This window comes from Semicossyphus pulcher, unplaced genomic scaffold, assembly GCF_022749685.1.
Source record: "Semicossyphus pulcher isolate SPU_LCO1_2020_fin unplaced genomic scaffold, fSemPul1.0.p SCAF_16, whole genome shotgun sequence".
Taxonomy (NCBI): Eukaryota; Metazoa; Chordata; class Actinopteri; order Labriformes; family Labridae; genus Semicossyphus; species Semicossyphus pulcher.
In genome coordinates this window covers 18,218,093-18,506,450 of record NW_027211670.1, presented here as the reverse complement: position 1 = coordinate 18,506,450, position 288,358 = coordinate 18,218,093, and the positions used below count along the sequence as shown (strand labels likewise).

Genomic DNA, 288,358 nt, shown 5'->3' with positions numbered 1-288,358 from the left:
GTAATGCTTATCCTGTTCAGGGTACGCTGTCATTGGATGAGAAGTGGGGTTTATCTCAGACTGATCGCCAGTCAATCACAGGGCTGACGCATAGAGATGGACACGCTTTCACGCTCACATTCACATCTATTTTTGGGCAATGTTAGAGTCACCAATGAACCTAACGAGCATGTCTGCAGAATGTGGGAGGAAGCCGGAGTACCATGCATGCACAGGGAGAACATGCACACAGAAAGGCCCACTATGCCAGGATAAGAAATTTCTCAGATTGTGTCTTATATGTGCAACATGTTGCTTTAAGACGTAGATACTGACGCACTTGGTCCCAAGGTCTTTTGTTTGCTGATTGGCACATCTTGACTGACCTGCAGAACCATTGCAGCCTGCAGACAGAATACAGCTCTGTCCTGTGCAATAAGCTTTTGAGTTTATTTGAAGGAAAAAAATACAGGCAGTATTAATAGAACCCAGAGTAGGTGTAAAACATCCATCTAATGACCCGTTTCTTTCAAACCCTTCTTGTTATGAAACGTCTGGTTAAAAAGATTTACACTCTATCAATCAAAATACACCCTATTGAAATTTAGATTCCAGCAAAATGATTGAAAAGAGGCCCGGCCTTATTACTTAATGCTGTTCCATTTCATAGTAATCATGTGAGCACGGTGCAAAGAAACAGACATCGATTGTGTAATCGATATGTTACTTGAGCACTCTTATTAATTCAGCTCATCTGCAGAAGATTAAGCTCCTGGTGGGCCGCAGATAACTAGCGTAGTGCTCCAGGCGCTCCGTAGGCTATATTAATAAATTGAAGTAGAAATCAATTACAAGCAAAGGAACAAAATGTCACGGCGAGGGGGGGAACGCGGTGACGGATGCTGTGAGATGGGGAGTTTACAGAATGAGCTTCTGTTTCTTTAAAGGAGGCATATTTAATTTAGATTGTCGAAGGGCCAGATTGTAGAAGGGAAGTGCACATGTACACGTCCTATGTCAGACCTGTAAAGCTAGGAATTTTAATTTGGTAACAATTTTTCAATCTTACATCTTTTCAGTCTCGGTAGTTCAATGGTTTTATGAGCACAATGTTGCAATGAACAGTGCGTCCTAGGTGTAGTGAACCCTGTCTGCTTTAACAGCCTGGCTTAGAACCTGTTCATATGCATTTCTGTGTCTTTAGCAGCATCCATCCATCCATTATCTATGCTACTTATCCTGTTGAGGGTCTGGATGGGGGGGCTTATTGGGTGAGAAGCGCGGTGCACCCTGGACTGATCGCCAGTCAATCACAGGGCTGAGAGAGACAACCTTTCACATTCACACCTACAGGCAATTAAGAGTCACCAGTGAACCTAACGAGCATGTCTTTGGACTGTGGGAGGAAACCGTAACATGCACGGGGAGAACATGCAAACTCCACACAGAAATGCCCCCTTCGTCTGAACTAGGAACCTTCTAGCAGGGAGGCGACCACTGCACCACCGTGCAGCCCATCTTTATCAACAGATAAAGCTAATAAACGAGCTAAATAGACCCCTAATGCTCTTGCATATGAACTAACATAATCTCTGTTTGGCTGTGTGAGAGGTAACATCTCTTATTGGAAAACATGTTTTCTTCTAAAATTGTGTCATGCCTTACCAGGGTGTACCCCGCCTCTCGCCCAGTGAAAGCTGGGATCGGCTCCAGCCACCTGCAACCCTGAACAGGATAAGCAGTAGAGATAATGGATGGATGAATGGATTTTTTTAACTTCATTTATGTATTTATTAAAACTGATGAAAGGGCCTGACTGTTGTTGTTAAAGGGCCGTATTTGGCCCACAGGCGTCAACGGAATTCTGCATAAAAATGTGGAGTCTGTAGGCAGGGGCGTGGATATTTGGTACGGGAAGTGTTCTTGTTTCCGTTTGTAGTACGTTTGTAGTCCGAGTAATATTGACCAATCATGTATCAGCAGGCTGCAGCGTATGCAGGAAAAACAGTCCGTGTGGAGAGCAAAAGCAGGCGGAACGCAGTAATGACATCCCAGCTCCCATCAGCGTCACCTGACAATGATTTAGCTTACATGACATCTGCATGCTAACAGCTAACTATCTGTTCTAGATCTAAAATTCAACTTGAGATAAATTCCCTTGGTGCTGTGTCACAAAAGCCTTTCAGATTTCCCGACTTCCAAGAATGCATCAGAAATGATCGAGCCGACCTCCGTTCATCAAACGAACATGTTAAAAGTAGTTTTCTTCATTTCAGGTCATTTATCGCTAACCGCTGGCTAAAGCGGACACCGATCACCGTTGTCCCCAGAGGCTGTAACGTTGTCAGACTACAGCTGATGGGTCCCAAGATTTACTTCATTACAAGTAAATGCACTTGTTTAATACTGACTTTGTTCTCTTCTTTAATATAGATTAATTATTTTTTTAGGATATGATTGAGTAGATAGATTCAACTGAACTTTTGAAATTACTAGTCCTTTCAAGTCACCTGATTAACGTTCTGCAATGTATAAGAAGACACATTAGTCAGAGTATAATTCTATGTATTTGTCGCTGTGTAAACTTGACACGCCAGCAGGAATAATTGATAGACTAATAATAAATCCAGCACATAATGATGCGCTGCAGTCTTAGCTTGTGATCTGTTTGTTTATCCCATTATGACGCCCTTCTACATCTCCCGCACCCTGCAGTTCCTCATACAGAGAAATCCAAAATACAAACTGTTATTCACACATGCGAGTCCCCGGCTGCCGCACTGCACAGCTCAGTGATCTAACAGAGCTGCTATTGAAGATCCCTCCTCTCTGCACCGCGGGCCTCTTTGGATGCGACGAGGATAAATGAGATCAGTCATGCTGATGGAAGAAGCAGCCCCAGAGAGATACAAAAACCTGTGTCATGGCACAGGAATCCACATGGGAGGCACTTCAGAAACAGGAGAATGGGATTTAGACTCCTGCAGGAGATTTTTTTTTATGAGGGAAAAAATCTCCCAAACTCCTGCCAAGACGTGAGAAAAACTTGCACTAGTGTTGCCTCATTTCTTGTCTCGCAGCGGTGTGAAAAAACATGGTGTCATTTCGACTGAGTGTCATACAGAATTGTGTCTTTGTGAGCGCCATGGGATTAGCTCAATAAACTGCTGCATTTGTAGATACAATATAGTGTGGCGCATTTGTCGTCTGCAAGCCTCAGCCTTTCAAGGATCTCCTTTTTGTCCCGTCACAGATCCCCAGAGTTGAATTAATAGCGAGTTCAAGGATAAAATCATTTTCAATACGCTCACAGAAAGAGAACATTTACTGAGTAAACAGTTCCAGGATTTCCGCTGTGATGGAAATGATGCCGTTCCTTTTGTGCGTCGCATCATGTGGGAAGGATGGTGAATAGTTGTTTCAATTTATTCTACGCTTGAGTTTGTACATGTCTTAATATTCAAACGGCACTGTGAGAAAGCTTCATGCCCAGTCCTCTGACTGCTCTCTGAGTAAGCCGAAGTGATAACCTCATCAGGACCATGTGCCATTACTTTAAGAGTATTGATCTGTAGGTGTGGAGACGGGTCATGAGGATGGAGCATCTTCCTGCATCCTATTCCCCGACAACAACATGCTGTACCATTATACCTTCTCATTGCGACGCTCCATCCGTCCATTATCTACACCGCTTATCCTGTTCAGGGTCGCGGGGGAGCTGGAGCCGATCCCAGTTGACATTGGGCGAGAGGCGGGCTACACCCTGGACTGATCGACAGACAATCACAGGGCTGACACATAGAGAGAGACAACCGTTCACGCTCTGTTCTGGCCTCTATTCATTGGTTGGCTTTAACACAGTTTAAGGTGTGACAGCAGGCGGATAAATCTCAACTTGACCTCTCATTTTTTTTACCCCTCTGACCTTCTGTCATTTCATGAATTAATAGAAGAGCACGTCTGACACAAAAGCCTGAACAGAATGTCACTGAACCTAAACATGCAACCTTTTTTGCAGATATCGGCAATATGAAATTATAATTAACAGACATTTGACCAACAAACTATCAATTAAACGTGCAGTTAAAGTTTGAGGACTCACAGGAGACTTTTTTTCAAAAATTTAATTTACAAAAAAGTAACATAACATTCCATCAATTTAAAAAAAATGTTTGTTGTTTAAAATATTTAATTTACAAAAACTAACTAATAATATTCGGTCATCACAAAAAGAAAGAGAAAGAAAAAAGGAAAGAATAAAGGAAGAGGTGGTTAATTATGTATATTCTATTTGTTTATATCCTGAAAAAAAAAAAAAGTTTTTCAATTTTTTTGAATATTAAAAAAAATTAAGCAACAGAGGCCATGATGTCCTAAATTCCCTAATAAATGTTCCTAAAACACCTGATCCGACACTTCCCACAATGTAGCTTAAAAGTTTTTTTTTTTGTTTGTTTGTTTTTTTGGTTTTGTTGATTTCAAAAATTTATTTTCCAAAAAGTAACATAATAATTGGTCAACTACAAAAATACAGAGAAAGAAAGAATTATGAATATTATATTTGTTTATATCCTGAAAAAACTTTTTAAAAAAAAAACAACAAAAAAAACTGTCAATTTTTTTGAATAGCAAAAATTGAAGCAATATGATATCCAAAATTTTAGTCCCTAATATAACATCCTCAAACACCTGATTCTACACTTCCCACCTTATAACTTCAATTTTATTTTTTTTAAAGTTCGGTTCTCCCTGTCTGTCTTAAAGCCCACATAACTCAAACTCCATGCCTCTACTTTTTCACACTAGCTTATAAAATTTCCAAGCTAAGCTAACCCTGGTGACATAACTCAGCTTGTTCTCTCAGACGTTAGCAAGCTCCTACTGAGCCACAAAGGACAACTGTTTTCACAGGCTGAGTAATGCTCACTATAAGAAGTATTTATTTGTACAATAGCTGAATGTAACTTACCTTCTGATTGCTTCCATACAAGCTCTTATAAGTGATTACATAAACATATACACACTTGACAGCCCATGGCTTCATACCTATAGGCTGCACGGTCTGGTGTAACTGCTGTATAAACATGTACTCACAGGAACACAATATTGGGCCTTGAAGCAGGTTAACTCTCTTTCATGACACAGGAAAGGAAGGCCAGTAGAGGGCAACCTTGACACACAGAAGTTGATCAACAAGCCCCTTTAGGAATTGCCGTGTGTTATGTTATATTTGTATTATTTGTCACTGTATTGATTTTTCTCACATGTTTATAGGCGGGTTTTGCATTTTTATTCAGCCCACAAATGTATTTGACGCTTTGATTAAACTATCGGCCTGAAATGCAACAGGGAACAAAATGTGAACACATGTTCATTTAGAGATTTCTTTGATTTTTAATTAAATTATAAGGTTATAAATGGGTTTCTTTTATTGGTAGCTATCTCTGCTATTGGTGTATTATGTTGTATCTTTTGTGTGACAGTGTCAGGTGAGAGCAGAGTAAGAAACAGTAGGATTTACCCCACTCTCTAAGTGTCCCCTGTTGTCAGAGGCCTGCTGTACAACCGCTGACATGTGCGCGTGTGTATCCCTTTAAATGACAGGTCATGGTAATGCATTTACCTTGGTGTACTCACTCTGTGTGCTGTGTTTCACTATGTTTGAAAGGGAATTTGCAGCTGCTGCCAAAGATTTCAGTGCCACCCCCGGGGTAGAGTGCGGATCAGCATTTATTCTGCAGTAATAAGCGCGGAATTCAGACTTTCCTGAAAAGCGGATTTTGAGTTTGAAGTTGTTTTGCGCATTAACTGTGAGTGGCATCGTTAACAAGGCGCCGGCTTGTTTACAGTGGTTCAAAAATCAAGCAGTCTATCACCTCGCTAAGGAAGAGACGCTTCTGGAACACGCACGGGAATACACACACACACTCTAATGCATACACATGTGCACCACACACGCGCGCACGTGTCCTCTGCTTCTCTCCTTGCCCTCACATAAAGAAGTTGGGATTAAAAGAGAAAAACACTGACTGATGCCTTCACGACTGCCTCTCAATTTCACATTCAAATCAATATTTCAAAAGCTCTTATCATCAAATACTTTGCAGGCGAAGTGCTCCTCACTAAGGATCTTTAATGTCGAGGAGAGGTAAATAGGATTTGGAATCCACAAACCCGAGCTTTCATGCTCTCATTATGCCGTGAAGAAGAAAAGGAAAGTCTGTTTTTGTGATGGGAAAGTGCAGTAAAAGCAGTATTTCACACGCAGAACAAGTATATTTATGACTTTGTTACACATGTAAGCAGGAGTCACTACGCCAAATGGAAATAGTACAGTAATTACACGTCTTCTCTTGAGAATAGTCCATGTATCACACGGACTAATTTGAATGAGGAATCTAAATCATGCAAGTGTAATTAAGCGGTGTGTAGCCTCATGCATAATGCAGCCTTTAGGTATAACAACTAAATACCTGGTAAACAAACAGAGCGGGTGTGGAACATGATTTGTTCGTCATACTACCAGAAATGAGACCAATGAGAGCAGCCGGGGGGCTTTAATTTGCCTCCGAGAGGAATGTCTCCCACCAGCTTGTCACACGCTGAACCTTGACCTCTGCCTAAGGAGGAGTTTTAGAGACAAACAAGAGGCGTTCTGGTGATGTCAGGCTGAGTGGCAGCTGCAGGTCACGGGTGGGAGGGGGGGAGGCTGTCCCACGCATGGCCACACACAAGTGACCGCCCGCCCTGGAGTGGCACTTTTGCTTTGAGCCTGGGAAAGTGACAGCAAGCGTACGTGCCACTTTAGAGTTTCATACCTGTTCTGTTTACTTGACTTTTAAAGGGTCAGAGCACAAAACAACTTGTTTTTAAGCAACGCAGACAGATTCATAGGGACTCTTCTTTGTCAGAAAGTAGTTCCAGTTAAAATCAGTTGACAGAGTAATTGTGTGAGACAATAGTTCAATGAATCTCCAATTCACAGAAATCTGAAGTAAACCTGAGCAGATAAAACCCAGATGATCTGCATTGCTCGATTTAGAGGAAAGAGAGAAAACAAATCACTAATTATTGGTTGGTCTTTTGTATGAAATCTATGGAACTTTTTGTTTTGCTTGTTTTTTTATGAAGTTTTTGGGACTTTTTTGTATTATTTAGTTTTTCATATAATACAAATTTTTTTTTTGAACTTTTTAGTTTTGGCTTTGAATGAAATTTTTAGAGCTTTAATTTTTTTTAATTCAATTCTTAGAGCTGTTTAATGTTTTTTTAATGAAAAATTTGAAAACTTTTTTGTTTAGTTTAGTTTTTTGATAACATTTTTTAGAACTTAAATTTTTTTAATTTTGGCTTTTTGTATAAAATATTTATACTTTATACTGTTGTTTTTTTTTAATGAAATTTTTAGAACTATTTTATGTTTGTCTTGTTTTTTATATACATTTTTTGAAACTTCTTTTATGTTTCTAAATTAAATATTTGAAACTTTTTTGAGGTTAAACCTAATGGTGAAATTTCTATGACTATTAAAATATATAATGTAAAAAGGAAGGGGTATAATAAGCTAAATCTTTTAGCCTTTATCTTTTGGTTAGCATGTTTTCTCCTTGTGTAATTGTTAATGCAATTTATTGATTTCTATGTGTTTTTTTTAGGGTGTTGGAGAGGTTTGGTGGAAGGGGTTAATACAGACCAAAATGAACTGCTACTACTACTAATATCGCAATCCGCCCTGTATTTCTTCAGAAAAAAGTCAGAGTCCTGCTGTCACTGTAATCAGCAGCAGCTATACAGCTCTTATATTTACTTTCAAGTGTCTCTATTTTTGCAGTGATGACGACAAAGTCTCATCTTCATGCGCTCACACAACACATGTCACCCTGCTGTTACCACCTGTCAACAAATCGCAACATCTAATGAGTCCTTTTATTTTCTTCTGAGCCGCACAAACACACCTGCTTGTGAGAATACTTGTAGCTCCACAAGCACCAAACAAGGAATACGTCAAGTGGCCGAGCGTCAGGGTTAGTCTCTCCTCCTCCTCCATCATCTCTCTCCTGTGTCTGTCTCCAGATCCCACCCTGATTCTCTCCTCACCTCAGCCCCCCACCTCCCCCCTCTCTCGCTTTCTCTCTCCTCCATCCTCCCTCCTCTACCAGAGGAACAGATGGGGTTTAACTCAGGGGGGGAACGATGGTTGGGTCCTTTACTTAACTCGGGGGGGAGGGTGTCACACTTTGTGTTGCATGCCAGTCTTCGTGTGTGTGCGTCCAGGTTTCACTTTCAGCCCAAATTTTGTCTGGGTGACATTTTGTATATGTTAAAGGTCTTTTTGGACTATATGAACACGCAGTATGGCAAACATAATCAAATAATCAAGCTTTTACTCTTTAATACATTCACAAAAAATAACTAAATAATTGTACAGCCCTGTTCATTATGTGAACATGATATTATCAACACCACAGCCAAGTTTTTGGGCCTAAAATTAAGTCCCTTAACCAAAGCAAACTTTATAGTGGTGCTGAATCCTTTTCAACTGTTCAGGAAGGTACAGAGTCATAAAACCATTGTTGTAATGTCGGCATTATCGATGATTTCAGTTTCGTTCTCTTTGGCGCCACCTATGGCGATAAACGGTAATTGCGGGAACACACTTCCCAGATATCCAGACAGTGTTGCATGTGTGACGTCCACGGTTGGCTCCGGTTGTAACTCTTGATTTTCCTGGCTGACGGTCGCTTTCCTTTTTAGACTGTTTGCTTCATCTGAGCGTCGAGTTTGTTTCTTTTTCTTTGGATTTTCACTTATTGTTGAAGTTGTATCTGTAGTCATCCATCTTTTCTTTGTTTGTTCAGCCATAGTAGATTACTGTTTACTCGCAACACGGCAGAGAGCGGAAAAGCAGCTGCTTAGCTCCGCCTACCCTGGCGCAACTTGTGATTTTTTTTTTTGCGAATGTCGCACCAGACACCCAGTCTGTAATACTGCAAATGCAAAGGCTTTCATCAGTGGGCCATAGGCTCAGTCACCATTGTGTTACCTCATTCGGCGACAGATAGAGACTTAACAGACATTTATTTACATGTTTTTTATTTACACATAAAACTTAAATACAGCCACAATGACATATAAAAGATATGTGAAAAAGGACACCCTGGGCCCAAACACTTGGAAGATGGTAATGAAATGTTTCCTAATAGATTTACATTGCATTAATTAACAGCTTTAGTTTATCCTAGAAGAACTCCTAATGCCGGGATCAGACTGCACGATATTTTCATCTTTCACGATGGTCACCACGTCGGATTAATCAGTCACAGTGGCGTACTCGTGCCACTACAAGTATGACCCCGACCAATCATCGTTCACGACCCTGCGCGAGTGCATAGTTCATCGGGGAGGCGGGACAAGAAATTGTCAATCATACATTTACGCGTCAGCGCACTCTGTCATCCTATTGGTCAACACGTGGTAGGAGATGCTAGACTTCTGGTCGGGGTGTCGTGGAGCGTCCCAGACGCAGCATCGATGTTCTTCAGGTTTGTTACACTACACGTCCGTTCATCGGGCCCGACGCTGGAAATTTGTCAGCCACGACGAAATCATGTAAAAATCGGTCTGAATTTGTGTGAAGAGTAAGACCAAACTATCTGAGACAACATCAGTCAACACATTGCTTAAATGTTTAGCATACAATGAAAAGAGGAATGTTGCAAGTGTAAATAATGTAATGGAAGCAGTTTTCAGCAGCTCTAGTGAAAACAGTTTTATCATACAGTATAAACAGTGATGGGAGAATAATGGCCTGCAGTCATGTGGAATGGGCTGCTACGTTGTCCTCGCCTGGTCTTGTGAGGCCTTCAGCTCCTCTCTGAACCGCCTGCAGGATCTCTCCACATGCTTTCACCCTTAACAAGGCCCCCAGCCCACACAGAGAACAGGCTGCTCTCACACCGGACACACAGAGTGACGGCAACTCTCACCCCCTGATTCTATTACTGGGGAGCCTCACGAATTCTGGCATGTTTGCCCTCGCAATAAAAATATCGTCTCCACCCTGCAAAACCTAAAAACAACCGAGAGCGTCGTCATATTATAGTCTTAAAAACTCTTCCTTTCGGTGTTTTATCTTAAACTCCTGTGTTCATGAAAGACGCATTTCCAGGCAACACAAACAGCAGGATAGTTGTTTTTCAGCACCCCAGCTGAGCCCCGAGTGAAAATAGACCTCGGAGTTGTTCTCCTCCAAACAGCTGCCATTTTTCATGAGTGTCAGCTGAGCGGTGTTTTTCATACGTCAGTGTCACTGAGATTATATTACGTTACAACCTCTGGCTGCTGTCGGGGAGGTTTTTTTTTAATGTACAAAAGAGTGCATCAGTGAAATAAATATTGCATGCCTTTCACATTGAAGGATATGGCGTGTATTCTAACCTATGCTTGCAGGAAGCGCTGCGTGTCAACCATGAGAGAATTATGTCTTCAAAAAGGGAAGCGCTCTCTCCCACTCCGTGCTCATGCGTTACATTTCGGATCACTCAGTAGGCAGGAATCTTGCTGCGAGCTGGAGTTCGGGCTTTGGCTCCCTCCCATGTAGGTCACACCTTATTATGACAAATTTAAAAAGTTCTCGGCGTGACTCTCTGTTTAGAAAATGAGAAGGAGGTCCCCTGTGTGCGTGTGTGTCACGGATTTAAACGGCACCGTTTCACCTCCTTTTTCTGGAGCGTTTTTTTTTTTTTTTTTGTTTGATCTAAATGAGAATTGGGAGAAAGTGGAACAGCTCGTGAAGGAGCAGTGAGAAATCGAGACTGACGTTGCCACCTCCTAGCCCTGAAATTGTGCGGAGTAGTTGTGCCAGTCTCTTTGTTTGGAGATTAATGTTGCGTCAGTCACATTCTTTGTATGAGGGACACCAGCCAAACTGCATGGTGAAATCTAGCGACTCTAAAAAACACCCTTTCTCATGCAGAGGAAAATAGGAGAGCGGCGTTTTGGAGAGAATCATAAATTTATCTGACATGCATGGGCTCCTGCTGTTATGAGCTATTGATATTCTGCCAGTCAAAGCTTGCCATTTGTGGCATCATCAACCTCTGTGTTTTAACTTTGTGTGTAGGTGGAACATTACTGGGTTGTGTTGAGCGGCTCTACAGCTCCGAATTAGGAGGCCCCCTCTTACTCCTTTTTTTTTTCCCTTTTCTGCAGGCTTTGCTCAGGGGCATGACACATTTCTGAGGGGCTTTGGATCCCCTAGCCTGATAATTCCTTCAATTATTCAATGGTTGGCTGGCAGATGAAGTGAGGCCATGAATAAAGCAAATCTGTGGGCCTACGAGCTCTGACAATGCAAACACACTATTAGCACTCATTTCCTCTGCTCGTCCTTGAAGATACACCACAGCGTCTTGAGGTGCACTCTTTACTTATGTAGAGGCAGAGAGGCTCTGATTAATGTCTTTACTACTGTAACAGTGGGAAAGTACAGTCTCTGATATGTGCTCACAGTTTAAAGTAGAAGAAGCTCTCTGAACCACATTTCTGTGCTAAGCTAACTCACATAATATTTAGGAGACTATTAAACTTAGTTATAATTTCGAAGATCCCAGTTTCGTTCTCTTTGGCGACACTTGTGGCGATAAACGGTAATTGCAGGAGCTCACTTCCCACATATCCAGACAGTGTTGCATGTGTGACGTCCACTGTTGGCTCCAGTTGTAACTCTTGATTTTCCGCTGACGGTCGCTTTCCTTTTTAGACTGTTTGCTTCATCTGAGCGTCAAGTTTGTTTCTTTTTCTTTGGATTTTCACTTATTGTTGAAGTTGTATCTGTAGTCATCCATCTTTTCTTTGTTTGTTCAGCCATAGTAGATTACTGTTTACTCGCAACACTCGCAGAGACCGGAAGAGCAGCCGCTTAGCTCCGCCTACCCTCTCTGGCAGACCAACCACTGCTGGCTGATGGAAAACGCGTCGCTTACTGGGCGCCGCTTGTGTTTTTTTCCACTAAAGTCGCCACAGACAGCCAGTCTGTAATACTGCAAATGCAAAGGCTTTCATCAGTTGGCCATAGGCTCAATCACCATTGTGTTACCTCATTCCAACTTTGGATAAAATTGAAAGGACAGGGGTGCTCGTTTAGCTGTGTGGTTAAATTGCACGTCCCACATACAGAGGCCACAGTCCTGATGCGGCGGCCCCTGGCTCGACGCCCACCCTCGGCCCCTTGCTGCATGCTACCTCCGCTCTCTCTTCCCCTGTTTGAACACCATTAACTGTCCTCTCTCTCTAAATGAAGGCATAAAAGGCCCAAAAAAATGAACATTAATTTGGCTCCGATGTGTAAGTCAGTTGGATCGGGACTGAATGGCAATATTGTCGGGCCATGTTTAGCTACAAATTCTCTGTCAGTCATGGACGTGAAATTCACTCGATGTCTTTTCTTCACGTTTTTGTCTTTATGTCTTTAACACCGTTTTCATCCTGTTTGGTGGGTCGTGTGATGTAAACGGATGGATACACCAAGGAATCATCTTCTCCATGCGTTTTTGTCCCATCCATTTAAGGTAATGAAATTGGTATTGATGTTAGAAAGACGGCACTGATTCCCCTTGAATGCTTAAAACTAAAGTAACAAGCCAGTTTTGAAAATGCAAGAAGTAGAAAGTAGTTATTTGTGTAAAAATTAAATAAGAGTATAACGTTTAAAGACTCAAATAAATACTCAAATAAACTTTCTCTAAGTACAGGACCAAAGTAAATGTTCTTTGTTACTTCCCACCTCTGGGCGCTGCAGGCAGAGGTTGGTGATTACACGAGCTGGCCTGCAGAGCTCTCCTACTGAACACCTGCATATTCAAACGAAAACAAAGTTAGGCGGGGGTCAGAACACTGAATCCCAGCCAAACGCCTGTAGGAGGGAGCTGCTCGTCAGGTCAGCTGTGGGGGTCTTTCTTCGCTTTCTGAAGGTCTTTGTAAAATCAGGCGAGTTCTTTTGCAGCGCTTGCTCATCATGACTTCAGATATCATGTTACGCCCCTGAAAAACAGGGATAAATGAATAGGTGATGGTGAAAGGTGATGCTTCCTGAGCTTGTGTAAACATGTAAAAAGTCCTGATAGCAAGGTGAGAAGCATCGCTGTTTTTGTCACGTCCGTCATTTTGCAAGGAATGTCGCCTCATTTGTGATGCCTCACAAAGGAGAAAACGGCGCCCAGCCTGTTGCACGAGCCAGAAACGCTGTTTACCCCGTCTACACGTCTCCGTGGAAACTGAGTTTCTAAAAGTCTTCACCCTGGCCGGAGTTTTACAAAAGATCAGTTTTCAGTGACCTAAAACGGCGTTTGTGTGCGGACGAGGCCAAAGCGCAGAGAAAAAGTAGACATGGCCTTCGTTGGACACAGCTACAGGGTTTCCAGTGTGACCAAGCAGGGGCTCCACTTACACACACACATTCTTGAAACATACTAGCACATAACAGTGCACAACATAAACAATATGTATGAACGTCAATAACCCTCTGTAGAAAATGTGGCTTCAATTGGCAGCTACGGGGTTTCCTCTGCGAACGAACAGGGGCTCTGAGCACACTACACATGCATATAAAGAACCATAATTATATCAAAACAAAATATATAACAATACGTAAAAATGGGAATTTATCTTGCATATAAATGTGGATTCACCTGACACAGCTACGGGGTTTCCTCTGCGAACATGCAGGGGCTCTGTAACAACCACACATGCTTTATTCTCTCTAAACTTTCATGTACTTAAAATGTTCCCGTAACAGTTCCATGCGTCAGATTATAGCCCTTTCCATGCAGAGAGGCACCAGATCTCCTGCAGTCACCCGTCCTCCTCCTACTCAGTGCAGTCAAGTGTAGGACACAAGCGAAAAGAAGGGGGTGCTGCGCTCCACCCTAATGAAGTTGTAGGTCTTGCTCCTCGCCGCGCTCTGTTGGAGAAACAAAGCTAATCATAGTGAGAGCGGCCCCAGACTGTTACAACAGAGGGACCAGGTGCTTGTTCTTTTTTTTTTCCCCTTTCTTCTCCCTTTTCCTTTTTTTTTTTTATCCGCCGAGCACCTGCCTTTAACCATCTGCACCTGCTGTCTGTAATAAGACGAGGGTGCAGCTCTCACAGCACTCCCTGGGTGTATGATGGGATGGCTCGGCTGATTGCGACGATGCCTCAAAGACTCGCGGTGCACACACTCGTCTCTTATCTCCTCCATAAATCCTCCAAAAGAGGGAGAGAGAGAGAAAAAAAAGTCTGACTCGCTGACCCTTTTGTAGCTCTGACAGGAAACGGAACAGAGCAGGATTCTGTCCTACATGCATAGTAAGATTAAACCACCACTGTGTGCACACAAATCAAAGCTTTAGATCATGTTGCATGTATTTAGGAAGCTCCTGTGACGTCCCGTCGTTGCATGATTTTAATCTCCTCAGCAACAGACTCCTGATGTATTTGGTTCACAGGGAGGTCAAGGACGAGCCAAACGCCCCTCCCTCTTCCTGCAACAAAGCTCATGAGGCGGGAAAAAGTCGGAGCTGCCACACCTGCTGCTTAGAGGAGGTCAAGTGTGATCGTTTCCTTTACTCAGGTGATTTTGTGCAATCTTTCACTCAAGTGTAATCACATTGATATTCATTTCAGGCCAAGTAGGTTTACACATACAAGGAATTTGTCTTGGGGTTTTAGAGTTTCAAAATAAAAGACGCATTAAAGAATATAAAAGTAAAAACAGCAGTACTCCTACTGTCAAGAAACCTCAATAAATTAAATAAACAATATTATTATAAAATAAATATACAATAAAAAAACAGCAAACGGCCGAGGGTTGGAGTCCAGCCCAGAGAGGTCTGTGCCTTTATACAAATACACCTATTTTAAAGAGTACTAAAAGAAAAGTACAGTTTGTGCAGGAATATGCAAGATATGTTTACATGTGTAAACAGTGTCATATACAGAGACTATAATCCAGATTGTGTGCATTAAAGGTGGGGTTTTATGCTAATCTCAAGCTTCATATTTCACTCTGTGATACCTGTGGAGTAGCTTAGCATAATTTACAGTTAAAAAAACTCCTTATTTCTCTCACACTAGTGCTCTGTGCAGGCCCTCATACAGCCTCTGCCTGAAACGACTCAGTCAGCTCTGTCTCTTTAAGAAACCCCGCGCCAACAAGCCCGCTTTCTTCTGATTGGCCGGTTCTCTGAAACCTGCCGAGGGGCAGAACTCAGGGTTTGAGGCGCGCCTCCTATCCTGTGGCCGTGTTAGAGAGTTGTCGGCAAAGAGAGAGATTTGAAATGAATGGCTGGAGCTCTCGTCCTTTGGAAAAGTAAACACTGATGTCTTTCCTTCACAGCCAAAGAAACTTTCTCCAAGACATTCTTAACTTGTCGAGCAGAGCCGTTGAGCAGAGTGGAAAAAATGTCAGAAGCAGACTGAGCTCCTTGGTGGGCGTGTCCTTGAACTGTGCCAGGGGCAGGAAGTTCTGCTGCGTCTCGGGCAGATGCCCCAATATAGAGCTATTCCACTTTGTGACATCACAAAGTGTAGCGTCTGGAGTGGTCCGTCTGAAAGCAAGCGTTCACAGCAGCCTGCAGACTTTTTTATACATACATATATACATATTTGAAACTTCACCCACGTTTAGTCTGAACATCCAACATTAACACATTATATATGTCTTAAAATGTGAAACAGCATAATACCCCCTCTTTAAAGTAACACACAAGAATCAGTATCTACAAGAAGTGAATACCACAGGTCATAAATCATTGAAAATAAGATTATATCCTGAGTATTTTTACTGAATTCTAATTGTTTTGCTGTATCTATTCTTTGGGAATTAAATCAAATTTCTTCTCATTTGACCTTCAAAATCCAAATACTTCACCTTTGAGTAAAATCCAAATAAGTTAGACATGAATAATAAAGCTTCTTCTTTGAATAGAGGATACAATTGAAGATGAAACTATGTGCGACCCTGCACTTCACTCTCTCGCTCTACAGACCCCGCTTTGATGTGCTAGGTAGAGAAAGCCTTGCACCTGTAGGGGAACATAAGAGGGTGGTGGTGGTAGAAGAGGGGATGGTGCATTGATGGGGTATGCGGGGCGGTGGTGGTGGAGGGTTATGAGTGCCCGCCAACTTCCTTGAGTGTCTATCCACCTTATTCCTGCTGCTGCTGCCAGCGTTGCCGTGCCAAACTCTGCTCCTCCAGATAAACAAATGCTGGACAAATTTCTCTTTGTTAAACCTGTGTCGACGGCTGCATAATAATGAAGGCTGGTGCTGCCAGCGCGTGTGTCCGGCCAGTAATGATCCGCCTGTCTGAGAGGACAATGAGGAAAGAATGTATTCATACAGTCAGAGCCCTCTGCTGCTCTGTACATTCTTCCTCCCTGGACTGTCTTGGCTTTGGCGTTAATGCGCCTTTGTAAACACAGTGGTCCAGTCACTCGGCGTGATTATCCTTGACTGTATTCATAGCAGATCTTGGATGCAGCCCAGGGCATCCTTCTTACCATTCTTTTTGTTTTGGCCTTGACTTATCACTCGACTGACCCTGATATCACAACATGGAGCCTTTCAGCCTGTTTGCTTGAGCTCAAAGAGTGATTGTTAAAGCTGCTGGAAACACAAATCCACAAAAGCCCTCTGACTATGTAATTCAGGGTGTTGTGTACACATTAGCAAACATGTAAAAGTGCTAAAAATGAGCGTCAATCCAAATTTGCAATATGATCATTTAAGTTTCAGTGAATTTTCCTGGGTCGGGTTTGAATTGGGCGTGGAACAGCTTCAATATTTAGAAAACCATGCACTTAAATCTGCTATCCAATCATTAGAGGAGTCGCTACTCCGCTGTTCACACCTAGCGTTAGCATAGTCCACAAGTGATTATTACCATCTACTGGTTTCTTAGAGTCGACCATGTTGTCTTTGTTAGACTGCAGGAGTTAAGCATCCTTGGTGTCAAGGTATTGGGATATACAGGTAGAGTAACATACCATGTGACCAATCAAAGAGCTAGAGTAGCTAGGTTACAAGTGGGGTGGACTACTCTCCGTGTATAGCACGCTCTGATGTTGTAATGAAGCTACTAAACAGCTCAGTTGGAGTACAAATATCGGCCAGCAGTCTTTAATACCAGGAAGGAGTTTAGTCCCTCATAATACAGCTTTAGCTAACGCTATAGAGAGCCATGCATTTATTTTAGCATTGCATTCATAGCTTTAAAGTCGAGCTGAAACGGCATTTCGAGAGTATCTAGCTTCCGTATCGTGACGTATTTTCCAAGTGAAACTATTGATTTGATCGTTGAGAAGTGGGCGGAGACAGACGTTCTCCACAGCGCGGTAGCTAGCTAACTGACCGAGCATTCTTGGTGCTCTGCAGCTAAATGTTGCAGATTGATTGGTTGAAATTATTTGGTGCTAACTTATGTAAGCATGCGTGAAATTTAGTTTTACCGGAAGAAAAAATGATGAAATGGATTTTCTGTATTTTTTTTGGCCTATATTGTCAAATAGATGCACAACATTACCGGGGATATGATCTAAAAGGATTAAAATGACATTTTTCCTTTCACCTCGACTTTGAGAACAAAGAGTAGCTTTTAGCTAACGTTGCATGTGCGCTAACTGCTAGCTAGAAAGCATTTTGGAACTCACCAATTCAGTAACCAGTTGAAATGAATATTTTCAATGACAAGGCATCTGCTTCCTCCTCGGATGCTGATTCAGACGACTCAAACATATAAAGCTGTTAGACACACGTGCCATTCTTGTGGGCGGAGCCAAGAAGATGTCAATCAAAACGCGATCGGCCTAACCAACAGTCTTGAGAACTGGTCTTAACGGCCAAATGAGAAGCTTTTTAAACTAGATCTTCTGAACGTTTATCGTCACTCAGATTTTTGTAGATGCTAACAAGACTCTCTGCTTTATTATTATATCATTTATAGCCAATTTTCCAGAGGATTTAATATTACACTAAAACTGAGTAGTAATAAATCTCAACACAGCTTGAATAAACACCACATCTGTGTGAGATCAGTCTCGGCTCTCATACAGGGCCGTCTCCTTGTAGACACAGTAATACAACATTAATCTATGCTTCTTTAAAACCCTCATCTTTGTAAAAAACACATCTCTGCTATTCTCTGTGGACTCTACCTAATTATGCATGGAAAATGTCTGAGGGCTGTGGGGGGAGGAGGTGAGAGAGGCTGGCTAGTGAAGGACTTTGTGTGGCTCGAGTGCACGGCTGAAGGCAGCTCGAGTCTACTTTGATACCTGGCAGCTGGATCTCCCCGGTCTAGATTAATATTACTCTCAGAATGTTAAGCATCATTACGGCTGAAAAATTGGCCAGATCACAAGGTTGCTGTGATAATGAGGAGAGGACGACAAGGTAAAGCTCCGCAGCGAGACGTGGATTTACATGTGACGCATATTTACATTACAGGGCTCGGGAGAGGGGGCCTCATCTCATTTTCTTTGGGGGCGACCCCTTCCAGAGGTCAAATCCAATTAAACAAACAAGATGAATGTAGGAGTCTCTTTCTTGAGGCAAACGCCAGCCTGGAGTAACAATGCAAAGACTGTCCGTGAGCTTTTCGGTAATTTGAAATTCTTTTTTTTCTCAGCTCACGTATATAATATCCTCTTTGTCAAATATGCATGTAATGGGACTGTGGAGAGAGGCAACGCTCAGCCTGGTGTAAAAAAACATGTCTTTAGCTGTTGCATAGCAGCAATGCATTTAATGAATGTTCAACACCCTATTCCTGGAGAAAGAAATGCGATTGGAACTAATAGATTTAAAGTGTGTTTGTTCCTCGACTGCAGCTTTAATCATCTCAGCTTATACACTGAATTGTTTTCACAATAGATTTTATTCAACATACTAAACTTGGATAATGCAGTGAAGAAAGAAGTGGACAAATCCTTTATTTAAAACTGCATTTATGAATGTATATACTTGATCAATGCGTAAAAGACTACTATTGAAACAGAGCAGTGGAGCGACAGTTCTTTTAACTGGTTTGCCTTTTAGTCCATAACTTCACTGTTTCGGTTTGCCAACCAATTTCTTAGCTGTTTATAGTAAACAAGCTCTCATAATCCTCTTGTTATACGCAAAGTTAGCAACTAGCAAGAGCATATAGTGTAAAACTTACCAGTTAATGAGCCAGATGTTGCCTTCAACAGATGGTGGAGACCAAAAATGGAGCAAAAAGCAGAGTGAATACAGGACCTACTTTCAACTTAAAGCTACAGTGAGGAACTTTCTGTTTTGGTGCCCCCTGTGGACAAAGCCATAACTCTTATCTCTTTGCTGATTTTGTCCTGAAAAATGTAAACAAAGCAAAAATTCAAAAGGTCCTCTTGGTTTGTACGTTCTTGGCTACTGTGGAAATATGACAAGCAAGATGGCCGACTCCTTGGACAAAACCTGCTCCATCTGTAGATATAAAGTGTTTAATTTAAAACTATTTATCTATTTAAAATAATTTTGTTTTTTTTAAAGATGATTTTTTTGGCTTTTTGCCTTTATGCATAGGACAGCCGGGGAGAGACAGGAAATGTGGGGAGCAGAGAGTGGGGGACGACATGCACCAAATGGATCGGCAGACCGGGAGTCGAATCTGCGATCAGTGCGTCGAGGACTGTAGCCTCTATACATGGGGCGCCTGCTCTACCAACCGAGCCAAACCAGCACCCCGACAGATTAGACCTTTTAATATGTCAGTTACGGGGTGCTGGTTTAGCTCAGCGGTTAAATGGTGTCTCCCATATACAGAGGCTATGGTCCTGTCCAGTGTCCTGTTTCTGACACTATCCACTGTCCTGTCTCTCTAAAGGCATAAAAGGCCCGAAAAACATTATCAAATTATCAATTAAATAAATCAGTGTAACATGTCAAAAGATACGTTTTGTTTACAGCTAGTTTCCTCGGCTGCTTTCGATGCGGTGTATAATTTAGATTAGAGCACTTTCCAACTCTGCCTTTGGAGATTTAATATTCTTAATACCAAAGATCTTGAAATATAAATGATGTAAATAGGACATGATGAACCCCCAAATGAGACACGTGGCATGTGATCAGCAGCTGACCAGGCATCTGTCTCCTCTTCAGCGACTCTACTCTGTTTTTATAACCGTCGTATTCAGCCGACCTGCTGCTGCTGCTGCTGCTCCCTCAAATGACAGCCGCTCTGATTTAGTTTTTTATTGCTGAATCTCACTCCGGTAATGAAGTTGGGACTGTTATGTTTCTCTCATTACCTTTTCATTAAAGATATGCCTAGAAAATGGGGTTGCCATGGCTACCGATGGCTCCATGAAGCTGTATGCGGAGCTGCATTGTTTACTCTTTTGCCAAGAGTGCTGTCTTCAATAGGAAACGAAGACTTTTTTTTTTTTCTTTCCTCCTTCTCTTCCTGCGCCCTCATGAGTTTTTTTTTTTTTTCTTCCTTTCTTTTATGGATCAAACAATGACCTGCAAATAGAACATTCTTCACTGGTCCTGTTTGTTAATGCTGAGAGGTTTCATTAGCGCGCTCGTTGCTCCCAAAATGATAGCTGATGCTAGAAGCAGGAGAGAGAAAAAACAGGTAATTTACAGGCTGTGAGTCGTAATTTACAGAGAAGAGATTAAAGAAAATGGGATGGAGGCATTTTGTCTAAATGACAGTTGGGTTTAATGTGTGCGGAAGCAATGCTAGTTTGTTCGAGCAGTACCTGGTGAAGGCATTTTAATTTTGCGTCGAATTTAAGCGTGAAATTAAGGTGTTTGACGCTCATGTGAAAGTTGAACCAGCCATCGTTCTTCTCCTAACGAAAGCTCCGGTATCAGGCTCGAGCGTCGGTAAATAAAAGAGGCTAAAGACAGAGTCGCAACCTTTTCTCCTCATTCATCAGCGGCGTTTTTTCCGAACCATTAGCCCTGTCATTGCTTCCTGTACTTTTCATGTCTGCTCGCTGGCCGGGCCTCACCCTCAGTACTGTGATTAGTTCAAGCAGGATGCCGCTCATCGATTTTGCTCCACTGGGTGTAAGTTAACCCTCTGCCAGCTTTTAATTGCTGCTCTTGACTGTTAAAGCAGCGCGCGGCTCCTGTGGAAAAAACAAAAAGATAAAAGAAAAAGAGAGAGAGAGAAGCCTTGGATTGGAAAATATGCAGGGTGCTGCCTTTCAGAGTGCCTCAAATGCATCAAATTCTATCAAGAAACAAACTTGTTTTGCTTGTATCCAAGAATAAGTTGTTTAATTGAATGTGTTACCTGCTGGCAGCAATTACCATCATGCCGAGAGGAATGGATGGAGACAGAAAACAGATGAAAGAAGAGAAATCTTTCTCTCTCTCTGTGTTTCTTTCGGGCTTTATTGTGTTTCCTCGGAGTAACACCGCTCCTGCATGATTGACAGAGACATGATAGCTGCGGTAAACAAAAGGTGCTGCATGTACACACAGAGATGAGCGCTGAATGGGTTTTTTGGAAACAATAAATCATAACTCGCAGACACGACGCCCTGAACCTCATTTGAATTGCATTGCCGTTAGATCTCTCGTGATGCAATGTTTCTTTCTCTGTCATAAAGAGCGATTTAGATACGAGTTATAAAGCTGCTAAAGGAATCAGCGCGCGTTTGAAGCTGTTCATCTTAAGTGCTTTATTGTTTCTAATGAGCTCCGGGTTCATATTTGTTCTGGGATTTTTAATTATATATCAACATTACATCATCAAACCTATTATCTCGGCTCTGCAGAGTTAAAGTTGAAGTGTCTCAATATTTGTGCAGAGATTACAGTAAAAAAGCTGCACCTGCGACAGCTCATGAAATGGATATAACTTTGTCACAGTTCTGTGTAGATAGGAAAAATAATGTTCATGTTTTTGTCGGGAATTTTACTAATTAAAGTGTCATATAGTGAAAAAATGGTGTTAAATTCAAGTTGCAGGAGGTACCGCCAGATTAAATGTAGCCTTTATGGCACAAAATTATCTCATGTGAGTGTTTGCATGAGAATATTAGTTAAAGTGTGCAAACATTAACCAGGGTTTTGGGCTTCTCACAATGAAATGAACATGATTGACGGCGATACTGACGTTTAAAGACCTGTGCTGCATATCAAATCAAGCGCTCCCTAAACTAACAGCCACTCCCTCAGCAGGTGATCGAGAGGTTTTGGCTTCAGTTTTGGGGGGAGCTTGGCATGTCGTGTCGTGATTGCTACCTTGCAGCGGCAGTTTCAGAGTGGAAGAGTAAACAACAGAGACAATCAGGAAAATAAAAAGTCAAATGTTTGGAACAGAAGACGAAGAGCTGGTCCCCCCCTCCCCCCAACCTCGGTATTTTGGGTTTGGGGGCGAGTGAAACGTTCAACCAGCTGAAAAAGCACCACAAAGTGCAGTATGATGACTGTATGAAGACCGAGAGGAATAATGTAGCTACTCCCCGTCCTTGTCCAGCGCCAACGCGTCCACGTCTGCTCTCATTGTACAAAATTGAGGCCAAAATAGCCCGTGACGGTGCTGCCATCTTGCGATGGTGACGTCATTTGGAGCCAGAGCTGCGCACTAGAGATCGGCCATTGGAGCTGCTGTAGCCACTTCCGCTAACCAAAACACACACTTAACTTCAGAAAAAAAACAGCAGGGATCCCGCATGTCGGCGTGTTTAACATCAGAACAGCTTCTTGTGTTGGTCTGAGGTTAACGTTCACAGGTATGTAAACTTCAATCACTGAAGTGATTGTGTAAGTTACGTTTCCTCTCACCGTTCCTCCTCTACTCTGCTAATCCGGAACAGATCGGCTGCAGGAGCAACAGAGCTGTCAATCATCCTTTTGACAGCATCAAATAACTAATTAAAAGTAAACCTGACAGAAAAATGAACACTTGGATGTGAATCAGCATGATAAGAACTAACTATAATGACAGAAACCATGTTTGAGAAACATTCCTTTGATGTGCATTTTGATTTTATAGTTTGACTCATGTCCCATCTGTTAACATGGAGGAGGCGGGCTTTATGACCTATACTGCAGCCAGTCAGCAGGGGGCGATAGAGAGGGTTTGGCTTCACTTTTAGGGAGCTGTCATGTCGTCCATCTTTTTATACAGGCTATTGTCCAGCGTCAAGTCAGACATCCATAACAGTGATGCTGTACAGCACAACACCCTGTCCACCCAACTCCCAAAGACAGAGCAAAATTACCCATGATGCACCAATGCAAATGCAAAGTAAAATGATCTCAATAATCGGGATATATACAGAGGCTACAGTTGTCGTCACACTGATCGCAGGTTTGACTCATGGTCTGCCCACTCTCTCCTCCCCACATTTCCTCTCTCTCTTCAGCTGTCCTATATAATAAAATAGGCAAAAAATAATCTTCAAAAAAGTGGAAAAAACTGCATAAAATTCTTGCTGCAGGAGACACCGCTGGATTAAAATGAGCAATTCACGGCACAGACAATTATTTCCAATGAGTCAATATTTGCCTGCAAACGACACCTCCCCTCCAAAGACAACATTTGTAAATGAGACGAACACATTTTATCAACATGTTGACAGAAGCCCCACATTATGGTTATGAGGGCCTCATAAAGGCAGCCAAGCAAAAACTTCAATACTTCTCTAAAACGGCCGCTTGGTTTTTTCTTCCTCCCCGTCATTATTCGAACGCTTTCTGAAGGTCTTTAATTTGCATCCTAATGCCGTGCCCTTGTTCAATTTCATTTACAATGCAGATACAGGCGCGATAAGTGTGACGGAGGTTTCTTCAAACCCAAAGAAAGGGAAGGGAGAGAAATAAAACAAGCAAAATAAATAATTTTGCTTTAATACATCCCCCATGTGAATAGAGCTGATGAAACATTCATACTAAACAAAAAGCCATTCAGCATCAGCAAGTGTATTATTAAAGGATACATGTGGCGGCATAAAATAATCATTTCTAACGCTGCACGCTCAAAGATAAGGAAATGTAAAAAATGCATCTACTGTACGACGAAGCTGCCCCTTGTTTCATGATTTGTTTATCTGCCTTTTCGCTGCGTGTCGACGTGTTTGCTTAGCAGTAATTTATGTGCTCACAGTCAACATTAGAACAAGAAGACAAACAGCACATTTAGGCAGAGCCGCTCTCCCGGCGTGGCGCGCGAATGACAATGGTGTCACGAGAAACAGATTGGATTTGGGCTCGGGACACTTTGGGCCCTATTTCCAGGGAGGGGTGAGAAAGTAGGTTAAAATGCTGGGGGGGTATTTAACCAACCCCCAGGGCGGTGACAGAAAATATGGGGCACTCTCTCCCTCTTCTTCTCTCTTGTCTTTTCTCTCCTCTCATTATATCTTCAATTATCAAGTCAGGAGAGAAACTCATTATTTTGGGAAGTCAATGCCCAAGCTAGTGTTCCTTTTGACACAACACAAGAGGGGGGGACGCGCAAAGTCCATTTGCGCAGATTTGAATCTCTTAATAGCATTAGTTAATTGTGAGAATAATCATCACACGGAGGGAAATATGATTTCTCTATTTTCACTTTCCAGCTCCAGGAATGAACACCAAATCATCCTTTTTTTATGATCCTGTGTCGCATGTGTTCTTAGAGAGCGGGGAGTAATTACTGCTGGGTTGTTTCACTATTTGATGCGGCGTTTTTAATTGACAGCCAGGTTTTCATGCAAACCATGACCAGGCTGAGCGGCACGTGACCCACCGCGGGGACTGTATCTGATTTCATTATGAGCCCCGGTTTGACTGGCTTAGCCCTCATATGTACCATGAACACCTTTACCCTTGGGTGGCTTGAGTTAATTACTTCAGCCCATAATGCCTGAGATACCACCTAATAAGCATGGAGTGTTACAAATTATGATGCTCAGATTAGCTGCTGCTTACTCCCAGAATGAAGGCCTGACTCCTTTCAGTGTTTAGAAATGAACGGGCTTTAAAACACACAAATATGGTGTTCAGTTGGTCACGGTAATTCCTTTGCTTTTTTCCAACATGCGACTTCTTAAATGATAAAAGCGATGGTTAACCCAAATTGATACATTTCCCAATCTAGCCACAGTTTAAGATTTAATCGCCAAGGATCTGAGACTCCTGAGATTCCTGCGTCATGATTACAGCTTTTTCAAGATAATACAAAAACATATTAAAGAAGCTGATGTAGCCAGCGTGACGTCACCCATTGGTTTAATAGCCCCCCCTTTGGAGCCTCAGATTGCGGACCATGGGCGTCTGAAAGTTATCTCAGGTATAACCACCAAAATTGCAAGCATTTACATCAGAGAGGGGAAAATAATGACAAGCTGGAAACAAGCAAGCTCCCTTCACTAACGCTGTGTCCCAATTCAAAGGCTGCATCCTTTTGCGTCACAGCGGAGCATCGAAGGCCGTACTATTTCAAAGGCTCCTTCAGATGCGGCTGACAAATGCGTCCTCCTTTTTCCCACGGAGGATCCATCGGGTGCGTCCTTCGCAGCTCAACGTATCCCAAGATTCATTGGCGCCGATTCAAACAAGATAGCGGACTCTTGAGACAAAATTATCTTTCAAATTATGGGTTATGTTAAGTGACGTTAGTTATGATCATGGATACTACCTGTTGCTAGGCGACAGGAGCCACGATTGGTGACGCAGGGTTAAAGGCAGGAACAGCTGGTGACACAAAGAGGAAATCCTCGGTAGACCACACCGTCTTATTTCAATTAGGCGTCAGCGGTCCACACAGGCTCCGTAAACTCCTTCGAAGGATGCGGTCCCTGAATTGAGAAACAGCTATTTTTATGCTTCAATAAACTAAACCACCGCTGCCGAGAAGCTGACTAACAGTATACTCTCAGGGAGCCCAAGCAAACACTACAAAACCAAAACACAAAGGTCGAAAGGCACGTCTTCAAAAAAACACAAAAGGCTGGGTTTAGAAAAGACCTTCCCATCACCAACAAACTCTACACTCTAAGAGAAGCTAGGAATGGTGAGCAAATCACGCAGACACAGGCCTGACCCTGAGATAAATTGCTCACCAAACGCAGTGAGTGGCAAGAGTGAGAGCCCCACACAGGTAGATACTACGTCCCTATCCTGGTTGACTGGCCGCTGCTGTAGCGACTTGGCAATCACAGGTAGCCACGCCCTGAAGCTTATCATCTGTTTAACTCTAAATCGGACCATTATTTATGCTGGATTGAAAAATACTTGAAATCAGTGAATGAGACATTTTTAAATATGTCTGTGACTTGTTTTTGTAACCAGGGGAGTCGCCTCCTGCAGGTTTATTAAGACTCATACGCAGCATCCTCTGGTAGAGTCTTTAAGTTTTGGCCCTCCCTTGGTTGATTCCATTTCCCTAGTTCGTTACGAAAGCTTTCCATTGGAATTCCTCTCCACACCCATGCCAGATAACCCCGATGACATCACTCTGGTTATCTTTCAGATTTCACAAAGCTCCTCAAGAGCTGCAGAAGAATTATGTTCTAGTAACCCTTGAACATCGGCCAATCACAAGGAAATTCCAAGCATCTTTAAAGCTCTGGATCTTTAACCTCAGACAAATAACGTCCTGCGGTCCAAATGGCAACAGTAACATGGAATAAATGACTGCTTTGTGCTCTTAAAGTGTGTTTAAGTGCTTTAGTTCGAGCCCTCTTGCATTTAGCGAGGTGAAGTTCACGTTCCTAACCGTCTGCATGTGCGAAATTACACAGTTTACCGGTGTGCAGGGGAGGAGGGCCATTTCACGGCGATTAGGTGTTTTCTCTGGTGGTGGGTTTGTGACTACACGTGTGGGTCGGCGGTTGTGGGGGGAAAAAACTTGAGACAATGCTCCACTTCATGAGCACGCAGTGTACAGAAGCCCTCCCACACAGCCTTTGTTAAACCCTTCGCTCTTGAGCTGGCACTTCAGCCTCCCTGAGCCCATTGACTCCCACTGGATGCTCACCACTGCGTTTCCTGGGTTGAAATATATGGGTGCCTCTTTAATACTGTAACACCCGTATCCATTCCTTTCACACATGCCCCCCTCTCCGCAAACTGCAGCCAATACAATTTAATCCCATTTGGTAGGCAACTTAAATTCATCCAATTTCACAGATTAGGAGTTGTGGTCTCTCTGCGAAATTTAGCTTTACTCCTCGCGTTTCTTATGCTTTCATTTCTGACGCACTAACACACAAGGGAAGCTTAGAAAAAGTAAGAACGGTAATGAATTTAATGCATAATTCATATGTGTATTTTTCATCTAACCTTTCACCTCTTGAATCTGCGCTCTAATTTCCAGGCCGTTTCATTTCGGTTCTACTTTCTATTAGCCGGCTTATTTCGCTCCTCGCTACAGTTTCTATAACAACCATACATCACAATGAAGCTGGAGATTCCACATAATTAAATTGCACGTATGTACATACGGCACTAATGGGATGCAGGCCTAATATGTGGCATTTGCTTTTAATTACGAAACTTTTTTAAAAGGTTCAGGCAAACAGATTTAATGACACATTAATGAGAATGCAAAGGAGATTAACCATCTTATCTCATTGTAATTCCAGACATTAATGTGTATGTGATTATTTGCATTATAATTCACTTTCAAAAGGAAGTATTTTTTGAGACGATGCTATGTAAATTCCTCGTCTTTGATGCAAACTTTCCAACCCTGCAGTCGAAAAATCAGCAGCGTGAAATACCATAGTTTGATGTAAGGGTTTGTTTGCTCTGCGGGATATGAGGAACGCAGTAATTCTTTCAAAAAAGTACAACGCAAATAGATGCACATGGGTAGGAGGATGAAAGAAATAATAATAAAAAGAAGAACAACAAAAAGCCCAACCTCTGACAGCAGGAATCAGTCTGTCTTATGAAAACGAACAGCGACGGTTTTAATTTACTGACTGCATTAGTCGGCTCCTCTCCAGCCAAGCTTGCTGTTGTCTCGTTGGCAGCAGCAAAAGTTATTAATGGTGCAATAACAGGAGGCAAGCCTGGGCACAGAATATTCTATTCTCTCTCAGATTGTGTAATGATTTTCCACCAAAAGGGAGGGCTGTTTCTAAGGGTGGGTTGGGTTTTTTTTTTTTAAATGGAGAGACGAGGTGGCAAAAATACTGGCCCATGGGTTAATTGACTTATATCCTTCCCAACTGAAATTCAAAGTTAATATATAGGATGACATACACACAAGCAGGTACGTGTTGGGTTATAAGGGCATCAGACTTTAATGTGACGTCAAAAAAACGTGTGACCAAGACCAAAAAAACTAAACACAAATGGATCTTTGGCGTAAAGCATGTGAGATGTTACATAAAGCAGGGGATATTTATAATACATGAATAATACAAAAGAAACCTTTAAGCCACTGGAAATTAAAATCAGCAACAGCCTTCTTACTGCGTAATTTAAGGTCTAACGCAGGTAACAGAACTTTTCAAATAGCATCAAAAAGTACCGTAAAATCCGCAATAAAAGACGGGGAATAAAAATGTATTTCCATTTGAAACACACAGACAAATGATAGCCTACCATCTGTTTTCGCCATGTCGAGTTTGCACTCCTGCTAGCTAGCTGTGCGGTAGCTAGCAGCCTAAGTTAACATTGATTGTTGTGAGGGTGGCGGCTGCACTAGCGATCATGACGGCGCATGTCACTGACGTGATTTAGCTAGGTTATGGCGCCATCGTCTGGGTAAAATACCATAACACAATTAAATACCTCTCTCTGCATTTTATACTGGCAAACTGGTGGTAACTGTATATAGGACACAGCCCACTTTTTAGATGAAAAAAAAATATTAGAAGTTTGTCTTATACACTGAATTTTTTTGTCTTCATACAGTTCCAAAAATTGTCAATTAAGTCTCTGAAATCTTTACTGATATTGGGTTTAAATACAGTTATGCTTAGATTTTTATAACCAAATGTAAGCAATAACACCGCCACTGACATAATGGTCAAGCTGTTGCTAATAGGTTGTTCACACCTAGCATTAGCATCGTCTGCAAGCGACATTTTACGACGTTGTCTGGTTACTGACTGCGGCGGTTGTTTCATGTTGACCGTGGTTGTCTATTTTTTTTTTTTTAAGTTGATGAATTATTTTCAGCAGTGAGTTGAGCATCACCAGATGGAGACTAGCTGTGTAAAGATGTAACACTAGCTAACGGAACAGAGCTGTCTTTTAGCATTCAACTCTTAGCTTTGGAACAAATAGGAGTATCTCAGCTAACGTTGCATGTGTACGCTAACTGCTAACTATAAAATGGCTAGCAAAGCATTTTGTAACTCACCGTTTTATCACCAGTTGAAACGAGGAACTTTCTGGTCTCGGGGCTTCTGCTTCAACGACGCTGGTTGTCACATTCGTTGTTGCTGTGTGGGGAGTTAGAGAGATGTCAATCAAAATGGAATTAGCCACGCCCACACTGTATTGCGAAACGGTCTAAACAGCAAAATTAGCTGTTTTTACAAGATGCTCTCAACTTATTCCTAAATCTTGGAGTGTATTTATGACATAACATTTTAGCAGAGGGAAATGGGAAGTTCATCAGGAGATTCAGACGATGACCTCCTGCCTGGAAAGTTGTTGTCAACATTTCTATCCGCTTTTATCAGGCCAACTCTGCAGGTTATGCTTTTAATCTCAATTACAGGCCAACCGTCCCGAGTCTGATCTGTGATTTATGTGTTATAAAAAGCATTGATTGTCTGAGAAGGTCAAACTGCGGGGCAAATGCCTGGATGGCAATTTAATAACACTCTATTTCCTCTTTTGCACTTGTGGGGAATACATCAGACTCCAGAACCGAGCTGAACGCACCTACAATCAACCAAAATCTGCTCTTCTAACACTCCTGAGTACCTATTAATACACTTTCAGCCCCCTCTCCTCTCCTCTTTCCCCCACATGGCCCTTATATTGATTCCACGCATGAGCCTGCAGAGTTATCACAAAACAAATTGCACAGACTTGAATTAGACAATCCCTTTATGAGGGGCGCTTCATTGATTTCTGGACGGTGGCTCTGTTTGGCTTCTTTACAGAAGGAGAGTGGAGGTTGGAGAGACGCAGCACAGATTATTCTAATTACATTGTCGCCGTATTTTATTCCTGCGTCAGAGTTTTTTTTCTCGGATGTTCGGTAGGTAGGCGAGTTCTTCCCGTTTCCTCGGCCCTGTTGGGAATAGCACCGAGTCGCGACTTTTTCCAGAGGATACGGCGTGTCAGCGAAATGCGTCCTGCAGTGTGAGGCTTGACACTGCAGTGACAGCGCAGCAATATTTCCCCTCTTGTTTCAGAACAAATTACCAGCAGCATGACATCAGAGGGCTCATTGTGCACACACGTAACACCACTACCCCCCTTCTAGTCAGATCTCCAGGAGGAAGGACAGTCTCATTATTATATACTTCATGAATTTACAATGCTTTTTCTATGTATTATTTAAATACGATCGAAAAACAGAGTGAAAGCAGAGATGTGTCGACTATGATTTACTTGAATTGCGCTATTTTTCATCCTTTCAGGACACCATAAACACCTTTATCAAAGTATTTATGTTACCCGATCATTGTGTGCGTTCATTATTCATTTCTATCTGATTTAAAAAACATGAAACCGTTGTGAATAAGACAGCAGTCTCAGTAGGTTTCCCCTGTATGAACAATGTTTATCCCAAAGCACTTTCCATTACCGCCTTGACAGGTAGCTATAAGCCGCAGATTCACCAGCATGAGTGGGGGAGAAAAAAAAAAAGGCAAACAGAAGACAGAGTGCAGAGAGTAATCTTGTGTGACATTGTGTGTCTGCGAGGCCACCAGACGCAATTCACCTGCAAGGTTAAGAGTTTATCCAGAGCTCCGAGGTGCCGTACTCATGCCTTTCCTGTTTACTTTCCTACATGCATCACGCGGCCGCTGCAGACCACTTTTCAGCCTCTGCAGAAGGCGGCTTTCCTTTTCTTTTTCTGGAGGTTTTTAGGTGCTCTCTTAGGAAGAAGTCTTCCCTTGTGTGTTGCATTTTGAGGCTATCATGCGTCACACACCGGGAGGAGCAGGGAGACGAGCAGGGCCGGATTCGGCAGAGGGGAGCTGCTCTGCAGGAACGGGGAGCGCTGGGTGGTAATCAAACTTGGAAAAACTCATCCAAAGGGAGAAAGGATTTAAGAGGAGGAATCGTGCAGATGTGAAGACAAATATTGCATGATTAGATTAAGTGAAGAAAAAAATGTGTCTTGCATGAACTGAGTCCAAGTTGCAAGAATTTATCATGCGAGCCCGGTAGATTCTGTGCACCCGTTTAGCATATTTCCAGCATGCTTTAATTCGCTGTGCCACCCAGTCACTCTGGCTTATTTGTTTTTAAGTCCTGCAGACTTTGATGTGGCCTGTAATCTTGTCCACTCTATTAGGATATTCAGATTTAAGCGTAAATTAATTGAGAAGCTCTCGTCCAACTCGCTTTATTTGGGGGGGAATGTTTTGCAGCTCCTAATTGGATGAATGGATTTATTTTGTTTCCGAAACAACCACGGGGAGGCTTCCGTTTAATCTCGGCGGGCCCCTCGTCCTGCTTCCCCACCCACTCACCAGATTGATTGTATCTAATACCGCACAATGGCATCAATGAATTCAAGTAGTTTCCCCCCCCTCCCACCACCATCTTCTCTCATGTAGACAAGAAAGGGAATCATTTGCATGCAGGTGACACGTTCAAACGGGGCAAGGTGAGATGAATCGAAATGCAACTCAACAGTTTTCTAATGCTTTGACCTAATTATGCAGCCTTTTTATCCAGTCATACCCCATTCAGACATATTCAGGATTGATTGTGAGGGAAAAGTCTGCTGATTCACTGCTTCTCTGCAGTTTTGCTGACTTAAATCTAATTCACTTGGAGATTTAATGTGTATTAAAAAATCTGCAAGAGAAACTGCTTAACCATAAGTTGAGCAGACCTTTTCTTTTATCGATCCGCTCTATGAGGGAGTACTTCCTCCTCAGGATGCTCTTAAAAGGTTTCGTCTTACGTCCTCATCCCGACCACAGTCCGCAACCACAACATACAACCAGGAGGCTACACAAGACCAAACGAGCATCAAAGAGCAGGAGATTGATGATGGCGGAGTATTGATCCCGGAGGAAATTTAAATCATGTTTATAGGAAATTACTTGGATCACTCCACAGACGCTGGCTGAAGCAGGAAGATTAACGTGTGTGCATGCATAGTGGAAAGGTAGAAAACGTGTGTGAAGTATTGAATCTGGTCTACGAAACAAAGGTGATAGCTGGATTGAACAGGTCAGTGTTTATTGTACTTTTGCGCACTTCTTCCATCTTGTATGGAAAGGTTGGTTGGGCATCACAAACAGTAAGACGTGGCAGGCATTGGTCTGTGATAATCCATAAAGCCGGAGATGTATACTTGCTTTTTAACCTTGCGTTCAACTGGCTGCGTCATGTATGTAATTGTTGAAATACTTGTCTCTGCACTACGTGTGTTACTGGAGGAAACCTCTAGTGGGCACACCACAGAGCTCAGGCTGTGTGCACGTACCGTATGTACGGGATGTAAACAGACACGGCGATACTCAAGGAGGTTACTGTTTATTCTGAGATCACAGCATGTGTGTTTGGTGGACAGAACACACCGTCGGCACCGTCCCCTGCAATATTTTCCTCCGTGCATGGACGCAACGGTCCCGGATTTGTTTCCGTTTATTTAAGCAGGTTTCCATGTCGACTTCTAAAATGTGACTTACCTGTCGTCAGATGTTTTGACAGGCATGTTTGTCGCTGTGCAGCGGCAACAGCATCGTACAGATGTGGATAATTGCAGACTTAGATTATCAGCTGGTCTTCAGAACTTTCTGCCCTTGTCGTCCCTGCTTCTGTGTTGACCCTGTCACATCCCCTCCGCCTCTACACTGCCCCTACCGTTCACGTGCAAACTGCATCTTGCGTACGCGTAGCTTTTGAGGATGTGCACAGCCGATGCTCCAAACAGATGCAGAGGACACGAACAGCACGTCATACAGATGTCAACTAAGTGTGCTTTACAGAAGATAACGCACACATAAATAAAATACACATAAACAAATGAATCCAGAAACACACACATAAAATTCAAAACATATTAAGAAAAAGACCTTGTACTAACCCATACAACACACACATATACTCAAAGTATAGGCCTTATACTCCCTGACCTACCCATATAAGAGCACATCTCCGGCTTCGCTGCTTTTATAACATTAGATATCACTTGACTCAATAGTTATTATTGGACGCGTTCAAGTGATCAAATCAAGCAACACACACTGAACACATTTTGTAGGTCCATTTTAAAGCGTGATTACAAACTTCTCCGCTCTTTAATCTGCTCTACTTTTCGTTACTTATTTCATTTCTTGTGTTTTCATTTATCCAGTTTTAAATGTTCTCTCAGCATCATTAAAAATGAGAGATTTTAGCAGAGTTATAGCTTGATGTGGTGGTTCACTGGGGGAAAAGACTCACACCCTAAATAAGAATAGTGGGCGCTAAGGAATAAAAGAAAATGTTCCAGTCGTTGCCACCACCCCGCTCCACTGTCTGCCCTGACATTAAAACTAAAATGAGAATGACCTCATCATATGTTCGGCTAAATCATCATAAATGACATGATATTAACTCTGCCAGACAGTATTTTTTTTTTACTTGGGCACTTCTCCATTTTGCTGGAGTTTGCTTCTGTGCCCTTGTTATCTGGCCCTCCAGACTCTGCTCTCACTGTGAGGCAGAGGAGCAGAAAGATGGCAGTAATTCATTTTGTGCCACGCCACAGGCAAAGGCTCTTTTTTCCCTCCTGCCCATTACCTCCAGACCAGACTCCCTGTCTCAGCAGGACACACCGCTCCCTTCTGCTCTGGCCAAGACCCACCGTACTCCAGGGGAGGGGAGGGGGGTTGAGTTTAGTGGACGACCCACTTCGGATTCTGTCGGCATCATCCAAGGCACTCCAGTTCACCTACAGGAAAACTGCAAAAAAGATGGTGCTGTTGCTGTCACGGTCGGTCAGACTGGGGATGCAGTGGCTGCTTCCTTTCTTTAAATCCAAAGCAAACGCACACTATCAAAAAAAAGGGAAACTCTTGCATCTGTTTTTGAATGTTCCTACGATAAATTTGGATTTTAAGGATTTTTACTGGATGAAACAAAGTCAAAAAAAGAGTCCCATAAATTCAGGCTCCTGTATTTAGAAGAAAATTGACCTATCTAGTCATTTTTGTCTGAAGATGACAATTACACTTGTTTTCTATGGAAGCCTGTTGCTGCCATTGCAGTAAAAAACCCCTGAAATGTTTAATTTTTAAACAAGATGTCTTTAACATTATAACGAAATAATTTCACCAGTCCACCTCCAGGAAAAAAAAGATAGTGGTGTCACAGTCAGTCACACTGGGGAAGCAGTGGCTGGTTGCTTTCTTTAAATCCAAAACAAGCACACACTATGCAAAAAAAGGGACTATCTAGCATCAGTTTTTAAATGTTCTTACAATATGTCTTTGGATTTTAAGTATGTTTACTTGGACAAAACAGAGTAAAAGAGTCCCATAAGTTAAAGCAGTTACACTTATTTTATATGGAAGCCTGTTGCTGCCATTGCAGTAAAAAAACTGAAACGTTTACTTTTCAAACAAGTTGTTTTAACGTTATAACAAGTTATTTTCATGGTATATTTATTTTAAGATTTACTTTTTTTTAAACTTTATTTTAATCTATCGCGACATACAGACTTATGATGTTCTAACAAGCGACTTTTCTTGTTGTGAAAATATATGATTTTTTATTTTGTGATGGTTTCATGTAAAAATTTGATATATATATATATTATTATGAAATAAAACATTTAACAGTATAGCAAGAAAAAAAGTATGATTATGATTCAGTGGGATGAACATAAAGTATGTTATAGCATGATAGGTTTATATGTTGTAATAATGTGAAAATATCTTGAAATTACGCACAAATGAGATCTTGTTAGAACAATAAACTTTTCATTAAATAACATGATACTGATCCTTTTTTTGGTTTGCAGCAATATGCTTCCGTATGTTTGCAGAACAGACAAATGCACTTTATTTTACATAGGCATTTAGCTTATTGGCAATATCCAAAACATAGCTTTGTATTCTATTATGGTTTGTTGCTTTCTCTAAAACAGCAACGGTTCAGTGTTTTTCCAAGGTAAAATATTCTGTTTTGAGAAGGTATAAGTTTCAATTACAGCCCAGTGTTTTTAAATGAGAAGATGCACATCACTGCTCGGATGTTTATGAGTTTAGAGTGGCATGATGGAAAAGCTTTTCTTTTTTCTTTTTGCAATATTGCCACAAGACCTAATTTGTTCCCCCGGCAAGCATTTGAGTTTGTTTTTTATCTTTATTTTGACATGTTGTTGTTCATGAGGAGAGCCAAAGAAATATCCCATTAACAGGCTCGCTCCTATCTGCCTACATAAATCACTGACATGGAAATGAAACTGTTCTGACAAACAGGGAGATGGATAGAGGAATACAAATGCAAAAACATTACACACACATTCATCCCCTCTCCTCGTCTCCCCTATTTCACATAAAGGCACCTCAGATATTGGAAGTACTTCTGAATAGACATATTAGGAATGCAACAAAAGTCTGAAGTGATTTAAAAGGGAAATAATCTGAGAGGATTCGTGTACATAATTATATCTGAGCTTCATTCATTTTACAGGACGGCAGATTCAGCTAATCAATGTGGACCTAGCTGTCGATTTTTGGTTAATGTGTAAAAAGCCATGGATTTCTGTTTACTGTGACAACAATTATATTTGTATTTCAGTTGTGTAAGTGTGTAAGATCACTTTCTAAAACCTTCACACAGTCTTCTTTTTAACTTGGCTGCAGATAAAACTTGCTTCTTGGTTGCTAGCTGTCAGTTAGCCTACTTACAACAATAGTTCTTGATGTTCTTCACAAATCTGCTACGTAAAATTGGTAAGCTAGCTTATCTCGGTTGTCCTTTTCAGCCTTAACCGTAACATTAAAAGACATACAGTTAAACACAATGATCTGACCTGTCTAATGTTTCTGCTGTGCTAATTTTTGTGCTGTATTACATTGCTAGCGTATTTGCTAAACCAAGTCCAGATAGCCGTGTCATCTCACCAACACTCGGATTAGCTTAAACACATCTTTGGCACTTTCTGCATTACCAACATCAGATAAACTTACTTTTCTACAGTAACACTCTGAAATAACAGTCACTGATAAAATTACTGTCTCAACTTCTGCTAACGTTAATTTGAAGAGGCAGACTCAATGCTTAGCCTAGCTAGTGTCGTTAGCCTATAGCTAACTCCCTTCTCAGACTCTAAGTCCAGAGCTGTCTTTGACATGTTTGCTCTTGGCTGATGGAAATCTTTAAAAAAAAAACTGTGCTATTCTCTACTCTTTAACATCATACAGTGTCTTGTACACAACAAGACTACGGCTGTTTGCTCCACATGATATTACATGTACATGACACATGAGTTTTCTGTCCGGAAGTTTCTGTGGTTCTTCTGTAAAATGCGAGCCAATGGTATTTTCCCCCATTTGGTTTTTGGATTAATACGATTTTTGGCAACAGTTTATTTTACTTGCCATTTAGTTGAGCATGTCTTCAAAAATAGCTATACGGTTTTTATGCCTAAAAGCAGTCTCTGAAAGTTTCAGCTAATGTAAGCCAACAAACCAGCTACACAACGATCAAAGATACCATCAATGAGCCTTTGACTTTTTTTTAATCAGCGTGACAATGTTTTATGTCCCCAACAGGTCTCTGTAGCCTTACTCTGTCCCTTGTTATCAATTGCTTTTTCTAAGAAATGTAAAATCTAAGGAATTAATGATTGATATAAGATTTTGACTGTATCATGTTAATATCTAAACGAGGGGACTGAAAGTGTCCTGTTTAAGGTTTTAAGGGAGAGGACCCGATTGCAGACTACAAGACAGATTTAATGAAACACAAAAAGGAAAAAGAAACTTACGATTGGTGAATCCAGGGAATTAAAGATCCAAAAAATAACATGGTCCAAAACACATGTGCAGCAATGTGCACAGGGGGGACGGGTGAATGACAAAATAAAACAGGAAATGGAAAAAATTCGATTTTTCAGGTGACCTGTCCACTACATTATCTAATCTTTTAAGTCGGCTTTCTTCGGGTTTTCCAATAAAATCTATAATATGCTCAAAAACAACAGTGGAAGGAGCATCACTCACCCTGGAAGCTTGAAATCGCCGATCTTTGTCCCCTTTGTTTGAGATAAACTCACCGATTGACCCGATGCTTCGACACTAGAGTGCGCAGCTCAAATCACACCCTATTATTCCACACGTCTCCCCGAGGAGCAGTTGACATTTACTAGCTTAAATCTATCACATCCACTCAGCACTCCTCTGGAAATATCTGTCACTGCTTCTCTATCTCCTTTTAGGGGGGGATTTTTTTTGGCCTCTAGCACATGAGACCCAATGTGAGAGGTGCTACAGCTTAAGGGTGACTTTTAGGAAATAGTAGCTGCCATTGATGGCACCTAAAGAGCCCATGATGAATTCAAATACTTTGACGGACACATTTATACACATCTACCACTGCAACAGGCAAACTTGGATATAAACAAAGCACTTACCTGAGATAAGAAGCTGTATTTACCTAATCTTGGCTGCTTTTGGTCATATCCCAGTAATTAAAACATCACTCCTCAAAGTGCAGTCACACTTGAAGTAAATGCTGCGTGGCTTGATGAAGTGGATGAAGTGTGATTCCGATAGCACCATGATTGGCTTGAACACAACCCTCTTTTGATCTCCCTTAAAGGTTAAGAGCAGCGCATGTAATCTATGTTTTATTCATTTTTCTTGACTTTTCAAACGCAGAAATGCTTTTTGAAACTTCTTTTCATGTGACGGAAGAAATAATCTGTGATTTTTCTTTCCTCCAGCAAATGAGGGAAAAACTACGAGAAGTGACCGCCAACGAGCGAGAAAAGTACAATAAAGCATCTCTAGTTCCCGCAAAGACAGAAAGTACAGCTACACAACATGGCTTTCCCGAGCAAAAGCAGAGGATTAAGTTAGTTTCCCTTTGAGAAATTAACTACTACACAGAGCTGAGATAAAAGCAGAGACAGAATAACGAGGCCTGTTTGCCTATTCGGAGGGTTTAGCCACGTATTAAAAATCATACCGTTAAGCTTGCTGACAGATGCTAATGAAGTGATGTTTACATTTTTGATTCGCTGCCTAAACAAAGATAAGACATGCTCTCGGAAAACAGCAAGCCCTGCAATCCAAACACATCCATTGAGCCTGTCACCAAAGACATGACAGCTTTCTTCCCTACTAACAACAATGAGCGACTCATTTCCATATTAATGAGAGGAAAGAAAGGCAAGTGGATGGGAGGAGGGGGGGGAGTTGAGCGCGGAGGGGGTGATGTTGCTTCTTGTTGTCTTGGCACCTATTGACAAAGTCTTCAAATAGGTTGTTAATGACCAGCCTAAAACACTGGGAGCAGCCTGTGGAGTAATCATATCAACATGTTGCGTATGCATATCATGCTGCGTGCTGTTGCCGTGCCTCCTATGCGGGTTGCTCTTGCGTAAATGTTTGGCACCGTTGCCAAACATAAAACAGATATGCACGCACTCATGCAGGGCCACGTGTGTGCACATGAACACTCGCTCATCCATAAACGCCACATACACACAGCACTTAATATCCTGTACAATAAGAGACATCCTCATCCCACAGGAAGCAGGCTTCAGTACACCCAAAGGGTAAATATAAAATTAGCAGCTCGAGAGCACTCTGGGACGAATCTAAGGGGGATACAAAACATCTGTTAGATCCCACAGTATTTACTCTTCATAACCTTTTAAACAAATCACTGTTACTTTAGCCTGTAAGCTAACTTTCCTTTGGGCTATATATGCAAATATTTTAGACCTGAGATTTGAACTTAAGGCCGAATAAAAGGGACAGTGTAGTAATTAAACATGTCAGTCAATTCACATGTCATGGGTTGTTCTTCTCAGATTGTAATACAGTTGTATGTCTTCTGTGGCCACTGACCGTTTTGGCGGGAACTATGCCAATCAGAGATAACAACCTGTGTGACATCATCAGGGTATCTTAGCTTTTGCTTGGAAAAACAATTATTTTAGTTTGGTTTTAAAATGGGGCTGCATGGTGGCACTGTTTTTTGGCAGCAGGAGGAAACTTGTTTTAGCAAAAAGATTTTCAACCCCACTGTACACTATCTGCTTGACACGAAACAGCTAGCTAGCTTAGCAGAGTTGGCAGCTAGCTCGTACACATTAAGCAGCTAAAAAGCCATATGTTTGCCTCAGGAGTCGGTGGAGACCAAAAACAGAGCTTAATAAGAGAGAATATTGGACTTACATTGGCATTGACAGCGCTAGCTTGGCTGTCGCCTCACAGCTAGATTTTCTAGCTAGGTTCTCCTCTCGCTATCCTCCAGGTACTCCGGCTTCCTCCCACAGTCCAAGGACATGCTCGTTAGGTTTATTGGTGACTCTAAAACTGCCTGTTGGTGTGAGTGTGAGCGTGAAAGGTTGTCTGTCTCTGAGTGTCAGCCCTGTGATTGACTGGCGATCAGTGCAGGGTGTACACCGCCTCTCACCCAATGACAGCTGGGATCGGCTCCAGCCCCCCTACGACCCTGAACGGGATAAGCGGTATAGATAATGAATGGATAGTTTTAAAATAACAACTGATTAAATCCATGATTTTTGGAGCTTAAACCTGCAATAACAGATTTTTTGGGGGGCAGCATTGACTTCTAATACACTTTTCAAGATGATATCTTGAACTCGTTAGCTAACAGTTGCTTATTCATACACCCTCAGTTACTTGGCAACATTATCATTGATTTGGACTAATGTGTCTGGACATCTGCCAATATGGGTCCAATCTTCACTCTCATTTAGCTCGCTTAGTTTTTAGTCTCCACCAACTCCTGAGGGAAATATATGGCTTTTTAGAGGCTAAATGTGTACTAGCTTACCACTAACTGTGTCAAGCTAGCTAGCTGTTTGGTGTTGAACAGTTAGTTTATGGGGGTTTTAAAGCATTTTCATTTAAAAACTACACTATGAGTACATTACAAGCAGTGAGAGTGAACAAAACACACATTGTTTTTACAATGTCATTTGATACTGTCACTGAAAGAAAATACTGACTATCGAATCAACCCATTGGATTAAAATGTATGGTTTTATTTGCTATCTTCTTCATCAGTTGTTGCCATTATATTTTTTATTCCCTCTTGCAAGTCGTCTTTATTTGTGAAAATTAAATACTGATACATTTTCATATTAAACACAGAAATTATGACATGATTTGAACTTAACACAAAGCATAAATTATATGAAGATTTAATAATTTGATACTTTAAAGACTTGGAAAAGACTTAATATATATAAATATCTGTGCTCACAATTTCCATTATGACTTAGTATAAGCAGAATCATTTGGTCCCTCCTGTGCACTGCTGCATCTGTGTGATTTAAATATTTGCTCCCACGTTCTGTGTAGGTTTGTGTTTCTCTGAGGCATTTATTCCAACACTTGACTCTGAGAGGCATCTCCTCGACATAATCTTCCAGTTCATAGTGCATGTCATTAGCCTCCTAAATTACAAACATCATTAGGAGAATTGATTCAACTTAGCCTCCTGGGGGGCTTCAGTCTGCTGTTCCGACATGGCGGGAGCTCATTTTGAGCGTAGTGTCAATCCTATTTCACAAGTTCAAGCGGACCCATTGGGGGTCTGAGCCGGTCGCCCCCTCTCCTCTTTATCCCTGCATGGTGAGGCCCCAACACCTCATTAGGAAAAAAGAGTAGACTCAGTGTGTGTGTGTGTGTGTGTGTGTGTGCAGCCTTCATGCATGTGGGGCATGTTTCAGCTGCTGAATGGGGGAGATGAAGTCATTGTGGCACACTGACCCCTGCAACAACCTCAGATGCTGCAACACTGTTCAGGGCACAGCCGGGGCATGTTGTGACACAAGAGGACTCCTCAGAGGGGGCTGATTTTTATCTTTAAAAGAAAAATGTTAATGTATTTTTTACCATATATGTCAAACCTTAGATTTTATATTTTTTAAAGTGTCAGTAAAAGCAACAAATAGCTTGTGAAGCTTTATATATCTACAAGTAAACAAACAATTACAAAGGAATCCTTGGAGAGTATGGAGACTCTACAGCTTCAAAAGGAAAAGAGAGATGAATACTGCAACAATCATGAAGGTTTTTAAATATCATTTTCCATATGTCACAATGCTTCTGTATACATTATGTACTGAACCTGAGTTTTTCCTTTGCACTCATTGTGCTGTAATGACCCAGCCCTCATTTTTTCTCTCTTTTTTTCCCCCATTATGATTATGTTATTGTTTCTTTCAGACATCAGAGACAGCAGTACAGTGCATTTAAAACATAGAGTCACTCACCAGCACATTAGAATAAGAGGGAGGAGAAAATAATATTAACGGCATAAATTAAAGTGATAATCTCGAAGATTTACATTTAAATAAATGTCTGTTAAGTCACTATCTATCGCCAGAATGGTGATAGAGCCTGGCCCACTGATGAAAGCCTTTGCATTTGCAGTATTACAGACTGGGTGTCTTAGGGGACTTTCGTGGAAAAAAATCCCAAGTGGCGCCCAGTTAGTGACGCGTTTTCCATCAGCCAGCAGTGGTTGGTCTGCCAGAGAGGGTAGGCGGAGCTAAGCGGCTGCTTTTCCGCTCTCTGCTAGTGTTGTGAGTAAACAGTAATCTACTATGGCTGAACAAACAAAGAAAAGATCGATGACTACAGATACAACTTCAAAAATAAGTGAAAATCCAAAGAAAAAGAAACAAATTTGACGCTCAGATGAAGGCAAACAGTCTAAAAAGGAAAGCGACCGTCAGCGAGGAAAATCAAGAGTTACAACCGGAGCCAACCGTGGACGTCACACATGCAACACTGTCTGGATATCTGGGAAGTGTGCTCCTGCAATTACCGTTTATCGCCATAGGTGTCGCCAAAGAGAACGAAACTGAGACCTTTGAGATTAGCACTTTAAATACAGTTAAATGAAATTATAGTAAGTAATTTATATTACACACACACACACACATGAATGCGCCCAGATGAAAATCTACACATGCAAACACATACGATCATCAAATATAGGAAAAAAGTGTTTTTAAAATAAAAAATAAAAGAATATGTATAAAAAGAAAAGTGCTACATGTTGCTCTGCCCTTTAATGCTGTTTGTATCTTTGTCTCAGTTTTTACTTATTAGACCAGAGAAATTGAATCGCCGTAACTCACCAGTGTAGCAATGAGCAGGCGCATCAAATAGTCCCTGAGCAGAGAATATGGAGGGAAATCACTTTGATAAGAGAGTGCAGAGGGAATCCTAAGAGGGGGAATTGACAAATAGAAAAACGACGAAGCTACACTCAACATGAGCAAAACATCAAAATTTGCCTGTCCAATTCGAATGCAACACGTTCCTCGCTCTCCGCAACGGCCACTAATTCCAGCCGATGTAAGAAACACGGTGGGGGTTTCTTGTGCGCCTTCAATAATTCATCTGGAGATTGATAGATGTGCGTCTCCAGAGGCCACAGTGTGGATAGTGTGATGCTCGGCTCTCCTCGGAGACTCGCTGTGAACTCCTGCCTGTGAATTTGAGAGTATTGAGATCGGGGTCAGAGTTCAACATGAGAGGGTCTAATACGGCGCTTCGCCGAACCCCGCGCCTCCTCTCCTAATAGGATGGGACAAATCCCTTCGATACTTGAGAGTCCTCTGCATTTCCATTGAGATGTTTTATGCAGATGCAGCAGATGATGGGATGTGGACTGCATGTAAAAACTGGTGTACTATATTCAATAAAACATGTGTAGGTTAATTCTATGTTTAAAAATGATGACAAATTGATAAAGTATTATTGCTAGCTTTGATTTAAGAAAACACAGAATATTCTCAGAGAGTAAATGAGCAGCGGGAGTGTGAGAGATGTCTCCTTTTTTCTTCACATAGATTACATTAGCTGCTGTTTGTTTCGCTACATAGCGTTGTCTTTGCAAAGTGTACTAAGAGAATGCGTTAAGGGCCATTTAAACGTTGTTGCCCTCTCATTTACGCTATCAGGTTTTAAACACGTGATCACAATCTCATTTTTTTTTAGCCAACAATACACAATCAGTCCCAAACATCAATAAAATCATGACTGTGAGGTTCAAAAACACAATCTCGCCGCATCTATTTTCTGCATTATTATCCCACTGAGGGGCTTTCTCTTTGTGCTAAACGCCGCACACCCCCACATGTAAGCAGCGCTCTGACGAGAGGTGGACAAACATTCACGGACGAATCAATACCGGAGCATATGGAGGCCAGTCAGAATACAGAAATGAAAAGTGGAAAATGGGATACAGATAATTGAACTCTCTAAGCACCCTGAATTGCACTTCACACGATCTGCTGCTGTTTATTTGACCTCATGGAGTGACCACGCTGAGCGCTGAAATGAGACTGAAAATAAAATAGAGAAAGCCGCAGCGGTTGCAAGGCCACTCTTCCAAATGTATATAAGAGGAGAGGACTTCATGGTTTCATGTAATGAAGCGAGTCAATGCCTTTTCTTTGTGCAACAAGTTCCAAGTAAGGACAGTACAAAATCAATCATGTGATGTCATCCGTGACCCCGTACATTCACAAAAGCTCTGGAGGTCACGCTCGTTCTTATATAGTCTTGTGAAATCAATCGTGCACGGGTGACTCCGGCATGTAAGACACTCAAACTATATTCAGTTATACCAAATTAAACGGTCTGCCCTCACAGAAGTCACAGCTCTACTTTCAGAATAACCCCTGTAGAGGAATCAACGGGACTCCTGACATAATCAATATCAGGTTGTCGAGATTTTAATGCCTGTTCTGGGAAGAATGTCTCCCTGTACATGAACTTTTCAAACATGTCAAATGAAGCTACCCACCTTCTTACGACGACAGACCAACGCTAACACTGTAATCAATTGAAAGATATCCATTACGTGCAATTCAGAAGGGTGAAAACCAAATATCACAACGTTTCTCAAGGCCCTATAACATCTGATTATTCCATTAAAGGAGAACAATAAATTATAGATTAAGTGCGGACATGCCCCAGACTGACATATACATAATACCATGTGGAGACTTTATAAGCTTACACACAAAAACACATCATCTCACTTTGCACTACAGCAGTTTTTGAGTAAGGTTTCAGAGCTTTATGAAGCCACCCAGAAGAACTTAAAGGGGCCATATCCTCTATATGGATATTCTCATATTCTGCATGGCTGTCACATGTTTGGGTGTTTATTGTTCACAGTGAAAAAGTGAAAACTGCATAATAGCGTTTTTCCAGAAGGACATTTTTAAAAAGGTCGCCTCAGAAATGGGCCGTTCAGAACAGCTGCATGTTTCTATGTAGAACCTTGCTCTCGCTGAAATCGACCAATCGTCATTCACCGTCATTCACCTCAGGCGGCCTTCGTGCGCTAGCTTGTAGTCGAGTCGTTGTCAAGATTTCAACTCACCATTCCGATACCTCCTGGAGATTCTGGCTCGTACATATAAGGCCGAATAACCGATCCCGGAGAAGCCATGTTTTCTACAACTTTGGAGTTTGCCAATCGTGGCTGAGGTCTTTGACCTCTGAATGGCAAAACGGCTTGTTCGTTTCAGGAGGAAGGAGAGGCTCAGAGAAATAATTAAATTAAAATATGTTTACAATTTTCAAAACAAAACAAACTTTACCAATGTGATTCAAAAACACGTCGGAGTAATTTAAAATTGATTGCATAGCTAAAATATGTCCCCTTTAATAATGTGTTTATGCTGTTTAAAACTGCATTAAGTGGAAATTAGCTGCTACCTTTGTCCGGTTCGGTTTTGTACCTCACTCAAACTCACTTTCAAGAGATCAAAACAGTGTCGCCTGTGTGACATCATCCGTTAAAGTAACTCTGTTTACTCCACAAATGTATAAGCAGTCATAAAATGCTTGCTGGCCATAATTCTCTGTGGGTTTCTTCATATAGAAGCGACACCTTTCATGTTACATATTCATTGACACGGTTGTTCATGAAGAAATTGTTAATGGCAGCTTTAAAGTTACTTGGAAAGAAAAAAGTATGATTAATCTTTGCCAACAGTTTTCATTGGGGCCGAGTCTTTGATCAAAAACTAGAACCAAAGAAAGATATATGTATATATGTATTTATGTGGATCATCCACAGTAACAAGGGCATAGTTCTGTAAAGACACTGTTTCTGTTTCAAGGCCCTCGATGCTGCGAGCATTACAAATGAAAATCCATTAACCTCTGTTTTATTGTGTCGCTGGCAGAAAGATGGATTGCCATTACAGCCTTGGCACATGAAACTATAACTGCTCGGTGAATAGGGGTAAGTGAGATTTTTCTTATTTGTGTGCTATGTTTTTCTAAGGTCAGAATTTCAAAATGCTGAAAAAAATAGGTCAATCCTGGGGATAAAAACAACATCTCTCATTTGACCACATCATTTTTTTTTTTTGCTTACCATGTGAGCAGAAGGTGTGTGTATGAGAGGAGGAGGAGGAGGAGGGGGCTTCTTCTTCTTCTTGGTTTATGTCATTGGTTTAAACGACCCAAGACCCCGCCTTGATAGAACAGGAGAGTTAGACACAGTGTGACTACAGCCAAAGAGAGAGAGAGAGAGAGGGAGGGAGAGAGAGAGAGGGAAGAAAAAAATAAAGCAGTGAAACAGTTAGACACCTACTCGGCGTTTACGCTCGGTCGTTTCATAAACAAGGACGGGTACAGCACACTGCTCCCTGTTAGGTAGTCTTCCCTCTTTACTCGGTCGTTTCTTTCCTTCCCATCAGATGAAAGAAGCCGCTTTTGCAGCGCGCGCGCGGACGGATTAATAAGGTGGAATCTGAATTACTCCAAATCTTCACATGAAACATTTCTCCCCGGAGCGTATGATGCTGACGCCGCCGCTGCCGCCGACGTGTGCCTAAAGAAAGTCGGCTTTCTCAACTTGAATTCAGACATCATTCCTCCAGGTAAGACTCATTCACGACGACGCTGAAATTCAGTTTTGTGTTTGAAAATGAGAGTTCGGTTTGTATGACAGGGGCAGGGGGGGCTTCAGGTCCGCATACACAGCTCTCTGACCATGTGTGTCCACCTTTTACTGCGCCATGAAGATGGGGAATGGTCGGGTGGGTTGTACACACAGCAGGGACGTTATTTCTGACCCAAACATGGTGTAACTGTCAAATTTAGACACGAACATCCCGCGTTTTTTCCTCAAAATGCCGTTCAGTATCCCTCACCTTTAATTTGCAAGGGTATTCGGCTAAAAAAGACGCGAAGACTAATCTTGTTTTTGCACACAACGAGACCCCGTACGGAGTGTGTGTCGGTTAAAAGAAAATAGGAAGTGCATTATGAGAGTGTGTTGTGGAGTTGTGTGTGTGTGTGTGTGTGTGTGTGTGTGTGTGTGTTGCGCTTTCTAGTGAGGCTATTTGCTCATAAATCCTGTAATACCCCCACACTTGACTCGACTCAGTGAGTTTTTGTGGGCAAAATAGTGCGAGACGTCATCGTGTGTAATCTTCAGATTCAGATTGATTGCTGCTGCTGAGCTCGTGCATCTCTTTTTTTTTTATTTAAACACAAGTCATTACTGTAGAGCACATCTGCTCCCCAAGCTGCATCACAATATCGCTGACCTTTGACCTTTTATTTGTTTTTTTAACATTTTAAAACTCCCTTTTGTGGGGCTTTAAAGAAGCGATAGCAATTTTATTTATCAAGCACATTTCATTACAAGTAAGCTCAGTGTGCTTTACATTGGGGGTTAAAACACAGGAATACAAAATAAATAAAAACACGCTTGGGACAATAAATATGTTTCGAGTTTAGCTTTAGAAGTTGTGATGGACCTCAGGTCAACAGGCAGCTTGTTCCAGAGAGAAGAACCACAGTAACTACAGGCACCCAGATCTGACTCTGCGTACAGCTAAGAGACCTCCACCTGATGACCTGAGGATGCCGGATGTAGCCCGCGAGCAGGTCAGAAATATACTCAGGAACTGAACCATTAAGTGCTTTATAATCGTAGGATTATGAATGTGATTCTGTATTGTACGGGGGAGCCACTGAAGCAGATGAAAACTTTTTTCTGCATCACATGGGCCCACAAATGATTAAAGCAGTGGATCAAACGCTTACACTTGGTGACATGTTTCCCCCCGAGGAATCTCACCTGAAAGGATTTTGTGGTTTTAGTGTGGAGAGTTGCAGATCTGTTGCATGTGGTGATAGAAACTTGTTAGCAAAAATAAAAAGGGAGGAGGTTCTGCAGGTAGTGAAATACAAGTGTAACCGAGCCAGTCCTCCTGTTCCTGGGGATCTTCCCCACCGTTCTGACCCCCTTAAGGCTCTGGGATGTGACTTTAAAAACCACTGGAGGGGAATAATGGACTGCTTTTTGTGGTTTCTACTCTTGGGCACTTTATTGCATTTCCCTCAGGCGAACAGCTACCAAGCTGATTTCTTTTTTCAATGAGTGTTTAAACCTAAAAAATTGACAGTAGAGTGTTTCTTGGTGCCGGCAGTGTATGTGTGTATGAATGAGCTGCTAATTGCCTCGTGTTAACTTGTTAATTACACACACAGTTATTCTTACACATTATTGGGCTAATTAATTCACTGATTACTCTAAAATAATATGACAACAGGACATGTGTTGGATTAATGAAGAAGTGAAGTTCTCTTAATTTCTTATCACTCATCATTAGAAGCGGCGTCAGTCATTTCTCCTTGTCAACAGCAACGTTTTTAATCCTTTTTGTGCAGCTTTTACATTTACAAGTGTATGAATCTTTTACATATAAGAGTTTGGATTTACTTTATTAGTTTGTAAATGTAACCACAACAGAGTACGTTTTCTTGTCTGCAAAGTGAACCGAGGATAACCTTGTTAAAGCAGCTCTTTGTCCGACTTATTGGTGCCCATGTGCACGTTTTGTACGAGAAAAAGGGGGGCGTGCGCCTGCAGGAGTATAAGGCCACTACAGATGTGTGCAGCCTGGACATCTGCTCTGTTGTCGGCCATTGTCAAGGAAGCCGTTAAGATGGTGGGCAGCTCGGCACGACAGAGCTGCCTTGTCAGAAAAGCGCCATTAAAACTGCTCCTGTCACAAGCGGTCATAACACTGAGTGCTTTGCTTTTTTCCCTCCACACATGCCAGGTACATTCTCAATCATTACCAGTCCACACAGTGGATTTCTTTTCCCCTCGGTGCTGTCAAATCTTCATTCAAAGACAACAAACTTTATTTTGTATGTTTTCCCGCCTTTTCCCCCCTCTTACCTCCCCCCATTGTGCGACAGTGTTATCGTTCAGAAAGGCGATTGTCGTGTCTCCACAGAGGAAATTGAAGAGACTCAGTTAGTCCGCCGCGTGAAGAGCCTGCCCTCTGCCATCCTCTCCCGCGTTGCTGAGCAGCACCCTATCACTCAAGGCAATTGAACGTCTCTGAGGGGACCTCTGTTAGCCCCGTGCAATATTTATTACCATCCATCATCCCGAGAGTCTTCGCCGTACGGGTGAATAACAGTGGCTGCTAAGTTCTGTGTTAAAAAGTTCCCTCGCCGGCAAACCATTAGGAGGGATTTATGGGAGCTGCTTCCCCTGGAAGTGCTGTGGAAGCGAGACGGAGCATGTTTCAGAGTCACTGCTGCATACCCACTGGGCTGGGGAGCCAAATATGTCATGGATGAAATTCTAAGTGGGGAAAAAGTGCTGCCTGAACTTTTCTTTTCCAATTCTTGTTTGTCTTCTTGAGGTTTTAGAGCTCAAATTAGGCAACTGGCAGAAAATGAATCTGCAGTTTTGATAACTGATGAAGCTAAAGAGCCAAACGATTGTTTGTTCCAACCTCTTAAATGTGAGGAAGTGCTGCTCGTCTCTCTTGTATATCTTTGTAAATTGTTTTTTTTAATGTTTTGGAGTGTTTGTTGGACAAAACATCCAATTTGATGATGTGAAGTTTTGCGCAAATTTTTGACATTTTTAAAGACCAAAGAATCTATTAACAGATACAGAAAGTAGTTATTAGTTGTGTCCCTATATTGGTCTTTCTAAGCATGCAGAACATGCATCTGACTTTATAACTTAAAGGCAATAATTCTATGTTATCTGTATCTGCAGATAATGGCTTGAAAATGACATTTGCAGACATAAAACAGCGCTTTAATTCTGCCTAAATGCTCGATGAGTCCCTAAAAAAGCTTGACGTAATGCTACGACATTAACTCAGCACGAGTGTGTGCGCACTGCCTGCGCAAAGTTATCAACAATATACAAATAAAGACTAAAAAGTCACAGAAACACGAGCCAATGAAAATAACTTTCACAACTCTTAACTAGCTCACAGTTAGCTCACATTCTCGTCATTTTACTGACTTAACAACATCAAACATGCCGAAAATACACTCACAGCCAAAGCCGACACTAACAGAGTGTAACATAAACATCAGTACAAAACTAACTCACCTATTCATGGATGCACACACGACAAAAAGAGTCCGTCACCGATCACTGATGTCTCCGTAGTAGGTGCAGTAAACAAGTCCGGGCACGTCTCGGGTGAATGCTGCTTTCAGGTGCACTCAGAAACGTGAGCGATCAGACACGTGACCAACGCCTCTTCAGTCAAGCGTGAAGAAGGGTGCAAGATGTCTAGTTTTTGGCCACTACAGTAAGAGTAGGCATGATATCGATTCCACTACAGGGGAGACTTGGTGTTCTCTGCAATGAGGTGGAAAAATGTTAATATTCTCTGCATTCTAATTTTAGAGTTCTGTTTTATTTATATTTTTTACATATTCTATATTTAAGTCTATACTTTGTATTTTTATTGGGGAGTTGCCAAGGTAATTTCATTAGACACTGTATAATGACAACAAAGCTGATTCTTATTCGTATTCTGAAAAACGTGAGTCTACTATATCGGCATCGAAATCGGCAAAAAGGGTGGGAAAATATCGGCATATCGGATATCGTCAAAAAATCCGATATCGTGCATCCCTTTAAATTAAAGGCATTAATTCTATTTGTTGTCCTTTTGTAGCTGGGCTTCCTTTCAGCAGCGGCAGAGGCAATAATGATCTAATATCCACCATCCATGCTCTTTAATAAGGATCATCTAATGCATGCATATTACGCTACAGTATGCCTTTGAATGAGCACGAGTGCATGCTGTGTGAAAATTAGTGTATCTGTGAGTTTTCAGCACCTCTCGATGCAGTCTTTGATCCTGCAGAGTTTGGATGGATTCTTTCCTCTCTGTTGAGATTGTTTGTTTGTCACAGTTAGAAACAATAATATGGTTAAGTGATTGAAGCTATAGGGACGGGGCAGCGCTGTGAATGAACGCCATACTGTGCTGCCTTTAAGGTCAGTTTGAATATGTTTTTAATTGGTCTCTGAAGATTTAAGACTTCTTTTTTTTTTTTTTTCTTAAAAGTGTCTGCGTGATGTGACTGAGGAGCCCGGGAGCAGCGGTGTTCATTTGAAGAACCCCGGCGAACGCGCTCGTTATCTCCAACCAAAGGCGAGATTGATTTAGCTGAAAGATGGTGTCGTTTTTTTGAAAAGACGGTAGGACTGTGAACTGATCAAGACGGTAATTCTCGCAGCTCTGCGTCAAGTTTTGAAAAAACGGAGCGCTGCGGTCGGAAAACCGGAAAACCTCGCGGGCGCCATCACTCAACCCGAGCTGCTCTCTCGTGGCTTCAAAACTTCCTCTAACCTTAAAAATATATTGAAAAGATATCTCAAACATTTTGCTTGTCACTCCCGTTTCTGCTCTCCCTCCTGAGGCTTTCCGCGTCTTCATTTTTAAGCACCTTGAAAGCATGTGTAGATCAGATTTTTCCCCTGTCATCACTTACTCCCCCCCCCTTCCGCTAACATTTCATCCACAGTGGCAGCGATTGTGTTTTCTGGAGCTACACGGGGGTAAAGGATAATTGGAGCCGTGAATGTCTTTTTCATGGTATCGGGGGGGAAAGTGGGAGCCTGTGCTTGCGCTTTTCTCTGTACCGTACAAAGGGACAAGATGCAGCGATAGCGCTCGCATAAGAGATCTACAGTATTCTCTAACACAAACAGATGTATTCTGGAGCCTCGTGTGGGTTTCAAGCATTGGCTCGCAGATAGGAATGTTTCTGCACTTATTGAACTGGATCTTACAGCGCTTTCATCCCGCACCACTCTACATTCAGGGGCTGCGCGAGGCGGCCGTGTAATAAAGTGGAAGTACATTGTCTTTCAGCCGCGTTAAAAGGTCAAGTAACTCTTGTACCTTCGCCCCATGTTGGCGATGTCAAAGCTGGTCCTGTTAGCGGTAAGGTACGATGTCGTCGGGCACGGCAGCAGCACAGCAATTAGACTTATTAATTATTTTCTTACGGCTTAATACTCTTTCATTTAATGCATATTAATTGATGTGCTCCCCGACTCCACACTCGCATAATCCACCAAGGATTTCTCAAAGGCAAGCACAAAAGGCTTTTATTATCTTAAGGAGGAAGTGGTCTTTTGGGACGTAGAGTGCCCCTGCTCTATTGTGTATTACATTATGAAACAGACGTAAGTGAAATGAAATTACAACGTATCATCGGCACGGTGAAGGATCCTGTTGAATAATTACCTCGGCAGTGCCATTGTTGTAACGTCAGACTGGTTTCTTTTGGAGTTGATGAAGAAAGGAGGAGGAGGAGGAGGAGGGGGGTTTATGAAGGGAGTTAAAAATCAGCTTCAAGGTTAAACTGTGTGAAGGCCAAATGTTTGGGGAGGGTGGATTAATTTCATGTCCCGTAATGTGATTTGTAATATCTCCTCCTCTCCTGCCCTTGGTTCCTTTTTGGAGATGTGTTCGCCTGATGAGAGCGGAGGGCAGGGGGGCTGCCGTAACTACCCCCCTGCATTTATAAGTGTTTACAGGCCTGCTAAGTGGAATTATGGGAGGTGATGCATGCTTACAAATTCCCCATCTTTCCTGGACCTTTTCTCATTACTGAAATTCAGTGGATCTCCTTCTGCTGCACAGTTGAGAAAATTAGCTTTTGCTCACACACGCGAGCATGCACAAACACAGCCACTTACATGAATACATGCAAGGCGCAAACACAGGATGGGGGGGTGGTTCCAGGAAAAATCACTATGCATCATTAATTGCAGGGCAGGCTATGAAGGAGGGAGAAGGACCACCATGACAACAGCGGCAAGATCCCCTCGCTGCTCAGACGGCCTTTCTGTGCTCGACACTTTATCTGCAGCTTATCCTCTCGTATCTGCATATCAGCACAGTTAATGAATCTGCTGGCATGTCTCGTTTTCTTGCAAATTCTATGTAATACAGATGTCTTCAGAGATATGCATGCATTTCATGAAGCGTCATTACCATAGACACATTTAGACCAGCAGAAGGAAGCAGCAGTATGTGTGCAATATGAGGAAGTGATAAAATCCGCGATATAGGTCAGAATAGGTAGCGAGTGGGTGGGCTGTAGGTTTTTCATAGGGGGGTGGTATCACTGATGGCGTTCCCTCCCCACTGTGTCGCTTTCTCACTTTCAGACTCACAGCTGACACGCACCAACATGAGGGATTGAAATAGAAAAAGCAAATTGATAGCCACAAGTGCAGCTCAGATCTAGAGTCTAGATTCTTCAAATCTTATTAGACTTTACTGTACAGGTTATCCATAATGCCACAAAGGTTTGGTGTGTTGTATAACATGTTAAAAAGCAACAGATGTAAGGATGATTCTAAGCTTTTATTGCGTACAGAAAAATGATCATGTCCGTGGATTTGTATTATTTGAGAAGAGAATTCTCAGAATGTTTCATAACGTCTGATGGCACGAGGACATTGATACAGTTAAGTCATGCAGCTTACAGTAAATTCCAGCAGCCCGCTACACATTTTCTCAGTCTGACATGCAGCCTACGAGGCTGAGGAATACTACTGAAAAGTGGAGAGGCTAATTTGATAGTTAAAATGTGTCTAAAGACCAGCTCCAGTCATGTTGTGAGACATTTAAAACACAGGATCTATATCTATGTAGGGTCTATAGATGAGTGGGTTTATTGATTAATACAGACACTGTTAACAAATATGGTGTAATATAGCAACTCAAGAAAACACATTTTAAAATAGATAATAATAGAGCCTGACCGATATATCTAAAAGCCGATATTTTAGGACCGATATTAAATGATTGGCCGATTTTGGCCCATAGCTAAATATTGGTATCAGCACGTTTTCAGACACGCAATGATATGAAAACTTGTTTTACAGATCTGTCCTCAATTAGCTAGAATTAGTTGACTTTATAATAATGTTAAATTATTTTTGATAAAGATAATTTTTTTCAATCAGCAGCTACCGTCATGTTTTAAGACATATAAAATGCTCTGATTGAAATAATAAGATATGTGTTGCTGCAAAATACGTTTAATTACCTTGTAAAAATCCTCCCAAGGCATCTCCTCCTTCTCCCTCATTAAAATTCCCGATCTGCATAGTCCCCGCCCACTATGCACATTTCCAACCGCCCCCTCCGTCGCAAAAACAGAACACGTGTCAGCCATCGTTTAGTGGCAACTTGATGAAACTTAGCTAGCTTCAAATGTAGTAGCCAGTAGCGAGTCTGCAAAACTTACGATGACGGCTACAGCTGGCTCGAGCATCGCCGAAGTGGTTGCCATAGGTTACAAATAATAACATGCATAGCGTCACCTCGTCCGTTAACGGGATTGGCTCCTTAGGTTTGTGATGTCTCAAACCTGCCAATCTGAAAACGTGTTGTTCAGCCTGTCCTTGGTGCACTGCAGTTTAAAAGCAGACAGGCCCAGCCATGGAGATGACTGCTTATGTTGTCTCTGATATGCCTTGTAGCACATGATGAACACCACATGGAGATGTTTACAAGGTTAAACACTTGCTTTTTTAATTCACCTGCTAAATGTTGGCGCTGGCTCAGGAAAGCTTACAGGGCCTAAAGGACAGCCAAACAATCATACTATAATGTCTTGTATCTTTAATCGTAGCCAATCCCATTCAAGCTCTCTTTTTTTCCCCCTTTTCCTTTTGATATCACAAATTACTGCTGCTGTCTTGAGGAAGTTGAAGACAGCCATGTGCCCTTAGAGACAAGTCTTTTTACCTGACAGTGAGGGAGGTTCATGCAACCTCCACCTTTCAGATCCCACCCACCAATTTACAGCAACAGAACCAACCTTGCTGCTGTCCTACCCTGCAAAAATTGCTGATACATGCCTGTCAGAATACACTACAATCAGGAGTTGTCGCTCTCCGATGGTGATGGGTTTGCTTCTAAAAAAAACTGGTCCGTCCCACCAAGAAATAAAGTTTTTTATGCTTAAATAAACAACCATCTGGTATTGAGCCCAACATGTTCTTTCAAGCTTAATAACACTTTGTTTGTATCTTAGACGCCATCAGCAGGACGGCGCCCTGCAGCACAGTAGGCTTGTACTTGTGGGCAGCAAAAACTGTCAGCAAATATGATTAATCTGGTGCTAAATTCAACTCCCTTCAGAGATGTTAGTCTCACATTGGTGATTCACAATTGGCTCAACTATTGGAGAAAAAATTGCAGTAGTAAGTGGATGGGATTAGATTTAAGACAACCTGACTAATTTACTTACACCAGAAGTGACACCATGTGACTGGTAGTTCCCTCTTGGAGAAATGTACCCAAACAGTCAATAGGTGTATTTACAAGAAGTTGGTTATTTTCATACTGTTGAAATTAGAGATAGACTGATATGGTTTTTTCAGGGCCGATACCGATACCGATTATTAGTAGTCAAGGAGGCCGATAACCGATATTTGAAGCCGATATTCATTTGCAGTAAAAGTGAAAATACTGGTGTCAAAATTTTGAATAATACAAACTCCAACACTTGTTTAAATGCCTTTAAGCATATGCATCAGAGCCAAAATAACCCAGTTTTAAATTGATCTCTTATCGGCCGTCGGATAAAAAAAAAGAAAAGAAAAAAAAAAAGGCAGATGCCGATATGCGTCAAAATGCCGAATATCGGCGCCGATAATCGGTCTATCCCTAGTTGAAATGTACCCTTTTATACGCCTTATACCTTTAAAGCTCCCTGTTTTCCCTCAACTTTTCTTGCCTGTGTGGGCTGTATAATCCATGTTAGCGAAAATACAGAAGCCTGCTTATGGTTGAGCAGTATGTCTTCAAGGAATTGTACCCAAACATACATGCTTGGAGATTGGTTCTCCACTTATGCTCTTCAAATTGCTTTTGTGTCAGTCATGTAATTTACTGTACGCATGCACTGACTGTGTCCCGGTGGCTGTTTTAGTGTCCCAGTGAAATCTCATCTTGTTTCCCTGTGAAACAAGCAAGGAGAGAATTGCACACAAACGCTGTTCCAGGCGTCCATTGCAACACGTCTTAGTATTTTAAAACCACTCCCAGGACATTGACTGTGCACTCTGCTGGGCATCTTTTACATGCAAACAGCACAAAAACAACGTCTTTCCTTTGGATTGCTCGGTGCTTCAAGTTCCAGTTCTCCCTGGTTCCAAGAAAAGCTATGTTTCATCGAGCTCCGTGTCAAGTTTCCTTACAGTGAGTGAACTCACTTTTTGTTTTCAGATTGCCTCCTCTCCCAGTGCAGCTGCAGTGTGATGCAGGGCTGAAGTTAGGTATCTTAAAGGGCCAGTTCGCCAGTTTTCAACCTCAGTCCTATCATGCTATTGTGGGGAGCTAATGCCATTATGGTAGGAAAAAAAATGCACTTTGGCTCTGTGCCTTTGGAGGACGCTATCTGCTTCTCAAATGGGTCCTGGAAAACCTCCACCAGATGATGCGTTTAATGCAGTCTGGCCAGGGAGCTCGCTAAACTACACTTCCTCAATCTAGGACGCCCGCCTCCGATGTCATGTCTCGTTCAAAAATGGTCAGCTTCGAAATGTAGACTGCAGACCTGAAGATTTTTTAAACGATCCACCGGTATATTCGTCTCTCGCTGGGCCGCTCCTTTCAGAGGGAGGTGCGCAATGCATGCTGGGTGTTGTAGGAATGTAGAATGGGCGAAACGACGAGCTGTTTGTACAACTTTCTCCACAGCTATGGCGCCAATTTCAAATATGATTGCTTCCATCGATTAAGGAGAACACCAGCTTTAACTGACAGCGGCTTTTTCCAGGGGCAAATTGCTCCTTTAATGGCCAAATGTTGAGGCGTACCCACACCAACAAGGCGCTGTGTTATGGCAAAAAATGCAGGCTTTCTCATTCGTGTTGGCTCCAAGACGATTATAAATTGGGAATGATAAGAAAATGTGTCTTTGTTGCAATAAAGCATTAGTAAAGATCAGGAGAGTTTATGTGGCGTGGTCTGCCAAAAACATTGTTCTTGGCTACTTTTGTGTCCGCACACTCCTTCATCCAAAGCCGGCTCACTTAGCAGATACCTTGCAGACTAAATAGTAATTTATCTACAATAAATGAGAAAGAGAAATGATTGCAGCTGTGAAAACTTTCCAGGCTTGCACATTTCTGCCTCAGAGGTGTGAAAACACTCCACGTGGGGTCTTTGCACTTTAAAGGCCTTCATGCTGGAGTTATCGGTTTGTGTTTTATCCTCTACCTGCACCCTTTAGCAACACCAACGCAGCCCTGTAGTGCTATTGTCTGCCTGAAAGTGCGGCTAGCCGGGAGAGTAAAAAAGGACAAGGTCTTCTCTCTCGTCCTCTCTTGATTTTTTTTTTCTCCTCCTCCTCTTCCGCACTTCTCTATCCATCTCCATTCCCCCCCCTCCGCCCTGGTGAAGGTCTTACTGCTTATGTAACGTCTCTAAACATTTGTGCAGCATTAGAGGAAGCCAGGCATGCCAAAACTGTGCAAAACGTCCCTCTGTGCACCCCATCGAGGTGGGACAGATGGCAACCCTCGTTCCCGGTCTTGTAAACTGCCTGTGACAGGAGCGATGGCACACACATACACACACACACACAGCTGAACTAGGGCAGAGCTAACTAAGGCTTTGCAGACAGTGGTGGACACAGTTGCACGCACACTGATCGCTAAGATGCTTATTATCGAAACCATAAACGCCCCGGTGTGGTTGTGTTTTGGCTTTTAATTACAGCGCGGTGTTTATTGATCGCAGATTTGATGGAGTTGCACCGTCACGTCGCGATCCAGGTTGTTGCTCACCTAAAACAAAAGGCCATCAGATCCTAGCGTCGGATCATCCATCACCACGTTAAAGAAGGTGACCTGGAGTTGTTTTTCTAATTCACTCGTTAATCACAGCCACAGCAGAGTGTCGGGCCACTCTCACTTCGCACCCCCCTCTTAACAACTCTCCGGGCAGAGTCCATTACTGAGTAAACAGACAGTGAAAGAGAAGAAATGAATGAAGATGCCCGCCGCAGAACCCCCAGAGGTGAGATCAAATGGCGAACCCCGGCGATGATGAGGGATGTTTATGGCTGGCACTCTATTAAGAGGAGGCTCTTCCCTGCTGGCGCGTAATGAACATCCACCTTGCGAAAGTGTTGCTCCTTCCACTGAATTACCGGTCATTTCCATCAAAATGTGCCCTAATTGCTCTCAGCGGCGAGTTTGAGAAAAGGGCCGCTGATAGAGACGATGAGTTTTAGGGTAACTTGGCAAGGTGACTGGCTTATGTGCAACATTAGCCGCGTTGATTTGAATAAATCTCCTCGGCCATATTTCCTCCCTTTTGTATGTTAATGAAAGCCAGTTATGTCCTCGGAGGATGATATTTCAGGCCTCTTCTTTTTTTCTGTGTACACATGGTAACGCCTCCTCCAGATGTCCCCCACTGCGGGAGGCTCATGCAAAAGGCTTACCATCATCCATACACACACATAAACACACACACCGATCATCTCCCGAGGGGTGGGCGCTTCAGCTGACCTCTTACGAAATAAGCCAAGAGCGGCGATAGCAGAAGTAAGGCTGCTCGTGTTGTTTTTCCACGAAGAAGAGGGTTAAATATTGGTGACAAAAAAGGGCAGCGTGTGTGCTGGGAAAAGGGAGAAACATTTCAGAAAAAAAGGAGAATGTTTTCGGAAAAGCACAGACAATGCACCATCTGCACACGGCGGGGTGTATGAGCGACACCGGACTACTGCTGTGAGGAACTATTGCATTGTTATTAAATGGCTGTTGCCTCACTGGCAGCCATATTAAAGCCTCAGATCCTGTGCCTGATGCAAGGAAACGAGGAGGAGGAGGAGAGGAAAGGAAGGGGAACAAAACTAAAAAAAGAGAAAATAGCCCCAAACCAGTTGAACCCTTCTGGACATGGCGACCAATGTGCAGCTGTGATGGCACACACTAAAACATGGCAAACTTCTTCAAAATATAACGCCAGAAAAGAAGAGGCTGCTTTTCACTCTCTCTCTCTCTCTCTTTCTCCTCTAACCTCTCTGCCTCCCTCTCCCCGCCCACCACCCTCTATTGGCTCAGCATCTTATACAAGGTGCAGCGAGAGGACAGCTTTTTCAGGAGCTGCGTCTTAAGAAATGCAAATTTAGCAGCTCAATCCATACCAGGTCTTGTTGTGGGGGTCAGATAGATTTTCTCTTTTACATTAAACTTTTTTTTCTGCATGCTCACCACGTCCACTGAAGACACTCCGCATCCCTCAAGCAGTTCATCTGCAAAATTAAATCAATTTAGCACTCGCTGTAGAGTCGTGTCTCCCTCTACATGGCCGAGGAGCCTGGATCCGCTCCTGCTGTAGCGCCGTGTTGACTTATTGATGCTCGGTGGCCTTTGTGCACACTGAACCAGTGTCAGGGAGTGCATGAAATGCCACTGAGGAGGAAGAGTTGATTAGCTCCTCTTGCTCTCTCCCTCATCTCATTCCCTCACACTCAGGGCACTAAAGTGACTCTTGAGATTGCGCGCTCTGCTAACAGTTTCTTGTTAACTTTCTTTGTGCCAGAGGTTATTAAAATTATGTAGAATTTAAATGCATAGTCGCCGAATTGTTGCGTCTGACTTATGCCAAGATTTCTGTGCAGCTTGTGTCTGAGGGGAGAAATATGCATGAGATTTTTGACTGTGAATAGACTACAGGCTTTATGACAATGTCCAGCATTTCCATTCATTCCAGCAAAGAGTAGCTACATCTCGTATATCACTTAAGTCTTCAAGGCAAGAACGGAGCCTCATGGTGGAAAAAATATCAGAGTTTTTTAATGTGTTTTTTTTTTTTTACATGACTTTACCAGCTGTAGTGTCAAAACGTATACCACATAATTAAAACACTGTCTGAAAATTTTATTGTCAAAAATACCAAATTTATTAAAACTTTTTATTCCAAATTGTAATGAATATTAACACTATTATAACAAATATGCTAAGTGTTTAATTACTAAGTACCAGCAATGTGTGCAGTTTTGTTATTGAAAAAAATGAAAAAATTCCGCTGTTGTGTGTGCCTAGGATTTTTTTTGCCATGGTATTAAAAGAGGAATCATTTTTTACACTGGTATTGTATTAAAGTTACAATTCTGTTGTGATGAATAGGGGTGGGAATCACAGGGCAACTCATGATACGCAATACGTGGCCCACGAAAATATCGCGATACAATGATTGATATATTGCAAAACAATCATGTAACGTACCCTCATTCATGTCATAAGTACCTTCCCGATGAGTCGTGAAGTAGTGACGCGGTGTGTTATAATCGCAGGGAAATCTGTTTAGAGCCCGATATATTTGTCAATGAAAATATCGATATTTGCCACCAGCTAATCAATTTTATCGCAGGACGACGGTATTTTGCCGCATCGATAATTTGTCCCATCCCTAATCAAAACTGTCATAAAAGACACAACCTAATACATTTTTTTTACCTGAGTCAGGACGACGATATATATTGCCGTATCGATATTTTGTCATCAGCCCTAATAATGAAACACTCACCAGTTGTTTGTAAGACTTCCATTCATCCTCATTGAGTCTGTTGATTATAATTATTCTAACCATTATTAAGCTAATTTGTACAAAATCAAAAGGTACAGTGCTGGGATTAATTTTCTTCAGTTCGTAGTTTGTGTTTAAACGCAATTGAGCAAATTGTTCTCGAGAGCGAACTCAGGTTTTAGAACCAAAAACAGTAAAAGTGGCAAAATGGACACGGCATGTTCAGGCAGTATTTGATAGACGCCAGGTTTCACAGTTTTTTTTACACACTGCACTTTGTGACGTCACAAAGTTTCTGAGAGATGGCCAATCAGAAGAAAGCGAGCTTGTAGGGGCGGGGTTTCTTAAAGGGACAGAGCTGACTGAGTGGTTTCAGGCAGAGGCTGTATGAGGGCCTGCACAGAGCACCAGTGAGAAACATGAGGAGTTTTTTTTTAACTGTAAATGATGCTAAGCTACTCCAGGTATCACAGAGTGAAATATGAAGCTTGAAATTAGCATAATACCCCCCCTTTAATATCGTTACAGGAACCAGATTATGACTGAAAACCGCCTTTACCTGTCGAAAGAAAATGTTACGGACTCTGATTTGGTAGAAAAATAAACACATGCGTGAATATTGAGCGATAATTTGACATCTGGAGTAAAGTGTCAGATCAAGACTGATGGTGAAAGCCCCAAAATGTGCGTACGCGCCTGAACTCCTGACAGAAGTTTTCAAGGGTTGAATATTTTGGAGGCCGTCATCCCGCTTGACGGGACCTGACATTCGGAAAAGGTCTGCGAGGAGGATTTGTTTGTGACAGCTTGGAATTACAGCGACACAGAAGGATCGGGAGAAGGGGGACGGATCGGGGGGATTGAGGAGGAAAAAACGGCTTGTGCTTATTTAAATGTCACTTCTACGAGGTGAATACGTAAGCTCTTCTTTTTTTAAAGGCATTTCTCACAATGGAAAAACATTTTCCTGCCATGTTTTATTCCGCGTGTGTCTCTCTCCGGCTTCCTGTTTGGCTCGGGCTGCGTTATTGGCAGCGGGCTTTAAGCCTTGTGAAGCTTTGCCAACATCTTGACAGTAACCACAAACCATTTAGTTGTTTGTTTTGTGTAGGTAGTGACTGAAGGACCAATCACTCGGGCCCTGTTTGGATTGGAGGTTTAATGCTCGAGTCTATATGCAGCTGCGGCATAAAATACATATTAATTTTCTCCCACTTTCCGTCCAAGAGCAGGAACAAGGCACAAGTAAGAAAGAAATCTGGGGGAGGGAAGCAGACGAGGAAAATAACCGATAAGTGTGCTGCACTTATTCCTGCATATGTAAAGTGATTTCTTTTATGTAACAACAGGTTTTTTCGACAAAAGCGCTCATGTCTTGTCAGCACTCCATGTACATAACAGTACACTAAGGGCTTTGTCTGTCACTGACCTTTTTTAATAAGTAGGAGAGGACTTAAATACGCAACTTTCCCCTGGTAATGATCGTCAAATGTCACTCAAACGAAAGGACTGCAGCCAGATTCCCATGCTGAGCTTCCAACAATAGTAAGGAGGAGGAGGTGTAAGGCCCCGTATCTCTTTTTCCTTGACAAATAGCTGATGACACCGCTGGATTAAGTCCTCACAAGTCATGCCAGCAGCTGGAATCAGATGACAAGTACCTCCACGTCTACGTGTCTTAATCTTCCGGCTTCATTTATAACCGGAATATTCATCACACCGACGCTGCCTCCGAATGTCAATAAATTATGTGACTAAAGTGACGCTCCGGCTTCACAACTAGTTTCCTTAAAGGCATTTGCCCTTTTGCCTACTTCTTCATTTTGCCCCGCTGCCATGACACATTTTATTGAAGAGCTGTCTGCGAGCGCACCGCAAAGACTCGAGGCTATACATCGCCAAGCTGCTTCTAAAACCTCAGCCTGCACAAGTTCCCACAGCGCTGCCAAACACAGACTTTCTAAACTCTGCTTCTGCAAACAGAGCATCTATTTAAACAGAGGCATTTCCCCATAATTAAACTAATGCATAGGAGAGTATGCCGGGGTGGCTCCCCTGATTAATGGAGCAATTACATAATCCATTACACTGAATTATGAATGTGCTAATGATGAGCTCATGTTGGGTAATGATTCCTGGAGTTTGCTTGTGTAAAATATGAAAAGGAAAGCGAGGAGGGCCGCCTGCGTTTGCAGATGTTGCTGTAATCACTGGGAGGTAAGGCTAAAGGAGGGGGAAGAAACGTGCGACTTCCTGCGGAGAGCGGCACTTCCACCATCACGGGTCATTGCTTCCTGTTGTAGAAAGACCGCCTCCCACTGGTTCCGCTACAAGTGGATGTTGCAGATTCAAAGGGTCTCCTGCTATCAAACACCAAAGGCCATACAGATCTGAATTAATGTGTTACGTAATTTTTGATGGGAACATAAAGTGCGCAATTAAGACGGCAAAAAGGCAACATGAAGGATAACAGTTGGCTTGAGCTCTGAATATGTGGAGCCAAATTGCACCGGCTGTAAAGCAATAATTCCCCTTTTGCATTCTTTTTCTATTCGACTGGATGTGGCTCGACTTGTTGTGCAGACATCTAGAAATTAGGTCTGCACCAGAGAAAAATCTGCAATATATGATTACATTATTCAATATGAAGTGTGATAAATAAACATTAATAAAATAAATACAATTTTTATTTAAATAAATGTCTGTTAAGTCACTTTCTATCTCCAAATGAGGTAACACAATGGTGATTGAGCCGATGGCCCACTGATGAAAGCCTTTACATCTGCAGTATTACAGACTGGCTGTCTGGTGTGACATCCGCAGAATAAATCACAAGCGCCGCCCAGTTAGTGACGCGTTTTCCATCAGCCAGCAGTGGTTGGTCTGCCAGAGAGGGTAGGCGGAGCTAAGCGGCTGCTTTTTCGGTCTCTGCAAGTGTTGCGAGTAAACAGTAATCTACTATGGCTGAACAAACAAAGAAACAAACAACTTCAAAAATAAGTGAAAATCCAAAGAAAAAGAAACAAATTCGACGCTCAGATGAAGCAAACAGTCTGAAAAGGAAAGCGACAGTCAGCCAGAAAAATCAAGAGTTACAACCGGAGCCAACCGTGGACGTCACACATGCAACACTGTCTGGATATCTGGGAAGTGTTCTCCCACAATTGCCGTTTATCGCCATAGGTGGCGCCAAAGAGAACGAGATGTTCAAGATTACAATTCTATTTCTATCTACTGTTCTGCAGTTTTTTACAAAATACCTGTTTGCAAGGTGCCCCTCCATAATCCAGAAAAAGAGGGTTTTTTACCAATGTATTGATACCAATTAATCTGAGGGTAGCTGATGGCTAGCTTGGGCTTCTTCTGATCGCATCAAAATGATGTAAAAACATGGCCGTTATACCCCGGGCAAAATCCAATGTTCTGATGGCTGGGGCGCTGGTTTAGCTCACTTGGTAGGGCAGGCGCCCCACGTACAGAGGCTACAGTCCTTGATGCAGATTTGACTCCCGCCCTAGGCCCTTTCATGTCACCTCCCACTCTCTCCTCCCAATATTTCCTGTCTCTCTTCAGCTGTCAATAAAGGCAAAAGGGACGGAAAATTCTTAAAAAAAAAAAAGCAAGTTTCGATGGCTCATTTTAACATCTTTTCAAATGCCTGTATTGTACGACCAACACTCCCCAACCAAAGAATTTCCAGTTAACAGTTTTGGTTGAACTGGCAGATGTGAAGCATATTTGCTTTTGTTGGTAAAAACATTTTTTCTATCCTTTTAGTATCTGACAGTTCTGCCACTTTGCTGTCATCTGCTATATTACTGTTTTTACCCATTACAAGAAACTCTTAAAAACACTGTGCAGGAGGAAGAGTCGATGTGCCACTCATGTCAGTTTTGTGCTCGAGGCTGAGAAATGCTAAAACCTGAATATTTGACTGAGTTTAAACACTTCTCTTGAGTTCGCAGGGGCCTCCTTGTTAGTGGCTGCCTCAGGCGGTGTTTTTACATACACTGCAGAATCACATACTACTGAGGTCACATTCAGACCAAAAGAAATCTGCAGATTAAGTTTAGAGAGGTCTTCTTGCTCTTGGCCCTGACACGCCAAACCAAACTCGAGAAAGTAGCGCCAAAGGAGACCAACAGATCTTTGGCCCAATGACACGCATGCTTTCAGTTAAACATTGTAGCACTTTGTAATGACTGCAGCTCGCAGCCGACTTACTGAAGACGTTCGTATCTGTTGTGCTTATGAGAGGAGCTATGCCGTAGTCTCTGACTTTGAAAATTGATACGGTTTTGTACTGTCTTCTTTTGTCTCGGAATAGGCTGTAGAGTGAGTCACAATGATGGCTGCCATCTTGGTCTTGAAGTGAACAAAATAAGTGTCACGTGTTTTTGCTACCACTATATGACACGATGCCTGCTTTATATTTTGACAACAGGTCTAACATAAGCAAAATAAAGTATAAGGTGTAGGTTAATCAGAATGTAGGCTAATGTCCCCATATGAGGAGGCAGGCTCGCATAAGACTTCAAAGAATGTGCCTCACAGAGCCGCTAGCATTGCTATATAGCTACTTGCTAACAACAGCCTAGCCAAAATTGACATGCTAATGTTAAAAAGTTGATATATTCACCAGGGTCATCATCTTACTTAAACCTGTTAGCATGCTAGCAATTGTGAAGCAGCCCTAAACTCAACGTACAGCTACTGCTAGCGTGGCTAAAAGTGCCTCTCTCAAGTTTTGCTTCGCATCGCAGTGGCATTGGGAACCACTGGTAAAAGTTAAGATAGCTTAAGATCAATCACTTAGCCCCTTGTTCGATAGCCAATCAGACAGCTTCCTTGACTTTTCTTTATACTTCCTCCCAAGTATAGTTGAGTAGTGATGGTCCTAATGTGTTGCTCTAGCCTGCATCGTACGGTTTTAGCTAGCGTCTTTACAGTTCTCTTTGGTTTTACCTCCTTTCTTCATTTAAATGACTAAAGAGCACTGTTATCTTATGTCCTCCCTTCTTGGTGCCTGAGTAATATATTGTTCTTTTTATTCTTTATGGACTGAAACAGATTGTGGATGCTGAGGTCGGACTTCTGCCTCAGACTTTATACGCACCTTCCTTCAAGTTCACAGCAACACAGCAGTGTATCTTGTTTGATATAGAAGCTTCTGTACATCACATGCAGTATATATAATGTCGTATGAATTCATGAATGTTTATGTGGCACTTCTGGAGAGCATTAGTTAATTGCAATGTTTTAACTGGCTCGTGTTTACAAAATGCGCCTTAATTAAAGATGAGAGTCAATGGTTGATATTTTCCTCTCCGTGTATCGTACACATGGTGGTGTATAAATATATATGAATTACATTATAGCTGTTTATCTTGATGCTCTGTGTGCGACAATAACATCTTTGATTCCATTATAAGCTGTGGACCTCTTTAGCGGCTATGATTGACGGCTATTATTTGTCAGCCCACAGTGTCTGTTTTTAAGATGCGTCTGCATTAGCTGTGGTTCATTTGAATTTCAGCATGTGGGTCCGCTTTCTTGGGTAAACAAAGCAGCCAGACTCTGTGCTTCCAGCTGAGGACATTTATCTGCTTATCTCCGATGGAAAATTGTCTTCTTTCCATAGTGTGAACTCTCTCCAAGGTAACTCGCTGAAATTGTTGTGTACTTTGAGAAAGTAAGAGGTGTGCTGTGTGCTACCTGGTGAAAGGAGCTTTTAAAGCTTGTAAATGGATTTTGTCAGAACATTTTTACAGGGAAAAAACTGCTTTAAGTGAAAAGCAAAGACCTTATTTGGTGTCAAATAAAAGTTTGTAACTGGTGGAAAAGCGTGCCTCCCCTCCAGGAGCCTGGGAGCCATGTTTGTTAAAGTGGTTAGAATTGCAAAGAGGAAGAAATTACAGTTTTTTTTATAGTTTTTGTACTGTACATGCACTTGTAGGAGGCCATCCAAGCATCTGTTGGCTATTTAGTTGCGCTCTCTCTTTTTATGGCCGTCTGACAAAGTAGTGCCGTCCCATTAAGAAAACCATTGGTTACTGCTTTCATACTCCAGACCTTCATGCTCTGATTTGGGGCTCACATCTGATTTTCTGGGGTCACTGTTCATCTCTATTGTAGAATGTGACCCAGGTAAGATATCAATGTGAACAGAAGTGATTTAAAAAAGATGCCTGTAAACTTTGAATGTGCGTTAACTTTTGTGAGTGACATCTCAATCAGAGACGTGCAAAACGGACAAGCGCAGCAAATTTCTCTTGAAGTATTTTCGAACACACTTGCGGCATGAGCCTTCTAGTTTTCATTGGATCGAGGCATCTCCCCACATAGCAGTCAAATCTGCTATTTTGCTGTCGCTCCACTGCTGCCGCGTCGTTGTCCGCCATGGTCAAGCAGAAACAGGAAGTCGTCTTCTTCTTCTTTAGAATCCCTCCTGGAAATGTGCATATTACCAAGGCAACGCGGAGCAATTCTGATACAAGTCACATGCAGGTTGCATGTTTTGGATTACGATTTAGTCCCACACATTCAAGTAGACCAGTTCCAGATTTAAAAAAGTCAACATCATGGAACTTTTTGCTGTTTTATTAAAAAAAATAATCAAGTTAAAACTATTATTTTGCCGCACTCCGTTTCGTAGTGACGCTCTCGTTTCGTCCTGTCATATAAATCAAGCTCGCCCCTTTCCTTCAGCAGTGACCTTTGCCCCGCCCACACTCACTCGCCAGGCTGTAACGGCATGTAGTTCTTCACAACAACTTACAAATTCCACATTAATCATCTGACCTTTAGTCCCTGTTCTTAAAATGGTACCATTAGATCATGCCAAATTCTTCCAGTAACCATTCTACTTTACTTCTGTTACTATAGTAAAAAGGGTTATCAGCAACTTCCCCTTTATGTGCCCCTCATTTGTGGTTCAGGTTGCGTTTAAGCAAAGTTTTTAAGCATCATTTCTTAAGACTTGCGTTTGAAATCCAAAAGCCATAACTTGACGCCAGCTTCTCTGTCTAAAAGAGGTTTATGTGCAGTGAAGGTTCCTCCCTGCTCACCAGGCTGCCAACAGCACGGCATGCTTTGGTCTTTATAGTGGGCCTCTGGGCCCTGGGCCACCAGCTCTGCCCTGTTCTGCTCGGCTGGCTGCGTTGGCCCTGTTGTGAAATGTGATCAGTCAGCTCCATTAGGGCCTGGACGCACCAATCTCTGGCTTGCACCAACCAGGAGTTTATCTCCAGGGGATTGGTCGGAGCGAGGAGCGCTTTACGGCTCGACGTATGAACACTGGGAATGCGGCCACGCTGCCTTGTTGTTGTGGTATCACAGTCTTGTTTACCAGGTTGCTGCTCAAGCTTACATTGTACATTGAATAAATTTGACATGTTAGATCGCAGTGGGTTATGTAATTGCGCATGCAGCACACACTTCTGCCTCTGCTAATTATATCTCATTTGAATCACTTTTTTTATTAATCTGAGCAAACTCCGTGTTCTCTCACAAATTTGTGCTCTTTTCTGGACTATTTCCTGCCTGTTATTTTCAAAATAAGACGAACCTTAAGCTTCATATTGCTTAAAGGAACTGTATAACAGCCGAGCCTTTGAAGGAGTGATGAAGAAAGGAGAATGTGATTGTGCAGAATATGCCGACTAAAGAGAGATGATTATGTCGCACAAGAAGTATCTAAAGAGGTTTCAATACTTTCTTATTGTAAGAGTGGGTCGCTGTCGTCGCTGTGAGCGAGCTGCGGACTGTTTAAAGCCACCTTTCAAGTCTGCGGGGGGAGAGGGGAGATATATTTATAGTAAAATATCACTTAAAGCCATCATATGACCCGCTCTTTGTATTCCACTGTGGCCATTAAGCAGCTTCTTCACTGTGAGGTGGACTTCTAATTTTGTCTTCAACGATGCTCATGTCTTTGAGGAAGTTTCAGAGAGTCAGAAAAAGACATTAAAGCCAGTTGTGTTCACGTTTATGTGGCATCTAATGCTGCTAAATACCTATGTTTAATGCTGTAACGGTTTCTCTTCATCAGTACACCACTGGGAAAGGGTTTTTGACTGGTACACATGCAAGGCTCTGTTCATGAAAAATGGATAAATGTCAGCTCGGTGGCCTCCTGTAACGATAAGGACACAAACAAAGGCTGCAGTTAGCGTCTCCCGGGCCAAATCGGCATTTTGTTTATCAGATTGAGAGAAAGAGACGAGGCGACAGGAAAAGATAGCAGCCGTCAGTGAAACACAGTCGATAAGAAGCAGAAACGCGCTGATGAAATCTACGGTCACAGGTTGTGAGCTCTGGTTTAGACACTCTTCTTCTGTGGAAATGTAGAGGGCCAACAACGAGCCTTCTATCCTGCCTGCTTTGCATAACGTCAACCCGGCTGCCTTGTCAGTATGTTGCTCAGTAATTAACCTGCGGGGACCCAAATCGAGCGCCCACTGAAAGGCTTCATTAACCTGTGCCTAAGAGGCGGTCATTGTCCTCTCTCTGCTGTGACCTGCAGTAAACGACCACAGAACCACACAGGTTTTCTGACAGAGAGACAATCAAGGCCTAACCTTTGTAATTAAGGACGACGTTAATGGTTGATTGGTCCTTTTTAGCACGAAATAATTTACCTGCTTTCTTTACTACATGTTTATATTTCTCTGAGTGACAAATGGTCTTTAAAGATGTTATAGTGGCAACTTGTCTCTATTTTGCAGCATGTGATAGACCAAACAATTATTCAAAGAATTGATTGCCAATGTATCAGTTTGGTGTTGCCCTAATGCCTTCATGTCTACTAGAGCTATAAGAAAATATCAGTATCACCAAGTTTTGTGGATCTATAATCAATAGTTTTAGTACAAAAACGTAGTTTTTACTGATGTAGAAAAATATTAATGTATTTGGCTCAGATTACACAAAAAGATCGCATTAAAAACTTTTTGGAATTTTTTATTTATTTGGTCTTTTATGACCAAAAAATATCGATACGACGATACATTCTATTCCAGTCTATTTCCTGCCTAATATACAATATATTGTATTGACGATATATTGTTTTGACGTATTGACGATATATTGTATTGAAGTATTGACAATATATTTTATAGTATTGACGATATAGTATTGACGATATATTGTATTGACGATATATATTGTATTGATGATATATAGTATTGATGATATATATAGTATTGACGATACATAGTATTGACCATATATATAGTATTGACGATATATTGTATTGACGTATTGACCATATATATAGTATTGACGATACATAGTATTGACCATATATATAGTATTGACCATATATTGTATTGACGTATTGATATATATAGTATTGACGATACATAGTATTGACCATATATATAGTATTGATGATATATTGTATTATAGTATTGACGATATATTATATTGACGATATATATAGTATTGATGATATATTGTGTTGACGATATATATAGTATTGACGATATATTGTATTGACGATACATAGTATTGACCATATATATAGTATTGATGATATATTGTATTATAGTATTGACGATATATTGTATAGACGATATATATAGTATTGACGATATATTGTATTGACGATATATATAGTATTGACGATATATTGTATTGACGATACATAGTATTGACCATATATATAGTATTGATGATATATTGTATTATAGTATTGACGATATATTGTATAGACGATATATATAGTATTGACGATATATTGTATTGACGATACATAGTATTGACCATATATATAGTATTGACGAAATATTGTATTGACAATATATTGTATTGACGTATTGACAATATATAGTATCGACGATATATTTTGTATTGATATATTGTATTTACGATATATTGTATTGACGTATTAACGATATATAGTATTGATGATATATATTGTATTGATGATATATATTGTATTGATGATATATTGTCGTATCGATATTATTTGCCGTCAAATTGTATTGATATTTTTTTTGTTATAAAAGACACACAACCTAATAAAAATTGTTAAAAAGTTCTTATATCCAAATGTCAATATTTTATTTTTACAGATGTCTCTAAACAGATCTTTGATTTTGACTCACGGCATGACGACCTCAGGACTCCTGGCGGTGGCGCTTATGCCATGAATGAGGGTAACGTGAACGCGAACTAATTGGTAGAAGAAGTTAATCAGATACTGTGATGTATCGTTATATGATTGTCATGCAATATATCACTATATCGTGATATTATCGTCATCATGGGTCGCGTATCGTGACTTACCCTGCGATTTCCTCCCCTAGGCAGTATTTCGCCTTGCTTTTAGTAGCACAATATATTTCATTATATTGAATCGCCTGTATCGTGATACCTATCGTATTACCAGGTTCTTGCTGATGCACATCCCGTATCTTTTCTCAGCTGATGATTAAACCCAGGGCAGCAGCTCGTGATTATCTCACCGGTTTGACCTTGAGGTTGATCAAAAGTCAGCCTCTTGTCAGGTAAGGACGTGTAATTTCATGCTGTCATCCTCACGCACCTCCTCCTCTCATCCCGCTGAAATGAAGTCGTCTTCTCCTTGTTTAGTCAGCTTAACATTTGAGTGTGTGTTTCACAGCATCAGCATGCAGCATGGTTTCCCAGGGGACTCGGGCGTTGTAGGTTTTGTGTGTGTGAAAGGGAAGGACTGCGAGGCCAGTCTCCAGTCAGTTGGAGTAGCCCTGTATGTGTGTCATCTCCTGAGTGCAACACCAGCTTGGCCCACTTCTGCCTGACCGACTAGACTCTACAGCTCATCTGTGCTCTTCCCTCTTGTCTCTTTGTGTATAATTTGCTCCCTCTCTCTCTCTCTCTTCCCTGTGTGGGGTCCGGTTCTCATGCCTCTCCTCGACAGTCAGAACAGGGAAACCAAAGCTCGAAAAGATGTAGAACGTCCCAGGTGAATCAGGCAGAAAGTATTGGCTCGCATCCAGCAACCGAGGACGAATCAGACAGGACCACCCAGCGCACATTCACAGTCACACACGGCTCATATCCACACCAGTGCTCGCACACATCTAGGTCAGAGAGTGAAGAGGGAAAACCTTTAACCTACATCGTGGCAGCTCTGTTTTCACAGGCCGCGGGGGCTCTGAGACCTGTGGTGGACAATACGCTCTCCCCGCTCATCTATAACTAAAAGATGATACATAAAACCTGACATGTAGGGACGGCTGTCAAACCTTTCAGCCTTTATCTCTGTAAGTACGGAGGATAAGGACGGAGATTGCAGCAGAGTGCTTCAGAGAAAAGATGCTGTCAAATGTCAGGTAGCTGGGTGATAAATCTCACAGACTCTGTTTCTGATATGAGATTTTAAAAGGCCTTAGTGGGAGTAGATAACATGAATAACACTGTGTGCTTTAACATTATGTGAAGCTAATCACAAGAGCTCAAATTTAGTTGATATTTTGTTGTACTTTTGGACTGATGCGTTACTTCCTGGTGTCTTATAGACATTGATATTGAAAAATAAATTTCTTGCCACACATTCATCCCAGTTTGACAGTTTGAAAGTTGCTGCTTTGACAGCTGAGAGAGAGAGAGAGAGAGGGAGAGGGGTGTGTTCATCCGATCAGGGGCAGAAAAAGTTCATGTCAATTGTTCGGCGAAGGAGAGCACTTGTCAATCATTTGTCGTATAGCAGAGTTGACAGAGACCCGAAAATAATGCATGTGCATCTCTGAAATGTGGTTTTTCGAGACATGTCACTCACTCTCTCTCACTGAGCGGATTTCGACACAGATTGGTCGGACTGGGTGTCAAACTTTGCTGCTTTTTGAGTACTGACAAACATTACCATCAAGTAATGCAAGGTGAATGTTTGATCTGACACTTTTTCATGACGTATGCTCCATCTAGTGCGTGGCTAATAATAATCAGCATTATTAACATTTTGACAGCTTTTTTGTGATGATGAAAATGTGAAAAATATAGGAAATTGCTTTTTTGGCCAGGAATAAATGAGAAGATACTACTCCCATGTGTCTGCCAGTATAAGGCCGAAGATATGCTTGATTTTAACTACGCGTTCACGTTCGCATGATGGCTGCATGCTTTCTGCGTCGGCTGTGCACGCCCTCAAAAATGATCGCTACGCCTATGCAAGATGCAGTATGCACATGAACAGTAGGGGCAGTGTAGAGCCAGAGGGGATGTGACAAGGTCAACACAGCAGCAGGGACAACAATGGCAGAAAGTTTTGAAGCGAGTGTGGTTGCCGTTGCACAGCGACAAACATGCCTGTCAAAACAGTAATTTCCGTTTTAGAAGTCGACGTGGAAACCTGCAGAACTAAATGGAAACAAGTCCAGGACCGTTACGACCGTGCACGGAGGAACATGTTGGAGAACGGAGTGGGGACGGTGTGTTCTGTCCACCGAACACACATGCTGTGATCTCAGAATGAACATCCTCCTCGAGTGTCGCCATGTCTGTTGTCAAGATCCCGCACATACAGTAGTGGCACATGGTCACTGGTTTGCCCTCTAGAGGTATGCTCGCGTAGTGCATAGACAAGTATGTGAACAATCACGTTCATGACGCAGGCGGTTGTGTACGCGAACGCAAGGTTAAAAAGCAAGTATATCTCCGGCCTAAGGCTTCAGTCATTAGCCCTTTTTACACTGCAGTTCTGCCTCAGCGCCGTAACGAAGCTCCGCCCTCATGCAGCCTTTGTTATTTTACATTGGACCAAGCAATGCAGACGTTAAGCCGCCCCAGTGTAGTGTGTGTTTTACAGCATTGCGGAAACAAACTGTGCTTGAGGTGTAAACAAACAGCTTGTGCTTCAAATACACACGCACGGCGCTGTTCCGCCCTGCCTGCTTCGCTGTTTCCACTGATGCCGTTTCGCCTCTGCTACTACCTCTGATGCCGGCTCAGAGGCGGAGCAACTTCGCCCCCACCATTCCACCTCTGTGTGTTCTACATAGAAGACGTAACGTAACATAGGTGTAATAATCCCGCCTTGAACTGGCAGTGTAGGGCTATTGGTTAGCTTAGCTTAGCACAAACACTTCTACCTCTACGTTTATCAACAAAGCTACATTCCTTTCCTTTTTATGTAAGTTGCAGTTTTATGAGCAGTTAGGCGTCGCACTTTTTCTTATCCAGTAGCAGTGACTTCCTTAAGTCTTGTGGTTGCCCTGTGGTTGCTTACCTGTTTCTAGCGTTCATGCTAAGCTACGCTAACAGTGTCCTGGCAGTAGCTTAATGTTTATCTCAAAGACATTGGTGTTGTTACAACCTTCTCCTTTAAGTCTTGTTTTATTACCTTAAGACTAATGCTTTTTGTTATTTTCACTCTGAACAAAGTTGTTTAAAAAGTTTGAATTGGCTTCATGCACAAAACTTTGGAATCGTTAAAAGATTCATAGAAACGTACCGCCGGCAGATGTTGTTAGCAGGCAGCTCACACTCCGCTCACACACATCACTGGCTAACTAGGAGACAGTGTCAGAATGATGGAGACTATGGACACATCATCATCATCCTTTGTGTGTGTGTGTGTGTGTGTGTGTGTGTGTACATGCTTCGCCTCCGTCCGGGGGCCTTCCCCCCCTACACCCGTGGCCACAAATGTCACTCCAGGCTGCCGCCGGCTCATTATGCCATTAGCTGCCTCAGGCCTCAGTCCATTTGCTGGGCAGGGAGTGTGACGGAGTCCTTTCACAGGGTCACCACTCCTGCTGGAGGCCGGTCAGCTCAGAGGTGTGTGTGTGTAAGAAGAAGAAGAAGAAGAAGAAGAAGAAGAAGAAGAAGAAGAAGAAGAAGAAGAGAGGCAGAGAATATATTTGACACTAATCATGATTTAGCGCAGGATGTGAGCTGTGTTACGTATTGCAATCACTCCATATATATGATTTGCACCGCATTGTCTGTTGTAATGTCTCTCGCAGACGATGTACAGATCCGGAAGATGGATTCATTGTTTGCTCTGCTGCTGAGCTGTAAAAGCAGTAAGTATACCTTTTAAGCAGAGCGCACCAAAGCTCCTAAATCAACTTTAATGAGGTATCCGTCTGTCATGTTAAGATACACGCTGCGTCTCAGAGAGGTGACGCTCGGGCTCCACTTCATATCCGGGTGCAGGAGGGGTTAATCCATCAGAAGCAAGTGTTCGCGTGTAGACAAACTGTGTTCCCCGGGCCTTTCCCGCCCATCCATCGCCTGAAGAGGACGGCCAGCTTATTTTCCTTGCATATTAAAGCTCTGCCTCAGGAGGACGGGGAGAGCAGCGGGGGAAAGAAAAAGACAGAAAGTGAAGGAGAAACTGGAGGGGTGGGGTTGGGTCTTCTTTTTTTCATCCCCCTAAAAAATAAATGATTAACTAAATACACCCCCCTTCATTCCTGTCCATTTTTTGAAAGAAGAGGCCAGCTTTGATCTCCGGGCCCCTTTGAAATGATCTGAGGAACGAGAGAGAGAGAGAGGGATGTGTGGGAGGGGCAGCAGGGGGAAGTAAGAGAGACAGGGACGGGAAACGCCACACCTCCCCTGCCTGTTGAGGGGAGACATCACAGGTAGAGAGGAGACAGAGGGGGAAGTTTCCGCGGTTAAGCTTGCGGATGATAACCGAGGTGCTGGGAGTTGTTGTGCGGCGGCGGCGGCTGTGTGGTGAAGTGAGCTGTTTGAAGGCCTCGGTGTGGATGCGCCTGGGGATAGATTAGCTTGCCTTTAACCCTACAAATCAATGGGGTGGCAGATGTCTATTCCCCACTCAAATAGCAAAGAGGGCCTCCCTTTCTCATGCAGTGCTGCTGCATGTAAATCCCATACTTTACTGGCTCTGCCATGCTCGGTGGCGCCTGTAAAGAGCATGTTGCCGGCTGAGGGGAGAAGACACTCTCTGACTCTCTCCTCTGCATATGAAAGCATTTCTCCGCCTCCTTGCAGCCTTGTATATCTTCTACTTAAACTCAGCTCGGTGACTGTTGAGTGGCGTTAAATTTTCCGCCGTATTTGGCAGGCTCACTTGGTGTTTTGTTAGTTCTAAAACTTGTGTTTGATTTATTTCACACTCGGAGTGTATCTGTGTGTTTGGAGATGTGACTCACCTCACTCAACTTCCTCACTGTCTCAGAAATGTGCCATCTCAGGCTGCAGATTGGACTCGCCATCGGCAAGGACACTGCTCTGAAACGACAAGAAATGCATGTTTCTTTGCTGCCACTCATTGTGTGCAAACTGAAAGCCTGTCAATCACTCTTTATGTGTGTGTTGTGCTGTGATTGTGAGAAAAACAAGCTTTGTTTCTGCAGAAATGTGCTGCAACATTGCAAACAGCAGTGGTTGTGCAGTGAGTTAGACTGATTGTAGCTCTGTCTCTGCTGAAATCACTTTGCTATATACTGTACCGTAAAACCCGGAATATAAGGCGCACCTGAATATAAGTCGCAGTCTGTTTTTGGGGGAATCCCAGAGGGAAAAAGACAATTTTAATGTATTTGTATTTGAAACAAACACAAATTACAGCCTACCTTCTGTTTTCCGAAGTCTACCGGTGCGTGAGTTGAGCTCAGCCTACGGTAACGTTGATTGTCGTGAGGATGGCGGCCGCACTGGCGGTCATTATCGTGCCATCGTCTGGCGTCGATACCGTAACACAATAAAATAACTCTGCATTTTATACTGGTATATTGGTCGCACCGGTATACAGGACGCAGCCCACTTTTTAGATGAAGCAAAAGTATTAAAAGTGGGTCTTATATACTGAATTTTACGGTAATTAGTTTGCAGCTTAGTGTACTTTATTCTCTCTAAAGTCTTATAGATTAAGCCACAAGTTGCCTCATAAAGAAATGTAATTTGGCAGTCTAAACGTCTTATTTTGGGGACAACGTTTAAATATTTTCTGATATTAAGATTTTACTCTATTCCGAGGTCTGCGAATGGTATAAGCAGATATCATGCCCATTTCACACAAGCGGTACAGACAAAGACATGCCATAGGAAATAAAGGTAAATCATAAAGACGATGATATGGATCCATGTGTTCGCTTTCGTTTCGTAGGGTGACTTGCAGGGAGCTCGGCTAGTTTAACTTACAATTATTTATGTTCAGTTTTGAGCTTATTTTAGGTTTCTTAGTGCTTAGCGACGTTAACATTTTTTGTTTTTATGGCAAGCATTAGGTTTAAATACCTTGAAAAATGTACATATTTGCCGAATATCATTATTTTTCTTATGTATTTTTATTGTTTCATTTCTGCTTCCTTTTTTTCTTATTATATCATATTTTATTCTATTTTACGTCTCTTATATTTCATATTTACCCTTCCTGAATGGAGCCTCCCATCAGAAGAATTTCACACGGTTGTACTTGTATAACCGAAGTGACAATAAACACCTTGAATCTTGCATGAGTGATATCGTATTGTTTAACATTGTTCAACACACCTAGTATTGCCATTTTGTAAGTAAACATTGTATAACATAGCTCTGAGTTTAAGGTCCACCCGAATGGTTTTTCCCTTATGGTTGGAAACAAGGGACCCCCCACTTGTCTTAAATCTTTTGTTGCTGTATTAATTTGTATTTTTTTATGAACATCCCTGTTTCATGTCAGATGTCAAAATATCTTTACAGACTCATCTTGAATCATTAACATCCAATCAAATGTGATTTGAGATAATTAGCTAAGCCATCCATCTTTAAGCGCACAAGATGATGGGTTTTATTAGCTGGCAGAATGTGTCACAGAAGGACAAGTGAGATCTTTATAACAGTCATGTTTTTACTTTCTCTTTCAACTTCTGCTTCCTGTAAACGAGTGAGACAGGTTGGGAAAGAAGTGTGGAAACTTGCTGTGATAATGTCATGTTTTAATGCTGTTATTATATCAGATTTATTTAATGATAGCTGTGCAAAGCCAGAAGCCACATCCAGTACAACACTGGTGTTTAAAAGAGGAAAGCCACCACTTTACAGCAATGATTGACTTTTATTACTTATATATTTTAACATCTCACCCAAACTCCTGAACAGATTCACGAAGAGGTGTTTTGCATCAATTACCCTGCCTGTCCTTGTTGTTTCTGTCAGGCAGGAAACTTGGGTACTTTACTAAAGTCACCTGATACTTTTAATTCCTCAGCATGTCGGTTATTCTGTTGGAGTATCAGCTTAGCATTTCTGTTCCCATGAGGCCGCTGGATCCTCACTTTCATTAAAGTTGTTTGCGGAGTCTCTCGGCTCCGTCGCCTCATAAAACAAACTGCTATGATGAAAATAACTTAAAACCACACCAACCCGACGCTACTCCCCTGTTTTATTAGCACAGAGACAGACGCACACATACACAACAAAACGCTGTGTTTGTTGAGGTTCTAATGAGTCCCAGTAGCTGCGGTTTGATATTTTCCCTCCTAATTTGACATGCTTCACTTGGGCTGGGTCCCTCTCGCTCCGCAGACCTCAAATCCTCCATGCAGAGGCCTAATGAATCTTCTCCATGTACACAAACAAAGGACAAACAAAACAAGCAGGAAACACTCGCTTCCTCGAGCTTCTAATTGTCCCAAACACGTCAATCAATCACTGCTGCTTGCTTGAATCCACTTCTCCTGCTCACAAAAGAGTTATTAGTCGCCCCTGAGAGCATATCAATCTTCAGATTGCCGGGTGTTACGCTTAAGTGTTGGGTTACGTCTACAAACGGCTGGAATTTCCAGATCATTCGTGGTTGTTCTCCCTGCTTAGGAAGGTGACATGAAGAACAATGAGTGGAGCTGCGAGGGTCTCCCAGGGCTCTCCATGTTGGGTTTCAGCCGTAATTGAATTGGGGGCTTTTGCTGCCCACAGAAGACGCTGTGAGTGAATTGTCTCAGATAGTTTATAGGGTAATAAAGTCCCTGCACACCAACACCTGCCAGCTGCGCTCAGCTTTGACCAAAACAGTCTATTTAATACCTCACGCTGTGCACCTGCAGCCCACCCATAACGGCCAGCGCACGACTCGGTTACACCAACAACACAGCCAATATCTGCATCTCTCCCTCTGTGTCGTGGATGCTTTTAAACGTCAGGATTAGGGATGGGCATTTCCAGTGATCTCAATATTGGAGTAATCTAATCACCTTATGAGCGAGTAACAGAGAACTCGCATATGATATATTTTTTTACCGTTAAAAACACGTCGGACACGGACCTCCTAGCACGGAAAAAGTAGGCTACATGCCTGTCAGAGAACATTTCTATCTAACGCTTTTACATTAATCTAAATAAATAGCCAACAATGGAAAGCAAGTGCAATTTCAAATGCATTAATTGAACAACCTTTACAGGCCCTTCACTTAATGTTGTTGTAACATTCCGTCGTCAACGACACAGCGGTCGATTTTTCTGATTCGAATCGATTCCCATTTGAATGACCCAATATTGATTAATAAAACCCGAGATCGATCTTTAAAAATATGTGTAAAAATGTGTCCGATCGCTCACGTTTCTGAGCGCTCCTGAATGCAGCACGTCTCAACGCATCCCCCCGAAACACGGCAGTGAGGGATACATGCCCGGACTTGTTTACTGCACCTACTACGGCGACATGTGTGTCCATTTATATGCAAGTTAGTTTTGCACTGATGTTTGCCTGCCTTTCCCCTGTATCTTCTTCTTGTGGTGTTTTATGGCGGTTGGAAAACAACATTATGGTGTGTTACTGACACCAACTGGTATGGAGTGTGGGTCGGGATTTTAACTCTATTCAAAACTAAATATTTAGAGGGGAAAAATGATAGAATTTCCCCATATCTCTTAGTCTCGTGTGGTTTCGTTCCTGCGCTGAGATCTTGTGTCCAAATCTCGCGCAAGTTGAACCCCAGTTCATTTAATTAAAACATGAGCCAGATGTACAGAGTAAAAATCCCTGTGCTTTAAGCGCATGTGGTTAAGCATCAAACCATACTATACAAGTTTAACAGCCCAAGTACTCTATTGTTCGTCCCCATCCCTAGTTAGTCTCTCAATTAGCTGTGCATTGTTGACCCTGTTTGCATGTTAGGATGTTCTATCTCTGGCCAACAGCTGCCATTTCTGCTCATCTGATCTCCTCATCTGCTTGCCTCAGCCACAGAAAAGTGCTTCCTCTTCTCTTCACATGCGGCTCAAAACAACTTTTTCCGTCTCTGTTAAAAAGGAGCGGCTGAGTGGGTGAGGAGTAGGAGGACGAATGGATGCAGCGGCGATCTAATCTGAGGATTGTATTCGTCACATAAAGACTCTTTCATACATTACAGTCGGCGTTTGCTCAGGCCAGGTGTCAGCTTTGAGATTTAGCCGGTCTTTAATGCGCAAATGCGATGAATAATGTTAAGTACATCCCCGACAAAACTGTGCACTTTTAAAATGCTATTATTGCGCGAGCATGCGTCTTGTCTCTGCTTTTGCAGCCGGCTTTCTGCCTTTTTTTTTATTATTAAGGAATTGTGCGTTAAAGGGAGTCAGCAGTTTTTTCGACGCTGCAATCTCATTACATTTACAGGGAAGGGATGGAGAGCAACAAAAAAAATTAATTGGAGGCATGCGACAGTTAGGACAGGAGCCTGGGCAAGGGCAGAATAAATCAGAGGTCAGTTTGACAGCTTTATGGCGCTGGAGAGAGAGAGAAGTGGTTAACTTTAATGGGAGGAGATAGAAATGTTGAGTTACTTTATTTTTCCCTCTTCCTCCCATCCCCTTCCCCCTCATCAGCTGAGCCCCTCACCCCTGAACTATTTAGACTCGGCATGATATATAGAGTTAATTCAGCTCTCCCCGTGCAATAATTCATGCGTTTCATGCATTTAATGCCTCGCAGACACAGCGCGGGGAGGACTTGTTAATTTTCCTTGCGCAGAGATTGCACACACACCTCCCTCCTGCCTGTCAACTCCTCTACACACCGTCCCCACCCCCTTCTCCTCCTCCTTGCCCTCTGCCACCTTCTTGTATTTTTTTCCCCATTACTTTGCAAGTCAATTTGGCTAAAAGAGTGTCCACTCCCTGCAGTATTTCCTGCAGCATCAGGTTTCTTCTTCTTCTCTTACAAAAAAAAAACAACAACCCTTAAGCTTTTTTTTTTTCTGCGACAGCCAAAATCCACTTTCTCAAACCCTTCCCTAAACTGGACTCTCACCTCCTGGCCTCCCGGTCACGTCCTGCCCTCACCCCCCATCCCCAAGTTCACTAAGGTCACCCCCATGAGGAGCCGACCCCCCAGCCTCCCCCGCTGACTTAAGCCTTGTGCTTTTATAATTGGGGGGAAACGCTGGCTAGTAAAGCATCCAGTGAAGTGGCTTGTGCAGGGTAATGGGGCCCTGCTCTCCATGCACTTGATTTAATCCGTGCAGACCTCTGTGTGTGGTGGGTGGGGGTGGTGTGTGTGTGTGTGTGTGTGTGTGCTTGTGGGAGCAGATGGGAAGGGGTCACACCTCAGAAGACATTATGAGTTCTGTTTTACCACACCGTTTACACACAAAGTGGCTGAAATTAGGCGCTGCTGCATCTAGTCTTTCCAGTATTGATTAATCTGTCAGTTGAATTGTTCAGCCTAAAAATGTCAAATATTTCAGCTTGCATGTTTTTCCAACAACCGACCGATATATCTTCTGGCCTGTTATAATTGGGCCGATAAAGGCCTTTGACAGATATATCTGTGTCTGCGTATATGGTGTCCCACATGTACAGGGCTGCACGGTGGCGCAGTGGTTAGCGCTGTCGCCTCACAGCTAAAAGGTTCCTAGTTTGAACCCCTGATCGGACGTAGGGGGCCTCTCTGTGTGGACTTAGCATGCTCTCACCGTGCATGCGTAGGTTCCCTCCGGGTACTCCGGCTTCCTCCATGCTCGTTAGGTTCACTGCCGACTCTAAAATTGCCCGTAGGTCTGAGTGTGAGCGTGAAAGGTTGTCTGACTCCATGTGTCAGCCCTGTGATTGACTGGCGATCAGTCCCGGGTGTAACCCCGCCTCTCACCCAATGACAGCTGGGATAGGCTCCCTAAACGGGATAAGAGGTACAGATAATGGCTGGATGGATGGATGTGCTGATACATAATAGAGTACCCGCACATCGGCGGTTACAAGAATTAAAATAAGGATATAGAAATAATCGATCTTGTCGCTGATGGTCTTGTTGGCTTTTGTAGCTCCTATAGAGGCCTCAGTATTAATTTCAGTCCATTTCATAACAAGCTAAAAACTCCTCACAGGAGCTTTAATGTTCTTTCTATTATGATATAGAAACACGCTAAAGCAGCATTTCCTTCTATTTGACATCGTGGAATCGATGACTGCTTTAGTTTCAATGATTTACAGAGTAATTAAGTGCTGCTGAAATAATTATAGAAATATACAAATGAAAACAAACTGTAGTTACAGACATTTGGCTCGGGCAATTCAATCATGTCATCTGAAATTACAAGTGCAGCTCAAGCAGAAAGCTCTAATTAACCTCAATCTGGTACAATAACCCTCTTTCTTCCCTACATGTGTAACTTGCCGTTCAAACACTCGACGGAGCTCCGTGTTTTTTTTCTTTGTCCTGCAGGTTTGAGCAGTGGCAGCCTCGTGTTTCTGCAGAGTTTCAGACACCTTGGCTCAGACCAGCCAGCCAAAGATAAACAGTGAAATGCATTTTCCCTCCAGGCCTCGAACACACCAAGTAGTCACCTTAACTCCAACACGGAAAACTATCTCAAGCAGAAGTTAGCAGAGAGGTCTGGTTTGTTCGTGGTCTGGCAGAGCTGCCGAGCACATTGTTTTCATTTATTTATTTCATTTCACTTGGCGAGGTAGAGGTGAGTTTGTTCTCTTTTTTTTTCTTTTAGCAGTGGGAGGGAAAAAAAGGAGGTCACATTTGTTGGCAGTGCTGTGGGAGTGCGCTGATACGAGTATGAGGGCTTTGTGTCAGGAGACATTTTGTGGCAGGCAGGAGAGAAAACCTAGCGCCGCGACAAGGGCTTTTCTCTTCTTTAAAAGGCGTGGCGACCCCCGTGACCCGCTGAGTTGAAATGGAGGCCACTGCTGATTCACATGCCCTGATTGAGGGGGGGAAAGTTTCTGACGGCAACGGGAAAAATATACGATCTTTATGCGCTGTGAAAAAATGTTTTTTTGTTTGCTGTTTGTCCGGATTGTCCGTCGCCGCTGCTCAGACGACACAAACTGACCCAAACCCCCGAGGCGCTCAGAGAGTCCTCAGTGCGCATACAATCCCATGATTCATCCTTTTTCATGGCATTTCCTCCCCCGTTGTGTAGGGGCTGTGTACTGTCAGAGCCGGGGAGGAGATCTCATTCAGCTGCTTCTGCACACGTACATACACACACGTCTTTGTGTAAACTATTCACACATGACCGTGGACTTTAATGCATTTAAATGGCCTATCTCGTGCGGCACTAGAATTACCGAACACTCCAGCGGTTAGAAGATAAAGCTGATGACATTATATTCATATTAATGGTTTTTATTAGCCTCCTTTGATGTTCAGATGGTTGATAAAATTGTGCTTTGATTGCTCTTTGAGAGGAGACAGTGAACTGTAACAGATGGCAGCTTGTAGAGCAAAGATTGTGGCGCTTCCACTCGGCGTGTTAGCGCTACAATGATAAGTTGATTAGCCGATCGATAACCAATTAATTAATCAGTCCGTCATGAAGCATTTTTGCCCCCTGAAATGCACAAATTTCCTGCTTATCTTAGTTTTTTTAATTGTAGAAGTAATAACTGTTTCTTTGGAATGAACAGGTTCTTTTTAAAGGAGACATATTTTAGCTCTGCAATCAATTTTCTATTATTCTAATGTGTTTTTGAATCACGTTGTCAAAGTTTGTTTTAAAAATTGAATACATATTTTAATTTGATTATTTCTCAGAGCCTCTCCTTCCTCCTGAAACGAACAAGCCGTTTTGACATTCAAAGGTCAGACCTTAGCCACGATTGGCTGATGGTATTTGGAGTGACCGCGTAGCCCCTCCCCCACGTGAGAGCGCACACGCCAAAAGTTGTAGAAAACATGGCTGCTCTAGGATCGGTTATTCTGCCTTATATGTACAAGCCAGAATGAAGATGGTAAGTTGAATCTTGACAACGACTTGACTACAAGCTCGTGCAAGAAGGCAGCCTGCGGTGAACGACGGTGAATGATGATTGGTCGATTCCAGCGAGAGCAAGGTTCTGCGTAGAAACCTGCAGCTGTACTGAACGGAAAATGAAAAAAACTGAATATTAGCATACATTTTTGAGTATGAGTAATAGAATTGACAAACATTTCAGAATCGTGGTGGGATGGGAAGCTAGGGTTGCCAGGTCTCCCGTTTTCCCACGGAATTGTGCTGCTTTTAAGTGTTGCTGTGGACCCTGCGTGTGGCCCTTTATACCCCTTACCCACCAAAATTAGCGCGCTGATAGAGGTTTTTCAGTCCCGGGAAGACCCGCTTATAGATCCCGATTGTCTCTTTTCCCATTGCCAGTGAAGTATACTCCTGTCAGTCTCTTTTCTGCTGCGTCACCATCTGACGTCACAAATGCGCCGGAGACAGGGTTAGTAAACAGTGACGATGTTACGGCGGTTAGGTCTGTATTGTATCTATCACTCATTCAGTCCGTGTATCAAACTCGATGTTCGAGCGCTGCTCAGACGGAGATAGCATCACTCCATTCCGGAAAGGGGGCGGAGATTAGCGTGTCGACCCGGGTTTTGGGTTCCCATCAATGCTTTAAGGATCCAAGGCGATAATTACCGGGTCTGAATGCCGATTGTAACCTTTCCCATTAAGCAAAAAAGCAGGGTGTTTTTTTGACCAGTGGGAAAGGGGCTTTGCAATTGCACACTTGCAAGAGTCCATGTGACGGTTCTGCCTACCGTATTTCAGTCCTGTAGGATTAATCAGATTGAGAAACTTCTGACATCCAGACGGCTCAGAAATTATTGGGAAAACCTGAAGTGGAGCAACCAAACTAATACAGGTGCTTGTACTGTATAGAGCACATCCCCTCCTGTTCTGTGCCATGTTAAAAAAAAGCTACACAATGTCTCCTTCTTGCATGTTCTCACTAAATATTTTGTGATGCAGAATCTTTGGAAAACAGCCCTGAAATTGTTCTCGATGCAAATGATCTTATTTGTCATCCATCTGTATATACGACTCCAGCTGTTGCATGAACATCACCCGCATGTATAAGTTGGAGAAGCTGCATGTAGAGCTAATGTTGTAAAAGTGATTTAAGTTTCACATAGATGCCCTCAATTTGTTTCCCCCCTCGCTTCTAAAAGTGCAGGAGCAGCAGAAACGCAGCGGCGGCGCAGAGATCGCATTTGTTTGAGAAAATTACCACAACTGCATGTTTAATGATCTCCGAAATCAAAAAAACTCACAAAGGAGGAGAGAGAGAAAAAAAACCCCTCAGCGTGGTTGTTAAATACATATTAACCGACTCCTTCCAGCACGGAGGAGGTGCAGGGACGCGCTCCGTCTTTGCAGAAGAGGGGATGCATCCCGGCTCTAATCAATTCAGGTAGAGCAGCATTATCAGTGGAGCTGCCACCGGAGCCGCGCCGCACAATAACTCAAGGAGGGCATCTGAGAAGTGTGTGAGTTTGATCCTGTGCCAGGGTGATGAATAGCTGTTTTTTCTCCTTTGTTGCCCATCAGCACTTTTATTCCGCAGTTAATCCGCCAGACCCACACTGTAATTTTTCACCTTGCTGTGCGATTATGTGTGCGAGTGTGTGTTTCCCTATCTCGCTGTCAGTGGAAGGGCTCTCGGATAAACACCTGCATTGGAGGTTGATTTAAAGGTGTGTGAATAGAGATAGGATGGACATCTTGTGAAAAGTTAGTGAGGAGTGGGAGCCTTATATAACATGTCAGCAGGGCCCGGCGGGGGGAGACGCTTGTTAGCGGGGTGTGTCAGGTGTTAAAAGGATTGTCATGTTGTTGCAGATAATGCAGCTCAGCCACTTGATTTACTACACCGATGGAGGTGAGGCTGCATGCTTGGACCTCCCCCAGCTGCAGCCATGACCACACTGAGCCGGTGAAATATGAAAACTCATCTCTTTCTCTCTGCTGTTCTTCGTCGCCCAGATGAAATTGCTGTTTTCACACAGAGGAAAAAGATCTTTTAGCAAATGTTCCGCAGAGTGGATAAAAGCACGAGCTTTGTGTTTTAGTGAGAACGGGGAACGTTTTACTTTTAACACTCAGAACCCTGCAATCGAAAAGTGTCTGTTACTGCCTACATTGTTATTTTTGCTCACTCACTGTGCAATCTGTATGAGCTGAGCTTAAAGGTTATGTAAGTGAATAAAACACAATAATTGTGAAAAGTATTGAAATGTTGTCTTAAATAAAAAATACTAAAAAATGACACGTTTTGCTTGGATTAAATCCAAAATAGTTTTGTGTGTAGAAGCATGAACAAAATAATTTTTTAAAGTTATGTTCCTCTTTTATGAGCAGAGTTTGAGGAGTTTAACCTGCAAGAGTAAGAAGGTATTTTGTTCATTCTTTTTCATTTTTCAGAGTCTCTTCAAATGCTTCAAATACCTAACATCTAAACAACTAACAAAATTAAGTTTTGTATGTTCTGCTCTAGCTATAATAGTTTTATTTTAGATTAAATTAAAGTGCTAATCTCAATCACCTATGGCGATTTACTGTAATTGCGGGAGCACACTTCCCAGATATCCAGACAGTGTTGCATGTGTGACGTCCACCTTTTTAGACTGTTTACCTTCATCTTAGCGTCAAATTTGTTTCTTCACTTATTGTTGAAGTTGTATCTGTAGTCATCCATCTTTTCTTTGTTTGTTCAGCCATAGTAGATTACTGTTTACTCGCAACACTTGCAGAGACCGGAAAGGCAGCCGCTTAGCTCCGCCTACCCTCTCTGGCAGACCAACCACTGCTGGGTGATGGAAAACGCGTCACTAACTGGGCGCCGCAGACACCCAGTCTGTAATACTGCAAATGCGAAGGCTTTCATCAGTGGGCCATAGGCTCAATCACCGTTGTGTTACCTCATTCGGTGATAGATAGTGACTTAACAGACATTTATTTACATGAAGATCTTAGAGATTATTACTTTAACAAGGCTATAAAAAAAATACCCTGCTGTCATTAGAGATGGGTCATGATTTCCGAATATTCAAATAGTCATTAATTGAGAAAAAAATCAACTCCATCGTTCAAGCGACTATTATTCTACCGGCTTCTGGTTGTTATGCGGCACTACCGCCAGGCGGTGGCTGCAGCGCCGCTGAAAGCTCTTTGCTAGCCGCCATTAGATAACTAAAGAAGAAGAAAGCATTAGCGCCAGGTGCCGGTAAAGCGGGTGCGGCGCAATGAGATTTGGGCCGTCAAAAAACGCAGCTGTCAACAAGTTTTTTGTGGAACTCCTTCGAAACAATAAACCAAAACGTTGTATCATATCACACAGCTATGCACAGTCATCTCAGAGGGAGTGTGTTTGTGCGCACAGGGGGGTAGATAGTATTTTTGCTTGAAATGCTACATGCTAGCTGTCATGTCACAGCAGCCCTCTTGCTGCCCGGGCAAGTTGGGGCAAGTTTTAAACCTTACTTAACATAATGACCTCATGGATGGATGTACAACGAGATGGCCTGAACCTTAGGACGACGGCTGTAGCTGTTACAGTTTGCTCAGTGTGTAATAACCTCAGTGGTCACTTTTGTCCCATTTCCCAGGACACATCCAGCTGCTTATGTTAGCTCTCTTACCGCAGACAGGTCACAGCTCGACTGCACACACTAATGCTTAACGAGGCGTCAGAGGAATGACCTGAAATCCTGTACGCGGATTTACACCCCGACCGAGCGTCCCCACCTCTTCCCCTTCCTTCCTTCTCCTCCTCTTGTTTCTCAGACCAGCTCTGATCGGGGACTTGGGGGTGCTTGTGGTCATATTTTAATACGTGCCTGAGCACTTCGAAACCCCCTCCTCATCCTCCGCGCTCGCCACATCTCCTCGCGGTGGAGGGGCGAGCATTCCTCTCCAGAGAGCTGTTCTACATACGGCGGACAAGGAGCACAGCTTCGCGCGAAAGCCTGCTGAGACTCCACACCATTTATCTCTCAGCTGCAAGGTTGGGCCACGACTAATTGACTGCACTGTGTGTGTGAGTGTAATAAATGTGTGTGTGTATATGTGTGTGTCAGTCCCTTGAAGCCTGGCGCATTAGTAGAGCCTGAGATGATAGGATGTGGTAAAGAGAGAGAGAGAGGGAGAGGGTAGGCTTGTGTTGTGAGCCCATCAGAGAGGGCTGGGATAAAAAGCTCTCCTGTAAAGTCAGTTATTGCTCCGGCTCTCCAAAAATATGGTCAGTTAAAGTGTGCTCAGGGAGCCGGCCGACCACACAGACAATTCAGCGTTTAAAGGAAAACTCTGAGAGTCATTTTGTAGTTTGGGCCGTCATTTTTCAGGTATGATTACATCGACGTCATCCGAGTAGATCTTGAAACACTTGGATATCACTACAGCGAAGTCTGATGGAAGCGCAGGTGGTTAGAGTCTGAGTCATTCCATTTTTATTGGTTGTTGAATTGCAGAGAAAAGGGCTTCATCTTTTGTGGTAGACGGTAGCTCAGCCTGTAGGGACTTGGCTCAGGAACTGGAGGGTGGCTGCTTTAAGTCCAGGTACAGACCAGCCACAGAGCTGGAAGCTGGAGAGGTGCCAGGTCCTTTCCTGGGCGCTGTCAAGGCACCGAATCCCCTGACGTACTCCATTAATGCATGTCCATAGAGTCCTGTTTGTGCATGTGTGTATTTCAGGGCCTTTGCGTGTGTGTGTAGCGTGTTTGTACTAGCTAAAAAGAGAATTTTGGGATTAATAAAGTCTTCTTCTTAAGAAAGGTGGTCTGGTGGCTGAAGTATCCATGTGAGATAGTCTGGTAGCTTTGTTTCTTTAAGTTAAGATGTTAAAGCCTAGATTCCACAGGGTCCGTTTCCGGTGCATTCCGTGTGCGCCACGAACTCCGGAGTTGATCGCGCCCACTCTAGTCAATGGTCGTGATTCCACAGCATGCGCCGCGTTCCGTCTCCGAGGCGTCCCAGAAGCGTTGTGCTCCGCTACAAACGTGCGCCGAGTCTATTTTTTTAAATCTTTAAGCATGCGTCAAGCTGAACGGGAAGATCGTTTCAAACAGGAAGTCGGACACAAAAACAGCACAGAGCATCCGGACATTTCAAAATAAAACACCATGTACAGACTCCCGTTGTTACCCTGTATGCTATCAACGTGTAGTCACCAACGATAGAAGCACAAAAATCACGGGATGATATCCGAATGAGCAGATGATCAACCTCGGAGGTGCTGTTTTAACATTTATGTTATCGCGTGATTTCACAATTCCCGCACGGTTATGTAGTTCTCCCGCGATCTCGTGATCTCGTGAATCCAGCTGCTTGGAAACGCCTCCTGTGGGCGATCCTGTGGAATCTGGGCTTAAGTTACATGAGTCCGCGTGGACTGTCCATATAAGTTTAGCAATTGTCTACAGGCCCGATTATTATGTTTGCTGCACTGAGTGAATGAAGCCCCTTTTTTATTCTTTACTTGTTGATAAGCTAGTTAGCAGCTACCAGTCAGACAACAGCCACTCGAATTCGGCCTACAGAGACCTGCCGTTTCCCAACTACAGCTCGCCCGACCAAAGCCGGGGCGGGACGATGTTCAGCCTTCAGCGACGTCATTAACAGGCTGCTCGCTTCATGCTCGCCTTGTTCTGTATGTTTATATTTTAGAGGCTCTATTAGGCTTTTTTGTTTTTGTCTGTAATGTAGCACAGTGGTAACAATAACTAGTAACTAAGGTAACTAGTAGGCTAATGGCCTTAACTCATAACTACTAGTTGCCTGGGAAAATCTTTGGTCAGGGGCAGCTCTCATTGGGCAATGTTGGTGCTTAACTTTAATGTCAGTAACAGTAAGATTTAAATAAGGCAGGTCAAAGGTCAAAAAAGATGATGATCTGTAAACTGTGATTAATAGTTGGGTAGTAATTCTAACACATGCCTTTCTTCTGGGCAACCTGGAGGTTTGTTTAAAACTGATTATCCGGCTGTTCCTGCCTTTCTTCTTTCAGCGATGCTGTCATGTTCCCAGCAATTAACCCGGTTAGTACAATGTTGTTGTGACCAAAAGGATTGATGGCAAATCCGAGGAAAATTAGACGAACCGAAATAATTATATTTAAGTGTTTCTGCCTGTTTGAGTTCCTCCTCGTGTGGAGCAGCACAGACCTCGTGCTCTCTCTCTCTGTGTTCCTCTCACCGCTCTGCTCTGGACTTTATCAACACATTGTTTAACTTGGCCTCCTCCCAATGTAAGCCCGAGTACAGCACGGAGTTGGCCGTCTCAGCGTCCGCAGGGAGTGGGCTGAGCAGTGTGTGTGTGTGTGTGTGTGTGTGTGTGTTTGTGGGCACCTCACTCTCCTGGACCAGGAAGCTTTGAATCACGCTGGCTCTTCCTGGAAGGACCCAGAGGGAGCCGGAGGGGGCCGAGCCGGCTGGACTCAGGCGGGCCGTCTGAACCGGAGCCTGGCCTTTCGCTGACACTGACTCGGTTCTGACCTCACCCTTTTTTCGCAGAAGAGGCCACGCCTTCCCTGCGCTCACCGGGTTGGCGTGCTGCGGGCGTTTTCCTGCACTGGGAAGTGTTTCAGCTTTGGTTCGCGCTGATAACCTCAGACTCTGGAACTTTGAGAAATAAGAGTATTGATCGGATTTAAATAGCACAAGGAGGGCTTAGATTTCAAAAGCTGCCTTGTTTATATTCCAAGTTTTCATTACTGATGCAACAAGTTCAACAATCCCGCAGTTTGAAGGCTTTTACTTTGCCGTTCTCGCCGAGCTAAATATATTTGTGTCAAGCTGTCACCTTCCTACGCTGTCACAGGCGTCGTTCAGTTCATGGAAATCGCACTCTCCCCTGCCTGCGGGGCCGACGATCTGCACATGTAAGCTGATATTAATAGTTGAGCCGGGCTGGTGCTGCAGGGTGTCCGCACCTTCCTGTTTTCTCTTTCTTCGCCCTGGCCCCGCGCTGACAGATTTACCTCTGGAGGAACTCCGGCATCTGAAAGGGAAAAATGGCCTCCATTGTTCAAACGGGGCTGGAGTGGAAAGAAAACACAGGCTTTTTAAGGAGCATAACAAGGGGGTAATAATGGGTCGCAATATCAATCGTATAAACAACCTTGTCATTGAGACTTGTGTTTGTTATTTCTAAAGGACATGCAGAGGATGGAGGCAAAAAGTGCCTCTCTGAGTCTCTGAAGAGGTTTGATAGGAATCAGCTGTAAGAGGGGACGGATATCTCCTCCTGCACGCCGTCAGATAACTCCAACAGTTGTCTCTCCTCGCACTATTTTCCCCGTCAAACTCCGCAGGGAAATTAAGACAGGAGGAGAAGTAACTGCTTAAGTTATCCAAACGCTATCTTAAAGCGAGCGCCGCCGTGTTTTTTAGGAGCCTTGGCGAGGATTAGCGCAGAACTCACACTGAGACGTTTGTAAGAGGTTGTAGCTTCAGCTGGGAAAGATAAATACAGACTTCAGACTTCATCTAAAGCTCTCCTGGATGAGATATAATTTGGCATCTTACTAAAAATAACCCGTTAGATAATCTTAATCTTTCTAGCAGTCCATCCAATACAGATAAAAATACCCTCTCACTGCCTGTTCTTGAACTTGAGAACTTCACAAAGCACGGTTTGTACAGAAAGATGCGGCTCTGTCCAAATATTTTTGGACTTTATTCCATCTGATAATGGATAAAATCTCTGTGGTTAAGCTGTGATTTCTGTATTTTCACCACAAAATGTGGTTGGCTTGGCTGTAAAACATTGCCGTACAGTGTAAGGATTTATTGTTGCATAATAAAATTCAAACAGAACAAAAATCAGAAGAACATTTCTCGTCTAATCCCACCTCATTTTAATGTTTGTAGCTTAAACTATGAGTAATATTTTCGAACCACAGCAGCTGTTGTTTTTCATCATAATTATGAGACAAATGTTGAAATCAGCTCAGACACCAGAATCTGCAGAGAGTTCATCTCTCTGCCAATCCTCAACATTTGTCTGCATTTGTTTTTATTAGAGCCGCACGCTTACAACAAAAGTCAGGATCACCTTTATTTTGGTCGACACTGATCCAGATTATTTAACAGGCTGCCAAAGAGTGATGCTGCATTTGAAGGGATTCAGAGGCGGGGGTGGGACAAAATATCGATACGCCGATATATGGTCATCCTGACTTGTGCAATACAATTATCGATAGGCCGGCGCCACATATCAATTAGCAGATTAACCTGCGATTTTGAAGATGAAGAAGATGGCGAAGAAGAAGAAGACAAAGAAGAAGACAAAGACGGCAAAGAAATAGAAGATGATGACGAAGAAGGCGAAGAACAAGACGACAAAGACGAAGAAGAAGAAGGAGGTGACAAAGAAGATGAAGAAGACAAAGACGAAGAAGAAGAAGAAGGCGACAAAGACAAAGAAGAAGAGGGCGACAAAGAAGATGAAGAAGAAGACGACAAAGACGAAGAAGAAAAAGACGACGAAGAAGAAGAAGGCGAAGAAGATGGCGAAGAACAAGATGACAAAGACGAAGAAGACGACAAAGAAGGCGAAGAAGATGGCGAAGAACAAGACGACAAAGAACAAGACGACAAAGAAGAAGAAGATGACGAAGAAGAAGAAAATGACGAAATAATAGAAAAAGAAATGTGAAGACAGCGGTGAAAAGAGGTTAAGGTGTTTTTCAGTTAATCAGATATTGTGATGAATCATTATGTGATTATCTTGCTGTATATCAATTATCGCAGAATCGCTGTATCGTGATATTATCGTTATCGTGGGCCACGGATCCTATATCTTAACGCATCGCGAGTTATCCTGCGATTCCCATCTTTATTCAGAAGTTAGAAGGCAAACTACACATCATGATAGGAGAAACGTCCAGGATGGAGGTCGGCAGAGAAGACCAACCGTTGTAGACATTTCTGCCCCTGCGAGAGAATACACTATCTGATGTTACTCAGCTTCCTCTGTAATCATTTGTCAGTTCTGCCATTCTTTCAGTTTTTCCCATCATGTCCAGAAGTTGCAGCCGGTCTGCCGCCTACCGTGTGACTGAATCCCTGAGAATGCAGCATGAGGTTTGACTTTGAGCGAGTGAACCGCTGCACAGGAAAGAGTCACCCAGGATTTATTACACAACACAGAACATGAGCCTCTTTGGGAAACTAAATGCAGCAAAATGTTTAGTCGAAATTATCTTGTTTTTATGATTGTCAGAAACCAAAATCACAATTGAAAATGGAATTACATTTACTGCAGAGCCGTTGTTTAATGTTTACAAGATTGTAACCTGGACGTGGATCTACATCAGAATAAACAAAGTGATGAATATTTTTGGGATATTGTGCACCAAACGTCACTTAAATCTCTTACATTTTTGACGTGGGACCAAAAAACGTATTATAACGTAATGTATTAAGCACTTATAAAATGTCAACGACTCCAATCTGAATCGCATGTTTACCCTTTGCTCAGACATTTGGGAATAAAACCTGTATGCTAACCTCTAACCAGGTAGAAACCTGGATGGTTGAAGGCTTTGACCTTACAGAGATCTGAACACTCTGCTTTCATATGTTAAACAAAAGCCTTAAATCTGCTCCATGTATCTCTGAGCATCGATGTTCTCGCTCCCGGAGGATAGCAGAACAGCCAGGTGAGAAATACAACCTTGTGATGTGGATTGAGAACAAGTCGAGTATGGATTTCCTGGATTTATCCGTCACTTAAATGTTGCATTGAGAAGATCTAGTCCTGCTTTAACTACTCCCCTCAGTACTGACACCTTTGAAGACGTACTGCACATTCAATATCTCTGCTAAATGTCAGAACCTGCACCGTGCAGCTTCAGAATAAGAGTCTCCCCTTCAGCTGTGAGCTCGAGGCTTCACTCGCACTCCTTCACATCCTTAGAAAGTCTTAGTGGAGCAGACCCGAAGGCTTAATGTCAGCAAATTAATTATGGATTCACCCAATTAGTTCACAAACTACACTGTGTTCGAGGGAAAGTGATCATTCCCCCAAATGACTTGTCTCTTCAGTCTTTTCCCCAGCGTGCATTGTGCCTCTCGCAGAACAGTGTGTGTGCGCTCTCCTGCATGTGTGAAGCGACACGCAGCAGGCAGGTAGCCTGACCTTTTTAATTATTCAATCTCTCTAACTCATCCACTGACGCTCCCTTCGCTCTGTCTCCAGTTTGGCTTTTTAACAGCCTCCCTCCCGTCCAAACATATTTCCCTCCGTCTGAAAGAAGAGGAAACATCTTCTCTGCTCTTTTAGAAACCACATTGTCCACACGTGAAGTGAAACCGTAACTGTAGTGAGTCTTTCTGCCTGTGCGAGATTTCCTCAGATCAGTCGCTTCCTCCCAAAAACGTCTAATGAAGTAAGTCATCGCTTCTCTCTAATGAGAGCCGTCAGGGGCGGTGCTCGTATCTGTTTACCAAACCAAATTATTTTCTTATTTCGGCAAAGTCAATTAATCACATCAGAGACGATTCTGTTCGTGCTTTTCCCCCCAATAGCAAGATGGATTGCAACAAGGCTGGTGTCATCATTAAACTTCATCCAATTACAAGAAGATGCTGTTGCAAATTAATTTAATTTGACTTTTGGTTTGTCACATTCTCCCGTGGTTTGACTCAGAATGTTGAGTGGAGACTGCAGCTAATTGTTATTTTGCTCATTGATGAATCTTCAGATATATTTTCTGACTAATTGAGGAATCGTTTAGTAAATAAAACGTCAAAATAAAGCTTGAAATGAACTGAAGTTCACAATTTTAGTAACAGCAGAAAAGCAGTAAATTATCATAATCATTGAATGATTTATCTCTTTACTATAAGTGATTTAAAGCTCTTTATTAAGTGTTGTCTGATTGTCCCGATGGTCTCCATAGTCACTAACACAGTTGTTTGAGGCCCCAAAAAGTGTAAAATATTTAGGCACAACTTTGATATTTCACAACAAAGATATTCAATGAAAAGAAGATATATTTACATTTATATTAAGTCAGACAAAATGACACAAATCTTCACCTTTGATAAGTTGCTAAGCTACTAGAAAATGTTTAGCATGCTCACTTGGGAAGTTGGAGGAAGTGTAAAACTTTTTAGTAGATGTGCTTACTGGATTTCTTTCCAAGAGCTGGCTAAGTATGAAGCTGCAGCCAGGAAATGGCTAGCTTAGCTTAGCATAAGCGAAAGAAAATCCAGCTACCATAAAAATAAAGATATCGAGATTTTGGTTTTGCAAGGTCAATATGGATGGGGCAGGGTTTTTTTTTTACTGGGTTTTGTTGCTCCTTGTGTCTTTATGCTAAGCTAAGCTAACATTTTTTTATTTGATCTTTTTACTTGAAAAACTGAAAGGTATACTTTAACTTTTTAGGAAATATGCTAAGTAGCTTTCCTTCCAAGAAAATTGGGACCACTCTCATGTCTGTGTAAAAAATTATGAAGTTACAGCCAGGAGATGGCTAGCTTAGCTTAGTTTAGCTTAGAGTAAAGACTGGAAATGGAAGAAAACCGCTAGCAAGGGTCACATTCAAGCTAACAAATCCAGCTACCCTAAAGATATCAAGTTTTGGTTCTACAGGTGGAACTATGGATGGGGCAGGTTTTGTTTTTACTGGATTTTGTTGCTCCTTCACTCTTTATGCTAAGCTAACATTTTTCGTTCGATGTTTTTGCCAATAAAAACTGAAAGGAATAATTCAACTTTTTAGTAAATGTGCTTATTGGCTTTCTTAACGAGGCCAGGGTAAGAAAATTGATACCAGTCCGTACGTCTACACAATAAAACTATGAAGCTACAGCCAGGAGACAGCTAGCTTAGCTTAGCATAAAGACTGGAAACGGGAGCTAACAAAATCCAGCTACCAAAAAGGTATCAAGTTTTGGTTTTGCAGTGGAACTACGGATGGGACAGGTTTTTTTTTTTACTGGGTTTTGTTGCTCCTTCACTCTTTATGCTAAGCTAAGCTAACTATCTTCTGGCTTTAGCTTCATATCTGATGAACAGGTATAACAGAGATATTGATAATCTCACTCTTAACAGAAAAGTAAAAAGGTATATTTCCAAAATGTTAAACTTTTCTTTTTAACGATATAAATTAGCAGCATGAGTTGGTTATCTTTCAGTCAATTTATAAAACGTTTGTATCTAAACAAACTGCTCCTTTGTGTGTCTTTGTCTGTATCCATTGTGCTGTGTTAAACTCAAACAGCCTGCCCTTCCCCCTCCTCTGTGGACAGTACTCAGACAGTGATCTGTGTGTGTTGCTGACATTGAGCAGAGTTTGTGGACTGTGATTGTGCTCACAGCCGAGCCGTCCTTGGGAGACCGAGCCAGCCATCGCAGATATGGATTCCTACTTTTAATGTCTCGGCCTCTCGCGCACAAATGTTTCTCTTTCAATGAGCTGCGGCCCCGCAGGCGGGGAGTTTTATCGATCATCTGACTTTTAATGCCTCTTAAATATTAAGATTCATGTATATGACCTTTGTGTGTGGATTGAGAGTGCAAAATCCCTGCCTAAATACCCTTTCAGGCCCTGCTGGCTGCGCTGCCGGCTTTGTTTCAGTTTGTCTTTCGAACTACGGAGGAATGGTGCCCAGTTTAAGCTTTTTTATTAAAAGCATGAGGGTTATGGAGGAGGTTTTATCTCCTACGTTTGCAGACTGCTCTCTTCTTGTAGCTGGCTGAGTAAATAAGTGCAGCAGAAAAGTAGAGGGAAGAGAAAAGGGGATAAAAATCGGGGAAGGTTTGGCCTCTGTGTGGGTCTTGTTATCCTCTCTGAGCACTCTTTTTCTCCACTTCCCTCCCTCTCTGTCACTCTCACTCTTTATGTCACACACACACACACACACAAGTAGACAGTCCTGGAAGAGCGCCCGGTGATTGATGACTGTGTGTGAGAGACCTCAGAGGCAGCAGAACTACAGAGAGATGGACAGATGAAAAGGAAGGAGGAGGGACGGAGAGGAGAAGCGAAATGAATCAAGTAACGGGGTGAGGCCTTCCAGCAGCCTGTTAACAGACTGCAGCCGGAGAGCTGCCTTGTTGGAAAGACAGCCTGGAAGTGACCCGCTCTGGGCAGCTTCCTCGCGTCAAAATTGTCTTCCCGACTGCGGACAGCAATGTAGACGCTGAGATTTCTTATGCTAAGTCTATTATAGCTACTCTGTGGCTGTTTCTTTACATTTTCACTGCAACACACGTGTGCCACTTTCATATTTAAAACCCTTTTTTCAACATTTTCAAAGAATATTTTTTTTAAATTGACATGCATCAGTTTGGTGCTCTATTTAAGCTGCAAAATTTCCGCTCTCTCCCGCTGCTCTGTCACTGCCACCGCTGCCAGTACTGCGCTCATACTTTCAGCCCCACCACCACCCAAGCATCCACCTGCAGGCTCCAGCAAGGGGAGGGTTTAAGATAATATCCCGAGGCTCAGCTCACTGTCAGAGCTTCAGATGCTTACGTATGCGTGCACGACAAAGTGTCCATGTGGAGACAGCATCTACTGCAGTGTGATGGACTGGCTGGCCCTGAGGATAATTCGACCCCCTCCGTTTCCCACCTTTATGTTGTGGCCCCCCTCCAGCGCAATCCTCGACATCCGTAAAACCATCATCCGCAGACTGCCTCCAATCAGGTGTTATAATGTAATCCGAGGGGTCTTGACACTGTTCTTATTTTCTGCCTGTAAAATATATCTACGAGGAGCGATGAGGTCGGAGCCTAGACGCCAAACACAAGCAATGTTCTGCTGCTGCGGTAAACATTTCAAACTATCACAAGCGTGAGTTGTCTGACTGAAATACATACATTGTATACGTCAGGATTTGAGTGAGGAGCTGTACGTCTTTGCCTTTGGAGGGCGCTATCCGCTTCTCCAATGAGCCCTGGACAACTTGCGGAGGCCAGGGAGCTCGCTAAACTACACTTCCTCAATCTAGTACGCCGCCTCCGATGTCATGTTTCATTTGAAATCGTCAGGTTTGAAATGTAGACTGCAGACCTGAAGATTTTTTAGATGATCCACCGGTATATTCTCATCGTATTTTGGATTCTGTCCCGCTCTGAGCCATTGCCCTCCTTTCAGAGGGATGGGCGCAATGCACGCTGGGTGCTGGGCGCAACCATTTGTACTTTCTCCACAGCTGTGGCGCCAATTTCAAATATTAATGCTTCTATGGATTACAGAGAACACCAGCTTTGACTGACGGCGGCCTTTTCCCAGAGCGAGCTGCTCCTTTAAGAGCGACGGCTTCCTTATCGAAACATTTCTGTTCTGATGTTCAACGAGGGAAAAACTCCGGCGCTGAAAAGACGGATGTTTTATCTTAGACTATTTCAAGCTGCATTTCTTCCATTGTCAAGATTAACAACTTCAATGGCAGCCAAAAAAAAGAACATTTGTCTGAGAGCTTAAACACTTGTAGGCGGTTGTGTTGAGCGTGCTGCTTGTGATCTACAATGATAGGCCCCACACCGCCTGTTTATTGTGCGTATATGAATCGTACCCTCGTGGGGGTCCAGATGCACTTTGGGAAACAGAAATGATGACGTACAGTAGCAGATATAAGTCTGAGGTGTGTGTTAGATATCACCTGCGAGGTGTTTATGCTGTTCTGTGTACCTCCCAGTGTGATGAGTCTGAATGGTCGCAGACATGCCCTGATAAAGCCACCTGCAACAGCCAAATCTTACTACACTAACCACTTAGCAGACTCGCATCCGCTTCCATCACCCTGATTCCACAGAAGATAAAGATAGAGGAAGCTGTGTCTGCCTTCTTGTCTTCCTTCCCTTTTTCTTTCTTCTAAACTCCGACTACAAAGAAGACTTCAAGTGCTGACTTTCGCCTCGATGCTTTCTGGCAGAAAGAGATGTTTTCACTGTGTCAGCGCTTTTTTTCTGAGAGGAGAGGCGCCTCTGGCTCCGGTCCTGGACTGGTGCGATATAGCTTTTTCGGTTTCCAGTGCAACATTTAATCCCTGTTGTGTTGCAATAATTTCACTATAATTCCCTTAGATGCTAATCCTCGCTGTGCTTCTTATGCAATATATACTCTTTTCTTTCCCCTCTGTCAAAGATGCATTTGTGTATGTTTTCCTGCACGTCTGTCAGTGATGAGATGATGTATAAATCTTTGTGCATCTTAAGGTTGGGAAATCCTCGGTTGTGACATCAAAGCAGAAGTAGCGATGGAATTGATTGACACAACAATGCACATAGGTGTAATTGAGATATTGAGCTCCCCTCTGAGTAGATTTTAACTACCCTCTATTGGCCTGAATGCGTCATTACACGTCAGCCTTCAGGTGCAGCAAATCAGCTCACTCCTCCCTTCGTTTTGTCAGATGATAAATCTCCCCTCACAACTTCTATCAGCCTCTCTTTCCCGTCCGCTTAGATCAACTTTCGTCGGATGAATAAGTATTTCTCCGCTCCCTCTTTGTGGGATAAAAAAAGTCAAGATACCTCCAATGTCACGGCGATCAATAAGGAATGTGAAGAGTGACAAGTTTGATGGAGCTTCAGATGAGTTTTTGTCAGTGAAAGAAAACACACTTCAAACGGGAGAAAAGTGGAGCTTTTAGACGTGGAAGCTTTGTCACTTTTTTTTAAGAGCAAATGGGGCACTTTGTCACCACCGCTATCTGACTGAGTGTGTGTGAGGACGTGTGTGATTCACTGATTTTCTGTATATCTATCGCCTGCAGCTTCCTGAGCTCTTTGTGAGCGAGAGGCTGAGTGACTTTGTAGTCAAGGATTCTTTAATGCCTTCCCGTGTCACACTGTTTTTTTCCCTGCTTGTACATCAATAACGTGTGCTCTTACTGCATGTGTGTGTTTAACCAGGGTTCTTCTGTGTGTCTGTTTTTTTGCAGGTGTATGTGCCGAGGCGGTATGCCCCGGGGAATAGTGCTTACAGTGCACTAGGAGTCTGAACCTTGTCAGTATTCGGGGCTGAGGAGGGAGAGGTAGCCTGCCGTGCCGTGCCGAGCCGTGCCGTGCCGTGCCGTCCTGTGCCGTGCTGTGTTTGACGCCATGTCCCTGACTGACAAACACAAAGTGAAGAGGCAGCGGCTGGACCGGATCTGCGAAGGTAAAGCTACTTGTATGTGCCTGTCCTAAACTTTTCACCGTCACTTTTACTGTCACGCTTTCTCTACAAATGCTGTGCTTCCTTCCACAAGCAGGGCTGCAGAGTTGGTGCTGCATATTTACAACAGTGATTCTGGAGTTTACGCTCAATTAAACTTGATCTGGGTGTGTGATATCGATGTGTTGTGTTAGGAGCTTACAGTGCATCCAATCAAGTGCTCTCCTCACTGGTAAACTGCAGGATTGTGATAATGAAAAGAGGCAGATATTAAAGCTGTTCATGTCTGTTGAAGTGTCCAAATACACTGAACACTATTATTGTTCCCAAAGATGGAGAAACGATTTAATGTACAATCATGATCTTAGTGTGGAGCCGAATAAATCTGATTACAATTTGAGCAGCAATCACAGATTTGTTGATTAGCATCTGAAAAGACATAAATATTAAACATAATTAGGTTTAAACTGAACTTAATGTGAAAGAAAAGAAAATTTTTAGACCTCGACATGAGCATTAACTATTATTTCAGCTACCTTTTAATTAATGTATTTTAATGGTCTTAATTGAATGTTGGAACATTTGTTACAGGGAATCCAAATGAGGAAAACAGACGTTAAAAACACATAGATGGAGAAAAGAGTTCAACAGATACTAATGGTCTTATAATGGCAGAATTATTTATTAATTTATTTTGGGCCTTGAATAGAGCAGTGTTAATTTCGTTAACTGAAATGATGAGGAAAAATGTTCGTCAGCCATCTTTTCTCCACGACGAAGATGAGACGTTGACGAGCTAAAAATAGATCATGATAACGAAAACTCTGAGCTCTTGCGTTAAGGAGAACGGACGAAAATGTTGGAGGTGTGCTGTCAGGGGAGAGAAAACGCTTTGACTAAAATGTGACTTTTTATCAACTAAAACTGGACTAAAGTATTTTGAGTTTTCGTCAACTAAAAATGACTAAAATGTGACTAAAACTAATCAGCATTTTAAGACTAAATCTAAAATAGCTGCCAAAATTAACACTGGAGTAGAGAGGACAGTGTTGGACACGGGGTTAGAGAGAGTGGGGACGACATGCGGCAAGAGGCTGAGGGTGGGAGTCGAACCTGGGGCGGCCACATCGAGGACTGTAGCCTCTGCATATGGGCCGGTGATTTAACCGCTAGGCTAAACCGGCGGCCACAAGCAAAATACTTTGATTAAAGTTTGAGCAGTAATCATTGATTTGTTGATTTACATGTGAAAGACAAATGCTTAGTTATCTAGGTTTAAAGAAATGTATTTAAAAGTGTGCATTTCTAGATCCCTTCTGTAGCATCCAGTCGAAATGAGCATTAGCAAGGACTGATGGTCTAATGCAGGGGTCTGCAACAGGTGGCTCGCCAAGATGTTCACAGACTCTGTACAGAACTCTGTACAAAAGAATCAGCATGGGGTGCCGCCAGCAATTACAGCGATGTAATGTAAGTAGCTCTTAGCCACTTAGATTTTTTAAAGTAGCTCTCAGATGAAAAAGGTCGGAGACCCCTGGTCTAATGCCTTCTATTGACTGTAGCTGAACTTCTTACATTACGACCAACCTAAGAGCTAAAATAGAAATGAAACAAACAGAAGGCAGTCGAAGTGAAGCTCAGTTAGCATCATGAAGTTACACAAAACACAAGAGGCTACCTTGTTGCCACGCTCCACCGGAGTTAAACCTTTTTCTCTCTCTGTTAATCTTTATATTTTGTTTCTCTCCCCGTGTTCTCCGCCACCTTTCCGTTCACTACAGTAGTCTTTCTCGTCACGTATTCCTTGGTTACTGTTCCGGTGACGACAGGAAGTATCAAAATAAAAGCATTGTCAAACGTAAATTTCACAGATCAAAAGCAGACTGTGTTTGAGGTCATTTACACCTACATTAGCAGTAACTATTATTTGAGCAGCCTTTCAATGACTGCATTTTGATTTCCTTCTGCTGGAGCAATCATTACAGGTAACTCACATGGTGAAAATGATTAAGTGCATAATCAGTAGCGAGCAGAACGACTTCGACCAACAATCACTGATTTGGTGATTTGCATGCATAAAGACAAAGACATGAATATCCAGTCTGAAAGCGAGCTAAATCTGATTGAATACTCAACATTTTTAGACCTCTACATTATTGTTTTAACAGCCTTTAACAGCTGTATTTAAATAGTTTTGTGCATAATGCAAGAAATATCTTTATTTCGCAGTATAATTCCTCACTGAGTTGTTCTTGACACTTCTTTCGAGCCCTACGCCCCCTAGCTTACTATCCTTACTGTTATATTAGCACAACCCAAAGAGCTATCGGTGATCAATACCCATTGATCGCCATAATTTTCTCCTGGCACACAGCACATGTCAGATACTCCAGTAACCAGTGTATAAACGTTGACCTCAGCAGCAAACAGTCGTCTGGCGGATGTAAATGAGATTACGGCTCCACTCTGGCCTCTGTGCGAGCCGTGTTTGTTTGTGTAGGAGTGTCTGCTGTGTGACTTATGCTCATGGAGAATCTCTAAACATCTGAGTTCGATTTCCGCAGGGGATTGAATGCTTTTTATTTCCTGTCACGGCTGTTTGGAAGCGGCCAATTTTACAGCATGAACTGCAGTGATTATTAGGCTTTAGGTTGTGGATTAGAGAGCGGTCGTGTTGTATTGAAGGGCCTGAGCGCCGAATAGGAGCCCCCTGCCGTGCGCAGAGCCACAAAGTCGGCACAGGCAACAAGGAACATGAGCCTTTGTGTGGGTGTATAAACTGTGTCTGAAGCCGTGTGCATGAGCATTTTTAAACCCACTTGTTTGACTTTGCCCAGTGCGTGCGTGTGTGTGTGTGTTTGTGTGTGTCTGTCAGACTGTGTCCTGAGGTAAAATCATCTCCTCTCTGCTGTCTGGGTCCCCGAGAGGCTTGTTAAGCTGCTGGGCCCTCCTGGAGCCAGCGCGGGGAGAGGCAGACATGACTGCAGTGCTGGAAAATGAAGCTAGACGCACCATTACCCCCAGTGCCAGCATATTTGTTTTGCAGCGTGATGTAAGCACCTCGGCATTGTGCACATGAGATAAAGGACATATGCTGCACGTCTGCAAGAAGCAAATATCTAGTTGTTTTTTTTACTTATCAGTGGTGTAGAAAAGGGATTTGGTTAATTTGAGGATGCATTAGGGGATACATTTAGAAATAGTCCAAAACCATTACCAACATTGGAAATCTTTCACTTTCCACAAAAAGCTCTTTCCTAAGCATTTTTTTCTGCCATAATTTTTATTAATATAGTCGATTTTTTCATTATATTTTTAGCACATTTTATCTACCCGCATGATGGTATAAATGCTCTTCCAGACCTTTGACTGCACTCCCAGGTATGTAGGCGAAATCTGCTTATGAATACTAAATTAATTGCTTTATTTTATTTGGATTAGAAAGTACATTTCTAGTCAATTTTGTCCGAAGATGTATCAGTCAGCCGTAAAAAAGCCAAACATAATGAGTATGTAAGTCCCTCCCTAGGTTATTCTGCACCCTGAAATGTTTATATATTGCCCTTTACAACATTTACCACATATGTGAAAACAACTTCAAAGCAATTTCTTCAACATGTTGGGAACCAAGCTCTTTCTCTTGTTTTGCCGAGAGTTAGAAGAAACAAACAGCAGCTGGTTAGCTTAGCTTAGCTTAGCACGGAGACTTGGAAGCAGCTAAGCTTGGCTTTGTCCTGAGATCAGCCTGCCACCACCTCTAAAGCTCATGGCCATGTTTTGGCCAGGACCAGTTGCCAGGCAACCAACAGAGACTTCAGGAAGTCGCTGGTTCTAGCCAAGAAATAGCTCAGAAACATAAAACCTCCAATCGACCCCTTTTGAAAATGCTGAATTGTTGTTTTTACAATTTTATATGGATTAGTTTAATTTAGTACAGGTAAATAATACACGACTTTTTAGCCTCTCAAGAATGAGGAAATAAAAAAACAACACTACTGGTTTTCATTTTAAAAAATAATAAATAAATAGTTAATAAAAAAACAAACAAAAAAAGAAAAGAAAATAGGCAACCACAAGATTTCCTGGGTTAAACATATGACATCTTCAGTCACTAGAGCAATTTCCCTGTTTAATTTTGTATTGTGATACTTTGTTATAAAAACAAATCTACATTAAAAAAATTATTAAAAAATTACAAAATATAACATATTTTCAAAATGTAACTTTTTTTTTTTTTTTTACAAAATAAAACATTGTAACATTGTTTTACAAAATATAACATTTTACGAAATATAAAAATATTTTTTTACAAAATATAACATTTTGTAAAATGTAACTTTTTTTTACAAAATGTAATTTTACAAAATGTTCCTTTTTTTTTTTTTAACAAAATAAAACATTTTATCAGTTTAAAGATTTTTGTTTGTTTTCAGTCTTTATGCTAAGCTAAATTAGCAAGCTGCTAGCATAGTAACTGCTTTATAGTAACAGTACAGACATGTGAGTGGTCCTCTCAACAAACTGTGTAAGAAAGCAAATGAGCATATTTTAGTTTTGAACAAAGATGAATCAGAATTTGGTCAGCAGAATTCGATAAACAATCACATATCATCGAGCCCTTGGATGATATAATTGAATAATTATTACAAGCCGAGGTCATATTTCATATCACAGCTGGGTCGTTCATTGGTAGAGATCCTTCCTGATTAGAGTTGCGGTCCACATCCAGCTGTTGCGTTTGTGTGAATCAGACAGCTGAGGTAGTTAGTCACTCCTGAGGGAACCACAGTTTGTCTGCTCTGCTGGGCACGCGCTCAAAGCCCACAGGAGCTGCGCAGGGAGACGGTAACAGGTGTTGCTGTGATGCATGCAGAGCTGCCTCGTGGTGAGCGTACCTGCAGACGTTCCTTCTCAAACACACACACAAACACACACACACACACACACACACACACTCATACTCTCTCTCCAGATGGCCATCATACAGGATCAGTGAATCAGTCCTCTGGCGGCCATTGTGAGGGCGTAAAGAAAAAAAAACAGCTTGTGATTTGTGATTTGTTCACGAGCCAACGACCAGGCAAAGTTGTCCCGCTGATTGCATGTAGCGACGTGATAAGGCTGCCATGGCCATTGTCTCGCGCGAGGAGAAAACACACATGAAAAAAAACGCAGGTAAAATCCTCACAGGGCTTATTTGGCTACCGTCGGGGAGTAACTCATCTTAATCCAGGTTCACACTTCAACCGGGCCCGGTGTTGGCGAACAGACACAGAGCAGATGAAGCCGTGATTCGTTCTGTCTCCCTTCAATCTCTTTCAACTGAAAATCTGGAGCGTTGTCTTTCAAAAACAAAACGTCTGCTGATACCACACTCTCTCTGCTGCGTCCAACAGAGCCTCCGCCTTTGTTTTATTGTTTCCTGACACTGAAAAACAACTCTCGTCGTCCAAGGCAGTTTCCAACGCCATGCAAGGTGTAAAATTGTATTTTTGTATCTTATATTGCCCGATTTGCTCATTCTGGCTGCTTTATGTTGGCGTTTACGACTGTGGGATCAGAAATGAAGTATCTAAGGAAACCCGGTGGGTAGATGACAAGGCTGATTAAGCCATTAAAGTCCTTGATATGTATTTAGCATAATCTGGCCTGTCTGCAAATAAGGTGGCAGGGAGCTGGTTGCGACTGTTTCTATCAAAAGCTGCTAGTTAGCTCAATCAAAGCAGCTGCTGGGGAGCATCACATTTAATTCACTGTTATGAGGAATAGAGAGGAGCTTTCTTTCCTTGTGTCTCTTCATCTCAGGGGTGAAGAGATTCGTTTCTGTCATCTGCGGAGATGAGGAGTGATCCGCACGCGGCCCGTGTTCCTCCTCCCAGCCTCAGGTCCTTTCATGTTCTCAGCTTAATTTGAGCCGCACCAGTGTTAATCATTCTGCAGCGACTGGGCCGACTGGCTGCGAGCGAGGACTGCTGCGATTGTTGTTTTTCTTGTAGACAGCGATACTGTTTCCCCTCTGGGTTAGAAAAGAGCGGCGCTAATCTACTAAGATAATGTTTTAATCAACATCTGCATTTATTCATGTGGCGTTACGCGAAGACACATTATGGCTGCATAATTAAGAATCTAATTTATCTATATTAGCTGCTCAACAAACACAGAAGTCACTCTGTAGTCAATTGTTCTTTCTAGTGATGATTACATTCACTTATTACATATATATACTTTAATTTATGTTGTGTAAACTTTAAAGTGGAGTTATAGCGTCGAGGGATAAACAATATAATCTCATTTTGATTGACTGTAAATCTGAACATGCTGTTGCCGAGAGAAAATAAGAATAACAGAACACAGATGGGGAAAACTTTAGTAGTACACGATGTCTGCTGACGTGCTTTTTGGTCTCTCTCTCTCTCAGGTGTCTCTTCTTCTGCAAATACAACCGTCTCTTTTATCTATGCTTTGACAAGAGTTTGTATTTGTTCCCAGCACAAGTTAGTGCCGGATAAATCATGTGGGACGATCATGTTAAAATAAAAGCAAAGTATCAATACTTAAAGGGCCAGTTCGCTGATTTTCAACCTCAGTGCTATCATGCTATCATGGGGAGCTAATGCCATTATGGTAGGAAAAAAATGCACTTTGGCTCTGTGCCTTTGGAGGATGCTATCCGCTTCTCCAATGGGCCATGGAGCTCGCTAAACTACACTTCCTCAATCTAGGACGCCCGCCTCCGATGTCATGTCTCGTTCTAAATCTTCAGGTTTGAAATGTAGACTGCAGACCTGAAGATGTTTGAGACGATCCACCGGTATATTCTCGTCGTATTTCGGATTCTGTACCGCTCTGAGCCATCGCCTGCAGCCAAACTGTAGTACCTCACTCACTGGGCCGTTCCTTTCAGAGGGAGGGGCGCAATGCACGCTGGGTGTTGTAGGAATGTAAAATGGGCGAAACCATGAGCTGTTTGTACGACTTTCTCCACAGCTATGGCGCCAATTTCAAATATTAATGCTTCTATCGATTACAGAGAACACCAGCTCTGACTGGCAGCGGCTTTTTCCAGGTAGAGAATTAAAATCCTTTTCATCATGGACTGCAGTATAATAGGAATGAGCGATCAAAGCGTATTAAATTCTGTTAGATTTCGATAATTGTGTTCTGACAATACTGATTATTATTCTGTCCCGTACCTGTTTATGAAACAGTCATTTTAATAGTTGTTCTATTAGAGTTTTATTTTTATCTGATTCATTCATATATTGAGTTTGTTTAAAATGAAATGTACTAAACTCTCCTTTACGACATATTTGGTTAATTTTCTTTTAAAGCAGAAGTTGGATGCAGAAGTGTGCAACAAACGACTGCATGCTTGGCTCTCATGTCACGGGCCAACTTAGTTTGTTGGAACTGTTTCTGCACAATCATTAAACATCAGTTTTTAAAAATGTTTGTAATTGAGGCAGCCAACCATGTTTTACATTGATATAATTTAATTATAAATATTGTTTTTTATAGGAGTTTATAAGTAGTTAGATAAGTATCTTGTGACTATCTTCGTAATGCTCCCCAGGATATGTCCGTTCCTACAATGCATGGCCCTAAAAAAGAGGGTTTTTTGTACTTTGATAATTGATCAGATGCATCTTAATCAGACTGATTTTTATGTAGGTGTATTATAAGGATGTTTTAAGGCTGTTATTAACACAGATGAGTAAGTAGTTGGGCTTATTTTATTAGATGAAAACGGGACGATACAAGCGTCTCCAGGTTTGTAAGGACACGCTGACCTTTGTAATCCCTGCATTAACAACACAGACGATGTGCATAAACGCCATATAATACTCTAAGTGTGTCATACAATCACCCTCCTCTACATCTCGGCTTATAACCGCAGCTCTGTCGAACATATTGTAAAAGTGTTCTTTCGTTTAACTACACTCCGTATCGCTTTTTCATCAGTGACGTGGAAGCAAATTACATTTTCTGTTCACTCCTTTCTTCTCTCTCTCTCTCTCCCTCTCTCTCACTCTCCTTCCCTCCCTCTCCTCTCACTCAGCTGCACACTCCTCGTCTCTCCAAAAAGCAAGCGGGCTGTCGTCTCTCCCTTCTGTCTGCCCCATCTGTGATGCAGTATGGGCCACTGGCTTGATAATGATAGGCAGGCGGAGCGCGGGGCTGCGCACAAGGCAAAAAAAAAAAAACGAGAGACCAAACCAACCCGTTAAAATAGAGACAAAACTCTAATCAGTTGCTTCGCCGAGTCTCGCAGAGGTCTCGGCTTGCCGATAAAAGGTTTGCAGTAGCGGCTCTCGCTCTGCCCCGCGTTCCTCCCACCCATGAAAATGTGCGACATGCTGTATCATAATGTGCGGGGATGCGAGGTGGTAAAGAGGCGGAGGACAGCGTCTTGATAACACAACAGATGTGAACCCTTTTCGAAAGCCATCGGCCCAGAATTGGTACCATGTGTTTTTCCTTCCTCCCTCTCCCCCCTCAGTCTTCCTTATACTTGCGCTAGAGCGAGGAAAGGCCCAGAGGCTCGTTAAAACTTTAATATACTGTACAATCACAGTAATTGAGTAGAATTTTCAAGTTCTCCCAGTCATGGTTTTAATTTATGAAGTCCCTATGAAAGTTTAATGGATCAGCAGTTGTAGAGTTGCAGCTATCTAAATCATTCCGCAGCTATCTCCGCTTGCACGGCCTGCCAAGTCCCGCCGTTAGCGTCCTGTGCCCTAGAAAGATGGCCAGATTGCTCCAAAGGCATGACTGTTGCTGGACGTCTGTTGAACACATTGTACCTAGAGGTCTTTTACAGAGCCGTGTGATTGGCTGCGAGCGAGCAAACCGAGCGTTGGCACCGTTTCTGATGCTGTTGACCAAATATCCGCTGTGTAAGTTAGGGCTTTCTTTTTCTTTCTTGTTGTATTATTCATGCTAGCAAGTACAGGGTCCCTGTTGCTTGATGAGTGTAATATAGCATGCTCACTTAATTATGGAGCAGCTCTCATGAGAGGCATATCAGAGAATGTAGACAAGATGAATATGGTACCCCAGCTTCCCCTGCTTATGAATTGTGTGAAATGCAGCAATTTGCATTGGCTGGAGATATGATATGCCATATCCGTGTTTCAGTTTCAGCAACACGAGCCCGGCCGTACTTGAGATGTTTATTATTGTTATTAATATTTTGTCAGGAAGCGGGGATCTGAGTGACACGCGGGCCTGGAAGGGGCTTATTAAAAGAAGTTATTGTCGACGATCGCCGCAGAGAGATACAACACAGTGATTAATGGTGTGTTTTACAGCTGACAAAAAAGCGCATGGAGACTCAGACCTGGGAGGACAGCGCTGAGAAATCACTGCAAGGAAATTGCTAGGTATGCTTTACCTCTAATGAAAGAAACCATCCTTCAGATGTGCATCATCCTGGACTGCCAGGGGCCACAGAGAAAATGAAACTGTTCTGATTTATTTTTGTTTTGACCTACTTAATGTTCTGCAATTAGGATGTTCCATTATGAAACCATCTGATTTTTGCCTTTTGATATTATATCACGATTGCATCACTTAAGCTCCGAAATGAAAACAAGCTTGTTATTGCAGTTCCCTCTGTGGCTTGACAGGTAGTGGGGGACAACATAAAGAGGCACAGTACTGAAGCAGTCTCTTGTCACTCCTAAACAGTAATAAATTTAGCCCATTTCAGTCACGCTGTCTCTGTGTCTCAGCTTCAGGAGCATCCACACGATGTCGACTCGCTGCAGAAACTCTGCCTTTGAACCTGTTTCAACAGAAGTGAAGTGCAGAATATAAACAGGCTCGCAGCCATCTAGTTGTCACAGTCCAGTGCAGTCCAATCATATCCCCTTCCCCTCCTGTCTCGTCCTATCCGACACTGTCTGTCTTAGAGGTGAAGTCAAAGCTGGCAGCCCACGCGTTATCAGCTTTTTTCCCATCACACACTTATCAAAGCTCCCTTTTCTTCTCCTCCTGCTGCCGTTTTTTTTTGTTGTTTACATTGCTCTTGTCACGGCAAGTAAACACAGGCAGTTATCTGTCCGATGCCAACATCACAGATAAGCCACATCTGCTCTGTTGTACATCTGGTGTGTGAGGTAGCAAAGTGGAAGCTCGGTGCAGGCAGAGACTTGAGGTGCAGTTCATGCTCGTTCATTTTGTTCTCTGAAGCAAGCAAAGCATGACTTTATTATGATACTTTACTATATCATTTTATCATAATGATATCATTTTATTAAAGATTTTGTTTTGCAAATGAAAAATCCTGTGCTATTTCTGAATCTTGCTGATTTGAAATGATAAGTAAGTACATTCATTTCTTGGCGATTTGAATGTAAATTTGTAATTCTGATGAATAATTCTGATAAATAAGGTCGGAATTTTAAAGCATAAGATTCTTTCAGGTTCTTAAAAATTAATGCTTTTGGGGCGCTGGTTTAGCTCAGTCGGTAGAGCAGGCGCCCCATGTACAGAGGCTGCAGTCCTCATCTCACTGATCACAGGTAGAGATAGACCGATATGTTTTTTTCAGATACCGATTATTAGTAGTCAAGGAGGCCGATAACCGATGTTTGAAGCCGATGAAAATATTGGCGAATAATACAAACTCCAACACTTCACTTTGTTTAAATGCCTTTTAAGCATATGCATCAGAGCCAAAATAACCCAGTTTTAAATTGATCTCTTATCGGCCGTCGAATTTAAAAAAAAAAGAAAAAAAAAAGGCCGATGCCGATATGCGTCAGAATGGCGAATATCGGCGCCAATAAGTCTATCCCTAATCGCAGGTTCGACTCCCGGTGTCATCCCCCACTCTCTACTCCCAATATTTCCTGTCTATCTTCAGCTGTCCTATAAATAAAAGCCAAAGGCCAAAAAAATTAATAAAAATACATTTGTTTCCTGTCGGTATATTGTTTATGGCTGGTCAAACATAACTAGCAAATATCTTGAAATTCATTTTTCTGTCACAATTTTCCAAAGCCTTACAAACAATAAAACCATATGCAATTAATAACTTTTGCCCTAGTTTAAATTACATTTCAGTAAAAAGATTAATTAAGTAAACGTTTTATAAAGACACTGCATCAGTGCATGTTTTTCCTCTTTGCCTGTATGTGTGTCTTCACATACTGTATGTCAATCTGTTACTGCCCAGTAGAGGAGGCTGTGCGTTCTCCATGGTACAAGTGGAACATCTCCCGGCCTCCTTCTAGTAGCCGCCGGATTAAACCTGACCCTCATTAGTACTTGTGTGTCCGGCCTTTGCAATCGCCCCCCTTCCCCCTTCTCTCAAGGGACTCACTCAACAAGCATGTCGGTCCCCAACTTCCCCCGGTCCCTCTGGTGCGATCCATTCATGCTCTAAGGAAACCCCGGCTGCAGGCGGTTGAAGGGATTCATAGTAACCTCTAAGCATTGTAAACACGGGAGCTTTACAGTCCGTGAACGCACCGCGTGGCCTCAGCAGTGTGCTGGCAGTGTACACTATCTGGTTCAAGTGATGTCACAGGGGGCAGTGGATTTAAGCAGGTTTTAGTTTGACGCTAATCCCCTTGTGGCAAACGCTGTGGAGGAGAGGACCGTCCCTGCCAATGGCGTGCATCAACCCCATTGGATTACTCCGTCTCGTCCCCTCCTCCATTCTGCTGGCATTGTCCGGCATGTGTTTTTACCCCAATTTCTTCACCCGCGCTCTTAGTTTGGAATGTAAGCGTGATGGCCAGCACAAGCATGATCCCTGCTGTAGAAAGGAGTAGATCCTCGCCCTAAAGGTGTGTTCTTTCTGTGTGAATATTTGTGTGTGGTATTTCTATGCGATTGTCATGATGTGCTGCTCTCCTCATGGTTTTCTGTTTCCAGGGCTGAATTATTTAGATTGGCCGTCAGCAGGGAGCTACATGATAGCTCAGACTTAAGAGTGAGGGGAGGGGGGGGTCTACAGCTGCGGATCAGGTAAAAGGGTACCCTTGCCTCACCTTTTCTTCTCTCCTCTCCACTCCTCCCCTTTTGATTGGGGGTTAGTGTAACAGGAGAGTTGAAACACAATATCCAGCTCTATTTTCCGCTTTTATAGCTGTCTGCCTGATTGTCTTCACTGATGCCTAACTCAAGTGAGCAGTCGCATTTTGGAGGCTCTCTGGGCCAGCAGGGTCCTGAATGGATAGAAGGCCAAAACGACCAGGCTACAAGTCGCTGTCACTACTGTGGCACGATTGCGGGGCGTAGGAGTTCTTTGCCAGGAGGAGACTGCGGACTCTGGTATCACCATCACCTAGATCTTGGTGGGAAACAAGATCACGTCTTGCAGCCTTCTTTGTTCAACCAGATGCAGCAGGACCGGCATGTGCAGCAGCCCCTGAGGAAAAACTCTGTTCCCGATCTGAGCAGCAGCCTCTACCTCAGGCAAGTGATGGCAGGCCGGGCCTCTCTACCACCTCAGGATTACTACCTGGCTGACGCTTCTTTATGTGGTGCTCCACCTGAAGAGTGTGGGTTTTATAGGGATAACCAACACCTGCTCACCAGATCAGCCTCGCCTTATGGGCCCAGCGCTGGGGGGTTGAGGCCTACCTGGGATCAAGGACAGACAAGGGCCACACCTTCCGTGCTGGCTTCCGCTTCTACACCTACCCCCGCACCTCCTCCCCCTCCGCCTCCTCCTCCCCCGCCTCCTCCGCCCCCTCCTCCCCCTCCCGTACATGAGCTGAGCCGTTTGTACAGGGAAACTCTGGCGTCTAAGATGATCCCAGACGTCCAGCGTATTGGTGGCCGCTCTCCGTCTCCTGCTGTCTACGGGGTTCAACCCCCTCTTCCTATTTACGCCACTGAGCCTCTCTCCGCTCGCCAAGCTTATAACAATATCAACAATTTGTCTCTGGACACCCGCCAGCCAGCTGCCACCAGTTCAGTGGTGGACCCAGCTTCTCAGGGAATGGACGGATTTCCCCCTCGTGCTTATGGAGCTGTAGCCTCCCAAAGGCTGCCTTATGACCCAAACTATGATCCAAGCTCAGCCATGGTGGCTGCCACAGCTGGAATGACCTCCAATATGCCTCCTCATCATCCCAGTGCTGCAGACCCCAAGAGGATGGTGGACCCTACCTTCTTGGCCTTCCTGCGAGCTGAAGGTTTGGCCGAGAGCACTATCACTCTCTTGCTGCAACATGGCTTTGATTCTACTCCCACTCTTGGTATGATGGAGGACCATGATGTCCGCTCTGTGGCCCCTAACTTGGCCCAAGCCCGTGTTCTGTCCCGTGTCGTGCTTGGTTGCAAGTCCGGCGTTCCAGCAACACGTGCCCGATCCAACAGCTTCAGCCACCGCAATGATCTGTACATGCAACCCCAGGGCTTGACCATGGATCCCGGCCTGATGCAGCAACCTCCCACCACTATCCAGACTGTGTCCCCAAGGATGGGAGAATTTCTTGGTAGAAGACCCAGCAGTGCTCCCTCCCAACACCTCCTGGAGACCACCACCTACCCAGGAGCGAGGCCCCTGGCAACTGGAGCTTTCCCAGTTAGCCCAGGAGGATACAGCGGTGCTATGACTCAGGCAAGACCCCTCTCCTTGTACAATGCCCACACAGGTATTGCTATGTCTGCTCTTGGACAACAGCCTCCACCAGCTCCGGGCACACCTGGAGCGGCGCCCAAAACCTTCTCTGGCTCCTATTCCCCGATGGAGCTAATGACAAGAAGGGCCACCAACATTCCCCTAGCGTCGCCGGTAGCAACGTCAAGCCCTCTTCACAGCCCCCAACTTCTCCGGAAAGGAATCAATGTTGCTACTGAGAGTACCATCGTTCCTGTGTCTTCTGCATCCACTCTCCAAGTGCAAAACCTTAACAACAACAAGATGGTTGGACGTCGCACTGGTCCCCCTGTCATAGTCTCAACCATGACCGCCACACCTGACACAAGTAATGTCAAATATCACCTTTTCACTCATTTCTTCCACCCTCCCTACTTGTTGCTTATTTATATTTTTTCTGTAGCCTTTGGTAATATTTTAGTTTCTTCCGTTTTTTCACAGATTAGATGAATAGTGAGATTTAATTCTGTACATAATAAGTAGTTTTGCTGTACTATTAAAATCAGCCTGACAGTCTTTTTGAATGGAGGAGTAGCATGTAAGATGCATCTGACAAGTTAAGCAGCTTTGCTCTGAGAGAGTTTTTTTAATTTTAATTATGCAACTATTTATACATGAATTGCAACATAGTTGTGTCATTTGCCAGAGGGGATCCTGTCTCATCACCAAGATGAAATATTTCTAACCAGAAGCACCAGCAGTAGTTATTGAGGTCAACACATTTCTGTCTGTTTCTTTCGCTTCGTTTTATGGTCAGAATCGTTCTGAAGCAACAGCGTGCTTTGACCTTGCTTTTTTAAGGTTCCTTGTACATGATTTGTTTACTTGATTGGAAATGCAACAGTTAATTACACAGCCTTTTACAAAACAACTGTTTGAAATACAGGATAGTACTGTTTATTATTAGACTTAGACGACTGAAATTTAGTTAGTAAAAACGTCCAGCTTGTCTTTAAAATGTAAACGTTATTTACTTGAGTCAGAGTTGCTGTCACTCTATTTTACACTGTACTCTCTCCTAATCAGAGGCTTAACTGCGTCAAATCCAATTACACTAATGGGATGTTTGTTTGTAGAGGCTATAATAGGTGGCTCTTTTTTTTATAGACACCCTGTTAGTTTGAATTTCTGGTTGCGTTCTAGTATTACGAAAAGTTGTTTCATGTATTTGTTGTGTGGGATACTCTTCTGGCTAAAACTGGAAAGTTATTTGCCAACATTTTGGCCTCGGTTGCCAAATTTTTAGGATGAAAATTTCAAGAGTGACAGTAAAGAAAGAAATGATGAGAAGATATTCTTATGAATTTGTTTGTGGTTCATTTTCAATTGAAGTTTTTGCAGTACTTGTGTGTTTTATATGAGGTGTTAAACAAATAGCGTGGCAGCTCCAGTTTGCCGTGACGGGAAACTCTCTTTCAAGCCATTGTCTGAGCTTGTTTTTATACATAAAGGCCTTGGTTTCCCCCCTTAATACGTTGATATATTTCCCTGCTGGTGAGAGCTGATGAGCGTAGGGAAGAATTAAATCTGTTAACCTTGCTTTTAGCCGTGTAACCCTGTGTCCTGCCTGCCTCTCTAATGGGTCTGTGGGCTGCTGCACTTGTTATAGAGTAATGACTTTTATGAAGTGGCTTCCCTTCATGTGTTGTCAAGGAAATAAAAAGCGAAGTGTAAGATCCAGAGGAGGGTGAAGGAGTTGTGGGGGAGGTGGAGGGTACACTTTTAGCACAACAAACTCATTTGCATGTAGCTGACATTTGTTGCTTCAGTAACTTCATCTGATAATGGCCCTTGCTGCCGATCGGAAAGCATACTTCTTAATTGTGTGTTGCTAGGAAACCTAGGGTTCGGTGGTAATCAGAGAGAGATAATCTTCACGTTTAAGGAAAGGAAAAGAGTGGAGCCCTGCGTGCAGTGTTGCACATTTATCCTGTGCACTTGTTACTCTTTCTTTGCAGCCTTCTTCAGTTTTGAGCGGGAGGAAATTGAGTGAAAAAAACAAGATGTTGCGTGGCACCTAATGAAAACATTACTCCTAGTCTCCTTCCCTCTCGCTCTCTCTCTCGGCACATCTCAAGAGATTGCTTCGTTTTTTGTGCAAAGGCTCGAGCGCAGCAGTGAGGAGCCTCTCTTATTACATGCATGGTGTTTCATGTTCAAACATGCATATTGATGAATAGTTGACACATCATTCCTTTTGCACCTACTGAATAAATCGGTAATTCTTCCAACACAAACCAGCCTTCTCTTATCATCTTACATCAAAGTGTAAATTTACACACAGGCGCTGACTGAGGCATCCACATTTCCATGTCGTGGAAATCTTATTTATTCTCAAAGACGAGTTGTGAAAGCGAAGATGTGAGCAGCAGTGCAATCTTAAAATATATATTTAAAGGGTGCAGGTGGGAGGGCCCTGTGCGTGGACTCCTCTGCGCCGGGCGCTGTCTTGGTTGGCTAAAGCCGTAAGTAGTGTTAATAATGGCATTAAACGGTGGAGTCGAGCTTAGTTGCAACAGTTCCCTTCCACCCAAAGTAGGGAGAGCGGCGTGCAGCACTCGCATTGGCCATGGAGTTGTCCGTCAGTAGCATCCCACAGAGCAGCACAGGTCGGTAAACCTAACAATGTCACGTGAGGCAGAATAGCCAACCCGCTAGCTAGAGGTGCGATTGGTTAGCTTCCTCCATCGTGTGCGTGCTCGGTAGATTGACCAAGGTGGACGCTTGCATGTTGTCCACAAATACCAGCACGTGGTTTCCTTGTGGAGATAATCCAAGGAACATCTTCAGCTGTGCTTTTCTGGGCTGCAGAATTAGGAGATGAAGTGTTGGGGGCAGGGCTTACGGGAAGGAGAGTGACAAGAACTTGGCAGCAGCTTCCTCGAAGCCATACGGGAAATGTCAGTTGACGTGTATCACCTGTATAAGTCTGTTCTCTCTGCTTGTATCCACTCATTCCTGGCAGATCCCTTTTTCCCCCCACTTTCTGACAGGAAGCCATCACTGCTGCGCCTGACAGTTATGTAACCTTGTAGTGTATTGCTCCCGTGGGGGACTGAATGGGATTTTAATTTCCCAGCCTGTATTTGGAAGGACATCCACGAGGATGCATGCCTAATGTGCTCTCAGCTGTCCTTGGCTAAACTGCTTTGTTCAGGTGTCTGACATTGATTTCAGCCCGCACTCCTGCTTGTTTTCCACGAGCTAGTCAGGAAGAAAACACAACAAGTTAGTTGTTTTGTTTGTGTGCTGCAGAGACGAGGAGGTGTCCGTCTTCCTGAACAATTCCTTGTATGAGGGCGCTTTCAATAAGGTTCTTGTGTTGCCTCAAATGCAGAACTCCAAAGCGTTTGTGTCTTGTGATCTCTGTACATGTGTGTGCATTTGTGGACTGCACACAATGCACAATGCTGCCGCCCCCCCACTACCCTGCCACAGATGTCCCTCTCTCAGCAGCAGGAAGTGTTTGTCTTCATCAGAGGCCGGCTGGATGTGACAGCAGGACACGGGGACACGACCTTAAGTTTCCTCTATCTGTCTCTTTCTTCCTTTGACCAGCTCTATTCACAGTGCATATGCAGACATTATGTGGACAGTGAGAGTGCAGGGATCCTAAGCGCTAAGGCGCATTAAGAGTTCTTATGGCGAGAGTCCAAAACCTGCACTCAAGAATCACCTGAGAGTCACCTGACCTCAATCCAACCGATCCTGTGCTTCATCTGCAGAAATAAAGAGAACGACCGCGATAAACCAGAAGCTTGAATCAGGCAACAGGTGGATCATTTACTGCTAATTAGATATCATTTATGAGGACTTTTCCTGTATGTTAAAGCAGCCATCTTGAAGAGCTGGATATTGTTCTCTTCGGCGGCACCAGTGGCAATAGGCGGCAACTGCAAGTGAACCAAACAGTCCTTGCTGACAGTTTAGTCTTCATCAGAACTTTGAATTTGTTACTTTTTCTTTTGATTTCAACTTGTTTTTTAAAGTTATAATCTCAAAGGTCTCAGTTTCGTTCTCTTTGGCGGCACCTAATGGCGATTGCGGGCGCATACGTCCCAGATGTCGGTCACTTTCCTTTTTAGACTGTTTGCCTTCATCTGAGCGTCGAGTTTGTTTCTTTTTCTTTGGATTTTCACTTATTGTTGAAGTTGTATCTGTAGTCATCCATCTTTTCTTTGTTTGTTCAGCCATAGTAGATTACTGTTTGCTCGCAACACTTGCAGAGACGGGAAAAGCAGCCGCTTAGCTCCGCCTACCCTCTCTGGCAGACCAGCCACTGCTGGGTGATGGAAAACGCGTCACTAACTGGGTGCGAGTGACTTTTTCCACTAATGTCGCCACAGACACCCAGTCTGTAATACTGCAAATGCAAAGGCTTTCATCAGTGGGCCAAAGGCTCAGTCACCATACATCATTCGGCAATAGATAGTGACTTAACAGACATTTATTTAAATCTTTGCGATTATATCTTCGTCTATAATCTTCTGTCTTTTCTTAGTTTGTTTTACAATAGTAATCATTTACTTGCAGCTCAGCAGAGACTGGAGACAACAGGACCTCCCTTCTGCCTACACTCTTTGACAGCCCATTAAACTACTGAGTGATGGTTGTTGAAATGTTAACTCAACATCCAGTTTGTAATACCAAAAAAACCCTACAAATTCTTTAGTGGGGCTTTTCTTTAACCTGAAAACTTCATTCTGACTTCAACTTGCCCAACAGCTTTGGTCCTCTAAGATTGGGTGACTTTATAGTATACTAAAAGTCTACAGTTCCTACAGTGTCTATTTTATGTGGATGTTTATTTGAAGTACAGACTCAGAACAAAACAGTATCCCCGTCCCAACCCGTCCCGCCTGCACTGCTTATCGACCCTGTCCTTACTTGTTGTTATCGATGCAGTAACGGGTTAAAGGCTCTTATTGTGGAGGGCTAACGGCTTACGTTACCTGTCTAGGAATAGGCTGAGAATTAGAGGAGTGAAATCCTACTAGCCATCTGTGTGTTTGTGCGTGTGAGAGGAGAGCGCTAGCATGAGTCTGTATGTGCGTTTGTGTGTGTGGATGCTACTACTCAGGCGTCACGTGTCAGTGGGAGTGTGTGTCATCCTCTGTAATCCCTCTGATATGAATGAGTGGAGACAGACGAGAGGTTTCAGATCACATGGCGCTGGTCAGGGAAAGTAGCTGTGTACTGTAATAGTCTTGTTTTATATTGTAGTATACCACTTGGACTTTATTGTGCTGGGTCAGATCATGTGACTGTCTTGGTATGTCAAATGTCTTTATGTTTGGAGCCATTGTTCTTCTTTATTGTCCTACAGTTTGGGGACTACAGATAAGAAAGTTATCGCTTTTTTACCCCTTCAAAATAAAAGTCAAAAGTACTCCGTTAACTTCAAAGTCATTCCTTGATGTCAGAGTGTTCTGGAGTAAAAGTGCACATTCAAACAACGAAAACATTTTCCTCCCGCGCTGTATAAACCTGTAACCGCTGTGCCGTCCATGCTTATCTGTGTGCAGCCCTGCTGTCATGTGTCTCCAGTTTCCCGAGAACCTGGTAAATGTTACATGAACTATCTGCTGCTCCATCTCCACTCGGCCTCTGTATTGTTTGTGTCTCGGGGGAAATATGGCCGGGAAAATCTATTTTTCCACAGCAGTTGTTTTTTCTTTTTATTCGGAGGGAGGAAAAAAAAACACAAGTGAAAGAAAAAAGTGTTGCGGAGCCCCCCGTCTCCCCTCCCTCGCTGCTTTCTCATGGTTGATCTTTCCAAACCATTGGTTGCGTTCACAGAGGGATTAATGGTTCTGCGAAGCCGGCCAACCCATGGAGGGAACGGAGCCTTCGAGCGAATGAGGAACAGCTGGTCTCCTCCTGCTTGTGACAGCTTGAGTGTTTCAGTGTGTGTTTGTGTGCGTGCGCGATGGTAGCAGCTGACCTCTGCGAAGGGTCAGAAGTGTCATCCGTGGTCTGAAGAGGGTCTTAAGTTTTCTCTTACTCATGTGCTTCTGCTGCTGCTGCTGTCAACGGGTCTATAAAGATCTTTAAGAGTGCAGCTCCTCAATTTGTTTTTCATCACACGGGTCAATACTCTGTATGTAGTGTGTTTCTGGAGATCTAAAGATACATTTCTGAAGAACCGTGGGTTTCCAATACTAAAAAAATAGTTCCCATGAAATGGCTTTCAGAGTACTTCCTTTAAAAATAGGTATTTTTGGAGGTAGTTGTTATAGCTGCCCGCAAGCTCATAGGTCCTGTGCGTTGGGAGCATAGACTGTATAAAAAGATGGACGACATGACAGCTCCCTAAAAGTAAAGCCAAACCCTCTCTATCGCCCCCTGCTGACTGGCTGCAATATAGGTCATAAAGCCCGCCTCCTCCATGTTAACAGATGGGACATGAGTCAAACTATAAAATCAAAATACATGTCAAATTAATGTTTCTCAAACATGGTTTCTGTCATTGTAGTTAGTTCTTATCATGCTGATTTACGTCCAAGTGTTCATTTTTCTGACAAGTTTATTTTTAATTAGTTATTTGATGCTGTAAGAAGGATGATTGACAGCTCTGTTGACAAATCCGGCTCCTGCAGGCGATCTGTTCCTGATTAACAGAGTGGAGGACGAAACTAAAACAATCACTACAGTCATTGAAGTTTACATATCTGTGAGCGTCTGCTTCAGACCAACACAAGAAGCTGTTCTGTTGTTAAACACGCAGGTAGTGTGTGTTTTGGTTAGTGGAAGTGGCTACGGCGGCTCCACCCGCCGGTCTCTACTGCGCAGACTCTGTCTCCAAATGACGTCACCACGGGGCCTATTTTGGCATCAATTTCGTCCAGTGCAGCAGATGGAGACGCATCGTCCATCTTTATATACAGTCATTGGTTGGGAGAGAAATGAAATTTGAGAAAGTCATAGGACGCAAAATCAGTGTAAGGCCCCAAATGCAGAATAAATGTATTCAGAATAAAAAAATGTTTTTACTGTTTTCCAGAAAGTAACAAACAAAAAATACATTAAAATAATGTTTTTTGATCATGTTTGGCCCAATGTGAACTTAAAAGATCTACTAAATATTTTTAAAGTCTTAAAGCTCCTGTGAGGAGTTTTTCACTGGTTATGAAACAGACTGAAATTAATTCTGATTACTCTATATGAGCTACAAAAGCAAACCAGACCATCAGCGACAGATTGATTATTTCTATATAGTTATTTTTAATGCCTGAAACTGCTGGCGGGGGGGTAGATGTCAGACGGAGCGATTAACTGCACGCTGCCTTTGTTTACATTTTCCAGGGTTTAAATTTAAAATGAGTGATGCATGTGACTGTTAAAGAGAGCAGGGTGAGATTTTTTGTTAAAAACCACCACTTAAGCATGTACAGGACAAAATCAGCAAAGAGATAAGAGGTACGGCTTTGTCCACAGGGGGCGCCAAAATCAACACAAACCGAACGTTCCTCACAGGAGCTTTAAATAAAGTTTCAATTTTCAGTTTCAGTTGCTGCAATTGTCCAGGGAGCTTTTTATTGTCCTCATGCTCATTGGACAAGTAAATGCGTCCCAAATTATTGAGCAGAAGCAGGGATGCCTTTCAAGTAAAGTAAAGGTTGTGTGCTCTAACTTAAGTTCAGCTACTTAGACAAAAGCTCGTGACACTCTGACCCCTGCCTGCCCTGCAACTAGCCCAAAGGTCAGTGCTAAGCGCTAACGGGTAGCTGTGAGTGTGTGTGTGTGTGTTTCTGTGCCTGGAACCCTGAGTGCGTATGTTGGTGTGCTCTCGCCTTGTGATGTTTTGATTGGTGAGAAGAATCTTCCGGCTATTTCTGGAGATCGCATTGTCATGTTTATTCTACCAGTCCTCTTATCCCGGAGCTGTTTTGTTTACAGGATAGCAACGAAAGTGCCCGCCGCTCGCTTGCTGTAAGAATGGCAGCACTTTGATATAATCTCCCCAATTATCTGTCGTCAATTCTGCCGCATATTACTCCTCTCTCCGTGGCAGCTGGGGAGGAGATTGGTTTTGTGAACGTCTAACGGCAACAGCTGCATCCACTAAAACAGACAACTACCTCTGCACACCTCCCTGGTCCTTCTTTTTTGTGAGCGTCTCCCTCCCCCTCTTTCTTTCTCTCTCTCTCTCTCTCTCTCTCTCTCTCACTCAGTGGTGGGCAGGTCACCCTGAATTATTCATCAGTGTGAAATGAAAAAGCTCATGGATATTGAATATCCCCTCTGAAGTGGTGGCCAACCTTGTGTGTGTTTTTTTTTCGCCGCTGAAAAGAGTAAAGAGCGGCGGATCTCATTGCCAGGGCATTTCAAAGGTTAACCGATTGCTTTACCTCGCGCACATATTTACTTTCTTCATGGTCTGCGGCCGGCGAGGAGGGGCTGGAGGGGAAAAAAAGAGGAAGAAGAAGATTGAGGAAAATGGTTGATGAAAAGAATAAGAAGAAAAAGGTGGAACTGTAATCTGTGTTCCCGGGGATATTTTTCTCTCGTTGTGTAGCTGCAGCTGATTCGCCGTCCTCCCTCGCCGCATGTTGTGAGGCCTGTTCCTTCCTGGAACGAGTGCGACTGTGGTCATCTGTGGTCGTCCCAATCGACCGGTTGTCACTCGTTTCCCTTGCGGCCTGCTGTTTTCCTCCATTGTCCTCATGCCTAGTCTTTTGTCCTGTGGTTTGATCTGCGGCCCGAGCTGCAAATCAATGCTACCGGGTGCCATTCACTCAGCTCAGCAGCCAGCGAACACAGCAGGGACTCTCAGAACGTCTCCCATGTGAGAACATATAAAACGGGCAGGGAGGACAAGGGAAAAAATGCTTCAAGCTTCAGAGCTTTGTGTTGTTTTATTACGTCTTTAGGACATTTTAGTCACATCAGAATATTTCTGTGTCATTAGTGTCTTTATTTGTCTAACGAGCAAGCTGACTACTGTTTCCCTGAAGGACAAAGACTTAAAAGAGTCTCAGTCATGCCAGAGAGCAAATGCTAAGATGATGAATAAATAAAATACCCTGCTCCGCCTGGTTCGTATGTTGTACATGCTAATAGCACACAGTGTTTTATTCGTTCAATAATATCCAAGAGAACAGCACTGCATTAACCCTGCGCTGCTCATTGGCCATTATGTTCCCACTACCCTCCCTGTACCCTTTCAGTCTTTACAGTCCATTTTCCTCCATTCCCAATTTCTACTGCAGCATAGACAATTACTCAGGAATCCTTTTAAGAGTATTCCCAAGCCGTGCAAAGAGCAAATGTGCCCGCAGGAAGCAGCCAGGGGTTTGACTGGCTAACCTTTTCCAAAAGTATTCTTAACGGAGACGTAATGACCGACAATTTGAGAGGGGGGGAGGAAGCTATTTTGTTTTCCTATGAATAAAATAAGTCAAGTGATTTGTCTTCCAGGAAACTGTTATGAGGGACTGCATTTTATTTTACCCTTATTTAAGAACACTTTGCTACTTTCAGGGAGAGATCTTCCAGTGCTATTTTTTTCCTTCACGATACCGATTCCTAGACTTGAGTATTGGCCAATACAGAGCACCCCTTTAATTCCAGCGTAATTCAAAAAATATACATAATGTTGGTGGAAAATGCTGATTGCTGACATTTTTCTAGCTTTGACTTACATTGCTCTCTCTGCTAGCACTGCACTGATGTTGATTGTTATCGTCACACGATATATGAAATTAGTTGATTTTTTGGGCTTATTCTTTACGGTTTGGGATCAATGCATTGACTGGCATACTCGCAGATACCCAACATCACATTTTATTGGTAGCTGATACTGGTACTGATACCGAGACTGGTACCAATTCGGATGCTGATACCAAGGCTAGTACCAATGCTAATACTGATACAGAGACTGGTAGGCTACCGATTCCTATACTGATATCGAGACTGGTACTAATACTGAGACTGATACAGAGACTGGTACCAATACCAATACTGATACTGATACCGAGACTGGTACCAATAGCAATACTGACACGGAGACTGGTACCAATACCGATACTGGTACTGATACTGAGACTGGTACCAATACCGATACTGATACCGAGGCTGGTATCAATGTTAATACTGATACAGAGACTGGTACCAATACCGATACTGGTACTGATACGGAGACTGGTACCAATACTGGTACTGATACAGAGACTGGTACCAATACTGATACTGGTACTGAAACAGAGACTGGTACCAATTCCAATACTGATACTGAGACTGAAACAGAGACTGGTACCAATACCAATACTGATACAGAGACTGGTACCAATTCCAATACTGATACCGAGACTGGTACCAATACCGATACTGACACCGATACTGGTACTGATACAGAGACTCATACCATACAGATACTGGTATGGATACAGATACTGGTAAAAATACCAATACTGGTACCTATACAGATACTGATACCGATACTGATACCGATACTGGTACCAATACTGGTACCTATGCAGATACTGATACTGGTACTGATACCGATACTGGTACCAATACAGATGCTGGTATTGATATTGGAACAACTCTTTTTTCAAGTAATTGCACTGGGCTTTAGTAAAATGCATCTCTGTGAGTGTTGGAGGTTTCAGGTGTTGTAGGTGTCATATCATGTGACCAGAATCCAAACTCCAGTTACAGTGTGTTCGGGGTTATGGTGTGCGGTGAGGAGTGGGTCTTCTTTGCCGGAGGAAGTGTGAAATATCATCTGCGAATGTGGAGGGAGCAGGATAAGTAAGTGGGTGTAGGAGACGGAGTGAGGTGGGGGGGGTCCGATGATGAAAATGGCTGTAACTCTTTAGCAAAGTGAGCTTTAAAAGGCAGTAAGTGGACACCTCATAGTATCTGATGGCTGACTCCTGGCTGACAAGACCCCATGACCCTGCTGTATTTATTGTAATGGAGCACAGCTGGGCCGCAGCTTCTATGGGTTAATAGCCATGTGACAGCTTTGGAGGTGGGGGGGGTAATGTGTGTGCATGCATTTTATTTACTCGTGCACTCTGCTGAGTGGTACGCAGGGGCCACACTCGGGAGGGTGGGACTCTCTGCTGTTCCTCCGCTCTCTCTGCCAGGCCAGATGGCTCCTGTCACCGAGAGGAGGAGGAGGAGCGATGGAAGAAAAAAAAAGGGGGGAAGGAGGGAGATATGAGTCGCCCCTTAACAGCGCCAGAGTGGCCTGTCCCCAGAGTCCCCACATCTGGAGACCACCTGCAGCTGGCTCACCCCGCTTCCTCCGTCCTCGTCGCTTTCCCTCTCGCACACGCTCTGTTTTTCCAGATGGGGGAGGCGGCGACGGCGTGTTTGGTCAGGCTGTGATTTGTGCCCATATTTCAGCAACTTTCAGGAGGGATGGAGGGAAGAGGAGGTGGTGGCGTGAAAGCGTAGCAAAATATCATTTTATTTTATGACTGCACCAGCCTCCCAGAGTTGCGGCTTTTTTGTACTTGTTATATTTCTTCTTTTTATTCCTCCCTGAGTAAAAAAGCAGAGTGAGAATGCCTCGCTTTTCTTTCCTTTTCGCTGTTGCTGCAGCTGATCCAGAGGCCACAGGGGGGCTGTTCCTGCCTGGAAAATAAAGCCTGCTTGCCCTCTGTGGCTCCCCCCAAATAAAATACGCTCATTTGCATTCCCATGCTGTAATTTAGCCCTCCCTCCCTCTCTCTTTCTTTTTTTCTTTTTCACTATCTCTCCGTCCCTCATCCCTGCATGTTTTCTGCCGCGGTCCTTGTGGTTCTGCAGGGATTGGAACGTGGGAGGGGAACAGAGGAGGGGAGGCAGAGAAAACAAAAGCAGAGAGGCAGTGTTGACTCAGGGTTGTTATCTGGACCACTGCTGAGGGGGTGGGGGCTCTTGTGTGTATATGTGTGTGTCTACATACATGCCTGGGGGGGTTATTTACCCTGGCTGCTGCTGCCATGGCAGGTGCCTCTCAGAGGATAAACCTGGGCCTCCTAAATAAATATTCACTATGGGGAAATTAGACTTGCGTCACCAAATACTACAATACTACTGCTCCCTTTCTTCTCTTGGCTCTACCTCTGCTCACACCACGAGGGTCCAACCAACTGAAGATCGTCCATCTTAAACCTCAAACCCCCAAAACAAGTGTCACTGAGCGAAAGAGGGAAAAACATTTTAGATGACTTGGGGCAAACAGTTAAACTGTTATCAGCACGTATCTGTGTAAAGAGGAGCGACTCTCCCGATTGTTTCCTCAGAGGTTTAAGCTCTACGACCAAGTTGTTAAGCTAACAAATATGACATTTGGCTAGGATGATATTGCATTATTCAGAAAATGTGCATGGAAGAGGCCAGTAAAGAGATTGTCTGTGAGAAAGCATTGACCAGTTAGCATCGAAGGGCGATTTCATGCTGGTAGTTTGTTTGCTCTGCTCAGAATAACTCGTCTCGTCGGTGAGGTTGGTGGATTTTCCCCGTGCACCAAAATGCGTCACTTCACTCATTGGTTAGTTCAACAACAAGCAAGAGAGCAGAAACCCAAATATCAAAAGGCAACGATCAGACCTTGATGCATTTTTCTGCCTGATGCAAACAACTCTCAATTTTGCTCGTCCGAATCCAACATGCAAAGCGTACCTTGCTTCGGGGGCTGTTAAGCTTAAACTGTGAGCAGAGCTGCCAAAAAATATCTTCCACGGGGGGAAACAAAACACAGTCTCAATCCAACAGAACTAAACACAGCCAGTTCTTTTACAGCTTTTCTTTGTCACAATATACATGTAAGATTAAGCCTATCTGTGAGTTGGATCACCAAATGATAGATATGTTGTGGTGGTCATGACGCCACAGAAGACTCGCCAAACAGAAGTCATAGGGACTATTTCTTTAGTGGAAATAAGCACCAATGAAAACCGTTAACAGTGAGGTCTATAAACATTTGCTGTGAGATGGGCATCAAGAGACAATTTCAGACATTTAGCTTGAAATAAATAAAGACACAAAGTTAACAAGTAAAATAACTCAATATTTACCGTGTTCGCCTGGTAGACCAACAGAAAAGCAAAACAAGTTGCCGCTTCCACCCGCCAGCTCTCAGCCTCTCTGGCACTGCACCTCGTCTGCGTGCAGCATGGTCACATGACCAACAACAGAACTTTATTGACCAGGACGAACGCAACAATATACTGTTTCCTTATACTGTACCTTTGACATGACAAAATAACCGAAATAGCAGTGAAATTAAATTCTTTAGGACTGCAACAAAGGTAAAATATTACAATAATCATTAAAGAGGAAAAAGGTAAGTTTAGTAACTCTCGCCGTTGTCATGGCAACGTGTGAGGTCGGAGCAACGTCGGCTACACTTGTAACGTTAAAACTTAAACTAAGACAAAACGTTTTAAACTGGAACATTCTGAAGATGTGTCAGGATGTTATTGAGGCCTGGGACGTCAGAACGCCTTTTATAAAACATTCGCTCAACATCACATAAAAACAAAGGTAGAACATGCTCACTGCGACGTTCTGAGGATCTTTTCAGGATGTTAGTACGGCCCGGATTATCAGAACTCCTTCAGCCAATCATTACCCATGATCATGTCATAAGCACCACCGCATTTAGAGCGCCATGTATTTATAAATTAAATGATGGATATTTGGCGGCAGCCTAATGATAATTGTATTGCACGAGTCAGAATGACGATAGATTGATATTTTGTCCCACCCCTGCTACTATAGGTAATTCAGAACGTATATGTTTTATAACGTTATTGACAAAGCTCTCTCTTCCTGTAACACCATACATATTTAATACCAAGTGAAAAGGCTTATAACACAGTAAAAGATAGAGCTTAAGAATGGAGAATTTCAAAGCACTACTTAAAGAGCCAGCAGGGGTATTCTCCAGGGTCCAGCTGCTCCTGCGCTGAACCCCCCAGCATCTGTAACGGACCCCTGAACCTCTGGTCTTAATGTGGTCAGCCGAAGCCTCGTCTCCTAACGGCAGGTTGGCTCCCTCCACCATTCGCTTTCTTAAAATCCCTTTAAGTGCTTTAGGGGGATTTAACAAGCCTCGACATCCAGCATCCTCTCAGCAGCAGAGTTCCAGCGCTCGCAGGAAAAGGGCGCTTACAGTATAATTAGGCCGGTTAAAGAAGAGGGCTCCCTCTCAGCGCTAAATCCACACGGGCTGTACGAGGAGGTTCGGGGCCATTTGTCGGGTCTTGCAGAGCGTGACCGCTCGCTCTTGATGTCTCACTGTGCTAAAGGTCAGGGCTGTAAGAAGTCAGGCGGCAGGAGGGAGAGAGGAGGGTAGACTCTGAACTCTGGATTCTTCAACTCTTTGGATTTGAAATGAAAAATGTATTTTTGAGCTTCTTCAAGGAAAATGCATCAAAAGAAAAATAACTGTGGCTTTTACTGGCTGTAAACAATGTTTCCAAAGTAGTGTCGAGGATCATTGTTTCATTTTATTAAGATATTACTTCTTTATATCAAAAATAAGCAGCATTTTTTAATAGGAGCAGATTGGTTTCAACCAGTCTTTGTGCTCCTAATTCGCCCAGGAAAAGGTGGGGTACAATAACAGCTAAAAGAAAAGATAATAAACAAAGAAAGAAAGAAAGAAATAATGATCTTTAAGTATCAGGTTGTGTCGTAATACGTAGATGTGTTCTCCGCTCCGAGGTGTGATAGTGGCTTCGCTGAGGGGCGAACAGATGTAGCCTTCAGTGCTGGTTTACACCCGAGTCTGGCTGCTCTACATCTGAAAGAGGAAGTGTGTGCGTGTATGTGTGTGTGTGTGGGGGGGGACCTGCTGCGCCAATCTGTTCTCATTAGTGTTTACTCGCCCCCTCCAAACATGTAACGACACGCACGTCAACTGCTGGAGTCAGGAGCGTATAGCTGTTTGTTCGCACCGGGCCTGTGGCTGCACGAAACCGCATCCTCTCTGTCCAGATTTCCACTGAGGGCTGCTTCCTTCTGAAACCATCGGCCGATGACTGTCAGCGATGGCACCTTCTGGAGAGATCATGAGCAAGTGTTTGGGAGGCAAGAGCCTCGAGGAATCTGCGACTTCTGATCGCAAGAATTCGACCAGTACTTCAGACATTTCTTTGATTTTGTGTTTTGTCTTTTATAGCAAAAGATTTTTTTAAATGCTTCAAGTTTGATAGGTATCCTATAAATTACAGAAGCCTGAAGAAACCCGTTTTACATTCCTACAACACCCAGCGTGCATTGCGCCCCTCCCTCTGAAAGGAACACCCCAGCGAGTGAAATACTACCGTTTCGCTGCAGGCAACGGCTCAGAGCGGTACAGAATCCGAAATACAACGAGATTATCGTCTAAAAAATCTTCAGGTCTGCAGTCTACATTTCAAACCTGACGGAGGCGGGCGTCCTAGATTGAGGAAGTGTAGTTTAGCGAGCTCCCTGGCCTCCGCCAGATGACGCGTTTTACGTAGTCGGGTGGAGGTTTTCCAGGGCCCATTGGAGAAGCGGATAGCGTCCTCCAAAGGCACAGAGCCAAATTGCCTATTTTTTCCTACCATAATGACATTAGCTCCCAATAATAACACTGAGGTTGAAAATCGGCGAGCTGGCCCTTTAAGGCTGCATTCTTAGATTAGATCATTTGCTTTCTGGAGCTCTGTGACAGCTCTGCGTGGCTTTCTTTGAAGTTCTGTGGTGCCTAGATTCAAGTATGAGGAAGTATCGCGTCCTTACAGTACTCAGAATGATCCGTGAAAGATGGCACACCTGACTCGACTCTTTCTGTCAGCTGAACTGTCTTCACACAATCGATGTGTTGTCAAAGGTGTGCTAGGGCTGTGACCGCAGTTATGTGATGCCAACCGCGGGGTGGATATATCATATATATATATATATATTATAAACCTAATGCATGCCTACTTAAAATCCCAGGTTCAGTAAATTAACTGAAACTGAAATAAAATGTGAATATAAGCAGTGAAGCACCGTTTTCTTCCCTTCACTCAAACGCCACATGTCACATTTACAGGTCGCCGTGGCAGCACGGAGAAAACAGTAGGACCTGAATGCTGTCAGGTTTCAAGTTTGCAGAACAAGAAGCAGCAGAAGCAGCAGTGAGACAGTTCTCTGTTAATGTGAAACTGAACCAATGTCAAAGGAAGACGCTCAAAAGGCCGGTGTTAGCTCAGAGGCTAAATCGGCGCCCATATAAAGAGGCTACGGCTCGATGCGGCGGCCCGGGATCAACTCGGTAAAGGCCCTTTGCTCTCTTCCCCTGTTTCCAACACTATCCACTGTCCTCTCTCAATAAAGGCATGAAAAAGGCCAAAAAAATTATAAAATAAAAAAAAACACTGTTTTGCTTAGCGGCAGGAGGAGGAAGGTAAATGATCAGCGCTCGTGGAGCATGGCAGCTTAGTGTCTCCGACCGTTAGTTGGACACGCAGTGAGTGACAGGAGGGACGGGAAGGACTTTGCTGCTTGTGTTGGCTTTGTAGATGGTAAAAAAAAAAGCAATGATAACCAAAAACTCGGTCACAGCCCAGTGGCGTGCTCTCATCTGGTTGGAGTAAAACCTGCCGCCACATCGGCCCTTTAATGGATCCGTTTGACACCGCGGGGATAGGTACTTAAAGCTCATTTTCCGTCTCACTGGAACTACTATTACTGCACACTTGCTCGGTTAGTTGAGTCAAGATTTATTGCAAAATAAAGTGTGAGTTTTATTAAGAAAATGTTAAAGCATTTGTGGGCCTTGAAATCACAAGCAGCTGATGCGCCTGCTTCATACAGCTCAATGCTGTTTGACCTTTGTGACCCGTGGAGTTGGCAATCATCAGCAGCCACTCTCAGGTGTTCTCCTCTCTTCTTCGTCTCTTTTCTAATATCCCCCACCTTGTCTCTTGCGAAGCTGTGATCAGCCACGTTCCATATTAACATATTGCTGTCAGTCACCCCCCCCTCCTCCTGCACATCCTCTAATGTTACTGAAGACAGAAAGATCAGAGGGGCAGGCGTATCCCCACACTCCATCAAGAGTGTGTATACGTTTGTGTGTGTATGTGTGCACGTCTGGCCGGCTGGCAGGAAGTGGGGGCTGCCGCCTTTGATGGTCACACTCCCTCAGATGTTGGTGCAGACGGCGGCTCGCCGACATGCCGCGTCTCCTCTCGTTGGGCTGAGAGAAAGCAGCGCCTGATATAGTCACCTAAACACACTTAAAGTGGAGACGCACAGTTTGTTCTGCAGGAGCCGAAAGTGGCTTCACACCGGGCTGTTCCACCCCTCCACTTCACTGTCAGTGATAATCGGCTGTGGCGTGTGACCGCGCCGACTCTTTGTCTATTGGTCGCGCCTGTCATGCAGCCGGTGAGGTGTGTGTGTGTGTTTTTGTGCATCGCCGTGCTCTGGCCGTGCTGCAGAATTGCAGGGAGGCTCCGGTTACATTGTTATTCTAAACAGGGGTGTTTTCAGCCGCTCGTCCTCGCAGCCGTTCAGCAGAGCGATCCGTCAGCCCTCCCTCCTCTCCTCTCCTCTCCTCTTCCCTCCAGGGACCAAACTGTGAACTTAACACACTCGGCTCTGATGACTTCCCTGATGGTGCGAAAAAACAGCCAACTCTACAGCTGTAATGTTATTGCTGGAGCGGCTTGAATGTAGCATTGTTCTTCTGGTTTAAAGTGTGTGTGTATATTACATTTTCACAGCGAGGGAGGGGGAGAGAGAGAGAGAGTGTGTGTGACTATTCCAATCTCTTCCCGGTAACCCGCAAAATGCCAGGGTGGGGTGAGGTTGTGTTTTTCACAGTGTGTGTGTGTGAGTCTGGTGTTTGGGGGGGTGTTGTGTTGAGGTCTGGATGAAAGTGGAAAAAGAAGAGGAGGAAACCAAATAATCGGGAGGGTGAGGGAGGTGAGGCTGGGAGCAAACGAAAGCAAAAGAGTGTGTGAGAGAGAGAGAGGGAGAGAAGGGGGGGGAAAGGGGGCAGGCGTACTAAAATCACAGTGGAGTCCACATCAGAAATAAAACATAAAAAAGGGGAGAAGAAGAAGGAGGAGGAGGAGGAGGGAGGGAAAAAAGGGAGGAGGGATTGTGCTGGAGTGTGTTATGTGTGCGGATCCTATGAAGTGAACGCAGCCGGGGAGTAAATTGCGCGAGCCCGGAGAGCTCAGCGCTGCATGTTCGAGCTGGCACTTTTGATTTAGACAGGATTTTTTTTCCGGCTGCATGATCTTTTTTTTTTTGCCCCTCCTGGTTTATTATCAGCTAAAACAAAGGCAGGAGAAAAGAGCAAAAGAGAGAGAGGCGTGTGAATAGATGTTGCGCAGCTGACAGCAGACGAAGCGGCAGAGAGACTTTCCAGCCATCGCAGTCTTTTCTTCCTGGGAGATTTTTTTCTATAAAAAAAAAAAAGGACAAAAGCGCCCCCCCCACTCCTCCTCTCCGCCTTCTCCTACCCTGCTACCATCCGATCACCAGCCTGCACGCTGCTGTGTGTGTGTGTGTGTGTGTGTGCGCATACGGACGCCGGGGGTGTACGCTGCTTTTCTCCCAGCCCTCAAAGGCATGGACTGAAGATGATGCAGCCGGGAGCTTAGTGAGAGCTCGCTCCGCTTAAAAAAAAAAAACCCCTCACCAACAGGGCCAGACCAAGAGGAGCAACTCCGGGGGAGGGGGGAGGGGGGGTCGAAGGAAGGAGTGAGGAGTAGGAGGAGAAGAGGAGAGAAGGAGGGGGGTTGCACCCTCCTTGGATTATTGCAGAGGGTCTTCCACTTCCTTTTTTCTGTTTTAGTATTTTTGCTTTTTTCCCCCTCTCCGCTCGCCTCAACCATCTCCTGTTTTCGCTGCGATGTGTCGATTTTAAGCCGAAGAATGTGGAGGCAACATTTTCCAGGCAAGCAGCATGTTTCCTGTTTTCTTTTCTGGATGTCTAATAAAGTCTGGCATGTGGGAGGTAGGAGGGAGGGGAGGGGAGGGAGGTGGAGTGAGTGTGTGTGGGTGTGTGTTGTGTGGTCGCTAAGGTAGGGCGAGTGGTCCAACAGTGTTGTCATTTTCGAGGTCCGCCCGTCCTGCGCCGCCGCTGCACTTGGCTCCGTGTTTTTCACTTCCTCTGCGGTTTTAGGATCTGAGCTCGCGCTCTGTAGCTCGGGGCAACGCCGGAGAATAAAAGAGCGGGAAAAAGAGCGAGAGAGAGAGAGAGAGGGAGGGAGGGAGGGAGGGGAAGGGGTGGTAGGTCAGTGCCATGGATGCTGTTGACACCCGCTTTTGTCCCGCGCTGGAGTGCGAGCCCGGCCCGCCCATGCACACACAGAGGGTACCATTTAAAAACAGGCGTGCGCTCGTTTTCTTGGCAGGGGACGGGTTGGTGTGGCGGGCAGCCGGGTGGTGACAGGGGTGGGGCACTGGCAGCGCAGGACAAGCGGCCTTTGTGTGCTACTTTTTTAGGGAAGTGAAGGGAGGGAAGGGCTGCCAACAAAGGGTGCTTATACCCACCCTCCCCTCCTCACCCGCCTCACCCCTCTCTCTGAAACCACTACAACTCATGCAGTGACCTCGCGCTGTCACAGGCAGATGAAGGGTCTGTGTGTGTTCATGGCAGGTTTTCTGTGTGTGAGGGAGGAAAGTAGTAAATGAGTAATTCAGCCTCAGCAAACTAGAAGTACGACTCTGGCAGGGCGCCATACGAAAAGGGAGGAAACTCCAGCAAGGAAAACAAAGTGTTGTTTGACCCAACGGCACATCTGTGCATTATGCCAAGTCCTCTCTGTTACTCCACAGTCAAAGCTGCTGGCAGCCCGCCAGGCCTGTGTGTGTGGGTTTCTATTCATTTGTTGCCACATCCATGCTAGTGCGTTCCTGTTGTGTACAGCCTTTGCAACTTCCTGCACACATAATTGCTCACATTTCACATGATGAGGGTGAAAGTTTGACAGCATTTTAATAGATGCAAACACAGTGAAGTTGGTTACCTCATTTTTCTTCGGGCTTCTTTCTCCGAACACTCAAACTTCTGATCGTGACAAAAACGCCACAACCGAGATGGTAAAAGCAGCGTTTCTAAACTGGCAAAAAAAACCACGCAGTTTACTCACAAATCTAAACGCTTGTCAGTGGGTTCTTTTTCTTCCTCCAACAAATTATCTTTGGCCGAGCGCGGATGCCAAATTGCAGAGAGCACATTAGCAAGGCAGCGGCCAAGTTTTAGTTTGGGCTTTGGGCGAGTTATTTGGAGAATTATCATTAATTAGCTACAGCTGATATGATCAAGTGCCAGCGCCATTTCAAACCGAGAGGAGAAAAAAAATCAGCATTCAGTAGCGATGTATTATGAGATGACTGCAACCTGGATTATTTGTAGCGTCCTCTTCGCTAATGAACACAGATAACAGTTAGATCTGTTGGCTGCTTTTTCCAACAAGATGATGAAAACATATCCAAAGTGTAATTATCAGAACCAAACTCATAACCCCCGCGCTCCTCCTCCTGTTTGACTGGCTGCCTGCGTTAACTAGAGGATGTGGGTCATGTTTCAGTGCTGCTCACAGTGGCACAGTAACTGTCGGCGGTCAGCAGCAGCAGCAACAACCTGCAAACAGCAGCTGGGGGTTGCTAGGTAGCTGGTGGCAGAAGATGATGATGCCATTGTGCTCGGCTTGTCTTGGTCTTACGTTAAAGTGACTTCAGCTGCTGCTTTTTTTTCTGACCGCGACACTGCTGCGTTTCCCTCCTCTTCGCCGAGGCAACATGAAACCAGCAGCGGAGGCCAGCGGTAGGAAGAAAACTCCCAGCTCTCTCCTTCCCCACATAATGGAAACTCTGGCCTCATCTCCCGGTGCGCCGCTCTGCTGCATGCTGCTGCCAGACTCTGACTAAGTGTTGCTGGCTCAGGAACCGCAGCATCCAGCCCGGGCCGAGTTCTGGTTCCACAAGTATTCGTCTACAGGAATGATTAGAATTAAAATACTGATGACGGAGAGAAAAAAAAGTGGAAAAGTCTGATCTCATAAATGCTAGTTATCTAAATCAAGTAAGCCTTTTCACCCAAGACCTAGATTTCCAAAATAATTCTCATTGTGACCCAGTTCTCGTTTTTGACGACCGTTGCGTGTTCTAATTGTGAAAAATGCTCTCATTTTAGACGGTTATATGAGCTCATACCCTTTTTTTAAAGGGACGTTAAAGCTCCTGTGAGGAGTTTTTCACTGGTTATGAAACAGGCTGAAATTTATTCTGATTACTCTGTGTGACCTACAAAAGCAAACCAGACCATCAGCGACAAGGTTGACTATTTTTATAGTTATTTTTAAGGCCTAAACCGCTGGCGGGGGGGTCTGTTACGAGGTGATTAACTGAATGCTGCCTTTGTTTACATCTTCCAGGGCAAACATGTAAAGTGAGTGATCAATATGACTGTTAAAGAAAGCAGGGTGAGATTTTTTGTTAAAAACCACCACTTAAGCATGAACAGGACAAAATCAGCGAAGAGATCAGAAGTACGGCTTTGTCCACAGGGGGCGCCAAAATCCAGACAAACCAAAAGTCCCTCACAGGAGCTTTAAAGGAAAAGCACCGTCAGTCAGAGCTGGTGTTCTCTGCAATCGATAGAAGCAATTATATTTGAAATTGGCGCCATAGCTGTGGAAAAGGTTGTACAAACAGCTCGTGGTTTGCCCGTTCTACATTCCTACAACACCCAGCATGCATTGCGCCCCTCCATCTGAAAGGAACGGCCCAGCGAGTGAAATATTACCGTTTGGCTGTAGGCAACGGCTCAGAGCGGTGCAGAATCCGAAATACGACGAGAATATCGTCTAAACAATCTTCGGGTCTGCAGTCTATATTTCAAACCTGACGAGACATGACATCGGAGGCGGGCGTCCTGGATTGAGGAAGTGTAGTTTAGCGAGCTCCCTGGCCTCCGCCAGATGACGCGTTTTACGTAGTCTGGCGGAGGTTTTCCAGGGCCCATTGGAGAAGTGGATAGCATCCTCCAAAGACACAGAGCCAAATTGCTTTTCTTTTTCCTACCATAATGGCATTAGCTCCCCATAATATCATGATAGCCCTGAGGTTGAAAATCGGGGAACTGGCCCTTTAAGATATTTTGCCAACATAATATCTGCAGTGTTAAAAAATGCTTTCAATGCCCTTTTTCATCATCTTGGAACCTTCATGATTTCTCGTAGCTTTTAGGATAAAGACAGAATTCCTTTAGAAACCTTCACTTTTAGTCTTTTACACAGCAGTAAGTAAAGTGTGATCCAAGGTCATTCATAATGTATGTTTCCTGTGTAGATCTAAGGAACACTAGAGGAGGCAGAGGTGTTTTTCTTGTCAATAAATAATGATGATTTGGACCTTCCAGGTACTGAAACACTTCTTCAAGGAATCAATCAGTGGAATGTATTTGTCTAACATCACTTTAGATTGTATTTTTCATATATTTTACTATAAAGGAAGATTGTAAAGTGATCTGATTAAGAAAACACTGGTTGCAGCCGTAGATCTGACAGAGTATATTGTTACACAGACCCAGCAGGGGTGTGCGTATATGAACGTGTCTTACATGCATGTATTCCCTTGGCAGGTAAACCCCACGACAGCAGCTGCCTCCCCCAGTAAAAACCTCCCAATTCATCTCACACACACGCACACACACACTCTTACCCTGGCAACAATTTAGCAGCAAGCAGAGGAAGCGAGAACGCAGAGAAAAGGAAATGAGGGGGATTAATTAATGGAGGAGTGAAATTAAGAGCACTCTGCCTCCTGCCGTTTCCGACGTGACCCTCCGACACTCCACGCTGCCCCCCTCCAGCTCTCGACGTGCACATTTGTTGACATTTGATGCACCGTAGTACATGTCACCGTCTCTCTCGTCTCCGCATCTCCGGGCGTTTGTAGTCAGACAGCCAGCGGCCGTCGGAGAGCAGGCAGCCGGCGGAGAACATGGCAGACCTGCTGAACAACCTGGTTTATTTCTGCGCGTCGCCTCTGAACGAGCTGTTTCAGCGCGGCTCAAACAAGAGAGCCGGGTGTTTGTCACAGCGGAGGTTTCAAAGCAATTTCAGTACAGATATTTATTAGCCTCTTTCATCTCTGTGCTTTGTGAGAACACGCAGAGAGATTGTAACCGTGCAAAGAGTTGAAACCCAGTCGAGATGAAAGATGAATTTGAAGGTGCGACTGCTCAAATTCATGGCACAAAATCTTTTCATAATCTTGGCAAAGGTAGAGGATCCGTCGTAAGGAGAAGTCTATTTGCAACACAGCTTTTGCAAGATGGTAACCTTGGTTGGAAGTAATTTTCCTTTAGAGCTTTTTTGCTTATTTCACACACAGTTTGCAGGTCGAAAAAGTCTTCGACCAGGATACAAACTGGAGTCAAACATTTAGATTTTTCAAACAGCTTTTGAATTTATATCTAACATTGCAGTTACACACCTGCATTACAATAACAAACTGTACAAGATGTAGCATCTGTAGGCAGGGACATGGATTTTAGGGATGGCAAGTGTTCTGGTTTCAGTTTGTACGACACTTGTATTCTACTAATATTGACCAATCACGTATCAGCAGGCTGTGGCGTATGCAGGAAAAGCAGTCCTTAAGGAGAGCAAAGCAAGCGTAATGTAATCCATAATATGATTTAGCTTCTTATTAATCTCTATCTGCAGGAAGTTCAGCTAACAGTCTGTTCTAGATTAAAAATTCAACTTAAGATAAATTCATTTGACGCTGTGTCACGAAAGCCGTTCAGTGTTCAAGTTTCCCAACGTCCTCGAACGCATCAGAAATGATCGCTCAGACCTCCATTCAGCAAACGAGCATTTTAAAAGTAGTTTTCTTCTCCTCTTGAGGACAGACCTGACAACGCTTCATTTTGACTTTTTACTCATCTGCATCATGACAGCAAAGTTAAGACCCGTTAAAGTAAATCACAAGCAGAAATATTTTTTGGGGGGGGGGTTATACCTCTGAAGTTAGCCAGAGACAGAGCTGAAACTGAAGCCCCCTTGTACACCGCCAGTTAAAGGCGGGATTATTCCGCCTCTGTTACGCTACATCTTCTATGTAAAACGCACCGAGGCAGAATGGTCGGGCGAAGTCGTTCCGCCTCTAAGCCGGCATTGGAGGTAGTAACAGAGGCGCAACGGCGTCAGTGTGAACAACAAGTCGGCAGGGTGGAACAGCGCCGTGCGTGTGTGTATTTGTTTTACTTCCGCTGGAACACTAAGTAAAAACACACACCGGGACGGCTTTACGCCGGCGTTGCTTGGTCCAATGGTAAAATGTCAAAGGCTGCATGGCGGCGGAGCTTCGTTGCGGCGCTGAGGCAGAACCGCAGTGTAAAAAGAGCTTGAGACTCACCAGAAACAGATGAACGGGCGCTCCTCCGAGGGAATCACTGAACCACGTAATGAGGGCATTTATTGGCAGACATATAGGGGGCGAAATTTCCTTCACTTTTGATCTGAACGCACGGTCGCTTCTCAAGTTGCTAACCAATGCAGCGCACAGAGAGGGAAGTCTTGACTGGAAGTCGTTTGTCGCTGACTGCTGGCTTAAAGGGCCGAAGGGTTCTGAGATTGCATCGTACCAAAAAATTAATTTCCAACCAACGTCAGCAAGTTTGAATGTAGATGTTGACTCTTTTTTTTTAGCTGTACATCAAGGATAAAATGAGTGAAAAGCTGCAAACAAACCTGCCTGTTTGAAATAGCATTTGACCACCACAGTACCAAACTGATGAACACAGGGTTTGCAGGTATGATATTCCAGGTAACCCACTAGATTCTTCTGGATGCACAATTGGGAAGTATCCCGTCATGTGTCACCACAGCCAGAAAAAGGTGATGTTAAATGTGTCATGAATTCATCAGAGCCGGGTGTGGTGTTATTGTGCAGCTGACAAACCCAGTGGTCCTGGTTAAGACTGGTTTGATGTACAAGCTGTCAGTTTAGCACAGTGGGAGTGTTGCCTGTCACCTCCCTGCTTTCTCTGCCCGAATAAATCATCTCCCCTCCATCAAAATCAGAATCAATCCGTCACACGGGAGGGACACGCGCGCGCGGATACACACACGCTCCGGCTCCTGGAAAGATGGAGCGAGAGGGAGGGGGGAGGAATTGATGGGAGAGGAAAGGAAATAGGGGATTGACAGTCGAGGTGAAAGGATGACGGTGAAAGGAGGGGCAGCTAAAAGACAGCTGAGAAGTGATAGCAGAGGAGGATGGAGAAGCAGATGCATGGCGGGCAAACAGAGATAGAGAGAAGAGGAGCTGTCAGAAGATGCTATCATACACACACACACACGGTGGACGATATAGTGAAATGTAGCAGCGTACGAGTCGGTGAGAGTGAGACTGAAAGAGTAAGAGACTTAAAGGTCAGAGAGACGGAGAGAAACCCGGTGGATGATTCATAGAGTTCAGCCTGTCTAACTCCTGCCTGAGGGCTCGATGCTGCCTGGAAGCCGCCTCTCTCTCTCTCTCTCTCCCCTGCTGCCTCACCCACAGCTCCTCTCACCTGCTCACCCACTGCTGCCTGTAATCTGCGTAAGCCAGTAACTAGTGGCTTAAATGAAGCAGGGAGAAGGCTACAGGTGTTCTAGGTCTTTCTGTGAGTCAAGGACAGGCAGGCATGCCTCAATCCTGCAACGTCTTCATCAATATTCGTGATAGTTTTGAATTAAATAGCGTGTGGAGTGAAATCGCTCTCTCGCAACTCTGCAGCCGTACTGGCTGACCTTTTTTGAGCCTTCTTTAGCTTGTTATTTCGGCTTTACTGCACATTTATAAATGAGTCAGAGCAAACTAGGGCTGCAACTCACAAATATTTAAATTGTGGATTAATCTGTCGACGGTTTTCTTGATTTTGCGACTATTTTGGTCTATAAAATTTCCCATAATTCCCAAGATCTGTAAAATATTCACATTACATTAGCTGAACAAATAATTGGTTATCCAAATAGATGTTGATTGATTTAAAAAATGACAATAAATTGATGAATCGTTTCAGCTCTAAAGCAAACAAGCTCTACTGTACATCACCTGCCCAGCACTCATGCCAGTGTCATTGTTAGCAACTAGCTGATGAATTTAGAACATCCTGCAGCTAAAGAACACAATTTGTCTCTCTCATGAGTCGGTGGAGGGGGCTACAGGGTGGGGCAGTGGCTAGTGGTGACTAAAATTTAATGAAGGCCCAATAAAAGCTGGGATAATCTCCAGCCCCTCCCTTGACCCTGAACACGATAAGCAGTATAGGTGATGGATGGAGTTGGTGGAGACCAAAATAGAGTGTGAATATTGGACTTAATTTATTTGGTGGACTGATTTTGCTGGATGTGGTAAGCACGTCATATAGCCTAAAAATCTATCGTAACAACTGTTAGCTTGTTGCAATGGATTCTTGCCCCCTACTGGCCAAAAATAAGTACATTGACCTTTAAACAGTTGTCACCAAATGCAAAAATATCCAGTTGAAAGTATTATAAAACCGAGTAAGGGCCTGTGTCCACTGACGGTGTTTTTTGCACTGGCTGGCTGTCTGTTGCTAGGTTACGAAATGTGTCTGGTGGCACTTCCGCTTCTGTTTTAAATCGCTCGCTCAATTGTATGCTTAATATTTGCTGGAAAGGAATCAAGTCCTGGCGTTGGCAATTGCACCCTTCAAAAAAACGAGTCCTGGTGCGTGAGATAAACCGCCATTGTTGTTGACAAAGTTGATATCGGAAGCCCCGCCCCTTCTTGATTTTGATTGGTCTGTGAGGGAGATCAGACATTGACGAGCGCGGAGGTGTTCCAAATGTTGAATGTTTAACTGAGAGCGCAAAACACAGCCGAGAGCATTTTAGCTCTTAGGAAGCTGAAGTGCATTGGTATAGAAAATAGGCGCTGCAAGCTTGAAAAATGCCGTTAGTGGACACAGGCCCTAAAGCAGATAATCATGTTTTAAGAAGCTGCAACCTGTCACTGTTTGAGACAAACTATTCATCTTTTATCAGAACTTTCATTTCATTTCATGTCTCTCGACTCCTCAGCCACCCAGCATGTGTGCAAATGCAAGCTCCCTCTCTCGCACCCGCACCAGTCTGGTGTAATGGACTCGGTCTCCATCAGCCAGCTGCCTCCATTAATATTCAACAAGCTGTCAGTCGCAGATGTGGCACAGAACGCCAAGTCGCCACGCCTCACCTTTCCCCGCCATCATGTCACCCGTCTCGAACTGAGAGTGTGATAAGTAGGCATGAAGCGGTGATGGTGGTTGGTGGTTGTTGTTGTGGGTGAGGAGGAGGAGGAGGAGGGAGGAGGCTGTCTGTCTGTCAGGAGAGAAAACATGTCCTCCACCTTTTGCACCGAGAGTGCGAGAAGGATACAGACGTTTGTGCCTCCGACCTAAGACTGGGACTGGCAGCCGGTTAAGTGATCACCATGACAATAGGAGCATGGCATGAGGAGATGACACCTCCATCCTGCCCCGAGATGCTGCACTGTCGGACTGCTCGCTTACTGTCTCTCTCTCTCTCCTTTCATGCTCATCCCCTTCTCTGATAGGCCTCTTGGGAGCTCTTTAAGCTAACAGGCAGTGTTTAGTCTGTTTTTATGCACGCTCATTTTACATTTTAATTCCACTCTTGCTGTTTTCCCTCCCTCCCTCCCTCCCACCTGTTTGTTTTCCCACTGCACACGTCAGCGCGTTCCTTTCTGTAGCAGCCACACACACACAACTTTCTCAATCTTAAATCTCTTAATCTCACCTTTATCTGCCCTAATCAGCCTCCTCTGCTGCTCTAATCCCACAGTGCATGTCCCTAATGGGCCCTAATACGCCTCCCCTTCCTCCACCCTGCTCCTTATCTCGACTCTGGGGTCTGACGTCATCGTAATCTTCAGGATCAGTGAAGATTCACACACCTTCACTAAGAGAGTGATGTAATAAAAACACACAGAAACATCCATAGGGGATCCTGCTGTTTTTGGAGTGCCTGTTTTTTGTCAGCTTGGACGGATCCATATCTGCTGATTTAGAGGAAGGATCATGACCCGTGCAGCGTTAGGGCGCTGGAACTCGGCGGGAAGCAGTGTCTTTCCCTCTCAGATTCAATCCATCCTCGGGCTGGCTTCTGCACTTGCACGCCCCTCATCTCCGAAGCAGCATGAATATTGATGCCCCTCACTTGTTAACATTGTATGAAGCAGCACTCGTAATTGTCTGTCTTCTCAGCGCGACACGTCTCCTTCAGCGGGGTTGTGTGAGAAGGTCGGCCCCGCCGGGGTGCTCGTCTCTTCTCGGCTCTCTTCACTTGAAGTGAGAAAAGTGGCGAGAGGGAAAGGAGAAAGAGTTGTACGCGGTAAAGAATAGCGACACACACTTTGTTAAGTGCGCTGAAGTGCAGATGTGAGTCGGCTGTGGGTTTGTTTCAAGCTTGTAACATTTTTTCTCTCTAACGCTCTCCATTTCAATGATACATGGCTCTTTTGAGGCAGGGCAGCAGTAAGAATCATTTCAGGTGTAGCTCGCAGGTTTTCCGCTTTTATACCGCAGCAGGCAAACGTAGGATCCTCTCCTTTGAACTGAGGAATGAGTACAACCAAAGTGTGCACTTGTCCTACATACACACAAGGGATATATTCCTCTCGGTGTGTGCATGCATGTGTGCACATTTGTATTCACGCCCTTGCATGCATACATGTGAGTGTGGGTTTCCGTGTGTGATGTAAGTGTTTGGGAGCCCTGAGAGCGAGAGGATTCCTGTAAGTGAGGCTGTGGTCTAATCCAGTCTTAAGTAGGTGCATTGATTTATTGAGCAACGCTTGTTAGTTCGGAGAAGCCTTTCTCTCTGCTATATCCTAATCAGCACATCTGCATACACACACCTGCAGCAGGTTATTATCATCTTCTAGGAAACAGGGGTTCTCAAACTTTCCGAGGAAAACAACTTCCAAGGAGCTCCCCTCGTAGTCGTTACACCGGTTACGCATATGCTTGCTACCATTTGCTCTCTTAGATGCCATTGTAGCTATTTGGGTTGTGAATTTTTACTCATTTCAACCGCCGCTGGAAGTACGAGCTCTTGTGCAATTGTGTGTGGCTTCTTAGCTTTAGCAATCCAATGAGCCACCAAACAAGAAGCCTTCTGTGCTTTCTCTGAAGGTTGTGGCCGCGTTGACCAGCTGTGTTTTCTGGCGGGTGTATTCCTCGCTCTTTCGATGGGTCCTTTGTAATCGGATGTCGCTTTAGGTTGGCTGGCTTCATAGCTTCGTTCGCTAGCACCTGAAGACACATGACGCATTTTGGTCTCCCGTCACTGCTCTCAATAAAACGAAACTCTAGATACCTGTCGTCATATTTTCTCAATTTAGCTAGTTTGTGCTTCGCTTGAAGATGTGGACAGATTCAAATATTTCTCCATGCTCGCAAGCTAGCTAGCTGGCTAATAAGCGACCTGAGTGACTTGAGTGATTCATGACAGATTGAATTGGTGTCACAATCATATCAGTTTCTATTGGTCCAATGCTAACGTGGGTGGGAGTAATGGACACAATATGCTTGTTTCATTGGCGCAAATGGTCCTCATCTGTTGACGTGCAGTTTTTAATGACACAGCACAATTTTATACTTTATTATAAATTTATCATAATTATTTCGCGGACCTCCAGGCTATGGTTCGCGGACCCCCAGGGGTCCCAGCACCCCACTTTGAGAATCACTGTTCTAGGAAACAGTGTGTTGACTCCGGCTGTCAGGAGAGTGCAACTTGCTTAATTTTTTAGTCGAATAATTTGCAGTGTGTCAAATCCTTGAACATATTCGCTTGTTTTTATTGCAGAATGTTTTGCAGAAAGCTTTTTTGATACTTCTCAGGGTCACCTCTCAGAACTTAATCACATAACTACAACAAGAAAAGTATTAGTTCTAATTTTTACAGATGAAATGTCACAAATTATCTGCTTGGTTTGACACAATAAGGGGATGTTTGTTTTCTAAGTATCATGATGCAAAACTATATTCTCTTACACCTAAAATAATCTTTCCTCTATTCTCCATCTTCTTCCAGGTATTCGGCCCCAAATCATGAACGGGCCAATGCATCCGCGCCCCCTTGTGGCGCTGCTGGACGGGCGCGACTGCACCGTGGAGATGCCCATCCTGAAAGACTTGGCCACTGTGGCCTTCTGTGACGCTCAGTCCACACAGGAGATACACGAGAAGGTACACAACACACAGACGCTGCACATTGCTTCCCAGATCTGTAAAAGTTGATGGAGGGATGTCACTCACTCATGCATGCGTCTTTCTTTTCCCATCTCATCCCTGATATGTGAAGCGCGTTATATTGGCTCCATATACACACGCCAGTTAAAATATAGTGGCTTCATTATGATTTAATGTCACTTTGTGGTACAGAGTGCAATGCCTACATCAGTGCCATTGTTCTAATAGAGAGTCTTGTATGGCGGGGATGCAGTGTAATTACATTGGCTTGTAGAGGCTCTTTTATTGCTTTTTATGCAGCACCGAGGCTGCAAAACAATATATGGCCACGGAGATGTGTATCACCGAAGTGCTATCTCTCCATCTGCAGACGGAGTGAGAGCCGCTACATCTCTCCTCTCGCTGTTTTTATGAAAATGGGACATATTAAAATCGCAGCATTTGCATAGAGATCAATTCAATCAAAGACCTTGGGCGGCGAGGAGAAGGGGGGAGCGGGGAGCTTTTTGTTTGTTTTAACACTGCCTTATCAGGAGGAACATGATTGTAATGTTCACCTCGCCAGCATATTCAGCAGTTCGCAGTAATAACTTGCAGTCTAGATACCCAGAGGGGCGGTGTAGATTGAAAATGTCCAATCTCTTCTTACTGCTGCATGGATGCGGAGATGCAGCGCTGATAATTCAGGGAGTTTCACTATGATGTTGCCAGGCCAGACACCAGCTGCCTCGCTCTACTCCATCTACACCAGAAAATACAGAAACTCATGGGAAAGGCTTGTCGAGGGTGGAATATGAAAGTGGCCAGAGGTTATGTCAGGTCTTCTACACAGTAATCCCTTATTTCCCGTGCGACAGGGGCATGATGAAACAGGCAGAATACTGATCAAGATCGAGTTACAATAGCACTTCACTGAGACCGAATCCTGCACGCAGCACCTGCGCTCCAACATCACCGTCCAAGGTCGACCCAGAGTCCTTCTCACAGTGTTCGTGTCTCATAGTCACATGTGGCGAGCTGGATAATCGCCCATATGGCAAAGAGTCAGCACTGGCCCATCACATTGTGCGCTGCATGACCATTCATCCAAATGTGGTGCTAAGATAAGGGCTACAGCTATCAAAATATATTTAGGTTTCTTGTTTTGTCCAAAAATTTAAAATGCAATAATAGAAAGTAGCAACAAACCCTCTGGTTTTGGTCCATAACTCGATTGTGAAATTATTTATACATTTTCCCATGACGTGCTATTTTTCTCAGCACAGGTTAAAGGAACTGTTCAGCATTTACAGAAATGCGTTTTTTTGCTTTCTTGCAGAGACTTTAAGAGAGGTTTTATGCTAATTTCAAGCATCATATTTCACTCTGTGATACCTGTGGAGTAGCTTAGCATGATTTACAGTTTTAAAAAACTCATTTTTCTCACACTGGTGCTCTGTGCAGGCCCTCATACAGCCTCTGCCTGAAACAACTCTGTCAGCTCTGTCCCTTTAAGAAACCCCGCCCCTACAAGCCCACTTTCTTCTGATTGGCCAGCTCTCAGACGCCTGCTGAGTGCTGTGAGGTCACAAAGTGTAGCGTGTAGAAAAAAACAGTGTGAAACCTGGCGTTCACAGCAGCCTGCAGACTGAGCTGAGAAGCCTGGGTATTACTCCAACATACTTTTAGCTACAGATTTGAAACTTCACCCACATTTAGTCTGGACATCCAACATTGTAACATTATATATATATCTTAACATGTGAAACAACATAATACCCCCTCTTTAATGTTATACGACTAAATAAATATCACTCTCGGGATTGTGCCTTGTGTCTATACCTCAAGCAACAAAAAGCAACCCACTATCTTAGGTTAGCATTTTATCTTATTTACATGGCTGACTTTTTCCTCTGATGTCCAACTCAGAGTAGGAAACTTAAATGCTGTTTTAAGTGTGTCTAATTGTTTTCGATTGATTAGCAACTGAAAAGACAATTAATGAAAGTCAGGAGGTGCACGTGGCCATATTTTATGTAAAAAAACGTTTGATAAACTGTTTAATACCGTTTGACAACAGCTAACATTAGCATTTAATCACTTCCTAGCTAACATAACTGTTTGCTAGTGTTACACACAAAGTGCAACTTTGTGCTAGCAACTAGCTTAGGTTAGCATTAATTCACTATACTCACATGGCTGACTTTTTCCTTTGATGTCAAACTCAGGGTAGGAAACTTAAATGCTGTTATAATTATTTCTAATTGTTTTTATTTATTTATGAATTAGCAACTGAGAAAACAGTTGATGAAAGTCAGGAGGAACACTCGCCATATTTTATGTTAAGAACGTTTGAAAACCTGTTTAATACCGTTTGACAACAGCTAACGTTAGCATTTAATCACTTCCTAGCTAACATAGCCGTTTCATACACACAAAATCCAAGTGTTAAAACCACAATGTTTACTTTTATTTTATGTGTACATCAATCGTACAAGATATTATGTTTTCCTGGGCGAGTTTTAGTGCTTTTAAGCTAGTTTTTTTAAACCTGTGGACAGGCTAGCTCCTTCCCGCCCTTTTCGCTGTAGTCTAAGCTAGCTAACTACCTGCTAGAGTTAGCTTAATATCTGCTAAAGGCCTATTGAGATAATCTCTACTTTACTGCTGATTTAAAAAGAGGGGATCAACAAAGGATCAAAGTTTTCTTTTTCTAACATACTCTCATTTATCGTTTAAGGTTGCTTTGTAGTACTTAATGCTTTATTTACTTTATTCAATGCCTTTTTCATAACCATATACCCCTTTTAAATATGCTAAATGCTAAAAAGCTACATTTTGAGCAGCACATCTTTCCTTTCAGGTGGAGAGAGTCTGTTTTCAGCATTACAACCAGCTCTCATACAATACATTTGCACTTAATCACTAGTGGGATGACATCATAGCCATTATATCCCTCCCCACAGTCAGCCACAGGGTAAAAAACACACACACACACCAAACGTACAGTACGGGTTTCACCAAATTGAAACGGAAAGCCCGTCAGAGGAGCCCAGGCATCATGTGAAATGATAGACTTTTAAAAGCAATAAGGCTTTGGTTAGAGTGGAGAGGGGGCTATAGATTAGGTCAGAGTTTCCATTCAGATAATTCATTGCTCATACTAAAAGACTCCCTCTGTAACTCAAAAACAACAGAGTGTGTGCGCGCGTTGTGGCTGGTCGTGTACGGAGCGTTTTAACCTTGAACAAGTATCTGAAAGGCCGACGCTCTAATAAAAGCAGTATGGAAATTCAGAGCTAATCTGCTAATCACAGGAAAGCTAATGCAGTTTGGCTGGAGGTGAACGCGGAGCTGTTATTTAGGCGCTGCTGACAGGGGCTGTGGCTGATACTAAGGGGGAATAATGCAGATCCACATCCGACTGAATCACAGGCCAGGTCACCTTGTACATGTCAAGTAGCAGAGGAGCGGCTTTTCACATTAATGCCCCCCGAGGTGACTGAATTCAGATTTTCTTTCACCCTGAGGTGAATGTTCAAAGTACATTTTAAGATCTCAGGAACCTGCCAGCAGATTTGAATTAAACTTAGCCAAAAGTGAGCTCATGAGGCGAGGAAAAAAAGCGATTTAAATTTGGTCTGTACTGCTCTCTGGATTCAAGAGCGCTACCAAATTCGCACATAATTCCCAAAGTGTGACATGTAATACTTGATTTCAGATGAAGAGAGTAGTCCATTTATATAAAGAAGATCGGATAACAGGGATCTGAGTTCATTTAAATCAAAATGAAGTGCTGTTTCTTGTTAAGGGTTCATTTAAGGATCGGTGACATTATTGGAGAAGCACTGAGTAATGAATCCCACGTTTAGCTTGGAGGGACACATTCTAGTCTCACTATGAAAACTTATTGCTGACTCAAGTCAAGTCAAATATTTAAACAGCCTGTAAATGCAAGTTTGACTCAGATTTTCTCCTTTTTATTTGATGGTTGATAGGAGTGTCTTGATGGCTGTTATTTCCCCAAGTAGTAGTTCCCTTAAGCGGCCACATGCGATCATATCTTCAGGGTTATCCAGCGATCAGCAGCTACTTTGACCTCTCTGCCAAGTCAATTGCTCGGATCCTTTGTCTATAAACACCCTCAGGGTCTCGGTACAATTGTGATGACCATGCAGCTCCTCTGAGATAATGTAATGACTTGTTCTGCTTCAGCGCAGGACTAAGGGGGGAAAAAAACCACAGTTAGTCAATGGTGCTGTTGACCAGTCATGTGATGCGCGTAGTTCCCCTCGCTGTGAAATTTTAAATGTTTCCTCAAGTGTCCGAAGTCAATGCAGACATAATTATTATGGCTCCTCTGGAAGGAATGCGGTCTTGTGATTGTCATGGGTTCTTCTTATGAACTCTAATGCACATGTTGCACGGAACAAATGGACCAGTGGACAAAATGGTCAACAAAACAAAGCCAGATTAATTATTATTTTGAAAAGAAGAACAGAAACCAAATTACAAATGCTACTGAATTAACAAATATTGATCCTGAAGTTTCTTCAAAGCTTTATTGGGTAACAAATCCTCCCTTCAGGTATCAAAATTGCTGTATTTCACACGTTTCATCGTGATACTCACTCGGCCTGCGGCCACATGCCTGCGATCGAATCAAAGCAAATCAAAACCTTGAGTGTGATGCTGCTTTTATAAAGTTATACAAGAAGCAAATAGTAATAAAAAGTGAGATAAACAACAGATTATTTTTTGCTCCACCAACTCAACTAGTTCCACAACTTAACTGAAACTGGACTTTTGTTGCCAAGCAACCCAAACATTCTCCTGCACTTTTGCAACTTTGTTAGTGTCTTTAAGGCCCTGCGTCTTTTTCTAGCAGGGATGAAGTGCTTGTGTGGTAATAGAAAAAACGCTGCACGCAGGGTTTGTTTTTATGGCAGCAATTAGTTTAACTTACTACACAGCTAATGACAAGCTAACAACAAGCTAAAGCTAGGGCGCTAAAAGAACAACACTTACCAGCAACATTTAGTGTCAAGCTGATCTGCTCCCACAAATGTGCTTTTTGGTCTTTATTGTGATATTGGTTGTTTGTCATATCGTACAGCTCTGGGTAGATAGAAACGGCCAGAACAAGTTGCTCCTCCATGCTTGGTGGTAACCAGGGTGACGAGTGGCGCCACATCTGATTTGTTGCCTGAAAAAAGCGGCGGTGATGACACCAGCGTCTTTCGCTCTGTCTTCATTGGGCACGGGGCCTAAGTTACCACAGATCAGCTACTTTGTATGATGTATGTTTAATTTATCATCAACCAGTGAAATAAGCGTCTGCTGTGTGATTCAGAGGTACCAGCTTGATTAATGCCGACACACACGCTCTGCTGTAATGTTTATTAACAGTATTCAGAACACCTGGCTGAGGCGGAGTGATACACAGAGTGAAAAGTCCCAGTGATGTTGTTCTATATATCAGCACTCATGCAATGCCTCTTGTCCAATCAGATTACTTGTCCGGAACTAACTTTTGTATAAAATACAATAGGGGCTTTAAGCAGCGATGGCTGAGGGACGGCTACAACGCCCATGAAACATTCCAACGGGTTGCTGTAGTGATAGAAATCTAATGTCACTAAGCATTTGTTCCTGACTGCTGCTGGCAACGGATGAAATAGTAAAAACAGTCAAATTAGTGGGTGTCTTTAACAAATATACTAATAATCCATACTATTGGTAGAACCATATATAAACGAAATGACAGTGTCACATACGATAAAAAATGTTTAATTACCTTCTTACACTCTGACTCCTGTGGAAGACAGCTGGGCCCCATTAACAGGAAGTGCGCAAAGTGGAGTCTCTAATATCATATCGATTGTTTGAAACCTTACAGTGTTTGCTGATATCACAAAGTCTGCCATGACAAGATTTAGATTTGATTTAACTCAGAAGCTTGCGACTGATATTAGACGATATTATTGACCCATTACATACAATCAGTTACATTTATATCAACTGACTGAAAAATACTAAAATATGATTTAATATGATTGAATTAAAAAACATTCCCTTCCTTTATAAAAAAGAAAAAATACATGTATCGTTTGGCTGATATATCTGTCGGGATATCTTAAAGCTGATGACATGAATTGCTGATCATGCCCATGTCGATGTATTGTTACATCCTTAGTCAACACGCTTAATTTTGTCACTCCACAGGTTCTCAATGAGGCGGTGGGAGCCATGATGTACCACACCATCACCCTGACCAGAGAGGACCTGGAGAAGTTCAAAGCTCTGCGCATCATCATCCGCATCGGCAGCGGCTACGACAACATCGACATCAAGGCTGCAGGAGAGCTGGGTACGAACTCTCAGAACATTTGCTGCCAAAAACAAGTTCAATCCCAGAATGCAAAGTGAAGGGAATGGTACATTTAGATTAAATTCGGGTAACATACCCTAATTTATAAGTGTTTTTTGGGTCTTGTGTTTTTGTCTGTTTGATGGTTGTAACATTTCAGAGGTTTTAGCTTTTCATCTCTCAGGATAAATTCATCGCTTTGAAGTTTACCTCCCCCATATTGTATTGATTTCTTCATGGGGAGAAGTGTGAATCATTGTCTGCTTGTTAGCTAGCTTGATTGTTTATTTGTTCATTAAAACCTCAGCGCCAGGAATCAGGCTTCGCTGATTTCTGAGGGGGTGATTCATCAAACCACTGTAATGTGCATGTCGAAATTTTAAGTGATTGGCCAAACAGGAAGCCGCATTCAGAGGTCCAAACAAGTTCCCACTCTCTTGATAGTGCTTCTGTAAAGCAGGAGGACTGCTTTATTTTTACTGTTTCCTTGTTTTTCCACTGTATGGATTTTCAGACTGTTATCAAAGGCTGAATTAAAGAGTCAGATGAATGGTGGACATCCCACTGAGAGCCAGGATGTTCAAAGAGACAGAAAGGGAAAGACACACAGAGAGAGAGAGGAGAGTTCAGTCTTCTCTCTGAACCTCCACCCCGGCTCATATCAGCAGGCTGGTGGCTCAAACAGCCCTTACAGTTGACAAAGCTGCCATTTCCCTGCCAATACGAGATACTGTGTCTAACTGCCACCCACTCACCGGAGGCGCTCTGCCTCGCAACGCAGGAGTCAAAAGCTATCGTGCCTTGAGAAGGCGGCGCTGATATGACGGCTGTTCTCGGGGAGAAGAAAAGGGGCCATTGATTGAGCAGGAGCTGGCTATTTTTTGCTGTCCACAGACGGCTGTGCTGTTACTGAGAGATACAGAGTGGGATGAGGACATTAGAGGAGAGCGAGGGCAGGCAGAAGTGCTTAAGTGTTAATAATGGAAATCTTTGTGGTGGTGGAGGAAAGGCAAGGTAATCGCACAGGGTTAGGTAGTCTTATTCCTTTAAGGCAACAAAATTTAGAGCGTTTACTAGAGATTTTGACAAAAAGAGTCTTAACCTGGCCTTACTATACAAGTGCACACAAGTTAGATAGATAAAGTATCTTTTTTTGACTTTCAGACGGAGCATATGATGCTTTGATTTTATCATTTAATACAATTCTTTTGCCACACTAAGCGATTCTCGGGAATCTGTGATCAGAAATGATTAAAATCTTTTCTTGAAGTTTTTCTTTTATGGGTGTTGGAACTTATATCTCTTTAAGCTTATTTCCATTATAACACATTTTATAATTTTGACCATCAATTTCTAGAGCCCGACCGATATATCCGTTGGCCAATATTGGGCCGATACAGGCCTATAGACGATATAACAGCATCTGTAGATCTGTTAGAAGATATAAAAACAGAACACATAATGCTCAATACAACGCTTGGGGTCACTCAGAAATTATGTCATCACATAGTTTGTGAGCAGAGACCTTCTTTAATTATAAATAAAACATTTCTGATTCTGATCAATTTCAAGAGCCTGACCGATATATCCGTTGGCCAATATTGGGCCGATACAGGCCTATAGACGACCAGACCATATCTGTTAGCTGATGTGAAAACATAACATATGATGCAGAAAACAATGCTTGGGCTTATTTAGAAATGGTGTCATCACATATTTGTTCCAGCAGAATCCGCTTTGACTCCATGTTTGTAATACTCTCAGCTACGGATGTAGAAAGTCAACATTTTCTCTAACCGATGACTCTTCCCATTGCTTAAACGAGTACTTGAGTAATCACATTTTTTCCCCCCATGCGGTCCAGTCTACAAAAGTTGCGCAATCAAATCATTGCGGAGACAGTCTCCCTTTCCATTGCTTACCTAGTGGCCATGTATGGCAGTTGCTGCCACTGCAAGGACTCAGCCGTGGTTTCACCTGCACCTTTTAGCTAAGTCTTTAGCTACAGCCGGCTGCGTGCGGTTCCTATGACATCATCGCTGAATCTGCAACGTTGCCATGGAGATTATTTTTAAAACACACAGAGCAACATGCATGATAGCTTTTTAAATAACAATTATCGGGCCTACATTACACAGTGGACTTACTGTGATAAAATGTGGAAAAAATATAGCACTACAAAATGATTATCATTAAAACAGATTATGATTTATTTAGCGAGTCCTCGTTGCGCCCGTACTCTCAGCACTTTCTGCAGTGCATGTAGCAGAGCTGCAGTTATTTGGTTGTGAAGAATTCAGAGTTCACAGAGGTTGTCTCTGAGTATCTTTGCATCGTCATATCTGCAAAAATATTATATGTATGTTATATATATATAATATTAATATATAATAATATTTATGTTTATTTAATTACAGCTAAAAAAAACACACTCACAACAACGGCTGCTGGAATTGTGAATTATCGCCTCTTACCTCGGTATCATAAACCAAATTTAGATGTTAATTTTAACTGAATTATCTCAACTCCTTACAGCACTATGTATTCAATAAGGTTATAAGACGATCAGCCAGTCTGTCAGCCTGCAGCCATGTCTCTGTAAGAGGTCTAACTGTTAACAAACAGGACAAAACAGGGAAACTTCTTCTGAAAAAATTATAGTTAGAATTTTTTTTGCCTCGAGCTGGATTTATTTTAATCTCTTCTGCCTTGTTGTTCTTTCTTCAGGCATCGCTGTGTGCAACATTCCCTCGGCGGCTGTGGAGGAGACGGCCGACTCCACCCTTTGCCACATCCTCAACCTTTACCGGCGAAACACCTGGCTCTACCAGGCTCTCCGGGAGGGCACGCGGGTGCAGAGCGTGGAGCAGATCCGCGAGGTCGCATCCGGCGCCGCTCGCATCCGCGGCGAAACCCTGGGCCTCATCGGCTTCGGTTAGTATCCTTTATTCCTCCTTGTTTGAAGTTTCTTCCTCCAGCTTTTTGACTCCTACTTGTCCTCTCGTTGCTGTTTTCACTCTCCTTCCTCGCCCTCCCTTCTGTGTTTTCATATCCTCTAACCGCTCAGTGTGCCTCCTGTTTTCCTGCCCTGATAAGGTTATTTTTCTCCCTCTGCCCGTCCCGCAGATTATCTCAAGGTTGTCTGTTTCACCTCCCTCCGGGCTCGCTTCCTCTTCCACCGCTCTGTTCTCCCGTCCCGCCGCTCTAATGCTCTGCGTTATATCTCCATTATTTCTCCCTCTTTTCTGTTCCCCACTCTTCTTCTCTGTCACTGTGCTCCCCCGACACCGTGCCCTGCCATAATCAGGCCCCTTATGGTAGACAGGATCCTGCCTGTGTCTGTGTCTGTGTGTTGCAGTGTGTTTCCCTCCCTGCACCTGTTTTAACGCTCATTGTGTGTGTGTGTGTGTGTGTGTGTGTGTCCTGCCCTGTCTCAACATCAGTGAGCTCTGACAGAAGCTCTGTCTTCTCACAAGCCTGTCCAGAGTGCCACCTTATCTCTGTGTCCACATACACTCACCCCGCACACACAAACAACCACCTCCCAGGTCCCAGACAGCCTCCTACACGCTCTGTGTCCAAACAGCAGGTCCTGGCAGCCCCGTCTCTCTCTTTCTCACCTAATCCTCCCTTTCTTCCTGGCTCAGGCCTTCTCCAAAACAATGTCCATTGTCAGAGGGAGGTTTGGGAGAGCGAAGGCCTCCTGGTGTTTGTTTGCTGCACATATAGCCAGCTGCACACCTCTGCAGGCTGCAGACACACAGACTGAAGAGAACCTCTGGCTGTGGAGCGACAGTAGACTCTTAAAGTAGCACTTAAAGCGCCAGACATGCCAACCTTTCAGGCTCTAGTTTTACGCCCTCTTTCTGTGTAAATACTTTTAACAATGACATCTTTTTTTTATCTTTTGAAAGCCAACTTTTCTGTCCTTTTATAAAGTCCGCTTAAAGGAGGATTCCTAGGATAAGTTCTGAGCTACACCAGTTGGGGGAATCAACTGGATTAGCTGGATTCCATCGCAGAGTTTATAAATATTATACTGCCAAAAAAAACGTATTAATGTTATTTATTATTACTGTAAAATGTTCCTCATGAAGTAAATCCATATGAATACAAAGAAAAGCCCGCTCAGCAGCAGCATGGGACACGGTTTTTAGTCACAGATGCTGCAAAGAGCTGTTAGCATCAGATAGCGTAGCTCGACAAACAATCATATAGGAAGAAGATTTACTTTAAAACAACTTTACAAATTTAAACACCTGAAAAATCACATGGACAATGAAAATGACACATATCTACGTATCATATACAGATACATAGATACGTATCTAAACCTCTCAGCCACCGTAGATATCCTCCTGCGAAAGAGAGAGTGAGTGGGTTTGATGCTTAGCAGGATCAGTAATTCAATATGACTTATATGATCGTGTTATTGTTTTGTAAATATCTTCAAGATAATAATTCTGTTTGGTTTTTTTAGCCTTTATTTAATAGGACAGCGAAGAGTGACAGGAAATATGGGGAACAGAGAGTGGGAGGGTGACCCGCAGCAAAGTGCTGAGGTCGGGGAGTGAACCTGCCGCCTGTGGCCTCTGCACGGGGCGCCTGCTCTACACACTGAGCTAAACCAGAGCCCCTCTTTTCAGAATGAACCAAAAACAAAAAGATAAGAGCTGAAATTTGCTCTTGACCTCTGACATATTTATATAGTTTGTCACAAAAGAATCTTCACACGAGGTAATTCAGGAGCTTTCAGCTGCATCTCATGTCCTTGTCAGTGGAGGGAGTTTGCTCAGCTGGTGTTTGTATCAAGCTTCGTGGTATAACACAATCTGGTGTGTTACTTTAGCATTTGCAATGTCGTGACACCCATCAATAATTAAGCAATATCACACGAGAGGGAGCGATGCCTGCGCTCTCGTGCCTATGGCTGAATCACAGCAGTGCTGATATTCAGTACAACAGCACGACCCCGAGTGTGATATCTCTTTTACACAACAGTTACACAAGCGGGAAATAGTAGTAAACAGGAACAATCAACGACAGATTATTATTTGCTCTATCAACTCAACTAGTTCCTCAACTTAACTGAAACTGGACTTTTGTTGCCGAGCAACCCAAACACTCTCCTGTACTCTGGAGAATGTTTGTATGATGTACATTACACAACAGATAGTTCTGACCAAGTAATCTGATTGGACAAGAGGCATTCCATGAGTGCTGATATAGAGGACAACATCACTGGGACTTTTCAATCTGTGTATCACTCCGCCTCAGCCAGGTGTTCTGAATACTGTTAATTAACATCACAGCAGACTGTGTGTGTCTACATTAATCAGCTGGTACCTCTGAATCACACAGCAGACTCTTATTTCACTGGCTGATGATAAATTAAAACAAACAGATAAATGTACCTGATAAAAAACAGCTGATCTGTGGTAAGTATTGTATAGTTTCTTCAAACTACAGCTTTGTCCCAATCCAGGGGCTGCGTCCTTCAAAGGACGTATTTGAAGGCCGATTGCGTCACAGCGGCGCGTTGAAGGCTGTCGCGTTTCAAAGGCTCCTTCGGATGCAGCCGAAAAATGCGTCCTCCTTTTCCCGGGCCGCGAACGATCTATCAGGTGCATCCTTCACGGCCCTCTGAATCCCAAGATTCATTGCGCTCCAATTCGAATGAAACAGCGGACTTTTAGCTAGTTAGCCCACCAGCTCTCTGTTGCTAGGCGACAGGAGCAGTGTTTGGTGACGCAAGGGTCGACCAGACCATCTCATTTCAGTTCGGCTTTAGCCGTCTGTGCAGGCTATGAATGGAGCATCCTGCGTGGACCGCCTCCTTCGAAGGCTGCAGTGGCTGTGTGATTCAGAGGTACCAGCTTTATCAGTGTAGACACACACGGTCTGCTGTAATGTTAATTAACAGTGTTCAGAAGGCAGCCAGGTCAGCCTGCGGCCTTGTGCCTACGACTGAATCACAGCAGTGCTGATATTCAGTACATCGCTCCTTCTCGTGTGATATTGCTTGAATATCTTGATCATTATAATGTTAAAGGTTTTACCCATACTATCAAGCTTCACTAGGTGCATAGCTAGGAGTTCAGTTCAGAAGAAATTCGCAGCAGCACAAGAATCCACCAGCATGTTTGTGGCTGCCAGCTGCACAAAAGAGCGCTGAATGGGATGTTTTACCAAAGCGGCTTTCTTCCCTTCGCTTTGACCTCGAACCAGTCGACACCACGTCTTCCAAATCACCACCGTTTCACACATCTTCAGCGCCGTGGCCTCACACATTAGTGTCGTCCCCTTCCTTTTGACTGTGGATAAAAATCTGCCACCGAGAGGTGAGAGAGCGAAGCGACGGAGATCAACCCGAGTGTATCTGCTCTCTTTTGGTGGCATTGATTGGTTAGGGAGGGTAGAGAGGGAGACTTAACAGTTCTAGTAGTTTCTAGAGCAGCTACAGTGAAACATTTTCAGATCAAATTACAGGAAACGTAACTCTTAACATTAGACTTCATTGTACCCTTAAAATCAAAGATACGGCCCCTCTCCAAACCCTCCACTTTGCACCAATTTTCCAACAATCACAGCGGGAGGAAATCATTGTGGAAGAAGCAGAGATGCCAATTTTGACTTCCCCCCCCAGCAGCAGCTTCAGTAAATCAGATTGTACCGCAGCCAGGAGTCAACCTGGTTTGTTTCAAACTGCCTGAAAACACTCCTTCCCCCCTGCTGTTACTGTCTCTAGCGCTCTTTCAACCTGTTCCTGGAAAAGCAGCTGAATGCAACAAGTTCATGCTTGTGCTCTGGGCCTCGTCAAAAGGTATTCTGGGAAAATCAGGGGTAAAGTAAGTGAAGAAGAAGTATCCAGGGCTAGCTGAGGAAAAATAGATGCCCTATAAAAAGATGTAACACTTTAGGAAGGTTGTTTTTTTCACTGTAAGAAAGCAGCTGTAGTTTACCACCATCATGAAAATGAATGCCTGAGTTATTGCAAACGGTAAGTATTACAAGGCTGCCGAGTCTTTACGCTGCCGTCTCTCATTGGTGCAGCAAAGAGAGAGAACATTTCTCCTCGACCGTGCAGCCTGAGAGCGAGACATAACGCTCCATCACAAAGAGAAGATCTTGAGAGTGTAAAGGACCTTATCGATCTTTCTCCACGAGCAACAACATCCAACTCTCCATCACTCTGTCTCTGCTGCTGCTGCTGCCGAGCAGGAACAGAGACTCTCAGCCCACACAACAAATGGCTGTGAGAGACAGAGGGAGAGGCTGATATACTACACAGTCAGTTTCTTATTCACCGTCTCACAGGCTGGACTAGAGAGCAGCAGCCTCACATTGTCCGCCTCCTGCTAAATCATTACTTATCCCTCATGAATCATTTTCTCTCCAACAGCAGCAAATCTCTTTTCAATCTTATATAGACACCAGAAATGACGTCTTTGCTCCCAAATATGATGTCATTTGTGTTAAAACAGACGTCAGAGCAGAAGGAGAATGTGAATATAAGAAAAAGGCTGTTTGATTCGACAGAAGTGGGACATATTAAATAGAAATGAGTAGCTCTATTGATTACATTTTGAGTTCCCACCCTCTAGATTAAACCACCAATAAAGATTGACACGTTTTCGCTTTTTTTGCATTTAAAAGATGTTGATGATGTTTACTGTGTTAAGTAGTACTCATGTGTTTAAAGCTCTTAACTATGGAGTTAATTTTGTGTCTTTATTAAGCAATCAAACAGAAGTTTGAAAGCAAAACTCCACACTGCAATCAATTTTTTTTTTTTTTTATTGCAAATAACATACATTTGTGATTAAAAATGTATTAATGCAAATCCAAAAGTTTTGTTTGCAAATCAAAAAGTTTTTTATTGCAAATAAAAAAAAATCAGTTTTTTTGCAAATCAAAAAAGTTTCATTTGCAAATCAAAAAGTTTAATTTGGAAATCAAAAAGTTTAATTTGCGAATCAAAAAGTTTGTTTAAAAATAAAAAGTTTTTTTTGCAAATCAAAGTTTTGTTTGCAAATCAAAAAGTTTTGTTAGAATATCAAAGTTATATTTGCAAATCCAAAAGTTTTGTTTGCAATATAAAAAGTTGCTTGCTGTTGTGCTGAATGTCGTGGGCGGGACCTCGGCTGAAAGATGTAAGACACGTCTCAACAGTGGATGTTGTCGAGCTGTCCCTCTGATCGAGACTGGCCTGTAGAGACTTACATCTTCCACCCGATGCTCCCGTAAATTAAACTTTTGGATCCGCAAACGAAACCTTTGAGTAAACTTTGGAGTTTTATTTGCAATAAAACTTGTTTTGCTTTTAAACCTATTCTGTTTGATTGCATAATAAAGACACAAAATTGCCTCCATACTTACCTTTATGTAGTTAAAAAAAAAAATACACACACACATTAAAACTAAAACATAAAAAACGGGGCACCGGTTTAGCTTGGCAGACAAACAAAAATACAATAAAACCCCAACCCTGAATAAATAACAATTCTAGTTAAAAAACACACTGATCTGACCGGGAATTATCCTAATTATTTAATCACATATCTGTTTCTGTCGTTAGTTAAATAAATAGGGACAGCGCACATAATGAAGTAAGCTGTAAATGTGCCAGCGTAAAAGGATATTTTTCATGTGTAGTCCTACAGATTGTACTCATTCTTTATCTGGATGGAGCGCTCTTGTTCTTTCATCTTAATGAAAATGTGATTCACATTCATCACGTCACATAAAGCATCGTTCACTGGACTGAATCTTGGCAGGAAATCTTTGGACTTGTCTCAACTCAGAATAAATTTTGTGACATCAGTTGCTGAAAAACATGATCCAAAACACTCAACACCTTTAGTCCCCGTATAGAGTAAAAGCTGCTCTTCTTCTGTGTCTGTCTGCTCACAGAATTAAAATACCTCTCTGTGTGTGTGTCTGCAGGTCGTTCGGGCCAGGCGGTGGCGGTGCGGGCCAAAGTCTTCGGCTTCAACGTCATCTTCTACGACCCGTACCTGCAGGACGGGCTGGAGCGCTCGCTGGGCGTGCAGCGCGTCTACACCCTGCAGGACCTGCTGTACCAGAGCGACTGCGTGTCCCTGCACTGCAACCTGAACGAACACAACCACCACCTCATCAATGACTTCACCATCAAACAGGTGCGTTAGGAAAAACTTGCACGCATACGTTTAGTGCAGACGTGCGACCTGACCTGGGCTTTACCGCAGCGCTATCTAGCAGGTAGACAAGCAGAGCGGCTGGTGTATTATTACCCTGTCAGCCTGGAGGCCGTCCTAAAGAGCATTACAGTCTGTAGGAAGGGAGAGAGAGAGAGAGAGAGAGAGAGAGAGAGAGAGTGAGAGAGAGCGCAGCCTTCCTGCCTGCGCATTCCCCGCTCTTTATCTTAAGCTCCACCAAAGCTGGACACAAATTCATTCCTTTGCTCTGTCAAATGCAATTAGCGCCAGCCCACGGCTACAGCAAATATATCGACTAGGCTGCGCAGCAGGGGGGCCGGGAGCACTGCGAGGGGAAAGTGCTGCTCTCTGAGTCAATAACTGCACTCCGAGGTGCTGCCTGGGGAGACACCTGCAGGGAGGAAGAGGAACTGCACCGCCTGAAGAAACATCTCTCTATCAATATCTCCCCACGTTGCCAACAAATGTTTCTCGTCTTTCTCTCTTCCAGTTTGAGCGTTCGAGGAGACAAGCAGAAGCAGGAGTAGCGTAATAGCCCAAACTAGTTAACTCTGTGTCTTTTCCAAAGCTGGAGATTCTCAGCTGCCTCTTAAGTGCTCCAATGAAAGCACACTTTCCTCTCTCTCCCCACCAAAAATCTTGGCAGTCGCTCTCCGCTTCCAAAGTGGAAACGTGTGTGTGTTTGTGTGTTTCTGCGTGTGTCAGAACCACCACGGCCTAATAAAAGACTGCCTGCCTGCCAGCGTAAAGGCTTTTCATGCCCCTGGATTTCAGCTTTTGTCAAGATTAAGGGATTACTTTCCTCTGAGCATATTCATTTGATTTTTTTCCCCCCTTCTTCTTCCCTCTTAGACTTTTTTTGTTGTGCGTTTTTATCCCCCCCACAAGCAGCGAGGGGTGGTGGCACTGCCTCATCCTTCAGCTCATCCCTCAAATCATCTCTCGCTTTCTGAATAAAGATCGTTCTCTATCCCACATCAGTGACAGTATTTCTCCCAGTCTGCTAGATCTGTCAGGTGTCAGGGATAACAAAGGTGTCACAGATTGTTATGTCTTTTCAGAGCCTTAAATGCAGACATCCAATCCAGATTGATGTCCCACTTAAGATCAAACAGATTAATTCGACTGCCAGGCTGACAGAGACACAAAAGAACTCAAACATCTGATTATTTGTCTCTAAATAACCGGCTGTTTTTTCTGTGTTGATTTTGCACCACAGATGCGTCAGGGTGCGTTCCTGGTGAACACCGCGCGGGGAGGCCTGGTGGACGAGAAGGCCCTGGCCCAGGCCTTGAAGGAGGGAAGGATACGTGGAGCCGCTTTGGACGTTCACGAGACGGAGCCCTTCACGTAAGAGCACACGAAAATTCCTCTCAAAGCTAGACAGCTGAACGCCTCACGTATAGAGACAGACAGACGGGGAAATAGATGGGCGCGCAGGAAGGGAGAGAAAGCAACAAATTACACGGACAGGCGCTTTAAACAGCTGAAGAGAGACAGGCAGACAGGCAGGCAGAAACAATGGTTGAAGTGACGAGTTAAAGACAGCTCATACTCTTCTAAAAGCCTCCTTCAGGGCCCTGCAGGTAATGGAATATGGGCGATGGAGAGCTCGCTTTATTCCCATCAGAGGAAATACAATAGAGTTAATGCTGCAGGTGGATTTTGAGAGTGCAGAGGTGCAACAAAGAGCGTATCCTCTCTTTCTTTATGCGTCAAAACCTGGAGGACTCACCGACGTCAGCACTGTGAAATGTTTGTAGGATACAGTTTAGTTGAAAAAGAATTGATTCAGATTCTGACAAGTTTATTTATCCCAAAGGGCAATTCAGGTTTTACAGCCCACCCAGACCAGACGTACATTCACAGCATCAGGAGTGTGTCAGACGATAAATACATAAATCAGCACAGAGCCAGAGGTGCAAGCTGGCACCATGACTCACACGAGGGCTGGACAGAAATTAAAATTCACACAGTAAAAAGTTTTAAGTCAATCAACAGGATGCATTGCACATTACATCATATTACTACGTGAATGTAAAGGCTTACAGCCGTGGAGATCAGTCAAGTGTGAAAGCCCTATTGTGGTTAAACACAAGAACAAAGAATCAGTAAAACGTTTATTACAGGTGAGTTCTGTCAACAGCCTCAGAGCAGAAGGACTGAAGGACTTAGAGTAACGGTTTGTTTTCCTGACGGGCAGTATAAAGCGTGAATTACCATGAATTCCACCTTCTCGATAAGGCTTCAGAAAACCAAATTTGAGGAATTCTGGGAATTCTGGAAATCATAAAATACCCCAAAACGCCCAGTTTATGTTGGATATAAACACGTGTGTATTCATCCGTGAATTTTGTTTTACCTTCATTAATGAACGGTGAACACCCCATGTTGTCATTTATTTTTCTCCCCCCTTTTTTTAAATTTTTTATTAATGTACTGTGAAAAAAATGAAAGATGAATCATTGATGTTAATACTGATAATCAATGATGACTGTAAAACCATTAGTTATTTTAAAATGTAATTTAAAAAAAAAAGAAAAAGACTCCACATATTTAGGTATTTCTTGTCTACATGGATCACTAATGAACTTGGGAGAGACTTGTGGGGGAAGTTGATTGGCATTCACGACAACCAACAGTGCTGAAGTGCTACCAGTCAAATTGTAAACAAAAACACTAACGTGTTAGGAGGAATAAAAAGGGTTAGCAAGCATGAGATGCTAATATGCTAGCTAGCTTCCCAAGGAGTCGTCCAGGATGAGTCATCAGATGAAAAACTGATGACAGAAAATGGAAGACATATGTGATTAATAAGCTTAAATATGGGCGCTGGTTTAGCTCAATTGGAGCAGGCGCTCCATAGACAGAGGCTACAGCCCCCTGCGCAGCAGCCGCAGGCTCGACTCCCGCCCTTGGCCCCTTGCTGCATGTCATTCCCCACTCTCTTCTCCCTGCATTTCCTGTCTCTCTTTAGCTGTCCTGTCTATTAAAGGCAAAATGGCCCAAAAAAAAGCTTATATATCAATTTGATTTCACTGGAATTTTCTCTCAAATCTAATCAAATTCAAGAAAAAATATATATATATATCGTTCACTTTCACCCTGTAGGAAAAAGTTTGCATCATTCCAAAAGCTACTGTAAACATTTAGGCTCCTATGTCTATAACACTATTGTTCCTGCAGTCCTGTCACTCCGTGGCACCTCGAGCTACAGTCTCAATTTCCATCTCACCGGAGGGCAAACAGCTCGACACGCCTCCCAGTTCTCCACCTTTCTAAGAACCGTGTTCCTCGTCTCAGGGGTGTAACTGGTGTTGATGTGTTGTTCACGCATCGCGCAGCAGTTTGGGTTTCTGGACGGCTGCTCCTTTCTGGACGGCTGCTCAGCTGACTGGCTGCGTGAGGAGGCTGAAACTCAGCCCGACAGAGCTGAACTCATGCTCTGCTGACCCAGTGTGTCACCAGGGGGACGGTTTCATAATGCTGGCCCTCCATCCCCCGCGACATGACACTGAATCAGGCACAGACACACATACGTAACCAGGCGAGGTGCTACAAGGATAGAGGAAGAGAGGGAGGTAGTGCTGGTCTGTTTTTCAGTGCCACAGGAGAGGAAGGACAGGAGAGAAGAGAAGTTATTGAAAAGAAGGACAAAGATTCTAGCAGATTTCTCCGCTGCAGTTTCCTTTACTTAATATTTAAAATAATAATAATAATGTGTCCTTTTCCTACTTTTTCTTCCCTCTGTGTGTTGCAGATTTGCTCAGGGCCCCCTGAAAGACGCTCCCAACCTGATCTGCACACCGCACACAGCCTGGTACAGCGAGCAGGCCTCTCTGGAGATGAGGGAGGCAGCAGCCACCGAGATTCGAAGAGCCATCACCGGTACGCAGACACATCCGCACGTTTGATATCTGACTGTAAAGCAGTAGTGTTGTGCTAGTCCGGTGTTACACTGAGCTGCAAGAATATCGGACTCATATCCCGCCCTCACCTCAGTTGACTGTGTGACCTGTTGCACGTCTCTCTCTCTCCCAGATGTCACATTTCCACTTCAGCAGGCCCCGGGCAGCCTTTATTAAATCTGGACCTCTTAATAGATGTCATCATTAGCTCCACGACGCAGAACAGAGCAGAGCGGGGAGGGGGGGGAACATCAGATTGTTAAATGATCTTAATTTGCATTTGTGTATCCAAGCCCGATACGTTTGTCAGGCTGAACTCATTAACGCTTTGTCGTGTGGTCAATCGCCCCCCCGTAACATGTCCTTTTTAGAGTGTGTGGTTCACGCCGGTGAGCCTCACTGGTTTCAACCCTGTGTGTGTGTTCTCATACGACAGGCCGTATCCCAGACAGCCTAAGAAACTGCGTCAACAAGGAGTTCTTTGTCACCACGGCACCATGGGCAGTTATGGATCAACCAGGCGTTCACCCTGAGCTCAACGGCGCCGCCTACAGGTAGGCACTGCACATGCAGATGGTTAGAAAACATCCTACTTCCCATTTCAGAAATAAACTTGTGTACAACTGAGAAAAGTTTTTGTTTCTTTGGCAGTCCCAATTACTTTTTCTTTTGCTATATGAAGAAAGACATGACATGTATATTTGCTTCACCCAATATAATAGAGTCCGACCGATATAGGATGTCGAAGGCTGATACTGATTTTAGAGAGGGGAAAATGGCCGCTTAGTGTTTTGGCACCCACTCAAATATTGCGTTTAAAAGAAAATCTACCTTTTCTACTTGAAATGGGAACAATATTTGTACAGATAAGACCATACAAAGGTACTCAGAAGACCACTTTTTAAACAAATATCTGTATCAATTTTTTTCTTACATTATTAGACATTGTCACCTTATTCAAACTGATGCAGACAGAACATGTTGTCTGCGTTATATGATCTGTAAAACAGTTTTCATAACACCGCATGATGGAAAACATGCTGATACCAATATTTTGTTATATGCTCATATCGGCCAATTAAAATCGACCAAAAATATCGGCCACTTAGTATCGGTCCAGAAATATCAGCCAATTAATATCGGTCAAACACTATTGACCAATAAATATCGGACCAAAATTATCGGCCAATAAATACTGGTCCAAAAATATCGGCCAATAAATACTGGCCCAAAATTATCGGCCAATAAATATCAGTCGAAAAATATCGGCTGACAAATATATCGGTCGGCTCAATCATTAACTATTGTGCAATATGTTTTCTTAAGTTGCTATGTTACACCATATTTTTTTGCCAGTGTCTGTATTAATCAATAAACTCACCCCTCTTTAGACCCCACATAGATAAAGATCCTGTCCCCTCACTAACTGTCCTCTGTAGCAGTAGAAAGGTCATAACTCTCTGCCCCTCATGTCCCTCTGTGGGCTCCTCCTGATCTCAGCGTGTCCGCCTCCATGTGCTTTCTTTCACGCAGCCAAGCTCTTCCAGCCGTAGCAACCGGTGTCCCCCAAGACAAAATTAATGCCTAGATCAGGAGCAGGTAAATACGAACATCCGGGCCGACAGGTCCCGGATATAAAACCCTACTCACCTGTCCCTATCTACTATAACCCCCCAGTACTCACCTGTTTGACTGAACACAGAGTAGAGGTGGATGGCTGTGAATGTGGGTTCCAGTAAGCATGATAACACAGAGCCATTCAGATGCAGTTTCCTGGATGGAGTCGTGCTTCATGGTTTTTTCTTCTAATGAATTTTTGGGCATATTCTGTCAGAGGCAAAGCCCCTGAACTGTATGGTCCTTTTCCCCCTCACTGGTTGAATGGTGTTACTGTACGGAAGCCCGGAAGGGTTCAGATTGGGAATATTTGTTTCTTCTGAATTCTGTTGTATTTCCCAGCATTGGGTTTGCATTCTTACCAAAAAAATTTATTTCCTCAGATCCAAAGTAAAAAAAATTTCGAGACAAAGAAAAATGTATTCCAAGATAACACAAAAGTAGTGGAAATGATTTCACATATGACCCTTCTGGGCCTCCGTACTATTGTGGTTTTTCCTCACAGCAGAATATTCTAACATGATGGCTCTTTTTTTCACCCAACTTTTTGATAATTTATAAATTATTGGATCTTTTTGCCAACTTTCTCTGTTTTATAACATTGTTGACTGAATATCTTTGAATTGTGAACTGTTGATCAGACAAAAACAAGCAATTTATAGTATTCATTTTTGGGAGCTCAGAGCTTGTAAACAGTCTATAAACTGTTTCTGACAGAAATATTAATCATAAAAATGAATGATCTGTAGTTACAGCCTGACAGTGCACCTGAAAGCCAAAATTTTAACCAGTTATAATTTTGGTTATTTTACATCCAATTTCCAAATCATAAGGTTCTTTTCAACAGCAGGAACTAGGAGCCTTTTGAGGAACTCTGTGCGTTTCAATAGCAGGAACCAGGGTCTAAATTTAGTTCCGGGGTAATTGATTTACCTCCTGAGAAGTCCCTGCTCGGGCGGTTGTACTTTCCAAACGTCCAGGAACATTTAGGGCGGGGCCTGCAGTGCTGATCGAGTACTCGCAGCGTTATATTTCAGCCGCCATGTTGAAAAGACTGCAGCCGCAAGCTCACTGTTCCTGGAAAGTTCCTGCTGTCAAAATCACCTAATGAAACAGTTAGCATACCAACAACTATCTTTATCAAAGATTAATCTAGTATCTATTATCTTTTTGTTTGGTCTACAAAATGTCACATAACAGTGAAAACTGCCCACAACAAGTCACATATTGTTTTGTTCAACCAACAGTTCAACACCCAAAGATATTCAGTTTACTCTCTACGTATAAAAGAACATATTTAGATGGAAGAAGCTGGTGCTATTTTAATTTAATCAAAGGATATAGCACAAAAAAAATACACGAATAAGTCCTAAAACATCGGGAAGTATCCCTTTAAGAGCAGGAACTTTTTACAGAATTAAATGAAGCTTAAGAATTCTCTGAAAAAGTTCCTGTGGTGGAAAAGAGCCAGTAGCTTCATTAGGTATGTTTATCACGGTGTTGGGATGTGGGCTTGTCAACCCTTTGTTTTGTTTTGTTTTTTTACACTAACTGCTGACCTCCACCTCTCCAGATACCCGCCGGGTGTAGTTGGAGTGGCTCCGGGCGGCATCCCAGGGGCGTTAGAGGGCATGGTGCCAGGTGGGGTGCCCATCGCCCACACCCTGCCCTCTGGTACACACCCCTCCCAGGCCCCGTCGCCCAACCAGCCCTCCAAACACGGCGAGACCAGAGAGCACCTCACCGAGCAATAGCAGCAGAAGGGATCGAAACCGCAACATCTCATCCGACCTGTCGACAACTCACAACCAACCAATCACAACCGCAACCGACCAACTGGGACCAAGAGACAGTGAAACAACACAACGAGCCAGTCGGCATCTGGGAACAGAAGAAGTGTTCCGGGGAATTTGTACTTTTAACGTTTTAGTTTTTACTCTCTGTCTCTTTGGGTTCAGACCGACTTTACTCTTTGATGATTTGTTTTCTTCGTTTTTTTTCTTCGGGACATGCCTATGATTGTGGACACAGAGTCCAGTGTTTTTAGCGCTCCGGGATTACCCGATGAGACTCTGTCCCGCCCCCCTCTCTACACCTCAGAGCTCATGGGAAACGTAGGCCCACATCTCAACACAACAATGGGCGTACAAGAGAGACAAACTTTGGCATCATGTGCTACTGGACCTTATCTCCCCCCCTCCCCTGAACTCCCCTCCTGATCCCCGCCATCCTCCACCTCTCCTCCACCTCTCCTCCAGCCCTCCTTATGTAACTAATGTGTGTTGTTTAGGCCCCTCATTATGCCTCACAAGAGAATTATTCTTATTTTTCTTTCGATCTTCAGTGTGAATGACTTAAAATGGATTATTGACTTATATATATTTATCATTCGTCAACAAGAGGAAAAGATTGCTCATCAGTTTTAGTAATCTAGAGTGGGTTTTAACCCTTTCCTGGCAGGAAGACGTATGAAATCTGTCACAGTTGCAGTTGCAGGATTTCACCACTTGAGGGCGCTTCTACACAGTGTGAGGGGTTTTCTTCTGCACCTGTGAGCTGTCAGCAGTTAACACTAAAACATTCACTTTATACATTTGATTGTAGCTGAATATTGAGGTCGTATGCATTCAGAGGGAGCTGTCGGCAGATATTTAACTTTTCTTTCTAGTTATTAAAAGTTGGTGATGCATCAGTGTGACTGTGACCTGTGAAGAAGAAACATTTTTTTTTACACATCATAAAAAATGATGAAGTTTGCATGAAGGAATCCGATTCTCCTGTCGACAAACGGACACTTCTGGATTGTGACCCTCCCTTCTTTGAGCACATCTCACACTGAAGACAGGAAAGGGTTAAAGCAAACTTCATTTCTTAATGACTCAGGAAAACACTTTTTTGCAGATATTGTTTATTCCCAGGATTTTGTCTTTGAGGAAAAAAAAAAGATAAGACTAATGTGGTTAGTCTGGATATTTTCTCTCCTCCCTCATCCTCTCCATTGTGGTATTTTTATATACAAGGCGCATCCCACGTTTTTGGTGTTAAAGAGTTTTGAAGAGTCCTGTTAGATTTGTAATGCCTAGTTAAATGTTCCTATAACCATAGTCCTTTGTGATCCGCCCCTCTCTCTCTCTTCTCTCCTTCTTCGATTTTCTTTGTTCTATTGAAGGCCAGGTTCTTTGGGGCACCCTGTACTCTGTAAGAGCAATAGCAGAAACTCCTACTTAGTGTCCCAACAATAGCAGACGAGGCAGCCAGCAGTATGTTTTTGTTTTTAGTGTGAGTATTTGTATTTGTTTCTTGTACAAGGTGAACATTTAGCATTCAGTGCAGTTCAAATAAAAGATACGATTCTGAGAACCTGCTGTCTGTACACACGTTTGTCCTCAGTGCTCACTTATCAGGGCAGGAAGTTCACTTTCTTTACTATAATCTTAAGGTAGTGATACATGTATCAACTTTTACACCAACATCAATGTTGACTGTACACTTTTATAGTGGAAAAGATCAACCTCCTCTGATTTGGAAATGTCAGTGGCAGCGAGTGGTCAACATACAGAATTGCATCAGACATGCTCCAATCACAGCCCAGATTTTGGTGATCTCTTTGGCCTGAAAAAGTTTCTGAACAATGGCGGCCATCCAAGCGCAGTGTGCCGAGAGGAAGGAACTTCTACTGATAACTCTGGTAAGTAAATGTGTGGAGAACAGCTGTCAGGTAAAAATAATTGAACATAAACTGACAAAACATTTGAGATGCTTTTTTGCCGGGAAATTTGTTAGTGAGCAGATTTGTCGTCGATCGTTTGAGCTAGCTTAAATTGCGGTCGTACTTGGTGTTGCTATGGTAACGCCGTAGTTGTGACTGGAACTGGAGGAGTACAGTGAGGTAGGTCTGTTGCCCCGTGTCTCGTCATGTTGCTTGTTGATGTTTACGTTGTCTGCTTGTGTGAAAGTTGATACGTGTTTCACCACCTATTGAAAAAGGTCAACCGCCTCTGATCTGGAAATGTCAGATTAGCGACCTCTTGTGATCAATATACAGAATTATATTAGAAATGCTCCGGTCAAGTGAACGTGTGGAGAACATCTGTCAGGTAAAAATTAAATATGAACTAAAAACACATTTGAGGGTTTATTGCCGTGGAATTTGTCAGTGAGCAGATTTGTATTAGATCGTTTGAGCTAGCTTAAATTGCGGTCGTACTAGGGGTTGCTATGGTAACGCCGTAGTTGTGACTGGAACGGAGGAGTACAGAGAGCCTCGTTGCCCTGTGTCTCAGCATGTTGCTTGTTGAGGTCTACGTTGTCTGTTGATGTAAAAATTGATACGTGTATCACCACTTATATGACAAGTGTGTGCTGTTCCTCTGGTCCTGATAACGGAAAATAAAATGCAGCATATGACAGTAATAACCCGTTAAATTAGCCACATTGAAGCAAAATACCCAACAGCATGGGATTTGTGCTTCACAGGGGTAAAAGATAATCTTTTAAGCTGTTACTTATTAAACCTTGACACCATTTGTTGTCACTGAAAATCTCTCTGTACTTCTAGTAACTCAATCCTTACTTTACCAGGAAGTCTTGTTTTCTCAGAAATGTTGAATCGAGGAAGAAAGGATTTACTCTCAAGTAATATGAATGTTACATAACTGCATTCTACTATTGTGATGCCACAGCAAAGTACATATTGATTGCAATGGAGAGACAGAAATTCTGTGCAGACTTTTATTTCTACAATCACTAACCCAGGAGCATCTAGAGATTTAAAAGTGGGTGGTTTTGGCCTAACCTTTTTAAAAACACTATCGCTGGTGAAACAGCGTTCACTATTTTACTACAGTTTCAGGTTGAAGGACAATTTTCCTTACATTTATGACACAGTGTTTTACAGGTTTTGAGAATGTTTTCTTGCGTTTGGATGTGTCTGTGGTTTAACCCAATCAGCAGTGACGTTTTTATAAACACTGCCGTATTAAAAAAAATAAAAAGCAGTGCTTTTGTTCACCTCACCACCATTTCCCATTAAATAAACGTTTTGCTACATTTTGGCAGATTCAACACACCCAGGGTATCTTTCCTGATCTGGCTTCACTGAACCTGACAAAGGAAATCGCGCCACACAACAACTTGATAAGTCAACCCAGGGTTACTATGAGCGCGTCCATATAAAAGGGGCGGAGTCTGCCGCGTATGACCAGTCACACATAGGGACAACTCTGCCTCAGCTGATCAGCATGTTTCACAAACTCAAAGCAAACTATGGTTTTAGAAAGACATGAATAAGTTACACCTACAAATCGCAGACTGTTTAAATGAAGTCTATAATATCACTGCTCCATCATTAGAACACGATATGATTCCAATAACACCCAAGTATTAATAAATTAATACGTTGCACAGATGTATTTTTGTGGCGTTTGACAGATTTAGATGGACGGACTTATAGAGCAAATAAAAATCCTTTCGTATCTTGTAAGTACAAAAGTACGACAGGCTGCAGTGTTTGATTTTTCATATGAAATATGTCCATGAAAGAAATTCATCTCGTGTTACTGATATACACCTACATGGGACTGGTACAGACGGTAGAGTGGAAGTGTTTCACCGCTCTCTCTCCCTCCTCCCTCCCACGATCCGCTCACAGAGCTCCTGAATCAAGAGACCTGATTGGACAGTAGGTGGTGTCTAGTTCAGGTTAATCTTTTATCTTTTAGCAGGTTAGGTGTTCAGCATAAGTTACCGGTGATCTGTACCCTGGTAAGAAGTGAACCACTGTCGTAGCACTGAAAACTCGGAGTTAACGCTGAAGTTACCTCGATAACCGCAAATCCTGCTTCTTAGGGGTTACTACTATGCACACAAGTATTGAACAGGATAATCAAACACCATTACCTTGTGTGTTTTAGAATTGCAAACTTGTTAATCCTGACTTCAAACAAGACAGTAAATGGTTTTACTGATCCAACATATGAAAGAGATATTTGAAAGCAAACACAAATAGGCAACAAGGAGGATGCAAGTGAGTCAAATTTAATATGAATGCACTCTATAGAAAGAGGCAGAGTGTTTGGTTTTCTGTTTTCCCCACCAGCATCGCCACCACCCGCTCTAACACGAGCCACTAAATCACACGTAAAAATGTCAGTAAACTTGTACGTCCGTTTCCCCCGCCCTCTCACAGAATGTAGGTATAATCTGTGCAAAATAAAATACTTCAAGACCGAAGGGATCCAACAGAACACAGATAAAACGAAGCTGAACAAAAAGGCATCGCCTCTCCTAAACAAATAAATAAATCCAAACATCAGAGGTGTGGGGGAGGGAGGGGGGTCGCAGGGGGAACAGCAACCAGGAAAACAGGGGCTCTTTAAACCGTAACACACACACACGAGGATTAGCATCGTCTTGGTTTGAAGCTAAGTTTCGGTCAGGCAGGTCTGTAAATGAAATTTCTCTTATAGAGCAGCTTCGGGGTTTACTTAAATATATTTTCCTATATGTCCTGTTTTTCTCTCAGGTGGAGATCATCACTTTGATAACTGTCGAGGAGAATTCTGGGTACAGAAGGAGTTCAAACTAAATGGACTTGATGTGCTTTCATAGGAGCAGTAATCAGGATTCTGTTTGTTGGTGCTGGTTTCTTTTTTCTATCACAGAGCTCACAGAACACATGCATTATTACAAGTCAAACATTTACACTTTGGAGAAAGAAAAAAAACAGAAATGTAGATAGTAAGGAACTCTCCCAGAGCCCACAGTGTCCAGTTTCAGATTTAAGAGCTCTCTGTCTCTTTCTTCTCCGCCTCCACCCGGCTCACTCGTCTTCGTCCTCCTCCTCCTCACCGTCAGACAGAGAGGCACACGGGCAGATCTGTCGGTATCTGTCCAACCACTTCTCCACCATCTGGGTGACCAGGGGGTGGTTACGGCGGCGGGAGCTCTTCTGCATGGCTGCCAGCATGCCTCCTTCTGTCACGCAGCAGTCCAGCCATTCCCTCAGCAGCTTCTCCTGCTGCTCCTCGTTGCCCATCTGAGTCGCACAGAAAAGCATGCAGTTACTCGTTACGTGGGCGATATGGGATGTATTTAAGATGTTAAACCACTGGTGACCTGAGGCAGCAGGGTTACAGCTTAAGGCAAGATGCATTTCCAAAAAGCAAGAGTGTGAGAATTCCTCCTTTTATTCTTGTTTCATTAAAACATCTCAGACTCTTATTTTGAAAACAGAAAAGAAAAATAAGATGCTTGGCTGTAAAGAATCAGCATCAGTCCCTACCTCTTGTGCAGACAGGAAGTGAATGTGCAGCAGCTTCCTCTCGCTGTCGACCAGTGGCAGGAAAGTGACCGTGACATCGTCGTCAGTATTGAGGTTGGCGCCCGCACCGCGATTGTCGTAGCCGTCGTTCTCCATGGCCACCAGGGCCGAGAAGTGGCCCCGCGTGTAACCCAGAGCGATGGGGCTCTTCCAGCAGAAACTCTGCTCCCATAACAGAGGCAGGTACACACCTAACACAAACACACACACACACACAAATCAAGTCAGACCAGCTTATATTCACTGAACGCTGCGACTCTGGAGCCACCGGGGAGGAGCAGGCCCTGCAGCTGTACGCTCGCATTACACAGTGTGTGAATGTCAGTCGGGGCCAAGCGCCGTCTCAAATCGGACTCCACATCAGGAGCGGAGCATTTCAGCCAGCTGAGAACAAACGGAGCATTGTGAGCAGAGAGGAGCTGTGTGGTGCAGCCTGGTGCTCTGCTTCTTCAGGACTACACCCTCCCCTCACCCCGTTAGCTTCTACCAGGACCACTTCCTGCTCCAGACACACAACACCAATCAGGAGACACTGAAGGCTGTGGCTACAGTTCAGGCAACTAAGCTAGTTTTGATAAACAAACTCCAGCTCGTTTCTGCCCATTTACAAGTCACAGAAGACATCACAAAGTGCTGGCTCAGCAGGCTCTGCAGAGCTGCCCAATCAGAAGAAAGTGGCCTTAATATGATGTCTGGAGGTTTCTAGAGTGGCATTTGGGGAGCTCGCAGCTAGGGATGGGCACGGATATTGGATTATTCTAAATTACCTGGGTATTTATTCATACATTGAGTCGGTTGGTCGGTGTGTCGTTTTTTTATAGAATATTCAAATATTGATATCGGTCGGTCGGTCGTTCTGTGTTTTTTTTATAGAATATTCAAATATTGATATCGGTTGGTCAGTCGGTCATTCAGTTTTATATAGAATATTCGAATATTGATATCGGTCGGTCGGTCGGTCGGTCGGTTGGTCTGTCGTTTTTTATAAAATATTCAAATATTGATATCGGTCGGTCGGTCGGTCGGTCGGTCGTTCAGTTTTATATAGAATATTCGAATATTGATGTCGGTCGGTCGGTCTATCATTTTTTATAAAATATTCAAATATTGATATCAGTCGGTCGGTCCTTTTTTTATAGAATATTCAAATACTGATATGCCTTCTGTTGCCCATCCCTACTTATAGCACAAAAACATTTCTTGTCATAAGTTTTTATGGGACTATTTCTTCAGCAGAAAGCAGCTTCACTGCAAACTGTTCACAGCACAGTTTAAAATGGCAAATAAAAAGAAAAAGAAAATGTAAGACGTGTACATAAATACATGAATGTATCCAAATCCTGCCTCACCTTGAAAGCGAGTGTATCCTAACGTTTCCCCACGGAAACTTTTGTAGTATTTCACTCCGTAGACTATGATGGGTCTCCGAAGAATGTGTGCGAGAACAAAAATGTGGGTCTGCTCCAGGCTGGCCCCGGGCTGATGGAGGACAAAGAGAAAGACAAAAACAACACATCATACAGGAGTTGTAATCACATAGACTTCCCCCAGTTTCACATTCAATATTAAAAGATCTAATAATAGGTAAAAGGCCTGAGAGTGCCAAGTATTGCAAAGGAGTGTGAACCTTTTCATACAGCAGACCGTGCAGCAGCTTTCCCACAGCTGCAATGACATGTCATGTTTACAGGGGGGTTCAAAGTCATTCACTCTTTTGGGACAGGATACACACAGGCTGATCTGATCCTCTGCATCTCTCCATTACAGCCAAAGCCTGGGACAAGGTTATCACATGCTAGCTTTGGTTGTGTTTGTTTATACTGCTGGTGGAGTGGCTCTCTGAGCTAAATGCCTGTAATCCTAAGGTCACATGTTGGGAAGGAGTGCAGCTTCAGCAGGCGTGCCAGCCGAGCAGATGAGCTGTCTGTCAATGCACAACTCCATCGCAGAGTATCTACAATAATTGCTTACGTCCTCGCCGTCATTCACACACCAAGCACCTTCCACGGTCAGTGCTGCTACTCTGACTGTGTCTCACGTTCAGTTTATTGCAGCTTAATCCAGTGGCAAAGTTAATGAACAACATCCAGAAAGCAGGGGTGACACACCCCGAGCAGTTTTGTATTTATGAGTGTGTATTTTAATGTGCGTGTGTTGACAGTGGAGCATTTCTTCTGTTGGCATCTCTCCATCTGTGTAAGGGTTTAAGTGTGTTTCAAAGCAAACTGACCTTCAGTAGACAACATGCCCCTACACTAATGCTCTTCATTGAATTTCATTTTTTCAGAATGCCCCTGTAAGACGGGGGCTTTTGCAAATTACAGTGAAAGGACGTGACAGAAACGTAAATCAATATCCAAACTGAAACGCAAAACCTGGCAGCAGCTGCTGCAGGCTTATGGCAAGTGAGGTGGAGATTTTGACCTTAAGGGGGGTTATGAACCCATGTGTTATGTTCTCATGCTCAGCTAGTACACATGTAGGACGTGCATGTGTAGTATGCATGTAAGAATGTAAGTGTAGTGATCAAAATTCTGCAGAGGACGGTGATAGAAATGTGTTGTGCATGCTATTGCCAGAAAGACCGACAGATGTAAACAATACAAGTTTAAGGAGGAATAAAACTAATAGCTTGTTTTAAGGAAACTAAGATTTTCGGGGGGTTTTTCCCAGCAAAAGTAATTTTCGAAGGAGAAACACAACAAAAAGGAGAGAGTGCAAAGTTTGTTCTTTGTTCTACAGATGAGGAGGAGAAAATAAGGAGGAAAACTTCCTGCATTTCTAAATGTTTGCAGGACAGTTTCATGAGTCACCAAATTATTAACTTGGAGTCTTTTCAATTAGGGATGGGCATTTCAAGCAAAAATACTAACCGGTATTCACTTGGAACTATTTGACTATTTTTCGAAAGATCTCCACCCCTGCACGCAAACACAAGCTGACATGAGAGAGAGAGAGAACGATTTACTTTTCACAACTCTGTTGGTTTATTTTCATGTCAAAGTGTGTACTGAAAAAACAGGGTGTATAATAAACTGCATCCTCCCTATAATAACAGACATGATGTGCTTTTTGACCAAAAGTACCAGAAACTTTTAGTTCCAGGAACTGGCTCGTTGTTTTCTGCATTTGCACAGCGGCCTACAGTCATAAATGTAGCTGCACTACACCGCCAGTCAAGTAGGTGGGGTAAGAAGAAGGCCATACAACATGCGAAGAACGAGCCGGTGCCATCATTTGAACGTGCTTTATTGCATTTCTAATGGATTAATTGAACTGCAGCTGCAGTCTTTTAAACATGACGGGTGAAATAAAACGCTTCGAGTACTCGACCAAGCAGAAGCGATCAGCACTGCAGGCCCCGCCCTGAAAGTTCCAGGAACTTTGGAAAGTACTACCCCCCAAGCAGGGACTTTTCACGGGGTAAAGCAACTCCCCCGGAACTAAATTTTGACCCTGGTTCCCCAAAAGGTTCCTTGTTCCTAGGGAAGTTTTACAAAAAAAAATTTTTTTTGCCTGGAAAACTGCATCCACTCATGTAACACATTTACCAAGTATTCCTCCCCTGTTCCTGCTACAACCTCAAAATGCCTTTACAAGAAGCTCACACACTCCCTTTACAGACCTTAACAAAAACAAAAGCACACTGGGCCATTCTCTGACTTTTGATAGATAGTGAACCAGAGGAAGGAAGTGAGTAAGGCAGGAGGAAGCTCATAATTACCTGGCTGGCCAGAGACAGGATGAACGCCCAGTCCTCCTGCCACTGCTCCTCTCTCAGGGAGAAATGCAAACCGAAGCTCTGCGAGTACCACGACTCCCACTCCTTCCAGCGCGTGTAAAACCTAAAACAAGTTACAATTCAGGACATGTTACCATTTGTAAAGCTTATTTGAATCACATTTCAGACTACCCTGCTTATATATCAATAGTTTACTTATATGCAACACTGTTTATGTAGAGTATATCTCAACCAGATCTGTCTGACAAAGTTTAAAACACTTAAATTATAATTTAAAAAACTTTTTAAAGAGTTAAAAAACTGTCATACATAATGATAAAATAATCCATATATCTAATGCTTACACATTAAAAGGATTAGGATAACACCTCTGTCATGTCTTACCTTTACTAAGTAACCAAACCTCTTGTATTTGACTAGTAAAAGAGGGATGTAAATACAGTGAGGTAATCCTTCTATGCTGAGCCTCCAAGTCAAACATTTAAAACCACTGCACTACCAGCACTGTGTGAACTACTGCAGCGGAAGTTCACTGGCTGCAGACAACAAGGAGAACACTCCTTAGGTTGAATCTTTGGACGGGCTACAACTTCCCCCCTTCTGGATTTATGGCATTTTGCATAATAAATGACAGTATTTTTAAGTAATAAATCTTTCAATGATTTAAAGTGTCCAAAGGGAGTATTAGGGCTGAGTTTCTCACCAGTGCGAGCAGTCATGCAGGCTGTCATGTAGAGTCTTGCGGAGCACTGAGTCCTTGTCGTAGATGCCCCAGGTGGCCTGTAGAACCGAGTCAAGCAGACAGTCTCCTGCTGTGCGGTTCCACAAGGCGTACAGGCGACTGTCCAGGCGTGTGCCCAGCTCCAGAGACCAGTTGATGACCGGGGACTCCTCTTCCAACTCTATACACACATAGAAAAACAGACAGTGTGAAGGCATTAGCAGGAGGACAGGTTTCATCAGGCCCATCTGTTTCTTAATGAAAAATAAAAGTTCCTTCCATGCTATAACCAGATCCTGACTCACTCCCGTCTCAGACATGTGATAGGACTTTAATGACTTTAGGGAGGGGGTTAAAAATCTCCGTACCTTTCTGCACATCTCGATCCAACACTTCATCGAACAGCTTCTCTTGGACAGCAGGCGGCAGGTCCTCAATATCTGCAAAAGACACACCGATGAGACATTATGTTTTCATGCTCATTATGACCTAATGGTCCACACTCTGAGGGCAACAGAAACGCCACAGTGATGACACACAGAGGGGACGTTCTCTGCGATTCCATTCACTGGCTGACATTTTGTCAATGGCACACTGTAAACACAAGCTCTGTACAGCATGATGTGTTTATGTGTGTATTGAACTGTGCACACACAAAGCTAGAACACTGGTGGCTATTCTCTGGCTCAATAGTGAATGGCAGGCGCTTTGTCAGAAAGAGAGAGAGAGAGAAATGGAGGAGGAGCGTCACGCAGCTGGCCGAGGGCCAAATTCAGTCTGCAAAGAAATACTTGGCATAACATGATACAAAAAAAAAATCAAATCTATCAGTGAAGCCTGCGTAATCTTTCATCCCAGCAGCACGGCCAGCTCTGAGGCTGAACACAACTGGAGGCTCTGAGAGAGCAGAGAGGATGTCGTTAGAAGACATTACGCCACAGAGACGGGACACTGAGGGGCCGTTTCTCTGAGCGATGCTGCACAACAAGGCCAGACGTCATTCTGCCAAGTCTCCAGTGAGACGGGGAAAAACATAACCCTTCAAAAATTCAAGATGTGCATGAAATTTATGGATTAATACAAGTGCAAATACACTGTTTGTTTATTCTACCTTTGCAGAGTATATGTAGTCAACAGTATGCAATGTCTATTATCAAAGGACCTCAAGAAGACAAATGTCAAGCGTGGTTTTTGGTATAGATGTTTAATTTCAGGAGTCTTTAGAGGCCACTAAAAAGGCTCATAAAGCTGAATTTATCTGAATAAAACAGACTGTGTTTGATTATTAAAGCGCAAGGAAGATAAATACACATCGCATGTGATCGCCAAGATATCATGCGTACCTGCAGGCAGTGTGAAGGTGACCAGGTCAGTGAGGAAGTAACAGGCGAAGTCTCCTTTGCGTTGATGTAGTGATGCTGCAATCTCCCTGCGGATCTGCTCCGTCAGCTCGGGACACACTAGTGAAGGGATGCACTTGGCGGCCTGCTGGTTCACCTGCAACACAGATTTATTGGAAGTTAGAGGTAGAAATGCCTTTATTTGCATGATTGAATTCTTGTGTAAATAGCTCCCCATCATAGCATGGTAGGACTGAGGTTAAAAATTGGCCCTTTAAAGCTCCTTTCTAATACAGTCTAGTCTTCATTGATACACAGGACATGTCTGATAAACTGCAGATTAAAATAGTGAACATATTAAAGTATTTGTTATATCGAGGATGAAACTCTGCAGTAAAGAGGCCATCTTTCTCTCTCTCTTCCAACCCCACAGCCCTCTGTGCCTCTCCTAATCGTTGCTTGCCCTCCTTGCAAACCGCATCAGCTCTGTGGCATCGCGTCCATTAGAAACCAGTGACAGGACTGCAGCCAGGCTAATCCTCCACCTAATCCTCAAAGTGCACTTCTGCTGTAATTATAGGCATCACGGGCATCTGCTATATATCCCCTACTTTGGCGCAGAACAATTATAGACTGATGTGGGTGACAAGGAAAAGTAGAGAAAAGCATAATAATTACAGGAACCCTTCTGATGCTGTCTTGTGGAATATAACTCACTAGATTAATGGTAGCAACATATTCTTTTTTATATGTCTATAAACATCAAACATGTCCTGTGAGACTCCTCCACTACAAATCATTCTGCTTGGTGTATTCATGTGCAGACTTATGGGTGTAGAGAGGGTGAATGAAATAAACTCAAGGTGGATTTTGGGGGTTTTTGCATCAGGGCACTTACCTCTGTTAGCAGTATAGCTAGCATGTCCTGCCTCTGGAAACGGATGGCCAGATGCACCAGCGTGAAGCCTACATCAAACGCAGAGGAGCGGCTGAGGAGCTGCACCTCGTCCGCAGTGAGCTGCCGGGCGATGTCACCACCGGACGACTTGTAGGCTTCCACCGCTGCTAAGTCTCCCTCCACCACGCCTGCAGCCGGGGGAGGAAGAAGGAGCAGGAAGGAAGGTCAGAAAATAGGAAACAAACTTGAATTTAAAAATGGAGCACTGGCGACTAAATATAAATTGGTGTACTTGCTTTTCCAGGAATTCATGTTCGCGGGCTTTTGATGTGAGATGAAGGTGACACACGTGAACATTGTTTAACTAAGGTTTAAGGAAGAAGGACGAGAGCTGCTCATAAAAACATGTTCAACACACAGACCCCTGCAGTCACCCCAAAGCAGGCATATACACTCAGTTGATGGGATCAACATGATGCGCATCACGATGCCGATGATATGTTTTAATACAGGATGCAATATATTCTGCTCTTTTAAATATATTGCTTTAAAAAACTGTCAAAGTATAGAGAACACTATCTTATGCATGAAGGTGACAGAACAGTGATCTGCACTTCTACTTAGCACAGTGGCTTTAACAGCAAACCTAAAACCTAGGGCTGTGATGGCACCCCTGTGGTTTGGATGTTAACCGCCAGCACACTGCCGGAGTATGTTTTGTTTTTGTCACTACAGCGCGTCCCCCAGACAGTAAAACATCGACAGGAGTGAACACAGCATGTGCGGTGGAAATGCGAGTTTAATATCACCAATAAGTTGGTATCCTTAACTCTAACTCACGTTTCGACCATCCTGTTCACGTAACATCGCATCACCCACGAGATTTCAGAGCGAGACTTCTGTTTCTGGTTACACAAAAAGGATCTTACTCTTTAAAAAAAGGACGATCTTTGTAGGGATCATTTCCGTAATGTTGTCGGACACCACGAGTAACGATCTGAGGCTGTCAGTGCAAAAACAAGCACTTTAAGTGGACCTACTTAGATCGGGCGCAGTTGCCCCAGGGGATTATGTTGCAGCCATTGCAGTCGTAGCGTGGTTACGGCAGAGGCTATCTACTGAACCAATTCCCATAGTTTTTGTTCCTACGAGTCATTTCGACACCCAAATTTGTAAAAGTAAGGCGCAGGTTTAAAAATACAAAACTTCTCCTTTAATGGTTGAATCCATGGAGACGGGCTAGTTGTTGTTGTAGTGGCTAAACCAGTATGTTGCAAGACTGTTGCAAGTAGATGCGGAGGGTTGAAACATCACAAGGTTTCTTTTGCTGATTACTGTAATTTTTAAAACGAGTTTGTTGTTCATGATGTATCGTTCTGTAAGGTAAGATGAGGTCTGTCCCTGGGAAGCACAGATAGTGACTCTATCATCAATGGGTCTACGTTTAAAAATAAAAAAAGGGTTGATGGCGGTCACTGGGTCCACTGGGTATTGCAGTCATGCGGTTACCGTGACAGCACTACTAAAAACGCTACTCTTTGCACATGTAAACTAATTATAAAAAAAGCAATACAGTGCTTCTGAAAATGGATGCAATACTCAAGTCTATTGATGTTTACTTACCCCCCTACTGTCAAACAATTTCAAACTCAACTCAACATTATTAAACTTATAGCTGGTTTTATTTGTATTAAGTGTGTTGCATTAGGTTCGCTATATCATATGTACCTCAACGGTTAACTGCCATAGCCTACATTTAATGTATGTGAATCTGCTTTGCCAAATACTTGTTCAAACAGATCAGAGAAGCAAATAAATTAATGTAGAAAGACACCAGAATCCTTTTATAACAGGCTGATTCTTTATAAATGGATTAGACTGGCTTTTGGAGCAGCTCCAAATCCATGTCCTTGCTTGTAAAGCAAGATGTAACAGACAGCTTGCCATGTTCAATGAAAGAGCTGCAGAAATATCCATCAAACTGCGCTAACACATCCCACTGTGCTTAGTCACAACCAATTAATATTAAAATCCTGCAGGAATTTACATAACAAATTCAACAAGGGGGAAAGTATGCAAAAATATTTCAGAGTGAACCGAGCTCTCTAGTGCTTGACGTCAATCCACAATGCGGGTGACCTCTAGATGTAGCCACTAGCTAACCCAGAGAGAGAACAGTTGTCACACTGTCAGGCTACAGCACAGCCGAATAGACAGCTCTCTGATAGCTCTGCATAAAAAGCTACACTGCTCTGTGTCACACAGAGGACAGTCTGTGCAGATTAGCGTCCTCCCCCTCCTTTGGATGTCGTAGTCTCAACATCTGTTGTGACTGAAATGAGCAGCAGCTAGGTAGCGCGCTCAACAGCGAAGTGCTAGTTGATTTTAATAGACAGCCTGGCTAGAGGATGTTCTCTCTCTCTGGCAGGGAGAAGGACGGCTACCTAGATAGAACCTGGACCGGAACGTGCCAAGAACGAGCGTCTCGTTTTACACATGCTGGGTGATATTTTGCAAACACAGATCCATAAATAGATGCCAAATCATTTTGGCTGAAATCGAGCTACTGCCTGCTGTAGTAGATACTACAGTGACCTGTTTGGCAGGTGTATGAAACAAAAAACACCTTCAGTTTGCTCGGTGAAGGTCAAAGTTGTCATGTTAAAAACAAGACTTGAACAGGTGTCTCCAGTAGCACTCTTCATCTGTAGAGAGTGTCAACATTAGAACCCTGATTAAGACCTTTCACACGAATCACATTGTGAAGTGAGAAACAGTCTTTAAGTTAGTCAACAAGTGTTGCGGAGGCGTTTTTCTCTGCACATTCGGTCTTTTGTTACCCAGGCACCTGGTTGGCTGCTGAAGTGTTACTGCAGAGAGTGTATTGCACTGCACATTAGAAACAGCAGGGTCCTGCTGAGTGCTTAATATTAAAATTCTGCATTCTGCATAAACACAATGTCCAAAGTTCGATGCATCCCTCTCTCTATTCCCATATTTTCAAACTGTCAATTCTTCAAACAGCCAAAAAGAATGGGAGGAATTACAGAATTTGTCAAAACTGGGAAAAACTATTTGACGTCTTAAGTGCCAAGACTTCTGACCACTCAAAGAGCTTTAAATTACATCTCACATTCATACACTGATAGAAGGGCTGCGACGCAACGGCAAACCTAGTCCAACACATTCTCAAACACACACACACACACAACCTTTGGCAGCAATTTGGGGTTATGTATCTTGCACAAGGATACTTTTACATGCGTACTGGAAGAGCCGAGGATCTAACCGTCTGCTCTTTCTCCTTAGGCACAGCAAACCTCATTTACAGTTTTCATGCAAGTAGAAAACTTGGCCAGGACTTTCCTCTTCAAGAGTACCTTACAGTAATAATCGCAAAGATTTTCATTAGAGATAGACCGATATGGTTTTTTCAGGGCCGATACCGATAATTAGTAGTGAAGGAGGCCGATATTTGGAGCCGATATTCATTTGAAGTAAAAGTGAAAATATTGGCGTCAAAATTTTGAATAATACAAACTCCAACACTTAACTTTGTTTAAATGCCTTTAAGCATAAGCATCAGAGCCAAAATAACCCAGTTTTAAATTGATCTCTTATTGGCCATCGGATAAAAAAAATAATTAAAAAAATTTTTTAAAAAAGGCCGATATGCGTCAAAATGCCGAATATCGGCGCCGATAATCGGCCGTCTATCCCTAATTTTCATGTAAATAAATGTCTGTAAAGTCACTATCTATCGCCGAATGAGGTAACACAACGGTGATTGAGCCTATGGCCCACTGATGAAAGCCTTTGCATTTGCAGTATTACAGACTGGGTGTCACAAGCGGCGCCCAGTTAGTGACGCGTTTTCCATCAGCCAGCAGTGGTTGGTCTGCCAGAGAGGGTAGGCGGAACTAAGCGGCTGCTTTTCCGCTCTCTGCAAGTGTTGCAAGTAAACAGTAATCTACTATGGCTGAACAAACAAAGAAAAGATGGATGACTACAGATACAACTTCAACAAGAAGTAAAAATCCAAAGAAAAAGAAACAAACTCGACGCTCAGATGAAGGTTAACAGTCTGAAAAGGAAAGCGACCGACAGCGAGGAAAATCAAGAGTTACAACCGGAGCCAACCGTGGACGTCACACATGCAACACTGTCTGGATATCTGGGAAGTGTGCTCCCGCAGTTACGGTTTATCGCCATAGGTGCCGCCAAAGAGAATGAAACTGAGATCTTCAAGATTACAACTTTAAGGTTCCCTGGACTTTACAACATGTGAAGCTTTAGACCACAAAGATTGGTACATTATGTGTACAGTATTAATATGTTGTTCATCAGTCCTAAAAATAGCGAGAAATGAGGCATCCTGAATATAAGATGACCATTACTTCCTTTATCTGTCCAGAAAGAGTTACATTTGTCACCACAGTTTAACTGATATCACTGTTCTCGGTAGGATTCTGGAGTCATGAGCGTCTGACATTTCTTTTAGCCGTTTAGATAAAAGTTCAGCTGATCAACGAGATCACTTCCAGTGCTTGAAGGCAAACACACAGAGCTCCTCCACAGAGCGTTTTTTGTGATCACGCTAATCAGATAAAATGTACAAAACATCATCATGAGCAACATCAAACTGAAGCATAATATGCGCTTATACAGGAAACACATTATCCTCCATTGAGAGAGTCTTTCGGTGAAACAAAAGAACAATATTACACAAACACAGCCGGCTTCCTTTGGTGGGAAAGCAGAATCAAATGGGATCAAATGCAGAGCGCTGGAAAAACATTAGACGAGAAATGTGGGAAAACCGTAGAGCAGAAAGAGATCGAGTTGTGAGACCTGAGGAAGTGCGCGGCTTGGTCGTACTGTGCTGCTCGGCTCAGGCACTTCCTCCACTCACAAACCCTTTGAAAAGCAAAACTGTGACACAAGAAACACAGCTGAGAAAGTCAGCTGACAAAGTGTGAATAAAAAAAGGCACAAAAAGTACTCTAAAAAGGCTGATTAATGTAGGACAAACATTACTTCAGAGTAACGTTTTGTACCACAACAACAAGCTGGAGAGGGCAGTCAGTGCAAAGGTCATGAGGACACTGATCATGTGCTGCCTTCATGCTTTTTTGCTATTTTTTTTGTTGACGGGTGTTCATGTCTTGTCAAGGCTATTTTTGCCTCCTCAGGGGCCCCTGCTCAGCACATAAGCACCACTGTTTACAGGCTCGGTTGACAGCGAGCCAGGAGAGCCTCTGGTCCACGGGCTCCACTCTCGCTGCGCTGGCCAGACGGCCCATTCATCCCCACCGGCTGGGAAGCACTCACACCCTCTCAGTTTCTCAAAGACGCTCTCAGTGGCACCAGCAAGGGCAGCTCGGGGGGTCCAGGGATGAGTTGGATCGAATTCCTACTCGCTGTATAGCAGCACATCTTCATCATGGCTGCCATTCAGCATCATTTACGCTTTGTTGGTGAGAAGTATCAGCTCACTACAGCAGATATTTTCCACCTGAAAGCCTTACTTTGTGAAATTAAAACCCTTCCCACAGAGCTTGCCAGGTTCTTGTTTTGCTAAATTCCTGTTGTACTATAATATTTGCAGTCAAAACAATGAGACATTCATTAATAAAATACCAAGGGGATCGCAACACTGTGCAACCTTGGCCTTCCCAGGGTGAGGATAATCTGCACTGTAATGAAATAGACCTAAACCAAGCTAAGTCTTTTGCAATGTGAATTAAAAACAGTCAAACTGTCGCTTGTGACTTGCGCATGTCGTTCTGTCATCACTGAGCATGACACCATGGATGGAAACAAAGAGCTGCTGTGACGATAGGACAGCCTGTGCAGTTTGGATTCCTTGTACAAGATTGTTCAGGGAAGGCCCACAGGGGCAAGAGGGCTAAAGTACTCTTCCACATTATCATAGCCCAATAAATACTGTTATCATTACTGCGGAATGCACGGGACCCAGCGCAAGGAAGGAATGTAAAAATAGATTGACGGGAGATTTCATCGACAAAATGCCTCTTTATGCAAAAAGATTATACAAATAATGTAAGGCAGAGAAAAGTAGCAAATCCTTGTGTTTGAGAGGCGGGGTTAAGATTGGTTTTGTCTTTACAAATGGCGATTGTTGTTGGATCTGTCGCTCACTTATATATATGATCGGTAATAATGTATTAAAACTCACCAGCACACGCATTGAGGAACAGCCAGTCTGTTTTCCTCATTCGGTTTCTAATCTGCTTGAGCTTCTTGAAGTCGATCTCCTGCTCCTCTTTGCTGCTCATGGCTCCAGCTGCGAGCTCTATCCTCTGGAAGTCCATTTTCACATTGTCTTCCCTCTTAGGCATAGGAGGGGACCTTCTCTGGCCCAGGCCTCCACTGCAACTGCTCCTCCACCGAGCCCTGTCCTGCTCATTGATCATCGGTGTCGGCTCCGCGGACTCGGCCAGCTCTATGGCTTCCAGGTTGTTGGGCTTGGGGTGGTCACACACCACACACTTTGCGGTTTTGGGCCAGTTCTGGTAAGTGCAAGCTGTGCATGTCCAGTGCTGATGATGGGTGTTAAGTCTGTTTCTGTCATTGTACTCCTCACAGGTATCCACGGGGGAGTGGAGAGCAGGACGGCAGCCTGCGTTGGAGCCTGAGGTCTGGGGGGATTCTGTGGGGCTGCTGGTCCTCGGGCGCTGACACAGGCACTGCGTGCAGCGGATTGCCCGGGGCCAGTTCAGGTAGGTGCACATTTGGCAGGACCACTTACTGGCAATCTCAGCCACGCTAGCTGTCCTGACTCTCGGCCTGGCGCTGGAGTCAGGGCAGATGAGGAGGCTGCTACCACTCTCAGTTCTGGGAGGGTCCCACTCCAGGCTGGCGTCAAGAGAAGGGCTGTTTTTGTAAGGTTCCTCTGTGATGATGGGACCCCTCGACCTATGGGCGCGGCACATAGCGCACTTGATTGTAGATGGCCAGTTTTCATAGGTGCAGTAGTCACAGACCCACTTTATCTTCTGTTCTGTCATTGTGGATCACTTTGGATGGTCAGCCTGTAGAGAGAAATCTAGTTAGATGTCAGCGGAAGCAATACCTTTGCAAATCTTCTTGCAGAAAATTATAATGATTAGTTGAGCAACTTATATAAAAAATTAAGAGCTTTCAAAGAATGTCTTCCAACTATGTTACAACTGGCTGGACATCTTCAATGAAACTGGCAGCTTGAGATTGTGGTGTTACTGGAAGACTAAAATACCCTATAATGAGAAACCGTATGCAGCGTGGTTGCCAGCCTGGGTTTGATTCACATGACGGGTGTCGTGTTTTCATTACCATGTAATAATATCTCAGTGTTTAGTGTTAGCTTGCTAGCTGGTAAGCTAACCACTTAGCATACATAACTGCCACAACTACCGTCAGTTTAAACAGCTAACGGACATTTCATATGAATAACATTTACAGAACATACAATTATCCGTAATATTTGAAAATAAAGACGTCAAACTCTTACCGTTTCGCTCGTTTCTCAAGTGCTGCTGAAAACCACAACAAACCCTTCTCGTCCAGTCCCCCCCCTCCTCCTCCTGCTCTGTCAAACCTTTCCCAATCCGAGTTATTTCGACCCCTTTGGTCTCTCACATGTTTACCTTCATGGACACATTAACGTCTTTCGAAATAAACCACAGCTTGGCAAAGCCTCTGTACTCCTTGAATCATGGTATAAATCCGCGACACTCCATGGTTTACATTGCCTCCGTGTTGTTTAATGGCGGCGACACTGAGACAAATGAGTAACAGAGCCAAAATAAACGCTCGCTTGCCTTCGTCACCAATCATCTGGCTCAGCGCTCAATGCCATTGGATAGAAGGGAAGTACTGTGGTGCCTTCAGGATTCCTCGGAAATATTACAACCCCCTATTTGAAACGTATTCGAGGTTAGAAAGAACTGAGGCAAAGAAATATTTATATGTAACTCACATATTTTGAGTATTTTCTAAGCTCCTAAACCATTATATTTAGTCCACTCTTGGGCACATTATATAAAGTGTGATTATATTATATCACAGTGCTTTTAGTCATAGTCACATTTTTACCGTTTGGACATTTTAGAAATCTGCTTTTAAACCTCCCAACCTCTATTTGTTTGTGTCTTTTATTTTTTTCCAATCTTAATGATCAACTTCTTTATTTCAGCACATTTTAGGGGTTTATCTTAAACACCTGTATTTCAGTCCTCCTTTTAATTGTCATATCCAATGTCAAAATCCCCCAGTCAGTGATTTAAATGACCTTTTATCCATCTCTCATCTGGTTCTTTTAACGCTTTGTTGTCTGTCTTTTAATTTGCTTCTGTAATGGACTCGATATAATTGTAAATGAGGGTTTCCCCTCAATGACCTCTCGAATATAAATAAAAGTTGATCGACTGATTGGTTGTTGTTAACTGGATGATAGACATTTAACCAGATAGTTTTAAAATATCCGAGTTTTTCAAAAAACACTGAAAGCATCAATATTACGTTGGTTGTAGGAAGAAGTTATATCGTCTAATTGTATAAATAAAACATTTTCTTGTATTTGTAGACAGCAAATTTATCCAAACTATACTTATGCAACATTTCAATTATGAATATCATAAATCAGTAAGTCGTTCTAATTTATTTGTAATTTAAACTAAAATCTATAAATATTACACAGGGAACGACATAAATACTATGTATTAAAAATACTGTGTAATACTACCAAAGATTTTTGTGTTACGAATCACCTTTTACCGACCTCTAGGTAAAATCAATACTTATTTAAAATGGCAATATAGATTTTAAAATAAACTTGATATTGTATTTCGCACAGAATATATACATACATACATAAGAATATATATATTTTTAAATAATAAACATTTAATACATTTTGATAAGAGTTTTACTACATTTTTGGACACGCCCCCTATCACAACGTCACATTCAAACATGGCAGCTTACTTACACCGGTTACACCACATTTCGCTCCACGTTTCTAACGCGGAAAAAATAGCAAATGACCTTGTATCTAAATTTAAATTTAATTTGTTTGCAACCAGACTAACCGACAGGTCCAGGCAGCTTGCTTTCAGAAAAGGAGCGGCAGTTTTCGTCGTGAATGAGAGACCAAACCGCAGTGATGCGGGAATGAATGAAGAACAAGTAGGCGTCACAAACAAATATTCATCCGGTCAACACCGGGTAAACGTGGGGAAATACAACCAGGATTATTCTACGAGATGTCTTTACGATGTGAGCCCGCATTACCCCGTGGATACTGTAAGCAACGTGTGTTTCGAGGTGGAGGATGTGGAAAGGTCATTCGAAACTCTTCGCCATATGGGCTGCAATTTCCTGGTTCCTCCCACCACAGTGCAGGACGAGAGTGGGCATGTCACCTACTCGGTGGTTAAATCTATTGTGGGAAATGTGTGCCACACGCTAATTGACAGGACTAAATATGAGGGGAGCTTCCTGCCTGGGTTTGATGTCATTGAAAAGGACTGCAGCTTGGATGAGGAGGACATTTCTTGTCCAATCACACATTTTGATCACATAACTTATGCCTGTCCCAGGAAAACAACCCACCAGGTCATGAGGTGGTACGAAAAGCTTTTTGGTTTTCAGAGGTTTTTCATTGATCGGTGAGAAAATATTCGCTAAGGCTCCTGTTGTATTTTCTATTTCCCTCATCTTTATATAAGAAATAATCTAACAGTTTTTTCTTCTGAGCAGTAATGAAGATGTGGACGAAGGTTTTGTCATAGACCAGGCGGGCATTGGTATACGTCTCACCGCCATGGAGTACTGGAAATGCAGCGAGGCAGGCATCGCTCTCCCCTCAGTGGACAAAAAAGAGCCCGACTGCAAGTTTGTCATTGGAGAATCACTGCCTGAACAAGGTAACAGCAGCAGCCACACCCTGTTTGTTCTCTACCAAATGAAGTGATGATATTACAACCTCATTGCTGTGTGCTTGCACTAATTTCAGGCAGGAATCAGGTTGACACCTTCATAGAGAAGCACAGAGCCCCGGGGATCCAGCACATTGGGCTGTACACTAAAAACATTGTGTCTACTGCACATGCGATGGCTGAAGCCGGGGTCCAGTTCTTCTCCCCTCCTCTGGCCTACTACACTGAGGTTTGAGTGGCTCTGACTGAACTTTACTTGAATAATAGCAAGACATGGCATGGCATTTTTATTGAAAAAGCTTGAACACAACACAAACTTTTTTTTGTCATATTTACTCTTCTACCTGTGTGCTGCACGCTGTGACAGGTGGGAAAACAGCAGGAGATAGAGGAAGCAGGACACGACCCTCTGATGCTCGCGCAGCATGGTATTCTGCTGGACACAGACCTGCACCAGGATCCCTCATCACAGACAGAATCCAGCGACAGCAAAAAGTGAGAAGCAATCGGAAGCAGCCTTTGCAGGCTATCCTCTGTGTAAAGCAGTGTATTTTCATGAAGTGGGCTTGTTTTGACTAAAAAGACATCTTTTCTTGCTGCTGCTCTGAATAGACTTTTTCTAAATTAGCTGCAACGCAAATTTATCCTCTGTTTCCAGATACCTTCTCCAGGTGTTCACCAAGCCCATTTTCGCAGAGGACACCTTCTTCCTGGAGCTGATAGAGCGAAGAGGAGCGACAGGTTTTGGAGAGGGGAACATCAGAGCGCTGTGGAAGTCGGTGCAGGCGCACATGGAGAGCGAGAGGGGGGAATCTGACGGAGCGGGATCCCCGAAAACTGTACAAACTGCTCAATATTAATCACGCCTATACTTTTAACTGAGGTTGTTTATTTTCTGTGTGTGTTTTGACATCAATGTGAGAGCATTTGTAAGGGGAAAAAATATGTAATTTATTTACTAAAAAGTTACTAAAAGTGCTCTGTTTTTCAGTTGTGGTTGTTTCAAGTTTCATGTTGCACTGCTAGCAAAGCACAAATCATACATTGTATTACTATTAAGCTTTGACCGTGACTGAAAAGATCAAAAACTGCACTGTGATAAACTGGTACAAAAACAGAAGTTGCATACTCTACTTGAAATGTTAAAACAAATATACACTGCAGCAGTAAATGGATGTCTTTGTTTTTTAACTGTCACTGCAACGCGACTGACTGACTCCAAAGCAACTGGTCCTTAATAAATCTGTTACTCACAGTTGACCGTGAAGACCAATTATTGTGTCTCAAATGTGCTCTGTGTTTCTTAAAATGTGGGTGGGCTTGTTTTCAGAATAAGAGCTCTTTAAATCTCTTAGGTCATCTTGGGTAAATATCGCTACTGGCCAGAGAGTAAAGAAACTACAGTTTAAAATATAAAGTAATGGTATCCCACATGATTGTGTCCATTTTTCAGTTTCCACCATATTGTCCTTTAAGTTCCACTACATTTATGTGACAGTGTTGCATGCTGCATGCTATTGCTCTAAAGGAAACTTAGATATATATAAAGATATACCTACATTAAATGATGTTTAATCAATTAGAAGGATAAGGCAGTGATCAGTATTTTGATCCTTAAATAGAAATACAACAAAGTAAAAATACTCTAATAAAAAAATCTGAAGTATCTGTTGTATAACAGCAATATCACACTCGAGGTTATGATGTTATACTGAATATCATCACGGCTGTGATTCAGTTGTAGCAGATAATCACAGGGGTGATGATGTTCAGTATAACATCATAACCTCGAGTGTGATATTGCTAAAAAATGATCTTTTAATGAACAGATCGATTTTTTTCTGCTCCACCAACTCAAATAGTCCCACAACTTAACTGAAACTGGACTTTTGTTGCCAAGCAACCCAAACATTCTCCTGCACTCTGTGTCTACAGGTCACCACATATCAGCTGTTTATCATGTACATTTTTCTGTATGTTTTACTTCATCGTCAACCAGTGACACAAGAGTCTGCTGTGTGAGGTACCAGCTTGATTAATGTAGACATGTACAGTCTGCTGTAATGTTAATTAACAGTATTTAGAACACCTGGCTGAGGCGGAGTGCTGTTGTACTGTATATCAGCACTCATGGAATGCCTCTTGTCCAATCAGATTAATTGGTCGGAACTAACTGTTGTATAATACACAATAAAACATTATTGATTGTAACCCATAGTCTGTACTAATAGACAACATCCAGGGGGCAGTTTTCTGCATGATAAATACTGTTCCTTTTGAAATGTAAGTAATTTTTAGATTTTTGTATTAGAGTGTTTTTACTTTGTTGTATTTCTACTTAGGGATCAGAACACTTATCGCCATTGAACCTTACCCTTCTTATATATTAAACAGAATTTTAAGTTGGTACATTGGCTCTAACTTACCCCCTTTTGAAACATGTAAAAGGTAGACTTTTTGCCCGTCAATTTACCGAATAATTTCTACATATAATGTCAGAAAACAAATACGGTCTGAGCGCTCACACAGTACCTATGAACTGGAAGAACAGCTGCACGTCTTTCAGATGCTGCAGAGGTTTAAGCGATGTGCAGGCTTTGGCAAACACTCTGCTTCTGAGCGTCTTAGAAGGAATCTTCAAAACCCACAGGGACGTGCCAGTTCAATTAACTTGGCTATAAACATTATAGGCGGGGATTAGTGGGAGGGATGAGAAGCAATGAAACTATGATTCAGTTCCATGAAAGCCATATGCTCTTTTTGTTTACGCTCCGACTGTAGTTACAGAACCTCTTTGTGCTACACCGGAGAAGAGAGTGAACAACAAGCTGTCAAAAGTCATAATGCGAATGGATGTACTTCTGCGTTTTGACAAATGGTGTCAGTGTTTTTCTTTATTCCAGTGTCACCCTGTTGGCCACACTAAACCTTTTAAAAGTCACTATATATGTGGGACTTATGTTCACTCATATAAAGCTTGTAAATTCCACAAACAAATATTACTACTACAGATAGAATAAGAGTGCTACTTTAAAACTAATATCTTGTACAGTTTAAGCAGAGTTAAATCTTCAAAATTATGAATGAAAACTGATAAATCTGAACTCATAAGATGTGGAATTATGTGAGAGATGAAGAGGATTATCTGTTCATTAAAGTTGAAAAGAGATGGCTCCTGTAACAGGAGCCTGTAACAGCCATCTGTCTGCGGCCAGTGTGAGCCACAGATGGCATACAGCATTCTGCATGGGGTCTCAGTACTGGGAGTTGGAACCTCACTTCCTATTTACTGTTAACCATATGCTGGCTGCAGTTACACTCACAAGGTCAAACAGAAACGATTCAAAACAACCTAATCACAGCTTGTTGTTTCTCAAACATATAAAAGCTATTATGTTTTAGTTTAATTCTGCTGCGCTATGATTGGTGGATACTGCCCCCTATGGTTTTGACAGTCACAGCACACACACTGCAACAACTTGTTGAACTCCAGGACTCCCACTTTTCAGCTGTGAGCTGCTTCTTGAGGAATCGCCTGTGCCTTTAAGGGCTACAAAATCCAACATGCAAAGTTTCCGAAATTCTGCATTTGTTTGCTAAATTGCCAGACAGCTGAAGGGGGTTTTAGTCAAAAACAACCCTGTCACCCCCACACTGTACACCCACAGAGTGCAGGAGACAAATCCTTGGTGCCCTTTAACACAAAAGGCAGACAGTATTAAACCGAGGAGGACAGTCTGGGGGAGATTAGTGGCACACAACAGATGTTACTCCTTGATTAACAATAGTGTCTGCCAGGGGTGAGATCCAGCTCCCCACCCTTGTTGAGGCCCAGTGTTAACTTCAGCCCCTCATAAAATAAATGAACCTACTGCATATGATGTGAAAGGATAGGAATGATAAAAAACATTTGTTAAGCTATTTTTCTTGGGCTGCTTTTAGGGGCATTCTAATAAAATTCACTTGCCCTACTTTAGTGGGGTATTTGTCATGAATGAAATCATTTTTTAGATGTTGTGTTAGAAAGGCGAGGGGTTGCATGATGATTACAGGATGATAAAGAAACCAGATACTTGCCTTTAATGTCTGCTTCCTGCTTACGTGCTCTTCAGGCTTACTAAAAGTATTTGAATGACAGAAACGCAGAACGAAATCTAGGTTGAACTCTTTAAAGTGGTTCGATTTTAAGCTAGCAGCAGGTAAAACATGTTTGAAAACACTTCCCTAAGTGATATCACGTGCAGGTGACCGTGTGAATAGTTATTGCACAATGTGTGTACGCTTTATATAGACAACTAAACCGGAACAGTTAAATAAAAGCGTATTGCATCTGATTTACATCATGATAAATCCAAAAATTACTTCCTGAAAGGAGAACATCTGTTTGTCATAAAGTTGTTTTTTTTTTTTAAAGACTAGCCCTTATTACACTGGAAGTGAAATTCACTGAGGGGGAACTATCAATGTATACACCCTTCCTCTATCTGGCTCCTGAAGCCGCACGCAGATGGCAAGTTATCATGTTACACGTCTGTATATTGTGAAAGTACCTCGTCTATATGCACAGCTCAAAACTGTGATTACCTTTCATTACTGCAGGCTGGATCGGACCACAAGTTACACGAGCAGGTGGGTGATAGAGTTAGAAAAAGACTTTCAGAAATAAAGTAATTCATTTACTTTCTACCACAACAAATTCGGTAGAAGTTAAAAAGAGTGCCTAATAAGCCACATAACGCAATAAGTTAACCTCGAAGTCAAATATTTAAAAGTACGAGTAACTTCCCGGACACCCCTCGGCCCCTGTCAAAAGTGGTATCGCCCGTGTATGTTGTCACAGGCTCATTAGCGTGCAATCTTGGACAGTAGAGCACTGGGGTAATGTTGTAGTTTGCAGGAGCTGCCTGGAGCAGGACGTGAGGTGACCTGTTCGCATTACTTCCTGCCTTGTTCTGGTCTTTCTGCTAAAAGAAAAAAAAGTCAACATGGTCCAGCGAAACTAACCAGCAGCCCGGTGGTGTTGTTGGAGCTCCGAGACGCTCACCGTGATGCTTGTGAGTGGTACTTTTTTAGGTCAAATACTAAGTTTCTGTGCTGGTAGCTAACTTATGGAAGTGTAAGCTACTTTGTAAAGTGGGAAGTGTGATGCTCCCTTGTGCTTTCAAAGTGTGTGACTCGCATTTAAGCTGGCGAATTTAATTTGAAGTGACTTATAACAAAGTAGTCTTTTTTTTGGAAGCTAAACTGCTGTAAGAAGTTAGCATAGCAACTTTTCCTCATGTGTTCTGCCTTAGCTTTGTCCCTTCTGTCCTGTCTGGAGTATCACTTACATAAAAGCTGCTTCCAATCTTATTTTATTGTCTTTTATGCTATTCAATTAAGTTATAAAGACATAAATGCAATTAAATATCATGGGGGAGGTTAATAAAACAAGTGTCAATATGTTTATGAAGCTTAAACACGTTGCAACATATTCAGTTTTAAAATAATCCCTGCCTCAGTATCATCCATTTGTCTTCTTGTTGTAAGCCCAAAGTATGCTTGACTTGTTTATGAGATTAGTTGGCACAGTGATCCAAATTTCCACGAAGTTTGCAAAGAGAAACTACCTCCCTTTGATCCAAAGCATTTAACGTGAATTGGCTTGCTTTGAAGCACAAAAAAAACACTGATCTCAAAGTGGTTTTCACTCATGCTTGGCACACATGGCAAGATAGGTCAGTGCTTTTTTGTACTTAAAAGCTCCTGTGAGGAGTTTTTATCTGGCTATGAAACAGACTGAAAATAATTGCTCTATATGACCTACAAAAGCAAACCAGACCATCGGCGACAAGATTATTTCTATACAGTTATTTTTAATGCCTGAAACCACTGGTGGGGGGGGGTAGGTGTCAGACGAAGCAATTAACTGCACGCTGCCTTTGTTTACATTTTCCAGGGCTAAACTTTAAGTGAGTGATACATGTGACAGTTAAAGAAAGCAGGATGACATTTCTTTGTTAAAAACCACCACTTAAGCATGTACAGGACAAAATCAGCAAAGAGATAAGAGGTACGGCTTTGTCCACAGGGGGTGCCAAAATCAACACAAACCAAAAGTTCCTCACAGCAGCTTTAATACATTTTTTATAGCCCCTGCCCGGGTGCATGCCTTTGTACCCGACAGATGCCATGCCATGTCACCCTCTTTCTTGTTGCCCGTGTTACAGTTTGTGCCGTTGCAGAGGAATGTTGTCTTATCTTTATCTAGACAACCTTCCCCTCAGGTATGAAGACACGGCTTGCTGGCTGACATACAATCCAGCAGATTCTGCAATTTGGTGCTCTGTGGGATCATAAACACAAGAGCTTGTTAAACCTGAACTCCTCAGCGTGTCCCCTGGCCACGAATCCGACTACTTAAGTTCACAAGTGGCTTCTACAGGCATAAATTACAAGTTAGAATAGAAGGGGAAAAAAAGGGAGAAAGTATTTCTTGTGCATGTATATTTCATATATTTTCATCAGTTCCTTGTGGCCCTTCTGTTGAGTTCAAAATCCTGTTTGCTCTGTAGCCTGCGTGTAACATTCTGTGAGCTCCCGTCACACTACTTTCTTTGCCAAACTCATTTCCCTTTCATGAGGGATTTTGGAAAAGGGGGCTTTAAGGGACTGTTTGTGCTGGTTACTTGGTCGAGCTCAGTTTTCAGAGCCTTTTTCCCTCTGAAACTGAGAGGCATCCACCTGGAGGGCTGGCAAGCTCATCTGAAAAACTGTTGAACAGCTTTAGCTCAGAGAATAAAGAGGCTTCCTATCAGAGTTTGCAGATGATTCCTCTTCCCTTGTTCATATCAGGGAAAATACTTTGACATTGCAAGGCTCGCTGTGATCCTGTGCATTGTAAAGACGCTGTTATGACATTGTTTAAACACTTTCCTGGGGGGAGAAAGTAGTTCCCCAGCTTTGTCATGCTTTTTCATGAGTGCATATATGGTCAGTGTGGGGGGATGGATAAATTCCTGCATATAAAACTCAAGAGCACTCGTTCCCCTCTATTTTTAATTTGGCTTGAAAGTTAATGGGGCTGTTTCCATTGACTTATTCTTATATGGGCGCATTAAAATGCAATGTTATTCCGCTGTGAGAGCGAAAGGATGTTGTGTTTTCAACCCTTTGTAATTAACAGACTTTGTGAGATTCAGCATTCAAGTGGACAACATTTTTCTCCCACTCGGACAGGTGTGTTGAAAGCCTCGATTACGGTGCTCAACAAAGCTCTTGTTCCGGACAAATGTATACAGTGCAAGTGATTATGTATGAGATAATTAAACAGCAGGCCTGCTTGAAAACGTAGGCCTCCTTGGCTGCCGTGCATAGCCATGCTGAGCCTTTGTGTTTATGGTAAGTGGGCAGCTGCATGCTTGTGGGACCTTGGCTGTACCCCAGGCCCTCTACTGAGCCTGATAACCAACTATTGAAGCCTCCCAGCCATGCTCATTTCTGACTATTCACTGGCTGCTTTAAATGTAGAGTGTGCCTCCTGTTTGACATCGCCTAATTTCTGTGAACATGCGGACAGCTGTGGGCTAGCTCGCGGCGTACAATGAGTTTTCATAAATGTCCTTTCAGCCGTTGAGCCGTGGCGAAACGCGGCGGCACCTGCCCTTTGTGGCAACTAATTAATGACGACACCGAAATGGGAAAGTTTGGGGTGTTAGGAACGTTGAGTTTTCACAGTGAAATGCTGCAGAAAAAGCAGAACTGGTTTGCCAATTTGTCATCCAATTATCAGGTCTTGCATGTATGCCTGCTTCATGACAACACAGCCGCCATTATGACACGAGACCCCTGCACGGTCCAAACATGGATCCTATGCAAGCCATGAAACAAGAGCCAAAACAAGCTTTTTAGGAATATGCATATTTCCTCAGAGGGAATGTTCTTTGGAAGGGAGCAGCTAGACTTTTTTTTTTTTTTACCCAGCATTCCTTTCACAAGCGGCGTGGTGAAGAAGAGCGGCGCAAATCCCTCGAGCCGGGCCGTCTCAGGTGCTCAGCAGATGCTCGGATTACTGAGACGGCCAGAATCCTGGGATTGTTGAGAGCAGGACACGGATCCGACTGCCATGCAGGCAGGAATGTCAAAGGAGGCTGCCTGAAAATGCAAATCATTCAACATTTAAGCTTCATGTCAGGCTGAATGTCAGTTTGTGAAAGCTGTGATACAAAAGTTTAAATGCAAACCCGACACATACGATCTTGATGCATTGCTCAGGAGCCCATACACGTTGCAAGAATGATGTCAAACAGTGTTGTTTTCCACCAGCTGTCCAAGCGCTATAATGGATTAGTATTAGCTGTAATTGTCAGTCAGACACAAAGCTGCCAAATCCTTATGTAATGTTGGCCTAACCAGCGGGATTACAGTCTGAGCAATGTATGGAAAAGCTGCCCTAATTGGGAAACACAGCTTTGATGGGTGACCACAGTTTACATGCCTCTGCTAATGGCTAAGCTGGCAGTTTGTAGCCTTTTTGGACTTGAAAAGTGTCATTTGCAACATGTTACTCTTGTGCCTGAGCTTGTATAGAAAATAGAGCATGCTCTGCTGATGCTTTTGGATGTTGAGTTGGCTCTAAAGCAAGCCTCCGCTTTCCTCTTGACCCAATCAACACTGTGGTTTCCTCCCTCATCCTATCTAGCGCTCTTTTAAGGCTGCGCGATAGCTCGCTATTTCTGAAAGCCCCCAATGTAGCGTCGCTTGAAAGGCATTTCGGCGACCACAAAGGATGTGTGGTGTCCGCATCAGCTCATCCAAGGCAGCGCTGCTGTCGCCTCTTCTAGAAGGCTGCTGTCACTGCAGAGTGCGTTGCAGTCAGTCAGCAGACGGCTTGCGATGTGATGGAAAGCCACGTCTGAGGGAAAGGCCGCGAAACGTTCTTCCCCTTCTCGGAGATTAGACTTCTCACATGTCACGGTGGCTGCTGCCCCAGCCTAGATAAAGAGCTATCGGGCTGCAGAGGCGTAGAGGCTCCCACTGATTCCAGATAATGGCAGCATCATTATGGAGGTGATTCGGGGTTTGACGCACGAAGGAGGGGTCCCACTCCTCTGGCAAGAATTCTAGATGCTTGTGACAGATTAAAGCTTCAGCTACATTTTACATTCACTTTCAAGCGAGTGCATCTATCTAAGTCATGCTTTGTCCGTACAAGAAGAAGCAGGCTTTGCTTCTTTACATGTTTTCTATTCACAAGCTGTCAAGAGTGGTTTTCAAAGGCTGTGGGGCTAGGCTTCTATAATTGTGTGCTCAACTTATGTCACGGAGCTGAGGAATGTTTATAATTATGTTATAAACCTCGCCCATTTAAAGCACTCGGCGCAGATTTATGGGATAAACACGTAACGCTTAAACATAAGAAAGATGATGGACTGGGAGGTTCAGGAGTTATAGATGTTGTTTACAGCTTAGAGTCCAGTGTGTCAAGCTAAGGGTTGACTTTTTCCATTCTCCAAAGGAAAGGAAAATGTCATTCAGTGTCCTTTTTCTGTTTGTGTAAACTTCATCCTAAAGAGCTTCGGTTGACTTTGCCAGTTCTTTCTTTCTGCGTCGATGCCATCTGCATCCATCACCGAGCCATTAACGCTAACATGTAAACAACTGCTTCCTCTGCCCCAGAAAGTCCCTCGGTACCTCTGCTGTAAAACACAGATTGGTGTGGTTAATGGTCACGCACATATAAAGCCCGAGCTTTGATCAGCTCTTTTCTTTTTTATAGTTAAAGCTGCCAAACGTCCTTGAGCCGCTGCTAAAAACATCCCCGTGTTTAACTTGTTTTCCTGACGTGATAAGTGTTTGTAATGGACATCATATGCTCAATGCAAACACCACCACCGCCTCCTCCAGCATGTCCCCCCCTGCTCTCTGCACACACACTCCACCCCACCCCACCGCCTGCAACCTCTGATGTCGCCTCTTTTGTTTCCCACGGTGTCTCATCTTCTGCACACAGCTCTCTTTTGTCTCACGTACACTGTATCTTTCTGTCCCCCCCCCCCCTGCAGTTGTTCTGTCATTCACCCAGACCGACACCCTCCGACCTTGCAGGCATCCTCGCACCGTCTTGTGTCCCTCTGCTGTTCCCTGACTCTAGTATAAACTCTCTGTGACGATTACCTAGATTTACATCTGTGGCTAATCAGCTGTTTCACTGTAACCGTGGTGCAGCACTAATGCGAGGAGGGTTGTTTTGATAACCGCAAGGTCAGCTATTCCCAGCCAGCCCCCGAGTATTCAATTACACAACTTTGACTTTGCTCTATTCCTCTCTGTGCGCTCCAGTGTGGAACACTTTGAGGAAACTCGCTCACACAGATGACTGATAATCCTCCACACGGACAGGCAAGAACAAAACATGGTATAGAGTTCATGTTTTGGTGACACGGCTGGGCGGAAGCGAACTTGCAGACGAGTATGTGACATGGGCGGAGCCTTGCAAATCAAAGTGAAGCGGTGGTGTTTGCTCACTCAAATGAGAGTAAAAGAAGCTTGTCAAACCACAGATCTCTTTTGAATATCCACTTTCCCTCTCTCACTTTTGTACGTGCTGGAGTTGGGAAAACTTCTGAGTATCACGTACTGAATGCCTGCAGGCTTGACAGGTGAGTTTGACAAGTTTAACTAGTGTCTTAATGGGGTAAACTAGCTGTATACAGCTTATTTACAGTAGTTATGTGTAATGGTATGGCGTTTGCACGGTGGTTAGCGCCGTCGCCTCACAGCTAGAAGGTTCCTAGTTGTGGAGTTTGCATGTTCTCACCGTGCATGCGTGGGTTCCCTCCGGGTACTCCGGCTTCCTCCCACAGTCCAAAGACATGCCTGTCAGGTTAATTAGTGACTCGTATGTGTGGGTGTGAATGTGAAAGTTTGTCTGTATGTGTCAGCCCTGTCACTGACTTGGCGATCAGCCTCTTGCCCAATGACTGCTAGGGTAGGCTCCAGCCCCCCGAGACCCTGATCAGGAGAGACAGCAGAGAAAATGGATGCATAGTTGGATGGATGATACAGAATTTTCTCATCCCACTCCTGAAGCATAATCAGGGAAATACCTGCCAAATGCAGACAAAAAGAGTCCAGTAAAAAGTGTCACTGTGGCATGTGAGAAACGAACTTTATTTCAGATCCCAGGAGTAATCCATCACTCAGCCGCAGAATTCTGGAGAATCCCTTACTCAGCAGTTTCTTGGGAACATTACTAATGGTGGTGCTTCCATGTAATTGGTAGCGCTGTTGCGTCCTCACTGCAACCAAATTCCTGTCATTGAATTAGCATATTTAGCAACAGTTGCTTGAATCAAAGAAAGAGGATTGGATTATGCTGCAGAAGTTGTCAAAGTTTAAAGTTCTGGTACTCAAAAACCAATTATGCAAGAATCCGTTTTTTGCGATATTCCACCCCGACAGTTTTGGAGTGCAATTAAACGCCTCACTAAGGAGTGACAGCCAACCAGATTTATTCTGGTCCAGCTTTTTGCGCGGTCAATCTCTTCAAGCCTTAGAGGCTTTCTGCCAGAAAGCTGTACTATAAAGCAGTTCTCCTGCAAGATACTGCTTGCTTAACCCAAGTTACATGGTGCAGGAACCATGCGGCTTTCAGGGCATGGTGCGGGAATGAAAGAGGCACCCTTCTCCCCATTGCTACACAGCATACCTACAGAATGATTTTAAAGCGCTCCTCTTTCTTCATTGTTTTAAAGACGTGTGTTTTTGTGTTGTGTTTAAACTCCATTGTAAGTGCTGTGGACCAGCCCACGTCCTCCATGAACCTGAAGGAGAGCATTGGGTTTGCTCACCATTAACAGCGTTTCAGAGCCTTAACCCGGGGAGATCTGATCTCTCCAATCCAGCTGGATTGTTCTCTGCTTATATGGTTCGCAGAACGTCAGAAATGCACTGAATTCTAATCCCGTGCTCATCTCTGTGTGTCCGCTCAGGATCGGGCCGAAGGGTGAAGCACATTCCTGCAAGGAGTCGAGGGCTGCTGTCTTAAGCTTAACGAGAAACCCGCCAGCTCGCACCGTGCCCGCCAAGATGGCCGCCAGCTCTTCCTGCCCTCACTGGAACCACTTGGGACAAGGATGTGCGTTGCAATGGTGATCATATTCAAGAAAACACTGGAAAAGAAGGGTGCCGACGATGTAACATCCAAAAGGACAGATTTGGGCCAGGTGAGGGAATACTTTCTACTTGTGTAAGCATTTTTTTCCTGTGTGAAATGTGTCATTTTATTTGTATATGTTGCCATGCCAACAGGCGTCACTGGTGCTGCTCTGAATCCAGAAATTAGTGCCGGCTCTCTTTTATATTTTTCCTATTTTCATTCAACCCTAATAGCAGCTCAAACTTGACTTCCCATGAGTCAAATTAGTTGGAAAATTCTTCATGTTTCCTCCTTGAATGTCAGGAAGCGATGTCAGAAAGAAGTATTCAGATGTTGAAGCTGTAAAAAGGGATGTTTATTCTACAATTACCAATAATTGCATCATAATAGCCGCCAACTGTTATCAGCAGGGCGTTTGTCATCTGGTTTTCGAATCCCCCGTGTTCCACTTATTTCACCCAAATTGACAATGGAGTATTTTAGTTCCACATGGCCGAGCTGCTCTGAATCATTTTCTAATCGGCACGCATGCAGTCGAAAGCTTCTTTCTTTCCAGCGCCGAGTGAGAAACTCCCTCGACTAATGCGGACTGTGTTTGCCCCTTCGGCCTCGTGCAGTGAAGTCATCATTTTTTGAGGCAGAGTGTCAATCAGAGGCATTTATAAAGGAACACTCTGTCTCTGCTGACGGATCGCACTTAGTCTTTATAAGCCAAAAATGTGTGTCGACTACACACACACACAAAATGTAGCTTTCCTCAAGTTTTTGATTTATTGACTTGTCATTGCCAGAACCTTTTTGTTTTTAATGCAAAGCTATGTATGGGACTCTCTGGTTTCTGGCGAGCTTATCGTTTATCTCTCTTGCATTTCTGCAGTTCCAGTTCCAGGCACAGACCATGACCCAGGGGACGGCACTCTTCTCTTGTGGACTCATGGGTAAGAGTCTGTTTTTTATTATCACTATTATATTGATAGAAAAGTTGGCAAAGTAGGAACTTGTGGGAATCTAGTAGAGAAATGGTAGAATGGTAAAATACATTAATGTATTAACTCCGTGGGGTAGACAGTAGCTCAGTCTCTAGGGACTTGGCTCGGGAAGTCCTGGTACGGACCAAGCAGGGTTTTGGGGTCGGTAGCTGGAGAGGTGCCAGTCTTCGTCTTCTTCTTCCTTTGCTTTTTCTTCTTCCTTCCTTGTTTTCTTGATCTTTCTTGTCTTCTTCTGGTTCTTGTTCTTCCTCGTCTTCGTCTGGTTCTTCTACTTCCTCGTCTTCTTCTTGTTCTTGTTCTTGTTCTTGTTCCTACTCGTCTTGTTCTGGTTCTTGTTCTTCCTCGTCTTGTTCTTGTTCTTGTTTTTCCTCGTCTTGTTCTTGTTCTTGTTCTTGTTCTTCCCCGTCTTGTTCTTGTTCCTACTCGTCTTGTTCTTGTTCTTGTTCTTTTCTTCCTCGTCTTGTTTTTGTTCTTTCTCGTCTTGTTCTTGTTCTTCCTTGTCTTATTCTGGTTCTTGTTCTTCCTCGTCTTGTTCTGGTTCTTGTTCTTCCTCGTCTTGTTCTTGTTCTTGTTCTTTCTCATCTTCTTCTTCTTCTTGTTCTTCCTTGTCTTCTTGTTCTTTCTTTTCTTCTTCTTCTTCTATGCTGTGTTTTCTTGTTCTTCCTTGTCTTCTTGTTCTTTCTTCTTCTTCTTCTATGCTGTGTTTTCTTGTTATTTCCTGTCTTGTTCTTGTTCTCCCTCGTCTCACCATATTTCTTCCTGTTTGGGCCTCTGTTGTCAGTTAATGTTCCTTCCTTCCCATCACAAAGTAATCATGTACGTACAGTACAGCAGCCCGCTGCTGCTTACAGAGGCCAGAAAAAGCGACGTGATTTGCTGACAGCAGTTGTTTGGAGACGCTTGTCTTATTGTAACATTTCTTAGAAATTATGGGCAGCAGGCCAGCCTCTGCTGCATCTGGTCGCCGGTCACACTGCATTATGTGGAACATGTCTGACAGGTGTTCCTGCCAAGAACAACGTGGGTTAATGACTGTGTGTTTGCAGCTTATCATTGGCAGGGATGTCACGGCACTCCTGCGTGCTGCACAGCAGCGGACATGTTGTCCTTAAGTTGGAAATATTGTTCTGACTTTAAAGGCCAGTCACCTCAGTTTACCTAGCAGTATGAGTGAGAGCGTTTACAGTCTTTGTGCTGCGAGATTAAATGGCATTCTGTCCTCGAGTTACTTGGCATTGAGTGCGTAAGACTGGCAGAACACATCAGTCCCAGTAGGTGTTGTTAATACTGCCCTTTGTTCCTCGCCCTGCCCCTGTGCTGTAGATGGTATTTTGGGGATTTTTATCTGCAGCGGAGAAGAATAGACTTTTTGCATACCAGGAGTGGGCAGTGGCTTCGACGTTCGGTGTCTGACTCAGAGTTGACTGACCAGTTCAGTCGGCCGACCCTTTCAACGATTCAAGAGAGGCTGCGTCGTGGCAGTAACAGGTGTTTTCCTGGCACGGTTGCTATGGTGCTGGTGCAGAGTGGATCAGCGATGGCAGATCCCAACAACAACAAAAAAACATGTAGTCTGATGTTTATGATGGGTTACTGACATGTTATCAAGGCTTCCAGCAGACGTGCGGTTGGTTATGGAGTCGGTGAGACATTGAGCCCTGCTGTTCCCTCTTCCTATAAGCCGTGCTCACAGACTGTGACACTAAAGCAGTGCCTGGAGGACGGGGTTTATTTTTAGTGCCAATTACGCAAAGCAGAGAGTAGTGTCAATACAAAGTACACATGCTGGCATCAACGCGCTGACCCAGACTGCAGCAGTGTCGGGGGCGTTATCTGTGTTGAGGCTGCCGAACTTAACCTCTCATGAACCGAGAACTTTAGCACTAAAAACAGCTTTATGTCCCTAACTTTAAGACAACTGCTTCCATTTAGTGATTATCATATTGTGTTTTGATCTTCTAGTTTAAACACCATATCTGAATGTCATACATAAACCCTGCACCTTTAATCTGGTGCGTTATTTTAAATTCCTTTCAACACTACGGAATAAAAGTGCAGCCTGGAGTTATGAAGCTGTTCAAACTATTTTAATTTGAAAAGACGAGAGACTTAACAAGCCAATACTTGAGATGCAGAGTTCCTTAAAGATTTACTGTCTCATGCTCGGAGCCTAGTTTGATGCATTTACATGTGTTCATGTGGCGGCTGCTTTGGTTTGAAGTGATGTACAAATGAATTAATGAAATCGAGGGAAGCACATTTAACAGAACAGAAGCTGTACAAGTACAGAGTGTACAAATAAGCCCATTAAAAATGTCTATATTTAAAGTATATATGAATGTGGTCTTTTGTTGCAGAGACAAGCCGCTGGCACGAGGTGGGTCACAGCTGTGCCGTGCAGCAGAGGCCGGTTGGGACGAGCCTGGAGAGCCTGTGGGACGTCCTGCCAGAGGTGCACAAGACTTCTTCCCACTGGGATTGGGATGTTGGCTCCACCTCCAGCACAATCACCAGCTTGTTGCAGGACCTCAACCTGACCGAGGCTGCGTCCTCGCACTCCACCGCCCCACCCAGCAAGCGGCAGTGCCGGTCCCTGTCCTGCTCGGACGAGCTCGGCGGGTGCCGCTCCACCTGGCGCCCTCAGGGCTCCCGCGTGTGGACGACGGTGGAGAAGAGGAGGTGCCACAGCGGAGGCAGCGTCCAGCGCGGGGGTGTTGGGAACTCGCAGCTCGGCTTCCCGGCCATGCAGCGCAGCTCCAGCTTCAGCCTGCCCGCCCGCTCCAACACCCTGGAGCAGCCCTGCTTCACCCAGCGTCCGCCCTGCCCTTCTGCCTTCTCCGGCCTGACGCCCTCCTCCTCCATGCCTCTGTCCTCAGAGCCCCCAGCGCAGTCCCTCTACCTCTCTCACGAACAGATCTGCCTCCCTGAGCCTCGTGGACCCTCGCCCGCAAGCTCCCCGGACTCCACCCCCGAGCTGGAGCGCCGCGGTGGACAGGGGGGTCTCGCGAGAAGTCGCTCACAACCCTGCGTCCTCAACGACAAGAAGATCGGCGTGAAGCGCAGACGTCCAGCTGACACACACAAACAGAGGCCTTCTTTGGACCTGGCCAAGATGACACAGGTTGGTGTAACAGATATTGCAGGATGATATACTGCGATCTCTCTCTGTTTATCCTGTTTAAAATCACTGCATAAAAACTGTATATAACTTAACTATTAATCTTGCACTAAGGCATGGTACATACACTTAATCAGCGGCAATTATGTGGCGTTTATATATCAGTCGTCCTCGTGACAGCCCTCTGGAGCATGAGACCAGACCCTCAGGAAACAGCCGTGCCAGCTGGAAACTCCTCTCGGTCCATCAGTCTCACAAACATTTGCTAGTTATATTCTGCTGTTGTGGCAATTTGCCGCTTCCATGTTGGATAAACAAACACTTCCATAGAAGGTCACGCCATTGTGTCTGTTCTCCCTCAGCACACCTCAAAGTGTTTCTGCAGGCCTTGTCATCAAACGGAGGCGATCCATCCGTTCATGCGGGCCCGCTCTGGGTCACATTCCTTTATGTGGGCGTGTGTTTTTTGCACTTGAAACGAGGAGCAGGAAGCAAAGAAATTGCCCTTTTTATGCAGGAATTAAAGAGTCAGTCAGGAGATCAGATGAGCCTGATTTCATTAAAAGAATGATCTTATAAAACTCACTGTCCCTCACCATGTTTCAACAGACAACCCGTTTGATCCTCTTTGCCCGGATCGTAACGTTTTCACACGGCTGCATCACAAACGCAGCGCTGGCCCCCCTCAGAGGAAGTCACGCAGAGTTCAGCAGCGCCTTAACAACGGCGCTGCTGTGTCACGACAAGCAGACGCCACACACACACACACAAACGGGGACGAGGTCAGCGCGGAGAAAAGAGCCTCAGGCGAGGCCACTGACAATATTTTCACAGAGGAACGCCGGGGTGCTGAGGTTGTTGGCGCTGGATGTGTCCTGCTTGTCCGTGCGTTGTGATCTCTGTTCCTCCTGTATTTTTGAAAGGGACCGCCGTGACGCCGGTGTTCTGCTCAGGTGGAGGGAAGGAAGCCTTTGAAACCATTCAACTGTTTTAATGCCTCTTTTTTTTTTGTTATCTGTTTAAGTGCTAGCTTTGAAACATCAGGAATTGCTTTTATTTGTTCTGCATGATTTTAAATTGAACTTCCTCCTTTTGGACTGCTTGTTTAAAGGAGCGATTCTCCCCTGGAAAAAGCCACTGTCAGTCAAAGCTGGTGTTCTCTGTCATCGATAGAAGCAATAATATTTGTAATTGGCGCCATAGCTGTGGAGAAAGTTGTACAAACAGCTCGTGGTTTCGCCCATTCTACATTCCTACAACACCCAGCGTGCATTGTGCCCCTCTCTAAGAAAGGAACGGCCCAGTGAGAGACGCTGGAGTGAAATACTACTGTTTTCCAGTCAAGGACATTGATCGCTGCAGGCAGTGGCTCAGAGCGGTACAGAATCCGAAATACGACGAGAATATACCGGTGCATCGTCTACGAAATCTGCAAACCTGACGATTTTAAACATGACATCGGAGGCGGGCGTCCTAGATTGAGGAAGTGTAGTTTAGCGAGCTCCCTGGCCTCCGCCAGATGATGCGTTTTACGTAGTCTGTTGGAGGTTTTCCAGGGCCCATTGGAGAAGCGAATAGCGTCCTCCAAAGCCACAGAGCCAAAGTGCATTTTTTTCCTACCATAATGGCATTAGCTCCTCATGATAGCATGATATGACTGTGGTTGAAAATCGGCGAACTGGCCCTTTAAGCCTGCCCGACTTTAGTGTTTGGCTTTGAATATTCAGGAAATCACAGTGGAAAGGATCCTCACTTGTAGCGATAAACTCGCGCGTCACCCTATCAGTATTCAAAGTCACCTTTCTATTCAAAGATTGCTCACAGTGCTGAGTGTGTCTCCAAAGTGTCCTCTCATCCACACACACACACACACACACACACACACACACACACACACACACACACACACACACACGCACACACGGCGGTGTAGTTTACTCAGCGAGAAACTGCTCCCTTCTCTGCGGCTCCATGAATGTCAGGAAGTGGAGCAGCTGTGGCAGAGGTTATGGATCGCCGCGCTTGGGAGATGCGTGTTGGGTAAAGAGATATTGATTTCTGTAAATTCAGCTCAGTGGGTGGATCGCTGCCACAACCGGGCCTCATGAGCTATTGATCAGCTTTTTATTGACGGAGAGTCAAGGTCAGTATGGATGAGGAGACTTTCTGCGCTCTTCTCCATTTCGCTGTGAGGGAGGTGACAGAAGCGGACAAACATGGATGCAGGCGGCACTTATTCATGACCCTCGCTGTGATGTTTTCTCTACCTCTGCGTGAGCTATATTCGGTCTACTTAATGTCAATGGAACATTTTTTTTAATGCAATACTCCAGACTGCTCCCGGCCTTATCAGTTTGCTCCCATGGTCTGGGCCAGAAGACAGTGGAGACTGAAGTGCTAATGCAGGAGGCAGCAATGTGACACCGGCCCGGTGCTGACAAATGTACCCGCTCGGCCAGTGCCAAGAAAAACAGCGGGGCCCCCATTTGATCTACTGCCGCTGACCGGGGGTGAGACCTTTCTCACCAGTGTGGGGTCAAAGACATGGATCATAACTTTACATTTGATCCTTTCCTCTCTGCCTTATTCAGAGATCTAGCTGCTTTGGTCCCTTTACACGCAGGTCGGAGCCTTTTAATGGGAGGACGACTAGATGAACAAAAACCCAGTGGGTTGCAATTCATGTCCATTTTTCCAACTGTTTGGTCCACACCAAAATATCTCCAAAACTATCAGCTGCAATTGCACTTAATCTTTGTACCGACATTCGTTGTTGCCAGATGATTGACCCCTGAAGTGATCCATCATGAGCTCAAAGTTTTCATATGTCAAACACATTAGCTTCGAAAATAAACTTGCAAAACTATGACAGGCAGCAAATGTTAGCATGCTAACACACTTAAATGGGAAGGATAGTAAACAAATGGGGCGGCTGTGGCTCAGTGGTAGAGTCGGTCAAGGTTAATGGTTCGATCCCCAGGTCCCTCAGTTTACATGTCAAAGTGTCCTTGGGCAAGACACTGAACACCCAAAGCCATCGGTGTGTGAATGTGATGCCTGATTGACAGTCGGGCACTTTACTGAGCAGCCTCTGCCATCAGTTTGTGAATGTGTGCGTGAAAGGGTGAATGAGTGGTTTGAGTGGTCACAAGGCTAGAAAAGTTCAGACTATTTACCCCCAAAAAAGTGTCCCATCATGAGCTCAACATTTTTCCTTTTATAAAAATATTTCCTCACCCACATCTGTACTTTGTTTTTAGTGCTAAAAAGCTAATGTTAGCATGCTAACACGCTAAAATAAGATGGTTAACAATATACCCGCCAAACATAGCATGAATGCATTTTTCATATGCTGATGTTAGCATTTAAATTCAAGCACCTCTTTGGCTACACACAGTCTCAGTGAGATGCTGGTGCAGCTGTTGGAATAGGAATTATTTCTTGAACCTGTATCAGTACGTGCAGCCTGTGTATTTGTCTATGCTGTGTTGTTAGGGTTCTATGTTAATGTGAAGGTTTAAATAAAGGTTTAGTTTAATGACAATTTTTATAAGTAACTAGTAGGTAATGTATACATTAAAATGCCAAATATTTGTAGGCTCTGGCTTCTCAAATTTGAGGATTTGCAGGCTTTTCTGTACCTCAGATCATTATTTCTTAAAGGGGGGGTATTATGCTAATCGCAAGCTTCATGTTTCACTCTGTGATACCTGTGGAGTAGCTTAGCATAATTTACAGTTAAAAAAAACAGCCTCGGCCTGAAACGACTCAGTCAGCTCCGTCCCTTTTAAAGAAACCCCGTCCCTACAAGCCCACTTTCTTCTGATTGGCCTGCTGAGGCTGCACTTTGTGATGTCACAAAGTGCAGCGTGTAGAAAAAACAGTGTGAAACCTGGCGTTCACAGCAGACTGAGCTGAGAAGCCTGGGGATTACTCCAGCATACTTTTACCTACAGACATCCAACATTGTAACATTATATATGTTAACATTGTCTTAAAATGTGAAGCAGTTAGTTCTTATTTTGACAAATCAAGCAGGTAGAAGATGATTTGTGCTCCTGAACCTTTACAGTTAGCAGACTCATAAAACGTGTAGCTTAATCTTTAACCTATCGATTAGCCGCAGCCATAGTTCACACTTTTGGCTGTGAGCTGCATCCCCAACAGTCCCCTGCCTGTTAGCTATTGCGTTAGCACACAAGTGACGGGAGGTTTCACAGAGGCCTTATTCTCCTGCGCCCCTCCGCTCTCTCACACCGCCGTGGTCGGGCACGACGCAGCTGTCCTGCCTCCTCCACATTAGCTGGATAAGCCTGTCATAAAGCCTCTCGCTCCAGCCCGCACAGCTGTCACAGGACTCGCCTGCAGCCGTGCTGGCACATGTGGATCTGCCCGAGGAAGTTTTCCCAGATGTATGTGTTCATTGTGCGGTGCCAGTGAAAGGCCAGCGGAGTCAAAAGGCTTACATGAGTGATGTCTGCCCTCGGGGTGTTTGGCCACTCTCTGCCTGGGTTCCCGCTGGACCTCAGACTCTCACTCGTCCAACTACCAGTTGCTCCAGCGTGTACTGCGGGCTAAATTTATACCCTTTAAACATTTTTTTTATTGTAGTGGTTGTTGCCCAGTGTCCAGCTCTGACCTCACCCACACATGGTATGAGTACAGTAGAGGGATTGTGTTTGTATGCCTTTAGCTTTGCTGTGCCCTAGTTTGGACATAGGTCATAGTCCAAGATGAGAATGTTGTTTGATTTCCTCACCAAATATGCATCACAAGGGAGAAAGAGTATGCTTCTTTTCCTTGAGAAAATCAATTTTATGCTGCTAGAAATAACAATCTTTCTGTCCTTTTTACAGAAACTTCGGAACTTCCACAGCCTGAGCTGCCCTGGAATCACCGGCGAGGACATCTGTGAGTCTAACCAGACCCTCTTCACTCTCAGGAGCCCGAATCACTGCGACACAGACGACTCAAGCGGCTTGGAAGACGTTCAGACTGGGACCAAAGCGGGCCAGAACATGCCGTCAGACCCCACCATCGAGGAGGCGGACTGGAGCGAGCACGCGCCGGGGACGACCAACGGGAAGGACAGCGAGCCTCTGTGGGCGGGGCTTTGTAGCATGAGGAAAGACGTGTATCAGCTCGGAGGCGAGCTCGATATCGAGCAGATCGAGAGGAACTGAGCTGGACTGTCTTCCTCTCCGGGGGAAGCTTATGTAGGGGACTTTATCACCAGGTGGTACAGCGAACAGTACTGATAGTCTTAAGGACAAAGCGAGTGGAAAGCTAACGCCGCGAGCGTCCAGCACTTGTTTTGTTTTTTTCTCAAGGAGAGATTGAGCAGACGCTTTGTGGGCTTAAAGTCCACTCTTTGGGACTTTGTGAAGTCAGAAGCTCCTCCTCCGCTGCGGGGAATCTCAACTGTGTCTCAGGAGAACAAAGAAGGCGGATTCAGGTGGAGAAAACAGAACTGATAGATATAAAAATGATATATTAAGGTTGGCTCAGAGCTGGGGTCTTTAACATTTCTGTGTAACCCTGATTACCTTCATTGTACTACATGTGGCGAGAATTCACAGCAGGTTTGTACAAATTCTCTGCACTCGAACACGACTCCTCCTCTGACCTTCCTCAGTCGTACGTCGGTACGTGATGGACGGCAGCGGAGACTACTTAAAGAGCTACTGTTAGCAAAGCCCCTTTCACTCTTACTGAGCAACAAGCTGCACGCACACACAACCTGTAAAGACGAGCTTAACATTTCACACCATAACATCGGGCTTCTCCGAGATCTATGCTCCCGTTTTGTTTGAGAGAAGCTTTGTGATGCTAATAGCGTTAATATTCTTTCTTTTTACGATTTGTAACTACAAAGTTATGTAAAAACATGAGCATATTTCTATACAAATAAAACACAGTTTTAAATGTGTCATTTGGAATCACATCATTCCTGCGTCTTTACTCACTAAAGCTGGGATGCCAGATGAGGACTCTCCTCACAAGTGTTCAGACAGGATGTGAAAATGTGCTGTCGCTTTTAAAGTCCAATGAAACATGCAAATAGGTGTGAATAGACCCAAAGCCACTCACACTGAAGGAGACTCTTTGTGTAGATGTACAGTGAAGAGATTTGGATTTAAGTGTGTTTTAGCGACTGGTTTCATTAGTGATGTGATTGATTTAATGCAATAAATCAGGTACTATAATTTTATAAGATATACTTTAGGGGCTGCATGGTGGTGCAGTGGTTAGCGCTGTTGCCCCACAGCTAGAAGGTTCATGGTTCAAATCCCAGTTTGGACAAAGTGGGCCTTTCTGTGTGGAGTTTGCATGTTCTCCCCGTGCATGCGTGGGTTCCCTCCGGGTACTCCGGCTTCCTTCCACAGTCTAAAAACATGCTCGCTATGTTCATTGGTGACTCTAAAATTGCCCGTGAGTGTGAAAGGTTGTCTGTCTCTGTGTGTCAGCCCTGTGACTGACAGGTGATCAGTCCAGGGTGTACCTCGCCTCTCGCCCAATGACAGCTGGGTTAGATGTGACCCTAAACAGGATAAGGGGTAGAGATATTGAATGGATGGAAGATGTACTTTAATGTCATCACAGGGTAATTTGTTTTGGACTCTTGTTCTGAAGCTCCACAGAGGATAAAATTATAAATACTCCATAAAATAAACACAGAAATATTCCTACTTCACTAGAGAACTGCAATTTTCCTTTACTTTAACTACTCAAAAGTATTTCTACTTTACTCTCACTTCAATTTTAGACTATTTTAAGTATTTTCCAACTTTTTTTGAGCCCTTTAATTTGAGTTTTGTTTAAAAACTTGTAGGTATTTTTACCTTACATTGACTTATAATGTAGTCTAGTTTAACTAGTTCAAAGTATTTCTTATTTTACTTTTGCCTGAACTACGGAAGCCCTAAGCGGACAATCATCCAGACATTTTATTAACTCTGTTTTCCCGTGATAGCAAGTCATTTCTGGTTGCTCTCTCTCGAGATCTCGACTTATTTTTCACGTTATCTCGAGATAGCGCTGGTTTCTTGTGATAACGAGTTCATGTCACTTCATTACTTAAATCCGCAGAATTGCAAAATCACAAAACAAACACAGGAACAGGTTTAACTTACCTCATCAGTGTGGGAAATGACAGCATGGCACGTCCTGGTGTGTAATAACACAGTCACCAGCCTGTTGCTCCGTTTTCTAGATTGCTGGAAAGTGATACTGTTATCAGGAGAAAACGAGCTTTGTTATCTGGAGATAATGAGATAAAAAACCATCTGTTAAAATGGATAAAAAACAGCTTTGTTGATCCTGTGATAACGGGAAAAATAAGTCGAGATCTCGAGAAAACAACCGGAAATTTACTGGCTATCACAGGAAGACTGAGTAAATAAAATGTATGAATGCGTGTCCGCTTCGGGCTTCCGTATGGAGCACTTCAGTTTTATGCTAGTTTAATTAAATGTCAGAGGCACGTAATGTTTGACTCCAAAATCTTCAATGAGCTTTTGATGCCTTGTAGATTCTACGACCTAACACATGTTTACATTACATGCAACTATAATAATGTGACGGTCTACTATATTGTAATAGAAGACAAATACTTTAACCTACGACACTTTAAAGCACATCTAACTGGTTTATTTCATTATTTTACTTAAGTACATTGTAACTGAATGAAAGGAGTCTTCCACTATTACAAGAGAACATGCATTAACAGCAAGGTCATTGTTGGAGACGTCTTTAATGCAACAATGCAGGCTGACCCAATTAAGTAGCAGCAAAGACAATCACGAGCGTAGTAGTGGCTCCACTGATGAGCCTGTGTTTGTGTGCTGAAGCGGGGACTGAGTGAGCAGGGAGGACGCCGGGCAGGGGTGGGAAGTCCGGTCCCTGCTTCTTTTCTTTTCTGATGCCGGGTGGAGTGGTCGGAGTTGAGCGGTGCTTCACCCCAAAGACCTCCCTCCCTCCCTCCCTGCCTCCCTCCCTCCCTGCGCTGAGAAACAAAAGGGGCTTTTTCTCTGAGGAGCACAGTGACGTGGGAGGCGGCTGTGAATGTGGGCCATGTGTCAGGGCTGCTGCTGCTGCTGCCGCTGCTCTGTTTGTCTGCTTCCCCCCACCCCAACTCTGGTGCCTGTGCAAACCTTCAGAATCAAACTGTGGCTAACTTTTTGATTCACCTCTCCATCACGAGTGCCCACAACTTCTGCATGTTTATTCAGTTAGCAACAATGCTAGTCATTCTTTGAAAGCGTTAAGTGGAGAAAAGTCACCTGATTGAAGGACAGCTGAGTAATTTGAAGATTGCATGGCACACTATGCTCTTTTTCTTTTTCTTAGCCCTTTTGCTAAGTGCATGAACACAGGACTGAGCTGGAGACAAGTCGTGAGAGGATATGAGAAGGACGAGACATTTACGCAATATTGCACTCGTGGTTGTGGTGTTATACTGAATATCAGCATAACACCACAACCAGCTCGAGCTTTTATGTAACTATGTAACCATTACAGCAGCGGCAAATAGTAGTAAACAGTTACAATCAACAACAGATTATTTTTTGCTCCACCAACTCAATTAGTTCCACAACTTAACTGAAACTGGACTTTTGTTGCCAAGCAACCCAAACATTCTCTTGCACTCTGTGTCTACAGGTTACCACAGATCAGCTGTTTTTATCATGTACGTACATGTTAGTTTAAATGTATCATCAACAAGTGAAATAAGAGTCTGATTAATGTAGACATACATTGGCCTGGCCGTGGCGGAGTGATGTTACACTCTATATCAGCACTCATGGAATGCCTCTTATCCAATCAGATGACTTGGTCGGAACTAGCTGTTGTATAATACAGTCAAATAACAATAGCACAAAAATCGCCTTCCTAATATACTGCAGAACTGAACATAGAATAAGAACAGATACATAGAACAAGATAATATGACAAGAGCTAGATGATGTGAAAAACAGCCCAACAAATAAAATACAACCCACACCATCTTGGAAAGTTTGTTTTGGGCGTGACTAACAGGGATTTAAGGCATTTAAGGCATTACATTAATGATCTATGGCAGTAAAGGAGGGTAAAAAATGAAAGAGGGGAGAGAGGAAGAAGAAAATTATAAGGAGAAAAGAGAAAAAAGGAGATTTGAATAAAGAAAAAGAACTTAATCTGTCGGTGTTAAGCAGTCTTAGGCACCATGTGGGGGCTTCATGGGACTGCTTGGTTGTGGTCAGTGAGATTGAGCCTATTTACCACAAGCCATACACTACTCTACTATGCTCACCATGCATAGTATAACTGTTGGATTCGAGCTTGCAATGCATCACCTTGTAATGGGTTTGATTTTTACGCTGTTGCATGAGAATCTTCCTGCTTGCACAGCGAGGTCGTGTTGACGCTCTCACAGAGCCGCCCGAGGTACATTCAAGCTGCTCCTTTTCACCAGTTAAGCCGTTTTTCGGGTAATGAGTCGAGAAGGAAATGGGTAAACAGAGCCCTTGTAAACGTGCTGTGTGGCAGAACGACACACGGAGGGCCCCTCGCCTTTAATCAGCGGAGTGACAGAAGTGAAAGGAGGCTGTGTTCTGGGAGCAGATAGGAGTACAACAGGAGGGGCGTGCCGGGCCAGTGTTCTGCTCCACGCTCGTCCACAACCCCCACAGGCACTCACACAACGGGATGGTGGTCAGTCTCGAGCTGTTGTAGGAGGTTATGAAAGGTCTTATCTGCTCTAATGATGAGTCAAACAAGATGAGGCAACAGATGTCTCACAGTGCTGAAGGGAGTTTTGAGTCAGATGTTTCAATATTTCTAACCTGTAGTTCTTTGTGTTTAATTTCAGCACTGGACAAAAATGCTGTGACGTTCAAGAACGATCTGATTCTTCTGAATGGCCCTTTTCTACAATCAAGTTAAACTGATTCATACTTGACAGCAGTTCGTTTTACCGTTACCGTTAGTAAGAACAAGAGAAGGACCAGGACATTTGCGGGAAAATAAGCTTAACTTAGCTTCACATGTTTAAGCTACTCAATAGTCGTGTCTCAATTCAGGGGCTGCAGCCTTCGAAAGGACGCGGTCTACGGAGGATGAGTCGTTCGTAGCCTGTATAGGCCGCTAGAGCAGAACTGAAATGAGACGGTCTGGTCTACGGAGCATTTCCTGTTTGTGTCACCAACTGTTCCCGCCTTTACCCTTGCGTCACCAAACGCAGCTCCTGTCGCCTAGCAACAGGTAGCTAGCAGGTAAACCAGCTAGCATAACTAACATCACGTAACTTAACCTATTATTTTAAAGATACTTTGTTTCAAGACCCCTTTCTTTTCTTTGTGTATTGCTAGCTATTCAATTGAATTGAAACCAAAAACATTTAAAAAGGCCAGTTCGCTGATTTTAAACCTCAGTCCTATCATGCTATAATGAGGAGCTAATTCCATTATGGTTGAAAAAAAATGCAATTTGCTCTGTGCCAGGGAGCTCGCTAAACGCCTGCCTCCGATGTCATGTCTCGTTCTAAATCGTCAGGTTTGAAATGCAGACTGCAGACCTGTCGATTTTTTAGACGATCCACCGGTATATTCTCGTCATATTTCAGATCCTGTACCGCTCTGAGCCGTTGCCTGCAGCGAAACGGTAGTATTTCACTTCAGCGTCTCTCACTGGGCCGTTCCTTTCAGAGGGAGAGGCGCAATGCACGCTGGGTGTTGTAGGAATGTAGAACGGGCGAAACCACGAGCTATTTGTACAACTTTCTTCACAGCTATGGCGCCAATTTCAAATATTATTGCTTCTCTCCACCAGCTTTGACTGACAGTGGCTTTTTCCTTGGGACAGTTGCGCCTTTCAAAGCGTATTCTTCGACCACTTAATAGTCCGCCTTCTTGTTTCAATTGGCGCGCAATAAATCTCGGGGTACGAGAATTGGGACAGCCTTTCACATGCCACTGTGAGGCAATCTGCCACCTAAAAACACTAGTTTGGAAAAGATGGAGCTTTAAGATCTGATCCCTTCACTTAGCTGTAATTCCTATCTTATGGTAACAGTTGTTATTGATCTTTTATGTTGAAATTCCTGCAGGTTTGAGACAGAATTTCCCCTTCCAAAATACAAGTGAAAACAAAAAAGAGAATCACCCCAAAAACATGTTGAAGTTGTGATGATGCACTTCCTCTTGAGTCGTGGAACTTTTCAAATAAACAAATTCTAAACATGAAACTGAATGATGGAGCTGGTTCTCGGGTTTGGTTCCTACCCCCGCTTGGCAGCTCAAATGTGGTCGGGGTGAAAAACAATTTAGCAGTAGCACCCGGCCGCAAAACATTTCCAGTTGGGTAAGTGTTGTCTGAACGTCTTCTATTAAAAAAAAGCCGCTGAATGCCTGGGAAGAAAACTTTGTATGTACATTTTATGTGCACTCAATCAGCAGAGTATTGCATTTGGAGGTTATATTGAATTTCTCCCACACACTTTTGTTACTTCATGCAGGACTAAACCACAAAGTGTGTGAGAGGTACAAGTGACTTTTTAAAGTTCAGTCAGTGTTATGTCTCCACAGGAATAGTCTGCACCCACACAGAGGAGATGTATCAAGGACAAACAAGCCTTTTCAAGTCAAATAGCTGTTGTGTTTAAACCGAGAAATGTCCCTTCAGCGACAGCTTTACAGGATCTACAGTGTGAACGCTGTGCCTTTTACAAAAGGTAACTGGAAACCTTCACAGGAGAGACAGACAGCTTTAAAATTGAGGTCAGCTGTAAGCCTTCAGACCTTTTGCAGTGCAGGACAGTTAGTTTACACTGCATGGTGACATACGACCACCCTTTCGCCTGGATTATACACACGCACACGCTCCGGGAATGACATCACGGGGTCATGCTTTGTGTCTAGGGAGCGAGTCCCTCTGAGGCTTTAGCGGGCAGTTGAGCAGGGGGTCGTGTCCCCTGAGGGGGTCTGTGACGGCTGTGACCATGTCAGCCGAGTACAAACTGCTCTGTGTGTGTGAACTGAGACACTTTTCACAGTGCTCACAGAGGCTCTGAGGGGAGGAATGGGGTGGGGTCGGTGTGCAGCGGGGAAGGGGGGAGAGGGAGGAAATGCAAGCCTCTCTCTCCAAACCCCGACGACTTCTGAAGTTTCACAGCCCTCCCACGCCACCGAGGGCTGCTGGCTCGGCTGCCCACAGGGGAAGGAGAGTGATGAAATGTGGGGAAACCATGTGGCTTGGCGGGTAAGATCGAGAGGCCTCCGCACGGACTGGGAAGGGAGGGGACAAATAACCGACTGCTGTCAAAACAAGTGCATGTTTCCATGGATAATGGTGCATTTCAGGCTGCAGGTGTGCGGCGTTGTCTGGTCAGCTGACCCGCTGTTTCCTGTCAAACAGGAAGAGCCAAATGAGCGGAGATGAAAGCTGAAGGTAGCACACAGCTGGCAGTTGTTAAGGTGGGTAAATGCAGGTGCGATACAAGAGCAGCAGTGTGCGACGGCGTGCCGTGTAAGAGGAGCCCTAACGCAAACAGATGACATAAAAACATATAAATGTTGGCTCGGAGGCACACCGCAGCCGTGTGTGTACGCTCTGCAGAAAGTAGGGCGATCTCATGGGGCCTCCCCATTTTCTAAAAATACATGACATTGTTTTCATTTCATAACCCTTATAACAAATAGGGTTAAACATGTATGCTTTGAATTCCACATGCAAGCAGTAATCTTGTTAATGACATCCATAAAACAGGCATAGTTTTTGCAAGTTAAGCTAACACGAGAATGTAAACATTGGACGCTGGAGATCTTGCAGGACATTTGAACACAGAGCCACTTTCTCCTGTTCATGCAGCATGTGTCCGTCTCCTCACACATGACACATTCAACAGAGCTCTGTGTCCGTGGGACGTCAACATAAGACGAAAAGAAGATCAGCTTAAAGAGCTGAGGTTGCATGAGGAGAGGAGGGTAAGAGCGGAGGTACGCTGTCACACTGTCATAATCATGTTCTGGTATGACTGCAGGAGCTGTTACTGAAAACGCTGTAAAACAAGTATACTTAAAGGGAATGAGATTAGCAAGAAGAATGGCTGGATCAGTTGACTTAAATTAATTGATGAGTCAATGTTTCCAAAGGCTGGTTTAAAACAATGTTAGAGAAAAGTTGTAAATAAAGGCTTGGAGACTTTTTTGGAGTAGATTGCCAGCCTAAAGACAAAATGAAAAAGGTCGACAGCAATGCAAGGTGCTTTGTGAGCAATGACTGTTTATATAGACGGACGACGCGTCTCTATCTGCTCTCATTGTAAGAAATTGATGCCAAAATAGCCCCTGTGACGGGCGCTGCTGTCTTGCAATGGTGACGTCATTTAGAGCCAGAGTCTGCGCAGTACAGATCAGTAGTTGGAGCCGTAGCCACTTCCGTTAACGAAAACACACACTTAACGGGAAAAATAGCAAAGATCCTGCACGCCGGTTTATTTAACAGCAGAACATCTTCTTGTGTTGGTCTGAAGCAGACGTTCACAGATATGTAAACTTCAATGACTGTAGTGATTGTTTTAGCTATGTCTCCTCTCGCCGTTCCTCCTCTACTCTGCTAATCTGGAACAGATCGGCTGCAGGAGCCGGATTTGTCAACAGAGCTGTCAATCATCTTTTTTACAGCATCAAATAACTAATTAAAAATAAACTTGTCAGAAAAATGAACACTTGGACATAAATCAGCATGATAAGAACTAACTATAATGAGAGAAACAATGTTTGAGAAACATTTATTTGTCGTGTATTTTGATTTTATAGTTTGACTCATGTCCCATCTGTTAACATGGAGGAGGCGGGCTTTATGACCTATACTGCAGCCAGTCAGCAGGGGGCGATAGAGAGGGTTTGGCTTCACTTTCAGGGAGCTGTCATGTCGTCCATCTTTTTATACAGTCTATCGCTGTGTTCGAAATGTTTTCCTATACTAGCAGTACGAACTGATTTAGCCCAAATGTAGTATCTAGTATGCAAACAAAAGCAAAATTTACAGTATGACAAAAACACCCGGATGTCGTACTGATTCAGAAAAAATCTCCAGTATGCATCGGACCAGTCTACCTCGCCTACTGTATCCCACAATGCAAAGCGCTGGAACGTCACAACAGCAGTTAAAATGGCAGACGACAGCATACCATACTACCGCCGAATGCAGTATGCAGTATGTAGTATCTGATTTCGAACACAGCATATGTTTGTGAGGCTGTACTTAGCTACAGCGGTGCTATGAGCTAAAGGCTAACATAAGCTAAGCTAATATTCTGTCAATGACAATGCTAACACTCTGATGTTTTAGCAGATTTAATAGAAATGTTTACAGGATGATAGAGCTACACAAAAAGATAAATGATCCCTGAAAGTTACAACAAGTCTGTGTGAAAATTAACTGCAATCCAAGCGATAGTTATTAAGATATCTCACTCTGAATCTAATTAAAGGACCGCTCAGTCCTTCAGATGATTGAGTTACTGCCACATAAATTTGTCAATGGTTAACATTTTGTACTACATAGTAATTTTATGATGATTTACTGAGGCTACTTTAGCTCCCCAATCGCTAATCGCTAACCGTGTTTACATGACAGTAACTACACTGGTAATGCAGAGACAAAACACTGAACAGTTCTATTGTTCTCCAACTGGAAAACATGCAGCTAACAACAGCTTGAGTCAGTCAAGGATTTGACAGTGTATTAAGTCTGTCAATACTGTCCTGTGTCAGCGAGGTCATACATGCCCAGACATGTCTCCTGAAATGAGGTCAGCTCTATTATTTGAAAGGTAATCTAGCTTAACACTCTGCGGTCACAGAGATGGGATCAATGAGCTGCTCACAGGGAGAATATCTCCGCTTACATATCATTGCAGCCGACAGAGGTAAACTGCTGCTAATTTGTAACTTGTGTGAAACGGGTGGACGACCTCAGGCCGGCCTGGAGGTGTGGTTATTAGCCTGCTAGCTCTGAAGCGTGTGTTTGTGTTTAACACCTAGTGAGCATGAACCTGCCAAGAGGAGTCGTTGAAATCTGTGGCCTACATCCCTCAGAGTTACTGCTCAAAAATAACCTAGTTAAAGCCAAGTGAATTCATTCGAGAGTAGTCAAATTCATGTTTAATAGCTGCATACAAGGCCAGCAGGCAGGAACATAATGGACAAAACAGTGAGTCAAACAATGTGTAAGCTGTTGGAAAACTGAGTACCAGCTGCTAGTACTTTGCCGTGTGCATTAATATTTATTTCCCAATCAGAAATAGAGGAGTGGTACGAGCAGCTCAGAAACAGTTTCATAACACTTTGCAGCTTTTCATTACCTTTAATTGCCCAATAACATTCAAGCTTGTGTCAGCTAATGGTGAAGTGAACCAGAAAGACCTCAATGAATCACTTGGCAATGGGCTTTTGTTCTTGATGAATCTGCTCGGTGCACTGAAACCTCGGGGGCAGCGATGGAGAATCGTTTGTTTTACGCCCCACTTCCAGAGGCCTCAACGATCCAGCTGGCAAACTAAAGGCCGATAACCAATTTTTCCCCCCTCGTCATGTTATTTAACCTCGCTTTGGATACTGGGGAGAATTCATGTCTAATGAGCGGCAATTAACTATGCTGGAATGACAGAGCAATCCCCAGTAGAGGCGGCTTACAGTCAAGTAAATAAAGATAAGCAGTTGTGGATTTGTGATTCTTCACTCTGATGATGGAGAGCGTGATTCATTTCTGTTTACAGAGGGGGAAACATGAGCTCGAGCACCAGCGTAATTCATCACACTCGGCTGGGTTCTGCATTTATCATCCCTCAGACCAGCTCACTTCCCATTTCCCAGACATTTGTTTTTGTAAAACAAAAGCCGCTCAGATATAAATTAAACCAGAGTCGAGGCTACATTTTCCCCAGTGCTTTGAGACCTTGACCTCTTTTTCGAAAAACTAAAGTTATGAGACAATAGGTCGACAAATTGGCAAACGCAGGGAGACAAATGTTCACAGACTAGAAAAATAGCTTTATTTATATCATACTTGCATTACAGACTACTCCCCCCTACTTTATGAAGAGTGTGCATATTTTATATGAAGGGAGATAGTGACAACTATATTTCCTACATGTAATACACTGCTTAAATTAAGTATGGTAAAGCTCCTATGAGGATTCTCTTGTTTGTGTTGATTTTGGCGCCCCCTGTGGACAAAGTGGTACCTCTTCGCTTTGCTGATCTTGTCCTGTACATGAGTAAGAAGTGGTTCTTAACAAAAAATCTCTGCTTTCTTTAACATTGAGTCGTATCACTTGTTGTTAATCTTTGACTTGGAGAATACAGAGAAATCGGCTTGTCCGCCACCTTCCCTCAGGCAGTGGTTACAGGCATTAAAAATAACTATAAAGAAATAATCAATCTTGTCACTGAGGGTCTCTGTGTCTTTACATATAGAGGCAGCATTATTAATTTCAGTCAGTTTCATAACCAGCTAAAATCTCCTCACAGGAGCTTTAAAATAGCTTCATTTCAATTCACCATAGGCTATTAAAACAGCGGCCATTTTGGTCTTCTGTCATGCTTAGGATGTAGGCCTAACTCTCAAATCTTGTAGTGCTGTGTTCAAGGTTAAGTTGTATATAAGTAGGACATCTGAGAAATAAGCTATTACTACAACCGCAGATTCAATAATTTGTGAACATTTTGAGGTACATTGGGCATTTTTTCCTGTTAAAACAACATATTTAATAACCCATTAGCTATCGTTAAACCAGAGCTAACATTAGCGCTTAACCACTTAGCTAGCTAACCGTTGTACCGTTTGATAGCGCTACCTGTTAGGACAGAAAAGGTGATAATTCATTCTGAAATATCAATGCACATCTTAGATACATTAATTTAAGGCTGGAAGTAAAACACACTGGACCGTTCCTATTGTGTCGTGTAACACTATTAAACAGGAGTTTAAGCTAGGAAGCGGTTGAAAGCTAACGTTAGCTGTTGTCTTACAGTTGCTAAGTGGTTATCAAATGTTTCTTGACTCCCATTTTTACTATTTACTGTCTTTTCAGTTGATGATCAGTTTGGAAGTGGCTTAATGCTAATGATTTCTCAGAATTACTACATTTATACAGATTAAAACTGGGAACAAAACAGACATTATCTTTTTTGCTAACAGCATTTTAGCTTCCCACCCTGAGCGTGACCTCGGACGAAAATGCCCGCCGTGTGAATATGGGAAATAGCGCAGTTCCAGTTTGACTACAAAGTGTCTTCATGTGCTCTGTCTTTACAAAGAATGTGTCTGTGTCACATTAGCAGGGACTCTAAACACACAGAAGCACTTAATTCCCTTATAACTGTCAGTCAGCAGCTGGTTACAGGCACATTCATGTCAACCTGAGGTATCTTATCTATGCCAATCATGTACGGAAAAAATGCACAGTGCTACTCTAAAGAGTTCAAGACTATGACATGTAGACCTGGGTGATAGTTCTGCAAATTTCATTGCACTATATGCACTATGTGGAGCACCAGATGGGAGGGTGTTTCCCATGTTTGACAGGATAATGAGTTGTGACAGTTACAGGATGTTCAGTATTTATAGGCTATTTTCAGTTTATCCTGCTTTTTACACCCTTCCTACTGGAAACAACACTAAAGAACTATATTAAAATGTTATCATGCACCTTCCTGTATCACCCAGTTCACATGAAGCAGAGAGTTTCCATTGTGCTCAGTGCCTTTGATTGAGGATCATGTCCACAGCCTGGGCCAGGTTGTCCACGGTGCCGTCTGCCGTCACCGTTGGGTGCCTCTCGTCGCTGGGCCTGAGGGTGGAGAAGCAGAAGCTTTACGGACACGCTGCACAGGAACAAACAACTGCCACATGAGGGTCAGTAAACAAGAAGCACTAACAGTTTGATGCTATCAGCCGAGCTAACAATGCTGAATGTATAAACTGGAACAGAGCAGGACATGTCGAAGTAGACTCTCCTCAGACTGTCTCGTGGAAGCTCGGGGGGGGGAGGTTTGAATAGCATCTGTGTCTTCCCATAATGGTCATAAGAACTCACTTATGATCAGCTAAAGCGACACACTTGAAAATAGGTTTTTCTAGTGAATTTCTGCAGCGTTGATGTCTTCACACTTAAAGGTGACTATGCAGCTGCTTGCAAAAAGCCCCCGCAGGGTTCTGCATGCTTTCTGTTTCCATCACCAGCTGTCAAACACTGTGTCAGGCTTTTCTAAGGCAACTAAAACAGACTAACTGGGGACTTTAATAAGAACTGCCGATTCCAAAACACCCAATTTCTATGAATAGCACCAAGAAAAAAAGATATGTTTAAAAGTAGTGAGAGAAAGAAAACGTTTCTGATACACAGATCTATTTAACTTATTGCCACATCACTTTGGTTTCCAGAGGATGAACCCCAATGACTTTAGTTATCCTCTGATATTTCATTTTACTCTTATCAGGTACAAATGACCTATGACCTTATATCTGCTAAGTTAGAAACATTCCCATTACCCTCTATTTTACAAATGTTAGCATGCTAAGATGCTAAATAAAGACTGTAAACACAGTAAACTTTATACCAGCTTAATATCAGCATGTTAGCATTGACGAGGGGCAGCTAGCTACTCTTTTTTTAAAGGGTAACAAACCACCATGTGTACAGTCTAACTACTCATTTAGAAGGAGTGTGAAGACTTATTTATGTTCCAGTATTTGTAAAGTATATAACATCATGTGAACTTCCCTGCTAGTACGTGTAAGAATTGTACCCATGGGAAAATTAAGACAAAGGTCAAAAGCAAATGGTAGCATGCTAAGATGCTAAACAAAGACCGTAAACATTTATACCAGCTACATATTAGCATGTTAGCATTGGCAAGGGGCAGCTAGCTACTTTTTTTCAGGGGTAACAAACCACCATGTGTACAGTCTAACTACTCATTTAGAAGGAGTGTGAAGACTGATTTATGTTCAATTATGTATTAAGTTTGTCAAGTATAACACTATGTGAACTTCTCTGATAGTACATGTGACAATTGAACCCATGAGAAAATTAAGATAATGCGGCAAATGGTAGCATGCTAAGATGCTAAACCAAGATGGTGAACATAGTTATAGCGGCTACATGTTAGCATGTTAGCATTGCCATTGTGTGCTCATGGCTTATAGACTTACTTTTTGAAGTGTCACATGTCACTAATATGTACGGTCATTAGGTCTGTTTATGTTATTATGTCTGTTGGGTTATGTCACCTATTTACGTTTGAGTCTGTAAGCTGTTTTTCAAGTATAAATTGCTTCTACTTGTGAGCATCCATGGGAAACTAAAGACAAAGGTCAAAGGCCAACTGACCACTGTCATCATAACTTTGTCTCAACCTGGATTCCTGAATGGTGGAAATTCTGTAGGGGGCATAGGCCAGCCCTGCCCATTTCCCCCCCCGACTGCTGCCATTAATTGGCCCAGGTCCCGGTGAAGGCCGCAGATATGTCTGTTTAATCAGCTGGTAGAGCAAATGTGATCCATTTGGCGTGGCACCAGACCCCGGCCGGCATGCACGACCCTTTTCCTCCTCATCACATCAAAAGCCTGAGAAGCCCACTTCATTCATCTGCAGTAACTCCCCTGGACTCCTGCTCATTTATGAAGGGGTGCCTATAGATCCACCCCCCTCCCTCTCCTCCCTTCCTGGGCTGCTCTGACCGGGCTCTGTGTGCTGCCTCTGTTCCCCCAGTCACGGGTTTGGAGCTCCAGATGGGGAGGCTTTGTCTGGCCCTGGGTGTGCGGCACACACCGCCATTAATCCTGCCCTCTGAGAGCCTGCAGAGCACCGTGGCAAATATTTGTGAACCGCCCAAGTGTAGCGACAGAAAGAAGAGGCCTGTGGGGGGGGGGGGCAGCTGAGGAGAGGTGTTGAATACTGAGGCTGCGGTGAATACGGAGAAGCGGTGCCATGTGTTTACTGATGTCTGTCAGCCACCAGCGCTTGGGTTACGTGAGCCTCCTCGCTAATGGTCCGGGTGTTATGTCTCCTGTGCTGGATTACTCCCACACCCTTCTCTGCCCTGGGACTGATTGAGTTCACGCACGCACACACAGGCGCAAACACACAAGTAACATAGTCACATTGGTGTAAAGTTTCAAGAAGCAAAGCCAAAAGAATCGACTTCCTTGTCTATCAAACATCATGCTCCTTTACATCTCCTCTGCGTTTCAGATCTGCATGCATGCGTGTATTCATTTTGCTGCTTTCGTCTCATCTCCATGAATAATGAAGGAGCAACCAGGTCAATGTGACCATGCAAAATTCAGCACAACGCAGCTAGTGTTACGGATGAGGTAATGCGCGGCGTGCTGCGTGTCCTTCAGGTCAGTGCTATATCAATACACGTGAAGAGATCTGTTGGTCCCCGAGCCTGACGGACGCTACTCAGCCTTCACGTAGGGATGAGGTCAGCTCTGAGGTAGGAGGTGGGAAGCAGCCAAGAATTTGGTTCCACACAGCTGCCATCATGCTGGAAAAGTTTACCAGAGTCAGTTAATGATCACTAAGTTTGGGGCTTATGGGTAAAGAAGTAGAGATGCTGGATGTTGGATGGATTTGGGTCGTGGTGAGCAAGTTGATTCATGCATTTTGACAGCCATTCACGGACACTGGTTTTGATAGGTTAATCATTAAGTAAATTATCTGTAAAAACACCAAACTAATCTTGAAGATTTTCATGTAAATAAATGTCTGTTGAGTCACTATCTATCACTGAATGAGGTAACACAATGGTGATTGAGCCTATGGCCCACTGATGAAAGCCTTTGCATTTGCATTATTACGGACTGCAGACTTTTCGGGGAAAAAATCACAAGAGGCGCCCAGTTAGTGACGCGTTTTCCATCACCCAGCAGTGGTTGGTCTGCCAGAGAGGGTAGGCGGAGCTAAGCTGCTGCTTTTCCGCTCTCTGCAAGTGTTGCGAGTAAACAGTAATCTACTATGGCTGAACAAACAAAGAAAAGATGGATGACTACAGATACAACTTCAAAAATAAGTGAAAATCCAAAGAAAAAGAAACAAACTCGACGCTCAGATGAAGCAAACAGTCTAAAAAGGAAAGCGACCGCCAGCGAGGAAAATCAAGAGTTACAACCGGAGCCAACCGTGGACGTCAAACATGCAACACTGTCTGGATATCTGGGAAGTGTGCTCCCGCAATTACCGTTTATCGCCATAGGTGCCGCCAAAGAGAAGGAAACTGAGATATTCGAGATGTTCACGTTAAGTGAAAAACAGATGAAATGCAGAGGAAAAAAATAGGGATAGTACTGATTTTTTGAAGATGGGTTGTTGGACCTGTAGTACTTTTGGATGCTGGTCAGCGTGGCCCTTGTTAAGAGAGGCCAGACGGTGTACTGACACAGAAGCTAAGCTATGCACCGCCATTGATAGGGTTTGCAGCTAAACAGAAGATTTGCACTTTATTTTGAATATTTTTAACACTTCACCTTCATGCAAGCCAGCCCTTTTCCTCAACCGTACTACACCCATATTCCTAGGCATGCCACCGTTGATGTTTATATCCAGTACAGTTTGTTAGCCACAGTGGTCAGGTCAGACGCCGTTATCAATCAGCAAAACATGATGAAATCTATATGGTGACCGGGACGCTCTTTGTTTGAACAGCCCTGCAAAAAAACAAGCATGCACCATCTTTAAAACATTTAGAGAAGTGAGGTTTGGTTTCAGTCTGAGCCGGCAACGGCCCTATTTCACCATTAAAGCTGTGTGCAGGGCGTATGAATACGGGCGTTACGCGGCTGGTGTGCTGAAGGAAAGCGCTGGCAAGCATTGAAAATATTATAATGCAAACTTAAACTAATACTGATGTTTTTAGGTGTAGCTTTTTAAAGTGGCTACAATGTGTTCTTATGCAGACTCCTTAGCTTATAAAATCCCACGTCTAAATATCCAAACTACCCTTTAAGGAGAGCCCTAAACTGGGTTCACAGGACTCCACTAACCTAAAAACGTCCCTCACATCAGTCAACAAGTACTATGAATCATTATTCTATGTCCTTTAACAACAGGTACATACTGTGCACATCTAATCCCCCGCAACAGCCAGGACATGACAGCGGATTAAACAGTTGTGTGAGCTGGACGCCAGTATATGGGTATCGTGTATATGCCGCTCAGGCAACATGAGCTTAAAGAGGCTTAGAGTGTCATATGGATTGAAATATAACATGATGCTCTGCTCTATAAAAGCTGGAGTTATATAAGGACAAGCCGTGCCTCTATAAAATGAAAGTGGATCTGAATGACTCACACAGAGAGCGTGTGTAAAAGTCCAAGCGAGAAAGAGATGAGGTATGATACAGAAATAAAAGAAAGGGAGGTGTTCGAGGTAGCTGACCGTGGGGTTGGAAGGCACGACAACCTTCCCGTCAGTTAATGCTTAACAGGCGAACACATACACGTACACACACGTGTGCACACAAGGAAGCAGAACTGTCACATACACCAGATTTCGATTTACACTTCTCTCCTGACCTCTCCACCTGTGCTGAGCGAGCATTTAGCCTGATAAAGCAGATAAGGCAGACATGAGGGCAGAGAGGAAGAGTTCAACCTGAGACGACAGTAGGTGACTTTCAGAGCAATGTTTTGGTCTGAAGAGACGCACATGCAGAGTCATTTTTGGGAAACATGGCCCTCTTTTCCCAGCAGCTGGATTTCAACACACAGAAATGTCGTGTTTAGGAAACTCAGTCATAATTTTGCCTGTTGTGAAATTGTAGATTATTTGCTACTAGGTGCAGACAAAACACACTGCTACAAAGACGGTTCCAATTAGCCTGAAATTAGCATTTGCTAGCGATGACAGACAACTGGCAAAAAAATAGTAACATCAGCCTTAATTGTCAGTTCATTAGCTAAAATAAAAACAAGCTGGATTTAAATAAATAGACATATCTTGTTTTCAGGAAATTGTTCTACAACTAGATGCAGACTAAACACTGCAATATTTTCATGGAAAATTATTTGAACTCTAAAGACGGTTAAAATCACACACACTGCTACAAAGATGGTTCTTATTAGACTGAAGTTAGCATTTGCTGGCGATGAAAGAGGTCTGGGAACTACCTGTGAGAAAGAGGCCACATAGACCCAAGATTTAAGTGCAAATAGAGACACGCTCATGAACTCTTAATTCAGTGTTGCATTAACTGATGAATTACTTCAGTATCTAAAAATCCAAACCAGTCAATCCTATGTCTGATAAAAAAACCTGCAAATGCTTTTCCTAAACTGAATTATGTGTCTGTTTTTATGACCTCTTATTTTGAAAAGTACCTTGTCTGTTTTTGTTATGCTCTACTTTATAGCACTTTGTAATGATGAGCTATCTTAAAAAGGTCTCCCTATGAAAAAGGGATATTAATAGGGATGCACCGATACCACTTTTTTAAGTACAAGTACAGTGGGGTTTGTAAGTACAAGTACTGACATTTGTACCAATATGAGTACTTAATAATATCATGACAGTTCTAATGACTTTAAAAGCATGTTTCATTTTCATCGGATGGTCCTCACTTTCTGACTGTACCAAAGTTAATCAACTGATGATGCAACTATTGCTGACATTTTAACACTCAACTTTGTTTTACTTAACAAACAAACATGACACTGCCTCACATTTTACTTTCTTGTAACCTATAACACATTCAGTGGATTTCAGTTTAACGTACCACATATAGTGTAAAAAAAAAAAACAAAAAAAAACAGTCACGTGATGAGCAGTCCCATTTCTGAGCGCACCTGAACGCAGCACTACACAGCGCGTCCACCCGAAACACGGCAGTGAGGGAGACACGCCTGGACTTGTTTACTGCACTTACTATGGGACATCAGTGATAGAAGACGGACTCTTTTTATCGTGTGTGCGTCCACAAACATGCAAGTTAGTTTGCCTTAATGTTTATGTTACACTCTGTTAGCTTCAGTTAGGCCGTGAGCGTACATGTTAGTGCTGTCTGTGAGGACTAAGCCTTTTTCTGAAAAGTAATATTGCTCCTTCTCCGCCTTCCTGCTTAACTAACGGGAGGCTAACGTCAAGCTGTAAAGTGGTATCGGGTGCGGTTGTATCGGCGTAGTTCTACGAGTACGAGTACGAGTACTTAAGCTCTGATACCGCCCGATACTGGTATCGGTATCCCTAGATAGTAATATCAAGGGACTTTCTGGTTAAATAAAATAATATAAAATAAAAGAAGAACATGAATCACACAAGTGGAAGCTAAGTATTCAACCTGGCATTTATTTTGAAGTCAACATTTTTTTGGTTTTCATGATGTTCCTGTGGCCCAAATAAAAGACAGTTGCTAACACCCTTAGCATTTTGTAACGGGTGCTGTCAGGTGGCTTTGCAGTGAGGAATCAGATTAATGAGAGCTACGACAACTCTGAAAGGAAAAAGCAGCCAGCAAGTGACGGAAAAAACACTCAAACTAGCTCATTGTGTTGCAGTGCATATTTCATACCAGACAAGTGAACGCACCGTTAGCCAAAACACGGCCTTTTCTCACTATAAAGCGGACTATATAACCATAACCTGCAGGAGAGCAGGATAACTATAGCCTTTATGTTCAGCCGAGCCTTGTGGGTGACATAAGATACTAACACAAGACAAAGCTGCTTCCTCTCGCCCTGTGGGTGGGAAGGTTTGTTACTGCATGTGTGTGATCTGCAGCTCGGTGACGTTGCAGGAGCTTCGGCCTCCGGGGTGAGAATGTGATCGCAGTTTGACTCTGTTATAAATAAAAAGGTCATGGGAGAGAGTGAGGGCGGAGAAGAGGGAAGACGACTCCTTCCAGATGAGATGTTCCGGCCGGGTTTGATCGCCATCCACGTTAGCATCCCTCTTCCTACCTCTTTCACCTGATATTTACAAAACGGCGATAAGAAACAGATAACTCCCCTGATATAAAACAGCTGCAACCTTGTATGAAAAACAGCCCAACTGAACCGGGGTTACCACCATGATACGTGCATTTAGTTGGAACATACATGACAGATGCTAAGCACATCCTCTGCTCAGTTTGCGACCGCGCAGCAGCCGTTATCACTTCACAGTATAAAGGCTGCGTAATGTTGAGTCACGATCAGCGAACAGCTGTGGTATGGTTTCACACGTTACACAGATTAACGGTTCTTTCCAGGCGAGAAGGACACAAAGGGGATTCCCTGGTCGCATGAAGAGCCACTTGACTTTTTTTTTCTCGCCATCCTGTTGCTCTCTGAAAAACCTCGAGGATGTTTGTGAGCGTGTGTGAGAAAGAGAGAGAGAGAGAATCCTGAACTGTCAAAACCACCCACTGGAAAGTTTCTGTCCTTCTCAACCACAAACATATCTGAGGTGAGAAGAACAGGACGTGGAAACCTTCAGTTTCTGTCTCTGAGGAACTCTGCTAGTGTTTGTGCAGGTTTTATCTCCATAGCTACAAAACGGCATACTTTATATGTTTATAGATAAGTTATAGACACTATTTCATATACCTGCTCTATCAGATATGAATTTCTGAAGTATTTATTGTGTCTATTGAGCAGCCTTTGATTTTCATATCTGAAATTCAAGTACTAGACTCTTAAAACATTCTCATCTTCTCTGTCAGACGGAGACCCAAAGCCTTATCAGATAAACTCAAGAACACAACACACGTCATGTTGCAAATATCTTCTTTTAAAAAGATTAAAAAATGGGTTGTTTTTAATTTATACAGCAGTTAGTTACAGCCAAGCAAGTAATCTGATTTGATGTGCCATGAGTGCTGATATAGAGTACAACATCACTGCGACTATTCACTCTGTGTATCACTCCGCCTCAGCCAGGTGTTCTGTTAATTAACACCCCAGCAGACCGTGTATGTCTGCATTGATCAAGCTGGCACCTCTGAATAACACAGCAGACTCTTATTTCACTGGTTGATGATGAATCAAAACATAGAGATAAGGCACTGTGTCTTTTTTCTTCATCGCTGTGAGGAAAAGTCTTTTTTCAGAGCGCTCCGCCTTTTTTGCGCGGCTGCTCCGAGCGAGTTGAAAATCTCTGAACTTTTCAGAAAGGTTCTGGTGTCGTCAGCGCTGCATTTTTCAGGCAGCCAATCAGATGGGACGCCACTCGTCACCCTGGTAACCATGGAGGAGCGAAACTGGCTGTTTCTGTCTGAGCTGTAGGCTACATATGACAAACAAACAGTATCACAATCGAGACTGAAAAGCCCATTTGTGCGAGCAGATCGGCCGGACACTAAATGTTGCTGGTAAGTGTTGTGCTGTTATCGCCCTCCACGTTGTAAGCTTGTTGTTAGCTGTGTAGGAAGTTAAACTTACTGTTGTAGAAACAAAACCAGCGTGCAGTGTTTTTTCTCTCACCGCGCAAGCTCATCGTCTCAGCGCTCTGCCAGCACTTTTCTGCCAGAAGAATAGACACGGGGCCTAAATGTACTTGATAAAAACAGCTGATCTGTGGTAACCTGTTGACACAGAGTGCATGAGACTGTTTGGGTTGCTTGGCAACAAAAAGTCCAGTTTCAGTTAAGTTGTGTAACTGCTGTATAAAAGCACACTCAAGGCCAGGTGATTATCTGTGACTCAATTGTAGGCGTGGTGATATTCCGTAGCCTACAGCATCACTCTCTCTCATGTGATATTGCTTAAATATTCTGTCAATACCAACGTTGCTTTGGTCAATTGTAATAAAAGTATGAGTAAAATAAATTCAGATGTAACATAGGCTGCTTTCAATGACTCATATAGAGTAAGTACTGGTATTTATAGCGTGCTGATAGATGTTTTATACGTTTAACAAGAAAAGAATAGAAACCAGATGCTGCCACTTTGTAGGAATTATACAGTGAACAACCGGAAAGCCAGTGCAGTGAGTGCAAGATACCTTTTATGTAAAGAACATTACGTTTGTAGAATGGGGGTAATGTACAGCGGCACTGACCCTATACATTAAAAGGTAAATGTTTGTTTAAAGTGTAACCACACCCAACATCTCATCTCGGTGTGGTCACATATCACAGGGTGTGGAAAGATTATGCAGCTGGCAACACGGATGGATTATTCGCCAGGGTGCAGAAAGTCTTTCATGTTCACTGAAACTGATAAATGAGCTATAGGTTTCAGTGTGTCTGGTGCTCATTATGAATCATCTGCTGCACTACAATATGAGTGTACTACCCACAGGAAGCAATGGGCGATCATTAAAGTGGAACTTCAATAATGTCATATATTAAAGTGTGATGACAAATTCCCTCGAGGGATGTCACTTTGAAGGAGGTACAAAAAAAAGTTGTGAACTGACCTCTGAGCCTCTGCTTGAGGCTAGTGTGTTGATGCTACACTAGGAAGCAGTAGTCAAGTTGCATTATGGGTAATACAAGAAGAAAAAAAGGACAATATTTTTAGTGTTTCTGCATCGAATTTGATCCTTAAATTCTTTTGGAGTCACCTACATCCATGTAATATTAAAAAGTTATTACAGCGCTTTAAACTGAATATGACTTGTTTATTTGACCAATTTCTCACCGGAGTAAACTCCCTGCATCCGTTCAAAGCTGCTTCACCAGTGTCATGCTCAATATGCAGAGCTTCATGTGACCCAGATGAAACCACATCTTTTTTATCAGCGTGTTATTATTAACAGTGCCGTCTCTGAAGACTTGCTGAGTCTTCGATGTGTGCTTGTTTGTCTGTGTCTCACTGTGTAGGAGTGTTTTGTAAGCGCTCTGGGACCGCTGAGTCACTTGCTTCTGGTACAGAAAATGCAAACACACATGTGCAACCACACAAAACGCATGCACACACACAAAGCATTAGCAGGAAAAATGGCTCCAGAAGAAACCAGGCAAGGGCCCAAGTCCCCCCCAGCCAAGCAGCCTGTCTTTGGGTAATTGCAAGAGGGATTGGATCCCCATTGAAGCGACTAAGGGCCTGTGTTCATGTGTTTAAGAGGCAGTGCTATGTTTCAGCCTGCCATCTGTGGGCTTTAGCTCCGATTCTCTCCCACTCTCACTCCTTTTCTCACTCCTTTTCTCTCTCTCTCCCTCTCAGGGGTGGAAAAGTACCATCAAGGGGCTCAGTGGCCAAAGCCCAGCCGGCTCCTTTGTCCCGCCGTGGGAGTCTGGTCTCACTTTGAAAAAAGCTCAGGTTAATTATTAATATGTCATTGACTTATAACGCACGGCAGGCTTTAGAGGAGCCTGCAGGGAAGAGGAAGCTGTCACTCTGGGGTGGTGAGGGATGGTCGACCGGGCTGAAGCACCCAGTGGAGTGTCATCAAGCTCTTTAACCTCTTACTGCGGCTACTGCAACATCCATCTATGACCAAACTTAATCTGTGGTGCCCTGTTACGTTGTGATCTCTTGTCTACCTGATCCAAACAGATCATTTAAAACACACCTCGAATCATAACAAGATGCCGCAAAAAATGATGACCAAGTTATGAAATCAAGTTTTAAAAGTCCAACTTCTGAAACCACTACTGCAGCTTTCTACAGCATCTCCAGTATCCATTTAGCCATATTATGCTAACTATAACTAAATAATAAAAAGGCTCGGACTGGCCGCCCACGCCTTTACTGGATACCTATACCTATAGCTATATTCCTAAAATTCTGCCAAAACACTGAAAAATAAGCCGTTTCTGTTGCTTCACAATTAGCTGTTTAGCTAATGTTTAGCTAAATTTAGTTATGCTTATGTTAATTTCAACCAATAAACCTTACCTGCTAACCATGCTAACTATAAAAACCATCTTTTTCTTTTATTATGACCTGTTTAGCTAAATCTCGTTATGCTAACATTCCATTCAACCAATAAACCTTACCTGCTAACCATGCTAACTAGAAAAACCATCTGTTTCTTTCATTATGACCCATTTAGCTCATGTTTAGCTAAATCTCGTAATGCTAACATTCATTTCAAACAATAAACCTTACCTGCTAACCATGCTAACGAAAAACACTTTCTTCTGCTTTCATGATGACCTGTAGCTAATGTTTAGCTAAATTTAGTTATGCTAATGTTCATTTTTAACAATAAACCTTACATGCTAACCATGCTAAATAGAAAAACCATCTGTTCCTTTCATAATGACCTGTTTAGCTCATGTTTAGCTCAAATTCATTATGCTTACATTCATTTAAAAAAATACACCTTACCTGCTAACCATGCTAACGAAAAACACTTTCTTCTGCTTTCATTATGACCCGTTTAGCTCACATTTAGCTAAATTTCGTTATGCTAACAATCATTTCAATCAATAAACATTACCTGCTAAACATGCTAACAAAAACTCTTGGTTTCATGATTAGCTAATGTTTAGTAATGCCAATTTTTAATGCTAATTGCAAATAATTCAAACCTTACCTTCTAGCCATGCTAATGATAAACCAAATGACTAGATATGGCGGTGTAAATAGCATGACTTTATCAGCATTTGGCTAAATAAGAGATATATCACTGGCAAATATCGTCTTCAGAAAAAAAGTTATGTTGCAGTAGTGGTTTGGTAAGTTCTTATGGACATTTTTTGTCTTTAGCCATGAGTCACCATTAGATCTCTTGCAGCTGTTCAGAATCCAAGTTGTATATAGCTGCCGTCCTCCGTGAGCACGAGGCAGGGAATAGTATATACTCGTAAAGATGTAGAGTATCTTATGAAAAGTAAAGAAATATAAATGTAAATGTTTGGGACAGAGAGACAAAGGGGAAAAAAAGCTATGTTGGGTCTCAAGCCAACAGCAGAGTGCTGGCTGGATGAGGGAAGCAGAAAGCTGGACTGATTGTGTTTACATTCCCCACAAAGCTGCCGGTTTCAATCCATGGGAATGGGATGAAAATGTAGCTTACTGTAACTGAATTAGCGTCACTGTATGGAATTGTGGTAAACGCTTCCATCAAACTTGAGGCCGATGTTAATCTAGCATATGTGTTTCTGGTGAAGAGAATTTAAGAACGTCATTTCTTTCATTTGCAAAATGTACTGAAAAAAACGTTCCACCCATCTCTGGACAAGAAAGTGTAAGGTGGGAGTATGCAGCCAGGAAAGGGAACAAAAACCCAGCCCTCATGTGTTATCTGTTAGAGAGAAGAAGGGAAATCCAGCAGTGGAAATGGAAACCTTATGCAACATGTATTTTCCTATTTTACCATGCAAATATGCTGCCAAAGGGTCTGCTGCTGACTGACAGAGGGGATGCAGAGGCTGGTCAGAGATACGTGGACGGGGCAGAACGAGGACGAGAACTCTGATGACCTACCTTGTGAGCAGCGGCAAACCAACACTTATGATTTAATCTGCATGTTTACCCCAACATTAACTAATCCCAATAGGTCACAAAGTTTTTCTGTTCCTGTGATGATCCAGGGGGGATCTGGACACAAAAGAGTGGCCCTGTGGATTCTGCTGCAGTTCAAAGGCCATATTGTGCACGTAGCATGACTCACTGGATTAGAGAAAAGGTTCTCTGTGGCGGCGTGCAGGCCAACAGACCTCAATGACACATTCAGCAGAAATACTGTAGCTGTCGATGTTGACAAGCTTTTAAGCCCACAGCCTCAGAGGAGGAGAGAGAAATGAGATAACTTCACTTCCTCCTGAAAAAAGCTAATGTGCTAACAGAGGTTAACAGGACAGAGCGTGGGACTGTGCTGTTGTAGCAGACACTATAAAATGCCTGAGCGCTTGTATACAGTTAAATAAAAAAACATTCACAAAGGTCAAGATGGGACAAAAAGTGCAACTCAAGCACAACCTGCTCAGACACGACCGCATATAAATCCGGTTCTGCAACAGTGTGTGAATAAAAGGAATGAAAGGAGGTTTCATAAGGTCTGGGTGATGCATGCAAACTAGGCTTTGAAATATGGTAAGTCATATATAAGTTACAGATGATCCCTCCCAGTCTGACGGGCACACACACTTGAAACCATGTGCATTATCGCAGCCTCCGAGGCTATAGGACACCGGCGCAGCGCTGAAAGATAAGCTAGGCTGAAATACAGTATGTACCTGAGAGCCATCCCAGGGGCAGCTTATAAAGGCCAACAGACAGCCCTGCGCGGTCGCCCTGTCAAGGTTCAGTGTCACGGATCTGCAACGGACAAAACCCGTCTATTAACCCAACACTGCTCAGCCGTGTTCACTCTAATGTCTGGCTGATTCTCAGGAAAGGAGATCTGAAGAGGAGGGTTATTGTGTCACATAATCCAATGAATGTTTTTACTGTTTTCCATGCAGCCGTTCACACAGTCAGCTATAAAACCGTGTATTTATTCAGGGTGGAGAGTTGTTAACTCTCTTTTGCATAGGTGTTCTGTGCACACAGAACAATAAAAACAGACATATAACTTGTTGCAAACTGTGTTAATGCAAACAAGATAGGAAAGATAACATTGACACATGCAAAGCAGAAATTGGGGAAGAAGAAAAGCAGACATAAAAGCAGCAATATATAATCCAATACGGCAAAACACTGACATTAAAAACATCCAGAACTTGAAAAGGACATTTTTTAATCTGTCATAGTCGAGCTTTATCCTCGTTTTATTTTGTCATATTTAACTTTTTACTGATTTTTATTTATAAGTTTCTGACTTTTAAATGTTTTACTGTTTTTACTTCTGCAAATCTTTTCTATTGCTCTCATTTTTTAAAACTTATTTTCCCTCTGTTCGTTCCTCTGTGAAGCACTTTGGGCTGCCTGTTTTATGAAAGATGAGGCTGAGTTGAGCAGATGCTAAGTTCGAAGTCTTTGGGTTTGCTGTACTCAAGAAGATCTATTTTGTTTTGGCTTTTGTTTGTATTTATGTGGATAGGACAGCTGAAGAGAGACAGGAAATGTGGGGAGGAGAGAGTGGGGGAAGACGTGCACTGAATGACCGTCAGACCGGAAGTTGAACCTGCGATCAGTGCGACGAGGGCTGCAACCCTCCGTACATGTGGCACCTGCTCCACCAACCGAGCTAAACCAGCGCCCCTAGAAGATATGTTACAGCAAAAAAATATGCCAAATCTGGCAAGAGCAACATTCCAATTAAGGGATGATTTATTTGAAAATAAAGCAACAATTGGGGCGCTGGTTTAGCTCAGCGCATGCCATATACAGGGGCAACAGTCCTCAATGCGGCGGCCCCGGGTTTGACTTCGGCCCCATGTCGCTCGCCATCCTCACTCTCTCTTCCCCTGTTTCCAACACTATACCCTGTCCAATCTTTTTCATTAAAGGCATAAAAGGCCCAAAATAATAAACAAACTAAAGAGTTATTCCACAAATCCTGACCAATATATTATATTTAACTTCTAACAAAGATCTTTCCAAAGACAGAAGAACTGTAGATAGAGGAGCGAGAACTACACCTCTATCTGTTTGCTTAGGTTGGTGGTCCCAATTTGCTTTCATAATGAGCGGTGCTTCCTCTTTTTCGCTGCACTGATAATGGCTCTATTTGCATGACTTTATTACAGGGACCAGTAGGAATCTGCACTGGAAATCCCCATTAATCACGGGTTATGTGCGACTCACCCAGTAAGCTCAGTCTGGGCTGATGAGGAGGGAGGGACTCGGCCCATATTCACAACTGGTGACTGAATTTTCTGGACCTGAGCAGGAGCGATGGGGACAATCCTGAAACGCTAAGAAGAATGTTGGTCTTAAAAAGATTCTAGTACCTTTTTACAGATGTGAACATCTAATTTTACTGCCTGATGTCTATAAAGAAGACTAATTATACGTTAGACGACTTCAATATGGCGTCAAACCTCATCCCTTTGATTACCCCATACATATATTGTACGCCCTAATGACTCTGATTACAGGTGTAGCAGTTACAGAGATACCTATGAATATTTGCATATCGACCATCTGCTGAGAACGGTGTGTTCCAACTGATGTTATTCAGTGCACACTACTGCATGTGTTTCTTTGCATGGCTATAACAGCTTCTTTGATAAGGTGTGTGCTTAAGCGTAGTTTATACTGCATGTGACACGGTTTACAGCAGTCGTAAAACAAAAAAAATAATGACAATAAAAATCTATAAACATGGTAGTGCCAGCACTTGAACAGGGGAAAGTGTGGCTTGCAATAGTGTTTTAGTACATGCAGCATTTTATACCAGCCGCCATTTTTAAAGATCTACAACTCTAAAATACTATAATTGTTTTGTTGTGCATTGTGTTCAATGGAGTTACAGATGAAAGCATCCGGCAGATGAGTCAGTCCAGGGCAAACTGAGGATTCATACAGTTGACAAAATCCAGCAGGAGCTGGAAGCAGCTACCAACAATCATGGGTTGTTGCTTAATATTCGTCATATTGTTGTAGGGTCACGCAAAAATGAAATATAAAGCAGTGGTTGCTTTTTCATACAAGAGCTGAGTAATTAGCTTTAATTTCCATGGGGAAAATGCAGACATCAGCAGGCTAAAGGGACCCCTTCCGTCCCTAAAACTAGCGAATTCACCATACTCACATGGCGGCCATTTTCCTCGGACGTCAGTTTTGTAACAAGTATAATGTTGCATTGTTTTGTTCCAGGTTTCCAGTCGTATAAACGTAGGAAATCTGACAAATTGTGATTATTTTACTGCTTCTTTATATTGCCTTAATTCATGGTAAAGTTACCTGTTTGATAACCCGTTAGCTAACGTTAGCATTCATCCACTTGCTAGCTAACATTCCTGTTTGATCAATTACAAGGGTGCGGTAAAAAAAAAACCCCAAACTCTTGTATACAATATCAAAATGTAATATTAGCTCTGAAGTGGTTGAATGCTAACTTTAACATTTAGCATTTGCTGTTTTATGCTAGCAAAGAGTGCGGAAAACATCAGTTTGAGTTAGCCTCCTAGACTTAAATATTACATTTGGACAGCGACATTATCGCCCAGTCAGCAAAATTAATCTTAAAGCACATATTGGCTACACATTCACCATGACAGGTAGTTACATCTGATGCTAATTAAAAAAATGTTTAAAGAACACTAACAAACAATAAATAAAGTTGCTAGTTTAGGCTAATACTGTGTTTACCTGGTGTAGTTACAAGGCTAACGTTAGCATGTTTGTCTTCCTAAATAACGTGAGCTTGGAATAACAGTGGGAGTGCAACCGCCTTACAGAACAGAAAGAAATACTTAAGGCAAGCTACTTTACATGGTTATACACGGCCACTAACCCTGCCAGTGTCCACTTCCTGTTACATCCTTCTGTGTCCGCCGCAGACAGAAAGGGCACAAACCAGGGTGGTTTCGGCAAACTTGTTCATGTTCATGGTTTCTATCTTCAGGGACTGGTTCTCCTTGGAGACATTTAATCTGGTTTTGGCCAGCTTGCAAAACAGTTTCCCAACACTCACATTAGCAGTCGAGTGCTGACCACAGGGAGCGGTTTACAATGTAAACTATGTTGAAGATGGTTGCTGCTGTGTGAAAATGTTTGCTGTGCACTCTGTGCCAGATTCAAACGGGAATCCAGTAAGGGCTTCCTCTAACTCACTGGCAGTTATTCAAAATACCGATCAATACTGTTCTGGCATCCAACACATCACTACAGTGTTTTCTCCCTGGCAGAATTACAAATGCCAATACTGAGAGGATGTGCTATGTTTAAATGAAAAGCCGGGAATCCAACTTCTTTGATTTTCGCAGACACACACACACAGACCGGTGTGCATAGACCAAAAGGTTCAGGAACTAATTGTGTCGGCTCGCAGTTACAATTAAACCGGTTTACAAATAGTGCATGAAGAAACAGCATGATGTGAACCTGCTTTTCTGAAGCTTCAAAGCGCCACAGTTCTGCCCTGATGCAGTTCCTTGAAGATAAAAGAACAGAAACAAAAACACAGGACCAGTCGAGGCCACAGGCTGTGAGAGATGACTATTTCAAAAAGACAACATAGAAGAGAGAGCCACAGGAAAGAATACTCTTATCTGCCTGCTCTGCCAGTATCAATACAGCGTGACCATTAAAATAGAGAAGTACAGTTCTGTGGAGGGACGTCATTCTACACCATCTGTCAGCTAAATTCACTGTTTGCTACCATCCATTATGCAAAGACAAGACAAAAGCCTCTCTACGTTGCAGTTCTGTTATAGTGCGGTCACGAAGCTCCACCGTTACACAGCCGTTGCCATTTTACACTGAACCAAGCAACGGCAGCTTAAAGTGCATGTTTTAACATTGAGTTCCAGCGCTGCAGAAGCAAAAGGCATGTGCTATGTAAACAAAAAGCCGTTTACACTGACGCCGTTTCGTCTCTGTTAGAACTCCAACAACCACGGACACTGGCTAAGAGGTGGAGCGACTTTGCCCCACCATTCCACCTCCGCGTGTTTTACAAAGGAGACGAAACGTAACAGAGGCGTGATAATCCTGCCTTCAACTGGCAGTGTAAAAGGGGCTAAAGCTAGTAACTAGCAAGTTAAAACATTTTGCAGCTAAAGAGCCAAATATTTTCTCTGAAGAAGTGGTGGAGACCAAACCAGAGATAAAAAAAAGTGGTCGTATATTGGACTTACATGTGTCAGGTGGCCAGAAAAACACAACTCAGAATGAATTCTTATGCACTACTTCAGTGGTTCCCAACCTTTTTTCCTTGGAGCCCCCCCTGCTTTTATCTAAGAAAGGCTGAGCCCCCCTAGCCAACACGAACATATACCAAAACAATAAAGTGATTCATTCTAAATCTTTACTGGCAAAAAATGACACCAATCAGCTGATAGTTTGCAGCGGTGTGGCCCACAAAGTAGCTACTATATTTGAATGAGGACCAAAAAAAACAAGTTGAACAGAATTTTGATTATCAATAAGTGCTTTTTTAATGATTTAATCAAACATGTGTAAATCTAATGTTGAGAATCTCAGTGCAGACAAAGCCTCGCGCACCCCCAGCGATCTTTGGCGCCCCCCTGAGGCGGGCCCAGACCCCAGTTTGGGAACCACTGTACTACATGACTGATGGTTGTGAAAATGAGCAACTGTTTACCCACAGGCATATGTCACTTTGTGTTAGCAGCTTGTACCACTGCCCCCTAGTGGAAAAAAATATAAATAATTACAGAACTTATAACTAAATTTCCCTTTACGGACACAATTGTATTATTTAACAATTTTTATATGCATCAGTGTTTAATTTCACGAGGGCCAACAGAACTTGGACAGTAGGGCTTTATCAAAAATTGAAACAATTTAAATTAGGGGTGGGACAAAACATCGATATGGCAATATATATCGTCGTCCTGACTCATGCAATACAAATATCGATATTTTAATTTGCCGCTCTAAACAGATTTCCCTGTGATTTTGACTCACTGCGTCACTACTTCATGAGTCCTCACCGTGGCTCTTATGACATGAACGAGGGTGAATGGAAATTAATTGGCCGAAGAACAATCAATTATCGCAGAATCGCTGTATCGTGATATTATCGTTATCGTGGGTCATGTATCGCATATTGCATCATATCGTGAGTTACCCTGCGATTCCCACCCCTGTCGTACCTGATCAAATGTTCTGTATTGATTTCAACTGTTACTAACATACACTGTGGTACGGACAGAAGAATGTCTTTATAGCATTGAGATTTGATTTGCAGCTTTAATGTTTTAAACTGCAATTCAACACAAACAGTGACAACAGAGCTAAAAAGGCCTGAGCTGGTTGGACAAGAGCGCAGTGTTTGCAGATCGTTCCCATGCAGCTGATCAGCAGTCACATCTAAATACTTACAGTGTAATTTCAAACCACTATTTGGTGTAGGCCCCTCTATTCAAACCTGTTCTACATTAAAGAGCAAAGGGTTCACCGGCTCCCTGAGGAAACTTTCGCTCATTATTTAAGAACAAGGGAGAGTCGACCGCGAGCACCTCGTTACCCCTAAACACCATTAGGCCTATAGTCTGAACCACCATTGTGGGTGTTAATCTGCTGGAGCTTTCTCTTACTTTGCATGATATGAAAATGAGCAGATGTAACTTAAAGCCTGACATCCTCAAGTATTGTACATTTGAACCTTTCGTAACAGAATCAAGACATATTTTAGGGTCACATTTTTGGCTCTTTCTTCCCACACAAACTATTTCAAAGATTACCTCAAATCACCTGTTTTATTAAGGGTTTACTGCAGTACAGCAGACAGTGAGAAACACAAATATAAGTTCATCTGACAGATCTAAAATAGGCTTAGAGTAAATCAGGTCTCATGCAGTCCTCGCTGAGTTTCAGTAAGTCAAAAGCTTTTTAAAATAAGCTGATTTGATTAGATTTGTCTGTGATTTGTATCTTTTTCCCCTTCCTGCCTTGTCACCAGGCCTGGGGATCCTGGAGCCGTCTCTTCCACGAGGCCGAGGCCTGCGCAGCATCTGGTTGACTTGGAAACAGCTGTGTTTTCACAGATCTGACTGAGGGTTTATAGCTGCTCCCAGCAAGCCCGGGTTCACAGGGCCTGTTCGGCTGAGAAATGTTAAATCTCTCGTCTGCCTCGCTCGCTGACAGTCCCACAGAAACACTGAGACACTTTCTCTTCCTGTTCTCAGGGAATGTATATAATATGAAAACCCTAATAGATGAAAGATCTTTGATATCATGTCTTAAATTACAGCCAACTTCAGAGGAATAAATTCTAAATCAAAGACACCTTTCGCGCACAAACACGATGCATACACGCCTGACTATCACACCTGTATGACCCTGTTGAACAACCTGTTCTAAAACCACAGACATCACTACCGCCTCTGATCCCGCCTTTGCAGCTTTAACAGTTGCTTATCTTCCGCGAAGCCTCTTGTGTCTGTGCTAATTTGTGCCTTTTCAGCCAGAGGAGTTTTTGTGAGGTCATTACTAACATTGGACGAGAAGGCCTGGCTCCGAATCCGCGTTTTAATTCCTCTCAAAGGTGTTCAGTAGGGTTACAGTCAGGACTCTGAGTAGGCTAATCCGGTTCATCCACACCGTGATTGTCTAAGTATGTCTTTACGGAGCCTTTAAGGGCCTTTGCCACAGTTGGAAGCTCCCGATTGGCCAAAATGTATGCGTCCTGTAGCTTAAAGAAGATACTTTAAGAAGAGGCTATATGTAGCATTTCTCCTTCCATCTACCGAACATAGATTCATCCATCAGACTGCAAACTAGTAACCCACGATTCATCAGTCCAGTTGTGACAAGCTTCACACTGTTCCAGCTGACGCTTTGCATCGCACATGGTGACATGAGGCTGCAGCTGCTCGCCCACAGAAACTTGTTTCATGAAGCTTTCGACGCACATCGGGTGTGATGCCTGTGAAGACTGTGAGTGCAATGTTAACAGGCGCATTTTACACAATATGGATTGTGTGGTGTAACACTTCCTGCTGAGACACACAACGGTAAGGTTGACCAAGGTAGTGTGTAAAGCCAGTGCGCCCTTTAAGGACTAATTCTAAACCCCAAACGTTTGTCAAAGGAAGATGTAGAGCTGTGTGTTGGACTTATGCAACAGTTACTAATGAGTTTTTGCTGGAACTCAGAAATGAGCCTGGAGCATAGACTGTATAAAAAGATGGACTACATGACAGCTCCCTGCTGACTGGCTGCAGTATAGGTCATAAAGCCCGCCTCCTCCATGTTAACAGATGGGACATGAGTCAAACTATAAAATCAAAATACACGTAAAATAAATGTTTCTCAAACATGGTTTCTGTCATTGTAGTTAGTTCTTATCATGCTGATTTACGTCCAAGTGTTCATTTTTCTGACAAGTTTATTTTTAATTAGTTATTTGATACTGTAAGAAGGATGATTGACAGCTCTGCTGACCAATAAGGCTCCTGCAGCCGATCTGTTCTGGATTAGCAGAGTAGAGGAGGAACGGCGAGAGGAGACGTAACTAAAACAATCACTACAGTCATTGAAGTTTACATATCTGTGAGTGTCTGCTTCAGACCGACATAAGAAGCTGTTCTGCTGTTAAACACGCAGACTTTACTGTTTTTTTCCAGGTAAGTTAAGTGTGTGTTTTGGCTCCACCAGCCGATCTCTACTGCGCAGCTCTGGCTCCAAATGACGTCACCATCGCTACATGGGAGCGCCCGTCACAGGGGCTATTTTGGCTACTATTTCGTACAATGAGAGCAGATGGAGACGTGTCGCCCATCTTTATACACAGCCATTGGTGTGGACTGGTCATGTTGTGAATCAAATCTGATTAAATTTGTCGTCTTGTCCTACCATAAGATAGAGACCAAAGTCCTTGTAACAGAACTTAGAGCCTGATAATCACCACAGTGTCATTTAACAGTTATTCACTTGTGTAATAACTTGCTGTAGAACTGTGCATGCATGTGTGCCACCATATTAACTCCTTTTAACGATCGGAACATCTGATCTAGACAACCACAGCTGAAACACAACACGTCACGTAACGCAATCCTGATTGCACACATGTTCTCCAGCAGGAAACAGCCCACTTCTTAACCCGTTGTTCTCTCCCAATAAAAAGACACAAACCCCTGGATGAGTTGTGATATAATGTAGAATGACATAATGAGTGTCAGCACACGGGAGCTGCTTGGAGGAAGCTATACAGACACATAAACCAGAAGGATGAGTCTGGTCTGCTGAGAATCTGCATACTTCTTCTAACTGAAACTCTGCACACTGTCCACAGCTGAACTCACATACCGGCACAGAATGTACACGCATGCACGTACATGCCAGCAACATACACAAACGCACGGAAACACACGCCCCCACATGCTCCCGTCACACAGACAGGAATAACTGCGCTCTGACAGGGGGCAGCTTTTACACTGGACTGTGCTCTTAGTGCGGGATTAGAGCTGACTGATGCTCAAGCAGATTACTCAGCGTGGTCACCGCAGACCTGCATGGTGCTCTTTTACACTAATGTGAGGTTTTTTAGGCAAAAACAATGTTAAGAATATGAGCGGGGAGGAGGTTTGATGTGCGTTTGGTTCTGTTCTGTGTTATTCTGTCATGTGCTTTTTGTTTTTCAACTTTTTAACTTTACTTCACATTTGTTTTTTTTTTTAAGTATAACGTATTTGGGCTTGTTTGCCTTTATTAGATAGGACAGCTGTAGAGAGACAGGAAGTACTGGGAGGAGCGAGTGGGGGATGACGTGCAGCAAAGGGCGGAGGGCGGGAGTCGCACCTGCGGCCGCTGCGTCGGCAACTGTAGCTTCTGTATATGCCTGCTCTATAAAGTGAGCTAAAGCAGCGCCCTCACCACGTGTTTTTGATAGCTGTTTTTTTATTTACATAGATCAGTTACTGTCATTTATCCAGTATATAATTGTAGCTAAAATTACACAGTAGAACAGTGTAGCCTTGTGTGCTAAGGGGAACATGTGGTGTTTAAAGTCACAGCCCTGAGGTCAGGTACACAATAAAATGCTGTTTAAGTATTTATATGTAAGTCATAATGAAAGGGACATTTTCTATGGGAGAAGATTTGATTCTAGAATTTAGTTTTTTGACTTAAACATGAACTTTTCACAGCTGGTTTGGAGTCTTTTACATGTCGTAGTGATACTTTTACTGAAAGCTCGGTTTGTGACAATCTTGGCGACCCCTGTAGACTAAGCAGTACTTCTTATCTCTTAGCTAGTCCTGTCTTATGACGGAAAGTCTCCTCCTGCTTTCTTTTATCAGTCGAACGTATCGCTCTCTGTAAATCTTTGCCGTGGAAAATGTAAACAAAGGCTGTTTGGCAGCGTGCGGTTAATCGCCTCATGACACCGACCCCGTTGTTGCACTGTCAGACATAGATATATGATAGATATATGGTCAGACCAAGCATCACAGCAGCTCCGTTTACAACATAAAAGTTATACAAAATACATTAGACATAACATTTAACAACACAGAAGAGAGTACTCAGGGCCCTTTAACGCACTCTTGATCTGGGATTCAGCTCGATGTTCAGACTGGTGAACAAAAGAGTCCTTCAGTCTAACCTTATTAAAACCCTGTATCTCCGGTTTGATGGGAATAGTTCATATTGACTGTTCAGAGAGTGGTTTGGGTCTTTAACATGTTTTTATTGTCGGCTGATTCATTTCTCAAGTGATTGTCCTACAACCTTTGAGCAGACTTTCATTTGGTGGAGCAGTTTAGACTTCAACACAGTGGTGTGAGTGTTACAGTACTTTAGGACGCTCAGAATCACAGAGGTAACAAACTAATCGAATCAGTTAACTCGGCCCAAAAGTCGGCTGAGCAAATAAATTCCTTGTTTTGTCTTTTTGCAGACAAATTCAACGTGGTCTCTCCAGGATAACAGACGGTCGATCATTACACCCGAGTATTTATAAGAAGAAACCTGCCTGATTTTTTCCTTATGGATAATAATAGCAGCATTATGAGAATCAGATGGTGAGCTAAATACAATTTCCTCTGCTGCTTTTGTATTTATCTCAAGAGCACTGTTGTCGTTCCACTCGACCACTTTGTTTTCACGGCATGTTGGTGCAGCCCGGAGTGGTCTGAGCGACGTAACAGAGAAATCAGGGCTGTTTCATCAGAATACTTTAGAACACAATAAAAATAACTTCATAGAAATATTCAGTATTAAATTCTGTCTGTTTATAAGCAGCTAACAACCCCTCACAGGAGCTTTAAGTAAAGGCGACTTGGTCCACCACTTCTTCAAAGTTATTGCTGATGTGTTTGAAAAGCGACCGCTGCGAGTGTAAAGTAGTAAATGTTCAGGAGTCCCCTTCCTTTTCTATAAATATCTCTTAAGTACACACATAAAACCTACAGCTGAGGTCGCATCACGTACAGAACAACCATTAACAACTCCAGTGAAGGTTTCACTTTGAACACCTGAGCAGAACTGTGAAGTATAGTTCCACAAAAGTGTTTCCTCCTCCTGCAAGTCGCTTTTCTCTTGAAGCCAAAAGAACCACATATATCTTCTAAAATAGTCAGCCGTATGTTTCTGTAATTACAGCGTATGACAGGCGCCCCAGTTATCTACAGATTGTGGGTCATAAATCCTGGGTGAGGATGACCTTGCCTGGGGGGAGATCAATTCAACATGTGGAGAGTATGACGTTTTTATTTCAGCGGATTCCCAATCAAATAAACAAATGTGGAAGAATGGGGTTGTTGGCTCACAGGAAGCCTGTGTTTAATTCACAATGCTGGTGTGAGGGCGCCCTCGTGTGGCAGATAACGGAATAGGTTTGAATTGAAAAACTTATTTCTATTTTTCCCCTACATTTCTTAAAATAAAGAAAGATTTGTAACTTATTTCACACTTTATAATTCCATGTAAACAAGCAATTCCTTTTTATCTCCCGGCTACTATCACTCATTTAGCAGGGGATTATCTGGTGTGCGAGCATACTTCACTGACATGCTTAAAGGATAGCTGTTTGCCAGTAAGGAGTCGTGTTCAGGTCGGCAGATTTAAACCAATAGTTCACTCACTGGGACATCTAGAACCTCACTAACCTGTACTTGCCGGTCCTGACTTGAACACCCTTCATTCCACAGTGTTGGGCCCCGCCTACATCGTTCACCAGGTCGTCTCCGATCATCAGCACCTGCAAGTGCAGAGAGGAAAGAAAAAGGAGGATGTTACGCTTAAGTTTGCTTTTGAGATGCTCTCATGCAGATGTAGCAATGTCTATCTGTAGTCTATGAGCATGCACTTTTAAATGAGTTAGGAGACAGATAGGACTGTAACCGTTGCTAAAGGGGTTGCGGTGAACCTTAAGAGACACGCACACCCTGATGTTGCCACCCTGCCTTGCATAACGACACACGATTACAAACGCACACTTTGTTCCTTGAAGAAACTGCACATTTCATACGTGTGCGATCATTGTTCAGCAGGATTAAAACAGAGCGCAGAAAGGATGACAGATTGATTGATTGCATTATGCATCTGGAGGTTTATTTTGTGAGCTGGGATGGAAAAACTTTTCCACGTGGATCGTGCGATGCCTTTGCACTAATACAACTATATAAACACTTTGTTTGGTTTTGCTTTACTGCCTCAACCCTAGTGGTGCCAAAACCGTGCACCAAACCACTGATAGGCATTAAAAACACAGCCACACCTGAAGCTGGCAAGCACGTGTTAGACTATAAAAATCTCACTCCGGCAGATACGCTCCTGAAAGCTTGTTTAATTGCAAGGAGAACATGAGCAGCCAAGAGTAAGTAATCTGAATGGACAAGAGGCGTTATGTATGTCTACATTAATCAGGCTGGTACCTCTGAATCACACAGCAGACTCTTATTTCACTGGTTGATGATGAATTAAAACAAACTGCTAAATGTACAGCAGCTGATCTGTGGTAACCTGTAGACACAGGGTGCAGGAGAATGTTTAGGTTGCTCGGCAACAACAGTCCAGCTTGAGCTATGTTGTGGAAATAGTTGAGCTGGTGCAGCAAAAATAATAATCTGTTGTTGATTGTTACTTTTGACTGCGCTTCGCCGCTTGTGTAACTGTTGTATAAAAACAATATCACACTCGAGGTAGTGATGTTGATTATCTGCAGCCTGCAGCCTTGTGCCTACGACCCAATCACAGCTGTGATTATATTCAGTATATTCACTCCCTCACATGTGACATTGCTTTAATATATTTTTTCGGTGATCCTAGTGTACATTTCCTTCAAAGTATCCATTTATTATCTATACTGCATATCAAGGTCGCAGGGGAGGGGCTGGAGCCAATCCCAGCTGTCATTGGGCGAGAGGCGGGGTTACACCCTGGACTGACCTCCAGTCTATCACAGGGCTGACACAGAGAGACAGACAAGCTTTGACGCTCACACTCACAGACAATTTAGAGTCACCAGTGAACCTAACGAGCATGCCTTTGGACTGTGGGAGGAAGCCGGAGGGAGCCCACGCATGCACGGTGAAAACATGCAAACTCCACACATCTAAGGACCCCCCAACCGGGGTTTGAACAAGCTGTGAGGCAACAGCACGAACCACTGCACCACCATGCAGCCCCTATGAACATTAACTTAGGACTAATAATATTAGCCTTTGAAAATGAACCCCGAGTCTGGGGGCAAAGGAGGCTCAAGCCCACATTTGTAGTCTATCTGAGCAGGGTAAATGGTCAAAGTTGAGATAAAAGGCTCCATCCGATTTTGTGGTGCCTACACGAACTCTCCAATCCAGGCTTCAGGTATCATTTTACCATCCCACTATATATCATTATTATCACGTACTGTATATCTAGATTTCACCAGAAGTGCTGGTAGTTTCCCCTCCTGTTCTTTCAGCGTCCTAGAAAAGCATCATCAGCGCTTGGAGGATCCATTTCAGCCTGCTCTCCCTTCTCCTCATGTTTCTTTTTTAACCCTCTCTCCTCCATGCTGACCGGGAGCATGCCGCGATACAAGCGAGAGTTTGCTCCTCCTGTTACAGTGTGGCAAACGTAACTCCTCATGCAATAATAAAAAGCTCTGCAAAGGCAATCGATGCCAACAAAAACATACCGCAGTTGCATGAAGACGCCGGCACTTGCAATGTGTGTAACTTTTAATAACAGCAGCTGAAGGAAACGAGCACGCTCCTGCCCGAGGCTTTCGACTGCGTTTCACAGACAAATGTGGGTGTGCCATCGTTTAAAACAGTCAATAGATGACTTACTAGTGAAAAACTAACTAACCATGAATGAACCACGAATGGCACAGGGTTAAGAAAGGAAAGAGAAAGAAAGAAGCATCATTCTGGATCTGACATGGGGCCTGTACAGATATGAAATTAGAGGAAGTATTGTCAGGAGTTTGGGAGAGGAATGAAAGAGATGATGCTGGTCTGCAGGAAGGAGGCAGTTTCATTTTGATTATTTTGTGATTAAGTCAATGAATCATAGCAACATTATCTCTGCACAAAAGCCTGGGTGAGCAGCTGAAGGCTTTGGGAAAGAGTGCAGCTGTAGGTGTGGACATATTCATGTCTCGGTGAAGAACAGATAACTGCTTGGACTGAGATGAACCCAGCGTTTCGCAGAGTGCTCCCAAAATAGAAAAGTTTAGAGAGACAGTGGTGATAGAGGACCATCACTCCTCTCAGGATACACCGAGATCAGCTGGTACCAGGGAGAGACATCAAACACATGTTCAGACACCTGCTGAGGGGAAAGACGTGCAAGTGGGAGCGTCTCTGCTTTGCTCTGTGATTGGTCGCAGCGTGCAGACTCATGTGTCACGGTGTCCTGTGCCAGTTTGTGGCGGCTAAATCTATCAGACGACCATAAGAAGATGTGTTAAAGCACTAGATGATCAAATGAGGATTAATTGCTAACTGATATTGATATTTGATTAATGGTTTCAGCTGTCGGACATTGCTTTTATCACCATGTTTTTACATTGTGTAGACAATTCACCGATAAATTGTGAAAATAATCTGCAGTTTAATCCATAATGAAAATTGTGGTTTGTTGCAGCTCTAGTTTAATATGCAACACGTATGTCTCTGAGAAAACAGTTGTGCAGTGTTAACAGCTAGCTAATTCCTGACTCAAGTTGCCTTGTTTCACTCTTAAATTTAAAGCTCAAATAAGCAATATTTGCGTGAATATTAAAGTTATATTAGTAGCAATCTCGGATCCCGTCTGCTATACGCTGATGACAATATAGCCTCAGGGGACAGCGGTGAACATGTCGGGCGTGTAGCCGGCGGTTAGCGATAAACGACTTCTGCATCGTTAACAGAAAAATAAACCGTCTAAAATTTGTTGAACGGAGGTCAGCTCGATCATTTCTGATGCATTCGAGGAAGTTGGGAAATCTGAACGCTGAATGACTTTCATGAAACAGCGTCAGCATTTATCTCAAGTTGCATTTTAGATCTAGAACAGGTAGTTAGCTGTTAGCATGCAGATGTCTGTTACTAGAGATTAATAAGAAGCTAAATCATCGTCAGATGACGCTGATGGGAGCCAGGATGTCATTACGGTGATTTACGCTCTGCCTGCTTCTGCTCTTCACTAAACTGTTTGTCCTGCATACGCCGCAGCCTGCTGATACGTGATTGGTCAATATTACTCGGACTACAAGCGTAGTTCAAACAGAAACCAGAACACTGGCCTTCCCTAAAGTCTACGTCCCTGCCTACATATTTATATATTTATAAGATACCTTTTTTGTATATGGACATTACAATAAATATATCACTTCACATACACCTAGGAAATGTTAAGTCATGTAACTTCTTATTCAGTGACCTATAAACTCCTGTCAACTGAATTCTTAGTTGATTGCATAACATTTTTTGAAAAGGACATCTTTGAGTTCTTATTTCTTGGAAATGCACGAGTGTAGATGCTGACCGCCACATGTTTGCACAATCAGATGGGAGTAACCAACGCTACACCAATAATGGTGCCACAAGGTGAAGTGAATTACCTCTATCTAAACTACTTTTCTGGCTTATTTCCCAGTCCAGCCAAAGGTCCAAACTGGGTCAAAGCACAGAAGAATCCCCACAGGGAGCTAAGTTTAATATTTAGCATGTTAACCTAGATTTAAAAAACAGAGGTTTAAGTCTTTATTATTGCACAACATTAAACTTACTTGCGCTAACTATTCGGGATACATTCAGTATCCTGTGTTGTTACGTACCTCATGTGGCTGAAGCCCCATGTCATTGAGGACACTCTGGAAGAACGTTGGGGAAGGTTTTCCTATTACTTCAGCTTTTAAGTCAGTGGCATACTAAAAGAAACAAGACATGACCAATAATTAGTTATTTTTCATGTGTAATTTTTTGCTAAATATTGAAAATTATGCTCCTGCTTTACCTCAAGAGCCTTCATGTAAACCCCGACATCTAGTTTCAAACCATCTGTCTCCTTATAGTACCTCCTATGAAGAGGGCATCACATAAGTTTTGTTTACTTTTGAAAAGGTATGTTATATTGTCTTTATTAAATCAAATGTAATAACCAAAACAGTTATGGCTCATGATTTGTAAGGCCATATCCTCTTACCCTTGGCCCAGTGAGAACAACGCTGGCTTCTCCAGGCCTACAAGGACCCTGAATGCCTCATTCAGGTTGTCGTAGGAAAACTTTTCAGCAGCGTCTCCAATCACCACGCAGTTTGGGTTGGTTTTGTCAACCGAGTCAAACTCGGGGAGAAGTCCTACAGAATAGCAGACACACAGTTTGACACTGTTTGGGGTCATGACATAAAAGGACAACGCACGTTTTAATACAAATCCCATGACACCACCAAAACTGCGAATTGTCTGTATTGTCGTTTATGTTTGCTAAGCTTTCTATTATTGTCTTATTATTTTAATCAAACTTTGTACATGGTCAGATGCTGAGAATAACAAAGAGTCAAAAAAAAAACCCTCCTGACACTTTAAAGCATTACCATCATACACCAGCAGGTGAGGCCGTAACCCTCTCTCCTTCAGGACAGCTACGGCAGCAGGTGCAGGAGAGAACACCTCTGACACAGAGATGTCAAAGCCCAGTCTCTGCAGCTTGGCAACAAACTTGTCTCTGCTGGCCTGAGTCTCATTGGTGCAGAAGCGCAGCTGCAGGTCGGATGTTTTGAGCCTTTAAAAGGGAGCAGGAAGCTCAGATGGTGAATGGAGCACACAGCATGTGACAGCACAGAAGTGAGACTAATACAGTAACCGACAGTAACTGCTTAATCACACATGCACACAGACCCGTTGGGGTCTTGCAAGAGGTTAAAGTATCCTTTTAGTTACGCACATAGCAAAAACCGAGTGCATGCACTTTGCTCTTTTGGCGTCTGACATGCTCATGCTTTAGTATCTCATAACGACTCCCGAATATTCACTCACTTTTTCACAGCTTCAGCCGAACCAGCAATGGCGACCCCGTCTCCCTCCCCACTGTCGTATAAAACGCCACACAGGTCCAAAATGACTCCTTTCAAACTCCTCGCACAGCCTGGCCAACCTATGTCAGCCATGGTGAATTTTTTTTCCCCCACAGTGCGCATGCGCGGAATGTGAGGCAAATTCACAATGTACATAGTAATTTACACGTATTGTCATCAGGGTTATTATAGTTAACGAAAACTAAGACTAAAACTAAAACTAGCAGTGAAAAAATAATTTCGTTAACTGAAATGAAAATAAAAACTACAATTTTCAAAAAAAAAAAAACTAAATAAAAACTACAATGAACAATGCAGCGAGGTCTAAAGAAAATGATCAGACTAAATAAAAAACTAATGAACATTTCAAAACTGTAATAAGTGGTTGTCATAACTTACAGAGAAAAACGCTTAAATGCCACATTTTATTTTGCTTTTTCAAACATTGTCACATGCACATAGTCTGTGATTTCATGTGACAGAGGAATGCAATGTAACTGACAGTTACTTGCCGTTTAATTCGTGGTTATTGCCTTTTTCTATGGTTTATGATGGTTTTAGTTTTGGGGGTGACTGAGCAATAGAGCAATTCTCAGAAAATGTTGCAACATGGAGGCGTGTCCTCTGACGTACTACGTACGTAACGGCCACGGTCTGGTATCCACTGCACGCGCCAGACGTTTATATATAAACTGCACCGGTGTCTTCCGCTTCTTCTACCGTTGGACAGGTCAGGCATCATTTGTGTGTCAAGAGGGTTAAAACGTCGCTTCACTTCTTTCTGGTACTGTCTGACTTTCTTTTATTTTTGTTCAGACCTTTTCGATTAAGACTTGCTTAAAAATATCTGGTTGAGGTTAAAAATAAGACAGGCGGAATGTGCTAAGGATAGCAAGCTAACTACAGGAAGCTGGTATGTTTTGTTAGCATCTGTCTTTAAATCGAGGAAACGTGCCTTTGTTATTATGTCGACTGGCCGTCCAATGTAAACTACGTTATATCACTGACTCGCATCGTTTAGTTTTAGAATTTTAAACTAGAGAGAGCTTCAAGTTGGCGTTATTTTTTCATGATGCACTATTAGTATAATGCAGAGTGGTTTGATAGAACTGCATGGTTAGTTCAGGGACCTCATCATCTTGTGGGAACTCGTGCTTTTGGTCTTTATTTAGCTCCTGGCTGTAATGTTGGGGGGTGTGATGTGGAGGCAGCTCCCCAGCGACCTATCATCTCTCAAGAGCAGGATTAATGGTGTAGGTGTCACGAATCAGCGGCACGGGTCCACTGGCCTTGATGTATACTGGCCCAGGTGCTCTCTGTTTGCTGTGTGTATTTATTCACTTTTCAAGGTTATTGATTACCCGAGCAAAGTACTGGATAACTCATGTTAACATTCAGCTTTTTTTTCAGACTCTTCTGTACGCTTCTTATCAATTTGCAAGTGATGTCATGGAACTTTTCCACCAAAATGCCTTATGTAATATTCATTCTCCTGCAACACAGTAGGTTTGGCTGAACACTCTATCTGGCTCTGACTCAATTATCCATCTTACCTAAATGCTTGAGGTGTACGTTAAAGACTGCATGAGTCATTTCAAAACCACACATTGGATTACCACAATTATCTTCTTAAGTCAAACACTTTCAAACCAGTTTTCTGTTCAAACAAAAGTACATTTAAACATTTAAAAATAAACCTGCTTTGCATGCAACCGAATAGAAAAGTCTGGATCATCACAGTTGAGTTGCCATGCTGCTGCGAGATTAGCTTTTGTAAACCAACTCCCAGGGAAGGTCTTTTTCTCTATTGTGTTGAGTGAAAGGGAAGCGTTGTTCAGCAGACCTGCAAAGCCTGTGTGCTTGATGGAATCTCATTACGCTCGACTATTGTACTGAAGTTTTTTTAGCAGCATTTCTTATGTGGCCAGAGCAATGCTAATGCCAAGGAAAGGAACAAGTATAACAAGGCTATAAAAAAAGACTGTTATATAACTGTTTCCACTCTTCATTTGTTAAACAAGAGAGTAAAAACTATACTTGTACCTACCTAACTACCTTGTTTTGTATGTTTCTATATAGACAGCAACATAGCACCATGGCAGGAATGATTGTCCAGTTCAGCCGCAGCGTGAGCCGTGCAGCCCCTGCTCTTAGCCGCAGCCTGCACTCTGGTACGCGTCCAGCCTCCACCGCTGCCTCCAAAATGAGGGTTGAACGACCCCTGACTTCAGAGGAAATCTACGCTCGTGAGGCAAAACATGGAGCGCACAACTACCATCCCCTTCCTGTTGCCCTGGAGAGAGGGGAGGGTGAGCTAATTTCCCTTGAAATACAATAAACACTTATGAGTCATTGCAGGTCAGATGTTTTGAGTTATTGCACATCTTCCAAGAACTTCTTTTTTTCTTGCAGGCATCTACTTGTGGGATGTGGAGGGAAATCGCTATTATGACTTCCTGAGTGCCTACAGTGCTGTAAACCAGGGCCACTGTCACCCAAAAATCATTGCTGCACTTACTTCCCAAGCCTCCAAACTCACCCTGACTTCCAGAGCATTCTACAATGATGTGCTGGGAGCCTATGCGGAGTACATCACCGGCTTGTTTGGCTACGACAAAGTCCTGCCCATGAACACAGGTACTGTAAGGAAACGCCCAACGCTTATAGAGCAGACATTTTCAGCTGTTATCTTAAATATATGTTTGGTGACCTTTTGTTCTTTTGTTACAAATTAGGGGTTGAAGGTGGTGAGACTGCCTGCAAGCTTGCCCGCAAGTGGGCATACAATGTAAAGGGTGTTCCCGAGAACAAAGCCAAGATAATTTTTGCAGGTATGTAAATATATTATGTCAAAAGACTAAATAAGTTTTGGAATTTGTCCAATTTGTTACCCTACTTTGTGTCGCAAAAGACGTATAAGACTTCATTTGGATCATCTGTCAGGGAACTGGGAAAAATGTTGTTCCATAATAATTTTGAATAGCTTGTTTTGTTTACACAGTAATTTAGCAAAGTTAGCCAGAGTGCTAACAATCTGCACATTTCACCAATACCGTAAAATTTGATGTATAAGACGCACTTTTTTTTTTTTTCATCTTAAAAGTGGGCTGCATCCTATATATGTGTTCCCTCAGGCTACCTGTCCAAGTGTCCTTGGGCAAGACACTGAACCCCAAATTGCTCCCGGTAGCATAGCCAATGGGTATGAATGTGATAACTGATTGACAGTTGGGCACTTTACGTAGCAGGCTCTGCCATCAGTGTATGAATGTGTGTGTGAATGGGTGAATGTGATATGTAGTGTAAAAGCAGCTTTGAGTGGGCGCAGAGACTAGAAAAGCGCTATATAAGTACAGTCCATTTACGCTACCAGTACGACCAATATACCAGTATAAAATGCAGAGAGGTATGTTATTGTGTTACGGTATTTCACCCAAACAGTGGCGCTATAATCTAGCTAAAGTTGTCGGTTGTTAAGTGATGACGTCACACCTCCGCATTAAACTGTTTCCGGGTCCAAGCCGCTACAACGTCTCTTATTTACAATATGCCACAGTGCTGTTTTGTGTTTTCCTACTAACTTGATTGTTGCTAACGCTTCGTCATGGATATGCACAGTCATGACCGCCATGGCAGCCGCCACCCCTACAACAATCAACGTCAACAACCACTAGGTGCAGCACCGGTAGCCAGTGTTGCCAACTGTTTTCCAATGAAAGTAGCAAGCACTAGCTCCAAAAGTAGCTCGAAGTCGCCAGATGACGCCATACAATAATTTGCATATTAGTGACGTCATCAGAAATGAATTTGTGAGGCTGCCCCAGGCCAGCCACCAGACCACAACCACCAGATTTTAGAAATATACCACTCAGAAAAATACACTTCAACTACAATATACCGAGTTTACCAAAGTTACAGTTAGCATTAGCATGTGCATCATACCTCTTGACCAATGTAGGACGTTTGAAACCTGCCATTACCTTATCCTTTGTCATTTAAATATAAGCGTTAACAACGATGACAAATATGCCATCTCTATCTCTCCTGTTGTTTAGAGGGAAACTTCTGGGGCCGCACCATGGCAGCCATCTCCACCTCAGACGACCCCAGTAGTTATGCAGGTTTCGGTCCCTACATGCCCGGCTTTGAGAACGTCCCATACAATGACACTGCTGCACTGGAGGTACTGCTTTTTGCTTATCTTCAAGACATACAGTAAAAAAAGTTTACCATGTTTGTTTGCATTTGTTACATTTGTTGAGAGACTCCACACTGAAGGGAGTAAAAAGTAGAACAGCTCCATCACCCTTGATGCAACCCAGCTGTCAAAGTGCCTCGTAAACAGGCAAAATTACAGGGGGGAGTTTCTGTTTCAGTCGCAGCACACCACACTTCGGGCTCAACATTCTTGCCTGCCCACGTTTTGATCTCATTTAGCAGATGCACGGGTTAACGTTTTAGATATTGTTGCTGAGTAACATCATATCATAGTCAGCTGAAGTTACATCTGACCTCTGTTCTGCAGCCAACACACGACCTTTAAGTGTTCTGCCAAATTGCATTGTACTCAGTTTTTCTTTGGCAGGACGTTGAGGACAAACAAAAAGTAGACGAGCTGTTATTAAGGCTGCTACTTAAGTGTTTGCACTTTACTCAGCCCTGTAGTTAAAGATTCGTCTAATTTGACAGCAGTATCTTATTGTGTATTTAAAAAAGTGTTTATTTCAAAAGACCTCCCAAAACTAGCTGACTTGACACTCTAATTATCTATGCAAACATGTGTGAACTGTGCGACCGGTCTCTGAAACGGCTGTTTCTCTATGTAAACATGAGACTGAGCGATTGACTGAAGTTGCAGGTATTTATTGACAAGGTTATCTTCAGAGACTGACAAAATTCTCTGACTTTTCTTCTTCTTTTCCTCAGAAAGCCCTTCAAGACCCAAATGTTGCAGCTTTCATGGTGGAGCCCATCCAGGGGGAGGCCGGGGTGGTGGTGCCCGACCACGGCTACCTGACCAAAGTCAGAGAGCTTTGCACCAAATACAACGTGAGTGGAAAAATACACAAGCAGGCATGAATGAAAAGTGCTTCATGATTCGGTAGCTTAGGTGTGAATGTTGTGACTGTGAAAAAAAAGTTGTAAGTCAGATTTCTATAGCTGAACCAGTGTTAATTTAGCTATTCTCGATTTAGTCTTCAGACGACAATAGCGATTAGTTTTAGTCACATGTTGTCATTTTTACCCTTTAGAGTTTTAGTCGACGAAAACTCAAAACATTTTAGTCAATAAGTCGTCATATTTTAGTCATTACTTTGAGTCAAAATGTTTTCTCTCTTGAGAAAATATAACCCCTCTCCAGTCTCCCTCGTTTGTACCTATTTGCTTCAGCTCAAATTAACACTTTAAATTTCAGCAGATCATCCAAACAGTAAAAGAACGATGAGGACACAACATCTAAAGATTGCTTTTAATCATTGCTTCTAATTGAAACAGTCTGACTGAAGCAGACAGACAATGATCGCTCCTTTTTCTGTGACCGCGCACAGAGCCTGAAGCAGAAAGCCAGAGTGACACAGAGAATGTTCACAACCACCTTCGTGACCCGTTATCTCGAACCGGGATACCCAGTTACAGGAATGCGTTGCTTGCATTTCGACAGATTAGACGCACAGTGGGAGGAAGTATGTGTTTTGAATGTCCGACAGCCCACCACCAACATTTTAGTCCTGTCTCGTCTCATAAACGAAAACAAAACAACCATCTTGTCAGAGTTGTTTTTATCAACGATCTATTTTTAGACGTTTCGTCTTTGTCATGAAAAAAAAGGTTCTTGACAAACATTTTTCGTCATTATTTTCGTTAACGGAATTAACACCGAACTGAACTACTGTTCAGTTATAGAGAGAATATGAATCAAATGCAACATGTTTCCAAGTCTTGTGAGGAGATTTACATTTTTCAGCCTTTACTTTCCTAGATTTCTTTTCCTAAGAGCATTACCCGATTTTTAAAATATGATGAAAAACCATTGTACTTTTTGGGAAACTGCATGGCCTTGTTCCCCTGTTGGAAAGTCCCTTTTTCCTCACAAAGAATTGCAATGAGTCAACTAAAATTGCTGATTTTTACATATCTGAATCTACATGCCCTTTGAGGTCACTACTAAAGCCCTGTGTGTTTCGTCCAGGTGTTGTGGATTGCTGATGAGGTGCAGACAGGCTTGGCGAGGACGGGCCGGCGGCTCGCTGTGGACCACGAAGAAGTCCGTCCAGATTTAGTGATTCTGGGCAAAGCTCTTTCTGGAGGAGTTTACCCTGTAAGCATTTAGTCCCACTTCAAATTGCTTTATAGATTTGCTTTGCAATCCACTTTGTTGTCTAGTATTATTGAACAGGAGTATAGACTCCAGTGGTCATGCGTCTTTAACCTTTGCTTCATTCGATCTGTGTTCGTCAGGTGTCTGCTGTGCTGTGTGACGATGAGATCATGCTGACCATCAAGCCCGGGGAGCACGGGTCCACGTACGGAGGTAACCCCGTGGCCTGTCAGGTTTCTATGGCTGCACTCGAGGTCAGTATAACAGCGTGTAACCTTTAACAACTCATAACTATATGCCTGTCACTGATCAAATTGTATTACTGTAATTTTTTTGCAGGTGATGGAGGAGGAGAAGCTGGCAGAGAATGCTCAGAGGATGGGAGAGGTGCTGCGGGCTGAGCTGAAGAAACTCCCCAAAGACATCGTGACAACAGTCAGAGGGAAAGGCCTGCTGAACGCCATCGTCATCAAGGAGACCAAAGGTGACGTACTGAACACATTCTTAAAGATCAGCTAATCATTAAATGTTTAGTTTAGAACATTAGGTATGGTTTCTGAAGTGCTTTTCTCAGAGAACAAAAAAATCTAAACCGACATTAAAAGGAAGAACACAAGCTTAAATACCGATTGCTGTAATGAGAGATATTGAAGCAAATTAAGTAAAACATGTCAAGCTGCTACTTTTTTGTTGCTCGATGCTCGGTGAAAACTCGCCAGTTTCTTGCTTTTCATGACTGAAATACAGGAAGAGTCCGTCTGATTTCACATTTGTGCAGCTCTTCACCAGAGATCTGACCGCTGAGCTGCAGAGTCTGTGTGCCACCTGCCTGTAAACTGTAAACAAGCACGAAATCTCACGTCTCACGCTTCCCGTCGGCACACACAACCTCACGCCGTGTGTGTGCTGCAGGTGTAGCCGCTAAAAGTACACACTCCTCAATACGCCCGCTCCCTGAACGCACCGTTTGTGTAACCACAGCGTTTACCAGCACCGGGACGAGGTGCCGCTGTTAATGGGAATACACTTGGAGCCTCGATGATCCCGCCAACCTTATCTCCTTATAAGTGAGAGTATTCCCGTTGACAGCGGCACTTCGTCCCTGTGTTAACGCTGCAGCTACATAAACCGACAGTTCACGGAGCGGACGTGCTGTTTGCTTTTAGCGGCTACACCTGCAGCAAACACACCGCCTGAGGTTGTGTATATATACATATATAGAACATGTCTCTCTACTTTTTCTTGCACGTGTCAGAGTCTGAACTAAGAGTGATTAAAGGAGGGTTTTTTTTATTATTATAAGCCTTAAAAGTCTTAAATAATATGAAGTATGATTGTTAGTCGTTTATATAAACATGAAAACACACACGTTTATTTGGTATAATTTCCTGTATTTTTTAAAATCGCATTAAAATTGCATTAAAATCACAAACCAAAAAGATATCGCAATGTATGTTTTTTCCAGTATGGTGCTGCCCTTATTGACATTTGGTTACTTGTTTCAGACTATGACGCCTGGAAGGTGTGCCTGCGCCTTCGCGACCATGGTGTGCTAGCCAAGCCCACCCACGGTGACATCATCCGCTTCGCCCCTCCCCTCATCATCAAAGAGCACGAGCTGCAGGAGTGCGTCGACATCATCCAGAAAACCATCCTGTCCTTCTAAACCACGACCGCTCGGCTATCCAAACAATGCACAGACAACCTGCAAACTGATAATCAACATTAGCCAAAAGCTTCTGTATGGCCTGTAAAAAAAATCAACCAACACATTTGTTAGTTGTGTATATGTATTTCTTATCAAAGATGGAAGCTCTTTGAAGGTTGTTACTGTGGAGATGCTGAATACAGACGGTGCAGTGTGCCCCTATGAGGCTGCACTGACACTATTGTACAGACAGACTGTTGCCTTCTGTAACAGAAGCGTTCGGTCAAATGACACATAACTCACCTAAATCGATGCATCTTGAAAAGGTTAATTCACATTTTTGCGGTAATGAGTGATGTAAATAATTAATGAAGGGTTCTTACCAGCGAAGCGTGCTGTCTAAAGTTACAAAAACTTTATTTCAACACTTTTCTTTCTTAAAGACTGTAACCTGAATTCATTTCAGTTAGTTCCATAACGACGGAAAAAGCTGTAAGTAAATGAGAAACGAGTCATGTTACATTTAAGGTCGGCTAGTCTGGGTGGTTTTATACTAGAGCGAGGTTCCTACACTTTTCAAAAACAGATTTCAAAAACATTCTGACGATACTGAAATTTCAAATTGTTTTAATTTTCTTTGCTACTGTGAACGAAATGCTTGAATTCTAAACTGAAACGGATGTAATTTCTCTCTGTGCTTTTTAATTTGATGTGTTTTATTTCTAAAAGAGACACGCTGTTAAGAGGGTCAGTGAGTGTTTGGAGGACTCGGGCTGCTAGCTGAGGCTGGGTTGGTTTGAAAAAGTTACAGTATCTGTATATTGTGGTGTTAAACTTTTTGATGAATGTTTTATCTGTTAGATAGAAATGCAAATATTGTCTTTTTCAAGACGGTATCACCTTTTATGTTGTTACATAATCCTTTATTCTTCAAATAAATTATTGCAGGTCTTAACTCTTGTTTTTGCTGATTGCTGATATTAGTTCCTCAAAATGATGCAGGTTCTTCTGGGTTTAACTCATCAAAGGTGTCATGAGAAAATCCAGTTTAAGCGTGAACTGTTAAAGTGTTCCGATCACTCCTTTGACATGCTAAAAAAAATAGGTCACGCCTGCGGTCTTTGTCATTATTGACCCTGCAGAGCAAATAGACTACTTCCTGTGTCAAATATGCAGTTTTGCATTGAAGCAATTACCTTGCAATGATTATAGATGTACCACTAGATGGTGCTGTGCCCTCACTGAACAAAATATAAGGACTGGTACTCAAACGAGGAAGTCTAAACTTATTGGGTTACACGTGAAGCTAAAAATCCAGGTATACAACACTAAATCCTCACTGCAGTACAATTCAACAAATCTAATAGTTGCTGCATTACTCTGTAAAACCTCCAACCTGTATGATCCATCTAAAAGCCTGTCTCACTCTCCTCCAGAGACTCCACATATTTGACACCTGTCAAACCGCTCAGTCGAGCCGCTCTGAACTGGATCTCCTGACAACAACCTCATGCTAGTTGACAAAGACGGTCGAGGGCTTTATGCCCCCTGAGCGCTGACCTTCAGGCTGCACAACACAGAACTGACTCATACTTCCACTGTGTACACAGCAACTGTTGTAGAACTAACGGCTGCAATACAGGTCAGACACATGGTTATATAAAGTATGAAAAGGTAAATGTTGATACACAAAACAATGGACTTCTTTGTCGGTTGGATTAAGATTTTGACAAATAATCACACTTATTTTGTATTTAGAAATTTGATGCAAAACTTTCACTAAGTATGACATCAGTTGTCTTTAGTCAGCATTAATTAACACACCCACATGCTCTCCTGTTTTCTCCTTCTCTTCTAGCACAACAGACAGCCAGTATTTCAATCTCAATCAGACGTACAAGAAAACATATTGCGTGCTGTTAAGGATCAATATAATCCACTCTAATTAGTTTAATGCTTTGCACTCTTAATGGCCGACTCCCGGCCAACTACTGTTTAAAAAGATTTGTATTGAGTGCATTTTTTGGGACTTTTATTTATCCCGGGAAGGCTTAAATTGTTCTGCAGTGAATGGAGTACATATTAGATACATAAGCTGTGTCCCAATTCAGGGGCTGCAGCCGTCGAAGGACGTATTTGAAGGCCGATTGCGTCACAGCAGCACGTCGATGGCTGTCTCATCCGCAACAGATGTGCCCTTTTTTTCCCGGGGCACAATCAGGATCCATCAGGGGCAACCTTCGCGGCTCAACGTATCCTGAGATTCATTGAGCGCCAATTCAAACAAGATAGTGGACTCTTAAACGGCCGAGGAATACACTTTTAAATGAAGTTTTTGGTTTCAGCTCAATCGAACAGCTAGCGATACACATGCAAAAAGATAATGAAAGGGGCCTTGACAAATTATCTTTAAAATAATAGGTTAGCGTTAGTTATGCTAGCTAGTTAGCCCACTAGCTACCTGTTGCGACAGGAGCGGCGTTTGATGACACAAAGTTGAGGGCGGGAAGAGCTTGTGACGCAAACAGGAAATCCTCTGTAGACCAGGCCGTCTCATTTCAGTTCGGCTTTAGTGGTCTACACAGGCTGACTCATGCTCCATGGACGGCTCCTATGAAGGCTGCAGCCCCTGGATTGGGACACAGCTATAGACTGTATAAAAAGATGGACGACATGACAGCTCCTTAAAGGTGAAGCCAAACCCTCTCTATCGCCCCCTGCTGACTAGCTGCAGTATTGGTCTAAAGCCCGCCTCCTCCATGTTAACAGATGGGACATGAGTCAAACTATAAAATCAAAATACACAACAAATAAATGTTTCTCAAACATGGTTTCTGTCATTATAGTTAGTTCTTATCATGCTGATTTACGTCCACATGTTCATTTTTCTGACAAGTTTATTTTTAATGAGTTATTTGATGCTGTAAAAAGGATGATTGACAGCTCTGTTGACAAATACGGATCCTGCAGCCGATCTGTTCCAGACTAGCAGAGTAGAGGACGAACGGAACTAAAACAATCACTACAGTCATTGAAGTTTCCACATCTGTGAACGTCTGCTTCAGACCAACACAAGAAGCTGTTCTGCTGTTAAACACGCCGTCGTGCGGGATCCTTGATGTTTTTTTCTGTAATTTAAACGCATGTTTTGGTTAGCGAAAGGGGTAGGACATTTTAATAAGTACAATGAAAGCAGATGGAGATGCGTCGTCCATCTTTATATACTGTCATTGGTTAGATATCATGTGCCAATTGAACATTTGAACTTCATGAGAGATGTTATTGAAAGCCAGTATTGGAGTTGCACTGAAGTCAAAGAGTGAAGTAATGTAACATAAATAAATAAATGCAGCTTTCACTCCTGGTTTCAATCTCTCTCTAACCTTCAGGCCTCCTCCTAGTGATCAGATGTTTGTTCTATCAGTCGAGTAGTTTGGGGTCAAAAGTGCACACAACACCCGGGCTGGTTATTATTTCATATTTAGCCGGGCAGAGAGATGAGCGAGGCTCGGAGTTTGCTTGTGAAATATGAGTGGAATCCAGCCTGGCAGGAGAAACGAGGGTTATCGCCGGGTGACACGGAGCAATGTGCTGCTTGTCCTGTGCACGCTTTGATCTGACACTCTGTATCTTGAGACCTGCAACCCTCTCAGCAACCGTAGGAAGGCGTACCGTATTCTGCAAATGAGCTCCAGTTTTGGCAGGGGAGTGACAGGCCACAGGCTCCGAGGTCCGGGCTCCGGCGGGGGATTTGACAGCGACGAGCCAAAAAAACCTGAAGATCCTCCAGTAAAGCTGCTTGATTTTCCTCGCCACACACTCAAAAGACGAGCCTGGTACATTAAAAGCTGTGGTGCAAATCTGGCTTCAAAGACCAGTGTGTGTGTTCCTCCACGATTCTTCAAACCAAGAAGGTCAAGAGCGGCTCTTGTTCCAATCTCTCAGCTCTTTGTTCCCCGTCTTTTCTTTCTATTTTCTGACTTTCTTTCGTTATCTCTCCTTGTCCCCTCTCTCTTTGCTGCCACTTTGTCTCCTTCTCAGCCAGCCCCATTTGTATTCATTCCTTACATAATGGAGAAATCAGATTGTGGTACTTAGCAAGGACGTAACCAAAGTACTGTGCCTGAGATTTAATTCAGGTAAAGTTGCGGTTAAGACGAGGATAAATTATAACGCTCTGTATCCATTAAACGTGTGGAGAATAAGGTGCCAGAGTGAGAATTATGACTGATGCAGTGCTGGAATCGGAGAAGCTATTCCTTTTTTTTCCCTCTATCACCTCAGATAAATCAGAGAAAAACCTGCTGCTGCTCATAGTAATGGGCCTTCTGCATTAAGTTTATGACATCTGAGTGCACTGATAAAATACACGTGCATCTTAAAGGGCGCATGGCACATAATCCTTAATGAGTAATGTGCACTGACCGATTTCCTTTCCCTCCAGGTGCCTGTCTCACTTCTCACCAGAGGGGAGATATTTATTGATCAGGCGCCTTGGCAAGGTCCTCACAAGGACGCGTCCTACGCTGTAGATCTGAGGAACACTCCACAAGTGTGACAATCGTTTTTAGTTGTCACGCCCTCACCTGATTTATTTCTCTTCAGTCCTTATGAATCTTTGAAAAAGAAACAGGACATGGTCACAGACGAAGAAGTCCAATTATTTCGTTTTATCTCTATGTAAGACAGTTTTCTCATGCGAAAGATACGTAACAGGTGCCATATGCAAAAAAAAGGCCAAACGACAAATATTAACGTGGTAATCTCGAAGATCTCAGTTTCGCTCTCTCTGGCGGCACCTATGGTGATAAACGGTAATTGCAGGAGCACACTTCCCAGATATCCAGACAGTGTCGCATGTGTGACGTCCGCGGTTGGCTCCGGTTGTAACTCTTGATTTTCCTCGCTGACGGTCGCTTTCCTTTTTAGACTGTTTGCTTCATCTGAGCGTCGAATTTGTTTCTTTTTCTTTGGATTTTCACTTATTGTTGAAGTTGTATCTGTAGTCATCCATCTTTTCTTTGTTTGTTCAGCCATAGTAGATTACTGTTTACTAGCAACACTTGCAGAGACCGGAAAAGCAGCCGCTTAGCTCCGCCTACCCTCTCTGGCAGACCAACCACTGCTGGGTGATGGAAAACGAGTCACTAACTGGGCGCCGCTTGGGTGCCTTCACGGAGGCCCCACCTCGCAACTTACAGGACTTAAAGGATCTGCTGCTAACGTCTTGGTGCCGGATACCTCAGCACACCTTCAGAGGTCTAGTGGAGTCCATGCCTGAACGGGTCAGGGCTGTTTTGGTGGCAAAAGGGGGATGTACACAATATTAGACAGGTGGTCATAATGTTATGGCCGATCGGTGTATTGTATTGTCTGATGAAAAACCTTTTCTTAACCTTTCGTACGTACTACTCACTGTGGACCTTTGCCTGGGCTCATTGGTCTGTGTTTTGTAAATCACCTTGTTTGAATGCAGCCTGGTGGCAGCGGAGACAGGCCATCAAAATCACTATATGGAAATAGTCAACCTTGTTCCTGCCTTTGTAGGTCATATAGACTCAACGGTATTAAATCAAGTTTGTTTAATAACCAGTTAAAAACTTATCACAGTACATTTTAATCATTTCATATTTAGCTAATTTGAACGTTCTTCCCATTCGGACCCTAACGCACATTTCATTTAATTAGAGGCTTTCATGAAAGCGAGCATCATCCCGCCCTGGTGATCATGCAGGAAGCTGCATAAATCTCACTGAAGAGTATCTGATGCATTACATTTCTGAGTGCATCTCTGACCCCCGTGGTTCTGAATGCAAAACGCCTGGCAGAAGCTCTACCATATGCAGAAGGAGGATGACTCATCTACCTGTTGTCCACGTCTCTGGGCATCCTCTCTTCCCTTTACATCAGAAAACAAACTCAATTACAAATTCATTTAATTTTACTATCCACAGCCGGGAACATTGCTGTCTGGGTTTATGATTGGAAAGGCATAATTAGAGTCAAAGCGCTAACACTGGTTGCTTCACTGTAATGAATGAAGAAAGATTCACAGCAGAGGTAGGAGGTGACTGAAACCCTGGGCGGTGAGTGTGCTGCCTGACGGTGATTAATTCAACTGATTCTCAAATCCATGAGAGCCAGCTCTGTCAACATTTCTGAAATGCGGTTGGAAAATTAAATATGTGAGTCTCGCAGAGATGCCAGGGGAGATACTTGGATCCAGTAAATATCAGCACCTTTAGAACGATCAGTGGTTTATCATATTCTGTGTTGCATTAGCCAGCCAAACATGAAACATGGATCAGAACAAGTTATTAGCCATGCTGGTGGCGTCACTCCGGGGATGGTTGGCAGCTCCTATAATTTAGTCACGACTGAAATGTCTTTACTTTAACATTCATGTTTGCTACAGGATGACGCACCTTTACTTCAGTCACTCCGCAGCTAGCACCAGCAGCTTGTAGCGGAATAATTGAATTCAGATTGAATTGGCACATACGACACTTTCATTCCCCCTCAAGATGAAGGGTCAAAATTTGAATCTATCCGATACTTCTGTTAAGTACTAATTAGCAACTATTAGCATGATAGCATGCTAAACTAAGATGGTTAGGGATAAACATAATACCTTTTATGATATGATAGCATTATCCCTGAGAGCATGTTAGCATGCTGATGTTAGCATTTAGCCAATAAGACCACTGTAACCAAGTTCAGCCTCGCTGTAGACTCTTGTTAACCCTTGACTTAGTTTCACAACAAGATTTAACCAGCCTGGTTTTCCCAAATGTTCTATTTAAAACTGTGATCTCTTTTAATTTAGCAGTTTAGTTGGTTGAACTAATAGCTGTCTGAGTTTCCTGCTGAAATTAAGAATTGTTGGAAAAACAATGGAAATCATGGTTGACCACTTGTCAAGTTGACAGACTCAGGGCCTGTGTCCACTAACAGCGTTTTTTGCTTTGGTAGCGCTCATGACCTTAATTTCAGAGTGCTTCTCACCGACTCTTACTGTTGCTAGGTAACAAAAGTTTCCCAGGCGCACCTCTGCTTCCCTTGGTAGTGACGGTTAGGTCTTTTTTATATTGCTCTGTATGCTAAATATTTGCTTTTATTCAAGGACATTTTACAAGGACAACGTAACAACAATGGAAAGGAATTGTGTCCTTGCATTAGCAGCAGCTCTAGACCTGGAAACTGTACCCTCCAAAAACGAAAGTATTAGCTTCTCCTCCGCCATTGTTGTTGACGAAGTTGATGTCTGAACTCCCAACCCTCTTTGATTTTGATTGGTCGGTGAGGGAGAAGTGACATTGACAAGACATTGACAATGGGCGCTTTTTGTTGAGGACACCGTTAGTGGACACAGGCCCTTGATGTCATATATTACACAGAAATATGGCAGCATAATTAAATGTTGGCTTAATGGTCAAAAACGTTGGATTATTTTATTTTCTTTAGTCGTACGGCATGAGGCTGTAACCAAAAGTATTGGTCCACATAAAGGGACTTGGCTTCTTTCTGAGCTATATAACATATCATATTTTCTTTGTAGCATCCTTGGTTTTTTCACATCACAACTTGACTTGAACATAATGTGCGTGAACACACCAAAGTCTGACTTTCCAAATTGGGATTCGTGACTGAGGAGCACATGTATGCAAGGTAAGTCTTGCTCGATTGGATGTTTATAAACTTCCAAATGTTTAGGACGCTGCCGGTTCTGCAAAGAGATTGTCATGAAAGCAATGCAATAAGAGAAACTTTGGAATTGTACAACAGCTTGTGAAGGATTCTGCTCTACCAAGTGTCCCTTAAAAGGAAAATATGACCGAGTTATTTCAAACCTAATTCAGGTCAAATGTGATTCATGCTCATCTTTGTTTATACCTCAGTTGGTGCAACCCAACCATTATTTGACATTGGATTAAATTTCCATTGATTCCAGTCAGTAACAAGTGCTGCTGCTCTTCTAGTGGGAGGTACAAGGCTCACATGTGGCGGCCACGACACTGAGACCGCAGCAAAACGAGGACAAACCACCACTTGTGGCCATAAATTACGCCTCTGGGTATTTGGAGGGTCCTTAAAGCCGCAGACAGCACCAGTCACAGTGGCTGTGCCTTTTCGCCGCCCTCTTGTCTCTGCAGGTCAAGCAAAGCGGCAGTCCACTAACTCGGTCGAGGATGTACACAAACTGATGCTCCGGGAGGGCTCGGATTTACGCTACTGACTGACCACAACAGCTGCAGACAAAGCCTCAGTGTTTACAGAGTTCATGGCTGAGGGTAGGAGAGAGGAGGTGGCGGCAGGAAGGAGGAGGAGGACAGGAGGGGGAGAGATGTGGGTTTCAGCTTCCTCTGCTGGAGGGGAAAAAAATGACGCGGGGAATTGGGACCATAATGTTGCCCACAGGAATTCAAGTCTCAGGCCTTAAAAAAATTGAGTGGTCATTCTGCTTGTCGTATACACATGGGAAAAGAAGAGGAAAAAAGGGGGGATGGGCGGATGTGAAGGATAAATTGCTTCTGTACAGATGTTACAACAACAGGGAGGATGTACTGGTTTGTTTGTCGCTCTGACCTAAGGTGGTGAATGAAAGGAAAAATGTGTTTTTTGCTTGATTCACCCGGAAGAGTCTTCTGAGTATGACTGCCAACGTAAAGTATCACACAGAGTCTCACACTGACAGGGAGACTACAGGCCTGGGCTGGGCAACCTGCCACAGAAGCTCTCAGTGTCATAAAGGATAAATCATGACACTAAGCATCACTGTGGCACTCCCCGTCTGATGCAGCACCACTTCTCTGTGAACAGCCCGGCTCGGCAAACACGAAATGTCACTTTTTAACTTCAGCGGTTTCTGTCAACGTCTCCTCAGGATTGAAGCTGTCAAAGGTACATTAGTGCGGAGCAGTAATGCACAGCGCCGGTGCGTTTAATGCAAGCATGATGTAACACGGTGTAAAAAGGCTGCCCTTGACCCAAGGGTGAGAGGACTTTACGCTCATCATCTGGCTGAGCTGAAATGAAGAGATGTTGTTCTTGCTCGTTGTTAAGCTAATTAATTACTAATGAGGGATGTCAAACTTCATTTTAGGAACCAAGTCATCTACTGTAAGCGCTGCGGAATTAATGACTCTGGTGGTTTGGGCTGACGCTTTGAGTAAACTCAGAACGGGTGAATTTATTGACATTTTCAAAAAACATATTTTGGATACCTGACCTAGCACTGACCGATACACATACCCCTCCGCTAACGTTGCACTACAAAAATATACTTATGACAATTATTTTCTAGCAGCTGTACACTACTAACCCTGTATATGATATGTTTGCTATCATTGTTGTACAGCCTGGCTTAGAAACTGAAGGAATCCAAACCTTAAAACAAGCAGAGCTCCTAGAAAGACGCTAAGCTAACGTAAACGGCAGCTCAGCTCTCGGTTGCTCTCGTTGTGCTGTGTGTCCCAAACAGTGTCGGACACCCTCTGATTTTTAACATGAAAATGTTTTACTTTTTAATCATCTTAACTTTCAGTAAAAACAACCTCAAAATGTGGTGCTGACACTTTGCTAGCTTAACAGTCTCTGCTAGCAGTGCACTGCTGTTTTATGCTAACGTCAAGTGATTAGCTTGAAAGCTGTTCCTCTTTGCTGCTTTAAAAATAAAGTATTGGGTGGCAGCCTTAATATGTAATTGTTGCTGTGTAGGATACTGTTTTGGAAAAGAAGAAACAAGTGGATTTTGGGGGCGCTAGTCGAAGACAGTTTCGGATGAGTGCCGGTTTAGCTTAGCGGTTAAATCGCGCGTCCCATATTCAAAGGCTACAGTGCTTGATGCAGCTGCCCTGGGTTCTTTGCTGTGTGTCATCCCCATTTTCTCTTCCCTCGTTTCAGACACTATTGTCCTCTCATTTAATAAAAGATAGTATCGGATCAGTGCATTGACTGTATTTTAGTTTCTTCTGAGGCATTTCCTAAACTAGTATTGGCCTCTAAACAACTCTGATAGAAACATCTGTACAATGCAAAAATAGCTTTGCAATAAACACTGCTTCACTTTATAGTTTCTCTCGAGTTAAGCTGTTTATATTACGCAGTAAAGTTGGTATGCTAAGTTTTAAGACCTAGTTTTGCCCGACTCCATCATATTGAACTGTTTTTCCGATATCGTGAAGAGAAAAACACTTGAAAACACGTTTAATCAACATCCCTGTGACACACAAAAAAACAAATCACAAATCAAAGCTTTCACAGGGGTAGCACACCCCATTTATAATAATTAGGGCAGACTAAACACTTTGCAGTATAATACAATTCATCAGCTCCACAAATTACAGCCTGTGAAAGGCCCATTTGAAACAACTCCTCTCTGAAGCAATTTCAACCAAACGTGAGGAGCGTAACCTCTGTGAAGGTAGGGTTTATTAGACTGCATTAAATCCAGCTAGGTCTTCTAATAAACTAGCAACTAGGCGCATAGCATATGGGTTTATATTATTATTGAGGGTACTGTAGATTGAGTTGTAAGCATAATAGAATCCCTGTTTTATGTACAATTTTCTACATTTAATCATGCCTCAGTTCAATATGGTAAAATTTATTACATCACTTATCAGTTTTATGAGGTTTAGTTTTCTAATATCGGTTCCAGTAGAGCGTGTTGGAGTTGTGTAGCCGTGTAGGATGTAAACTGAGCAGTGACATCCTGCAGCAGACAGAAGCATAACCGGAGAGTGATGCTTTAATTAAAAGCTATATGCCATTTTGTCACAAGCAATCCCTCTTGACACATGGTAGGTAGGAGGGAACACACACACACACACATAGACGCGTGCTGAAAAATGATTACAAGAGCGGTTGACACGGAAATGACAACCGAGTCTCCTCCTCAGTTTGTCATAACATGACAAAGTGTGTGACATTTGTTATACATGTGAGCGAATGTGTGGTGAAAGTGAAGTTGGCAGTTATTGTCAGACTATTGCACATTTACATCCATTTTTTATGCTCCGTTCCTTTCCTGTATTCAAATCGACGCCTCAGAGGGAGACACTGATGAATACAATCTCACAGCCACTCGCAAAAATTCTGTCATTACAGGTTCCTCTGACTTTTAATTTTCAATTCTGGCTCCAGAATTCAAAGACGTTCTGCTGAGCTTTGATCCTGTACTGTCCCCCACAATCCTGCTGATGCTGCAAATTCAGACCTCACGGTATGTTAGCAGCACACTGGCCCTCCACTGGGAAAATTTAAAGCAGCCCCTCCGCCTCGTGAGTCTCCGTACCACAGCTCCATGCCCAGAGGCGATCAGCACGCCGCCTCTGACAGCCCTGCACTAGACCCGGTGATGCTACACTAACACAATATCCGCCTGTCTTTGCAGCAGCCTGGGGACGGATTACCCACTATGCAGTATGTTGACTCTTCCAAGGTTCATAAAAAATCTCCTCTTTTCATGAGAAACTAGAAGGGCACTGGGAGAGCACAGACCTCCGCCAAGACCAAGAGTCTCGTCTTTTATGATGAGCAAGTGATTGAGCTTACTGTTTGTTCGTGAATTAGTTCTGCTTTAATTGGCCTGTTCGTCGGTCTGATCCGGATCGGATCTAACATTTCAAGTGTTCTTCCTTTGCCGATGTTCCGTGAAAAATCAAGCCAGTAGTTGATCCGTAATCCTGCTGACGGAGAGACAAAACCTCCTTGGTGGATTTAGTTACCCTCTGAGGGGAACTTGCAATATCCCAAGAGGCATTTATCCGTTCGAAACTCGGCTGGCAGTAAAACTTGGCGAATTCGACATAAGAATGACATCTTTTTGGACATCTAGAACATTAAAAATCAAAAGCAGCAAAAGCATTTAAATCAGAAGCAGAACACTGAAATATGAGATGCTGTTAAAGCTACTGGAAATGTGGCTTATATTGGTAAAAATGGATATATGATACTAACATTAAGATTCTTATTAAGCATCCACAAAAATGTGAGTGAAAATAAATGTTCACATATGTTTAAAAAACTATTTCTCAGGACCGTGTTTGTGCTGCCTGCTAGCTAAGATACCCCCATGTGTTCTCAAAGTTAAGAATTCAATGCTAAATGTTAGCTCTGTACGTTAGCTAGTGCTATATCAGTACAAATACTATTCTCCCTCTGGCGAAGCTTCACAGCAGCCTCTGAAGTAGATCATTATCAGCTCTCTCTAAACTCCCACAGCCAAATGTAGACAACAGCGGTCGACACTCAACACACGTGTCCATCAATATTCACCCGCAGATGACGCTAACACTGGCCGTTAGCCCGCCATGTAGCTGCCATGTGACTTTTCCTATGATTGGTTAATGGAATTAATTGATATATTTGAGCTTAACCAACCAATTCAAACCAAATATTAGACATGCTAATAGACACAAAACTTTAAAATATCCCATTTGTAAGTCTAGATGCTTTTTGACCTCCAAATCGCCCAATCAGTGTCTTTTCTGGGATCTACACATTAACCACCACCAGTCTTTTTTCCTCTCTGACTCCCTTAATGCTGCTCCACTGGAGCTGGTTAGAACATGTCTAGCTTGAAATCACTGACCTTTCTGTAACTGCAATTTAATGGCGTGATTAGGGCGACTTTGCTCTACTTTCAAAGTATACATCCATCTTCCTTAAAGTGTTGACACGGCAATAACCAAGCCTTTCAGCTGGCTCCTCACAATGCCTGTTTGCTTACCAGTAAAGCACCAAACAAGCACACACATGACATTGGATGCACCACATCATGAAATAAATTATGTGTGTGTTTATGATTGGGATGCCTGGTGCTCATGATGAGACTCGTGGAAGGTTTGCCTGGCAACGCTTTGACCTGCTGGCCAAAGGAAAACATTTGGTAGGTTCTAGTTACTCAAGGGTTTATGTTACACCAACTCGAATGTAAATCCCAAAGAAAATGTCACTCAAAAAACTAAAACCTTGACAGTACAAGGGCAGACTTGTGCCTGTTTGTTTTTAGAAGTATTCGTAAGAGAGTGTGAGTCAGCCATGACAGCCGTAGAAGACTGAACTCCCTAGAAGAATAACAGCATTGGTTGCTTTGAGCTCCCATAAATCAATAGTTTGTATTTTAACAATTGATTTAATGTCTACATGTGATGTTAAAAGACAATGCTGGGGAACCTTTTGGTCTCTATTAGATTGATGGTTCTGGTTCAGTTAACAAAGCATGTGAGATTTACATCGGAGACCACACTTCAGATGCCATCACCAACCAATACTGATTTATTTAAAACAAGAGATTGATCTTTTCAATGCTTAAGCAAGTGCAAATTCACAAGCCTAAAACAGACCTTAACCACAGAGAGTCAGATCAGAATCATATCATTTGTTCTTCCTACTAAATGTCAAACGTACATATTTCAGGGTACTAAAAAGTGTGTTTACAGTAATAGGTATGAGGCCTTGTTGGGCGCTAAAGCCCAACCTGGAAGTTTGGTTTGTATGGTAAAAATAGAGGCCATCAAAGTAAAATAAAATTTCAGAACTTTTAGAAAAACTAGCTTGTAAAGGGCTCATTTCATAGCTGTAGTTAGCATCTCTGTTAGCTTAGATGCTCCATATGTTACAAAGCTGTGAAGGCAATTCTAAGTGATAGCTCTGTAGAGTTAGCTAGTGCGGCTATATTACAAAAAATAACCTCCCCACACTGAGGCTAAACATCTTCTGCTGCTGAAAACAGATAATCAACAGCTTGAAATAAAGTCTAGCAGACAACACAGTCAACACATAACGCCTGCGGCAGTCAAAAATCAGCCGCAGCCCTAAAAAATACAGAGCCGACGATGCTAACGCTGGGTGTACACGGTGGAATAGCTGCCATTTGATCATTCCTGTGATTGGTTTGCAGAATCAATACGTAATTATGGTAAATATCCAAGCTCAACCCAATATCAGATAGAGCTAATTTCTAATACTTTTGAGATGCTTACTATTATGTATGTAAATTACATAGTTGGAAGTCTATTGTGGATTCGGGTTTCCAGTGGCTTTAAGGTGAATTCAGATTGAATGCAAAGTGAATTACAGCGAAGGCTCAATAGAGAGATGCAAGTGGTCACAAAGAGAGGCTGTACGTGGCTTGAATCGAAGAGGAAACACACACTCACGAGGTGAATATGTTTCAATTTCAGCTGGAGAAATATGTTGTTTTCCTGAAGCTGTTTGACAAGAGATAAGAGACAGGAGGAAAAGAGAAGCGGGTCTGCGGGGAAATAAGGAGAAGAAGTGGAGTTCTTAGGAACTTTTGACATCAATCGGCGTCTGAGCTCTTAGACTAACACATATATATTCACTCTACACACACTAGCTACAACTTACCAGAGCACAGTCAGTTTATTGGATGTCCTTTCTAGCAATGCGGTGGTTAAATCTCCTAAATAAAGCCAGGCATTCACTCTTTTAGGCCAGGTTTCGGATCCGGGCAGGGTCATAGCGATCGGCCACATAAGAGACAGAATCCTACACTGTTACATATTGGCCAGTCCCCTCCCTGTATTGTGGCAGGTCACCTTTCTGACACAGTTCAGCGGTTTGTCTCAGTGGACGGGGGGGGCTCTGTAATGTTTCATAATCAAGCTTACCCATCCAGGCGTGGAGAGCAGCTGGACTGAGCTGATATTAGTATGCCCCTGGTGTGGCTTGGTGACAGAAGCCGGAGCTCTCTCTACCTCTCATTGCATGGTGTCAGATGGAGAATTTTATGTGACAGCGGCTGGAATGAAATGTGCCCGTGCTCTGCAGCAAACTTAGATTGGCTTTGTAGCTTTTACTGTTTCGGGGGGATAACTGATGGTCAAAGCGCACATCGGGGAACACTCGCCCAGACAGCTTGTTTGCAGATGCAAATGCGATCTGATTTGTGGGAAGCAGAACAGAAAATATGACCACAGGTTGGCTAGAAAAAGACGGACAGAGATGTCAAATAAAAATGTGTGTTAAGGATTCTAAATCTAGTCCCTGACAGAGAGCTGGGACAGGCAGGTGGGCTGCTGCTGTGCAGCCTCGCTGTAATCTGACAAGCTGTGATAAGATCAGGTTTGGCATTTGGATGGCTGTACCTGGAACAGCTTCCTCTCTGCTGCACCATGACAGATGCTGCAATTAGTGATAGTGACGACTGCCAACTGCTGACACGGCTTTGTATCACCCACCCATCACTGTGTTTGTACCTTGTTGGGGAGGGAATCATTAGCTTATCTAGATTCCTGCATCCAGCAGAGAGCAGCCAATCAAAGAGACAGCTACGGCTTGACACCGGTTGAGTTTTTAGAACTGGACACTTTATTCAAGGCTTGTTTTTCTTCTTTTAAATGCAGAATTTTGTGTCTGAATGTCATTCTCAGAATGGTATATAACAGACCGTAACTTTTACTGCAATGGTTTTTATTGAAGCTGTGCTGTTGACAATGAAAAAGCACACAATAAGAGTTACACGCCTTTGCCAGGCGGACAGCAGTAATTTTCAGGGACAGTCGGTGTTTGAGGTTGAGCAGAGTGTGAAACCAAAGACTAAACACCTTCCACAAAAATCTTCTTGTTGTTCCAAACGGATTGTGGTTGAATGTGCATTTAAATCTGTAGCACAAAAAATGTCCAGCCGAGGATATCATACGTTCAGGAGCACTGCATCTTAAGGAAAGAATACTACGTTTTAATCTGTACATCCAATTTTATTACATTCACGGCTAAAGTATAACAGCTACCATGGTGTAAAGCTTTGAGATATTACAAAACACAAATGGATTAAAGTTCTGTGTGTACAAGAAAACTCAATAACGTGGATTCATGAACAAACTTGCTATCGTGTTTCACAAAGCCCACTTTCAACTTCAGTCTGAACGCGTTCCAAGAACGAGGGGAAAAAAAACCCAGGACTAAAATGGCTCTTCAGCGGAAAACCCTTCCCCCCCCGCCGCTTTTCTTGTCCATCCATTAATAGTGAATTCATTGGTTGCCAAGACTGGGCCCGGACCCCAGATAGATAACAGGTAATGCTATCCACCTTGACATTTCCCGAGTAAAAGGTAATCTCTGGAATTTAAGGGGCATTTCTTCAGACACACAGACCCTCCACCACTCCTGTATTTCTCCTCTTTTGTATCGATTTAATACAGAGACAAGAGTGGTAAAAGGCAGGGATAGAGGAGCGAGACACGCCATCATAAAGTAGGCTTTCTAAAACACCTTTTCAGTGTGTGAGGCTGGGATTTCTGCTGACAGAACGTGAAAGGGCTGCATTTACAGTGGCTCCCAAGCTAATCGCTACATGATACTTTTTGGTGTTGTGTTCAAGAGAGCAAGACTCTTTATTTGACTTGAATTTACCTTGAATAACCTGAGACTAGACTTAGATAAGTCGTGAATGACTACAGACTGGATTTGGACCAGTCTAAAATTGTGAGATTTTCTTGTCTGTGTCTCAGCGTTTGAATTCGACTCGAATGACTTGTATCATGAATCGGCTATCTCTAACAACTGGGACTTGAATGACTTGGGACCTGACCTAAACTTTTATAAAATGACTTATGGTCTGACTTGGTCCTATATGTCTTTAAATTCATGAGACTTGACTTGGACTTGACTCAAATGACTCAACCCTTGACTCAACCTTGCTATGACTGACTTGTGACCCAACTTGTATCTTGACTTGGCTATTTTAAACAACTGTGACTTGAATGACTTCGGACTTGATCTCAACTTTTATATAAAATGTTTCAAAGTCTGACTTGGGCCTGTATGTCTCCAATGTCATCAGACGTGGCTTGGGTTTGACAAAAAAACTTGCTATGATTGACTTGTGACCCAACTTGGCTTAGCCATATCTCAAAACTTGAATGACTTGGGACTTGACTTTTACTTGACCTGACTTGGACCTGTAAGTCTCTGATCACTTGAGACCAAACTTGGATTTATTTCAATTAACTTCACATAAAACCTGCTGTGATAGACTTCCGACTTGACTTGGCTATCTCTAACAACTGGGACTAGGCTGACTTGAGATTTGACTAGAACTGAAATGACTTCAGCTCTGACCTGCTCCTTTATGTCTCCAATGTCATGAGCCTCCTCAGACTTGCTTAAACAGGGACTCAAACTTGCCTTGATCGACTTGTGACCTGACTTGGCTAAGAGATGTCTCAAAACTTGGACTGGAATGACTTGGGACTCGAATTTTACTTGATCTGAATTGGACCTGTAAGTCTCCAATCACCAAATCTCCAAATTTTAATATGTTTCAACTGAAAAATAAAACTTGCTGTGATGGAGTTCCATCTTGGCTTAGCTATGTCTAACAACTGGGACTTGAATGACTTGAGACTTGACTAGAACATCTAAAATGACTGAAGGTCTGACCTGGGCGTACATGTCTGCAATGTCATAATACTCCTCTGACTTGCTTCAAATGACTCAACCGTTGACTCAATCTGCTCTGACAGGTCTCAAAACTTGGACTGGAATGACCTGAGACTTGACGTGACTTGGACCTGTAAGTCTCAAATCACTTGAGAAAACATTGTCTCAAAAAAACTTAAAACTAAACTACATCAAACTTGATGTGATAGACTTGTGGCTTGACTTGGCCATCTTTAAGGACTAGGAATAACTTGTGACTTGTCTAAAATGACTTGGATGACAAAGGATGGGGCTAGTGCCCGAGTGAACATAGTCTGCCATGATGAGCTGTAGAAATCGACCAGCAGCATTGAATAGGGTTCTTGTCATTCTCTTATTTTCAGGAAACTACATACAGAGGAGAGCGAAGAACAGCGCTCAGATCTGCCCATGTGTCTAATGATGGTTGTATCAGTCAAAGCTATTGTTGGTTGTTGCTCTCTCAAGCTGTGAGGAAGTGAATGAGGCCTGTTGGACTGATGCTTACCTCTTCTTTTTTTATCCCAAATAACAGGGGAATAGAAGAAATACAATTTCCTACAGTACAAAGAACTTGTCAAAGACCTTGGACGGAAAGAAGAAAAGGAAGCTGTCGGGCTTGTGTGTGCAGCATTAGTGCAACATCAATCCCTGGTGAGGGGGTTGGACCGTGGAGGGCCGCGGCTCTTTGTTAGCATGTGAAAGATGGACAAAGCCACTACTGTGTGCGGAAAGCAGGAGCCATGCCACTGCTGGTCCCGTACGGCTTCCAGTGCTTGTCACAATTATGCCCGTCTTTTGTTGTAGCCATTCTTCTACAATCTTCCCATGCGTCCCCCATTTTTCTCTTTCTTCCACTTTCCCCCTTTAGTCTCTTTGACATTTGTAAATCTCACCTTCCACAGTCATGATATATCTCGGCACATTGTCTCCATCACAACACACTCCAGCCTGATGTCCTTCAGATTTCCACCGGACATATGCAAACATTCAATCATCCAGCAGTAATTTCTAATATTCTTCTTTTACTTTGATGAATGAGGCAGTGTGCCTTAGGAGTTGGTGGTGTTATTGTAAATTTAAAACTAGATCTTGACTTGTAATTTGTTAAAATAAGATGTGATATACTTGGACTGGGCCTGAAGGACTTTTGACTTGACCTGGACTTATTTCGAGTTACCTGATACTTGATTTGGACTTGTTTCAAGTGACTGGACTTAACTAAAATAACTTGAGATGTTCCTTGGATTTGTAAGTCTCCAGTACATCTGGACACAAATAGAACATCTTGTAGTCTTCGGCATGTCAAACTTGTCATGAACAATATGAGACAAGACTTGGAGTTGTTGTGAATTACTTTGAACTCACCGTCTGTCGTGTCTAAAATTGTGAGATTTAGATTGGTGCCGCCTCAACATTGGCCTTAGACTTGAATGACTTGACTCTTGACTTGCCTTGTCTTAAATGACTTTTAATTTAACTGTCTCAAAAAAACTCAAGATTCAACTTGTATCCGTGTGTCTCTGAGGCCTTGACATTTGACGTGACTTGGCCTTTGTGCTGTTGCCTCACAGCTAGAAGGTCACCAGTTCAAACCCCGGTTTGGGCAAGGTTGGCCTTTCTGTGCGGAGCTTGCATGTTCTCCTCGTGCATGCGTGGGTTCCCTCCGGGGTCTCCGGTTTCCTCCCACAGTCCAAAGACATGCTTGTAAGGTTAATTGGTGACTCTAAATTGCCACCCCGCCCTTCGCCCAATGACCACTGGGATAGGCTCCAGCCCCCGCGACCCTGAACAGGATAAGTGGTATAAATAATGGATGGATGGAATAACTTGAGATCTGACTTGGACTTGTAACTCTAGGATTTGTCTCAAATGACAAAAAAACTCAAACTTGCTGTGATAGACTTTTGACTTGACTTGACCATCTCTAAAAACTTGGACTTGAATGACTTGGCACTTGGCTTGGCCACATTTCAAGAGTTTAACTGAAATGATTTTGGACTTTACATGTATTTAATAATGACTCAGGTTTGACTTGGACTTGGTAGTCTCCAATGACTTGGGACAAGACTTTCAAACAACTTGAGATAAGTCCTGCTGTGACAGAGTTACGGCTTGACTGGGCCATGTCCCAAGACTTGGACTCTAATGACTTTAAAACTGACAAGTACTAATTTGAAAATGTTGGTATCCAATGATATGAGACATAAGAAGACTCTGACTTGAGTCAACAGACGTATCCCTTGACTTGTTTTATCATAACTTGACCCTGACTTGTCAAAAGATATGACTTGAACTATCCCTAAAATCCTTAAAGAAGCCCTGTACTTCAGAGAATTCAAGTAGAGGAGGCATGTTAATAGTAGTCAGCCATGTTGATTTATTTACTTCACACACAGCCACGGTTCTCTGCTAACAAAGCAAAAAAACATGTTGACTGTACATAACAAGGTAGGAGCACTTGTGCTTTTAGATGCACTTGATGTGCTAATGAAAAAAGGAAACATAAAATACTGTGCGAGCAGCCAGCTGTGGAATATGGCAGCCATTAAAGCGGAGAGGGTATTTTTTATTGAACAAAGCCAGAACGACCGCTGAGGAGAGCGTGTGGCGGCTTCGTTCTTACCTCGAGAAACTTTCAGGAACAACCCTCGAGCCTCATATTCGGCACGCAATAAAATGTGAATAGCTCTCGCAAAAAGGTACCGTGGGAGGAAAGATGAGAATGGATTTGAGAAAGGCAAGTGTGTGCGTGTGTGTGTGTGGAGGAGGGAGAATATAATGAAGGCAACGAGATCAGTGAGTTCTATATCTCTCTATTGCAATCTGAAAAATATTGTATATTTAATTGAGTTAGTGGAATGAAATGGCAAAGCAGTACGCGGCACATTGATTTTTTACTATTGAATTCAGCCTGAGTGGCTCCAAATAAAAACAATGCTGGAAAACAAAGACAGAGCCGCCTGATCCCTCAAAGACAGAGCGGATTTGAACAGGGAATGGAGTTGTTGTCTTTGTGAATCTGCTTTGTCATTACCGAGCACCATTTGAATAGAGCTGCAGGCAAATAGAAAGTTTGTATTGATGAGAAAACAGAAGTATGAATGCGGATTTGAGGGCGAAGACAGAAGGTTCATTGTGAGTGTCAACTGCAGCGACATGTCTGAGCATCTCACTGGTGTCACTTCTGGCTGCCGCAGCTGTGTCACACAACACATCTGCTCAAAGGGAGTTTGTGCAACTTTTTTTTTTGCTCTCCCATGTTAAAGGAAGCCGTGTTGCATTCCAGACGCCTCGAAAAAAACATGAATATTGCATTTAGTTCAAGCCCAAACACTGACATTATTTATGAAGGCAATCATCATCAGGCGTGAAGCGAGCCCCGTCTGCAGCTGACCTCCAACAGCCTTCTTTGTGTTCAAACTGGAGCTCTTTGTGGGTTCATACAGCAGGGATTCATTCAACACAGCAGTATGTATTTTTTCTACATTTGCTACAAAGTGTCAATTTATGTAATTGCACCTCTCGCTGTGTTTAATGATCCGAAAGATGTACATTTTCCCAGCATTCCCGGCTGCGTCTCCGCTCAGCAGTTTGACGAAGATCTCCCCTCTCCCTTCACCCGCGCACTGTCTCTGTGTCTTCATTGTGCGGCTGATGAGGCTGTCAAAGAGACAGTGTCTGGCCGAGTGATGAAACGAGACAAGGGCGATGACTCGGCTCAGGCAGTCTCACCTGCAGCCGCTGGCAAAGTCAAGATGAGAGCGTGTGTGTGTGAGACATGTGTGTGTAAAACAGTGTAAAGGCAAACCTCAGGTACTCTCGCTTTTATCTGAACCCTTAAAGGTACTGTGGGGAATAATTACAAGACTTCAATCATAGAAAATTAATAAGCTGTCAGTGGTAGCTAAAGTGAGGTTAGTCAGTATTTAAACATCCACACATATTCTTTGCAGTGCCGGCTCTGGATTTTTGGACCTGTAAGAGTAATACATATATAGAGGGCAAAGTCCTCGATGCGGCGACCTCGGCCCTTTCCTGCGTGTCATTCCCACGTGTCATTCCCACTCTCTCCTCCTCTGTTTACGAAACTATCCACTGTCTCTCTCTCTCTCAAAAAAATCTAATAAAAAAAAAGATGGGGGTAAAATGTCAACTCTCGGCTAGACATTCAAAGTGCTTCAATTCATAATAGATGAATAAAGTTGTCACTGCAGCCTTTTTATTTTCCTGGTGACATCGTCCAAATCTTTGAGGAGAATTCTTGTACTATATATATAAAGAGCTACGCTCGCTGTGTTGCTCATCTCATGAAGGAATAAAAAGACAAAGAAGACACCAGTAGAAGGTAGAATACCAAGAGTGAGACAAGGAAGAACAAAGAGACAAAGATGAAGAAGGAAAAGAAGAAGAACTGCAGCAAGATATCATCCACAATTGTAGCTTCTAACGTGCTGGTATTCAATTTAATTCAAACCTTTATTTAAAGGGGGAGTATTATAACATTGAATTGCTCATTTCAATGTTACAATGTTGCAATTTCATTTAGCAGACGCTTTTGTCCAAAGCAACGTACATCTGAGAGTTAATGATCTTTGCATTCGTACCCCATGGCTCTGCCACTGGGAGCAATTTGGGGTTCAGTGTCTTGCCCAAGGTCGGGTGGTCAGTGGTAGAGTCGGTCGTCTTTCAATCAGAAGATCGGAGGTTCGATCCCCAGCTCCCTCAGGCTACATGTTGAAGTGTCCTTGGGCAAGACATTGCTCCCTGTGGCAAAGCCAACTTTAGATAGCAGCCTCTGCCATCAGCATGTGAATGGGTGAATGTGACATGTAGTGTAAAAGCCACACTATGTAAGTTCAGTACCATTTACCATTCGACATGTGACTGTAGCAGTCAGGGGTCGAACCCCAAACCTTCCGATGACTCTACCACTGACCACCTACCACAGCCACCCTATTCAAGCTTCAAGCTTCATATTTCACTCTGTGATACCTGTGGAGTTGCTCAGCATGCTTACCCCACCATGTGACTTTGTGACGTCACAAAGTGCAGCCTCAGCAGGCTTTGGAGAGCTGGCCAATCAGAAGAAAGTGGGCTTGTAGGGGCGGGGTTTCTTAAAGTGACAGAGCTGACTGAGTCGTTTCAGGCAGAGGCTGTATGAGGGCCTGCATAGAGCACCAGTGTGGAGTTTTATTAACTGTAAATAAACTAAACTGTATATAAACTAAGCTACTCCACAGGTATCACAGAGTGAAATATGAAGCTTGAAATTAGCATAATACCCCCTTTAAAGAATTGAGGAACCTTTTCTGAACATTATAACGTAGTTATAAGCAGATATATGAATATTTTCAGTTTTTAAATGTCCATCATTTTCAACAGTTTTAAATGTCCCGATGTTGATGTCCAGTATTTCATAAAATTACACCGATGTTGTACAGACAGTCGAGGTTAAAATAAAGTGTTGCTTTAAAGGAAATTTCTTTATGTTACGTTATCTAACATTTATGTAACATTAGGGGGACAGGAGTTCTTCCGTGGTTGTTTAATTTTTAATCTGATACGTTTGAGAACAGAGCCCAAACAACAGAAAATGTGTTGCTGTCCAAATTCTTACGGACTGAACAGTAAGTGTAAAGTAGGTCAGAAGAAAAGAAAAGTGGAGCCGCGGAGGATTCTTGGTGTGAAGTGATGAACATGTTGAGCTCAGTATGAGTCATCATGGGTGGTGAGGTGGGACGCAAGCAGCCTTACTGTGTCAATAATGAAGGAGGGACTCTGAAGAGGCCAACTGTGAGTTATCAAGTCGCAGACGCTCGCAAATGAAAGGGAAATATTTAAATACGGTTTCACCTTTAGAGAGGTGGAGCCGCACCGAGAGGTAAAGACGACTTCCAGTTAATTTCCACAACTTGAATGCACAAAAGGAACCAGGCTCAAAGCTGCTTACCGACTTTAGGTAGTTAAGGTGCCTCGCTAGCTTCCACTGTAAACAGCCCACCTGGGTTGAACGCTTTTCCTAATGAGCATCTGCACCACTGTCAGCACCATGGTACACGTTTGATGGCAAACATTGTAATGCATTATTCTGTTCAAGTGAGAAACAACAAACACTGCGGAGGGGGGAGAGAAAAAAAAAAAAAGCCCAGGACACGCAATCAGGCCCTGCAAATCCAGGCCATGAATAAAACATGAGCAGAACAGGAAGATTTGTGCGTTGTGAAGTCTCTCCGTGGACTCCAACTGTAGCACAGAAACCCGAGCAGGCACAGGGTGATAATGCACAGTGGAACACTTTATGAGCAGTTCATTTCGGCTCTGCAGGTATTCATGCAGACTCACGGCTGCAGCTACGCTGGAGTTTGCAGACTCGACTCTAAATTTGGAATATGCAGAGATTTTGTGACTGTCGCAGCTCAGCCTCCTGTGGATGGTATTTAAATATTCTATAAAGGACCTGTTTTCTCAGCCAGCTTCTCACTAACATTAACGGGATCCTGCGTGAAACCACAATTAAACTCCCAATAAATAATACCCAAGGATGTTTTTTTTTACTTTAACTCTGATTGTTGCTTTTCATGAATATTTTATATCATAGAGAAATACTTCAGATATTTTAAGCTAATTTTGAGCAGCTTTAAAATCAAACTTTTATTAAACCAGTATGGTCCCTTGCAAAGGTTTTTAAAGGATCAATATGGTGGTAAAATTATTTTGCACCATAGACAGAATATAAAAAGTTAATGTAGCCACTGTGGCATCACCCACTGGGTTACAGAACAACATTATGAGGCTTCAAATTTGGCGTTTTTACTTTTTTGGAATCAAGGTTTTACCATACTTAGAGGACTGGTTAGACAGACATTATTATGTATGTATCTTGATTGACAGGCCGCTGTGGAGAGGACTTGTCAATCACAGGTAGCCACGCTCTAAAGCATATCTTACTTTATCCTCCATTTATGCCCTAAATGGGACCATAATTTACAAACTAAAGCATGTTGTTAATTTAGTTTTCAATTATTTTTGTTTAGAATAAATTTCCTGTTTCCTGCTCACTTCCTGCCTTTGTGTGCCTCACTCTTATTGGCTGTGTTCGAAATGTCATACTATACTAGCACTATGTACTGATTTGGCCCAAATGTAGTATGCATGCAAACAAAAGCAAACTTCGCAGTGTGCCAAAAATACCCGGATGTTGTACAGATTCAGAAAAAAATCTCCGTATGTATTGGACTAGTCTCCCTCGCCTACTGTATCCCACAATGCAAAGCGCTGGAACATCACAACGGCAGTTGAAATGGCAGACAGCAGCAGAAGAGCAGAAGGGGGCGCTATAGCTAAAGAAGCGGTGGTTTGCTATTGGCGGGCTATTGTTTACTTCCGCTTTCCAAAAAATGCTATGTAGTATGTAGCACAGCCTTTGTTTTCACCTGTGTCTTCTTAGTGTCACCTGTCTGATTACCCCATGTGTATTTAGTCTCTGTGTTCCTTCCCTTCCATGCCAGTTCGTCTTCATCAAGTTTTGTCAAACCTTCCTGAAACTTTTCGTCAACCCTTCTCTTATGCTGCGTTTCAGACAACTCGGAGGTCGAGCTCCGACTAGAAAAATGGAACGCCATTCAAAGTCCTACTTGTGAACTCGGAGCAGATTCATCTACCCCGACGCCACACAACAATGGAGAGGCCCGTCGTTAATGCTAAACTATGTAGCTGGTTACTTTAAATCATCTCTTACAGTTATCTTCTCTCCACAAAAGTTACTCTGGGAAACATAAAAAAAAGTTCAATTGGCTGAATTTGTATTTACGTTTGGCGTCGTGCACCTGGAGTTCGGAAGTCGGAAATTTCTACTGGGAAGTTCTTGAGTTCCAAGTTAGTTTCCTCGTGGCTCACTGTGTTTTTGACCTGCTGTTGTGCTTTTCCTTTGCATTATTTGTTGCCTGGATTTCAAAGTAAGCCTTTAGTTTCGCCTGTTGGATTTTAGACTTTTGCTCTGCCTTTCGGTTTTCCTTTCTGTGTTCATTAAATCCTATTGTTGTAGTTGAATCTGGGTCCTCTCTTTTTGTGTTTCTACCAAAAAGTGACATTGTGTTGAAGACTTGGAACCAGAGAACTCCATGGTAATAAATCAACCAAAAAGAAGGCTTATTTTATCACCTGGTTCCATAAAATCCTTCTTCTTTTGCAACCAGTGGAGTTGCCTCCAGCTGGCCACGAGAATGACTGCAGGTTTTAGGCACTTCTACATTAGCTTTAACTTTGAAACCAAGAGGCTGCGAGCGCTTTTTTTTAATCTAGTCTATGTTGCATAAAAAAAGAGAGAATGGAAATTAGAAATAAAGTAAAAGGAATAAAAAAATTCCACAGAAAAAAATGAACCAAATGAACCTTGTTTGTTTTTCCCTCTCACATTTGTACCATCTCTCCCTCTCCGTTGTGCAATGTGACTACATGTTGTCCAGACTAAGCGGAATTTCAGCCGGGATGCTCATCCAAAATAAGCAAAGTCAGATCAGAGTGTGCAACCACATGTGTGATTTAACGCCCCCTGGCACAACAAACATCATCAGATGGTAGAAAGCATGATGACATGATGAAATATGAAAGTGTGACTGTAGCCCGCGGGGGCTCTCCCGACCGTCTAGCTCTGTGAAGGTGCTGCGATTCTATCTGCAACTTTCCCTCCAGCCTCGTGAAATCTGTGAGAAGTTTGCTTTTCCACTCGGGCCGCCTGCACCTCGGTGACAGGCCTGCCCAGAGTTTACATCCACGAGGGGCCCCGACGTTTTCATATTACAGCATCAGACATTCCTGCGGCCGTGTTGCACAGAGCTCTGCCTGTTCAGACTCCTGCCAACGCCATAGTAACAGACGAGCCTATATTTAGACGTGTTTATGGTCTGTTGGAAAATGCTTTAAATAGTTTGGAGGGAGACACGTTTATATTGCGGCCCCACGGGGGTCCATCAGGCCTGGGAATATGAAAAGTGCATAAACACAGCTCTTATTATACCGTGACTGCGTCTTGGCACATGAACATGGACTTGATTGTTTAACTGTCTGTGAAAAAGTCTGAAAACTTTCTAAAACCTCATTGACTCTTTTACTCCCAAAAGCTCGTCTGATGGGATTTTACCTGCTCTGCTAAAGGATACAGGAGCTTTTTAGCCTGCGGCTACGGGATCAACTCCAGCCTGTGGACTTTTAATGCAGCCTTTGGCCCGGGTCCTCTCCTCTAACAGGCTCGGCTCTGCAACCTCGTCCTGAGGGAGGCCTGTAGCTTTAAAAGAAAACCCGACGCCGGGCGGACTCAATACCTACAGGAAGCAGTGACTGACAGTCCTCTGCATGAAAGCTTTAACCTCTAGTCAGGTTCAGAGACACAAGAGGAGGAACATCAAAACTCCAGAGTCTCCAGCACGCACGCAGCTCGCAGAGACCCAACTTTAAATGGATGTCAACCATCTTCCTACATTTTAGATGAGACTTTCAACAGCATGCAAAATCAAAGGCTCAAAGGAATTATAATAGCATGAAAGCAGCATGGGCTGCAGCTTCAACAATATACGTTACTGTTGCATTTTTAACTCTCACATTACAAGGAACCCTCTGGAGCTGCTTTTAAGCAACTCAGCACGCCATTGCCTCTAACACTATCCTGGGTCCTAAGTAGGGATGCACGATATTATCGGCACGTTATCAGCATCTGCAGATATGTCATTTCTCTGACGATATTTTCAGCAGATAAAACAGCGCTTTAATTCTGCCTAAATGCTCGATGATTCCCTAAAAAAGCTCAACGTAATGCTACGACATTAAATCGCCGCGAGTGTGTGTGTGCACTGCCTGTGCAACATTATCAACAACATACAAATAAAGACTAAAAAGTCGCAGAAACTCGGCCAATGAAAAGAAGTAAAACAACTTTCACAACTCTTAGCTAGCTAACAGTTAGCCCACATTCTCGTCATTTTACCGACTTAACAACATCAAACACGCCGAAAATATATGTGGCTAAAGCCGACGCTAACAGAGAGTAACATAAACATCAGTGCAAAACTAACTTACATATTCATGGATGCACACACACCATCAGCGATCACTGATGTCTCCATAGTAGGTGCAGTAAACAAGTCCGGGCATGTCTCTCTCATTGCCGTGTTTCGGGGGGATGCTGCGTTCAGAAATGTGAGCGATCAAACACGTGACCTTTTGTACAACACCTCTTCTGTCAACGAGAAGAAGGGTGCAAGACGTCTGCAGTATGGCACTTTTAGGCCACTACAATAAGAGTAGGCATAATATCAATTCCACTACAGGGAAGACTGGATGTTTGCTGCAATGAGGTGGAAAAATAACATGTGCCTAATACATCGGTATCAAAATCAGCAATCGGCAAAAAATGTTGGAAAATATCTGCATATCGGATATCAGCAAAAATATGTTTACCGCTGTTGTGCAATGATCCATCTA

General features: G+C 43.2%; 6 protein-coding genes across 8 annotated transcripts; 4 read left to right on the top strand and 2 right to left on the bottom strand.

Annotated features, from left to right (window-relative positions):
* The first annotated feature begins 45,871 nt into the window (after positions 1-45,871).
* Positions 45,872-167,696, top strand: LOC138593283 (C-terminal-binding protein 2). Of its 3 annotated transcripts, XM_069664221.1 has the most exons (10): positions 45,872-46,207; positions 99,228-99,445; positions 143,105-143,259; positions 149,467-149,611; positions 152,339-152,545; positions 158,558-158,772; positions 160,031-160,161; positions 162,572-162,699; positions 163,156-163,273; positions 165,910-167,696. In XM_069664221.1, the coding sequence occupies exons 2-10, from the start codon at positions 99,388-99,390 to the stop codon at positions 166,088-166,090; spliced, it is 1,338 nt and encodes a 445-aa protein (XP_069520322.1). In that variant the 5' UTR covers positions 45,872-46,207; positions 99,228-99,387; the 3' UTR covers positions 166,091-167,696. The 3 variants fall into 3 exon arrangements, with proteins under 3 accessions (XP_069520322.1, XP_069520321.1, XP_069520323.1); XM_069664220.1 differs by lacking the exons at positions 45,872-46,207; positions 99,228-99,445 and adding an exon at positions 111,567-113,391; XM_069664222.1 differs by lacking the exons at positions 45,872-46,207; positions 99,228-99,445 and adding an exon at positions 131,072-131,934.
* Positions 167,697-170,356: 2,660 nt separating this feature from the next.
* Positions 170,357-186,145, bottom strand: zranb1a (zinc finger, RAN-binding domain containing 1a). The gene is made up of 10 exons (XM_069665110.1): positions 185,872-186,145; positions 184,558-185,413; positions 178,359-178,546; positions 177,464-177,617; positions 176,489-176,560; positions 176,103-176,301; positions 175,382-175,502; positions 173,007-173,136; positions 171,619-171,848; positions 170,357-171,372 (listed from the first exon to the last, which is right to left on the bottom strand). Exons 2-10 carry the CDS (start codon positions 185,387-185,389, stop codon positions 171,157-171,159), a joined length of 2,142 nt encoding a protein of 713 aa, XP_069521211.1. The 5' UTR covers positions 185,390-185,413; positions 185,872-186,145; the 3' UTR covers positions 170,357-171,156.
* A 1,189-nt stretch (positions 186,146-187,334) lies between these two features.
* On the top strand, positions 187,335-189,527 carry hpdl (4-hydroxyphenylpyruvate dioxygenase-like). The gene is made up of 5 exons (XM_069664931.1): positions 187,335-188,029; positions 188,121-188,287; positions 188,377-188,528; positions 188,667-188,794; positions 188,958-189,527. Exons 1-5 carry the CDS (start codon positions 187,335-187,337, stop codon positions 189,157-189,159), a joined length of 1,344 nt encoding a protein of 447 aa, XP_069521032.1. The 3' UTR covers positions 189,160-189,527.
* A 3,661-nt stretch (positions 189,528-193,188) lies between these two features.
* fam53b (family with sequence similarity 53 member B) lies at positions 193,189-210,474 on the top strand. Its single transcript, XM_069664520.1, has 5 exons — positions 193,189-193,353; positions 200,272-200,505; positions 201,316-201,376; positions 203,785-204,548; positions 209,402-210,474. Exons 2-5 carry the CDS (start codon positions 200,416-200,418, stop codon positions 209,726-209,728), a joined length of 1,242 nt encoding a protein of 413 aa, XP_069520621.1. The 5' UTR covers positions 193,189-193,353; positions 200,272-200,415; the 3' UTR covers positions 209,729-210,474.
* A 10,113-nt stretch (positions 210,475-220,587) lies between these two features.
* On the bottom strand, positions 220,588-252,576 carry lhpp (phospholysine phosphohistidine inorganic pyrophosphate phosphatase). Its single transcript, XM_069664670.1, has 7 exons — positions 252,445-252,576; positions 252,003-252,190; positions 251,612-251,765; positions 251,423-251,486; positions 251,244-251,336; positions 247,099-247,190; positions 220,588-222,384 (listed from the first exon to the last, which is right to left on the bottom strand). The coding sequence occupies exons 1-7, from the start codon at positions 252,573-252,575 to the stop codon at positions 222,291-222,293; spliced, it is 816 nt and encodes a 271-aa protein (XP_069520771.1). The 5' UTR covers position 252,576; the 3' UTR covers positions 220,588-222,290.
* A 594-nt stretch (positions 252,577-253,170) lies between these two features.
* On the top strand, positions 253,171-261,404 carry oat (ornithine aminotransferase). Its single transcript, XM_069664364.1, has 10 exons — positions 253,171-253,266; positions 254,562-254,791; positions 254,895-255,119; positions 255,218-255,313; positions 256,538-256,665; positions 257,409-257,531; positions 258,673-258,801; positions 258,942-259,055; positions 259,141-259,285; positions 260,307-261,404. The coding sequence occupies exons 2-10, from the start codon at positions 254,578-254,580 to the stop codon at positions 260,465-260,467; spliced, it is 1,335 nt and encodes a 444-aa protein (XP_069520465.1). The 5' UTR covers positions 253,171-253,266; positions 254,562-254,577; the 3' UTR covers positions 260,468-261,404.
* The last annotated feature ends 26,954 nt before the right edge of the window (positions 261,405-288,358 follow it).

Coding starts and splice junctions, on each gene's coding strand:
- LOC138593283 (XM_069664220.1), top strand. CDS start 111,567: ATGCCTAACTCAAGTGAGCAGTCGCATTTTGGAGGCTCTCTGGGCCAG. Junction 162,700..163,155: donor GATTCGAAGAGCCATCACCG/GTACGCAGACAC, acceptor CTCATACGACAG/GCCGTATCCCAGACAGCCTA. Junction 163,274..165,909: donor CTCAACGGCGCCGCCTACAG/GTAGGCACTGCA, acceptor CCACCTCTCCAG/ATACCCGCCGGGTGTAGTTG.
- zranb1a (XM_069665110.1), bottom strand. CDS start 185,389: ATGACAGAACAGAAGATAAAGTGGGTCTGTGACTACTGCACCTATGAA. Junction 176,561..177,463: donor CACCTTCACACTGCCTGCAG/GTACGCATGATA, acceptor TGTCTTTTGCAG/ATATTGAGGACCTGCCGCCT. Junction 173,137..175,381: donor TCCTGTCTCTGGCCAGCCAG/GTAATTATGAGC, acceptor GTCCTCCATCAG/CCCGGGGCCAGCCTGGAGCA.
- hpdl (XM_069664931.1), top strand. CDS start 187,335: ATGGCAGCTTACTTACACCGGTTACACCACATTTCGCTCCACGTTTCT. Junction 188,288..188,376: donor AGAATCACTGCCTGAACAAG/GTAACAGCAGCA, acceptor CACTAATTTCAG/GCAGGAATCAGGTTGACACC. Junction 188,529..188,666: donor CTCTGGCCTACTACACTGAG/GTTTGAGTGGCT, acceptor ACGCTGTGACAG/GTGGGAAAACAGCAGGAGAT.
- fam53b (XM_069664520.1), top strand. CDS start 200,416: ATGTGCGTTGCAATGGTGATCATATTCAAGAAAACACTGGAAAAGAAG. Junction 200,506..201,315: donor AAAGGACAGATTTGGGCCAG/GTGAGGGAATAC, acceptor GCATTTCTGCAG/TTCCAGTTCCAGGCACAGAC. Junction 201,377..203,784: donor CTTCTCTTGTGGACTCATGG/GTAAGAGTCTGT, acceptor CTTTTGTTGCAG/AGACAAGCCGCTGGCACGAG.
- lhpp (XM_069664670.1), bottom strand. CDS start 252,575: ATGGCTGACATAGGTTGGCCAGGCTGTGCGAGGAGTTTGAAAGGAGTC. Junction 251,337..251,422: donor TTTACATGAAGGCTCTTGAG/GTAAAGCAGGAG, acceptor TGTTTCTTTTAG/TATGCCACTGACTTAAAAGC. Junction 222,385..247,098: donor GTCAGGACCGGCAAGTACAG/GTTAGTGAGGTT, acceptor CTCCACCCTCAG/GCCCAGCGACGAGAGGCACC.
- oat (XM_069664364.1), top strand. CDS start 254,578: ATGGCAGGAATGATTGTCCAGTTCAGCCGCAGCGTGAGCCGTGCAGCC. Junction 259,056..259,140: donor TTTCTATGGCTGCACTCGAG/GTCAGTATAACA, acceptor ATTTTTTTGCAG/GTGATGGAGGAGGAGAAGCT. Junction 259,286..260,306: donor CGTCATCAAGGAGACCAAAG/GTGACGTACTGA, acceptor TACTTGTTTCAG/ACTATGACGCCTGGAAGGTG.